This window comes from Cavia porcellus, unplaced genomic scaffold (assembly GCF_034190915.1).
Source record: "Cavia porcellus strain 051 isolate PalLab524CR breed Dunkin Hartley unplaced genomic scaffold, mCavPor4.1 scaffold_27, whole genome shotgun sequence".
Classification (NCBI taxonomy): Eukaryota; Metazoa; Chordata; class Mammalia; order Rodentia; family Caviidae; genus Cavia; species Cavia porcellus.
The window spans coordinates 52,388,013-52,669,587 of NW_026947510.1; the positions used below are offsets into that span (position 1 = coordinate 52,388,013).

A 281,575-nucleotide genomic window follows, 5' to 3' on the forward strand; every position below is an offset into this window, starting at 1 on the left:
AGGCGTCTTCTGTGTGCCCCACGGACCGGTCATGAAAGAAGACGTCCTTGTCGGGCCCCGAGAAGTTTCTGCCATACTCCATGTTGATGACAAAGAGGCCGTGCTTGGCTGTCCTTCCCGTGAGGGTCTCCAGCTGGGCCAGCATCTGCATGGGGAACTCCTCCAGGTACTCGAACACTGTGGCATTCCTGGTGGGGGCAAGGTGGGGCCTCAGTGCCATGCAGAGCGGAGAACAGGCTTCGTAGGTCCCTCCCACCGGCAGCAGTGCAGTGTGGACCTGACTGGCATCTGTCACTGTGACTGCCGCATTCTCTTATACACAGGCTGAATCCCAGAAACTGCAACCTGGAGCGGGCATCTGGGCACGTGCACTCCAGGCCAAGAGGACAAGGCAGAGGCCCCGAGGAAGAAAGGAATGCCCTGCTGTGTGGGGGTAAAGGAAGGCTGGGGGGCTGCTCCCCACTGTAGGGGAGCAGGAGGAACCCGGGAGGTCGCGGGGCCCCAGGCTGTGTGTGCCCGTTGGGAATAGGGGTTCCCTGGGCTGAGAAGGAGCTGCTGGTCCCTGGAGAGTGTGGAGCAGAGGCCACCTCAGTGGCTACTCTTACAGTGACCACCCCAGCCACTGTGCCAAGGACAGACCAGGGCTGCCCGAGGGGGCTGCTGTGTCAGCATGGGTGACAGCCACTGGGATGGACAGCAGGGCTGGCCAAGATGAGCGACTCAAGAAGGCAGAAATACCAGGCTGCCCCCACCGCATGCGTGTCCACGGGAAAGAGCAGGGCTCACAGGTGAAGGGAAGCCCGTGCACCGAGTACAAGGACTTCTTCTCGTGCCCCTGGACTGGGTGTGCTGGGCATCCCTCACTGGGATCGTGCTGTGCCCTCTGGCTGACAGGTCTTGCTATGCTCGCCTGTCCTGCCCTAAGGGCTTTTCTGCTTCCCCTGCCTGCCCTGTCCCCACCGTGTTCTGCGCCATGTCCTTTTCAGGCACTGAGTGCCACCATTTTCCTGACTAATAAAACCAGGACCATGGCGCTGGGGATATAGCTCAGTGGCATAAGCGCCTGCTTGGCAAGTGCGAGGTTGTGAATTTGATTCCCAGTACTCTCCCCTCGGGGGGGAAAAAAAAAAAAAAAGACATCCAGGACTCACTGGCCCCGGCTTGAGGGAACTCTCAACTCCAGATTTTTGTGCCCTGCAGGCCTCATTTTAGGAAGGGAAGCTGGGCTACGCTGGGCGCAGGACAGAGAAAGCAGCATGGTGCGGGGTGTTCAGGGCAGGCAGCCGCAGAGGGCAGGCGGGGGGACAGGCAGGGGGGCCGGGACGCGTCACTCACTCCTTCAGCAGGACGACATCAGCCAGCACCCCGAACATCTGGTAGAGCCCGGAAGCCTCGTTCACACGCCGGATGATGGAGTCAGTCAGCTGGGAGACGGGGTGCGCGGTGTGGGGCCAGGCGAGGCCGTGGTGGCGATGTTCCAGGAGCCGGTGCACGGCGCGCACTGAAAGGGCGGGAGGGAGGAGGAGGGCAGCAGCGGTGACAGAGGTCTCACCTTTGCCCACCTGGTGAAGTGCAGACTTCCGAGTGGGGCCTGGCAAGGTTCCAGGTAGAGCGGTGTTTATGGACGTCCCACTGCCACCACCTTACACGTGGTGCTTCCGGCCCAGACACAGGGCCCTCTGTCCCCTCTCATGGCCCTATTTCCAGCAGAGACTCCCATGTGGAAAACCTCAGATTCTGTCTGTCTGTCTGTCTCTCTCTCTTACTCCTGCACCCCAAATCCAATCTGTCCCTCAGTTCCATTCTGAGCTGCTCTGTGCATCAGGGAGATGGTTTTCTGTACCTCTGGGGCTGCCGTACATCACTGTGGGATTTGTACACCATACAGACAGCTGCTCCTCCCAAAGGGATCAGCACAACACTCAAAGGTGCAACATTAAAGGCCAGGGCATGCAGCGGGGCCACGTGTAAAGGAACCCTGGGGTCCGCGCCCGGGAGATGTTGGCTTCACCGGATACCTGGCTCCTCGGAGGAGCAATGGCTAAATTCTGCAAAAGGTTTGTGATCACACAGCTTGGGAAGTGTGGGAAAGTGTCCTGGACGTAGGGAACAGGGCATGGGAGAGTGCTGGGCACATGATGAAGACAGGACTAGTGTGGGAAAGAGGCAAAGGCAGGAGGACGGGCTGGTGCAGCCTGCAAGGCAACCCAGACCTCGATTAAAAGTCTTGGACCACTCTAAACTATAGTGAGAGTCTCTCTCAGAAGAAAGATTTTGCTGCAGTGGCACACCTGTAATCCTAGCCACTCGGGAGGTGAGACAGGAGGATCACAAGTTCAAGGCCAGCATGGCCAAAACAAAGAAGGCTGGTGATGTAGCTCAGTAGTACAGCATTTGCCCAATACATGCCAGGCCATGAGTTCTGCCCCCGGTATTTGAAAAAGAAGATGGTTTTGCATTTTTGGCATTATGTACTTGATGGGAAGCCAGCATGCCTAGAGGCAGGATCGCCAGTCAGTCAGGAGAGGCAGATGAGGGCAAGGCAGGGGTGGTCTGCAGAGTGACTGAGAGGGAGTGGACAGGGTTCCGGGCATGTCCTACCTCCCACGTGCTGGGGGTCTGTGCCACCGTCTCTATCACTGTCGCTGTACTCACTTCCTGTGCTGTTTGCTTTGAGATGGTTCCTCAGCTGTACCATAAGCAAGGTCCAGGCAGATCTCACAGGGAGGGGCTGATGCCCTCCTGCCCTCCCCCTAGGAGTCCAGTCAAAGGCTCAGTGACCACAGCGGTCAGCTGTCCAGGCCCCAAGACTGCTCCTCTTTTGCCTGAAGCTTAGTGCTCCTGTGTAAGCCTTAGAGTGGAACAGAGTACATTCACCTCTGTCACTCCTGGCTGTGTGACTCCGGCCAGGTCAACTTCTCTGGACACTAGAGAAAGGGGCTGCAATACCAGGCTCTGTCTCACAGGGCTGAGAATGAGGTGTGTGAGCTGCAGAAGAGGAGGCAGGCCAGACAGGGGGTGTCTGCCAGGACAGTGGGTGCAGGCAGGGCCTTGGCACAGGAGCGAGGAGGCCCTGGCAATCATTTCGGTTTGCAGATGGCTACAGCTCTCTTCCAAGTTTCCTTCCTTAACGACACATGTGGGGCATAAGATCTAGCGCCTGGAAATCAACAGCAAAACACGATTATCTTTCCCAGCCAAACTGACAGGACAGTAAAATGTAAAAACAAGCATTAAGACAACGCGAGGCGGTGGATTGCATGTGTGGAGAAGTCGGGTAGCTGGATGCAAGACCCTTACGGTTTTTATGGCACAATTATGTAACAGCTGCCACCCAGCACGACAGCACCCACTCAAGAGTCTAGGAGCCACCACAGGTGGCACCAGGTGCAGGGGTGGTGAGGCCGCTGGTGGGACCTTCTGCTGTCACTGCCTGTTTGCAGAGGAAGAGTGGATCTAGGAGGGTTGAGAGCTCATATTCAGGGCTGTTCAAATGTGTTTAGTTAAGAACCAGAGGAGCACAGGCTGCCACGCTCCACCAGGTGAGCCTCCACACTCTAGATGACTCCTCCCTATAGGGAGGGCTCTGGTCTGTTTCGTTTTGCTTTTGGTCTTTATGAGACAGGGTCTCCCTATGCAGTTCAGGCTGGCCTTGGGCTCACTTTGTAGCCAGGCTGGTTGAGAACTTGGAATGATCCTCCTGCCTCAGCCTCCTGACTGCTGGGATGACCAGCATGCGCCACCACGCCCAGCTTGGTCTGATTTGAGAAACCAGAAAAGAAGACTTGAAAAAAAAGAGCCCAGGGGCTGGGGATTTAGCTCAGTGGCATAAGCGTCTGCTTTGCAAGCAGGCAGTCATGAGTTTGATCCCTGGTACTGATAAAAAGGAAAAAGACCAAAAAAAAAAAAAAAAAGAGCCTGAGTCTGAAGTTCAATTTGTATAAAAGTGACCAAATCATTGAAACACTGACTCTTGGGGTGTTTCTTCAGAAAAAAATAGAGACTCATGTCACATTAACACCACATCATCCATACTGAACATCAAACAACTGCTTAACGTATCCTCATCACACCAAACAAAACACCTGCTCATCTCTGCAATAATCTATCATCTTATTCATCCCAGAAGGTTGAACCCCACTCCCTGGAATTTTACCCAAATAAATTATTATTCAGGAACAAACAAGGAAACATTATTATGCCAATGTTCACAGCTGTTTCAGCACTATTAACTTTTATTTTTACATATGAATACACCCCACATCCCTAACAGTGTTTCCAGCAACCAAACGTTTAAACACAAATGAAAATTTGAAGAAATAAAACGTTTTTCCTACCATTATCTGCTACACGATCAACTTGTTTTTTGTGGTTGCTGGGCGAGTGTGCTACCGCTGAGCTGCATCCCCATCCCCTGCAGCATTTTATTTGACTTTGAGACAGAATCTCGCTCGGTTGCCCAGGCTGGCCTTGACCATGCCGTCCTGCTACCTGAGCTCCCCGAGTGGCTGGGCTTCTAGGTGTGGCACACCCTCGGCAGCTGTCACTTTTCTCTCTCCCCCTGCCACCACTATTGTTGACACTGAAGTCTGAATTTAGGTTCCACAGACCCGGAGCCTTCAGAGCCCTAAGTGAATGCCTCACACTTCAGGATTACAGGCTTATTCTACATCCACTGACTGCAAACCAAACACCTTACACTAAATCCTGACTCGAGCGGTGGAATCCACCCAGGGGAATTCAGTTAACAGCCCAATGCTCTGCTCAGCGGTCTTGGACCTACTCCATCTGGTATGGGGTAAAAAGGTGGCGAAGCTCCTGCAGAATTGAAGCTGCTCCTTCGATGTGGAATTCGGTTATGACTCTTCACCTCGGGACTTGGCCTTTGGATTGTGTCTAATGCTCGTTCAGCCATCTTTCCCTTCCACTTCTGTTCCTAATTGTTCCCTACAGTCACAAGGCTATCAGCGCATAGTAGGCACACTAGTCCTGGAGCCAGAAGATTGGGCACTGCTTTAAGTGTCTTCATTCCAGCCGAGTTCGAGCAACCAGCACTGCTTCTACATCACACTCAAATTACAACACCGTCGTTAATGCCCAGTCTTTCCTAGTAATCTTTTTCACCGTATTACCAATCTTAACTGGGGGAATTCTTATTTCACTAATAACTGGGGCTCCGGATCTAGTGAGGAAAATCATCAAAACTTTGGGCCTCAGATGTTTCTTAAGAAAAAAATGTTTTGTTTTGTTTTTTTAAATCCATTTTATTTCAAGGAAAAATGGATCTGAAAAAAAGTTTCAGCTGGGTGTGATGGTAGAGTGCACCTGTGTTAGCTGTCTCTCTGGAGGCTGAGGCAGGAGGATCACTTAAGCTCACGAGTTTGAGACCAGTCTGGCTGAACAACACAGCAAGACATTTCTTCTTAAAAAGAAAGAAAGAAAGTAAGTTTAAAGGTTTCACAGCTACCTTGGAGGGACCACATGTTCATAGTAATGGGCTTACTGAAAGTACCCAATATGTGGGAATTCATTTTCTCTCATTTTCTACTTCCTTTTTAACTTTTTTTTTTTTGTCTTTTTCATTTTTATCGGTACCAGGGATCGAACTCACAACTGCCTGCTTGCAAGGCAGGCGCTTATGCCACTGAGCTAAATCTCCAGCCCCACCTATTTACCCTTTTAAAAAAATCACAAAGCAGCAATTTCTGGTTGGGGATTATTCTCAGGCAGTGAATCAATTGTTTAAAAAATAATGCTTTTGCATTTTACATGCAAACATTTTCAAGTTAGCAGAAAATTTATACTTTCAGTTCTGAGTTTTGAAGAGCTAATTGATATAATCCAATTGCAGCTTTTTTTTTTTTTTTTTTTGAGACAAGGTCTCACTGTGCAGCCCAGACTGGCTTTGAACTTGTGATTTTCCTGCTTCAGCCTCTCGAGTGTTGAGATTACAAGTGTGCACCGACATATCCAGCTCCAACTGTAGCTTTTACCAAAATCTGTATCACCCAACAGGTCTGCATGTGTGTGATGCTTCAGAGCTGCCTGATGCCCAGCTATGACCTTCTGTGGCCCTTATGGTGGCCTGTGAGGGTGTATGGGCCACCTCCCGGACACCTCCAAAATTGGGGACCCCCAGCAAGGGGTGAACTAGGTGAAAGCTTCACCTTTAAGGCCATGGTCCAGCACTGCGTTCTTTAGCCTGCACTGGCCATAACTGCATCACATGGGTATCTGCTGATGCTACGGAAACTCGGGATCATCTGCCCTGGGCAGGGACATTATGATAAGTGATCCCGTTAAAGCCCCTAAAATGGGGAGCATGTTTGATGCCCTGGGAATAACGATAGTGGTTAGGCCTGGGGACAGGAGATCGCCCAGCCAGGCTCACCTGTGTATCGGAAGCCGTGGATGAAGCCCCCTGCCGATTTCCGGTAGTCCAGCGAGTGGCTGGCCGTACCCAGGATAAAGAGCCCCCGGCTTCCTTTGGACTCATAGCTTGCTCTGATCAACGGGTACTTCTTGCTGAACTCGCCGCCAGAGGAGAGCCGCAGGGACCTGGAAGCAGACAGGGTTGTTAATGACTGTAGCTGCTGTGGATGAATCATGTGTTCCAAGCCCAGCATGGAGGGTGTGCTTTGTGGCCCTCACTGTGACCCCAGGAGCTGGGACGGTCATCTCTGCTGCCAGGAGAGGCAGCTGTGGCTCAGGCCAGGGACAGAGCCAGAACTCAAGCCTGACACAAGGCCGGGCTCTGCTGTCACCTGATGGGGAAAGGGGGCCTACGCAGGCCCTGGTCCTCTTGAACCCTGGCCAGAAGACAAGGGAGAGACCTAGTGGATGGTGCAACTGCCAGCCTCACACAGTACTGGGCACCAACATCTAAAAACCAGGCTTGGTGAAGCAATTCTTCAAAAATGTAACTACAAATGATTTTAGCAGCTTTTACTGAGCATAAGTATATGCTAGGTGCTCCTCTGTTAATCTCACAATGACCATGAGTCAGACTATTACCCCTAGTCTCGAGGTGAAGAACTAGGCTGTGTGAGGGAAAGTAACCTTTCTAGAGCTCCTGACTGGGTTGGCCTAGACCCTCAGGCTGACCAGGAGCACAGCTCTGAGCCCTTGTGCTGCCAGCCTTTGTGCAAGTCCAACACTGCATGTCTGAGCTGGCCTGGCCATGTCACAGGTGGAGTCCTCAGCCAAAGATTCTGAGGAGCTCAGTGCCACCCAGAACTAACTGCAGACAAAGCCCCTGCCCTTGGCTCACTGAGGGCCATTTCATCTCCACTGGGAAGGGTCAGAAGGGGCCTCCCCAAGCCGGACTCACTGGTTGAAAATGGAGAAGTCGAAGTTCCAGCCCAGGCAACGGATGACGCGGTCGTAGGCTACGCGCATGGCAAAGTTGTCGCTGTTATCCTGGGGGAGAGGGATGGAGTCGGCGCTCTGGCTGGCATTGGTCTCCTCCAGGAAGAATTTCAGGGTGATGTGGAACTTGCCCTTGGCATCCTTCACGATGGCCAGGTCTCTCAGGTCCGACTCAAGAAGCCCGTCCAGGGACTTCAGCTGATAGGTGTCCAGCAGGCCATTGTTGATGGCTCTGGGGCCCAAGAGAATACAAGGAGAGGACAAGGGGACTCAGAGCAGGGCTGGCGAGGGTGTGGATGTGTCCCTGTCCCCAAGGGTTCATGTGCAGTGAGGCTGGGAGGTGGGGATCGCCGGGGTCACTGCCCTGGGAAGACATCAAGGTACTTCTTGTGCAACCCCCAGTGGTAGCAGCTGGAGTGTTGTCATGAAAGAAATGAGCTTGGCCCCTGTCCTGGTTCTGGCTTCCTGGCTCACTATGCCACCTGCTAGGAGGTGATGTAGGCCGGGGTGTGGGTGGACTTACAAGAACCAGCACCATGCTGCTTGAACTTTCAGCCTCTAAAACTATGACCTAAATGAAGCTTTTTTCTTTCTAAACAGCCCAGCCTCAGGTATTTCATCACAGTAACGCAAGACGCATTGATGCAGGGTATGAGATATGCAAGTGGGGAATGCAGCATACCTGAGGTCTCCAACGTAGTGGGTAGCCCAGGACAATCGCACCCGGGAGCGGCTCAGCATGTGGATAAAGTTTGTGACGCCCAAGATGTTCTCCGCTGTCTCGAAGGCCGAGTTTCCCCGGCCCAGGATCAGCACATTCTGACCCACAAAGTCCTCAGGGTCCACAGACACGGTCTCATATCCCTCTGCATACTCGGACCCTGGGAAGTCCACCTGGTTGGGGACTGACAGGCCGGAGGCTACGAGGAGGACGCTGCAGGTGGGGACAGAGGAAAGACGGCTCAGTGTCACAGACTAAGATCGCTCAGCGCACAGCACACTCTGGACCTCCTGCCTCCCTTTAACTGCTGACGCTGGAAGAAAACAGGAGAGCATCCATTCATTCATGCATCATACTGACCGCTGCAGGACACCTGAAAGACCACCCCTGTCTCCCCCGAACCTGCAGGCCAGTGGTTGACTTCTCTTCCCGCTGGGCTTGAATTATACCAAACACGGGATTAATGTCACTCACCGGGGAGAAGGTGATGCTATGAGAAATTGAAAACTATTCCCTTTGAGCACAGCAGTGGGACCAAGGATCCCGCCAAGTGATGAGAATGGAGCCCCATGCTGCAGCGCTCAGGGCCCGTGAGCAAGCCCGAGTCTGTTCCATGGCCAGCTTTACAGGTGAGGAGACACAGGCCCTGCAGCCCACAGCCCAGGGGGATTCCAAGGGCAGCAGGGCCAGAATCTGGGCACAGATCGGTCTGACTCCTACGTCCTGCTCATTGATGGGTGACTACAATCTGGTGGTGCGCAGCTAGAGCGTTGGAGCTGGCCAGCCTGCAGAACAGGCTGATCACAAGGTGCTTCCAAAGCAGAACAGACTGGCCTGTGGAAGGGGCACATACAGCCCACTAGGCCTCGTTTTTTCCATGCCTGCTCTGGTCCTCTTTGATTCTCCTGCACTGTTGCACAGCCACCTAAGATTCGAGAAAACAAAACTGGCATGACTCCTGCCTGGAGTGTAGTAGGCGAGGAGCAGTGCTGGGTCCTGGAGTCAACTGGCTGGGCACTGCCTGGAGCGGATTTAAGTAATGGGTGTAGCAGAAAGAACGCAAGCTTTGGAGTCGAAACTGTGAGCTCAGATCACAGCTCCACCGGGTATTAGCTGTGAGCCAGCACCTGGTCACTCAACTACTCTGAGTCTGGGGTCTGTATATATCCACTGGGGACTGGCAAACTCCCCCATTCCTTGTGAAGGTTAGGAAGTTTGCGGGTGGCCCCACAATATGCATGGTATTAGGCTGCTTCCTAAGCCAAAGCAGGCTAAAACAACTTTTTTTTCTTTCTTTCTTTTTTTTTTTTTTTTTTGAGACAGTCTTAGTATGTAGTTCAAGCTGGCCTCAAACTCAAGGCAACCCTCCTGCCTCAGGCTCCCAAGTGCTGGGATTATACAAGTGTGCCACCACACCTGGCTAAAATTGGTGCTTGGAAGCACTGCCTGTTGAGACTCCCACTCTTGTTCAGTGCTGAAATCCCACTGGGCTGGTCTAACACTCAGGGGACACTTGACCCCGCATACCCCAGCATCTGGGAATGCCAGTTCCAGGATGGTTACAAGAAGGTTTCTGTGGCTACGTAAACTGTGCTTCTGCAGAATCCTCAACACGGGAGCACCACAGTGAACACCAAGACCAACAATTCCTCATGGAAGGAAACTGCTTGACCACAAGTCTTTAAGGGCCCACTGGAGACAGTAACTGAGCTGAAGCTCTTGGCACTGAATTCCAGGAGGAGCAGGTGTGAAATGCCCCTTTCCATCCATTCACTGCACATCTCACGGGTCGAGGCGTGGCCTCTTCCTAGGAAAAGCCTCTGGGCTTAGCAGGTGACCCTTACCTTACCTGCATCGGTACAACTGGCCCTTCTGATTAGTCAGGATGAAGTAGTGGCCGTTCCAGGCCTGCCGGTCCTTCTCCAGAGTGACATGGACAATGTTGGTATTGTACTGCACGTGGAGCCCCAGCCGGTCTGCGAAGTCCCGCAGGTAGCGCACCATGTCGCCGGCATCGGGGAAGTAGGCTCTCGAATAGTGCCTGAACAGCAGACGGGGGTCAGGGCTGAGCAGAGAGTTCCAGTCGTGGCGGAGGTTGAACTCCGCGTTGGTCTTGCCCGTGTACCGCTTGTTGATGCTGATAAGCTTGCGGTGCCGTGGGTAGCGCGTGAAGAAGCTGCCAGGCGCAGGCGCGCGCTCGAACACCTCGTAGTCCCGGCCGGCGCGGTGCAGAAAGGCGGCCATCTGCAGCCCTGCGGGCCCCGCGCCCAGTACACAGTAATCCCGGTGCGGGTGCGCGCCCAGGGCCGCGTGCAGGGCGAGGGACGAGAGCAGCCCCAGGGGGCCCCAGAGCGCGGCGGGGAGACCCATCCTGCGCAGACCAGCGGGGAGGCCTCGCACCTCGGGGCCCGACAGGAGGCGCGGGCCCCGCGCTCCCGAGGAAGCACGCCCAGTTAGCTGCAGAGCGCGCCTCGGAGCTCATCGGCCCGGGCTGCGGTTTTCTCGGGGGAGAGCTGGAGAGCTGAGGAGCTCTGGAACTCTGCACCCCATCTCCAGGATCTGCGTTCCCTTCTTACTGTCAGGACAGCCTCCACTCAGGGGAGCAGACGAGGTCCCGCCGCAATTTTCCCCTCTTGCAGGGCGCCACACATCCAGCAGGATCACCCCTCGCCGGCCACACACCCGCCCTCTGGTTAGACCCCCGAGGGAGGCGTGGCCTGGAGAGCCACGCCCTACGTCACGTGACCGGGATGCCCCAGCACACCTGCGGCCGCGGGACACGCACGCGAGGCTCTTCGGCCTGTGGATGGCCGCGCCTGGAGCTGCTGCCCGCGCCCTCGCGGTGCCCAGGCCGCCCTCCCGACCATGCACGCCGACTGCCACGGCCTGGATCGCGATCTGGCTCCTCCGACCGCAGGCCGCTTTCGGGGGAGGCGTGGGCACTCGCTCGCGCCGCGGGTTCGGCTCCGCCCCTCGCCTCCCTCCCGGCCAATGGCGGGGGGTGGGGTCACGTGCTCGGCCTGCGGCACTTGGGGGCGGGGCTGGCTACATGCTAGGGTTGGCGTGGCAGTGGGTCCCTGGTGGGCCAATGTCCGTGGAGCGGGTGTGGAGGGGGTTTTGGGGGCGTGGGAGGAGGGTTGGGAGTTGCCGAACTAGGAGGCAGGGTCGGCGGGTCTGGGATGCGAGGCTGAGTGGGGTAGGGTGGGAGATTATTTGTTTCCAGACAAGGAAGGTCTTGCTATGCAGTGCAGGCTGGCCTTGAGCACACTGTGGTCCAGGCTGGACTTGAATTTACAGTGTGATCGTCTTGCCTCAGCCTCCCGAGTGCTGGAATTACAGGCATGTGCCACTACCCCTGGCATGATTGTTTTTATTGGTAAGGGGAATGGGACTCAGACCTGGCACTTACCAGGCGAGCACTGTGCCACTGAGGTATATACCCGCTCTGCCCCCACCCCCATGATTCTTGTTTTTAAAATCCGCATCTCTCCATATGAAGGTTGGGAACACATAGTTGGAGAAAACTGCAGTTTTTATGTTACCCTAAAAATGTAACCAGAGACTAAACAATTTGGAACTATTTGGTCCACCCGTTTTTTGTGGGACAGGAATCTTAAAGTAGTGAAGCCAGGATGCATAAACCAGTTAACAAGTGTTTGCTAAAGTGATTAAGTGTATGGAAGTGATTAAGTTTATGGAATAACAAGGCTGATCTGGGCTTCCTGTAAGCGGAGAGGGCAGAGACAGCTAAGTTAGAAATATTCTAGGCTGTCATACAAAGCTAGGCCCTCGAGGGAATTGGCGCAGAGGGCGAGAACACAGCACAACTGTGGCTGGATCTATGTCTGTTAAAGGTCAGGCCTCAAGATAGACAGGATGACCAGGCCTACATGCCTCCCAAAGGATAAACAACACGTTAAAGAGGATGCTGCATTTGGTATCACCTGGTCCCATAATGTGTAGATAGACTTCATGGTCCAAGTGGGTGACCAGGACTTCCTGATCCATCCTTTCCAAAAAAAGGTCTTTATTCTTTCCAGGTCCACTTGTTATGTGACCTGCTTCCCCATCAGATCAGTATTACCGAAGCAGCCATGCTTATAATCTTATTAGTTGGTCATAGATTTGTCCCATGTTGTATCCACCTCATGTTTTTGCTCTGTAAAATTTCCCTTGGGAGTGGGCTCCTTGGCAGCCCGCTTTTAAGTCCCCTCCTGTCTCTCAGGAGTTTTCCTACTCTTGACCTCCATTGTTCTCAGAAACCATTCTTCGATTTCGGGGAACATGAACTTGGTGTATCTTGACATCTAGCACGTTGGGAGTTTCAGTATTTCCCTTATCATTTGAGGTCCTATATTAAAGGGAGGTTGTTTCCACCGTGTAAGTAGGTAGATGGCTGGCCAAAATGTAGGTATAGAGGTGATTGCTTAAGGCTATTACCTGAGCCTCAGCTCTCAAGGTCCCAACAGATTAGGCTCTGGGAGTGGGCCATGGTGACAACAGGAAATTAGCATGGCCTTGCTTGGGAAACGAAGAGGGTCAGGAACTGACTTTCAGGGCTTGGCAGAAGCATTGGTGTTTTGCAGAAAAGGGGAACAAAGGCAAGGATTGGGGGTTTGCGTAATTGCAGATTTCAATAGAGCTGGCATCAGTATCTCAGGATGGTTCTGTGAGGTTCTGAGAGCTGTCATAGCTTCAAGGCACAGTTTGGTTTCCATCATGAGACAGAAACTCCTGTATAAGGGGGCAGCTTGGTTCCTGTCATGGGGTGACTGCATCACGGGGTGGTCTGTGAGGCTTTGCTTTTCCTGGACTCCAAGGTGGCTGCAGGTTTAGGACAATGACAGGAGACTTCCAGGCATTACTCCCAGGGGTCTGGGATGTAAAAGCTGGCAATTGGATGTCCTGGTAAGACCTGGAAACTAGTTCCTTTTGTCTTGATGGCCTCAGTCTTCAAGATAGGCTAGGTAAATTTAGGGCTCTCAGGTGCTCCCTTAAGTGGTTTCTGTGCCAATGAGCAAGAATCTGACCCAAAGTTTTAAGATAATAAAGGAGACAGACTGCACCCTGGTTTTAGTTCCCTGTCAGACATCTGCAGGCCCAGCCTTTAGGTGCTGCACCAGGATCACACAGTGAAGATTGAGTTAAAACCCAGCGGACACAGTGTTCGAGGCAGCTGGAACACAGAACAAGATGATCAAGGATGGCTGCCAGGGTGAGGTATGGCCCCACACTGTCCTGGCTGGCTGTGGTAGCAATGGAAATTAAAATGAAAGGGACATGAATTTAGATTTTAAGGAAGTTAAGAAAAATACAGAAAGGGCACACAGTCTGGGGAAGAGATCAGACAGGTCCATTTGCCAAAGAAGGGAGACCAGCTTTTGCAGGGAGGGGGGTGCTGCAATGGTTTGGGTGGGGTTCAGTGGGTCATGAGCTCAGTCCTGGTTTCATAAAGGAATCCACATGACTTCAGGGGCAGTTTTAGTTGTGAGGCTCTGCAGGGACCCAAGGCAACCTTCTGTTTAACTCAGTGGAAATTCTGGACAGAGTCCAGTGTCAAAATTTCTTATCTTGGTGTCCTAACTTAAAGGGTAGAGGGATAGGCTACATTAATTTAGAGCTGGACCTTGTTTTGTGAACCTTTATTTTTGTTTTGGTGCCGGGGATTTAACTCCCAACCTTATGCTTACCGGGCAAGCATTTGAGCCACAGAGCTAAATCCCTTTTTTTTTTTTGAATTTTGTTTTTTTCAATCTGTAGTTCAGGCTGGCCTCAAATCTGCAGCGGTTCTCCTGCCTCAGCCTCCTCGGTGCTGGGATTATAGGTCTGCATCATGCCTGGCTCATTTTTGTCTGTTTTTAGAGGCTTTCCCTAAATGACTAGCATGGCTCTGTGCAGAGCTGAAGGTCTGACCCAGTTTCACAGAATGCACAAGCTTTGTTCTTTTACTTACTGTAATTTGAGGCCCAACTGAGTTAAGAGATTATCAAAAACGCTTTTAAGTCCCCACCTGCCTCCGAAGAAAACAGAAAATGTGCTTTTAAGTAACAGGTAAAAAAACAAACAGGTTAAGGGACCCCTTTAGTCCTTTGTCCCAGCAGTACTGTGTCAGCTCATGTACAGTTTTCCTGGACAGAACAGAGCACCTGTTCCCTGAGAGCCTGGAGCTTTCAAAGGGCACCGCGTACTGGGAGCACAGCTGAGGGCTCTTGCATGAACACTTATTTGGGAACAACTCTGCAGCATGGCACTGGCCGCTGCTTCTCAAAGTGCAGCTCCAGAATCTTCGCTGACCGATCAGGCCTAAGTGCCCACTAAGGAGAGCGGTGGCCCTGTTTCAGCACCAGAGAGAAGCTCCATTAGGGCAGAAACCATCTTTCAGTCCCCAAGGTGACCTTGTTCCTTTCTCCATTAGTTCCAAAGCAAACATGCTGATTAAGACGTGGCACTTTTGCCAGGCATGGTGGCGCACGCCTGTAATTGCAGCACTCTGGAGGCTGAGGCAGGAGGATTGCCACGAGTTCAAGGCCAGCATGCATTACCTAGCATGACCCTATTTCAAAAAAAAAAAAAAAAAAAAAACAGAAACAACTGCAGCCTTGTATAGCGAACATGCTAATTTAAAAAAAGTGAGAATCGGAGCCTGGCAGGCTAGGGAAAATACTCCACCAAAAATAAGGCAGGATGTCTGTGTCATGGTGGTTGTGAGCCATTTGCTTGATCCAGTTTTTCCTACATGTTGGACCACAGGGCTGAAGAGGTGGCTGGATGGCTCTTGGTCTGCAATCCAACTCCATGGCACCTATTCCTACCTTAATGTGTATTTTTTTAACACTCCACATTAAAAACTCCAGCATGTCTTGTTTTCAGTACACTCCACACCAATGTTCACCAAACTCCTGCTTGCTTGCTGAGGCTGTTAGATTACGATTTAACTTTAAAAGGCTGGTGCAGCAGCCCATTCCTATAACCCTAGTTACCTGGGAGACTGAGGCAGGCAGATTCCAGGTTTGAAGCTAGCCCAGCAACTTGAAGACAGCCTCAACAAAAGCATAGGTCTGTAGCTTAGGAGGTATAAGCTATGCCTTTGGGAACTGCACACTAAGCTAAGTCCATTTCCTTACCTGCTTTAGTTCTGCTAGCGGCTCAGGTGAATTTTATAGAAAGCTGAATTCTGGCAGGGTACTGTGCAATGTTCAGCACAGGACAGAATCCACCTAGAAGCCCACATAGCACCATTTTCCAGAGCACTTACTCGGGGCACACCGCTGTGGCTCTGGCCTGCGATCTGCCAGCAGCCCAGGCTGTGTGCACACCACGTAGAAAGCTCTCCCTCACCACCCCGAGGCCCGTCCGTCATGGGCAGCCCCGCTCCAGCCGGTTCTACTACAACCTGGGCTCGGAGCTCCAGGCAGGAAGCAGAAAGCCTCACGTAGCTGCAGGCGGCCTGCCCGGGTTTGTGGGCTTAAGGGCCCTGAACAGGTACCCCGCTCCATGGCTCACCCTCACCCAGGACAGGGTCACCTCAAGGGCTTCCAGAACGAAACCAGGGACTTCACCCTCTAGGCGGAATGTAAGTCTTGGTCAAGTGTGGTGGTGCACGCCTGCCTGTGGTCTCAGCACTCAGGAGGCTGAGGCAGGAAGATTGTTGCAAGTTCGAGACCAGCCTGGGCTACAAAGTGAGTTCAAGGCCAGCCTGAACTGCATAGTGAGACCCTGTCTCAAAGACAAAAAAAGGCAAAGGAACATAACCCTAACAGCACCCAAGAACACAAGGAGGGCACCCAGAGTGTGAACTCCCAACAGAGCCCAGTAGGAGAAGGCAGGGCGTGCATCCTGGGTGGAGCCGCAGGCTGACGGACTGACTAGGGACTTCAGCTTTATTCCGGCTGCCAACTGGCAGAGAGCAGCAGACACACGACCTTCCCAGGCAGCAACCCTCCCGGGAGCGGGAGAAGGAAACTCCAGGCCTACACCTGTCTGGCTTAAGTCTCTTCCTCTGAAAGATACAAAACATTAAGAGAATGAGCTATGTCGGGTGACGTGAGGCCCACTTTCCTGTCTGCACCTCTTGTGAACCTCTCAGGAGCTGGCCTTTCTCGCACTCCAGATGGGGAGGCGGGCAGGGCAGCCTGCAGGTGGGCAGGAGCCAGCCTTCTCCCACACCACTGGTGGGACCGGGGCCCCTCCCCGGCCTTCCCCCAGCTGCTTCCCGCCGGACCTCGGCCCGGCCCTTTATGCCGAGGGTCCTGGTCCTTGCTCCCTTCCAGCCCATAGACCCTCTGGACCCCAGGGGCCCACCACACACCTTCCTCCTCCTCCTCTTCCTCCTCCTCATCCTCATCGTCCTCGTCGGAGCTGAAGGTGCCATCGGGCAGGCTGTAGACACGGATGACCTGCTTGTTGGGGTCCTTGAGGATGAGGTACTTGCCCTCCTCCAGCTTCATGCAGATGTCGATGACGCAGCGCAGGATCCCCCAGGCGTTCTCCACGCTCAGGTTGATCTGGCTGGCGAACTCATTGGGCTTGAACTGCTGGGTGCCCAGGATGACATGGCGCGAGGAGTCCTTCACGTGGTACCGGGACACGTAGCTGCGGGAGGAGACCAGCAATGGGCACAGTGCAGCACAGGGACGGGGACACTTAGGTGGCAGGGAAATGGTGACCCGGGCCTGCTGCTTCCCCGAGGAGAGGGGAAGAGCTGTGCGGTTGCCCCTTACCCTCCCCCTGGGCCAGGCCTCGGCCCCAGACAGCACCCTCACCCCAGTTTCAGGTACTCGGACCCGGCCAGCAGTGCGCAGCAGGTCCACCGTGCCAGCTTGTAGCTGTTGTTCTTGAGCTCAGTGGCGATGACGGCCCCGCGCTGGGAGTCCAGCTTCTGCCGCCAGTCAACGCCGTTGCAGTGCTGCAGGAGGAAAGCGGTCAGCGATGCAAAGGCAGCCCGTGCCCAACGCACCAGGAGCGATGGGTCCTGCCTCGCCTGCTGAGGGGAGCAGGGAAGGGAGGCGACGGCGTGGCTGGGCGCCTCTCGCACAGCCGCACACAGCAAGCACATGATAAGATCTGGTTTTCTAAGAGTGCGTCTAGAAGGGGCGAGACACACACGTGGGGATGGGCTTCAGGGGATGAGGGACAGGGGATCAGTGGAAGATTCGAGAGACAGAGGTCCAAAGAAGGACAGGCTGGGCCAGCCGTGGGCAGGGGCGGGAATGTGCCGAAGGCTCAGGGGTTACAGCCACATGATCCATGTGCACCTACACAGTGACAACCAAGGACCAGGGATCTCTGCCACCTTAAGCCGGATGGGTAAAACGAAAGGCTAAGGGTCACAGGGTAGGGGTTCCCCAACTTTCTTGGTTCTTGTGAAAGAAACCCTGAAGGATTGTGGAAGAGGAAAGCATCTTGGCAGAACACAATGGGGGTTCTGTGTGTGAGTGTGGACAGGGCAATGTCAGAGCAGAGCCTGGCAATCTTTTTAGAGTTCAGTTGACTTGGGGTGGCAGCAGTCCAAGGTGACCCCAATGACCCCTGTGTGCCCTGCACTGGAGATGCGTCCTGCGCAAGGGTGACATTTATGTTACCTCATAGTGTGTCAAAAGGGCTCCTGTGGCTGGGAGGCCCAAATCACTAAGACAGACTGTGGGGGGCCTCCCCCAACCACAGGAGACTCAGGTCAGTGTGTAGAGGTCACAGCGGGCTTGGGAGAGAGAAGAAGGCATGAGGTGCCTTCTAGCTCAGAGGCCCCAGCTGAGTTAGCAAGCAACAGGGGCCTCAGCTGTACAACTGCGAGGGTCTGAACGCTGCCGCCAGCTCGGAGGAGCTCCAGTGGATTTCTCCCAAGAACTTTTGGAGTGGCTCCCTCTACCACCCAAAACTACGAGCTAATGAACAGACATTACTTAGGAAGCCAAGTTTCAAGTTTCTGTTACCGAGTTATGAAGCTCAGGAGCACGCACCCAAGCCTGTGTCAGGCTTGGTACTTAGGGCGAGGAGCCTGTGGTGGGGACTGACCCTAACAGAAGGCGCCCTTGGGAGTCAAGAGGAAGGGGGCTCAGCAAAGACAGCAGATGGAGGGAGCAGAGGCGCAAGCCCGGAAGAGTGAAGTAACCACCCGGGCAAAGAGCCACAGGCGCCACGCCACCAAGTGCTACACGGAGCTCACAGTGCAGTCCAGCCCAAGGCCACGGCCCCAGCCAACCTCCCTGTGGGCTCAGCAGCCGTGGTGTCAGGGAAGTGGGATGAAAGGGCCCGTTCCACTACACCTTGAGAGCCACTCTGTGCATCTGGCCCCAAGCGGCAACTGCCCAGTGTCCTTTACTCTGTATGGTGGCAACAAGGCGCTGCCGCTCATGCCAACCCGTTTGGAATGTGAATGCGTAGCCTGAGAAAGAGCAGTGGCCCACAGTGCCGAGTGGTGGCAGGAGGGGACGCAGAGAGGACGGGGAAGCAGGCTTCTTTCACAGTGCCCAGTGAGGGTCAGTCTGAGCCCATCTCCGCGTCTCCGAGTCCCGTGAGTGAAGGGCGGGATAAAGGAACTGAGAGGCGGAAGGCAGGCAGTGGTGAGGTGCGTGGAGCTGATGACCCAGATAGATGGCAAAGAGAGCTCAAAGCCAGCAGCACACTGACAGCAGAGGCCGGTGGGAGGTCAGAAATGAACAGCGTAGAGGATACTGGAAGGGAAGCACTGGTTCCTGTGTGCCAAATCAGCAGAAAGTTCTAAAAACTTCTGTGTCCGGAAGGAACTAAGTGGAGGAAAAAACCCACAACCCTCCCCCACCCCGTCCCCAACGAAAGGGAAAAGGAACTGCACACAAGTGGCCATGACGGCATGCACTGCAGGGAGATGGCGGCACGAGGAGGGGACGGGCAGCGCCTCACCCGGGAGTCCCACTCGTTGAGTGTCTTGATGTTGATGAAGGACACTTCCCCGTTGGCGCCCGTCATGACGCCGTCATGCTCGCAGCGGACAATGAGGTCAATGTCATCGCCAAGCTTCCACCTGCGGTAACTGCAACGAAGGGGAAACCGGCGAGTCGCTCGAGGTCCTCTGAGCAAGAGAACTGCCCACTGGGACGTCGCCTGCGCTCCCTGCCAGGGGGACGACGTACCGGTACGCCACGGAAGCGATCTCGTTCTTGTCCATGTCGTCCTCCACAAAGGGGTTTGGGTTGGGGAAGTTGTATCTTTCCTTCCCCTGCGAGAAAGACACAGCTGTCAGGGTACAGCGCTAACGACGTCCTGAGCCCAATCAGCCAGAGACAGCGCTGCCCACTCCCTGCATGTTTTAAGCCTGTGTTCCCCTCCTGACTCTCAGCAGTAACTGTGCAGTAACATCAAAACCGCCCGAGGGCAGCAACTTCCTTTTCTTTGCGTTCATTCACAACAGTATGACTTCTCCATGTGGGGCAAGAATCGTCAGACTGTGCCCATCCGTACAGAGGAGACCCTGACCCCATGCTATCGAGTGGCCAGTGGATCAAAGCCAGGCAGTCTGAGGTCAAAGCCCGAGCTTTTAAGCTGTTACAGTGAGAATCCCATGCCAAGGACAGCATAAAGCAGATGTCCAGTTAACAGCAGGTGACTGAATGAAACCCTGAGGCCCACCCGCTCGTGCGTCCTCACCATTCGCAAGCACTGCTGGGAGAAATTGTGGTTGATGTAGGTCGCCTCCATGGCCAGGTTGCGGGGCGAGTTGAAGGAATTACCTTCGTCCTGGGGGGGCTCGTTGGCCGTCTCGCTCACTGTCAGGAGGTCTAGAAAAGCAGGGCCATGGTCACCCATCTACACAATCAGAGTCAGCGACAACATGCAGAGCCCCAAACCACAGTGGTCCTTCCTCCTGCTAGTGGGGTCGCCCCAGGGGGACACATGCTAGGACAGCAGCATGGTCCCAGCTAACCTTAGGTGCTGCCTACGACAAACTCAATCCCATGCCTGCAGTCCCAGATACCTGGGAGGTGAGGCAGGAGGACTGCAGCTTGAGGCCAGCCTGGGCAACTCAGTGAGATCCCATTTCAAAGGGAAAAAGGAGACGGACGGGCTTGGTGGTAGAGAGCTTCCCTAGCACCCAGAGGCCCCTGAGTTCAAGGTCCAGAACTGCAAAAAATTGAGTCACAGTAAGAAGGCTGCCTTACTTTAGATTACTTTTGGATTTGTAAAAACAAGTTTTACACCATCGCCTTTTTAGCAAAAGAAAAGCCTCAGGCCTTGAATGTAATTACAGTGCTTTGTTTTCACGCTGTGACTTTTTTGAACGCAGTGGTATTCACTTATGGTGTATGGATATGCACATATACACAATATAAATGTATGCATGCATGTTTTCTCCCTTATAAATATAAAATAATCCCAGCACTCATGAGGCTGAGACAGGAGGATCACCTCAAGTTCAAGGCCAGCTTGAATTACACAGGAAGACCTTGTCTCAAAAAAACCAAGCTAAAACAACCCAGAAAGTGGCATCACTTCAAAGGAAAACACTAAGCAAATGAGCAACGTTTGGAGGCTCAGTGGTGGGCACGTGAGGAACCAGAAGGCCGAAGCCTTGAGGAGGCGCTGTGGGGATGTCTCCATGTCTCTGAGGAGCAGGGAAGACACGCTGCCCATTCCCCAGGGAAGACAGGTCACCTTCCGACTCGAGGGGCTGGGAACTGTCCAGAGCTGCCCCAGGCAGGCTCCTTACCGAAGTCCGAGTTGTCTCTCTTGTCGAAGAACAGCTTGGACCCAACTCTCTGGACCACGATGTCCCAGGAGTACACCGAGCGGGTGCAGCTCATCAGCGTGGCCAGGATGGCGTCGGTGGCAAACACGTTCCCCTGGGTTTTGGCCAGCTGCGAGGACAGGAGGAAGAGGAGGTACTGAGATCTGGCTGCTGCCCGCAGGTGGAAGAACGCACTCTGGGTCACTGTCCTGGGCCACAGCGGAACCACCAGCCACGAGCCCTCCTCGGTGTCCAGCCAAGTGCTCAGCAAGGCTTTCATCCTGCCCCTGTGGCCACAGCTAGGCATGTTCATCCCCACTTTGCTGGTGAGAAACCCAGGCTTGAGGTCACAAAGCTGGTGAGCACGGCAGAGCCCAGCCTGGAGCCCAGCGCTGCACGGCAGCAGCACTCAGGCCCATCTAAGCCAAGCTGGACTCCGAAGCACCGTGTCGGGGCCTGGATCTACACTCGCAACTGCTCTCTGTATCTGCGAGTTTTGTGCTTAGAGACCCAACCCAATTATTAGGGGTGGGGGGACACCCCCAAAACTAACTGTGCTGAGCATGTGCAGACTGGTTAGTCATTACTCCCTGAACACTGCAATACAGCAGCTACTCACACAGCACTTTGATTTCTTATGAACTCTAACATGATCTGGGTGTGCATGAGGACATGCTTGCATGGGTTACATAGAATTCCACCGCACTGTACATAAGGGATTGAACATGCATGGGTTTTGGTATGAGGTGGATCCAAGCAATCCCCTGTGGATAATGTGGGACGCTGTGCTTTCTGTGGCCTCAGCTGTGGGAGCCGGCAGCATTCGTAACAGAGGGAGTGGTGGGGGACACGCACTTTCCGGATGACGGGGTCGTCTGTGGTGGTGACCGTGTGGAAGATGCGCTTGATGCTCCGCAGAGGCTTCTCACTCCGCGTGGTGATGCGGTCGAAGGCTTTGTCATAGTATTCCAGGGCCCCACAACACTCACTGAGGGGAGAACAGGCGCGACACAGTCAAGACAGGAGGACCTCCTGCTGCCCTGTATGCCTTCCCAGGAAGGCTAACATAAGAGGCAGGGAACGGCCTCTCTTACTAGAACAAGAGAATCTTGGGTGCCTGCTCAGTCTGCTGCTTCTTCCTTAGCTTCTGAAGTGGCTGTGAACCACGGTGAACACAAACCACTCAGCCCGGCCCCCTCACTGTAAAGGTCGCCAAGGTCTCCAGGAGGGCGAACGTCTGGCCTGGTGCTCTGGTTCCCCAAAGCTAGTTCTGTCCACTGCCCTTTGAGGTGATGGCCTCCGAAGCAGTTTCCCAGGAGCTGTCCAGTCCCTTTCTGCCCACCCAGCTTTGTAACTCAGCTGTACTGTGCTGCTGGTCAGGATGCCAGGAAGCTCAAAAACCCTGAAGTTTAACATAAGCAATTTTTTTTTGTTTTCTTTCCTTTCTGTTTCCCTAAAAGAGCCACATGCCTTAATTTTATTTATCCTTCAGGATGCCAGAAAACTGCAAGAAATTTGCAGTTTAGTAGCAGTAAACTTCCCTGTATTTTTCTCATTGGTCTGATTTTTAAAGAACATTAATGTTATGCAATGTCTTCTGTGTAAGGGGCTTCAGATTCCTTTTGGAGTTACGAGGGCTTGGGGAAACCCCCATCACCAGCTGGCCCACACATGAAGGGGTGTGACAGAAGGTGAGAGATGCTACTTACATGTCCTGCGGCTCTGACACTTCCAAGTAGCGCATCTTCATTAACTGAGGAAAATCCATTTCCTCTTTCACCTCCCAGTCGCTACGAACCTCAACTGAAGAGTCTCGGGGTTTCTGCAGTGGGAAACCATTGAGGGGAAAAAAATGTTACAGCCCACCCAAAGTACAAAGCAGAAGATAGAGCCCCTGCCTCCTAAGACCTCGTAATCCAGAAAGACTGAATCAAGTTCAAAACTAGGGGACTTCACTCTGAGGGAAGGGTGTCACTCAGGGCCCCTGCACCACTTCTCAGGTATCAGCTGCTTATTCCTGACACAGCGGGCGCTGCATCGGCCAGGTGTAACTCCACAGCCAGGTGTAACTCCACAGCCCTCACTGTGCTTTGGCTCACATGGGCCTACTATCCGTGTGGCGCCCACACGCGCGCTACACCAGTGTTACTGCTAACAGTGTAAGCTGGAAACAAACGCAATGCCCACCAACTCATTAATGGTTTGACAAAATGTGACAAATCCATGAAAGGCTACTTTATTTGAGAGAAGAATGAAGCATAGTCTGCTCTCTCTATGCAGGTTCCACATCTGCAGCCTGAACCAGCTGTAGATTAGAAACGTTTTGGGGGTGGTGGGTACAGTACCTGCAGCCCCGTCTGTGGGCTACAGGCTGAAGGGGAGATTCGAGTGAGCCCAGGATTTGAAAGCCAACTTGGGCAATACAGTGAAACCTCACCTCAAAACCAGACCAACACACATACAACGAAGGGTGGGGGCGGAAGGAAGCACGCGGGGAAAAGCACCCAATCTGCACACGTTCCTTCCTGTCATCGGGTCTCGCCAACAATACAGTACAAAACCTATTCATGTACATGCTACATTGTACTGGATATTACAGGTTGAGCGTCCCTTACCCAAATCTGAAACGCTCCAAAACCTCAAACTGAATGCTGATGTGAAGCTCTGATTCCCTGTTGTGACAGCATTTCTGATTTTGGGTTAGGCACGCTCAACCTTTAGTTTACTTCAGAATCTAAACACTGCTGCTGGTCCCAAGCATTTTGGGTAACGGATATTGAGGCTAAAGAATCTGGAGATGATCACATGATGATGAGGCTATGCCTAGGTCATGTGCAAATACTACACTGTTTTCTGTAAGAGGTTGAGTGTTTGCAAATTTCGGTATCACTGCAACCAACCCTCCACGGACACCAAGACTGTATCAACACACGCTCTAACATGGATGGACCCTGAAAACATGACACTAAGTAACAGTAGCCTTGTCACAAAAAGACCACCTACTACACGATTCCATTTATGTGAAATGTCCCCAAAAAGAAAATACAAAGATAAAACCAGATTAGTGGTTGCCTACGGTTAGAGTGATGGGGGTGGGTGGTGAAGGGTACAGAATTTCTTTTTAGGGTGATGATGATCAGAAATTGACTGTAATAATGGCTGTATACCTCTGAATACACTAAAACCACTGAACTGCACAGTAACCGAGTCTTATCTCAAAGCTGTTACCGAAACAAAATCAAACTCCCAGACAGAATTCCAGTATGGATCCACTACCTGTGATTTTTGGTCCCATTTCTGCCTCACTCCAAATTGTTTCTGGAATTTTTTCTGCAGCCGGATGCGTTCTCTGAAAGACAAAATACGGAGATCTCAGCACAGATTTTTTTTTTTTGGGTCTTTTTCCTTTTTATCGGTACCAGGGATCGAACTCAAGACTGCCTGCTTGCAAGGCAGACGCTTATGCCGCTGAGCTAAATCCCCAGCCCCACTCAGCACAGATCTTAAAGTCAGTAATTTTTTAAAAGGCAGAGCTGCCCTTCCCCAGTTGAACCTTTTCATCATCCTTGACTCCTCTGAGTTATGAGCATACACTGGAGAAGGAGCCCCCAAATACTGACCAGATGTGCTTACAGGGGTGCTGTGCACGGCACCCCCAAGCTGTGCTCACAGCCCACGAGGCCCCACAGGACATGGTGAAACGGGATTTCCTAGACTTGTGCTCTGCAACCCGAGTGCTGCTTCGGTGTGCGTGTCCACCACCAGCAGGCAGTATGGTGGCACCGAGTGGCCTCAGAACTTTTCTCACTTTTTTCGGTGGCAGGGAAAGGGCCACCCTTCCACTCTGGCCCCGACTTCTAGGGACGGCCAGTCTCGGAAGCACCCTTTGCTTTAGGAGGAGGCAATCTCACCTTTCTTTCTGCTTGGCACTCTTAGGCAGGGTCTGCAGGTTGAACTGTATCATGTTGCGCCGATCTTTGTCTCTACGGAGATTCCGCTGGGGAGAAAATGTCCATGTTAAAATCTTAAAGAGATGTGGCTTACGATAGGTTAGGACTAATGGGAGGTCTTCAGAGGAAGTTCAGGAAGCAAAACTCCAAGTTTCACATCTTAGTCTGGCCTTTTATTCTACAGCACCAACAGTCTGAGAGTTTTACTGGGACACAATTAGCTCACATTCATATTCCCAACACATTTTGCACGGAGGGAGGTTTACTGGTCTTGAAATTCAAGTTGCCAAGTTTGTCTCTTTATGTAGTACGACGCAGCCTGACTGGACCATCTACTTAATAAAGTTTGTATACAGCAATTAAGTGAGGCGGCAGACACCCTGCACTTTGTTTCTGTACCGGCAATCAAACTCAGGACCTCATGCTTGCCAGGCAGGCCTTGCGCCCCTGAGTTGAATCCTCAGCCCTACTCTGCACTTTGTATCCAGTTCAAACATTCACTTACAGGACAGTGTATGATGTCCAAGCTACTGGACCAGAAATCTAACTGAATGCAACCCTGCTCCCAGTATAAGTTTACTTCAGCACAAGATTTTTCCATTGAACAACCACTTGGGTTTCCCTAGACGACTAGGATATATGGTCTTCTCTCCTTAGAACTCACAAGGCTGCACATGTAACAGGCGAAGCCCCATGACGGCTGGGTTGTGCCTACCTGTGCAAACCTCATCCGGTTGCGCTGGTAGGCAGTCTTCTGTGTGCGCGCTGTGTCCACCAGCTGGAAGCTGGTTTCATCCTCCTCGTGGAAATAAGCATACTGACTCCCACCGCCAAACTGAGAGGAGTACTTATCTGGAAGCACAGAGACAGCATGTAATCACCACCACTGTGGGCTGCACTGGCCTGACACCTCACTCTTGGAAGTGTGGTCTTGGGCTCTGCAGTGCTGGCCGGGAGCGTGTTAGGAGCGCACTCACAGCCCCACCTGGCCTACGAATCAGAAGCACAAGGTCTCCAGGTCACTCACATGCACCTCCCAGTTTGTAAAGCTCTGGTCTAAAGAGCTGGGCAAGGCTGGCCGCGCACATCACTGTTCCCGTCACCTGATGCCCAAGGCGAACATGTCCAACAGATCATGATACTTTCTTGCTGATCGAAGCCCCAGACATCTCTGGGGTTGAAATCCAGAGCCTCCGCACTGAGCTACACTTTTTAAACTTTTGAGATAGTCTTGCAAGTTGCTAAATTGCTCAAGTTGGGTTTGAAACTTACAATCCTCCTTCCTCAGCCTGGAGGCTCGGATAATAGGCATGTGCCGTGATGCCCCATTCAGACATCTTAATTCAGTATTCCAGGCAGCCATTTCCAACAATTTATTTTTCTTTTATTTTTTGAGACAGGGTCTCACTATGTAGCCCCAGCTAGTGTTGAACTTGCAGTGATCCTCCTGCTTCTGCTTCCTGAGTGCTGAGACAACAGGTGTATGCCACCAGGCTGGACCTAAAGAATCTTAACTGGCTGGCGCAGACAAAAAGTCTTTTTATGTTTCCAGAATCTTAGAGCCAGTACTTTGATACCTGGAGTTCACTGATTGGCTCTTGAAGTTAAATCCCAAGCAATGGTATGCAAAACACAATGTATTCAAAATGTAGGGGTTGAAAATGTCCAGACCTCTTTACTGAACAGTCTGAGGCTATTCCAAATATGTGGTCATTACAGCCCTGAGTATACTCCTACAAATTACTAGTGATTGTCGGCATCCTTCCTGTCCTAGGAAGCTTTCGGATGGAGGCTATTAGAAAAAGTAACGATTTTCCCAAGGCCCTGATCTGGGCAGCCAGTGACAAATACTTACTTGTGTACCTCTTGTCTTGGTATGTGGCACCTGTCCAGTCTGCAACCTGTTAAGGGCAATGAAGAAGGACAGAATGCATGAGGGAACCAGACTGGTTTTAACTGGCCCAGAAACCCCTGAAAACAATGGGACACCATGTGACAAAGAATCAGAACTACCTCTCAATGACTTTGTGAGTGCCCAGCCCTTCTCTGATGACTTTCAGGTCATACCTCCTCTCAGCTGGTACCTCCATAGGGTACACAGAGGCTAGACTAACCACGTGAAAAACAAAACCACAACACGAACTGGTGGCAAATGGTCTCTACAGCTTAAAAGATCCAGATTCCCACTGGCAGCCAAATACCTTGCCTAGACGATCTCCTTTGCTGAATGGCTGGTAGGGCATGTCCCGAAACTGTTCTGGAATTGCACAGGGACCCCAGCCTGAGGGGTTGTCCTGGATCACAGGTGTCATAAACTTCGCCATCTTCTAAAACCTTAAAAAGCAAACAATGTGAAGAAAAGGTCTGAAGTACAAAATAGCCTCTCTACAGGATGAGCAGATACATAAATGCCAAAACTCAAAATGGAGTATAAAAACCAGGATCCTCAATTACTGAGCTAACAACATAACTACTAACGTTTTGTAAATGACTGTGAATACTTAAAAGCCAGCAAACAACAAAACTGATTTACTACATTTCATTAATTCTAGAACACCCTCTAGGTCATTAACTCTGAATGGATCATGAGCCTTACCCTCGATGGAGTACCACACAGCCGTTGTCTTTCTTAGTGCTGCATAAACCATGTTTCTTGAGTGGCATCTCACAGATTTCACCAGCAATATCTTTTCATAGTGTTTGGTTCTCACTAACCCAGGTGTCTGCACTAAGGCACACATCTTAACTTCCATAAGATAATTAACAATTTATACCACAGGATCATTGTGAAAATCTTGTTAGGTGACAGACATGAAATTCAGACTTCCAAATATGTATTTATATGCACAGAGTACTTAAAGAGAATCTGGACTTTATCCCTTAAATTTAATTTTCCTTTCTTGTTCTTCTAAATTTGTTATCAACGAAAATCCTATGTGCTGAGCAAACAAACACAGAAATAGGTAAAAGACCTGCCAGATGCCCAAGGAGGTCACCGTAAGTCTTAAGCCAGTGATGGCAAACTTTTAGAGCTTTCAACCATACAAACTACCCCACTGTGGCATGCTGCGTTCCACAGTTTTACCACCACTGTCTTAGGTCAAAAGTGGTTTTATGTCAAATATTCTTTTTTCTTTATCAGTACCGGGGATTGAACTCATGACCGCCTGCTTGCACGGCAGGTGCTTATGCCGCTGAGCTAAATCCCCAGCCCCATGTCAAATATTCTTAAGTATTACAAGTATCAGGTTTTGTTCTTCATACCTACTGTGCACTGACTCACTAAATCCTCCCAACAATCTTAAGTAGAAGCCAGTGATATCCCTATTCTCCAGCCAGGAAAACCAAGGCATTGTAAAATTAAGAAGTCACTCAAAGTCACAACACTAGTTGGTGAAAAATTTGAACCCAAGCGAGTTTGAGTTCAAGGCCAGCCTGAACTACATAGAGAGACCTTGTCTCAAAAAGACCACAACACAAACAAACAAACAGAAAAAAACCCCAAAAACAAAACCAATAAAAACCCACTAGTGAACCCTGGCAATGCAGTTCTGGAATCCACGCTCTGTGTAAGGTGTAGCTCATCTCAGTAGAGTAAAAAACAGCAGCTCTACAGATGGTTGGTGGATCCAGGGCAACCTTCTGAAAATGCTCAGCTGAGTTCCCAGAGCAAAATGCATTATACCAATTATTTCCTGATGGCTGGAGAGCAATCGGACTGCAGGTGTACTCAACATAGTAACCTCTCAACACCCCTTGATAGAGACGCGGGCTTTCTACAGATGACACTTGACAGCAATAGATGGCGCAGCCGGGAGCTGCATCCTCTAAGCTAAGCTATGGGCAGAACAGAAGGGAAGGAGAGGTGGTCTCAAAGCTACTCACTTTAGGAAAACATTTACGGAGCTTCTACATGCCTTAGGTACCATGGTGGACACTTTTCACACCAGGAACCTCCCCACCTTCTCATTTACGAGATAATTTGAAGCTGAGCTAAACCAAGCAGTTTAGCTGCCCAGTATTTCACAAATAGATTTGATTTCCAGGGTTGTGTGCACAAGTCTAGTTTTCTTTCACTATAGTTAGGCAGTAGCCTGAAAAACTCTGGGTTTTTAGATTACACCGAAATACAGCAATGATGTCGCGAAGACGTTTTAAAAATCTAGCTGTCAGGAGCAAGATGGAGAACAGACCCAAGGTTTGCTGTTCACCATCTCTTGGAGAAGCAGTGTCAGGGGTTGATGTCCCTTGGCTTTAACAAATACAAAACCGGATGAGCAGAAAAGAACCACTAGAAGGAACTGAACTATTCAGCTAAAACTATGTGACATCTGTACTGGCCACAGCGGGAGGATGGAGAGGCTCCGACAGGGGAGGGAGAGGGGCCCTGTGGCTGGCAGATGAATCGTGCAGATCACTGTCACTGCAAATCCAAGGCCATTACTCCCTTGCCTAGAAGTGGGGTGGACTTCAAACCAGAGATGGACTCTTAACAAGCAGTTACAGAACCGGGAAGGAAACACTTGGATTTGAACTCCTCCGATCAGGAGCGAACACTCAGGTTGGCACTGAGAAACTCGTGGACCCTTCGGCCTCGCTGGAAATACCGTGACCCGTCTGGGTCAAGTGACATGGCCTTCGGGAGGAGACTAAGGCGACGATCCCACACTCAGGACCGTGTCCCGCAAGGCTTCAGGGTCCCGATCTGGGACCACCTAAGGCCGGTTCCAGCCCCGCCCAGCGAGGGACAGCGACGACAGGAGACGTAAAACAAGTCTCTTCCGGGAAGCTCTCGAAGCCCAGGAATCGTCCGAGCCGGCTCCAGAGACCTGCAGGACCCCACGAAACACGCCGCTCACCTGTAACGGCCCCGGGCGGCCTGGATGGCGACAGATGATCCTGGATAGACAAAGCCCTACAAACACCACTCCGGAGAACCAGGAGAAGGAAGAACATGCGCGCGCAGAGGCCGGCGCCGTAAACGCGACCGGCGCTGTCGTAAATTGCCTTTCTGCTTTCCGCGGATTCGGCGGAAAAGCGCAGGAGTCGTAAAGCGAAGGTACACCCGGAAATCCGTCACTGTTTTTTGGTAGGCGTTTCTTACCAGCCTCTGAGGCGCCCAGAGACGCTAGGCGGGTGGTTACGTCAGACAGTATCCACGACGCCCTCCGAGGGCGCCCGGAATTGAAACGTGGCGTCCTTAAGTGCGAGCGAAGCTGGAGCCGAGGAGCGGCTGATGCCCCGCTGCGTCCCACAGTGCTTCGCGGCGAGCTGGGCCCCGCTGTTTCCCAGAACACCCCGCGGCTCCCTCGCCCCGCGCGGTCAGCATCTTGGTTTCAGTCTCACTGCGAAAGGAGGCGGCGTTTCTTCGCCAGAGCTGTTTCCCCCCAGCTCATCCACAGTGCGGGGAACGCAGGCTCAGCCGTGCCAAATGGCCGCGTAGTTTAGGCTGCCAGTTTCAGGGATGGCTGCCAGGGTTCAAACCGTAATTCCACAGTTCTTAAACTTAATTGGGCCGAGGAAGTTTTCTGGATCGCTAATTTAAAAGTGCAGATTCCGGATCTGACTTCCGCAAATTGACAGTCAAGTTGGGTGCATCTGAGCTGGTAATCCACGGGTATGCATTTCAGTTAGCAGTTGTGATTCTGAGATGGTGACATCCCACTCTAGGGTGCCCTTCTGGAGTCTCGTTAAAGAAAGACTCAAAAGAAGGGATTTTACTGAAAGCCCGGATCGTTTCTAATTGAACCCCAAGCCTTTCTCTTTTGGGGAAATGAATATATATATATCTCATGACTTTGAATTTGCCAGGCAGGCACTTGGAAAATATATCTTACTAGATCTGGTGTTCAAGTCCTGCCACGTCCTAGCTCTGGCAATTGCATCTTTAGGCTTTAGTTTCCTTCCCTGTAAATTGGAGATAATAAAGGATAAAATAAATATATGTGAAAGTAATTTCCACTTTCTGTTAATTCTTTACCAGCTGGGTGAACTTGTACAGGTTATTTGATTTCCCTAAACCACTGTATTCATATTTAACATAAGACTGTTGATAGCATAGCAACTGTCACTTATTTCCATTAATGTTGTCTCAGCTGCCTTCCGATTTTCCTAATTTTTGTTTGCTTTCTTAATTTTGTCTGGTACCCGATGAATCATGCTCAGTGCCAAGCCTGTTCACTGGGGCTTTCTGTTTGTTGTTCCGCTGTAAAGTCTTTATTCCACTTTCAAGATGCACTTCGAATGCTGCCATTTCTTACCACCGTCTCCTTTCGGTTTGGATCCACTCTTGCTCCTCTCAGACTCCTTCTCTCCTCGGTGGGCAAAGCGATCTGTTCGCCATCCTGTCTCTAACAGCTTCCCATTGGTGTGCTTGGGGTGAGATAGGAAGGGCTTCCCGCCTCCTTTGGTCCCTACTCTTCGGCTTCACATCTTGCCATCCTGCTCCCCCTGCTCTGGTCACCTCGGTCGGTCTCCTTTTTGCACATTAAAACACCTCATTCTCGCAGTGGGGGCTTTGTCCTTGCTGTTCTTTCCCCCAGGTTTACCCATGGCTGGCTTGGTCCTGTTTCTATGTCTCTGTTCATAAGTTAGCTCCTGGGCTGCTATGTGGCGCAGTGGGAGAACGCTTGTTTGGAATTGTGAGGTGTTGGGTTCAACCCCAGGACTCCCCCAACAAAAATGTTGACACTGTTCCTAAAATAACAATTTTTCCTTCCACCCCTTAGCCCCTCACTCAGCTTTTCAGCTTTGTTTTCTTTAGAGTTCTCATGCTCTCTGAAACATTGTTTCATCATTTAGCCCCCAGCTCTCCCTTTGAAGTGGAAGCTTAGCTGCAGGGCTCTGTCTTTCTTACCTAGAACAGTATCTGGTAATGCATATTTGTTAAATTGTGTGATGGACAGAAAAGTGTCATGAGATATAATGGGAATATGAATTTAGCGTGTTACCCTGGACACATAAGTACATAATCAATGTTAGTATAATTGAGATCCTTGGTAAACTAATGTGCTCTAAAGTATAGAGGCAGGCTTCGATTATAACTCAGTGGCATAAGTGCCTGCCTGGCAAGTGCAAGGTCCTGAGTTTGATTCCAGGCACCAAAAAAAAAAAAAAAAAAAAAAAAAAAAAAAAAAAAAAAAATTTGTATCTATGGGGAGATGTACTTCTGCCGAATGCTTGGATGCTATCTTATTTTTCATCCTTTGTTCTTTTTCTTTTGCAGGGCCGTCGCTGCAGCCTGTCTCTTGTGTCAGAGTTTAATCCTCATTCCTGTATCGTAGCGGCCGTCCTACCCACTCTCAGCCAGCTGGAGCAGGATTTAGAGTGTCCTATCTCCTTCTCAGTAGTGGGTCCCTGGGCTTGGGTGGCAGATCTTGCCTGTTCCCTGTGATACTCCTGTGCCTGTCTGTTGTCCATCTGACTCCATGCTCAGACAGCTGGTTGACCCTGCTTTTGCATCAAATCAGAGCATGACCCCCTCCCCATATCCACTTGAAAATCCCTGAGTAGCTCCCTTTTGTCCCTGCCCAGAAGATAAAGACCTGTGCTCCTCCCTGGCCTGCAAGGCCCTCAGGGACAGCCCTGCCTTTCTGCTTCCTCTTTCTGGGTCACACCTCCCCTCCAGACCTCTGCCTCAAGATGCTCACCTCTCACCCGCTGTCTTCTGGTGCCTGGTGTCCACATCAGCTGGATCTTCATGAGCCTGTGTCCTCACGGGCCAGGCATTTCCCTGCCACTCTGTCTGGCCTCACCAAGGCCTCATTTGCTCTCTCACTGGCTTATACAGAGCCGTGTGGCCAGCGTGGTGCTATTTTAGGAGCCTAAGTCCAATTCTTAGCACAGCCCTGGGAGATGGCCCCATCATGTGCATGTACAGGTGAAGTTACAGAGGCACGGGGAGATACTCCCATATGCTGGAGCTCTGGGCTCAAAGGGCAGCTGGATTCGACTCGTCTCCATGTCCTGTTAGTGTTTTATGTGGTCTGTTTCTTTCCTCAGGAGGTTTGAGACTTTATGTGTCCTCTCTCGTCCTCCCAGCACCTAGTCAGGTACTTTCCACTAGTTGACCCTCAGAAAAGCTTTGTGGGATGCCTGAGTCCCCCTGAGCACAGCCCCTCTTCTGTGTGTCCCTAGTGCCGGGAGAGTCCTCTGGGACTGTGCTTTGCCTCCCGCTGGGCCATGCTGCCAGTGTTCCCACCTCCTGGCCCCAGACCTGCTGGTTTCCTGCCTGCTCAGCACAGTGCCTGGCATGAAGAGCTTGCCCACAGAAGGCTTCTTGCACCCAGTGCCTTCTGGAGCTTGCTTTCAGAGATACGGAATCAAAAGTTAACGTTCTTGCTGGGAAAATGTGAGGTCGGAGGCAGAACCTTTGCTCTAAAGGACCTTTTGCAGCGTCTTTCCAGTTAGGACATTCATGAACCCGTCTTTGGGCAGCTGAATGACGAACGGCAGCCCACCAGTGTGACAAGGCTCTGAATTTCATTTTTGAGGTTCACGATTGTAATTTAATTGCAGTTTTACAGATGGTCAGACAGGCGAGTTAATGAGCCTGAGGCCACACAACTCTTGGACAACATTTACTCAGTCAACATGTAATCCTGGCGCTCCTTCTGGGCATCTGGCATAGAGAGGGCGAGGTGTGGAGAGTGCGGCAGGGAGGAGGATGGGTGTGGGCCTCCATCTCTGGGAGGCGCTGGCCTTTTGGGGGGCTGGGGTAGACGTGGGAAAGGGATTGTGTGACAGTTGGGTGAAGAGGCCACCATGGGCTGTGTGTTAGAAGCGATTCCTAGCACTCGTAGCCTGGGAGCGCAGGGAGGTCTCTGAGGCTGCCCTTAAGCTTCCAGCCGCTCTGCCTGTCCTTCACTCCTGAAAGACGCCTCCTCGTCACCTGGCTGCCTGGCCGCCATCGCCACTGCTTGGAAGGGCTCAGTGTTGGAGAGCTCGCACCCCTGCTATGAACACACCCAGTCCCTTTGTGCCTCGGTGTCCCCAAGGCCCTATGTGGTCCTCGTTTTCCTAGGCCGTCCACATTGTCAGAGTTCTAACAAAATGACGATGCGGGAATCCCTCCGCTCTCTCCTGGGCCTGGGATCGCAGCCCCTGTGTCCCTCCTGGGCGCCCACCCTCCCTGTGAGGCTCCTCATGTCCTGTATGACTCCCCGTCCTGAGCACAGGCTTTCTCTCCTCTGTCTTCTGCCCCAGGGTCACCCTGTCCTTTCCCAGCTGACCTCGGCCAGGTGATGGGCTGCCTCTGACCTGTGGGCTTGGGCATCTGCTTGGGGCTGCCGGGCTGCATTCTCTCAGGGCTTGATTTTGACCTTCCTTCTCCTCCAGGGACTTGGACGAATTGCTGTCTCTGTTGGGAGGGGACCTTTGTGTGCCTGATTTTCCACTGCTGGTCATATGTTACGACCTAGGGGACAGCTTTGCTCCTCCCCTGCCCTGGCCTCCCGGTGCTTCTGCCCGACACTGTGGCAATAGTGATTGGCTGATTCCTGTGCACTTATTTGGTTCTTGTGCGTCTGCTGTAGATTGGATCTGACAGGGCCCACAAGGGCTCATGTGCTGAAGCCTTTGTTGCTATAGGAAGGAGGTGGATCCTGGGGGAAGAAGTCAGGTCGTTGGGGCCTGGCCCTTTGCTATCTCTTTCTTTTTGGTCCCTGGCCTTCTCTGCCGTGGTTCCTGCCCCAAGTAACCATGCACTGAAACCTCTAAAACCATGGCTCCAAATAAACCTTTCTCCCTTTTAAACTGTTTAACCTTAGATGTTTGTTACAGCAAGGGAAAACTAATACAATGTGTCTTATATCACACAGGGTACCCCTAAGATGGGATGGGAACAGCTCGGTGTTCCCAGTTGCTACAACACCTGACACAGAGTAGGTGCACAGTAAATATTTGTTGACTGACTTAATGAATGGAAGGACAAGCATTGGTGTAAAATGTTTCATTTAGCTGGTGTTACCAGGAGCTGCACCTTTGCGACAGGACCCTTTGTGGATAATGGTTGGTAAAGTGAGACTCTTGTCTTCAGAGAGCTCCCTACCTCGCTGAGGGAATGAGGACAGAAGTCTTTTGCACACTGAAAAGGGGGGGGGCCACCAGTATCCTCAAGGCCCTCCATTCGCATCCCCACAGGTCACCTCTGTCGGTGAGAGGCGCCATCCTTGCTGTTTCTGATCAATCTTTTGTGCTGTACCGTTCTGTCCTGAGAAGACCTTTGCCCAGGTAAGAGGAGCGCACTTTCTGATGGGAACTTGCAGCCCTCGCACAGGGAAATAACGCTTATTGAGTGCTGGCTGGATGCCAGGCACAGTGCTGGGTGCTTGACATAAACAGTCACCTCTTTGGTGCTATCTGAGGCTCCCCAGACGGTCAGCCGCCCTCCTATTGATGCAGGGGGTGAAGGGGGCTCTGGCCTGGTGAGTAGTTGGTCCACTGAACAAAGGGCAGAAGCAGCATTTGAGAGCAGTTCTGTGTCCTTGGCTTCCCCGCCTCACAGGCTGGTGGCGGATGTTCCTTTTCTCTCTCTGTCTCTCCCCTGCTCTCCCTTCCCACCCAGAGTGGCAGCGGCAGCCCCAGGCTCCCAGGAAAGGGTCTGCTTTGCTGCACTGGGGCAGGGGGGAGTGCTATATTTGCCTACCAGATGTCCTGTCTTTCCCTGGGGGTGTGCCCAGGCGGGGGGAAGCGTCCTGTAGATTTCCAGGGGCTGAGTCTGCCCCTGTAGCCAGCTCTTGGCAAAACTACTGCTGAGCATTCAGGCAGAACGGAATTAGGAGGCCAGAGAGAGCATTGATTTCTTGAACTCCGTATGCGGCACCTCGTGCATCTGCATCTCTCCTGCTGGACTGAGGGGAAGAGCGGCTGCCAGGATCTACGCCGGGTCCCAAGAACTTGGCCAAATGTAGGGTGACCAGGAAATTTACCATCAACATCTGGGACTTTGGGGAGAAAAGGGGTCACTGTCAGCAGTTACGCCAGGAGAAAGGTGTCAGAACTGTCTCATAAGCTGGGGGTGTGGTCCCCCTTGGGGCAGGAGGTAGACTACCACTCCCCTCTGGCTTTCTGTGCCTGTGCAAGAAGTCATTCAACAGACAAGCAGCTTGGAAGATAAAACTGGTAAATCTCTTGCAGACATAGGTGTGGGTGAGGACCTTTTGAGCAGAACCCTGTCACATGACGAAGAACATCAAGAGTCAACAAAAGGGATCACATCAAATTAAAAAATTTCTGCACAGCAAAACAAAACAAAACAAACAAGCCAGAGTGAAGAGACAACCTATAGATGGGAAATTTTTTTTTTTTTTGCCAGCAGTAGAAGGCAAATACCTAGAATATCCAAAGAACCAAGAAAACAAAATTAGACCTCCCCAAATGAAAGACCCAGTCAAAACTGGGCAATTGAAATGAATAGGTGCTCAGAAGAAGAAATGCAAATGGCCAGCAGGTGTCTAAAAAATGTTCATCATCTTTGGTCATCAGAGAAATACAAATCCAAGCAACGCAGGTGCCATCTTACCCCAGAAAGAATGGCCAGGGTCAAGAAATCAAATACTAACAAATGCCGGGGAAGCTATGGAGAAAGGGGACTCTGCTGCATCATGGGTGGGAATGTAAACTAGTCCTAGAGATGAGTGTGGAGATTCCTCGAAAAACTAAACCTAGAAATTCCTTTTGACCTAGCTCTACTCATTGTAGGTATCTTCCTGAAAGAGTTAAAAGACATCATATTACAGTGATACGTGTATATCCATGTTTATAGCAGCACAATCCAAAACAGCTAAATCTTTGAAGTAGCCTATACACCCATCAACAGATGAGTGAATAAAGAAACTATTGATATGCAATGGAATACTAGTCTGCCATAAAGAAGGATAATTTTGAGTCGTCTCTGTGGAAATGGATGCATCTTGAGACCATACTGTTAAGTGGAATAAATCAGACCCACAAGCCTAAATATCGTAGTTTCTCTTACATGAGAAATGTAAATAAGTTAAAGTGCAAAACAAAAGATAATAGGAAATAGGGAGATGGATTCTTTGTAAATGGGAAGGGAATCGAGAGATGGAGGAGGAGAGGAGGAAAGGAGAAGTTAAACATTAAAATGTGCATTTTGCATGTACCAAGGCCTCCATGCATGTAATAAGTCTGTACAGCAAATGTCCTAATACAAATTCAAAAATAGCACCTAACACACAGCAGTGCCATCTCTGTGCCTGTCCTCTGTGGGTCTGAAATTGCTGGGTGGATTCTGCCCAGGGTTCTTGTGCTGCTGAGGTTAGGCATAGTGGGGCCAGAGCTGCCGGTGGCTGCTAGGCATTTCCTTCTTTCTGTGTCCACCTTGTCTTGGAGTGGACAGAATGTGGTGAGTCCTCACAGGGCGTCTGGGCTTCCTCCCAATATGGCGGTCTAGGGGCCAGCATCAGACTGGCTTCAGAGCTGGGAGCTGCAGCGCCACCTAGGGTCTGGAGTGAGAAGGCACACGGCATCATCCCATCCCTGTAAGTGGTTGACTTCCCGTGAGTTAGTAAGTCTGCCCGTTGTCCCCGAGAAGGGACAGAGTCACAGAGTCTTGCTGGGCCAGGCACCTGACTACAGGAGCGTGGTGGGTGGGAGCAGCGCTGTGGCCATCATAGGGATGGACCATCTGGCCTTTTTGGAGTCACCAGTTTAGTCATCTGCAAACATGTGACTGAAGAACTTGGGACCCATCACATGCTAGGAGTTTCCAAAGGAGCCAGGCCACAGGGGAACCTGGAATGTGATCCTGGCTTATTAAGGGGAACCCAGTCAGTTCCCTGGTACCCTCTTTGGGGAATCAGTGTGGGAGGAGGCCTCCGAGGAGGGAATAGGAAGGGGACAGTCACAGAGCTGTGGCTGGCGTGCCCAGTGGTGGGCTTACCTGGCTCCTGCATTGTCCTTGTTTCTTGGACAAAGCTGCCACCTCGAGAGAGAGGGCCACACACTGCTCTGGTGATAACGGCTTCCTTGACTAAAGCCATCGCTTGGCCTGATTTCCCTTTTCTGCAGCAGCCCTGGAAGACCGTGGAACCTCACGAAGCACGGCCTGTCAGGGGGACAAAAGTCCCCACTTCAGCTGGCAGTTTATTTCTTGTGCTTTCCATTCCTGATGGATGCTCCCTGTGTGCGTCAGACTTGAAAGCCTGGTTAAAGGGAGCCTGCTCCTGCCTGGTGTGCAGGCAGACCCTGTGCATCCCGCAGAGAGCTCTCCAAGGGCGTGGTTGGTCTGGTAGACCTGTTTCCAGTGGAACATCAAGCCTCTCTGCTGGGCTTCTGAGGACCACCTTTTATAGATGAGGCGGACGGCTGAAGGTCAGTCAGCTGGTCACCCTGAGTGGAAAGCCAGGTGTGCTTGCAAACCTCATTTCCAATTCTAAAGTCCCCAAGGCTCTGAACACCAAAATGGAGCGAGCATTTCCTGGTAAACCTGATGTGAATTGGATGCGAGGTAATTTAGAGTTTTTATTTTATCCCATTTAGGATGACTATTTATACATTTTGCTGCAGAAAAATTCAAGAGTTTCTGGGCACGGTAGTACACATCTGTCATTCTAGCTTACTCAGGAGGCAGAGGCAGGAAGATCACGAGTTTGAGGCTGGCCAGAAAACTTGGCAAGATCCTGCCTTAAAAACAAAAAACAAAACAAAGCAAAACAAAATAAAGCAAGTCAAGAGTTTATGGACCTCAGCGCCAGAGACCCTGGACTATGCCTAATATGTGTTAGTTCCACTGTAAAACTTTCTTAAAACCCAAAGAATTTTAAGTTATAACCCATGTTACACTTTTCTCTCTCAGTGAAGGAGAGGTCACTATGCCCATTTTAGAGATGAGGAAGACTGAGGGTTGGGGACACACTGCCCCAGGCAGACTCCTTGTGGGACTGTAACATTTTAATACCCTGTTGCATGTTCCTGGGCAAAGTATGCTTTTGAGTCACTAGCCCACCTCAGCCTCCCGAGGGCTTTGCTGCCCCAGCAAAAACTTAAAAATAGAAAACCTGGAAGGATTAAAGCCCCAGTGAGTGCTCCACCCGCCTAGAAGAAAGGAGGCTCGCTGTGTGTTCTGACGGCTGGCATTCAGAGTTATTTTTTATTTCAGCTGGATGTACACTCACCCGTCACAGGACCAGCTCTCAGAATAGAGAGCTACTTGTTGCGTCCTCCAGCCCACTTCCTGCCTCGTGTGGGCATCTCTCCAAGTGCTGAGCCATCCGCTCCTCGGCTGCACCCGAGATATATCAGGGTTTGCAGCCCTGGCGACAGGAGACAAAATAGATTCCCATTTCCTTCGGAACCGTTTAGCTCATTTATAGAGTGTTTGACAGTTTCAATGTGCTGAGCAGTAGCCAGGCCTTGGCTTGCTCCCGTCTCTCCGCCCCACTGTTCTGTTGGTAGCTGGGGTCTGGTGTGCTGGGCCCCAAGCAAGCAGCGATTTTCCTGCCTGGCTTGGCGGCCCTTGGCCAGTAGGGTCCCCTCTCAACGTGGGGCCGCTGTCTGCAGTGCGGTGTCGTTCTCTTTTCAATCCGTGCCACACGCCCCATCCCACCTCCGGGAGGTCCTGAGAGGCCTTGTTTCAGAGGGTCTCATGCAATGCAAGCAGACATCTGGGGGTCAGAATTCCTGACTTTGAATCTCGGCTTCTGCTGTGGTTTTGGGGGGGCCAGTCGGGTGGCCGTCTGAGCCTCGGTTTCCTCACCTGTGAAATGGATGGAGCCATAATGTGTACCACCCAGGCAGGCAGTGGGAATGCGGTCAGAGGGTGCAGTGCTGTGCTTAAGACAGTACCTGGCAAGCAGTGGACACTTAATCCATGGCTGTGGATGGATGTGGCTGCCGGAAATCTAGAGGGAAGGGGCTCTGCCAGGACAAGTTTGTACCACACATCTTTCCAAGCCAATCTCTGGTTCCCCGGGGTGGGATGCAACCCTGGATTGGTTGCTCAGTGTTCAGACAGGCACCAAGGCACGCTCTCACGTAGCACAGAGGCCAGCGGAGAAACAGAGGTGGCTACTCTGTGGGTATTATAACTGCAAGGTGCTTCAAGATTTTTCTGCAAATGGTAGATTTCACCGAAAACTTCAGATTTTGGGGCTTTGCTTAAGATCTGTGCCCAGAAGCTGCAGCTGAGCAGGAGCTGCCCCGGGGCTGGGGGCTTTCTGCCTGGTCACGGTCTGCTCCACCGCTGTTGGTCCCTGCCCAGTCCTCTTGGGATTCACACACACTCTGTGTCCAGCCCTCTGGGGATTGGCAGATCCAGTGCAGCACGGTGCTGTGGGTGCCCGCAGAGCGCAGAGGATAATAACTCAGCCCCTGCAGTCAGGAAAAGCTTCCCAAGGGAGCCTAAGTCGCAGCTGCTTCTCGACAGCACCCGCAGAGGCTGCGGAACACCCTCGTCTTTATGGCTCAAGGACAGGAGCAGAGGACACAAAGCCAGAGCTGGCAGGGAGCTGTGCCGTGGAGCACGCGAGGCCCAGGGGCTCGCTGGCTCGTCTGAGGTCACACAGCTGCCGATGGCAAAGGAGCCACGCTGCTGACAGGAAGCGGTCCCGCCTCCCCACATCCTGTCTGGGAGGGGAGAGGTCTGTGCTGCTGGGCTTTGGACCTGAGGCCTGGCTAAGCCACCTCTGTGCCTGATGGCTTCAGATAAGTCCCTTTATCTTGGACCTGCTTCCTCTTGTCACACAAGGCTGCAGCTTCTGACCCCGAGGGAGAGTTCCGAGGGCCAAATATTGAATCAGTGATAGCTTAAGAGGACGCTGGACACCCGAGGGTCACCCTGACTGTCGAAAAATAGCCGCCGCCTCCTGCAGATTTCAGCGCCGTCTGCTGGGCCGAGATCTTGGAGGGGACCGTCCTCTCGTCTGAGGCTCCGAAGTTGAAGGCAGTGCTGGAGTGAGGGGGGAAGGAAGCAGAATTTTGTGGACAAAAGAGGGGACAACGCAAAAATTCTTTGGCTTTATCAGGGCTCTCATTTCTATAAGTCAGGGGCTCCCCTTAAATCCTCATTCAGTAGCTAGCAGTATTTGTTTTAAATTAATTAATTGTTTTCTTCTTTTTTGAGGGAATAATTGAGAACATAGCATTATATTTGGTTCCCCCTCGCCCCAGGACCCTGCTGTCTTGGATTCAAATGCTGACTCTCCTCCTGATTTGTTGAGAGTCACTTTGGGCAAAACTGCAAAATTCTGCTGGGCATAAAGGCACCACTTGTGACCCCAGAATTCTGGGAGGCTGAGGCAGAGGATCACAAGTAGGGGAATTTAGTGACTTAGCAAGACTCTGTCTCAAAATAAACTCACTGAGAAAGGGCTGGGGACTCGGGTCAGTGTGAAGGTCTTGGTTCAATCTCCAACACTGCAAAGACAGAGCAAAACCTTCAGATTTCTCTAACCCTCAGTGTCTGCACCTACAGAATGAACTCCAAAGTGCCTGTTTTGTAGGGTTTAGTAGGAATGAAATGAGTTTACAGATCCACTGAACCTATGGCTATTATTAGAGGTAATAATAATCACCATCGGTCACACTTGGGCCACACTAGCTGTGCCTTTTAAATAACTTGATCTTCAGCACAATTCTCTGAGGTGGCCGGGGCAGGAGGACTCATGACCTCATTGTACAGAGACACCTGGAGCCCAGAGAGGGCAGCGGTCTACTCAAGGTCACCCAGCATGTGAGTGGCAGAGCCAGACTTCTTAGATGGAGAAAGAGCAGTGCCTTGCACAGAGCCTGGCCAGACGGCCTGAACACACAGCTGGGGGGCTCTCGGGTGTTCTATTTCTCCCCGAAATGCATACATAAATAGAATGTCGCTTCAGATTTTTATTGCACATGATGGTATCCTAAGCCTGTGTCACTGTAAGGAGAAGAAGTGTCTCCAAATCCTGCAGTGTCCGACTGACTTTTCTTCCATTTGTCCTGACGCCACCTCGGCAGCCCCCTCCCCATGAAGTCCCGTGTACCGGAAAGGCCATGCGTTCCGAATTCTGGCCACTAGGTGGTGCTGCTCTCCCAGTCATGAAAACAGGACCTGTGCGTGGACTGCATTTCAGTGCCTCAAATATCAACTAAGCACCCACTATGTGCAAGTCCCTGTGGCTGCAGAGCGAAGACTCCAGTTATTCATTGGTGCAGGCTACGAGGTGTAAATCATCCCATAGCAACAGCAGTCACATTGGTACAAGGGCTTTGTCGTTTAAAGATCAAATTTTCTAATTATCTGGCTCCATCTGCCCAGCTGTCCTGATGTATCTGACACAGTGGTTCTTCTACCCCCGTTGAAGAGAAACCGAGGCACAGAGAGGCGTCGGGACTTGCACCGTGCAGAGCTCAGATGGCAGGCGTTCAATGAGTCACAGCTGGTGACGGGCTCCTCCACACCTGTTCAACCCTGAGGCCAGGGACTGTGTCTTAGCCCAGCTCCTGGTCAAGAGCCCTGGTGACGTCTGTGGCAGGGAGAGGAGAGGTCAGGCTCGCTGCAGGAGCCTCGGAGCTCCAGCTCCAACTCCAGCTCGGGGGGACTAGGCCGCTCTCGGTGTGCTCTCTGGCCGAGAGGAGCAGCTGCTGGGCTGGAGCTGGTGGGATGTGAAAGAGGGGTCACACTTTCCCCGTGCACCGAACTTGCAGGGCATTTGCTGGGCATCGGTGAGTCACCATAATTGGCTCCCTCAAGGCTGCCTGTGGGTGCTGAAGGGTCAGGGATGATTCATTCATTCACTCGTTCATTCATTCACTCACGCATTCAACAAACATGTCCCCGGGCATCTGCCTTGTGCTGAGCACTGGGGACGCAGAGACGCAAAGCACATCTGGTCCCCAACAGCTAACGATGAAGTCGGGGAGGGAGGAGTCGCTCCAGAGTCTGTGCCAAGGGCCCTGAACAGGGGAAGGCACCAGAGCAGAGCAGAGCAGAGCAGAGGAGGGGCCTTGAAGGGCGAGAGGAGTTGCAGACAGGCCCCCCGGCAAAGCAGAGCACCTGTGGGCAGCAGAACAGCGGCCGTGCCAGGCTGGGGTTGTGCCAGTACATCTACCATGCCAGACATACAGCTGGAAGGCAGCGGGACTGGAAGCTCCCATAGCCTGCGACCTGTGCCCCAAAGTTCAGGCAACCATCGTGCTGGGAGCTGGAGAAGGTTTGGGGTCCAAAGTCCAACACTGTGGTTCTTGCTATCAAGGAGCTTGGCAGAGAAGGCAGGCAAGGAAATGACTGTTGCCTGGGTAACCGTGCCCTGGCTGGTTCCGCTGCCCTGTGCTTCCTGAGTGCTGACATGGGCACCATCCCACTTTACAGATGGGTAAACCAAGGCTTGGGGTGTGCAAGTAGTTGTCCAAGGTCATGAAACTACCATTGGTGGAGCTGGGATTTGATTTGTGTGTGTATGTGTGTGTGCACCTGTGTGTGCATGTGTGTATGTGTGTGATGCTGGGATTGAACCCAAGGCTTTCACACTCAGCTCCATCCTTGGTTCAATTTTTTATTTTGAGACAGGATCTCTTTAATTCATTGAGTTGCCCAGGCTGGACTTGGACTTTCGATCCTCCTGCCTCAGCTTCCTGAGCAGCTGGGATTACAGGCATGGGCCGCCACACCTGGCTTGTCTTTTCTTTGTTTCCCTGGTCCCCTTTGGTGAAGCAGGTTCATTCTCTTTGTACAGATTTTTCACACATGTGGCACAAGATTCAAAGTGTTCTGAGGTGCCCAGCGCAGATGCCCTCTCTGATGTGACCACTCCGAGCCCCAGTGATCACTCTTGCAGTGTCACCTGTTTCCTGCTAGCCATGTTCTTTGCAGGGACAGGCTTGAAAGGGAAGAAGGGACAGTGCACGGGTCACAGCCCGCAGATACTTCCGTCCTGAACTTTTGGTGAGCTTGAAGTGTTACCAGTAAGTTATGATTTGAGGTGGGCGAGTTATGGCACGGGCGGCAGGGTTGGGAGGCTGTGTGGGGCTGTGGGTGCCTGGGGCTCCCTGTGCACACATGCACGATGGTGGAGGATGGACCTCGGGGCTGATGGTGGAGACTGGGTCCGGGCCAGTGGGGACTGGAAGGGTCCGAGCAGGGACAAGGCAGGAAACAGAGCTCTGTGGGCTGCTGTGGGGACGTTTGGGTGAAGGAGCTGGTGGTGACTCGGGGAGCAGTTCGGGCCGGAGGGCCGCACACCATGGGCTGGGACTGGGCTGGCTGGCGGGTGGCACAGTGCGCACCTCAGGGACGGGAGGGGAGATGGAGGCCGGGCTGGGATGAGAACCCCTCCCCCAGGTCCCCAGGGCTGTGTGTGACACATGGCCACAGGAAGTGCCTTCCCAGGCAGGGCGAGGTGCCTATGTGTCCCATATGAGGTCACATGCGATGTAGGACATGTGATAAAATGTGATAGACATTATTTTGCTTGCTTCTCACCTCCTCTATTTGAAACCAGTTTTCAAAATAACGAGTCCGTTCTCTGATGTCCTCCTGTTTTTTCTGGCACACACATGGCCCTGTGCAGTTGGACCCCGAGGCATGAGATCAGCGTTGGAGCCGATAATCGATTTTGGGCTCCTTAGGAGAACAAGAGGCTTTTGTGGCCTCCTTTTGCCTTTTCCCTGCCCAGGGCCCAGACCCAGCGTCTTCAAGGAGCCCTGCGTTCTGCTGTCAGAAGCAGATTTGGAGCCCATGCTCGTGTGGGGCAAGTTGAGCGCCGGATCTGTGTCGCCCCTCAGTTCCAGTGACCTTGGGCAAGTCCCTCTGGTTCCCTTGGGAGTGGGACACTGCGGGCCTGCTGAGTCCTCCCAGGACTCGTGTGAGGCCAAGAGGAAGAAACATTAAAGCCGTGCCCTTGGGCAGGAAGTGGGCAGCGGAAGCCCGAGGGTCTGGGTTCAAGCCCGGCTCTGGCACTGTGTGGATACGTGACTCTCACAGTTTCTTAACCTCCCCACGCCTCAGATCAGCCGTTGGGAGGTGGAGTGCAGCACCCCAAAAGACCAGGTTTGAGAGAGGGAAAGAGCGGTGGCTTGGGAACAGGAACCCACCACGGAACAGAGTGAAGGACAAATAACAGAGGCAGGATTAACTCCGAACAGGGGAGAGGACTGTAATCCCCGGAGCAGGCTGGGCTGCAGGGGGAGGTCGAGGCTCTTGTGTCTCTGCGGCGTGGAAAGAGAGGCTGCCGTGCCTTGGCCAGGAGGGGGACTCTTACCCCGCAAACTTCAGGAGAGGCCTGTCCTTGCCCGGCCCTGCTGTGGGACAGGGGTGACAAGGTGAGGAGACCCCCACCCTGGCAGTGTGCTGATCTCTGGGGCCCCAGCCTCGCCGGGAGTCAGCTGAAGATTTCCAGTGTGTGCCCGTTGGTATTGATCCACCGTGTTGGCGCTGGCTGGGAGCAGCAGGAGGAGGACACCGCAGTGTTATTAGTGCGAGGACACGCTGTAATCTGTCAGTGTCACCCTGGTCGCAGCTGGCCAGGGAGCCATCCTGCTGTTAACTCCTCCCTCCCCAGAGCCACCCACAGAGCACGCATGTACCTTTCCCCGGCCGCAGTGTGTCCCCGCTTTTCCCACTTCTCCCTGGCCTGGGTCACACCGACTTCCTTAGTGTTTCCCAAACATCCTAGACATTTCTCTGTGCCTTCACTTACCGGAATTCTCATTCAGCTGTGGTCACCAAGTCCCCTGCCATCCGTCTGTGCTATCATCCAACATCCATTCATTTGTCCATTTATCTAACCAAGAATCCATTCGTCTTACCTTCCATCCATCCCTCCCTCCATCCATCCCTCCATCCGTTGATTTTTCTGGTACTAGGGATTGAACTCAGGGGCTTTGTGCTGAGCTACATCCCAAGCGCCCTCCCTTCCTTCCTTTCTTTTCAAAAAGGAACTCACTAAGGTGCTAAGTTGCTCACGCTGGGCTCAAGTTTATGATTCTCCTGCCTCGAATTCCTAGCATGTTAGGATTCCAGGAATGTGCCACCAAGCCTGGTTCCATCTATCCTTTTAAAGTCCACAAATCCATGTAGCTGTCCATCTGTTTGTCTATCCATCCATCTATCTATGCATCCTGCAGTTCAGCTCAGCTCAGTTCATTTCATCTCCAGTTCAGTTCAGTTTAGTTGGATTCAGCTTGTGAGGTTACTGGTTTTGCTATGTGCCAAGCAAGGGACAGTGGAGCTGTGGCTGCTGTCAAGGAGCTGGTGGGACGAGACCTCCCTGTCCTGCATGGCCACTTTGAGCCTCACCTCCGTTCACCGCTTGCTGGTCACTTCAGGAGGAGCCACTGGCTCTGCAGGCCGCCCTGTATTTATGACCTCTGCACCACTGAGCTAAGACAAGCAGAGAGAGGAGGGTGGGGAGGAGGGGAGAGGGTGGCGAGTCAAGGGGCGGGGTTTGGGCTTTGGGGGCGGAGCTTCCCTTCAGCTCTAAACTCTCCATAGACTGGAGAATTACAAAGTGAAAGCAGAGACCAGGCGAGGAGACCACTGTGGCGGGCTGAGCTCTGGAACCAGTGAACCGCCAGGCTGTTGCCCCAGACACACCATAGTCCTGCTGTGTAACCTGGTACATAGCTTAACGTCTCTGAGCTCCAGTGTCCTTGTTTTTTGTTTTGTGTTGTTTTTTCTTTTTGAGACAGGTTCACTGTGCAGTTCAGGCTGCTCTTGAATTCACTGTGTAGCCCAGGCTGGCTGAAACTCATGGCCAGTGTCCTGCCTCTCCTTCCTGAGTGCTGGGGTCACAGGTGTGTGCCGTCATCCTTGGCTCTGAGAGCTGTTCAGTCCTGTGGTTCTGACCCCGGGTTGATGTTAATTTCTGTCTCACATGTGATTTCTTCCTTCCTTGGAGAGCGTGAGCTCAAGAAGAATATTTTCTTCGCCAGAGCACCAGAAGTGTTGACATTGATGGGGAAAGCTACAAGCTACAGAGTTGATGATGCTTCCCTTTGGCCTTGCTTGCCAGGAAACTCGGACCTTTTGTCTCACTGCGTGTTTCCTTTCCAACCTTTAACAGCCTTTTCATTTACATGAGCCGCTCCCCCCATGGGCGGAGTGGGATATGGGGAGGTTGAATTGAGTAGAAAAGGGACGATCTCAAATCGCAAGTAAATAATTCAGGTTACACTGTGAATTTAAGGAAAGGGCTGTTCCTGTCCCTGCCCTGGCTTGGGCTCAGGTTAGGGTTCTGGTTTGGGAATTTTTGTACTGGGGATTGAACTTACAACCTTGCACTTGCCAGGCAGGTGCTTACACCACTGAGCTAAATCTCTGGCCCTGGCTTGGGAATTTGCATGGACAGCTCGTGACGATTTCCTCTCCCATGTCTGGGTCAATGGCCCTTTTGCACTTAGAAGGTAAACTGAAGGCCTGCCCACCTTTTCCCTCTCACCTTGTCACTTGTCCTCTTGCTGACCAGGATAACCACTTGGGTCATCTTTTAGATCTGCTCTTGAGCCAGCCTCAGGAAAAGAGGCACATGGTGTTCTTTTTTCCCAGAGTTCCCTTCTCCTGCTCTTGCTTGGATTCTTTTCCTTACCTTTGAATCTCAGCTGAGAGTCCCTAGCTCAAGGCATCTCTCGATCCCTGACTGCTTTATCTTTGGGGCTATGACAAGTGTTTTCAGAGACGTCTCCCAGTGTCCCTACCCCTAATGGACACGGGGCTGATACTGCCATCCATCCAGAGAGCCTCTGGTCCCCTGGCGGTGGTCTGGGTCTTAGGACTTGCTCCACCCAAAGGGATGTGTGGAGACTTCCAGGGTGGCTGCAGATGGCCGGCACTCTCTCGGATCCCATGCAGCACCCTGGGAGAGGCCCCTGTCACACGGAGGGGCCACGTGGGGAGAAAAGGAGGTGCCCAGGTCAGCAGTCCTGGCATTGCTTCCCGCCCATGCCGTGGTCAGCCAGGTTTTTCCAGCCCTGCTGAGCCCTGGATATCACAGCCCCGGCCACCATCACGTGGACAGGAGAGCCACCTGGGAGCCCCAGAATTATGCGAGATCTCACAATGTGGGTTGTTTTTATTCACATCACCTAAGAGACCCATCCTGCTACTTTTGAAATGATCTCCTACAATTACATAGTTACGTGGTCCTTCCCTTGCTAATTTCCTGCTTTTCCTCCAGGACATGAGCTGTAGGGACAGGGACCATGTCTGTCCTGCTTGCTGTCACCACCAACACTGAACACAGTGAATGGCCTGTCACAAGGACTGAATGAATGAATGAATGAATGAGTCACCTCATCGGAACCCTCAGGGTCTCCAAGAGCTACTGGGGCCTCTGTGGCTGGAGTCCAGGCTGGGACAGAGCCAAGGGACAAGGTGGACACGGTCTAAGCCTCAGCCCTCAGGACTTTCGCAGTCAGAACCACGCAGGGAACCCTGGCATCCCCGTCCCCTCCCACGCCTTCCAGGCCTGCCGGGGAGAATACCCCCTGCCCCGTCTTGTTTTAGTGCTGGGATCAAACCAAGGGCCTTGCCCATGCCCAGCGAGCTCTCTGCTGCCCCAGCTGCCTTCCCTTCTCCCTGCTCGCTGTTTCCTCTGGGTGCCTGGGGAGTCTCTGCGTGTGTGCATGTGTCCCAATGACAGGGACAGGACGGAGTCATGGGGAGCAGCTCGATCCCATCCTGAGCACAGTTTGGTCCTGTGACCACGGTGGTCACTCAGCACCTGGTCAGGGAGGAAGTGCTCCTCTCTGGGCGCCTGCGTCCCGGGCAGCGTGGTCCTGGCCCCACGCCAGTGTGTCTGATTCATCTGTTACCGACAGTCACTCTTCTTGTCCTCTCACAGGCCAGCTGGCCGATGCTTGGATTACTTGTCTCAAATCCCACTGCCACTCAGTGGTAGAGGCAGGATCCAAACCCTGGCAAGGCGGCTCCAGAGTCACTGTCTCACCCAGGCTGAGCCTTGGAGCCTCTGCCTGCGTCTGAGGAAAGGGAACAATAATAACGGCTTAACAAAGCTGTAGTAATGTACAGTCTGCAGGGCCCGGCACAGGGTAGGTTCCCAATGAGTCCCTGTTGTTCGGTGGCAAGAGAGATAAACGGGCCTGATGAGGGCAGGTTTTCACAACTATGCCACGGGGCCAAGAGAACGGCCCAAAGAAATTGTGGTTTCATTCAAATCCTGCACTTTCCCTGTGCTGCTCCCTCCTGCCTGAGGTTGGTGGCTCAGCTCTGCAGGACATTTTGAGATCTGAGCTAGTGTGAGGGGTGTGACCTCTGACCTCCCAAAGGAAAGGGACAGGAAGGTACACTGCCCCCCTTATCCAGGAAGGGATGTGGCCTCTGTGTCTCCCTGGTGTCATCTCAGAGCCCTGCTCCTGCGGTGTTCCCTTCTCCGTGTTGAACGCTAGCAACCAAGAGAGGAACCCAGCTTCCTGTCACCTTGGGCTCTTCATCCCACCAGCTGACCCAGCACTCTCTTCCTTTGTGGGGTGTGAAGGAATCAGTGCACACCTGCACCCTCATGCACACCCTGGGCACAAGGCGCATGCGCTGTGAGTGAATGTCTTTGATTTTGATGCAGGGTGTATCTGCTTGATTAAGTGCAGCAGGCGTGGATGAGGGGTGCAGCGTGGGGAGCCCACTTAGGGGTGTGCTTCCTCCTGTCCTTGCCAAGGCACTGTCACAGTCCTTGTCAGCTAGTCTCTGTCACCCGTCCATGCCTCAGTGTCCTGCAGGGCAGCCCAGGTTCTTGCTGTCCTGTGTCCTGGGGAATGAGGGCAAGGCTTGGTGACAGGGATGCGGCTTGTAAATGCTCACTTGAGCAACTGAATAGCTGTGGCTGTATGGGTGGCTCTAATTCCAGATGTGTGTGTGTGTGTGTGTGTGTGTGTATGTGTGTGTGGGTCTGCATGTGTGCACAACAGGGCCATGTGCATGGATGTGCAAGTGTGCACACACACTGTGGGTATGGACAAACACTGTATCCCTGGGGGGCATAGTGAGCCCCTGTGCACACTTTTCCTTGTGAGTTTAGGCACTGCAATGCTGGCAAATGTTCACTGATGGCTCTTCATTAGAGAAACCAGCCCCGATTCGCAGCTGTTGCCCACCTGACCACTACCAGCTGCCTACGTGACACCCCTGAACTCGAAGCTGAGGAAGGACCCGTGAGCCAGGATCAAGTTCCCTGCAGAGGAGTCTACACCGGGGTGGCCAGCAGCCACTGTTCTGCAGAGCTCTGTGCTCGCCAGAGCAGCAGGCACTGGCTGGTCACCGTCCGAGCTGGAGCTGCTTGTTAGGCAGGTCTGGTGGCTCCCGAGATAACCATGGCCACCTGCCCTCGGCCTTCAGCTACCCTGAGAGTGTGCAGGGGAGACAGTGGCAGGACTGGGAGGAGAAGGTGGAGGAGGGCTGGGAGAGGCAAACACAAGGGCTGGGAGATGAAGATCAAGAGGCTGTGGGCCCCCAGCTGGCCTGAAGCCAAACTGCTGTGCAGGTCTGGACAAACCACTAGCCCTCTCTGGCTTCCGATCGTGACTTTCCATGAAGAGCTTGCCGGCTCCTGGGCCTCTCCATCTCTTCCCTGCCCCTCTGTGAGCCAGTGGCCTGAGCTCTGAGTGTTGACTTCTATGTTCAGAAGCTTGAGTGGCTGGGCTGATGCGAGACAGTGACAGGGCCTTTATGATGGCCCTGGGTCTTAGGGGACCCTGTTCTGGCCCTCCTTGGACCATCCCAGGCTCAGGGGACCGCTTCACCTTGGGCCCCACACCCAAATCTGGATCCTTCTTTGCTGTCTGCTGTCTAGGTTTCTGCCCAAGGGTCCTCCCAGCCATCTTCCAAGGTCACTGCCATCGAGGTCCTGAGGGTGACTGGCCTGAGGGTGGGCCAGGGAGTGGCTGAGCTGGGGAGCGTGGAGGTGCCGGTGAGCATGTGTACCACCTTGCTAGAGATGCCCACTCGCATGGCAGGTTGGGGGCTAGAAACTGGGGTTGGGGCACCAAGATGGCCTTGTCCCCTGTGGTCACGACGAGGGGCAGAATTCAGAGGAGGCTGAGGTTTCTAAATTTGAGCCTACCTTTTCAGTTGGAACGAAGACAGCGGTCAGGACAGCGGAGAGAACACGTTGTTAAGTGTGCCAGTTTGGTGCGTCCGAAGCTGTATATTTAGACTTCAGATCTAAGAGCCTCCACAGGTGCTCTGGCCCCGCTCCTGCAGCTGTTGCGGGGAGCCTGGAGAGATGCTCCTGATCACCTGTGGGGGTGCTGTCACCACGGCCTCCAGTGACTGAGGTGGAATGGACAGGGCTCGGTGCTGAACTGGTCTTCTCTGGGTCCCCGTGTGCACACAGGCACACAGTCCTCCGACCTCTGAGTCTGCGTGTGCGCGGTCTCCCACTGGCTTCCTCCTCCCTTGGGGCCCGGGGCTGACCTTTGGCTTAGCTCTCTCCCCGAGTCTCTGGCCCTAGACCTCAGAGGGCAGCCCTGGCCCTGCAGGGGACTGGATGGTGACTCCGCGGCTTCCTGGCAGCCCCCAGCTAGGTGATGCGTGGTACCTCAGATGCTTCTCCTAGGTCGCTCTGTTGGCTCTCCAAATGACAATACTAAAACAACCTGCAAAACCCAGCCTGTGGGGAATGAGGTCTCTTTGCCTTTTTGGTAGGTGACAGTAAAGGTCAGGGGGCCACGTGTAGCTCTTTTCTCAGAACCCCGCGTCCTCGGGGTGCCTTGTAAACAAGCTTTCTCCTCCCCTTTCGTTGGCCTTGGCTTCTGCTGGGAGTCTCTGTCCGGCCTTCTGGGTCAAGGACAATGTGTCCAATGCATCTGGAGAGGTGGCGGGAGGGTGGCACGGGGATGTGCGAGAGGAGGCAAGAGATGCATTTGCTAACAGCGATTTTTTAAATTTGTTCCTTGTCTCAGTTGGAGTTCAAAATACCTGCTTTCCTCCGTCCTTTTTGGTGTGCAGTTTTTTAGTTTAGTTTTTTTTCCTTTTGCGCCAGGGTCTCCCTGTAGTCAGGCTGGCCTGGACCTGACTACGTAGCCCACGTTGACCGTGGATTTGCGGTGATCCTCCTGCTTCAGTTTCCCAAGTACTGGGATGGCAGCCGTGAGCTACCACGTGTTGTGACAGATTTTTAAAGTTAAAGTAAACTAAGTAAAATGCGTTCAGTGTATTTTTAGAAGTGTTTATAGCCCTCCTTCAAATAGCTCACCCTGGCAGTTTGCCTGACCAGGCCTGGACATTGGTGGCTTATTTCTTTTTTCTTTTCAGTTTGAAGCTCAAACCCAAGGCCTTCGCCCTGAGCTATATGTCCAGCCCCTTTGTATAGTTCTTTATTTTGAGGCGAGGCTTTGTTAAACTGCCCAAGCTGGGCTCAAACTTGTGATCCTCCTGCCTCAGCCTCCCATTTCTTTGTCTGGCCCTTAGCTGCCTTCACGGGCCCTTTGTCCAGCATCAAGGGCCGTGTCCTCCGTCTTCGTCTTTCCCATCTGTTCAGGTGGAGAGAGTCCCCCGGGGCCCCTGCGAGATGCTTCCCATTCTTTTGCCATTCCGTGGTCCCCTCTGAGGAGGACCCCTCTACAGGGAGCCCCAGAGCCTTGTCCTTGCAGTCTGCACTCTTTCCTGGGGAGAATGGAACCCGTTTGTGGTTGAGATGTTGCAAGGGGCTGGTTTATTCTAAAAGAGAAACTTTTAGGACATCACATTCTCTGTCTTCCAAGATCTGAGGGGCTGAAAAGAAGAGGGATTTGCTTGGTGTTGCTGGAGCATGAAAGTAAGTGTGGGTTTGAGGAGACTTTGCCAATGGCTGCTGCCTAGCACCCGCCAGTGCTTCCCTGGAAAAGGATGAGCCTCCCATCCCTGGGGGCATGCAAGTACAGGTAAGGGCTATTTAAAAGGGAACCTGTGAGCTGGGGAGCTCCCACCCTACTGAAGAGCATCTAAGCTTCCTGTGTCCCAACTCTCAGAATCTGTGACCTTATTGCTTTAAACAAGATGCAAGGAGCTGGAAAAGTACTTAAAGAAATTCACCAACGTGTGGACCAAGCTATAAAAAAAAATCTTTATTTCATGTACCAGGATTTTTTTTGTTTTGTATTTTTTGTTTTGTTTTCTGCTTTTTAAAATTTTTTCTGTAACAGTCTGAAAAAAAAATAAAGGAACCACCAAGAAAATAAAATGGAGGTTGATTTCTTGAACTGATTGGAGCTGGACACGAGCAGTCGTCTACCCTGAAGGGCAGTGCCCCAGCAGGCACATCCCAGCTTCTTCCTCCTGGCCCCCTTGTCCTTTCCTTGTCACGCTGGTGTCACCCACGCCCCCTGGTCTTCTCTAAGTGGACTCAGGCCCCAGGCCTCCCAGCCAGGTCCAAATGTCAGAGCCCCAGAACAAGACCAGCCTTCCTGTGGGACAAGCAAACAGGCTTCTGCTCCGGCTTTTCCCTTCTTACTAGGCCTCCACCTGGTTTGGTGTCTGGGGGTGGTGATGGGGTGCAGCTGGTGGTTGGGGAGAGCTGGTCATTTCTGCCCAGTCAGAGAGATGACCAGTCTCGGTGACCACCACGGCTTCACCAGCCCCACCTCTGAGCCCTGGGCCCTGTGGCCTCCCCTGCACGTCTGGGCCTGAGCTGTGTGGCTCCTGCTAGCCTGGGGAGACAGCTTCCCTCTCCTGAAGACGACACAGTGCACATGTTCAAGCAGCCTTGCCAGCCACCCTTTGGAGCCCCAGAAAGCTCAGCTTGGGAAAACTCAGGACGGGCCAGGGGTGGATGGTGGCAAACCCAGGGAGATAAGCGGCTGCGGGTGATGTGGCCTCGTCGGCTGGGACTGGATCATATGCAAGCTGGTGGGAAATTTCTAGCTGGGAGTTTTTAGTCTGAACTGGTCCTGGTCACTCTGGAGAAGAAAGGGGAGAATCCAGTGTGCTCCTTGCTGTAGTTTAACTTTGGGGAGCAGGTGCTCCCCTAGGACTATGCACAGCTAAAATTCTGAGCTCCAGAAAGAGAGAGAGAGAGAGAGAGAGAGAGAGAGAGAGAAGCTTTCCTTGAAAACTTTAATTCTGAGCTCCAGAGAGAGAGAGAGAGAGAGAGAGAGAGAGAGACAGAGAGAGAAAGAGAGAGGAGCCTTTCTTGAAAATTTTGAAGGATCTTTTTTTTTGACACCTCCCCACCTCCCCAGCCAAAAGGCTCTGGAGGGTCCTGGGGAGCCTCCTTCATTCTGTGATGGGGCCATGGCATTAGAGAAAGGAGACACACATGAAGAGTGGCTTTGGGGACCTCTGCGTCTTTGCCCTCTGTGTCTGAATGGCAGGAAACATTAGCTCACGTGTGTGTATTTTTGCTTTGACACTGAATGTGGGGTCAGGGGCTGGGGAGCACAGTGAGGAGCCATGTGGGAGATGTGTGTGTGTGCACATGTATGTGTGCGTGTGTATGTGTCTGTGCATGGGGGAGGGGTGGGGAGGCCAACCGGTGATTTGGAATTGTTCTCCATGTCACGGGAGCTCGGTGGCAACTGATTCGGTCATCCCGGGCATTTTTCCCTGTGCAGGTGGCAGATTTTAGAACAAGACCGGTCCTTCAGAGGGCACATCTGGGTCAGCCTGTACATGTACCCGGGGGGACATGGAGGCCCAGGGAGGCCACACAGTGAGGAAATGCAGAATCCAGGCCTGGGCTCCAGCCGGTGCCCTCGCCATGCGGGTGAGCTTGGTCTGCGTGTGTGTGTGTGCACGTGCGTGTGTATAGCGGTGTTGTGGGGAGGGGCACATGGGCCATAAAGGCTGGGGTGGCCTTGTGGTGCTGGTGCCCGTGGCTCTGGATGGCAGGAGTCGGTTTTTCTGAGCTGGGCACCCGGCAGGGCGTGGGGTGGGTAGTACAGCGGGGTCGTCCCTGGAGCTGTCACAGCGCTGGGCTGCGTGGACGGCATGTGGCTGTGGGTGTCGTGTGGTCTCCTCTCCCCACATCAGCAGCACCTTCTGGGTAGAAGGAAGCGATCTTTCTAGAAGGCTCCCTGCAGCTGGCTGGGGCCTATTCCTCTTCCTCTGGCTCGAAGCCCAGCTCGCCTCTCTCCATCTGTCTTGTTTGGTTTTAAATGGATTTGTATATTTGTTTTCTGTTTTGTCTTTACAAGTTCCCTGCTAAATTTTAAAGCCCCCCCACCCCACCCTATTGTTTTGTGTTTTTTTTTCACAGTTTAAAGCTGGAAAAGAATTAAAAGAAAAATACTATCTGATTTTCTTGCAAGTAAATCCACTTATTATATATTTACATTTATTTATAATCTGTGGTTTTTTTATTAAAAAAAAATCACCACTTGTTTTCCTTTTTCTTTTGTAAAAAGAAACCTTTTTGCAACGTCATTGTTGGATCCTGGGCCCAGAGAGGGGCGTCAGTGAATCCAACGACCCCCAAAGGGTCAAAGAGCCCCTGTCCCAGGAGGACTGGGGGGCCTATGAGTCTGGGGGTCCACCATCACCCCAGGGTCATCAGGTGGCCCTGTGGTGAGGGGTGAGGAGGGAGAGCCCCTTTACAGTCCCTCTCCCAGGGAGGGGTGGGTGTCTCCTGACCCCAAGGACAGGAGCTTGGGGATGGTGACCCCCAAAGGCTCACCCTGAGGATTCCGGGGTGTCCGGCATCTCTGTAAGCCCACGGCAGCCATCCCTTCCCCCTCCCTTTCCTCAAGGCCTAGGAAGTCATCACAGTGGGTTAGGACCATTAAGGACTGGGAACCAGGGGCGGGGAGCCCCACGTGTACCCTCCAGGCACCGAACGGACAGGAGGGACCGAGGACCCAGGCCACCCGGAGGCCTACAGGTGCCTCAGTACTGGGGGGAGCCGGCTGGGGGGCCTCCCAGGGGTCCCAGGGGCCTGGCAGTGACACAGGCTCCTGCCTCCACCCCCACCCCCCAGAGAGGCGGGGCTCACTGGGTTAAAGGGAACAGAATGCTTTAATACTGTTAGTTTTTAAACTTTCCCCACAATTAAACAACCAAGTGAACAAACAAAAAGGTAACATAAAACCCTAATTAAAAGCAAAGGGCACCCCTCTCCCTTTCCGTTCCTTTTCGTATTTTTTTTCTTTTTTTTTTCTTTTTGTTTTAATATTATCTTGGTTCCCTTTTATGGTTTTCATTTAAATTGGTTTTTATTAAATGTTAAAATAATGGTACATGGGAAGTCATGCATTTTCTTTTAGATTTATTTTCTATTGTTAATTTTTTAATCCCTTTTGCTTCGTTTTAAAGTTTGTCTCCCTTCGTTTATATTTTTCCACATTGCCTGTTGTTTACATGTTTGTTCCTCTTATATTTTGTTTTTATTTTTATTTTTTTTAATTTACTTGTTACGTTTTTCTCTTTTTTTGTTTTTTGTGTTTTTGTGTGTGTGTCTGTGTGTGTGTTTTTTGCTTTGGGAAGGTCTCCCGTGGGCAGCCCTGTCCCTGCCCGTGGGCCACGCCTCCTGCCATGCCCAGGGTCCCTCCCACTGGCGCCGGGGCCACCAGCCACCAGCCCCCCGGGGCGGTCTTCATACGGGCGTGGTCCGGCGGTTGGCTGTGTTGGAGTGGAGAGAGTCCTTGTTCTCCTTCTGGATACAGTTGTGGACCTGGAGGAAGCTGTTGTCCCTGTCGGAGTTGTAGGTGGCGGTGGGCGTGGTGGCAGCCTTCAGGGGGTCCCTGCTGAGCGTGTACATGGAGATCTCGGTGGACGGCAGGGTGTTGAAGCCCTTGATGCCCACGGGCGAGGCGTCCCTTGAGTGAGAGGGCTCGGTGGAGCGCGAGCTGGAGCGGCTGCGGCGCTGGTAACGATAGCGGTAGCTGGGGATGCGGGTGATGGCCGAGGCCTGGAGGTAGTCCGTGGCGCGGGCCGTGGCCCGCAGCTGTTTGTGCCGGTCTATGAACATATGCACGGCCAGCACCCCGACCATCTCAGCGATGATGAAGGACAGGGCCCCGAAGTAGAAGGACCAGCCGTAGGAGTAACTGTTCTTTTTCGAGTCACTCTTCGAGGGGTCTCCTGCGTTGGCAGATATGTACACGATGATCCCAATGATGTTACTCAGACCTGCGGTGGGAAGAGCAGAGAGGAGGGGTTGGTCCTCCCGGGATGGTCCCACTAGCCAGCGTGCAAGGCTGGGACAGCTGGACGGATTGCCTGGACAGAGGCACTGGGCTAGAAGACCCCTGGGCTCCGCCTTAATATTTTATCATGCCACACAGAGATAGCTGTGGCGGTCAGATGTAGACAGGAGAGCAGAGCGACTCTGTCCCGCTGTACTAGTAATAATGCAACTGCGGATATTGTTTACTGAGCACTTACTATCCGCCTTCCCTGCTAAGTGCTTCATGAGGACACAGAAGCACAGAGAGGTAAAGGAGCTGCTCAGGGGGCACACAGATCTGACGCTGGGGCATCAGGGCTGAAGCCTGGCTGCTGGACCCAGGCTGCTGAGGCTCAAAGCTGCTGACAAGTTAGCCCCGCTGGGGTTCCCCCTCTAAGCTGGGCCGATGGTGGCCTCACGCAATGGATTACATTAGAGGATTCCAATGCCTGCTCTTGGTGCCCGGGTGTGGCAGGTGCCCCTACGCTGCCGGTCAGTTCTACTCAATGGCTCATGCTACAGTTCCTGCTGCTTTTGTGGCATCTGTGGCAAGTGTGCTGTGCCGTGTAAATGGGCTCACACACCCGTCAGAGGGGCCGCCAGCTGGGATGGCGAGGGGCGGGTACCTGTGGTTTCCAGTGTGGAGCTTCCTCACCCACTGAGGGGACCCCAGGGGCTGACCTTTCTCTAGTTGATGGGAGGGAGGTGGAGGGTGTGAGTCACTCGGTAGGGGTTCAGGGGGGGACCCCAGCCTGAGCCTCCTGTCACCTCATCTTACGGGCTCCCTCCCCACACTGTGGCCTGCACCCCAGCTCGTGCAGTGCTCTGGCTTTACCTGCAGACACGAAGAAGATGCCAGCGCTCAGGATGATGTTGTGACGAGTCTTGTAGAACTCGCTGGCCGCGATGCAGAGGCCGCCCATGAACAGCAGAATCACGCTCAGGATGGGGAAGATGCTCGAGGCCCTCACGGCCCCTGCAGAACACGAGGGGCGGGAGGAGAGAGGGGCGTGGCCGTGAGATGGGGGAGCTGAGGGCAGCAGGGAGCCACCTGCGTGGACACAGCTGGGAGCCCAGGTTGCCTAGCAATGCCAGGAGGGAGGGAAGGAGGCCAAGCTGCTGCTGTTTGCAACCCATCAAGGGTCTCCAAGACCTCCAGGACCAGATTCTAGCCCCTTACCAGGCACTCAGGGCTCTGTGCAACTTGGTCTCTGTCTCGTTAGGTCTCACCCCGCCCAGTCCCCAATATTCCTTCTTGTCCAGCTTAGCAAAATTCCCAAGTCATGTCATTTCGTGCTGACTGTTACCATACTAAGCTCTCTTACTGGAAAGTCTTTCCTGATCTCTACTCAGCGAACTTCTCATCCACAAAACCCATCTCAAAATCTCCTCTGTGAAACCTTGCCTGACTTCCTTATGCAATGTTATTAGCGATTTGCTTCATGGTTTGGGGCACTTAGGTGCATGGAGAAGTGGTCAGGTGGGACCACCGGGCTCGGATTTAAATTTGGCCTTAGCATTTATTTGCCATTTAAGTTTGGAAAGGTTTTCTTATATCTCTGTTCCTCACTTTCCTCTTTTGTAAAGCAGCCTCCTAAGATTGCTGTGAGGATAAAATGAGTCAAGGCAGATGAAATGCAGTTATTGAAAAAAGTTCCTCGCACAATAATTGATTGGCGTTATAATACATACATGTCTTTCTGTGTGTTTCTGTCATAAACCCCAGGTCCCACGAGGCAAGCGCGGAGGCTTTTTCTTTTCATATTTTTTTGTTTTTTTTGGGTACTGGGGATCGAACTCATGACTACCCACTTGCAAGGCAAGCACTTATGCTGCTGAGCTAAATGCCCGGCCCCTCCTATTTTTATTTAACCCAAGGACACAGTAAGCCTCAACACAAGCTTATCATTAAGAGAAAAGTGGTCCAGATGGGGTAGGAAGTGGGTACAATGCAAGGAAAAGAGGAAGTGGAAACCAAAATCCAATTCAGGACAAGAGGAAGGGACTGATAATTGGGGTAGGAGAGAAAATAATTTTTTTTTGTTTTTGAGACAAGGTTTTGCTATGTAGCTTACTTAGGCTGGGTTTGAACTCTCTGTGTAACCCAGGCTGGCCTTGAACTTGAAGTAATTCTCATGCCTCAGCCTCCTGAGTGCTGGGATTATACTCCTGCACCACACCTTTAGTTTAATTTTATTTTTTTTATGGGGCAGAGGGTGGAATCTAGGGCCTCGTACATGCAAAGCAAGTGCTCTGTCACCAAGCAGCCTCCCCAGCGGGCAAAAGGCTCTTTTTTGTGTTGCAGTATTGAGGACTGACCCCAGGGCTTTTGCACTGAGCAAACCCTCCACTCCCAGTCACTTCTTTATTTATTTAGATTTCGAGACAGACTTGCTATGTTGCTAAATTACCCAGGCTGGGCTCTAACTTGTGATCTTCCTGCCTCAGCTTTCCAGGGTTTTAAGATTACAGGACCTCAACATGCCTGGCTAGGAGAAGAGTGTTTTAAGGAAAAGGGATGCTGGTTAGGGTGTCCACCTGCATTGCGGGAAGGGGGCAAGGAGAAGGCAGAGGGGAAGACAGCTAGCCGGAGAGCTTGGGGTGCTGGGGAGAGCTGTCTCGGAAGGAGGGCCCGAGTGGGGACCTCCGCAAAGTGTCTGCGCGGTAACATAGTTTCTCTCTGCCAAGTCCACAAAGGCTGTGTGGGAGGAGTGCAGGGACCCTGCTGGCTCTGTTCCTCTGGGGCAGCTGCGGCCAGGCAGGGACAGTTTTGGTAGTTTGTGTCACTTCTAAGGGAGTGGAGTCCTGTTAGTCCTGGGGCTCTGTGGCCAAGCCTAGGGATTCGTTGGGAGGCATTTTAGGGGCACAAGCACTAGACGTAGGGGCTCCTCCTATCTCTTCTGTTCCACCCCCCTTTGGGAGGCAGAACTGTCCAAAAGGATTGGCAAGGAGTCCACTTTCTACTTTCTAAGAAGAATTTAGGCAGCTTTCTGTGACAGAACCCTCTGACACCACCCTCTATGTGTAGCAGCATCTACGCTCCTGCCTCAGCCTCTCACGGGCTGGGATTGCAGGCATGGACCACCGCTCCTGGCTGCTCCTGCTGTTGGATGAATGGATGAGGTTGTGGGAGGAGAGGGCGTAGAGAAGGGTGGGGCTAAAGCTGGCTGCAGATTCTGAAGCTGGAGCAAAGCTGAGGATGTGAGTGGGTGGGTGGGGGTTCACGCTGCTGTCTGAGCCACACGGGGCCAGGGATGCCCCCTACTGAGATTCAAGAGGAACGCTCTCTCCCTGCAAGTTATTTAAACAGTGCCTTTAGCCTGAACCTGAGAGCCAGCCCAGGTACACGGCCCGCGCATGCAGGGTCCCTGCAGGCTGGGCACACAGGTGCACCACTAACAGTCACTAAAGTTACAAGTGTGTGGGGGTGGTGAGATCTCACGGAAGACCCAGGAAAATGGAGAGGATATTTGTCAGGCTCCCACCCCATGTCTGCTGGAGTTCCCTCCTCATGCATTGCGTAATAATTTCATCATCTAACAGCTCTCAAGATGTGGGTTATTTTTGCCCTGATTTAGAGACAAGACAAGCGAGATACAGAGATAAAGAAGCATCTCCTAGCCACCCAGCTAGAGATCCAGGGTTCAAATCCAGACCAACTTCTGTACTCTTCTGTGTGGCCTCCCAGGATCCTAGGAAGGGTGCTGACAGAACTGGAGAGCTGGATTTGGGTCTCCACTGCACCAATCACTTGCTGTGCAGGGAAGCCAGGTGCCTCGTCCTCTCTGGTTTTCCATCATCCTGCCCTCTGCATATAGATATAGTTTCTGACCAGCTGGCATATGCAAGCATTAAGGAAGAAAGAGGGCACGGTGTGACTTCTAAGGGCAGTCAGTAGTGGCTGCTTTGGGAACAGAGCAGAGGGAGGACTTCCGGTTCCGTGTGCCGCCTGGGGCGGACCCAGCTGTGCTCCCACTCAGCCCCTTCAGCTGTGGGAACTGGAGGCCCAGCCCAGCCTTCCTGTGAGCAGCAGGGGTGGGGCTGGGCTGGGTGCTGTGCGTGCAGGCGTGTGTGTGCACACGTGTGCAGGAGATGTGTGCGACGAGATGGAGGGAGGTGAGGAGAGGACGGCTGTGGTGCAGACGGCATAGGACAGTGTGGAGGGCATAGAACTGCTTCAGAAAGCAGGAAACAGCTTCCCGTGTCCTCTACATGGTGGCGGCCATGGGGATATGAACAGAAGCCTCTGTGGCCAGCATAGCTAATTCCAAGCCACCCCCTTTTCCTCCTCCTCCTCCTCCTCCTCCTCCTCCTCCTCCTCCTCCTCCTCCTCCTTCTTACACCTCCTCCTTCTCTTCCCCTTCTCCTCCTCCTCGTCCTCCTCCTCCTTCTTTTTATGGGATTAGGCATTGAACTCAAGGCTTCTGAGACAGGGTCTCCCCAAGTCAGTAAGTTGCCCAGGCAGGGCTCAGATTTGCCATTCTCCTGTCTCTACTGCCGCATGCTAGCATTACAGGTGTGTACCTCCATGCCTGGTCCAGTCTCTCTTGGGAGAGGCCACTCTGCCCAGATGATGGGGCAGCCAGAACACAGCACTGTGCCCAGGAGGATGCACCATGTGAGGCTCATTCCAGGCTGGGAAGGAAGCTCGTTAAAAGTGAGTGGGCATCTCTGGGGTGGAGTGGGTCTCGAGAGAGGGCTTTCTGGCTGCATTGTGTCACAGACTAAAAAGGCACTTGGGAATTGGTCACACCTGAGCTAGAGCCCAGGCTTTGTCACTTACTGTGGACCCTTGGACAGGCTCATTACCTGCCTGAGCCTCAGTTTCCCACTCTGTAGAATGGAGCAGTAATAACAATGCCAGTTCCCAGCAGGGCCTTATCTGTCCTAGTGTGGTCCACGGAACAGCAGCCCAGAGGGCCGGTGAGAAATGCAAGCCTCAGGGCCACCCCACATCTACAGGATTGGAAACTGCATCTCAACAAGGTGCCCATAGCAAGATTTGTGTGCATATGAAAGTGTAAGAGGCACTGCTGTAAAGATCACATGGAGAGATATCTGCGCTACACAGGGGCAGGGTGTAGGGAGACAGCCACTCTGGACGTTTTTGAGGCTCCTCCCACTTCAGTCCAAACACAATTTCCCCCCTACATTGTCCTGAGTTCCCATGGAGGTTGGTGTGGTCTTGGTGCCAAAATTTATCCCCAAGAGCACAAAATATCCGATTTGTATGATGAACAAACACTGATGCGTCTCTTGGAAAGAGCACACGGCACCCCCAACTCCTGCTGAACTTCAGGGAGCCCCTGCCCTGTGCCTGGTTCTCAGGGCTTCATGTGGATTCACCTGCTGGAAGCTTAGCAACCAACTAAAGCTGTCACCTTGGCTTGGAGGAGGCAGCCACAAACTTTTTCTGCAAAGGGACAGTGAGTGGCTGTTGTTGGCTTTACTCCCACGGGGTCTCTGCGGCAATTTTTCTGCTTTGATGCTGCATGAAAACGGCCACAGAAATATGTAAGCCAATGGGTGTGGTGGTGTTCCAATAAAACTGTACTGACAGAATCAGTTGGTGGGCTACATGTGGCCCCCTAGTGTGGCCTCTGGTGATCAAGTGTACCATGCTGGGGAAGGCCTCGTGGTCTGGAGCAGGGCGATTGTACGTGACCAGAGGTGAGCCCAGAACAAACACAGACTGAGTGCTGCTTCCAGGGGCTGAGCTGGGCACAGGAGACCAGCACTGCAAAACCAGATCTGGCCCCTGTCCTCACAGAGCTTACGTTCCCACCGGGGATGTTGCTTTAGGTCTGAACTGTCACTCGCAAGCCTCAGGTGTTTTGAAGTGACTGGATGGGGGGCTGTGATTATCCCCAGATTCACCCCCTCGTGATTCATAGCTGAATGTGCTGTGAGGAGGTGGGGCTTGGTTGGAGGCGGTCACAGGGGTTGTGACCAGAAGAAGGGCATTTTCTTGCCTCTGAACCCTCCTTCTCTTGAGGCTGGCATGAGTTGATCACCTTTCCCCCTGCTGTGCCCCTCTGTCATGCCATTTCTGCCTGGGAACCAGCTGACCAAGGACCAAAACCCTGAGTCAAAATGAACCTCTCCTCCTTTAAGTCGAGGGTGTCAGGGAATTGCGCACAGAGAGGAAAGTGACTAATATAAGGGAGACAGATGTCATGGGAACAGAACCACGAAACAGTGCTGTGACAGAAAGCGACCTACAGGGCACATGAAGGTGAAAGCCGAGGTGCTCCACTGTGTTAAGCACTGTGCGTGGATTCCCCCCTTTTCTCATCACAGCCCTGTGGAGGGAGTATTTTAACTATGGCCTTACGAAGGCCTGAAGCTGAGCCCTGGAAGGTTAAGCCATTTGGCCAAGGTCGGTGAACTCAGGCCCGCATGTCTGAGCGTGGGGCTCCCCCACATTTGGGCTCCCCCTGCCTTCCTGCACCTCCTCTGAGCACATGTGGGATCAGGAGGGCTCCCCTGCGGGGTGATGCTGGGTGAATGGGGATGCGTGGATGGAGGCAGATTGCCCGGAGAGAGCAGCGCAGCTCTGCAGGGCCGGAAGGGGCTGGTTCCCAGGGAGCTCACTGAGGCCTGGGCCCACGAGAGTGGAAGCCACCCAGTCCAGGCCACACAGGTCTTTAGAGGTCTCCAGACTCCAGTGGGATGTGCTAAAGAGCTTTCCTCTAGCCTAAGAGCTCCAGGAAACATTCAAGGAGTCAGAGCAGGCACCCGGCTGTTGTGATGTGATTTGCATTTTAAGAAGCCAAAGTCAAGGTGGCTTTAGGCACCCAGGGCGCAGGGGAAGGCTCCTGCATCTGCTAGGTGAGAGGGGTGAGGACACTTGGCCCGGGAGGAGCTGTGTGAGAGATGGTTAGGGGTGACTTCAGGTTTGATGGGTGCACTTGGGGAGAGAAGAAGGTGGCATTGGGATGAATTCCAGGATACAGTCTCGGATGCTGGCTGGAAAAACTACTTTCGGAGGCTGGGCGAGGACCAAGGGTAAGACCAAGGGGAGACAACAGGGAACTCGAGGTTTGGGACAGAGTTCAAGGGGCTCTGTGGAGGGGGCAGCTGGGCATCAGACGGGAGCTGGCTGAGGTGCCAGGTGTGGGCATCCCAGACGTGGGGTTGAGCACAGAAGAGCTCACCGCAGGACGGATGAGGAGCAGGCTCAGACCCCAGGCACGGGCAGCCTCGGTGTCTGTTACTGGCTCGAGAAAACTGTAGTACACCAGTTATCTCCTGTCCCTGGGTTCCACTTCCTTTTCTGTAAGATGGAATGAACATTCCGCCTTGGTCTGCCTGCCAGGGTTACCATAACCACCCAGGAAGAGTGTGGAAGCTTCCGAGAGGGCAGAGCATGGACCAACAGTGAGGCACCGAGGCTTTTCCGAGCTGGTGATGAAGAGCCTCGTAGGTGCCCAGGAATAAGCTGACCTCTCCCCTCTGGGGCTGTTGACTCGAGCATCTGTTCTTTGCAAATCCTCTCTTTACACAAATTCCCTTGCAAATGGTGCTGAGATCTTGTGCTCCAGGAGGGCCCAGCCTGTCACACCATGAAATCCCATCCCAGAGCTGTGCTGCCCCTCAGTGCAGTGGGGTGGCAGTTGGTGGTGAAGCAGGGGTTCAGGAGGCCTGTGCCTGGGTCGCCAGGGTCCCGAGTGTGTGCATTCACCTCTCCGGCCTCGGATCTGTGCATGATGAGGCTGGAACAGGGCATCCCCACGGCACTGTCCGCCCGTGGGGGTCCTGCGTTCCAGGTCTCTCCTGCAAGGGCAGGCTGCCCCCTCACCCGCTCCCTGAGCTTCCTTCACTGTCACTGTCACTCAGCATGTGGAGGACAGGCTCCCTATGTGCTGGGCACAGCGTTAAGCTCTTTATGTATGCTATCCCGTCGGAGATTTGCTCCATTCTAGCGGGACAGATCACAGATGTGCTGGCTGGGAAGGAGCCTTCTCCATTCATCTTCACCTTCCGTGCTGCGCTGGGTGGTGTAGCTGATGACCTTGGAAATGCAGGGAGCACGAGATGAGAGAGAGTGAGAGAGAGAGACAGAGAGAGAGAGAAAGAGAGGAAAAGAAGAGGAGGAGGAGGAAGAGGAGTGGGAAACAATGCACTGAAAAACAGGAGAAATTTGATGGTGGAAGAAGGTGAAATCAAAGAAGTCAACAGTGGTGGCCTTTAGGGACAGGGATGTCACAGAATGGTTGAGCTCTTGCCCCAAAGGCCCGGGTTCCATCCCTGCAGGGCTTCCCGTCTCGGAAGAAAGCTGAGGCCTGCGGCCTGGCTCCCTGCCCCAGCCTGCCGGGCTCAGGTGTCGGCACTGCTTTCCCCTGCTCTGGCGTGTTCTCCCAAAGCTGCAGCCACCGCCACGGCCACACCGCTGCTCTGAGGCCCCCTGGCCTCCTGCCGTACAGCACAGCACGCAGCCTCGCAGCCTCGTCTTCCTGCTGCCTCCCACCCCACTCTTAACCCCTTGCACCTCCTCCTTCCACACCGCTCACTGCTCAGCAGCAGCAGAGGCTGATGCGGGCAGAGGCTTGAGGTTCTCACGGCCCTTGTGAGGAGCTGCCTGTGCCCAACTCACTCCATCCTCAGGATGACTAAGGAAAGATCTCGGTGGACATTGACTCATTGCGGGGAAACTGAGGCCCATGGAGGTCAGCTGGGAAGGGGCAGAGCTGGGTTTGAATCCCTGCAGCCTCCCACTGGTGGTAAACGAATCCCTGTGATAAGCGCCCCCCATGGACCCCCTGCCTCTTGCTGCTCCTGCCCGCCCTGATGGGTGTCTATTCTGGCTGGTTGCTTCTCCGGGGAAACCCTGTTCTTTGGTTGCCCATTCTTGCTCTTGGGTGGTTCAAGGGTCCCTGGAAAGGTGTCCACTCCAGGTGTAATCAGGCGCCTCTCTTGTGGGGGTAAGGGGTGCCTGGAGCCCTCTCCCCCTCTCCCTTTCTGTTCAGTTCTTATCCTGGGAAAGTGTGGCCTGCATGTGTGTGCGCGCGCGTGTGTGGGCGGCAGTCTCTTCCCCTGCCCCAGCAGAAGTCGTGGTTAGAGTGGCAGGACACTGTGGGTTTGGGGTCTAGCACGTGGCAGGAGTGCAGTACCTGACTTCAGAAGGGAACCCAATTCTTCCAACTTATTTTCCTGCTTCTGACTCTGCTGTGACAGTTAAGGCACAGGAGTTCCCCTCCCTTACACACAGCGGAGACACACAGGACATGCAGGGGACCCCCCCAGCCCTCCTGTGCAAACACTCAGACACAGACACTGAGCTGTGTGGCACATAGGTACCAGGAAACACAGGGCACAGTGCCGACTCAGGCACTGACGCACAACTTCACAGGGGACACGCCTGTCATTGCCGCCACACCTTGCCGTGGTCCTCATTTGCTGTGAGGGTGGGGACAGAAGCCACTACAGCAGGCCTGTCCTGTGGCCCCAGTGCTAGGTGGGGACACACTGTGGTCACCATCCACACCAGCCTGCCTGCCACAGTGACCCAGGGTAGTGACAGCAGATCAGGTATCACCCTCAGTCACTGATCATGGCCACTGCATTGTGAGAAAACTGGGGTTCCGGGAGTGAGGACAAGCTGTGGGCTCCTCAAACACTCAGAGGCTGGGGAACAGGAGCATCTGTTCATTCATTCATTCACCCATTCACTCGTTCATTTATCCTCCAATTGTTAGTGGAGGGCCGTCCTCCTGCTGGCCCTCCAGGTGGTGCAGACACTGCTGGAGCCTGGGCTGCAGGGACGAGCCTGCTGCCTTCAGCCCAGGGGCCACTCCGGATGCCTGTCCCATCCAGCCAGACCCCGGGTCCCTTCTCTTCCATGCCCTGCTCCTCAGTCCTGCCGGTGAGCCACAGGGAGGGGGTGACCCCAAGCGGGGTCACCTTCCCCGCTGCTGTGTCTGGAGAGCACATTGCCAGACAGACAGGCCTCGTCTCTGCCCCCCAAAACACACCCTCGTCTTCCTACTGAAGGCATTTGCTCTTACCTTGTCCCCTACCCTGTCACTGTCTACTCCCCACCCCCTTCCAGAACTCTGAGCCCCCCCCCCCACGGGGATAGAGGGCAGGGGTGGAGAGGGGCGCATTTGCTCATTGCTTGTTTCTGCCGCCGGAGTCAATCTTCACGACAGTCTCCCTATTTACGACTGCCTGCTCCAGGCACCCCTTACCCCCACAAGAGAGGCGCCTGATTACACCTGGAGTGGACACCTTTCCAGGGACCCTTGCACCACCCAAGAGCAAGAACGGGCAACCAAAGAACAGGGTTTCCCTGGAGAAGCAACCAGCCAGAATAGACACCCAGACGACTCCCTATTTACGACTGCACGGTAGGTATAGGGTATTTCTGGGTCGAATGAAGGAAAGGAATGAATGAATGATGCTTTTGGAGCCCAAATCTCCTAACCTTGTGTGCCACAAAACAGTCCAATGGCTCTATCTGCAGATGGTTCGCTCTCAGGGATGGGGGTGGTACGACAGGTGAGATGCACAGGTGGGTGTGATAGACTTGAATGCAGCAGAGGCTAGCCCCGCCCACCCAGAGAAAGCCCCTCCCACCTCCATCAAAGACACGCCCCGGGAGTAGCTCCGCCCACCTTGCCCACCCTGGGCGCTCTTCCGCTTGCACCTGGTGCAGGCGTAACTCTTCTTGGCATCTGATCATGCGTGACTTGCTTAGTCATTTTATCACCCACCCAGTTACTTCCTTGCTCGGTCAACAAAGTGGGACTCTGCTGGGCTCCAGTTCTGGGGTGAGCCCTGGGCTCGGGGACTGGGGTGCAGAAAAGCTCGGGGCAGAGTTCTGCCTTCTAGCACCTCATGGCCACAAGGGGCTGCCGAGCGTGAACCGGAAACAGTGCGACAGCGAAGCTCCCAGGGCTGGGATGAGATGGTTCCGGGTACGGGGGGTGCGTGGGCAGAGGCATCGAGTCAGGAAGTGGGTGGGGAAGGGGGTCCTTCTAGAGAAACCGTGCCCATCCTCCACTTTCTCTTGCTGACCAGCTTTTGCGCAGGTATGGTTTTCTAGCTCACCACTAGCACTTTATGGATCGGGATCAGCCAGCGGTGTCGGTGCTGTACTGCCTGTTCCTGTGGAGAAAGTCTGGCTGGAACACCACCTCGTGTGTTCATTTCTGAGGGCTCTAGGGTTGCTTTTGAGCAGAGCTGAGCAGCTGGCATGGAGACTGTATTTTGAAAGGCCCCAAACACTTGCTATCTTGTCCTTTTCGGGAAAAGTTTGCTGACCCTGGTTATGGATGCTCCAGAAACACTGCTGAGTTTCACCAATTCTGGTCAGACCTAGGGAGCCCTGCATGGTTAACCCAAGTCCAAGGCTGTGTTGTCTTGGGCCGTTATGGAGAACCCAGTGCTGTGAGCTCACTTCTACTTAATATGGAGGAAACTGAGGCATACAGCAGGTAGGAACTGCCACTGGAGATCCCTGTTTTTCCTTTATTGAACAAAATGCATTTATTAAGCACCTGCTGTATTCTGGGTACAGCAATGAATGAGACACATGTCTTCCCCCAGGGAGCTTACCACCTGGCTGGTAAAGCATCACCTCATCACCGTGCTATCACACCTGTGGCCTAGCAATGTGGCACCAGGAGGGGGCTCAGCTTCCACCACTGCCTTCCTCCTCATCTCCCAAGTCCAGCTGTCCCCCGATACCTCTTCTCTACCCCACTGATCAGGTGTGCCCTCCGGGGCCAGGGGCTGTCTCGCTTGACCTCCCCAGCACCGAGCACAAGATTTTGTATACAGCAGGTGCTCAACTTATGTCTACCGCACTGCTGGTCTCCTGTACTGAGATGGGGCTTGGGGAGAGGTCCAATCACAGTAACAGTGACAAGCCCGTGTCCCTGTGGGAATCCCATTTAAGAGCAACGTCTTGGGAAAGGAAATGACAAGCATGGTATGATACTGTTTCCCTTTCAAAAAAAAAAAAAATATAAATGGCTCCTTTCCTCTCTCTCTCCAGTTTCCCGACTGCCTTTATGTTCCATGGGTTTCTCAATGAAACCAGATTCCAGGCTGACCTGAACTCTAGCTTTGATGTGAGGAGTAATTATTGAAAGAGACAGGGGCAATCCATATAATAAAACGCCTCCTACATTTTTCATAAAAGCGATCCGAGGGTGACGCTAACCACTCTGCGTGGGGGAGAGGCGGAGGGGGGCCTCGGGGAGCAGAGGCCCGAGCCAGCCACAGAGGCCGCACCAACCTGAGAGCCTTCAGCTCCGTGGGCTCAGGCCTCAAGGACTCTCAGCCTCTCTCCGGGAAATCTCTTTCTTGGGGAGCAGGGAGCCTTGTTAGTTTTTGCTGACGCTTGAGAAATTCCTCTGGGGCCTCAGAATGCTGTCTCTTGATAATATGTCTCAGGTGGATTTAAGATCACAGCTGTTACATCGGGATTTAACTTTGATTTGACTTGTGGGAAAAGAAAATAGTAATAATAAAAAAACCCTCTTTCTGTTTTTTTTCCCCCCAGTGGAAGTTCCAAGCTCTGGTTACTGGCTGGTGGGATTTCTCCCTTATGTATTTAAAAAATACTTGTGATGGGCTGGGACTAGAATAGACAAGAAGGAGGAAGGGTCCAGTTCGACAGACAGAACCCCACAGAATGGGAAAGAGCTGTGCTCTGGGAACCTGTGCAGGGGGCAGGGGGCAGGGGGCTTCCTGGAGGACGTGATGCTTTAGTTAAGACCTGGAGGTTGCATAGGAGTTTGCTGGACAAAGGAGAGGTGGCAACTGTGTTGCAGGCAGAGGGAACACCACGCGTGAAGCATCACTCTCCAAGGAGGAGGTAAGGAAGGAGCGAGGCCCAGCTTTTCCTTGCTTTGCAGAGACCCGGCCCTCCAGGGGGCCTGATCATAGGCTCTCCGAAGGAGCCAAGCACAGGACCCACCACCTGGAGAGACAGTAAGCGATTGTGTGACTCACGGAGGAAATATTCTGCTGTGTCAGCTTCGTAATCTGCATCCTCTGGGAAGTGATCGATTTGCTTGCACAGGCCTTTGAAGTTCCCTGCAAAACAAAGGAGAGGAGCGCGCGCGCGTGAGCTGTGGTCTTTTGCAGGGCACAGCACCCCTGCCCCCTCCCGACTCCTAGCTCTTCTGAAGCTCCGCTCACCTCGGAGGAGGAAAAGATGGCTTTGTCTGTTTGGACATCTGCCTGGCAGATCAAAACACACACACACCCGCAGCACTGCGGAGAGGATCTAAAGCTAAGACTTCAAAACCCTGCCTTCCATCCCTGAGTCTTGGCTTCTGAGGATTAGCTGAGCTGGGCAGCGGCTGAGGTTTGATTCCAGCGGCTAAGGTTTGATTCTGGGCCTGGGCCACCGCTAAGGAGGCTGTTGAACGCTCCCCAGCTGTCCCTGTGCTCCAGCTTGGTGGGGAGTTGCCCTGCGTCCTGCATGTGAGAGAGCTGCAGGTTGATTCCTCAAGAAGGCAGCCCCACGGTCCTCAGTGGAGTCTGCAGGGGTGACAGTCAGTCCCCCAGCCCTGACAGCTCTGGGGATCCCTGTGGGGCTTGGCTCCTTGCATCACCTTGAACTACAGCTCCTTATGGCTTAGGCCTGTGAGAGTCTGTTATCACCTCATTTTATAGACAGAAAACAGGCTCAGGGAGGCTCGCTGATCTGTGGCTAGGATATAACGCAGGAAAGGTCCACACCAAGGCCTAGATACTTCCATCACCTGGGAAATGGGTGCAAACCAGCAAGCCCAGGGCCCCAGCGGGTCTTCACCAACATTCACTGAGTGAATTCATGAACCGCAAGGCAACCTCCATCCAAACCCACGAAGAGAGTCTAATTTACAGTTGCCAGAGTGTCTGCTTCAAGAGTGGACACTTGTCTGTCGCATGCACTGTCCTGTCCCCGGGACCAGCAGAGGTGCCACTGATGAATGGAAAAGAATTGAGCCCTTGCTGGGAGGCTGGGCCAGGCCCAGATGCAGGTTCTGTGGTCAGGCTGCCTGGTGCAGCCCAGCTTTCTTGAGCTGACTCAGTCTTCCCATCTGAGGAATCTGAGCATCTAGTGCTCAGAATGGCACCAGGTGCACTCGGTCCTTGGGGGCTCTGGGGTAAGAGGGAGATGAACTCAGTCTGTGTTCAGTCACAGACAGTGGGGGGTTTTCTACAACCCTGGCTCCTGTCACCTAACTGAGGCAATCCCCCGCATCTGTTTGCCATTTATTTTCTTGTAGAGTCCTGAGGTTCCACCCCTCCTAAGTAGGAAGTGGTTTTATGATGGACCATCGATATCATAAGTAGGAATTGTAAAGCATCAAAAGCATCATCACACACACACACACACACACACATACACTACGTAGGCTGAATATCTCTAATTCAAACATTCAAAAGCCTAAACATTCCAAAATCCAAAACATTTTGAGCACCAGTGTGACACGACAAATAGAAAATTTCACCTTGACCACCTGTGCAGGAACACTGTGAAAACAGGCACAGTGAAAATGTTGTGTCAAATCACCTTCAGATTATATGTATATGAAATGCAGTGAGTTTCACCATTAGACTTGGGTCCCATCCCATAGAATGTCTCATTATGTATCTGAAATATTTTAAAATCCAAAAGAAAAAATCTGAGATTTCAAACTTCCGGCCCCAAGTATTTGGGGTAAGGAACATCTAACCTGCCCCTTGTACCCAGCTTACAGGGAAGAACCTGTATTCTGGATGAATGCAGTGAGTCCTTTCTGTACTTCCTGTCACGTGGTGCCCATTGGAAAGAGGACCCCTGGTCCCCACTCACACACAAACTGTCCCCGCACCAAATTCACCAACTTTCCCGACTTCTTAAACAGCTTCCCAGCATGTGTTGGAACTTCTGGTTACCGCCCTGAAGTTTACGGAGTCCAGATGCACCTAGTGAGCGGTTGATCACTGAGTGCTTTGGTCTTTCATTCTCCTTGGGCTCCTGCATTTTTTTCCCACCTCCTACACGTGGGGGTGTAAATGGGAGGCCTGGCTCAACCCCTGACACACGATTCCTGTTACCCACTCGTGCATTTCCCTCTCTCTCCTCTATCTGGAAAGTCGCTGCCAAGCAGATAAAAAAAAACTCTCTCTATTGTTAAAATGACAAATCAGAGTGGTTGAAAAGCACTTAGCAAAGCCCTTTCATTTTCCTTCAATTCAATCACCTCGGAACCAGGCGTCTTTATAAGGAATGGGCCCAGGAGGCTCTTAGAGACGCTTTCCTGCCAAAGTGCCCCGAGGTGCCTAACAAATTGGGGACAGAGCTCCCCTGGGAACCCACGGCTGGCAGGTGGCGCTGCTCTGGTCTCTCAGTCAAGGGCGGCAGCTGCGTCTGGAAGGCCACACCTACACCTGCTTCCCTGCCTGGCTGCCAGGGGCTGAGCCTGGGCCTCAGCCATGCTAGGATCCTGGCTTCTGGTACAAAGCGAGCTTCAGGAGTCGCGTGCGTGGAGAGGCCACGTGGAGTCCCGAGCCACAGTGCCACTCCTCTGAGCTCTGTGCTGGGCACCCAGGACTCACAGTCACTGCTCCGAGCCTGGCTTAGCTTTTGTGCTTGGGTGCCCTCTGCGAGCCTGAGCCTGGCCATCCTCTCCCACGTCTCTTCCTCCTCACTGTCATGCTGTCCTTGCTGTGTCCTGCCCGTGGGGGCCTCACAGCACCTCTCCACCTGGCCCTGGCCTTGCTGTGGGAGCACCTCCACCAAACCAGCTCCCCACTGACATTTTGCACCCACTCTTTTGCCTCCATATAGAGTAATCACAAAGATGCTCTGAAAAGGCAAATTTGATTGTGCAGCCACAAGCCAATGCTCTCAGGGCAAAGCTCAGCATTTTCAAGAGGCCTTGACCAATCTCTCTCTCCCTCTCCCTCCCCCTCTCCCTCTCCCTCTCTTTTTTTTTTTTTTTTTTTTTTTTTTTTGTCTTTTTCATTTTTACCGGTACCAGGGATTGAACTCACGACCGCCTGCTTGCAAGGCAGGTGCTTATGCGGCTGAGCTAAATCCCCAGCCCCTCTCCCTCTCTTTTGTCTCACTCCCACCTACTTCTTCCTTCTCCATTCTTCTTGGTCTTCTCTTACATCCTGCCCTTTCCTACCACAGGATCTTTGCACAGGCTGATCTTGCCGCCTGAGCTGCCCACGTCCTTTGCTGCCTCCTTGTGACCTCCCTCCCCACCTTGCTAGGGAGTGTCCACCCCCATTTGGCAGCTTGGGTCAGGGGAGATGACAACCATGGGAATGTTCTGGTGGCAAGGGAAGAAGGGCCAGGCCACAGAGAGGTGAGAGCCAAGTGACAGGGAACAAGGTCCAGGGCACAAGCACAGAGAGGTGTCACCTGTGGGTGGACATGGCAGGACAGCTTGTGACATGTCCCTTCTGGTTGCTGTTATTTCCCCTGTGAAGTGGGAAGCAGCATCCTCAGAGGAGAGGCGGAAGGGTTGGACGATGAGGAAGGACGATGAGGTGAAATGTCCCCAGGAGCCCGGAGAGGGCATGTGACATGCTGTGTGTGTATTGCTGGCTCCGGGTCCCCTTTGGGATTCGGGGTTTTCTCCAGCAGGGTGCAGATGCAGTGTGGTTGACAGTTGGCATTTAGCCAGGAGTGGGGTCCAGGGTGAGTGTGAAGATGCTGGGTCACGGGGAGACAGGGCCTGAGGGGCAGTCAGTGGGGGGGAAAGGCGCATGCGTGCGTGTAGATGTGTGTGTGCGCGCATGCGTGTGTGTGCGCATGTGCGTGGTTATCAGTAAGTCCAACCCGAGGCTGAGACCAGAAATGCGGGTGGCTCAGGTGGAGGGAGGGATGATATTCAATGTGTTCGGCACCCCGAAAGGTCATACAAACTAATGAGGCAGGGCTGGAACATTCCCTTTTATTTTCCGCGCACAGCAAGTATATATTAAGAAACAGTCTAGCCAGTTAAAAGTGGAAGAGCAAATGATACACAAATTATCCTAACAAGCCCAAATCATTGGTTGGTTTTTAGAAATTATTGGTGTGATCTTTTGATGAGGAGGCTGTCACAGGCTAAATGATGGCCCTGTCTGGCCGTGATTTGACACAGGGAGCCGCACCAGACGCTGCCTGTCTTTCCCGCTGCAGGAAGAGCTGCTGTGAGCCTGCAGGTTTCTAACCTGTCCGTCCCTCAGACCTTTCGTGGATCTGTCTGTGAAACTGACCCTCGGCTCGGTGCCCGGCAGCCCCAGGAGGCCAGACCTGGAGTGAGGTGACCCTGCTGGGAGCCGTGGGGAGAGTGGGCGAGGGGAGCCCGCAGGAAACACCTGCTGCTTCTGTCCTCCCCTCTGCGGGACCAGGTGTGATCAGGCGGGGCCTTGGGGCGGCAGAGCTGCAGATCCCCAGAACAGCGCTCAGCCCTATTCCCTGCCCTGGGCGGGACTGATTGGCGCAACAATTATTCAGCATGTAATAACCAGCGCTTATTTGGTAGCAGAAATCAAACTCATGACTTCGCGCTTGCCACGCAGGCGCTGTACCTCTGAGCTGTATCTCAGGCCCTAACAACCAGCATTTAACATCCAGGGGGGTGGCACCCAAAACACCAGGCGACATCCTCGGGAGAAGAGGGAGGTCAGGGCCAGGCATGGGGGCACCGGCTGCCAGTTTTGGAGTCTCCAAGGGTGACAGGGTGGCGTGGGAGAGAGGGGAAGAGGGGGACCCAAGCAACCTGGAGGGTGGGGGAGTTGTGGGGTGGGGGTGTTGGCAGGAGTGGGAGAAGGACCTGGAAACAGCTCTCAGGAGCGCAGGCTGGGGAGGCCTGGGCTGGTGGCCAGAGAGACGGTGATGTGAGCTGAGATGGGGGGGGGTGCCATGGGGGACAATCGCGTTTCCATCCAGCAAGAGGAGAGGAGGGAGGGAAACGGCTCCTGGGCACACTTCGACACAGATTCCAGGGGCCCCAGGGCAAGCATGGCGGCTGGAGGCTGGGTCAGCTGGGCAGATAAAAGAGCCCCGAGGGACTAGCATCCAGTAGTGATGGGTTACCCGCGACGTGGGTCCCAGTGGTCCCCAAGGGCCATGGCGGTGATGCGGCCAAGGATTGTCTGGCCATGTGAGGCCTCTCTGGAAGCTCCAGGAACTCTGCAGGCCCTGGATTTGGTCGGAGTAATGACAGGGTCAGGGCTCACAGACGGGGAGGTGGTCCCAAACCACTTGGTCACTACTGGTGACATTTATTAGGACATCCATGAGGAGGGTGTGATCTTGATTTGCCAGTGCCAGCCTAGAGTTCCACTGTGTCTCTTTCGGGTTGGTGGTAATCAAGCCTGTGTTGCATGGCTTCAGGCACAGGTGGATCTAGGTGCTGAGACATCTGGCATCTCGCTCTGTGCTGACTTTCCTGTTAGTTGACTTTTTCAAGAAGTCGTGGCAGAGACACAGGTCTGAGTAAGTGCCTGGCCCTGGGGAGATGGAGGGAATTCTCTCCTTCACCTTCCCCTTCATGGACTCACACTTTGGAGAGAAAGACAGAAAGCACAGAATGTACAAGAGCGCGATACCTCACGTGCTACATCATAAGGACGTGCCAGGCATGCGAGCACGGTCCTGCCCCTAACATTTATGTGGCACCAACTGTATGCTGTGCTCCGTGCTCCTGCTGGGCACACAGAGGGAAATGGATACATTCTGCTGTCAAAGCGCTGCAGTCTGTGGAAGGAGCCAGAAAACAGGTGCGGTGGTGTGGTGAGGTGTGTGGGGACAGAGGAGAACAGAGTGGCCGGAACCTGCGGGGGGCACAGGGGTATCAGGTGCCGGTGTGTGAGTGCTCCCACAGTCCTGGGAGGAGGCAGAGGGGTGTCCGGGGGTGGGGAAGGGGCTAGGCAGGGGGTGCAGGCATGCATGTGCGCCTGTGTCTGTGTGCTGTGTTTGCTGGGGTGGAAGGGAAATGGGGACTTTTAGGGGGAAATTCCAGATACAAATAGTCCTGGGGCCAGCGAAGATTTTCCAAGGTGAGTGGGAGGGCGGGAGGATTTACAGCCCAGGAATCAGCAGACGCTACAATCCAGTCCTCCCTCACCCACTCCCTGCCCCAGAGTCATCTGTTACTCACAGTACATCACAGCACAGGGCGGTCCTGGGTGAGGGGTCTAGGGGCCCGAAGCCATGACAAATTTGGGGATCTGAGATCGAATGCCTGGCTGGCTGAGGTGGCTGGAGATGGGGTACAGCAGATCCTGCGGAGTTGGGGCTGACCCGAGGAGGGGACATCTCACCACTCAGTTCCCCCAAGACATGGCTTTGGAGCTGGCCAGAGGGAGTACAGAGAAGATGCCATGGCCAAGGAGATCAACAACCAGTTGGATACGCCAAAGCCCGGGGACTTGGAGCCAAGGGCTGTCTGTACCTCGGGCAATGGGAGCTCTGCCTCTGGGAACTTCCCCGAATTCGGGCTGCAGGTATTACGGAGTTTAAAAGAAGGTTTCACCAGCTTTGTTAAAAGCATGTTAATATCTCACCACACCAACTGCTGTCTTGTTTCTTTAGACACAATAAGCTCCTTGTAAACCTGGTCATTAGGGGCCGGCAGCTGCTGGTTTATTTCCACACATTGGTGAGAGCTGAGAGAGCGCCTTGGAGCCAGGAGGCCTGGGGAGGAGGCTGGCGAAGTAATTTTTTAAGTGAGGCAAATGAAGGGTTTGGTGGGAGCTGCTTTTTCTGCGCTCGAAAGCTTTTCTGTCCTGGCATTTTGCTTCCCGGCAGGGTCCTCCCTGGCAGTGGGGACTCAGGAGGCTGGGGAGGGTGGGCCGTGCCCGGCTTGCTCCTGGATGGAACCCACCGTGCCTGCAGTGCTGGCGTGGGAAGGTTTGGAAGGAGAGTCTGAGTAGTGTGCATGAATTTGCTCATTCATTCACTCACCCGTGCTGTGAGTAGTTCTTTTATTGTTTTTTAAAGACAGGTCTCACTGTGCAGTTCAGGCTGGCCTTGAACTCATAGCAATCCTCCTGCCTCAGCCTCCCAAGTGCTGGGATTACAGGAATACACCCCACCCCTGGAGGATCCAGTGGCTAGTTCTGCACACTATTCTGTGCCAGCTATGGGGCAGGCTCTGGCCGGGGTGGGTGGGTAAGGAGTCTGCTCTGCCTGCTGTCTTCTCTGAATTTATCTTTGTGCCATGAGGGTGATTCTGAAGACTCAGTAAGATGCCAGAAGAGATGTCCTGGGTGATTCCCACCCCAGAGCTGGCCCCCCATAAATGTACCTCTTCCTCCTGTTTCTTCTGCAAATGGCACTTTCTGGGAGCCTTCCCCACCTCCTCAGCTGGAAAGACTTTTCTCAGGGTGGGGTGAGGGGCTGGGGGGGGGCAGAATCTGCATTTCTCAGATGCTCTCACACAATGCCTTTGCTTCCTCGTCCCCAGGGGGCCTCACTTTGGGTTACATAACAAGGCTGTCAAGCACTTTGCAGCTGCCTTGATCTTATTCTGTTCTGGGAACAAAACCGCCCCAGTCTGTAAACTCTTAAGGGCACTCACTATTTCTTGTGGAGAGTGCCTTGAACATACCGCATTTTGCTTGGCCCTAAGATGCTTGCATGCACATTGCAATAGTTCTGAAGTTGTGATCTGTCTGATTATTGATGGGTTCATTTCCTTGAGCCCCTGATCTTTTTTTCTTGAAAAAAAATCATCATTACCTCGATGGCAGGCTTTTTGATGGGTGATAATGGCTATCTGACAAGTTTGCTGAATAAACAAAGGAGTCAGTGTGCCTGCTACATACTCCTAAACAGCTGAGACTCCCTGGGGCAACAGGATCTGTCGTGCTTCCATTATTAAAAGTCTGTTTGACAATATCATGATGTATGTATGTGCCACAACTCAGCAATGGCTCTTAGAAATGTGTCTTGGAGAAACCCTTGCATATATGCACGAGAAGTTTCTAACAGTATCCCTTGACAGAGAGCACACCACGAGTAAGCCACATTTTCTTTTGCCAGAATAGTCACAGTACTTTGCAGCATAAAATGTGACAGTGATTCCATAGGGGAGAGATCCAGTGGACTCTTAGCTCCCCACGGCAACTCAGATGAGAGCCGCACATGTAATTCAGGACAGCCACAAACTCAGGCTGCAGAAACATACAGGGAGCATGACTTCATTTTTGCAAAGTTAAAAACATGTGCGACTAGTCTATAGATCATTTCCAAGGACTGAGGGACCCTCGGTGTCAGTGGAGACTGGTTCTAGGACCTCCCGTGGATACCGAGCTCTGAGGCTGCTCAAATCTTTCAGGCAATTGCAGATTCAGTTCCCACAGATGTGACTGCATGTGTGTGCGTGTGCATGTGAGTGTGTGAAAACAGGAAAATCTAGGAGGAAGTGGTATGCACAAAACTCCAGCGTTTGCCCGAGGCAGGGAAGGCAGGCAACTCTTCCATGAGCTGGGGATGCTCCATTTCCTAACCTGGTGGCGAGCACATGCATTTCATTTGATTATTGTGCTTTGTCTCTTGCTGTGACAGAGCTGGCTGGCTGTGTCCTAAGAGCCCGTTCTCTCCATTTTTGCATGTTTTGTCTGGAACTGGGCTTCTCAGCATAGAGACTTTAGTGTCCAGTCTCTGTGGCAGCTAGAGGTGGTTCCGTGACTGTTCTGATCAGGACGAGGACTGGTGTCCTGTGGCCCCTTTCTCTTGGGTACGTGGCTCGTGGAACTCTGGTGCCACCTCGCCTGGAGGCTGGGGCACTGTGGGGGGCGGAAGACAGAGGTGCTCTGGCCTTACTCCCATGGCCTGGTCCTGCCAGCCTGGGGCAGCTTGTGTTTGGAGTTGTGCGGTGAGAGGGAAACAACCCCTTTTTATGAGTTAAGCACCTCACAGCCCGACGTAACCCTTTGGAGCACAATGATAGGAGTTCAGAATCTTCTTGTCTATTTTTAAAAACAAGTTTCATAGTGTATATTTAAGGGGTAGGACAGGCTGCAGGGTGATGCCTCAGATACAGTAACGAAACAGTTACTCTCTGGAGCCAATCACATTGTTAACCAACCTCCCCCCAAGAGCATCTGTGATCTCGGCTGAAATCACACACTAGAGGCCCCCGGTGCCAAGGCCACATTAGACCTTTCAGTTTGTTCAGTCCATGTATTTGCTAGTTTGTATCATGTGACCTATGTCTCTCCCTTCTCTGCCCACTCTTCTGTAGCAATTGTTTCATTCTCTACCTCTATATACTAAAGCTGTAAAAATAGTCTGCATACAAGCAAGATCATATTAGTTTTCTTTCTGTTTGACTTATTTCACTTAGCACAAGGTTCTCCAGATCTGTCCCTGTTGTGAATGGCAGGACCTTGTCCTTTTAAGGGCTGCATAGTATTCCTCTGTATGTGTGGACGCATATAGAGTAGTTCCTTAGCCGGTTGTCTGTTGACTGACACCCAGGAGGTTTCTGTGTCTTGGCTGTTGCTGCCATGAACGTGGGAGTGCAGATGTCTTTATGTGACGGTGTTTTCCTCTCCTTTGGCTGTGCGCCCAGACACGGAAGCCTGGGGTATGCAGCAGACCTCGCTCTAATTTCTGTAGGAACCTCTGTGCTGTTTCCCACAAGGGCTGCACCAGTCACTCCCACCACAGCACCCGAGGGCTCCCTTTCCCCACATCCTCGCCAGCGCTTGGCATTGTGGCCCTTTTGCACATAGCCCTCCTGATGTGTGACATGGCATCTCGGTGGTTACCATTTGTCTTTTCCTGATGTTCGCTGATGCTAAGCCCCTGGGCACGTACCCAAGGGCCACTTTTATGTTGTTTTTGGAGAAATGTTCGTTCAGGTCCTTTGCCCATTTTCAGATCAAATTATATGTCTTTTAGCTACTGAGTTATGCATATTCTGTATATATATAAGCATCTCAAATAACTCTCCCAATTCCAGGATATCTTTTCATTTTGCTGATGGCTCCAACAATCTCTTACATGTATTCAATATTAAGCATGTTTAAAACTGCTTTTAAAATCAAAGACAATCGATTGAAATTTCAGCTCTTGGCATGTAGTAGCTGCTCACTAAATATCGATTAAATAGTTGACAGTTGAGCAGATGACCAGATGTTGCAGTGTCCCCGCAGCCTCTTTGTTTTGGATCAGCTTTACCCCTTCAGCGCCAGCTATCGCATGAGTAAGGGAAAGAGCTGGGGCGGGGGTGATGGAGAATGAGCCTGCAGAGGGTAAGCGGCCTCAGACTCTGGGGGCCAGGACAGGGAATAGGGTGGGTTTGACCCTGGTGGGGACAAGCGAGCCCAGATCTGTGGGTACTCAAACATTAGCAAAAAGGCTCCAAGGGATGAGGGTCAGGGCCACACAAAGCGGGTGGCAGGGTGGCGCTCCAGCTCTGGAGCAGGCCCCCGAGAGGCAGATATGGGTCCACCCCTGGGCAGCTTTCGGAGCACCCGGGGCACCTCGGGCCCTATTCATGCTACTGTCTGATGGGAAGCCTGTTCCTGTCCCAGGGTGGACGGAGCTTCTACAGGGCTATGAGCCCATCCCAGCTGTGGTCAGCTGTGAAGTCGGTCTGTAGGTTTGAGTGTTATTATAAGCCACAAACAGAACTGTGGTCAACTTTCCCCACAGAGAGCTCTTTTCAGTTCACCTCTTCTACTATAGAGCAGTAAAGCGCAGTGGTCAGCCACAAGGCTGCCTGGGTGCATCAGTTGTATCATGGAATCTCTCTGGGCCTCAGTCTTCCCAGCTGTAGAATGGGGAGCCAGCCAGACCTATCTGATAGGACTGCAGATTTCACAAAGCCCCACACAGCCCCTGTGAAGGCTTAACACAGTCCCTGGCATTAAGCAGACACTCCACAATGACAAGTGTCATTGTCCTATGCTGGGCTGCACAGCACAGTGGATCCATCACACACAGTCCCTACCCACAAAGAGTGCCCAGATTCAGCGGCTCCACTCCGAGGTGTCCAGAGGGCAGTGAAGACAAGGAGACCCTATGGACAGGACTCTTCAAATGACTCTGTCTGCCCTGGAGTCCCAGGAGTGGGTGGGTAATGGAGAAATACTGTCATGTGTCAATGCCTCTGAATTCATCTTAGTGGCCCTGGGGCTCTGACTGAGCCACTTAAGGAGAGCTGAGTCTCGGTCCCCGCCCTGTGGCCTCGTAAGCACGCGCTCTAGAACGAGTTGTTCATTTTTCAGCAGTTCAGCGCATCCCTGAGTTCCCATCAGGGCTTCCTAGGTGGTGCTGAGCTGTGACGGGGAGGGGATCGTACATAAGGAGTCCTCTTCCCTAGGAACCAGGGGCCTGGGTGCCCCCAGACAAGTAACAGATGTGCCTGACCCAATGTGGGCACCACAGGCTGAGCAGGGGAAGAAGGCCACTCCGAGCCAGGCACAGGGCTAGGCTGGCACCCTGAATCTTCACCACATCTGTTCAGACAGGGACTGGTGTTTTCTCCACTTTAGGGAGGCGGAGATAGAAGTATGCACTGGGAGCTGGGCATGGGGGCACACACCCCTGGTCCCAGGAATCTGGGAGGCTGAGACAGGAGGATGGCAAGTGTAAGCCCAGCCTGGGCGACTCAGCAACTGAGCTGGGGATGTAGGTCGATGAGGAGACCCAGCTCCAATCCTTAGTAGTGAGGAACAAACGAACAACACTTTTGAGGGGTGGAAGGTCGAAGGTTAATGTGATAGATTTGTGCTTTAAGGTGACACCCTGGTGCTTGGATGGGAAAAGGAAGGGAGGGACGAGACTGGGAGCCAGCAGCCCAGATTCTTTCATGGAGGGAAGAATGCCAGGACCTCACCTGCTTTACACAGTGCACACTAAAGATTTGACCACAGATCCTCCCAGGAAACCCTCAGGTCCTATTCATCTCTTTTACGCAGAGAGGGTGGAGATAGCTCGTGTGACAAGAATCCACAGTGGGGCCATCCTCTCACCGCACTCCTCTTTCCGAGCCAAAGACACGCTCCTGCTCAATCTGCACCCCTCCCGTGGCCTGCGGCACAGAGCCACGCAGCCACATCCGGTCAGGCCCGGCTTCCCATCGCCTCTGCTCCGCCTTGGCTGTGCTGAATGCAGAGTCCCCTCCCCTCTTCTCCATGGGAAGTTGTGTCTATTTCACTCCGGAGGGAAGAGGCTGGAGCCAAGGGTGGAAATTACCAGCAGGGCTGGGAGTAGGTGGGCGCAGAGCGTGTCTCCCCTTTTGCCCTCCATCCTAGCCTGCCCTGTGCACGGCAGGGGGAGATATCGATCAGCACCCAGGGAGGGTTGTGGTTTCCAGAGCTGCCTCCCAGGTAGTGAGCCGCCTGTTACTGAAGGTGTGGATGCACAAGGCAGTTGGCTGCCTCTCAGGGAAGCTGAGGCTTCTGTAGCAGCTGGGGCTCTGAGGTTCCTCCCACCCCGTAAGGGCTGGGAGTCTAAGCGGCCTCCCCTGACCTGCACGGCCCTGCACCACCTGCCACCTCTCTGCTTTTACCCGCAGGACCCTCATCTGCCACTAACCACCAGCTACCTCGCCACAGCGCCTGTAACGCTGTCTGTCTTGTTATTGCGAGTTTCACGTGTCGCTTTCCTAATAGAACCACATAAGGACAGGGACTGGACTTGCTTCTCTCCATGAGCGTGGGGACTCCAGTGTTTGCTAAAATCCTGGGTGTCAGTACTATGTGCATCGCCAGTTCAACCGTCACATCAGTGCCTTCGCTAAGTTCTCCTAATAAGCCTGCTCTGTAAGGAGAATCAGAGGTCACGAGGTACGTGCCAGCCACTATTTGAAGTACAGACTCAGGGCCCCTGCTGCCAGGCTACTGGGGTATAAGCCTTGGAAAGCTATTTACCTTCTTGGGCCCCAGTTTCCTAACTGGAAAGTGGGACAATAACTTTAGATACTTCACAGTTTCATGTGAGAGCCAATGAACTTAATGTACATGCAAAGCTTTTAGGACAGTGCTCTCAGAGGTCTCAGGGTCTGTTGGTTGTTACTATTGTCATTGTTGCTATGACAGTGTTGAGTTTAGAAGAGACAGGGTGTAAGCCTCGGTATTTTCAGAGATTTGACACTGCCAGATTGGTCATTTAGTGGGAAGAAAGACTGCTTATCTGCAGGGCTTCTGATGTCCTCAGTATGTCCCCTCTCCAGGAGAGCAATCTGCCCCAGAAGCCACTTGGATAAATGGAAATGTGGCTCTCATTGGAGGGAGTCAGTCCCTTAGGACTTGGCCATCTTTGGGGCAAATTCAAGAGACTACAAAGTGAAGGCAAGACTTGGTCCCTAATTATTGGTTAATCAATTTACTAAATGCACGTGGAAGCCTTCTACATCCCAGAGACTGGGTGAGGGAAGCAGATCAGATGAGAAAGTCAGAATCTTTGCTCTGAGGGCTTCACAGCCTGAAAGATAGGGGGAGGACAGAGGAGTGGACCCAGTGAGCTTGGCTCTCCCCGCAAAAATGAGCCCATGCACAGACAGGAGCAGATGAGGCTGCCTTTATGTCTCCATCATGGTCTGCAGGGAGGAAGGGCTTCCCCAGGGAGAAGAGAAATTCCCACGAGAAGTTGCAGCTCATCTAGAGAGCTCGGCGAGACAGAGAGCAGGGGAGCTGAGCAGGTTCGCTGGGCACCGCGTAAAGTGTGGAAGAGACATCGGCAAGCTTTTGGGGACAACCCAGGCCTCTGCTGCCTTGCTGGGGAAGACTGGGCCTGGGGAAGAGGTCCCCAGCCACCACCTCCGGCCTGCACTTGGCTGCTCTGCTGGCCTCTGACAAGGCAAATGCTGTTTGCATTTCTGTCATTTAAAACAATGTGGTGTTGTGACACTCTGCAATCGTCAGATAAATGTTTAATAAAAGGATTCAATTTGATACGATGTCAGAACTTAATTAGATCCACAATGCACAGAAGGCTCGGCAAGCCCTTCAATTAGGAGCGACTTAAGGGTCTTGTGTATGGGGATTCGCAGTGCTGCCCAGGGGCTGTGGGGGCTGGGACGGCACTTCCCAGCCTGGAGGCCTGTTCTCTGCAGTTTCCGGCTCAAGGACACTGCATTTGGGCAGTTCTTGGAGTGGGGGTGGGGGTCCTGGTCGGTTCTGTGCTTGGGAGTCTGCATTTGTGAGCACGGGACTGCAGCACCTGACCTACTTGAGAGTCAAGCCTATGACCTGGGTCAGATGAGGACCCTTCAGAGACCAACCATGGGACAGGGAGCTGGCTTTAAGTCCACTTGGCCCTCAGTCCAGGGCCACTGAAGGTCAAGGTTGCTGAAACTGGTAAACAACCACATTTGTAATCACAGCCAAGATGAACATTCTGCAGTTATGTGCCTATTTGGCTATGCTGGCCGTTAAATATGAGCCGATAGGATCCCCGCTGTCCAACAGGACCCAAGTCCCTCCTTCCCACTGCTCTGGCCGATCTGAGCCCTCCTCCGGAATCGCTTGGACCTTCCGGCAACTCAGGGCTGAAGCTGCCTACCAGCGCCTCTGGGGTGCGCTTTCAGCACCACGGCCAGCGCCCGCCCCTGCTGCTCGGGTCGGCTCTCTGTGGTCGTACAAGCAGTTAACTTTGATCCTAGTACCCTGAAGCAGGAAAAGTATAGACCTGGGACCATGAGCTTTGAATTCAGGAGCCTCAGCGCTGCCTGTGGTGAGCTCCTCTGTACATGGGGTTCACCACATCTACATCAAAGGGTCGTGATGATTAAAGAGCGCGGATAAGGTGGGTGGTCCTAGGGTGTCGTGGTTAACGCTTTACGTTCAGACTCCAGCAACCCACATTCAGGTACCAGTAGGATACTTGCAACAGACACAGAATTAGTGTGTAAGTGTGCAATAGCCAGAAGCACTGGACTGATTGCATTCAAATCTCGAAGCTGGCATTTAGTAGCTGTGACCTTGGGAAAGAAATGTACCTCAATCTCCTTATCTGGGGAATGAGATAGTTAGTATTATTACAGATTAGTGTTTGAACTGGGGCTTCCATACAGAGCTACACCCCAGATCCCGTTTTTACCACTTTAATTTTTGAGATAGAGTCTTGTTAAGTTACCAAGGATGGGCTTGAACTTGTGATTCTCCTCTCCCAGTTTCCCAGATTGCTCGGATTATAGGCAGGATCCCTTTTGGCTAGGATTTGGTCCTTATCTATCCCATAAGGCCGTGTGTTGAAGGCCTGTGTTGCCACTGGGAGATGGAGGACCCTTCGTGAGGTGGAGTCTGAGGGAGGAAGTGAGGTCATTAGGGATGCTGGGACTCTGTCCCCTCCTGTCTCTCTCTTTGCTTCTTCATTGCCATGATGTGAGCAGCTTCCTCCACTACACTCTGTCCTCTGTCATACGGGCCCAAAACAAATGGAGCTAAGTGACTGTGGATGAAACCTCTGACACTGTGAGCTGGGCCAAACCTTTCTTCCCTTTAAGTTGTTTATCTCAGATATTTTATCACAGTGATGGAAATATATTTAGTTCAAGTGTCTAGTGGGTTGTTGGAAGATTAACTAAATTCCTGCTTTGCATTTGTAAGTGACTTAGAAGAGTACCTGGTGCATAGCAGAACTCAATAAGCATTAGCAGTGACTATAGTATAATCATCATCACCACCATCATTGAAAGTGTCTGACACATAGTACGTGCTTAAAAATAGTAGCAATAACGACCATATTGAGAACAGTGTTTTATTCTGCTTGGGGTAGTCCCCTCCGGGCCCATGAGTCTCTGAGGCTCTTACCAATGATTATTCAAGGCGTTTATCACTCAGTGTTTTCACATTGTTTATAGAATTCCAAAGCCTCCTCGCCTGGGAGGAAAGAAGTGGCCTCCGGGTGATGTTTCGTCCCACACCCCTGCCGAGGACCACACCTGGCCAGTTATGTCTCACCATACTTCCATACACATGCTAAGTGATTCCCTCTCAGGTCTCCTCAGTCCGCAATTCCCCCAAACATCCCACCTTTGCTGTCTGTCAGGCGAGGCCGCCTCTGGGGAGGCACCTCATATATTTTAAATCACTGAGTGAATGGGGGAACCCAGATGAAGGAAGCCTTTGCTTCAGGTTGAGAGGGTTACATTTTGGCGTTGCTTTACCAGCTACCGTGGCCACGCACCCCAGTTAGACACGTCCTTTCCCATGAACCTGAGATTCCCGAAGTGTGTTTTGCTGATGTCAGCTTTCAGCCGTGCTAGTAGGAGACATAACATAAAGAGATTCCACTGCCAGATGAGTTTGGGAAATGCCAGGCCAAATGAAGTTAAACGGGCTGCCCTACTGCAGGCTTTTCTGAGCCTTTACTATGCTAATCGCATTGTCAAACTCTAATGTGGGAATCTAGTGCACAGCCTTTCTGAAAAAGTCATTTCATCTAGAGTGTGTGCATGTGCGTGTGTGTGCATGTGCACGCGCATGTGTGTGTGTGTGTGTGTGCGTGTGTGTTTCAGCTCATATGATAGATTCTTTGGACTACCTTTAGGTAAACACTGCACTACATGAATTTTTTTTTTTTATCGGTACCGGGGATCGAACTCATGACTGCCTGCTTGCAAGGCAGGTGCTTATGCCGCTGAACTAAATCCCCAGCCCCTTCTAGATGAATTTTTGACTTTACACCTGGGCTTTCACACAGACAAAGCAGAGGGCAATGATAAACTTGGGTACAAAGGTTTCCAACATCTTTGTTTTCCTTGAGCACAGTGTGGAAGGCATCGCAGTCAGTGTCCCCACAATTAGCATGGGGTTGCCTCTGCCCGCCCTGAGGACGTCAGTCGTCCATCCAGCCGCCTGGCTTGTTCACAAGCCTCTCCCTGGGCATCTGGGGCTCCTCGATGCTTAGTTTTCTCTGCTCACTTTCAGGGTCCTGGGGAAGCTGCTCCTCCCCTGATGATCTCGTAAGTTTGCTGTCCTCAGGGGTCTGCCCTGGCCTTTCCTCTTCCCTCTCTGCATGGCCCTTGGAGAATCCCACCTCCTGCCTTCTGTCTTCATTTATGTTTGGTGACCCACAAGTCATTACGCTGAACCCAGACATATCCCTTGCTCCCTGATTCCTTGGCTCACTGGCTGTTTCCTATTAACACTATCCCTCAGATCTCTGAAGCTCGAGTCCGTTCCCTCAGGTCCACTTCCCACAGACCCTCTCAACACACTGCATCTTCATCCGGCCTGTTCCTGACCCGTGACTCTGGGATTTGTCCTTGATTTCTACCTCTGTGTCCTGACTCCCACCGGCTCGCCTCTTCTCTCACACATTCCGAGTCATCCATGCCTTGGTTCAGAGCACTGTCAGTCTCCTTGGATTATTGTAACACCTCCCAGCTCCAGCCAGCTTTCCCGCTTCCCTCTCAGCCAAGCAACCATGGCTTACAAAGGTGAAGTCTGAGCCACCTCTCTCTGGATGCCACACCCTCATTCCTGCAGGATGGGGTGCAAACTCTTGGGCACGGACTGCAGGATCCATCCCCGCTTGACTGGCGCTTTGCCCCCCAGAAGCCATGATCTGCTCTAAGTCCTTGGATCCATCATGTCTTCTCCTGTCTCTAGACTCTTCCACGAGGGCCTGACCTGGCCTTCCATTCCCACCTGCCTCCCAAGTCCTCAGCTCTGAATCTTCTGGTTGGTTCCTTAGCATTCAGCTAGCACTTGATTTCCTCCAGGATGCCTCCTCAAAGGCTGCTCCTCCTAAACCATCACCCCAAAGACCCCCACTCTCCCACTGGTGACACACCACGATGCCCTGAGATGCCTGTTGGCCTGGTTCCTTGCAACCCCTCCCCTTAAGTGCTCAAAGGGCTGCTGTGTTCAAGGTGCAGCCTCTGAGAGAAGCTTCCCTCCTGCTCCTGCCTCCGCCTCTGCCCTTGTCTGCAAGCTGCCCACAGACAGCGGGCAGGGTGCTGGGAGCAGCGGGCGGTGGGGACCGGGATGTCATAGTCCACCAGCTGGGTTTTGTGTAGCCAGGGAAAGGCTCTGGGTGGCACCCGTTGACTTAAACGAGGCCTGGGGATTTTCTGTGGCTCCCAGTGACCCGTTTGCCCACTGCCAGCTGTGACCCAGAATTGGCAGCCCCGACCCTTGGTCTAGCTGATTACACAGAGAGGACAATGCCTCAGAGTCTGGGGCAGAGCCAATGTCACCCCTCCCAGCTCCTCTCCCCCTTGTTTCACCACTTGACTAGTGCCACATGGATCACAAAGGCCTCTGCTGGCAGGCACCGTGACTCAGTTTACTTCCTGCCCTGCTATGGAAGGCTGTCTTTGGAGCGGGGACTCTGTGTGCGTTGTTCACAGTGTATCTCCCTCACCCAGCCAGTGCCTGGGCTGACACCAGCTGCTCAGTGAATGAATATTGAGAATGAATGCGTTCACAGCCATTGGTCCACATGGAATATAAGTCTACAACTGATTGGTCAGGAAGAAAATGTATACACAAAGTTTGCAGTGATTGGCTGGAGTCTCATACAAAGCAGACCCATGAGCTATCAGCTCGAATTGCTGTGCAGAGTGTATGTTTTTGTGTATCTCGCGGGTACCATGTCTGTAGAGCCTGACATAGTGTAGACTGCTGCACTTGATGCCTCTCTTCCACTCCACTCTGCTTCAGCCACACTGGCTTTCTAGTCTTCCTTCAATGCACCATGTAGACTTCTACCCCAGGGTCTTTGCACTTGTGGATACTCTGCCTAGAATACTCTTCCCTTATATCCCCCTGGACATCTGTCTCATTTTATTCAGATAATAAATCACTGGGTCATTCACAGAGTTATATCTGCTATCCTGTGTTTCCTTAACTGAATTAATTTTCTTATTACTTATTTATATATCAACTCCCTCCATCCATGAGAATGGAAGCTGCCCAAGGGCAGGGTCTTAGCTTTAACCATTGCTACTGTATCATGCCCACTGCAGTGCCTGGCACACAGGGAATTAGTAAATATTTGTGGAATGTATTAGTAAATCCCTTGAACACTCTACCCAATTCACCTTTCTGCTTTTCAGAGAAACAAGGTCACAACTGTGTTAAAAAAAAAGGAATGCTGGGTGTGGTGGCCCATGCTTGTAAACTCGGGAGACTGAGACAGGACGTTCCCATGAGTGAGGCCAGCTTGGGTTACATACCGAGTTCAAATCCAGCCTGCACTATACAGTGAGACTCTGTCAAAAAAAAAAAAAAAAACCAGAAAAACAAAAAAAAACAAACAAACAAAAAAAAAAGAAAGAAAGAAAGAAAAAAAGAAAGAAACTCAGCTGGATGTGGTGGTTCACGCCTGTGATCTCAGCAGTTGGAAGGCTGAGGCAGGAGAATTGTTGTGAGCTCAAGGCCAGACTGAGCTACATAGTGAGACCCTGTTTCATAAATAGACTGAACCCTCACCCCCCAAAAAAACAAACCAAACCAAACCAGAGCAAAAAAAAAAAAAAAAAAAAGGAACTCACTGATGTGCTGCATTTCTAGGTAAGAAAGTATCCCCATTTATTCCTCCCAGGATAATGCTTTCATTTTCAAACCTAGGGTTCAGAAATACAAAATGATGTACCTAAAAGATCTTCAACTAAGAAGCTCAGGTCGTCTGACTCCAGATCTGATGTCCTTTGAATGACAAAGTCTTTGAATTTTTTAATCTTTTGCAGCCTCGACTTCCTCATCAGTGCCAGAGAGATATTAGGTGGGGTGGGATGGACTGAGGTAATTTGGTGGACTTCTTAGAGAAGTGCCTGGCACATCTGAAGATGCTAGCGGTTGCTGTATCATTTAAATACATGAGTTATGATCGGAATTCCTCTTCCAGCCTTGCGTTTCTGAGGTCTTTTTCAGGATTTTAGGTGAGACTCATGCTAAAGAGCTATCATTTATCCCTGAGATTTATCCTGGGAAGCCTGCACGATGTGATCTGAAGCTCTGAGGCTCTCTGGACTTTCCTGGCCTCTCCTTGCTGGTGTTGCTGTCTTCAGAAGTGAGGGGAGATCAGAGGGAGGGTTTGTGGTAGAGGTTTGGACAGCCTTGTTGCCTGACCTTTATCATTTAAATCGGCATCTATCAAAATTGATGTTTTCTGTGCGGTGTGAGGTAGGGATTGAGATCTTTCCCCCCACACAGATACCCAGCTGGGCCAGTACCATTTATTCTGATGCTTGGATTGGAGTCTTCTCCCTGCTCCAAATGACCTCTCCCTTCTCATGATGCTACTGAGTCTTCCAGGTCACTCAGGGTACAACTAAAATCCCTCTTTCCTAATTCACTATTCACTTCTTCTCTCATAGCTGTCTATTTTCTTTTCTTTTTTGGTCTTTTCCCTTTTTATCAGTACCAGGGATCGAACTCATGACTGCCTGCTTTCAAAGCAGGCGCTAATGCCACTGAGCTAAACCCCCAGCCCCTATTTTCTACTCTGTATCAGGCACTGTTCTGGGCATAAAGAATGAGAAGAATCTGATAGCACCCCTGCCTTCAAGGCATACATGATGGGCACATACTTGATCAGGTTATGGGGCATGTGCTGGGTATTAGGAAGGAGAAGTCTGTGTAGAAGGAGGCAGCCTAGTCCGGGTACTCAGCAAGGTCTTTCCTGCAGAATCTGTGTTGAAGCTGACTAGGAACTCGATAGACAGAGAATGTTTGGTGGGCAAGTTGGATTTTCTCTATCTCCGTCTTCTTAGAGTCCTGGCCTATTAGTACTTTGTGTTTTAATGGTATGTCTACCTATTGGGGACTAGGAACCTGTGTGTGCATGCATGTGTGCATATGTGTGTGTGTGCATGCGCACATGTGTGTGTGTGTGCTAATGGGAACTGAATTCAGGACTTTTATGCTGAGCTATACCCCCTGCCCTTTTAATTTCTTCCTTTTTGAGACAGGGTTTCATTAAGTTGCTAAGTTGTCCAGGCTAGACTCAAACTTGTGATCCTCCTGCCTCAGCTTCCCAGGAGGCTGGGATTACAGGCTGTGCTTCCACATCTAGCTCAAATGCTAGTTTAAAAAAATCATTCAGAGCTCTGTGGTGGCTGACAGCAGAGTGATGCTCTGTGCGTACCAGCTGTGACAGGCAGAGCTGCTGTACCTGGCTAGCTTCCAGTCATGCTGGAGGTGGTGTGATCTGGATATTTGCTCAGAGAAGGGGCCCAGGGATGGCACCCCAACTTCTGGAAGCAGACAGACCTCGTGTGAACCTTGGCTTTGCCACGGACCAGCTAGTTCTCCCTGAGCCAATTACCCACATTATCTGAGGCTCAGTTCCTGCATCTGCAAAGGACACACGACCATATGGATCTCATAGACTTTCCACGAAGACAAAAGAAAGAAATCACATAAAGCCCAACTCCTGGCACATAGTAGGTACTCAGTAAAACACCAATGTCTCTGTCAAATCTGGAATTCAACAGGCTACATTCTGGTGGGATGGCTGTGGGCTTTGGAGTCACACAGAGCACAGACCGAGCTGACGTCCTCACCTCACCCCTTCACCTCCCTGAGTTCTGTTTGTTCACCTGATGACTGGGGCGGTAGCTCCTGCTTTTGAGGATTTCTGGGAAGAGTGGTTGAGATAATTTATGTGAAGCACCTGCCACGTTCCAGAAGCTGGTGATGGTTCACCATCCATCTAAGCCTGAGAAGCCCCGTGGGTGTCAGCTGCTTGCCAAGAGTGTGAACGTGACGGCTGTGCTGCATCCATCTGGCATAGTAGCTGATCAATAAACCCACGCTGAAGGGTCATTTGGCTTCACACGGGGCAAGCGCCACCCTTGATGCAGGGAGAGGACACGGGGGAGGAGTGGGTAGGGAATTGTGAGCTGTGTGCTGGCGATACCTGGCGGCTTTTGGATGGGTTTCAGGATGCCAGGTCCAGGGCACGCTGACTTCCCTGTGTGACTCTGTCCCCTTGGGTCCTGGTAGGACCGACCTCCGCTTCTTCCTAGCAAGAAGCTTGCTGCCATATGGCCATGTCTTCAGCTGGTCGGGAGCAGGGTGAAGCCCAGAGGAACGCAGCCAAGTGTGCCTGCAGGGCCCCTCGGAGGCAGCTGCTCCTCTGTCACTGCCCGGCTGCAGAGGCTGCCCTGATCTGCTGCCAGGCCCTCTTGCCGCCCTCTCCTGAGCAATGGGCTCTCCTCCTCCCCGGGGAGGCAGGTGACAGCTGAACAGACTGAGGGCTTCCTGCCTCGTCCCTACCTTCCTGCCGGCCACGAGGGCTTACCCACCCCGGCTCTGATCAGCCAGAGAGGAAGTACCCGACTCGATCAGGGGAGAGCTGGTGCTGCTCCTGGCTGTGGCTGCCATCCGGGGCTCCTTCAGGGAGGAAGGAGGGATCAGCAGGGGCTTGTGAGTGGGGCTGCTTTGCGCCTTGCTATTACAAAAGATCTTTTAAAATCCTCCCAGCTTGCTTGTGAGGCCAATGTTATTTTTCCTAGTCAAGTGAGGAAACTGAGGCCCAGAAAGACTAAGCAATTACTTGGAGTCCTACAGCGTGTATGGGGCACAGGCAGAGTTTAAATTTTCCCAGCTGCACAATCACTGCATCGCCCACAGGTGCCTCGAACCCAAACCCGTGCGGCTGGGGCTGCATTAAATGGAGGTAATTCTCATTTCGCTGCACGATGACAGATTTCTTAAATTCTGGTGCTTAACAAGTAAACATGCATCACCAGGTGCACGTTTCTCACACTTACACTTACAGCTCTCCTACAATAGGTAAAATCTAAACAGAGTCACCATGGAGACTCACTTTGGGTGCTCACAGAATTCAGCGAACAACACTGATTTAACACAGTGCTCACTGTGGGAAGAGACGTGTCCGGCCCGCGCATACCAAGTCCTGACGCTGCTTCTGGACTTAGCTCCAGACCCACATGTAAAAGGACCCCACAAATCATCGGCCCTCCGTGATGCTGGCCAGCCCTCCGTATCTGTCCCTGTTCCTTCCTCATGCGTTAGGCACCAGCCATGCCTCTCCTGCCCCGTGACGCTACTTTTGCGATGCAAAATCAAAGTCTCGGTTCACCAAGTAATTCAGGAAGTTAAAGCATCATTTTCCGAGTGTGGCTTTCCAGCCACACGGACTGCAAGAGCCAAGTCTAGTCCTCACGGGGAGGAAGATTCCCATCTGAAGGGCGGCTGTCTTCACTGGGAAGTTGGACACGCCAGAACATGTTTATCAGTCTGTTCAAAGTTAAATGCTGTCACTCGGGGTCATCGCTTTGTGTGAACACAAAGACAGACTCCAGCCCCAGACAGGCGCAGCCGCGCCGTGTTGGATGGCGCCTCTACAGATCCTTATAAGCCAGTTATGCTTAAGTGGATTTTAAAAGATTATCATCAACTCGAAAACACATACAAGCGTGTGCACACACGACCGCCGCGGCGCAGGGGGAGCTAATAGACTCCGGGAAATCCCATCCTGTCTTCTGTGACTCCGCTCGGATTAAAACAGAGCAGGCCAGCGAAGACAAGTAATTGGACACTCACCTTTCAGAGCCAATCTCCCCAGTCTGTTTGCAGAGGGAAACAGGCTCTGAGAAGCGTCTTTTAGTGCCAGAGTGCTCACGGCGGGCAGTCCTCTGGGAGGGGATGGGATGACTCAAAAAGAAGTGGCGACAAAATCCGTGCCTCCCAAGAAAGCTTACGGTACACACGGGAGCGTGTTCACAGGAATGTGTTTGGAGGAAGGGAATCTAATGTGTTTTTCAAAACCCTTTGCCTTCAGATAAGCAATCACCACGTAGAAGATCACTCTGGTCCCTTTGGTCGGTTCACTTGTCCTGTACTGAGGAGCACAGATTTAGAAATCAGATGGCCCAGGTTTGTATCCCAGCAGCATCACATACAGGCTGCGTGACCTTGTGTAGCTGTCTTGACTTCTCTGTGCGTCTAATTGCTCACCTGTAAAACGATGCTGGTGGTCACGACGACCTAGCAGGTTGATTATGGGGCTTGTGTGAGATGCGGATCTGAAATACTCAGCACAGATCCTGCATCGCAGTCAGGAGCCAGGGCGGGCTCAGATGTGAGCTATTTACCAACTTCTCATGCACCTGGTTTGAGGCCTACAGGAGCTCAAAAAGGAGCACAGATCCACTGCTGGGGGATGCATCCTATAGGCTTTGCTTGGGCTGCACCTCCTGGGGAGCCCTTCTCTAAGCTCGGATGCCTCCAAGGGGCATGAGTTTGCTCCTGGAGTCCTGGAGTCCTGCTCCTGGCCACTGGCTTTGCCCCCTGTCCAAGCTGTCTGTTCTGGCCCCTTTTTTTGCCTCTAGGAAACTTGCAGCTTGTGAGATGGGAGAGATTTGAAGACAAAGATAGCTTGTCTTCCACACAGTTTGCTGCCTGGATGGGTGAGTCATAGGTATCTCTAGGTAGCCAGTTCAGTCTCAGAACCGATGAAGTCAGGAGAAGAGGATGAGTACCATCCCTGCTGTTCACTTATGTGATTTTGTAAATATCACAAGATGGGTGTGATGATGCACCCCTACCATCCCCACTACTTGGGAGGCTGGGCAGGAGGATCACAAGTTTGAAGCCAGCCTGGGCAATTTGGTGAGACTCTGTCTCAAAATAAACAAAAATTTTTTAAATGCCTGGGGATGTAACTCAGCTATAGAGCAGGTGAGCTTCAAATGTGTGAGGCTCTGGGTTCGAGTCACAGCGCTACAAAAAAATTAAGTGGCAAGCGTGTGCCTACATGATTGTGTGCATATGTGAGTGTGTGCACTTGTGTATAAACACACTCCTAGAGTCTTTTACTCCACGCACACTCAGGCGAGGTGACACACACACTCGAGGTCATACCTCTGTCCTTCTCCCCTCTCCCTCCCTTAATTTTCTTATTTGTCCTCGAATCCCTGAATCAGAAAGGTGCTGGCTCAGAATATTTCTTGAATAGAGTTCAAATAAAAAGACAACTTGCGTTAGATAATCACATTTGCTACCCAGATACTTTTCCCACACCCTCAAACCCTCATAAAAACCCCAATCTCTTCCCCTCACTGTATGATTCCTGCCTTGGAAACCTGCCCAATGTCTCCCTTGGCAGTGAATCCTGATTTAACTACACTCTTGGTTTTTTCTGTGAAAAAATAAAAAGACAACCAGCTGCTGAATATGGAGGTGCACATCTGTAATCTCAGCCCTCAGAGACCGAGGCAGGAAGATTGTGAGTTTGAAGACAGCCTGGGACACATAGCAAGATTCTGTCTCAAACAACCGAGCAAGCAAACAGAAAGACGATAAGAGTTGAATTGAAAAGCTTCAGGGATTTGGGACAAGTGTGTGGGTTTGCAAGGCGAGCCGCCGTGTTCACATATGGCTCGCCATACCAACCGGGTTAAGCGTGCATATTGGTTTATGTGTTTGCCAGTAACAACAATTAGACAGCAGGTGACATCTGCTGAGTGCTTGCTATCTGCTGTTCACCCCTCCCCCTATTATTTTAGACTTGCCAGCCTGCTTAACCCTCCAAACACACTGCAAAGTAGGCGCTGCCTCAGTTTCCCTGTTTGTAGGGGAAAAAGCAGAACACAGAGAAGCTGAGCGACCTGCATGGGCTGCTCAGGTTGTCAGCTGTGGGCAGGATTCAGAACTGGCCTGTGAGCCCAGCCATCATTTCCTGAGCCCCAGGATGTGCTGGGCCCGGGCTGCGTGTGGCACGACACAGGAAACCAGTGGTTCCTGATTGGAGGTGTCTATGGGGACTCCTGCAGGGCCTGCTGAAACACAGGGTGCTGGCCCCACCCGAGGAAGTCCTGATCCCTTGTTTTGGGGTGAAGATTTTGTCTGACGAGTTCCCCAGGGGTGGTGGTCTGGGCTCAGCACATGGACACCCATTGATTTAACGGATTTGACTTTGTTTCCATCCAAGTAAGAAAGGAGACTTCAGCAATTTATGGTGGAAACAGGAGCCCAGATTCCCCCCACTGAGACCCAGATTTGGTTTGGAACACAGTAGAGTGAATACATTTTAGGCCCCTGGAATACCTGGGGATGCTCTGACTCCAAACCACAAGCTCACCAGAGGATTAACAAGGACACAACTCTGGAGCAAGCTTGGGAGAGTCAGAGGCGGACACGGTGTGTCAGGCCCAGATGAAATTGCAGATCGGCCCCTTCCTGGTGACGTGACCTCCAGTAGGTGACTTCATTGTCCTGGGCTCAGTTTCCCTCTCTGGGAAGTGGACCGGGTGAGTCAGAGTACAGAACTTGGTGGCCTCATGGCTGATAAGGACCATGGAAACAACCAGGTCTGAAAGAGTGGGGTTCAAGCTATCCACAAGGACCTGCTGAGACTCTGGGAAGTGATCAAATACTGATGTCGTTTATATCGATGATCAAAATAATATTTGCTATCATTCATCCAGCCATTCACAGGCCAGTGATGGTGCAAAAGATTCTACTGAAAGAGTCCATTGAATCATCTTGGAAATCCTAATTATGATCTCTACTGTCAGACGAGGTGGCGGAGTTCGTTTTGGTAAACCCCAGTCTTCCCTGTGTGACACTAGACAAGTTGCCAGACTTCTCTGGGCCCACAAGGAGCGGTTGGTCTCAATGTCCTGGAGGACCATTCTGCTGAGGCTCTGCTGAGATCCCTGACTGTGTTGCTCTAACCAGTGACTCCTCGCTCTGCATTGTTCAGGTGCCTAGGCTCCTAGAGCCTTGGGCATCCCCAGAGTGGGGAACTTTGGTCCAGGAACTTCAGGTGTTAAGGGACAGGACTCCCTGGAATTCCTGATTTGGAATTCTAGGCCCCTCACAGGTTATTTCCAAACTATGTGGTACCTGCAAACTTGGGGAGCTCCTGGGAAAGGGCAATAGTCAGCTCCTGGTTTCCCTGACCCTTCTCAGGGCCTGCTCTGCCCAGCACACTGGGCACTGTACACCATGGCCTGAGCTCCCAGAGCCCTCCAGAAGGGCTGGGGGAGGGGATGCCCAGGGTTTCTGGGTAGATGAGGTCATTCTGCTGGCCCATGGCCACACAGCCCATCTCAAGGGTCTCCCACAGGTCTTTCTTTCTCCTCCTGGGTTCCCGGTCTTCCTCTGGCTCGCTCCTCTCTGGGCCTGCCCCTCATGTCCTGGGAAAAGTCTAAGAATAACTTCATAGTGGCCAAGAACCCACCCCAGAGACTGACTTGGTGGCTCTGGCATGATGCAGCCACTGGATTAAGAGCCACAGGCCCAAGTAACCTTGGATTCCCTTCCAGATGTGTCAAATGTCCTAGATGTGTTAAAAAAAGATCTAGGAGCTCCACCAGGTTTTGCACTAGCCCAGGTGTGGGCCAGCAGCACAGTGCTGACTCTTTGCACAGAGGAAAGAGCGCTGGCTATGGAGTCTGAGAGCTTGTCCTGTTTTTCTCTCTGCTCCCTGTGTGACATTTTAATTGAAGATGGGATGAGACGCTCATTTTTGGCTCTCCAACCTAGAGATCCCATTCTGCTCTGGGATCTGGAGGTCAGTCCGTGCCTGCCCAGCTCCTCCCTGGAGTGGAGGCTCCCTGAGGGCATGATGCCAGCGCCCTGGTTTGCCTAGGTGGGTCTCCCAGGGTCTCTCCCAACTCTGAGCTTAGCAGGCACTGCCGGGAGACTGAACAGAGCTTCCAAGTTCGCAGTAGGCTGCTCAGTTCTGCAAACCAAAGCCACCACATCCAGACACCCGGCAGCAATAGGAATAATGCGGACTTTAAAAAGAAAAGCAGCGTGTTTTGTCTGACTTGAGGAAAGAGCTCAGCTCCAGGGAACTGTTTATCTTTAACTGCTGTTTAAAAACAAATTTTCTTTTTGGTCAAAACGTCTGACAGTAATTTGACTATGTGTGTTTTTCTACCTCTAGCCATTTTCTAGGAAAAAGGGATAAAGAGAGAGAGACAGAGAGAGAGAGAGAGACAGAGAGAGAGAGAGAGAGAGAGAGAGAGAAACAAGTGTTAATCTGGCAACAGGCAATGCTGCTTGGGAATTTAAAGGCACAGGCTTGAAAAATACAGCCCGCTTCCTTAAGGCCTGGCTAGACCTTCGCAGCAATCCCTTTGACCTTAGTATCAGTCCCAGCGATGCTGTGAACTCCAGATGGCAGCCCCGTGTCTGCCGCTGATCTGCTTCAGCCTCTGTGAGAGTCACTTCAGCGCCCAACCCAAGCTGGCTTCCCTGCCAAGGCTGACAGCAGTGACCTAATTCATCCGGGACTGGTGTTCCCTTTCCTCTCTCGCTTACTTTTTTGAAGACTCCTCCGACCCATGCTGCTTCTCCCCCATGTATCCTCCTCTCCTTCCTTCTCCTCCTCCACTTCCTCGCCTCCTCGTTCTCTTTAGCTTTTAATTGGATGAAATGTGGGCCCAGAAGAGAGGAAGTGTTGGGGTTTCATTGGCCAGCTTTCTCCTTTATCAATGGAGTTGCTATTTATGGAGGAGCTTTGTGTTTTCTCCTGCAAAGGCAAGCGAAGAGCCTCAGCCAACCAGAGGAGCGCTTTCTTAAGAGCTGTGTAATATTTTGGTTCTTGTCTATTCAGTGGTTTGCTTTTGAAAGCAGACTTCCAGCCCTTTGCAAGGGTTTCTGGCTCTAACATGAAAAGGCATCACTTTATCCAAGCAGCAAGGCCTGGCTGAGTCAGTCCAGAGCGATTGCTAAGAAGAACTTGGCCTTGATCTTGGCCAAAGGAGGGACTAACCCTTTTACAGGAAATAAGGCTGCAGACAGCGAAGGAGCATGTGGTTGGCGAGCGCTGGCTTGTAGCAAGCTGACTCCGCCTCACTGTGGTGGACCCTGCAAGCTGGACAGGCTTATCTTTCTTTCCCAGAAAAGGAAGCCGAGGCTCAGAGAAGTTAAGTGACCTGGCCAGGGTCACACAGACAGGAAGTGACACAGCACTCTGACGTCAGAGTCTGTTCCATTGATGTCTGCTTCCTTTCTACTGGCCAAGGCAGGCTCCTGCCTCAGGCTTGGAGCACAGGGATCCGAGCAGACAAGGAGAGGCGGGGGCAGGTGAAAGCCCCTCCCAGTACCTTCCTGCCCTCTCAGACCTGGAAGGGATGGACATGGGGATTGTGCTCAGGGTATATGTGTGTGTGTGTGTCTGACACATACCCACAGAGAGAGAGAGAGAGAGAGAGAGAAAGCTATTAGGAAAGAACCAGGGTAAATATGTAATTAGGTGTTATTTGTTCCCCAAATGAAAATAGTATCATGATTTATTTCTGATATTTAAAGCCAGGCATGCTCATGGTAACACATTGAGTGTGCAGAAAAAGGAATACTAAAAGACGTGAAAACTGCTGCCCCCCAGGCCCCCCTTGAGGTAAGGGGGACCCACGGCTGGGCTGAGTGCAAGCTCTCTGCCTCAGCCGGGGAGCTGGCAGGTTGCCATGGAGACAGCCAGAGAGCAGGCAGCATCAACTGCTCATTTTTGAATTTTGGACTCACACGTAACTTCAGGGTAGCTGACTTGTTGCCATCTGCTAACTGCTTTGAGCCTGTTGGGCCTAGGGTGGATTTTAAGGTTACCAAAATGCAATCACGTTTGCAAAGATTAAGGACATGGGAGAAATTTGATGTGATACCAAGAAAGAAAAAGAACCAAAAATTACAAAGCAGGATGATCTAAGTCTTCAGATGTAAATCTTCATTCACAGACAAAAGGCAAAGAACTTGGAGTCTTTTTCCTATCTATATTTACTCCTGGGTGAGAACGCCATGGATTATTTTAACCGTTTACTACAGATTTAAGAATGAGCGTGTTTTGCTTATACAATCAGAGAATAATATGTGTTATTTATAAAAAGAGATAGACACGCGAGGACAAGATGTTTTTGAAAGGTACACAGTGACTAGCGTGCGCACAGACAAAATAAAAGCATTAAGCAATTTCCTGTTGACCTCAATCAACACTCCAGCCCGGAGGGATATCAGAGAAGAGGGAGGGGCCCCTGGACGGCAGAACGGACATCTGTGTTTCTGGAACATTTGTTTCTTCCGAGCTCGGTTCTGCTCGCTTCCTCTGAGCGGGAACACCAGTTGGAATGAACAAGGGGCCGTTCCTCTCTGTCGGAGCCCCACGGGTCCTTGCTTGGGTATATTTAGGGTTCTGCTTCCCCTGTGGAAATTGCTGGTTTTATCCTGGACATCTGCCAGAAAGCTACCAGAGGGACAGGCGGGGGAATGTGGCCGTGCTTTCTCCTGGGTGGCTTTGAACCTTAACTGAGTGTCCTCAGCTTGGGGGATGTGTTTTGAAACTGTCAAGAACCCTCTTGAAAGTTCCCGCTGCAGGAAGGTGAATCCTAGGGTTTCTTCTGGGTGGAATTATTAAACCTCTCCAAGACCTGCCTCCCCCACAATCCTGTCCTTTTGAAATGAGTGGTAAAGACAACAATAAAAACCAAGAATCCTTAAATCTTGGGGGAGAGTGGAGAGGAGAAAGCAGATCTGTTTTATGGCGTACCTTCAATAAAAAAGATTTACAGATAAGTCATTTTCTCTTTTTTCTAGGTGTTAGATTGAGAGGATCCTGTAAACTAAACTCTAGGGAGAGCTTGGTACAAATAATAAAAAAAAAAATCTGACAACTGTCAAAACAAATAGCAACCAATCAGAGATACAACGGCTCAGGGAGGCTGTGGTTCCAAAACAATTCAGAGCAGGCTCGCCCACCTGTTAGGGCAGGAGCGACCATGTAAGGGATGTTGGCAGGGTGTGAGCTGACCTCAGATCGCAAACGTGGAGACCGATTGTGAGACCTAGATAGTACAGGTCTAGTTTTTTCTCTCAGGGAATAACTAAAGCTTTAAGTATTGATAACGAATATATTCATTCACTCATTCATTCATTTGGCATTTGCCTAACTCCTTTCCTGGGCAGCACAGAGCTAGTGGTAGAGATGCAAAGGAGGGGGGACACAACCCTGTCCCCAAGGAGCTCAGAGAATGAGGGCGGGGCATTGACAATAATGCAGGATGTAAAGCCCGGTGATAGAAGGAAAGGCCGGTGTCACTGTGGGAAGCAGAGAGGCCACTGCTCGAGTCCCAGTGCGTGGGTGTGTCCCCGAGCAAAGGACCGACAGCTGAGTGTGAAGAGCTCGGAGAGTCGGAGAGTCGGGTGGGTTAGGGGGCAGGTTCTGAGAACACACAAGCCAGATGGCCGGAAGAGTTGTTCATTCATTCATCACGGACAGAGGTTCTACTGTATTCTAAGCATTCCTGCCCAAGTTTGGCAAGGACAGAGGAGCTGTCGGAAGGGTGCAGATACGGTGCACCCAGTGCCACTTTGTGCTCCTCCCTTCCCCACAGAACCCTGTTCAATGGCTGCTCTACTGCCCCCCCTTTTGTGTAACCCACATCCACATCCAGTCCTCCTAAGGTGGGTAACCTGCCCTGGCCAGCCATTAGCATGCATGGTCACATGACCAATGTGGGCCAATAAGAGAGGAGGAGAGGTTTCCCAGAGGCTTCTGGGAAAGCAGCCTTTGCATTTTTATCAGAGAACATCCAGAAGTGGCCCTTTCCCACCCTTTATGCACATGTAGCCTTGAAGCACTGAATCTCGAAGCCACCAGCCTGAGGACCATGAGAGAAACAGGCCAACAGGCTGGAGCTGCCCAGTCGTATGAGCAATGCGCTTCTTTACAATGAGTCCAGTTAGAGCTATGTGCCCTCTACTTCAAGCTCTAGCATCTCCACAGATGCAGAGCCAGAGGGGCATCAAGGTGAACACTTCCAGCAGCTACACAGGCTTCCTGTCCAGAGCCTGGAGCCTGAACTGGGGTCTGTGATGGCAAAAGGACTCTAACCTTCACTCACTCCTGAGAGTTGGTCTGAACAGAATCCTCTTTCTATTTAAATAAGACTTTCTTGTTTTATATGAGAAAGGGAGTAGAGTCCAGGGAGGAAGCACTGCCCTGCCCTGCACTGTGTGGTCATCGTACCGGGTGGGTTGCGGGGCCTCCATACGAGAAATCAAAAGGAGAGACACCCCCCAGCAGAATGATTCAGGCACCGTTCAAAGAGAAGCAGAGTGACCTATTTTCTGAGGGTTTTGAAAAGTGGGAGTTTGCTTTGTGTCGGTTTCCCTGGATGACCTCTAAGAGATACAGACTAGCTGGGAGGGAAGAGAGGGGACCTTCGGGGTCTGGCACCCAGAATGGCAAGCCCAGATCTCACACCTCTGAGCCGTGTCATCTCCATGAGCCTCGTTTGTGATAAGAATGAGCAACTGCCTCACTCCCCCAATTACACTGGGGAGCTCACGGACAGAGCCTATACTACGACAGGACATGTATACACACACATGTACACGTGAGGATCGGGCAGAGACAGATCCCTGCTCTCCCCTCCCATTCTGAGAATTCTCTCCTGAATTCTCTGTATCCTTAGCCTGTGCCGGGGTTGCCAGTGATGTCCCTCATTCATTCAGACCTGATGAGTTCTGCCTCACCTTCCTTGATTAACCCTTGACATCTCATTTGGTGGACAGCTCCCTCTTGACCCCTGTCTTCACTTACCCTCAGCTACCCCTTGCCCCGTTCTCTGTTTCCTCTATGGCTCCTTCTTCCCAGCCTCTTTGGGGCTCCCTTGGCTCTGGCACGGTGGAGCAACCTGGATTCCCCCCTCCAATCTCTTCACTTCTCAAGCTGTACTCACAATAGAGTCCAAGGAAAGACCAGTATCCCTAGCATGGGCTACAGGACCCTACAGGTCTGTCCCCATCCTGGTCCTCTCAGTCACCTCTCCACCCTCTCTCCCCCAGCTCACCCAGTCTATTTTTGGAAAATCTGTTTCTGGAAAGCACCAAACACATTCTCCCTTCAAGCCTCTTCATGAACTACTCCCTCAACTGGAAGTCTCATCGGCTCGCACCCATGGGTCTTTGCTCAGTGGCACAGGGACCTCTCTGGCCATCCCAGTGACCTGACAACTCCCTGTCCCATCACTCTGCATCACCTGGCCTTCATTTCCCTGTCTCATGCACACCCCACCCTTGACACGCTGGGTGCTTACTGGTGCATTTGTTCTCCCCCCTTTAAAAGGACCTTATGATTGCACAGTTGTGACTTCTGCTTTGTAACCGTGCTCAGGGCGCAGTGGACAGGTATTAAGTCCATAATGCATGGAGAAGGCTGTTGTCATAGCCAAGGCTGGTGTAAGATGCTATGGTCTGTGTTCACAAAGCCAGAGGGCGAGCCAACGACCTCCCCAGATTTCTTTGGGTTTTCCAAACCAGAGTCATAACACAGAGAAAGAGTATAAATGGCTTATATGCGAATGAATCCAACCAAGGGACCAACGCTTGGGGCCCCTAGGACCAGCTCACTCCTGGGCATTCTACGCTTCCTAAAGCTGAGCAATACGGTTAGACAGCCGCTTAGCCACATCTGTTTTGGAAGCAGTTTGACCTACGGTGAGAATGTTAAATAAAACAAGCGTTCTGACATTTTAAGAGCTTTAACTTACTCACTGGAAAAGCCCTAGCATCTGAATATGTGAAGTTTATAAGGCATGGACTTTAGAGCAGGAATAGGCCCGACGTAACACAAAGCCACGCCTTGGGTTTGCAGGAGCATGCTGGGAGGAACAGGGGCTGTGTCTGGGTTCAGAGACATCTGTCACTGTCACTGCAATTCAGAGCTGGGTTGTGTGGGAAGGTAAGCAGTTGCCCAGGTCATTCAGAGAGGTGTAGATCAGCGGTCCCAGAAGGACAGAATACCCTCGATTGTTGCGAACCGGTAGGGTACAGTGGGAAAAGCAGAGATGGCGAGTTGGACAGATTTGGGGTGAATCCTACACCTGCCATGTAAATGCTTAGCAACAGCAGGCAGGTTACTTAACACCTGGCTTTGGCTTCTACCTTCAAAACGCAGAGACTCACGCAACCTGTTTCTCTTGTGATCTAGCGCTCTGCCTGGCTGTATCCCTCCATTCTCCCCATAGCTAGGCCTGACGCACAGGTTCTGGAGGGTGATGTGATGAACAAGCTGTGTGTGTGTCCCAGCTCAGCCCGTGAGAACCTCTTCTAGGTGGTGACTTTCTAAGCTCATCCCTTCTGGTTTGGAGCAGGGAATCTTGATGACTTTAGAACCTGCATGATAAATGGCAGAGCCACAAGACTGAAAAGCATACTCCCCTGAACCAGGGCCCCGGGGAGAACTCCCTGCTTTGGATGTAAAGTGAGAAAGGACCACGTATGTATGGAGCCTCTGGATTGGGAGTTCAGTTGCTTTGTCCGATATCATTTCCCTGATGCCTCAGCAAAGCAGGGGTAGAAATGTTTGGAGGGTTGGAATACGCATTGTATTGGAAGCTTCCAAAATCATCTTGGTTCATAGCAGGGGTTGCATGAATATTAGTACTTCCTAGCCCTTCATCTAAAAAATTAGTTATGCAATGCTCTTTGCACACAGATCTCATGCAGGGTTCTTCTAGGCTCTGAGGTGGAGTCAAGAAATGTAAAACAGTCCAGTTCTCAAGTTCCAGGTCTTTATCGTGGACAGATAACCAGCCTTCATGTGTGTATATGTCCTGAAGTATCAGACTTCTGAAGGACAAGTTGGATGAATGTCTCTAGGATTAGCCCCTGGAACTCAGCAGCAGGAGGACCCTTTGGCTAGCAATGGAGGAGTTAATAAATCACCCAGCTATTAAAGACAGCAGCTGGCTAGGTCACCATGAAGAATAGGCACTCAAATAAAACGTTTCCATTTCATTTTGGGAAGAATGAGTATGGTCTATTAATTTGCATAGCAGTTGTTCATTGCTAACCGTGTAGTTACTTAGAAAATTAACTTGGAATATGGAGAAAGCTCTATGTTAAGGCAAAGATGCCTGTTGCCAGGTCATTTTATGATGCCAGAAGGCAGGAAGGACCCACGTGTCCAGTGGTAGGAGGAATGCTCAAGTATGCATGGCCTGTGCCTCCAGGTAAGTGGTCCCTAAGAAACCCCTGGGCATTCACAGGGTCGTGTACACCCTGAGGTCAGCGATTCCCACATCATGATGCTGGTCTGACTTTGCCATCCTCCACTGCCCTGTGCCCATCCCCTGCCCCACACAGCACAGCACACTTAGTTGACTCCAAGCCATCAAAAGCTGAGGTCTCTGAATCCAGGGTTTGTGATTCACACCGTGATGTCCCCATCTGCAGTCTCAAAGCTTCCTCCCACCCCATCTCCAGCTGTGGGACTCAGGGTGCCCCTCCCCGCTTCCTTCATCCCCGTGCCCAAGTTGTTAGCATTGCTACCCGTCAAACCCACCCCCTTCAGCTTGGCTGCTACCTCTTAGGTCTACATGGCTGTCTTTATTTCCTGGAGCCAGAGGCTCAGTGTCCTAGGCGGGCTTCTAGGGTATACTGCATGCTACTCTCTAGTCTGTTCTTTATTCTGCTGCCCCTGACCCCCAAAACCCTCCAATGGCTCCCCACTGCCTTTGGAAAGAAGACCAGAATTTTTCAGATGGCGCACAAGCACCTCACCTGAGCCTTGCCTCTCTCTCCTCTGCTCTGCTCTGCTCTCCTCTCCTCTCCTCCCCTCTCCTCCCCTCCCCTCTCCTCCCCTCCCCTCTCCTCTCCTCTCCCCTCCCCTCTCCTCCTCCCCTCCCCTCCCCTCCCCTTCCCTCTCCTCTCCTCTCCTCTCCTCTCCTCTCCTCTCCTCTCCTCTCCTCTCCTCTCCTCTCCTCTCATTCTGTTCTTCTCTTTTCTTTCTCTGCAGCTCACAGGATGGTGCACAGTGCTTCGTTCTTCTCCACACACATTTTCCAAGCCTCTCCTCTTCCTGCAGCACCACTGCCAGGCTCACATCTGCATGCCTTCCCTTCCCTCCACCCTCTCGAGGACGCCTCCAGGACCTACATGCAGGCCAGGCTCCTTTGAGACCCGCAGCTAGACAGGCAAAGGAGGCTCAGGCGCATTCCAGATGGTGAGGAGCCGGGTGTTAAAAGGACCTTGTCACTGACGATGCAGAGTGACTATTCTGCTTTCAGCCACGGGGCATTGGACCCCAGATCACAGACATGATATTGAGTTTGAATCAGGACTCGGCACTCCTGCCAAAAGCTTTTACTGCCCGCCAGATCCCATGCCATCTCTCTGCTCTTGTGGAGTTTACCACTTATTAACAAGTTCCAAAGTGCTGGGTAGCCAGGAAGCGAATCTGTATTCAAGGAGCTCTTGCAAATGTGTTGTATTTCCTCGAGTAAGACACTTAATTTTCTAGGTCTCAGTTGCAATAACAATCTCTCGTGACTGCCTGGTGGTGACTCGGGTAGCCGTTCACACTGCTCAAACACGAGGAGCTCCCAGGCCTTGAATGTGGTGCAGGGGGAGGCTCTGGGCTTTGAATCTGAGTGGTTAGATGCGTGGCGTTCCCAAGATCCTTCCTGGAGGCCCCCAGAGGACATTGTTAGTAAAGCCGAAAGCAGAGCGGGTCTTGGCTGGCAAAGACCCAGGGATTAACGTGCAGGGTGTTGACATCATAATTGGGCCAGCGTTGAAGGGCGCAACATCTGCTGTGGGAGGCTGTGGTGCCAGAGCCCACATGGCGCCTCCTGGCTGGCAGGGACTCTGTCTTGGTGGCAGCCTGTGTGGCCTGAAGGCTGCTCTTACCACATGCTCAGTAGCTACTGTCAGGTGGAGAAAAGCGCTCATTAGGGCCAAGAAATTGACTTGTGTCAGGGTTTCTCAGGGCTACAGCGGATACTCAGGGGAGAGGTTTTGTGGCTGCAGGTGCCTAGAGACTGTAATTGAGTTACCATTATTGTGACGGGAGGCTGTGGTCAGGGACAAGTCTTAGTGAGGTTGGCAGCTGTGGCAGGGTGTTCCGCGTTTGCTCTCTGGCTCGCGTTCATTTCCTTTAAAACATTTCCAGAGGTGGGAGAGCCCAGTGATCAGGAGCGCAGAGGGAATGTCACCCTGCTGGTGTCCGCAGGTGGCAAAGGGATGCTGGCATGGTGGGGGAAGGTCACCAGGGGCCACATTGTCACACGCCCGTCTGCTGAATAACCACAGTCCCGAGGAGGCCAGTGCTCTCTTGTGTGCAATTTCCAGAGAAGAAACCAAGACCCTGGGGAGGGGATGACCTGCCCGACACCACTTCCGCAGGAGTGGTGGACTGTGACTGAGGTTCTCATCTGTTCCCCAAGCCCAAGCAGTCTTTCTCGCACCCACCTGTGGGTGCCCAGCAATGCCTTCGTCACCTTCTGCGCCTGATACCCTGCTGCAGACTCCGTCACTGCTTGTCACAAACCCTGGTGCTGGCGGCTCCCATCTGGACCAACATGGGGGCCTCCTGCCCTGTCTCTCGCCCCTCGTGCTTCGTCCATGGTTTCTCAAAGCCTGCTGAGTGGAAGACTGAAGCAGGTCCCTTTCCCTGCTTCCTGCCCTTCAGAGGTCCCCCATCCTGTCTGATTGGAACTCCACACACACACACCGAGGTTGGCAGTGCTCCCGGGTTCTGGGCCCTGCCCTCCTGTCTAGTCCCTCTCCTGTACAGTCTACTCTTTGCCCTAACCACACTGGTCTTCCAGTAATTTCTGAAAGGCTCTAGAGAGCTCGCCATTCTTTCTGCCTGGAGCATATCCTCCCAACGTCGGCCTCCACGACCTCAACTCGACCTTAAATGCAGATGTGATTGAAAAATACAGCGAATGCTTAAATTAAAAAAAATGACACTAAAAGACACATTCCCCCCAGTCTTCCCCAGAATGTTCCCTCTCACTTTGTACACACTTAGCCCGTCGTGCTCGCCGTTGTAGAAACAGCTCTGCAAATCCTCTCTCCTGAGTGTCTTTAGTTGTGCTGTTGTGGCCACCTTGTCCTCAGTGGGATTCAGAACATGTAACTTTCCTGGTCATTTTGACTTTGGAGAAGAACCAGAAGGTGCACGGGGCCTGATCAGGTGAGTAAGGTGGGCGAGGACCCCTGTGATGTTTTCACAAGCCTGCCTTTCCACCGCACGGTGCTTCGAGGCAGCATTCGCTATATTTTTGATCACGTCTTGTAAAGACCCTCGTGAAAGAGGACCTCCAGAACTGCTTCAGAAAGCGGCGAGAAAGAAGGGCTAAGTGTGTTCAAAGCCGAGGGAAATAATCTCAGGGGAATTAATGGCCACGAGTCTTTTTCCTTATCTTACTCAAAGACTGCTCCTGCCCTTCATGGTCTAACCACACCCCTCTCCTTAGAACTCAGTGTCCTGCATTTGACCTTCATCGCATTTTTTTTTTTTGGGGTGCTGGGTCTAGAACCAGGGCTCCACCCATGCTAAACACAGGCTTTACCACGGCAGCCCTGGCACGTTTTTCAGGTGCACCTGTCTCCCCCTCTGTATATTATGGTTTTTGTGTCTTTCGTCTTTCTCTTCCTTGATTTTATGAGCTCCTCAAGGTTAGGGACCAGGTGGCTTTGCTCCCCACGAGATCTGAAGCGCCTCACATCCTGCCCAGCACACAATGGATTTCTAATAAGCGCCATGAGAATCTGCTGACTGAATAGCGGTGTAGGGAACTGTGGGCTCCGTCTCTGACAATGAAGTGCGTGTGAGCGTATTTATAGAATCAGTTCAGTGTGACACGGTTCTCATCCAGCTCTTCATCTGTGAGTCACTGCCATCAATATTTACTAAGCACCAACTGGGTGCTGAGGATGTGGCAGTGAATGCACAAACGTGCCAGTCCCCCCAACCCTGCAAAGAGCTCAGTGGGGTATGGGGTGGCAGACGCCTGCGTTCCTCAACTCTGTGACCATGGGCTCGGGACAGCTCATAAAATGGAGCTAATGAGAGCATCTTGCAGGGCCATGTTGATGCTAAATTGGGTGAGCAAATGCATAAGGATAAAAGGTTGAAGATACTGTTTGATCGTTTATTTTTATTTCCTGATTGGGCAGAAAGTGAAGTTAGGCCAGTGCTCCCGGAGTTGGGGAGTGTTGCTCCCAGAACTGAGTAAAGGCCACCGAGGCAGGTGACTTAGGAAGAACAGGCTTTGAGGGCCAAGGAAAGAGTGACAGCCAAGGTGGGAGGGTCATGGGGTCCGAGCCTGTGGGATGTGAGCCCACGCCACTCCCTCTTCTTCCCAGAATGGTTCAGTTTGTCTTTTGGGGGACCATGCTCCCTCTTTCGGCTCCTCCTGCCCCAACCCCATCCCTGTTCCGATCCTCGCCTTCCCCTAGAAGCCTGCATCTCCAGTCCTCTGAACCCCTCACAAATGGGAGGGACAGCGCCTTGGGAACAGCTCTGCCATCCATCAAATGCAGTCGGGAGCTGGCAGCTGTGGTTTTGTTATTGGCCGAGGCTGGTGCCCCAGGATGGACAAGCTGGGGTACACACAGACAGAATGACCGGCTCCTCGGAGATGGATGGGAGACCTGGGGCCATCTCATCTGCTTCCCACCCTGGCGGGAAACCCTGTCAGTGTCCTTTGCAGGAGGCCATTCAGCTGCTGCCCGGATGGATGCCCTCAGTGTCCTCAGGTTCATGTCACGGAACTCACTCTAAATGGGTATCAGCCACATGAGCTTCGGGTGCCAAGCCCCAAGTTCAGCACAATCTCAAGGGCAAACAGCTCCTTGGGGAGGAACAAGGGCCATGTTGGAGAGGAACGAGGGACTCTGGAGCCTGACAGCCAGGGGACTGAAGTCGGCTCTGGGCGCACCTGGGCCAGCCTCAGTTTCCCCACTTAGAGGACAGGGGTGATAACAGCAGTTCCTTGGGGTGCTGCTGTGAGAACAGTTGCAGGATGAGTGGGACTGGTTAGAAAGCTGCGCTGCAGCCCTAGAAAGACCTGGCTATGCGCTGTTTCCTCCTATTCATCCTGATGGAACCCTTCCCAGGGAGCCCTTCCCGTGGAAGCCTGGAGAATCATCACCCTCCAGCTCCAGGATGATCTGCAGCTCCCAGGACTGCCACTGCCTGCTCCCTAGAGAGTGCAACTCCTCCACAGAGAAGCCGATGGCAGCGGAAAGCAAGCCGAGGCTCACCCATGGGCAGCCCGCACAGCTCCACTGGTCTCGGGTAACTGCATCCCCTTTCTGCACCTCGCTCTCCTCACCCGAGGGCTGGTGTCTTGATCCTCACTCTAGAGGCTACACCTGCGCGGTCACTGACACAGCCAGACAGACCTGAAACCCATCAGTGAAGGTCACTGCTTTGCCGATGTCCCTCAGTGTGCTGTACAGAGTCCTTCACCCGGCCCACAAACACTTGGTCAGCCTTGCCCTTCTTTGTCCCTCCTCCTCCACCCCCACTCCCCTCTTCTTGGAATTCACAAAGCACCCCAGGACCTTTGCACCTGCTGCTCCTCCAACCTGGAATGCTTTCCCTCTGGCTGGCTCACTCATTTCTTTGGAGGGCTCTGAGAGGCCACCTATCTTATATGGCACTCTTTGTCACTCTCTGTCCTCTCTCTCTCTGTCTCTGCTTTACTTTTTGCTGCATACTTATCTCCACCAGACAAACATTTATGCAACTGCTTGTTTATTGCTCCCCCCCCCCATTAGTCTACAGGAGGCCCTTGATTTCTGCTGAGTTCCAGGACCTAGAACCGGCTTGGCTCCATGTCAATACACACTTTCTTTCTTTCTTTCTTTTTTTCTATCTTTTTCTTTTTTATCGGTACCAGGGATCGAACTCATGACCACACACTTGCAAGGCAGGTGCTTATGCCGCTGAGCTAAATCCCCAGCCCCAATACACACTTTCTGAATGAACGAGCAAGGGCGTCTCTGTGTCAAGATGCACGTTTGTGAAAACACGCCTGGCCTATGGTAGGCGTTTGGTAGATGTGAATTTTTAATCCCCTCGTTCTTGAAGCAGAGAGTACATTTACAAAGCACACTGGCTTGGGAGGGGCCACCCACTGGTTTAAAGTCCCACTGGGTTCCTGGGAAAAGGATCGCCCAGCTGGGAAGTGAGGGCAGGCGAGCGGCAGGAGCCTTGTAGACAAACCTCACTCGCTAAGCAGTTTCGCCTCTGGCCAGCTCTGTTTATGTCTGTGCGGATGACGATTCTCCAGGCGATTGAATTGCATTACCCTTTTCATTCTAATAATATGAACAGAATTCAGATGCGGTATTTGATGATGTCTTGTCTATTAAATAGCATCAAGACTGCCGGGCTCAGCTCAGCAAATTACTGTCAACTGGAGGGCGGCCGTGCCTGCGCTGAAGTGCCAATGGCACTGCTGAAGAGCCTGGCCATTTATAGTTTATGTCTCAAAAATGAATCTTTATTTCATTGCCTTAATCTTTGGAGGCAACAGACATGTGTGCTTATTCCCGGGGAGACTTCCAGTGCGAGCTTCTTATAACAAGAGCAGGGCTAGGAGATTTTCTGACGGGGGAGAGAGACGAGCGTTTCCTGCCTAGTTGGAATCACTGTTTGTGTGATCCTGCTGTGAGAGATGAGGATGGGATGGATCCTTTCCAAAGATCAGAAGAGAAGCTGATGCCAACTTGGGAGGGTATGAGAGTCTTTAGACAAGGCAGCAGCCTGGGCCGAGGAAGGAAATGAAAGGGACCAGTGGGACTGTCTCTAGATGGGACGTAAAAACCAGAGCCTGGGACTCACATGCATTCAGCAAGTTTCTGGCCCCAGCACACAGTAAGCACTCCACAAATGAAGTGGGCTTGGTGTGGCCTTCGGCTGGGGATGGTGGGGAGGCTCTGTCTGTGGCGCTGATTTCAATGAGGATTCAATCGAGTCTCTCCTCTCTCCACTCCTGAGTGCGTCCTGACTGCCTAGTTATTTGTCCCCAGTTCCCAGCAGCCTTGGAGCCCTTGGCTGTGTCACCAGGAAGGATCCAGCCCTTCCCAGGGGAACCTCCCAGTTGGGGACAGGCACAGCTCCACCCACACACCGGTCTCTGAGTCAGAAGGGCATATGCTTTTCTCGGTGACTAATTTTACTACTGTTGTTTCTACTGCATTGCTAAAGCCCTGTTAGCTTTTCAGGGACGGGGCCTGTACGCGCTGAGATCTCACGGCCGGTTCTCTTGATATCGAGCCGTTTCCCTGACCAGCCTCATACCCTGATTCCTCACCTGCGTCCTTAGACAGCAGGGCGAAGAACACACACTGCGCTGCGAGGAGAGGCACCGCGAGGAACTTCTGCTGCGGTGTCTGCTCAAGCAATGCAGCACCCGAGCAACGCTGCGGGGCTCAGGAGCGCAGTGGATCCAAGCCAAGGGATCCTTCTGCGCCCGTTACAGACAGCTGCAAAAGTGAGAGCTGATGCCCTGCGACCTTTGCAAAGCAAGCTGTGAGCCGACTGTGTGGTGGGGAGATAGAGGGATTAATTAACAGGGGAGGCCTTTCATTCACTCTTTTCCTTCCTTCCTTCCCTTTTCCTCTCTCTTACCTTACTGATCTATCATCTATTAATCTATCCATTTACCTTTCTTCTAGCACCCATCATTTACACCTTACTAAATATCTCCTAAACTCTTGCTATATATCTTGTACTGTATTAGCCTTGTACACTATAGCTGCAAACAAAAGAGACGGCAATTCCTCTCACTGAAGACCTATATTCCAGGGATCTATATCTGTCCCCCCTGGCCTGCTGTGCCCTGAAATGACATAGTGACAAAAGTCACAAAGAGTCAGGATCAGAGAGTACGTCAATCACGAGAGAGGGTCAGGACCCTCGGGGAGGAAAGAGACATCAAGGCCCAGACCACAGTGTCTTACGGAGTTGCTGATGCTGCATGAGGGCCTCGGCCCCAAGGTCCCTGACAGCCGGAGCCAAGGGGACAGTGTAGCAGGTGAGTCTCGCTGTTCAGAAAGGGACTGCCCTCCTTCCTCTGTTTTTCCTATAATAAATATGTCATTTGATCAGGTCACTTGATTTAAAACAGAACAAACTCATAATTCAGTTATCGCTCTTAGTCCCATTTTACAGGTTTTTAAAAGCTGGGTCTTAGATGTTGAGTACCTCAGCCAAGGTCACGCCCGGGAAGGGCAGAGTTAGGGCAATTCTCAGGCAGTCTGAACTCAGACCCCTGTCTCTTCTCCATGTCCTCTATTGCCTCTTGGACAGGACAAACCGAGAGGACATCAGTGGTCCCTAGATGAAAGCTAATTACACTGGAAAATCATCTTCTACCAGAGATATGAGAGAAATAATGAGAGAGGCATATCCATATGCAGGGGGAAAGCTAAATAGTGTATGTGAGATTCACAGCCTTTAAACCCAAGACAGCCTGGAGGCCCATGAATGGGATAAACAGAGGTATCAGAGGTCATGGGCTCTCCGGGCCAAACTGGGCTAAACTGTCCTGGAAACCCTATATCCGTTTCTCAGCCCTAAAGTCATCTTAGTAAGAAGACGGGGTGGAAGCAACCCCGTTGGCTGGGCTCCTGCGTGTCCCCAGGCACTCCCACTGTAAGGGACCACGTGCCTCCAGCAGGCTGGGACCAGCAAGTGGGAAGGTCCTTCTCTAGGGTGCTGGGTTCGGGGGAGGCTCTTTTCAGAGGGTCCCTCACTTCTGGCTCTCTCTGCTCCTGGTAACCCTTCTAGCATTCTAACAGGAGGAGACACCCTGCGTGACCAGCTCGAGCAAATGTGCTAATTTGTGAGCAATCTAGTTTTTAACTGGCAACACCAAGCCTTGAGACGTCGCTGATTGATTTTGGGCAAAATGCTTAAAACTCTGTGCCTCACCTGTAAAATGTAAACCATAATACAATCATAATGACAATCCCAAGAAAGAGTTCCGGTGAGGGTCAAGTGACTTACTAAGCTCTTCATGATGCTTGGAAAATAACAAGTCCTCCATACATATGTTTGTAAAAAACAATTTACATTCCTTAAGGCAAAATTTCTTGGTAATGGGGTCATCTGTAAAATGATGAGCCTGGAAAAACTGTACCACGCTGTGGCATAAATTGAGCCTTAGGGTACAGTGATGGCCGGTGACACAGAAAACAGCTTGTCTGCTCCCTCTGTATCACATTTACATGCCAAGACCGAAGCCCACACTACGTCGGTTTACCTGCTGCGCCTCAGAATTCTGAGTCCTCCAATCATGTTCTAAAATCCGGAATTCTGTGCGCTGTCTGGTTTTAAAACAGCAGCTGTGCATCAATCCCAGAGGTGACAGTGAATCAGTGTCACCCAGTGTCTCCTGGGTTCCTCCTCGGGGTGTGCGTGTGCGTGTGTGTGTGTGCGCGCGTGTGTGGGGTGTAGTGAGCTGCCGTTCACAAAGCAGCAAAGAAATCCTCTTGTGAAAGTTGTTATAGAAACGCAAGTTGATGTATTGTAGTTGTAATTGTTTTTAAAGTTTACTTATTGGGCAGGGAACGATGGAGAATATGTTTTCTTCCTTGATGGCAGTGGATAATGTCGTGTAAATTGGCATTTATGGATGCTAAATCACTTTATGGAGACATTGCCTCTCTAAAGCTACAGGATCTCATCACAGGAAAAGCATACAAAGAGGTTTCCTTTTGCTCCTGCAGCCCGGCTCTTCTTTCCACCCCAATTTCCAGGAATACGTGTGAAAAGAAACATAATAACAACAACAATGTGTATTCCAGCTTAAAAAGACCCATAGCACATTTCTGTGTAAAATTTCCTGCATAGAATCAATACTTTTGGATATAACTGTCTACCATTAATTTATGCTACTGCTTTGCCAACATCAGATTTGAGTAAAGAAGGCAGGGATAGACATAAACTTCAACAAATAAAATTGCCAGGCTCCTCCACCTAAAAGGCTGTCAAAACTCTTGGCTTGACTTGGTTAAAAGAAAAAATCGCCTGCAATGACTAACAGCCTCCTACACCTGGGAAACATCTTTGCATGGTTTTATATCCATCTCATTTCTCCCTCCTATCTGTTTTTCCCCTATTTTAGAGAGAAATTTCTACTTTATAGGTACAATTGACAACAATCGGATGAAACTTACTCCTTTCCTTGAATTTATGTTTTTGAACACAAGCTTGACAGAACGACATCAATCCCAGCATACTGAAATCAGAGTTCGCTGGAATTAAAATTTAGCAGCACGGAGACAGAGGCCAGGCCTTCCGAGCCAGCTGATAGGAGCAGAATCACTACCGCCATCAGCCGCTTCTCAGCCAAGTTTTATCTGGAGCTGCACAAAAATTGATTTGCAATCACTTGTATTTGTTTAGAAGAATCTCACGAGAAGCGTATTTTAGTTGGTAAAGTTTAGCAGACACTTGCCTCTTCTCTAGGAATAAAATATAAAAGCCAAACCTGGAAGAAGGGCCATTTGCATTCTCCCCAGCAGGCCCCTGAGCTCCCGCCATGCTGCCCGGCTCTGAGACTTTTGCTGTCTTAGTCAGCCGGGGACCACCCGAGCTCCCCGCCTCTCTCTCCTCCCCGATACCCTCCCTGCAGGGCGTGTCTGCGCCACCGCCTCTGGGCTCCCAGGCTACCTTGTGTGTTACGGACTTTCTCATCCTCCTAACAGATAAAAGGAGACGAGGATTGGTCGAGCTGAGGCCTGCTTCCCAAGGCCTCTTTTATATTTCCTGGTGGTGGCGATCTGATCACAGGGAGATCAGAGTATGACGCTCACCACTGGTGCCCACCACTAAGCTACATCCCCGCCATTTTTATTATTGATTTCTTTTTTATGGTGGGACAGGGTCTCACTGTGTCATCCAGGCTGGCCTTCCACTCCTGCCTGAGTTTCCCAAGTAGCTGCAACGGTAGGATGCACCTCCACGTGCAGGGAGGCAGTGACACCCTTGATCAAGTCATCAGGCTCTGTCCCTCCTCCTCAGTGGTGGAGGGTACTGACCCCAGGGGATCAGCTGACTGCAAATGATCAATAAGTCCAATGACCTGGCATAGCTGGTTTTTAAATGCTTAGGAATTCCATTCCTTTCTTGGCTGCCTGCAGGCCACTGATTGACCTCCTGGCGTTTTCTTCTTCTCTTTCTCTCCACTCATCATCCTAGTCCTGCCTGAGGACTTCTGCACCCTCCTCACCTCACCTGGGCCACTCTTTCGTGGTTCACATCGCACTTAGTTATCACGCCATCTGTTTCTCTCTGCCCGGGCTGGATAAGTCGCCAGTGACACACCCTCCTGGCTCTCTGTGCATGCCCCTTATAACTCTCAGCACAGCCTGTGTGTGTGTGTGTGTGTGTGTGTGTGTGTTTGTGTGTGTGTGTGTGTGTGTGTGTGCAAGCTCCATGAACACAGGAACCTAGCCTGTCATCACCTCCCTCTCTGTCCCCAGAGCCTGGGCTCCTCGGGCACAAAATGGACTTTATATTATTGGATAAATGAAGAATTCGTGGATAAAAGTGAGACCCGAATCTCACGGAGCAGGAGACAGAGGAGAAACTCAGACGTCTACTCCCAGCCACGGGGAGGCTGTGTGCCAGCCGGTCTGCCGCGTCACCCGGCAGGTCACAGGAGTCCTTGGTACCGGCCTGGTACTGAGTGTATACTCAGCCTTTCAGACAGTGACCCCACCAGCTTGAGGTGAGCACCTGAGAGGCCCCAGATGAAATGCAAATGAAAACTTAAAAAAAGATCCTTTGATTTCCTAATCAAGCAGCAGAAAAAAATAAAGCTGCACATGGCTGATTCCCCATCAAGGAAGCGAATAACCTGGGACTCATCAGCGTGGTGGGGCTCGGATGCCCGCTGCCCTTGGCACCGTGCATAAGTGACCCTGGCTAACTAGGCTCCTGCCGGCCTTTCTGGCTGCCACCTCCCTGCTTGACAGTGTCCCCCAGCTCCACTGGATTCAGAGGCTGCAAACACATCTACACCGGGAACGTGGTTCCTCCTGTCTTGAGCCACCCACCCTTGGCAGTCTCCCTCTGCAGCCCTGTGTCTCAGCACTGTGTACCTCTGTGCATCCCTGCTCAACGGTCTGAGCCAACGTGTCTTCTTCATAAAACAAAGAAAACTTAAGGTTTTCGGTGCAGGAGATGTGTTCGCACATGCTAAGCAAGCTACACTTCCACATCCTTTCCTTGCTTTTTAAAATTCTGAGTCAGGGTCTTGCGAAATGAGCTAGGCTGGCCTCGGGGTTGTGATCCTCCTGCCTCAGCCTCCTGAGGCAGTGCGATTGCAGGCATGCGCCACCATGCCTGGCCACCACAGTGTCTCTTTATCTGATTGAAGTTCTTCCTTTTCCCTTCACCTGCTCAGTATGCGGCCCCCCACATCCTGTTGGCTTAGAGCAGAACCTGGAAAGCACCTTTGGTTCCTTCTCCTGCCCTAGTATCTGCCGCACGGTGCCCACTGTAGGTCTCGCCCTAAATCAGTCCCTTTCCTCTAACTCCTCCCAGTCACCCTCCATCCCTCCTGCCAAGACCTCCCCTCTCGCTGGCACTCTGCTTGTCCTGTTCCCTGGAGGCTCTGTCACCTTCTGACAGCAGCCCAGATCACACGCAGGAGCCAGACCTGCTTTCTCTCTTCTCCACTGTCCTCCCCGCAGGGTCCCCCTGACCTGACACCTTCGCTGTGACAAGCGCTCAACCAAACACCTGCCGTGAGGCTTCCGCCTCCTCGGAAGCAGAGCTCTGGTCTTCCAGCTGCTTGGGGCTGGACTCGGGGGTCCCCCCCCCCCACACACTTTCCTCCTCTACTTTCAGGATGTGCCCCAACCTGGAGCCATCTTCATCCACACCACCACCGATCCTGCCCGGATGGCGACAGTGGCCTGATTTGCCTTGCTGTCTCTGTGCTCCTCCTGTCCCCTCCCCACCAGTGTCCCCCACCCAGTTCTCAAGCCAGCGGATGGAACAGCGATGCTCATGCATGGGTCAGGCCAGGCCGCTCTTCTGCCCAGCACCTTCTGCAGACCCCAAAGCTAGTGTCTTCGCAGGGGCCCACAGGGCCACATAACTTCCCTTCCAGAAAGAGAAGCTCACTCACCTGACTGACTTTTCTCCGTAGCAGTCACCTCTACATAGCACAGAGGCCTAGCTTCAGAGACACAGAAACTACGCCACCCTAACCTTGTGCCTAGAAGGACTCTATGACTTGGTTGAATCCTCTGAGTTTCTGTCTTGAGCACACAAGACATGACTTTGTCCGTGGTTGCCAGTAACACATTCTGTGTTTTTCTTATTTTGTTCCTTGTGTCTTTCCGTACCAGGATGTGAATTTCACAGGGGTGGGGAAGTTGTCTCTTTTGTTCATAGCTGTAATCACGTGCCCGAAACAGAGTCTGGCATGGAGCAGACTCTCAGTAAGTACTTTGAATCTTCCCAGCTAAACAAGCCGGAAATCTGGCGGTCATCCTCAAAGCCCACCTGCCTCTGAGCCCCTGGTTCAAACTGCACCCATTCTGAGTCTTACGTGGATTTGAATCTGTCTGCTTCTCTCTAATTTCTTTCTGACTTTGTGCCACCTCGGCCATGCACGGTCCTCTTCCTCACTTCCTGAATGAATGGCCTTCTCCTCCCCCGCCCCCTCCATGGTTGCCTCCTTCTACTCCAAGCCCAGAATAAAAGTCAGCTGCCTCAGCATGGCCTTGAGAATCCCTGGACTAAATCTCCCCATCTCCACTGAGACAGTGGCCCCGTGGACCTCTGCCCTTGGACCTCTCATGGAAGGGAACTGTGTGGTTACCGACGTGCTGTCCACGTCCCTCTGCCTGCAGGACGCCAAGGACCACAGCTCCAAGATCTTTACACTCTCTCTCCAGGGAGCTTCCAGAGCCACAGCCACACAGCAGGTGCCCGGCAGCGTGGCTCCCTGCAGATTTAGGGGTTTTTCACTTAGTGCACCTATCCCAGGGAGGCGTGTTAGTAACTCTACAGCCTCAAGGCCAAGGCAAGAAGCTGGGGCACCCTGGAGGCTCTGAGCTCTATGCATTGCCAGAGGTGTTTTATCTGGTGAGCACAGAGTTGGCCCGTTTGGTATTAAAATATTTGTTTTGGATGAATTGCTAATACTGAAACATTGGAAGGTTTCACATAAAAACTTTGACTATGTGGCTTCTTTTGAAAAAATCGAAATATCCAGCAACCCAAATCCGTAGTGTGTCAGAATGCTGGGAGCAAACCTGGGGCTGCCTGCTGGGGCCAGGCTGCAAGTTATCCATGTGGACTGCCCCTTCCTGCGGCCACCTGCCTGGCTGCCCAGGCCACTGGAGGCTGAGCACCTTGGCCATGGTGACGGCAGAGCTGGTGTCTGGAATTTGAGGGGCTTCAGGACCCAGGAGAGGTCAAGGAGAGCCAGTTCAAAGAGGCCATCGGTGGCGTCTGCTGACTCAGAAAGCTCTGGGCTCTGGAGGACCCTGGGCCAGTCTATGTGGCCAAAGTATGGCCCAATGTCACAAGCCTGCCGTCCAATGTCAGGACCAGGAGGGCAAGGGCAGGAGAAGACCCAGAGACACAGACTCTTTCCTGGGGGTTTGCGATACTGCAAGACCTCTCAGATTCTTACCTAGCAAGAAGGAGAGAAGAGGCCCTCTACGCACATGACAAATGTTAGATTTCCTTTTCTTGGCTATTCGATTAAGAGGTATGCAGGAGGGGAGGACATGAAAGAGTTAGATTTAATTTATTTCAGAACGGATAGTGCAACTTCCTTGCATTCCAGAACTGTGAGCAAAATTTTCTAGCCTCATATAAATGCTGCTTCCCCTATTTGCAAAAGAATCTTGCTCTGGGCCGGGGATATAGTTCAGCAGCACAGCGCCTGCCTGGCAAATGTGAGGTCTTGAGTTTGATTCCTGATACAACAAACAGATAAACAAATAAGTAAATAAGTAAATAAAAGACTCTCCCTCTCTGAGGGACCCTTTCGTCCTTCTTTTTCTGTTCCCTGACAATTTGGGCCCACTGTGTTTCCTATGTTTCCCTTTCTTCTTGTAGTTTTCAGACCCAGGAAGTGCATTTCAACACTGCTCACTGCTCCATATGTTCCAAGGGCCTGGAAAAAATCACGCTTTTCAAAAATCAAAAGTCAAAAGCCACGTGTACCATTCCGTTAAGAGATGCAGTTTCACTTCAGCTGTACAGTGATGCTCAATGTAATTCAGCCTTTTCTGACATTACAGTGATCTTTCAGGACAAGAATTTCGCCACTCAGTGTGTTACATCTCTCATATGGGTGGGTGCTCTAGTTACTGGGAGCCGGAGCTCAGATCCAGTTAGCACACGTGGTGAGACGCACACCACTGCTCTTCCCTGTCCTAACGCTGTCGTTATTAAGCTTATGCGGGCATCTTTGTGGCGCAGGACCAGGAAAAGGCTCAGGGGAACAGAGAGGCAGAAAAAAGCAGAAGAAACCCAAGATTATCCTGACTAAGAACTGGGTGAGAGCAGAAAGCCAGGGCTGGGCTGGAGACTGAAAACCGTGCTTGTAAGTTCTGAATGGGGTTTCTGTGAGCTCTTCAGAGGTCATGAGCAGGTTGGAATCCCTTTCTCGCAGGGGACCAAAGAATGGTCTTCTTCTATGGGGGGAAGTTGTCTTTCATTGAGAGCACAGATTTGGGCAGGATACAGAGGAAGAAGTGAGGGAGGAAAAGATACCGCCTGGCCAGCCAGATGCATGAGTCAACCTTGGTGATTGATGGGGTGACAGGCCTAGCAGCCTGATCGCCTCACATCTTGCTGGAATTCCTTTCTGAGTACTCTCGGACTGACTTCTTCATAGGTCACTGCAAAACTGAGCCCCTGGGAGCCCTAGCAAGTGCCAGAGTTGCCTGAGTGGACCCTGCTGCAAAGTAGCACCTGAGGTTTTGGGAAAAGAAGTGGGGCGCCCCCCTCTACTCTACTCCTTGGTGTCCCCACGCCTGTTCCTAGTCTGTTCTGCTGCTGAGCCCGCAGTGTGGCGATTTGCTGGTTTCCGGGTTTTTCTCCTTCCTTCATCCACAAGTTTCTACCGAGTAAAGCCAAGTAGGTTTCGTTGCTTTTTATAGATGTGGCCCAGAGTCAAGACCATGGCTGGTGGCACATAGCACGCGTTCACAATGTTGCTGAATGAAGGGACAAAGGAAGCCACCAGCGGGTGCAGTTTGCTTCAGGCATCGGAATCTCCTCAGCTGGGTTCACACCTGGGCAGCACCGGGTGCAGCAGTCTGATGCATGGACTGTTCTATTACTTCTGGGACTGATGCAAGTTAGGAAATGGATGTTTCCAGAAACTGTGCTGGGCCCTCATAATTTTGTGTGTCAGGGTGGGTCACAGGGCTCAGCCTCAGGGACTGTAGCTGGTGCCTGGCCCCTTCCTCTCTGGCTCTTCCTTGCTTCCCATCTCCCGGCTTTCACAGGGTGAGTCGCGGTCCTCTGCCACACATTTCCATCATGACAGTTCCGCCTGGGAGCTGACCGACCATGGACTGAACCTTTTAAACTGTGAGCCAAGTAAATGTCTCTCCCAAGTGCCCATCAGGCATTTTGTGCCAGCAACAAAAAAGCTGACCAATCCACAAACAAACACAAACCTCAAACAGTCTCTTCCAAAGCATAAATATCACCTCACCTTCAAGCCAGAGCGTGAATCTGACCGCTTCTCCCTGCTCCTCCACTACCCAGAATCCAAGCCACAGCCTCTGGCCTCTGGACTGTGTGCTGAGCCCTGACCGGTCCCCTAACTGGGCTCCTGCTTCCACTCCACCCCCTGTGGCCTGTCCTCTGCCCACCAGCCAGATGAAGACGCCCTCTCCCTGCTGTCCTCTGGTGGGTGCGCGCTCAGAGCAAACGCCAGTCTTGCCAGCCTGGTGCCCGCTGTCCCTTCACCCCATGGGCTCTGGGGACAGGGCCTCATTCACTTCTTCCAATGCACACAGCTCCTTCTCTTATCTTGGGGTTCTGCCCCAGATAAGGGTGTGGCTCTTCCCAGGCCTCCCAAGCCCCCGCTTCACGTGACAACCGTTCTGCCCCACCTGTCCTGGCCATTTCCTGTTGAATTCAACAAAGCACTTACCTCCCCCTGACCTTATTTTACAGTTTTGATTGATGGGTTGCCTGCCGGTATCCAGGAGAACAAGGGCCCTTCAGGGGAACCAGGGCTTTTGTTTTGCGTGTCCCCACTGGATCCCGATACTCAGAACACTGCCTGGCACGTGGCCATGCACCGGAGAGAATTAATGCTGAGCGGGCTCCTGGGCAGAGGGGGTGGGCCACGTGCTTGCGCAATTCCCTCCGTTGGTTGTAATGGGACAGAGATCACTATGCGCATGCGTGAAATGCCTGGGGCTTAACCCTGGTGGATTAATGTTGGTATCTTATCTTTTTGTCTTTTGGGAGACCACAGGGTTCTGGACATGGAAGACAGACCAAACCCGGCATGGTGATGTTTTGGGGGCAAAGTTAGGGGTGCATAGTCTTGAGCCTCAAAGGAAAAGAGAAGCCACCCAGCTCTGGGGGGCTTTGTGAGCGCAGAGAAGGGACCAGGGGGCTACTCTGGAAGCTCTGAGCGCTCAGGGGCTGGGATGGCCCACATTTGGCACAGTGTCTCTGGATCCGGGAGCTCATCTTAAGATTTCATTTCCTAAATTAGATGAGCTGGGGACCCTGGATTTATACTCTGTGCTTATAATTTTTCAGTTCTCAGTTTTATGGGGCACAGTAAAGATTAGATCGCAGGTGGACAGAGAGCGGCATGGTGGCGAAGTAGGTACCGGGGTTTGTGCGTTTCCTCCACCCTGATCCAAGATAGGCAGGTTCGGGTTCCAGAATATGGAATTGGCACAGATGCTCCAGGCCGGGAGGAAGCTGCTAAGACCTGGTGTGGTTCTGAAACCTCTGTGGTTTTGTGCAAACGGTTCTCAATTCCTCACCCACTTCCACACCACCGAGGCTCTCCAGAGGCTCACTGGGCCAGCACGTGGCCGTGGATTTTGTGGCCGTGGATTTTGTGTCCGTGGCCATGGGAGGAGCCTGCAGACATGCAGCACACAAGCCTGGGCTGGCAGCTATCCCAGTGCCCACTGGCTCCCATTAGGGCCGTGGAGGGTTTATGGGAATCTGGGTGACACAAACAAGGAAACAAACAAGGATGACCTCACCAAGCCAGAGGAATAAGCGAAGGGTGGCCCACGAAGCTCACTGAGGTCGAGGGTAAAGGGAACACACGCTAATCTTTACTTGGAGGAAAGTGGGCTCTGAGCTGGTGGAACCTTCATAACAAGGCAAGTGCTTGCTTGGGGATGGTTGTGGGGCATGGGAGAGGGGAACGAGCAAAGGAGAGCTTACTATCTGCCAGGCATGTCACAGATGAGCACCCCTTAAACATAACCCTCAAGCATTCTGTTGGTCCCAGTTTCTGGATGGAAAGCCCTAGGATCCTCATATCACAGAGGAGGAGCAGGGAGGCTGTCAGCATCACCCAGCGGCCTTCCCTCCAGCGAGCCCTGCACTTTGGACGCACCTCATCTCACGGCACCAACTCCCTTCTCCACCTTGCAACAGGGGAAACTGAGGCCTGGAGAGGTAAAGTGATCCACCCACCGTCTCTCAGCTCGTGACCTGTGTGGATGCTTCCTGGGGACTGGCATGGTGGCTGGCTTAGGTGTTTCCCTGCTTAAACCCGGCAGGGAACAGGGCCAAAGAATCAGGGCCTGGGGGACGGAGGTGGCAGCAGTGAGACAGTGAGCGGACAGAGAGGCAGGTGGGAGGTTGGTGGGCAGAGATGGCTTCGAGTTGGGGATCTGAGAGCCCCAACTGGGCTCCCATGCCAGCTGGTGCCAGCTGCTGGACTCCAGCGGCAGATGGAGTGACCTGACCACCCCACTCTGTGCTCCTCACCTCACTGCCCAGGGCCCCCACAACTCCTCTTGCCCAGGACCGCCTGAGTAAGCATCCCCAAAGAGCCTGACTCACTGGCCTTGGCTCCTGCCACCAAAGCTGTAGGGAGGACAGTGGCCCAGTGGCCGGGTGCCTTCCAGCTTGCTGTGACCACCAGGCTTTCTCCGGAAGCAGACAGGGACACTCCCATCACGACTCTGCCTTTGGTACCTGCAGGAGCCTCCTAGGTCACTTCTCCCACTCCAGGCAGGCCTGGCTGGCTTTCTGTGTGCGGTTTCGTGTTTATGTGGCACTGTCCCACGCTAGGCTGTGAGCTCCTGCAGGGCAGGGATGTGCCTGAGTCATCTCTTGTCCCCAGTGCTCATGACGGCGCTTGGCACAGCACAGGGGCTGCTTGGCAAATATTTGTTAAATTCCATCCCAAATCAAACAGGAAATCCCCTCCACCCTTGCCTGGGGACCATCCTTGGGGACAGTGCTGTGACCAAGGCCATTATTGGCCACATCTTGACTGCTACAGTGGCCTCTGGGTGCAGAGTACGCAGGTATCTGTCACATTTCAGCATCGTTTGCCTTCCCAAGCTCTCCATCCCTGGTTTTACTCCAACCCATTCTCACTTTCTGTCTTGGAAAATCACAAGGAAACTCCACGGCTCCTGCCAACGTGACTCAAGCGGAATCGAGCACATGGCGCTGGGTTCCCACACAAACAAAGATGTTGCTACTTCCAGCGTGGTGGCCTCCTTCTCCCCGACAGGTTGGAGGCTCCCACCTTTGCCCAGATAAGAGGAGGGCAGAGTAGGTGACCGGCTGGGCCAGCACAAAAGCTACCCACTAGCTGACTCCCCCAGCGCTCACCCACAAAGTGCCATGGTGGATGCTTTGTGAGGGACCATGGCATCGGTCCCCAGCTGTGGAGGCACCTGGTTCAGGACGGCTTGTGGGACAGAACCTCTGGGGTTGAAGGTGGGGTGGCCTGATGCAGCTGGGACATAGATGGGCCGGAGGGGAGCTGTGTGTCCTCCCTCAGCCCCCAGGACACTGCAAGGGGCAGAGGCTGCTTCTGCTAAAAAGCATGGGCTCTGCGCTGGGCTTGCAGATGCCCACTGGGCAGCTATGGTGGGGCAGAGCTTGGCATCTCTGCCTTCAGTTTGTAGCTGCCTCATTCCTTACCTTAAATTTTGGGCCAGACTCCTATCAGCTCTGCACACAGGCAAGTTATTCACTTAAGGATCTCTCAGCAAACCAGCTCACCAGCCCTAAATTTACCTAGCAGATCTCATCTTTCTTCAAGACCAAAATAAGAGAAATTAAAGTATGTTCCAGATTTGCAGGAATTTTCAACTGCTACCCTCCCTGCCTCCGCCAAACACTGGGATTGAGCTCAGCTCTTGCCCTGCTACATTCTCAGCTTTCTCCTTCCTTCCTTCCTTCCTTCCTTCCTTCCTTCCTCCTTTCCTTCCTCTTTCAATGCTCATCAGTACATTAGGTGACGGCCAAATCACACCCATTCCCCCAGGTTCACCAGGCTGATCTGTGCCTCTCTGGCTCTGCATTCCTCTCCCTGGAATAGGTGTCACCTCCACTCTGCCTGACCCACTCATGTGTCAGACAAACAGGATGAAGTACTCAGTAAAGGTTCGGCTCAGGTCCCTCCTCTTCAGGAAGCCTTCTCTCCCGGCACCCCTCTACCCAGCATGTACCACGGAACAGTGATGCAGGATAAATAGGCCGTGCGCTGCTGTTCCCAGGCACTGTGCTAGGTCCTTTGCACGTATGCTTTCCTGGATGTTGCCCACACTTCTCCTAAGGAAGAGCCAGGATTTGAACTCAAATTAGTCTCACTCGAACGCTCTTTTACACTTATCTTAGCCAAAAGGCCGAGAAGCGATAGAGAAAGCTTTTTTAAAGTGTGTTTTGTTCCCCTCTTTATGAGGCTCCTGCAAATACATTTCTTTTTATTTGTCTCTCTTGCTGGACCTTTGGCATACTTATTTCTGTATCCCCAGGGCCCTGAGCCTGGTAGAGATCCGAGCAATAGTTGCTGGATGTTGAAAAAGAAAAGACGGCCCTCGGTGAAGGGTCCCAGGTCCTCGCTCTCCTCTGATGGCTTAAGAGTCACTTCCCTGCGGAGCTCGGCCCTGTGGGAACAGAGCCGGCCCTCGCAGGGACGCCGCTGGCTGCTGTGTCTGCATTGAGGCACGGAGGTGGCTCCTCGCTTCGAGCCTGGAAACTCAGACCATCTTGCTCTCCACGAAGTGAGACTGCTGCAGGGTTCCCGAGCAGTCTCTGATTGATGCCAAGGGGCACCCAGTGGAAAGAGCCATCCCTGCCCCCCAACTCAGGAAAGTGGATTTCTGATGACTCCTGCGTTCATAAGCAAAAATCAACAAGACAAAGCAATATTGACGTTTGAGCTCTCAGAATACCTCGCTTCTCCAAGCATCCTGCACTTTTGCTTTTTTAGAGCAAAACCCTGTAATATTAATAAACGGCAGAGAGAAGGATAGAAAAGCGACTCTTTTCCTTTGACATGGCGAAGATCACAGGGACTAGAGAGACCTTTAATCTTTATTAATGCGTCGCGAGGGGGCCTCTCGCCCGAGCTGTAGGAGGCAGACATCCAAAGAGCCTGCCGTGCTCACAGCCCTCTGTGTCCCTGGGCACTTCAGATGACTGCCTGGTACTGTTCAGAGTCTGGCAGGACCGCGTCATGGAACCCGCTGTGTCCTGGGCAAGAACAAGGCAGCCCTAGCCCGGCTCCCATCTGTAGGGGGCTGGAAGACAGGGAAATTCAGGACACGGGCCTCGGTCACATGGGCCTGCCTCTAACCAAGGGCACCAATGCCCCGAAGAGGCTCTGAAGGAGCCAGGCTGGCAGGGGGTGGCACATGGCGGGGGTGGCAGGGCCAAGCGGAAATCATGCCTCGGAGGGGTCACCCCTGAGTTCTTCGGGAGCACATCCGGCGAGAAGGCCTTCATCTGCGCTCCTTACAGCTCTCCTCTCCCCTGCCTGGCTAAAGGCCTCTTTCTTCCTCTCTTCCCTCCAGCTGGGCACTGCACGAGTGTGGCCCAAAAAAGCTGGAACTTGATGTGACTTGGACCTGATGTCACGCAGACGTCAGTACTTGCAAGGTACATTCCACTGCATCGAGAAGCTTTACAGTACGGATTTATAAGCTGAGGAAGTGGCAGGGTCTCACACATGCTCAGGTCTGCGGGCTAATAAATGGAGACGTTTGCTCGCTCATTCATTCATTCATTCATTCATTCATTCATTCGAAAATGCTTTGTCATTCCTCACTTGGGGCTTCTCCATGTGCCACTCCTGCCACGGAGGCCACATTACAATGCACTATATTAGGATACTCAGGCTACCACCTGCCTCCCACCCTCCAGGAAAGGGGTCTAAGATGCAGGGCGGTCGGCCTATCCAGGGGGCACCTTAGGACACAGACCCAGATCTGAGCTTAGATAGGAGGCCTGCTGTCTTCCTGCTCCCTGCCCAGAGCCCACGAGCCAAACCTCGCTGAGAGGGGACAGTACAGTCAGGAAGGAAGAATCCGGCCGAAGTGTGCTCAGAAGTGTGCATCGTCACCTAATTCGATTATGTTTGCTAGACTTCAGTGTAATGGAACGGAGCTCTCTCTCAGAAGCACCATCTCCTAATGTTTGCAGAACAACAAAGCCAAATTAAGATAGGAATTTCCAGGGAGAAAAGCATGTGTTTTAGGTTATAATGTAAAGAGAAAAGACCAGAAGAAATCGGTTCCTGATTTTACAACTGGGCTGTGATGGGTTTGGGGGGCCCGGGTGCTGGGGCAGGGTGGGATTCTCTGAAAGGCTGACTGGCACCCGGAAGAAGCTGGTATGGACAAAGTTTCTTTCTGAAAGACACCAGAACAGTGGCTGATGGGAAGAGATTGGTACAAGGAAGAAAGGCTGATAGAGGCCGGTGGTAGCGTGGGCTTGAGTGACCCCTGGATTTATTTCCAGTGCCTCTCTCTTCCCTGAGCCTCTGTTTCCTTCTCCCAATGTCTACCCCTCGCTTGCTGCTAGACGGGTTCTCCTAGTGAAGAAGAACCTAGGCTTGAATCCGCCTGTCCCTCTGTTGTGTGACTCCAAGCAGATTACTTAAGATTTTGGGCGCCTGGTTCCTAACTTGTGAGGACTAAAGTCACGAAGACTCCTAGGTACATCAGAAGCTTGGCAGGCTGGAGAGTGCAAAGCCCTTATTCCGGTGCCTGGCATACGGTAGATGCTCGAATACTGAGAGCTGATGTTATTGTTTTAAATCCGCTCATTCTACTCTTTTTAAATTGTGCAAGTAAGAAAGATAATATTTCAAAAAGAAGCCAAAGCGTCAGACAGACACAATGCAAGGAAGGAAGATATACAGATAATCACTGGGGCAGAGGGTTCATGGCACTCATCATCAGGAGATGCAAGGGTGACCCACAGTGAGAATCCACCTCCCACCCACTCGGAGGACCATGGTAAAGAGCCCAGCAAGAGTCAGGCATGGTGGGGCATTCACCCCTCTAATCTCAGACTCTGGGCAGCGGAGAGAGGCAGCCTGGAAGTTCAACCCTAGTCCAGGCAACTTAGTGAGAGACTCTTCTCAAAATGAGAAACACAGAAATGAATTGTGATGCAGCCTGAAGCAAAGACCTGGGCTCCACCTCTAGGGGTGGAAAAACCTGTCCGTGGAGAAGTAAAGAACCAGAGCCCTCACACCCTGCCCTGCTGGTGGGAAGCAGAAACGGTGCCACTGCTGTGGAAAACAGTACATAGCTCCTCAAACACTTAAAAATAGAATCACCATGTGATCCAACAACTTCACATGCATGTTTATCCACATGAACTGAAACGGGTCTCAGATGGACATTTGTATCCTCGTGTTCACCGCAGCACTGTTCACAGCTGCGAAAACCCCGTGGGGACCCAAGTGTCCTTGGAGGGAGAAAAGAGCCAAATGGAGTCTATCCAGGGAGCAGAGAGAGTATCAGCCTTCAAACAGGGAGGCAATTCCATCCCATGGGCACCAGGAGTGAGCCTTGAGGACAGTCCTGGATGCAAGAAGATAAATACCAGAGGCTGCCACTTCTGAGAGAGACCTAGAGTACCCAGACTAATAGGCACAGAAAGTAGTATGTGGGTGCCAGGGGCTGGCGGTGGGAGGGCAGCATGTTGGTGTTTAGGGGTGCAGAGTTGAAGGTGCACAAGATGCTAAGAGTTTCGGACATCGATGTGGCTGCCCAGTGGTGAGGTGGTAAACTTTATGTTATGTATATTTTATATTTTACCACAACAAATTGTGGAAGCATCCTCCCCCCGCTCCACAAAGAAACCCGTACGTGGAAGGTCTTGGTGGCCTCTGAGGGAGTCACACTTACAAGGTTGGCACTCAAGGCCACTGCTGACGGTTTTCTTTCTGCGGCATGCCTGCCTCTCTCTCCCCACGTCTCGAGGCTGCTCCTCCTCTGGACTCTGCCCTCATCTTCTTTGCAAGGCTCATCTGCCTCTCACTACAACACACAAGGCCTTCAAGAGGACTTTTGGAGTTCATTGTTGGCCCTTGGATGCTCGGTTGCACCGTCACAGAGCTGCCTTGCTAGACTTTGCCCCCATCGCCTGTCTCTCTGAGCAGCCTCTGAGACCCATCTGCCCACCTGGGAGAGCCCTTTCCCTTAGCGCTTTTGCTGCCTCTGTCCTGCCTGGCACTGAGCTCTGTGCCTCAGCCAGTGGCTGCTAAGTGAATTTGGCCTTCAAAACAAAGAGAATGCTATCTGGAGACATGCTATGTACCTGTCCCCGCTACTCAGGAGGCTGAGGCAGGAGGATCGCTTGACCTCAGGAGATTAAGGGCAGCCCAGGCAGCATAGCAAAACCCTGCCTCAAAAATAAGTGGGAAAAGAACACGTCAGCTGGACGGGGCACTCACAACCCGTTACTTTTATACAGTAAGCAGATGCCCTGGTGATAACATATTAAGACCATGTGAACCTTGAAAAGCTGCTCATTTCCTGGTGGGAACCGTGGAGACAGAGCTGGGGGAGGGGTGTACCTTCCCGTCGCCTCCTGAGCAGGAGGCACAAAGCAGGGGTTCACGGTTCTCCTTCGAGAAATTAGGTCACTGGGTGTCGTTAAGTGTGCCTCACAGAGAGCTCTGCTAATCAGTTCTCTTCTGGCCTAAATATCTGATAATTATCTTAGTTTTTTGCTTTGCTAGACTTGGCTTCCTGAAACAGTTCATCCATCCATGCTGTTACTTCTGGGCTCTGGTTCCTTTGCTAAGATAAGAACCCCCACTTGGCAGCCAGTGTGTCCCCCCACACCCCGGCCTCTCTTATCCTGGTGGAGTCCTCAGATCTCTCTGAGTCTCTGGGGCGAGTTATACTGTTAGCCCCAGTTTACAGGCCAGGACCCAAGACCCCCTTCTCCTGGGGCTCTCGGCCCGCTGTGTTCCCCACACCCCACTCCCAGTGCTGGCCTCAGGCACGGCCAGTCCCTGGGTTCCCCACATGGTCAGGGCTCCAGCGTGCCCTGCTCCCCGATCTCTTCCTGTGCTGTTGGCCTCTTGCCTTAGGCAGGGTTCCCGGAGAAACAGACCTAGGGGGTCACAGGGAGAAGCAAGAGATTGATCGTGGGAACTGGCCCACGCGATCACGCGGGCTCTGAAGTCTCATGTCTTGAGCTAGGGAACCAGAAGAGCCAACCTCAGTCTGGGTTCAAAGGCGGGAGAGTCAGCAGAGGTGCTGATGGTGTAACTCTGGGCCAGAGTCTGAAGGCACAAGGACCGGCACACCCGTGTCCCAGCTCTCACAGGGAATCTGCGCTCCTCTGCTGTCTATCAGGGCTCGGATGTGGGAGACAGTGCTCACCCATATTGGTGACAGGATCCTGGCTACTCTGCCTGCTGACTGAGACCGGGATGCACATCTGTCCCGGAAACGCCCTCACAGACACACCCGGAAATGGTGCTTTACCAGCTGTGCGGGCATCTCTTAGTTCAGTCCAACAGACGCTAAAATGAACCATCACAACACCCCCAGCAGGGTGCCTTCCTTCTCTGTGGGGGTCTTCACACCCCACATGTCCTGGAAGGCAAGTCTAGTCGTTCACTGAGGTGTCTGGCTGCCCGGCAGTTAGGTGTGCATGAGTGTGCGCTGTGCATGTGTGCCTGTGCACGTGTGTCTGTGCACGTGTGTGTGCCCTTGTAACTGCATCCTTTCCAGATTTAGATGATAAACAATTTGAATGCAAGGATCAAGCCTCTCCTCTGGATTTCCCTTCCTTTTCTCTATCACTCTGTTTCTCTAAAACATCAGTCCAGCAATAGGATTCTCCTCGCAAAGTTCATTCATTCACAACACAGACAGCAGGATTGTAGTAAACATCCACGTGGACCAGATTCAGTGTCTGGCTCTGGGTGCCGGGCTGGACTCTGACGGACTGCTAACAGGAAGGCGGGTGTAAGGAGAGGATTAAGGAGTAGGGCCAGTTCATCTTTCGAAACCAAGAGCTCAGCAGTCCCGTCTTTCAGCCTAACAATGCATGATGTCAATTACAAATAAAGTTAAATATTCAGCATAAATATAGATTGCGGCCGGCTGGTTCACCTGGAAGGGTCTGTTTTAGTCATTACCTTCGTCATGACAATCTTGGATGGTTTGAAAGCACTGATTACCACGGCAGCCGAATAATGGAGCTTTTGCCATAGGCTTTACTTAGATTTTGTTTAATGTCAGAGAACCCTCTCAGGGTCCATCTCCCCGTACCTATTCTTCTGAAGAGGAAACCGATAAACTAAGACTCAGGATGTTCAAGTCCTTTGCCCAAAGGGCAGAGCATCCAGAATTGCAGGCCAGCCCAAATCTATGTTCTCCACTCAACTACTTTCTCTCTATTTCTGAAGTTCTAAAATTATATATGCAGAGAGAAATGTTTTGACCTTGTGGTAATACATTTTCTGTAAGGTCAGAAATAAATAAGTAAAAATTAATCTGACAATCTCCAAGCAGGCTGAAAAATGCCACCCTGCTTTCCCCTTGGATTTGACCCCCATAATGGTTCCCCCCACTGGCAGCTGATTGGTTTCAATAATTCATGGCCTTTTGTGAGGCCTGCTGCTCACAATTGGCATTTGCTTGATGAGGCTGTGACTGACGGGTGATTATGGGCTGAAGTGTTCCACCACACAGCCCAGAGAGCCTCCCGACCGCCACTCCCCCAGTGTCTTGTATGAGGCTGTCAGGATCACTTTCTTCTGAGAACTCTGACTCATCAGCAAGCAACTTTTGGGGCACTCTGAACCTCTGTGCATTTCCAGACTTCCTGTAGACCCAAGGATGAGGCCTGGCTGTGTTTCTCAGGGCTCCTGGAGGCACCTGAGCTCTAGATGGCAGGCCTGGCCTGTACCTGCTGGCTCTGAGCATCCGGGTGGAGCCCCTGCCTCCTCCACATCTGTATGGAGTGTCTGTCGCCCACGGGAGACCTAGGTCTTCTGCTATCAAAGAGGACTCCGGTTTCTTGCAGCCCCTCTGCTAGTGGGCTAAGCAAGCCGCTCTTCTGAGAAGAAGAAGCCCATACCCGGGGCTTGGATGTTGTGGCTGGGGAAGGAGAATGGGGACTTCAAAGGCAATAAAAAGGGGGTGCTAAGAAGCAGTGATGGGAAGAAACAGCACAGTCCCAAACTGGAAAACCTTTCCTGGGCCCAGGGCATGAGAGATCAGGGGACCGCTGAGCTGGGCTGCCTGGTTTGCCTGATGGAGAAACCGGGTAAAAGCTTCCAGTGGGCCACTGTGAACAGGTGGGAGGGATGCAGGCATCGAGGATTCCCCCACCAGGCCAGCTTTGGGGAGGCTGTGTAGACTCTAGGGAGCCGGGTCCTGGGTGTCTGACTTTCCCCTGTGCTCTGGGGTGACCTTCAACCCGAGAAGCAATTTTAGTTCTCTCCAGTGCATGTGCTCAGTGCCCCCTCCTGGCTTCCGTGACGCCACTATCACTACACATTCTGGGGCCCCCTCTGAGTGCATGTCCCCTACCCCACTCGTCACCGCCACTGACTCGGCAGGTTAAAGTTCAGGAAGCGAACTTGACGACCGGAAGCCCTGTGGACTAGGAACCATGTTTAGCATGCCGGGTGCTTTGACTCCTGAGCTCAGGGCTGGCCACGAGGGCGATCTTCAGAGATACGTGCCGGAGAGGACCAGTGAGTCCCCAGGCAGACAGAGACAACAGGGTGGGAAGGGGTCCCGTGAAAGGAAAGTAGGCGACTGATCAACATGAACCGGCAGTGTGAACCAGATGAGGAGATGATGGAAAGGCCTGGAAATGGAACTCTCTGGACTCTAATAACGTCAGAACAATTGGTGAAACCTTTACGTGGACAGTAGCCGGGCTGAAATCAGCAGCTTGCCACACACTCATTGATCTCTTTTATGAATCCTTAAACACTCTGGAAGCAGCACCTCCACGAGGGGCTGTTCCAGGGGCTGATGTCACCGAGGCCACTGAGGACAGAGGGGAGGCGGGTGGGGAGAGGAGCCAGGGATGGGGGACAGCAAACGAGGACCCGCTGCCTCCTGCCACATCAGAGGGGCAGGGAGAGGTGGGGGAAGGTGACCCCAGTCAGGGTGCAGAGCTTTCTATGTGAGATCACAGCCTGGGTGGGAAGCTCTCCCTTGAGACCAGCGCTGTGCAGCTTGTGAAGCAATGTCCTTGTCACTGCCTGAAGGGAAAGCACCCAGCAGGCGGGAGCACGGCAGTGGCTCGGGAGCAGGAAGCTGCCCCCGAGTGAGGCAGGGGCGTCTGGTCACACGCGCACTGTTGTATGTGACCACGGCTGGGCATGGGCATGGCCTCTCTCAAGATCAAATAAGACACAGGCCTGGGGGCATAGCGCTTGGCCTGGCCAGCCCTGGCCATCCTCTGCCTGGGCTCCTGCCTGTCCCGTGGGCTGACGGTGCCGTGTGATAATCTCAGACCTGGGCTGTCATGTTGCTCTCTTGTCTCTGGGCAGGGGAATCGTGGCCACAGGGAGGCCACTTTGCTTCCCTCAGCTTTCACATCCTCAGCATGGACTGGGTCAAACTCATTTCATTCTCATTTAATTCTTCAAGCATGCCGTGGTAGATTTTTTTGAGGCACTGTAGTGCAGCTGGCCTGGAACGCGCTCACATGGCCCAGGCTGACCTCAAAGTCACAGCGAGCCTCCTGCCTCAGCCTCCTCGGGGAATTTTTTAAAAACTCTGTCTTATAGGTGAGGAAACTGAGGCCCACTGGAAGGTTGAAGAGCACAGACTGGACCCCAGGACTAATTCTCAGCCACTGCACTGCACCACACGAGGAGGCAGGCAGGGGTTCTGAATGGGCACCCTAAGTCCCAGCTCTCTGCTAACTGGCTGTAAGGCCTCGATCAAGTGCCTTAAACTCAGCCTCAGTTTTCTCATCTGTGAAGCAAGTTTGGGCACAGCACTTGCCTCAAGGGTTATAGCAATATATAAAATGAGATAGCACAAGTAACTTATTTAAAGTGTCAGGCAGCCAGACATGGTGGCTCACGCCTGTAATCCCGGCACTCAGGAGGCCGAGGCAGGAGGATTGTTGAGAGTTCGAGACCAGCCCGGACTACAAAGTGAGCTCACAGCCAGCGTGAACTGCATACCAAGACCTTGTCTCAAAAGTGCCAGGCATACAGTAAATGCACAGTAAAATCTAGCACCTATTATGTATAGGATGGGGGGAGACAAATAGGTGAGTTTTGAGGTGAGTTATCAATCAAAAAAGTTAGTCCTCTTCCTTCTTCCCTGACCCAACAGGGAGTCTCTCTGATCAGCCTCTAAAGCCAAGTGGGAGAAAATTCCATCGTGTGACACACATCGTTCCCCTTTATATGTTGACTTTTTTCAAAGAACTGGGAGTACTTCCAAGATGGGGTATTTCACTGTATAGATGACGGTCCTGGGAATTATGTGACATCAGACAGCCTGGGGCCTGCTGTGCTGTTGAAGCTCCAAAGTCACCCTGCCAGGCGAGCACAGCCTGTGACAGCAGCGTCCCCTCCGTGCCTCTCTCCTGCCTCGTACCTGTGGCCTCATTATCCGAGCATCATGTGCCTCCCTTTCATTTCCCCCAGGGAGAAGTTTGAGAAAGAGAAAGGAGGAGAGAGAAGAGAAAGGCTGGCTTTCTCTCCGGTGCTAACGCTAGCAGTGGTGCCTGGCACCAGAACCAGGTGCCAGTAGCAGCCTGTTTTGGTCTCTCTCTCTTTTTTTTTGCCTTGGGGATTTAAGTCAGAGTCTTTACACTGAGCTGTTTCTTTGCATCTTTAGGCCTTTTTATCTTTTATTTTAAATTGCTAAGTTGCCCACACTGGGCTTAAACTTGCAGTCCTCCTGCCTCAGCCTCCCAGAGTGCTCAGATAATAGGTGTGCACCCCCCTGCCCAGCTCAGTAGCCTGGTCATGCAGCCTGATGGTGGGAACTGTGCCTGCACTGCTGGAGCGCATCCTTGCACTCACTTTGGATGTTGGCGCAGAGAGGTAAAGATTTGCATCCCCACAGGTAGGGAGTGGTGTGCTTGCCTTCCTCACCAGGCCTGGTTGGGTGCTAGCAAAGCCCACACAACCCTCATGGAGTGGGCTTCCCATGCTCAGTCCTGGCAAAGCTAGCCACAGGATGTTTGCTGTCCTGACATGGGTTTGCACAAATGTGCAACCTTGCCCTTCCTGTAGCTGTGACCACACACCTGGACCTTTCCCCAATTACTACCATTATTACCCTGGAGTAATTCTAGATTTGTGGTCCCAACAAGAAGTAATGGAGGCAGAGGAGCCTTTTCGGCTTGGGACCATGGCTCCCTATAGGACAGTGATATTTGCCACCCATGATGCAGGTAAATAATTGCTACCCCGTCTGGTATTCCTCCTATGCAGCAGGTAATATCTCCATTCAGGACCTCATTTTAAGGGCAACGCCACTTGGCAAATGAAAAGCAGGAGGCACAGAGAAGCTCACATCACCATCTGATTCCTGCTTCAATTCATGCAGTTGCTAGAAGCAGCCTGTGAAACACGGGCCATGTGGCGTCCTGGGAGAGCTAAGCTAACCGCCTTCCACCTGGGACCACTTCGGGCTTGGCCAGCGTGACCTATGGGACGGTTCAGCACGCTGTGGCAGGCTGCTTGAACAGGTATTACCCATCCCTTCTGCATTTACGGAAGAGGAAATGGAGATTCGGAGAGGGTAAGAGCCTTGACCAAGGTCACAGCACTCAGCTTGGAGGTGGAAGATGCCGGAAGCCTGTCGCCCAGATTCTCTGGCTCCACATCCGTGGCTGTTTTCCTCTACCCTACGGCCTGGGGACATCTGCGGGACCAACTCAGTGACTGCTCTGGAAATGTGGCAGGGACCTAATTTCTCTGAACTGCTCAATGGAGCCCTCTCTCTCTCTCTCTCTCTCTCTCTCTCTCTCTGCTGCTGCTGCTGCTGCTGCTAACATGAAGTGTGTGTGTGTGTTTTAAAACTCTTTTGTCAGCACCAAATTCGCCTGAAATCACAGCAAGAATACTGCTTCCGCGTCCTCTTTACTTCCTCGGGTTCTAACAATCTTCCAATATCAAACAGCCTCCGCGTCAGAGGAAAATAATAAAGAATGACTCAAAATAACTCTGCTGAAGAAAACGAAGGCTTGATTTGAATTGCGGAGGGGCTGAGTCCCTTTCAGTCCCCTGCCCGCTTTCTCTGCATCTCCTGGAGAAGGCTTTCAGAATCTGCAAGATTCTTCCACATTCTAAGATTCCGAGCACCAGGAAAAGCCAGAGCCAATTATTTGGCCTCAAAGTGTATTTGTCAGGCAGGTGTCTTTGTAATTCTAAAATACCACCAAGTATCACCTAAAGAATAGGATGCATTTGTGCTACGGTCTCTCTCCTCCCGGGAGCTCAGGCACGGCTGGTCTGTAGGAAACGACACAGGTTCCTATTGTCACACTGCTGGGTGTTCATTGTTTTCTGGGTGGATCAAGCGGTCCACGCACCACAGAAGCCTGTTCTGATTGATCTCATTAGTCACTGTGATTCACAGCAATAACAAGGAATTCTCAAAAGATGCCCATTTAAATACAGATTGAATCAGCGAGGCCTTAGCAGGACAGATTCATTATAACTGTATACCAGAGTCCTCGGAGGAGATAACAGGTCATGAATGCGTGTGTCCAAAGGAACTATGTATAACCCAGCCTGGCAGAAGTGAATCTGAAACCATCAGTGAACGGTGTCATGGCATGCGTGACCTTGGAGTGCAGTCCAGGCATCACAAAGTTCTATGGATTTAGCGAATTTCTCTGTGGAATGGCGCAGCGGACAGAGTTGTGAATTGCACATTCCGGTTTGGCTTTGAGAATAGTTCTATTGAGCCGAGCAGCCAATAGGAGCTCAGCTGGGTAATAAAAGTACATTTCTTTGAAGTCTAATGTTGAGTATTGTTGTGGTTACTGCTCCATGACTGCATGAATGCGAGCAAAGCCATTTAGGAAGCCGCTAAACCGAATGTATTAACTCAGCTTTTATTTACACAATGTATGTTGAGGTTTCAAAGTCACGTGAAGGGGCCACTCGTGGGAGGGAAGCAAGAGTTGGTGCTGACATGGTCGGTGTGCCGAAATCCAGAAGGTGACTGCCCGCGGGGTGGTGTCTTGGGCAAATGAGGCCACACGAAGTTACGGCATCGTTACTTTCCCAAATGTCACTTTGGGTTGGCTGACAGAAAGCTGCAGGATGAATGATACCCTGGCTTGGCTGAGATTTATGTCAGGCAGTGTGGGGTAGGAGTGGGAAGGTCTCCTTTGGATCTAACATGCCCGGAGGAGAGCCAGCAAGCCAACGGAAGTGGGCGGAGAGGACCAGAACCTCGGGGCTCCATCTTGAACCCCCGCGTGGCCCCCAGCTGCTTCCCCCTCGCCCATCCCCTTGGATCCGAGGGAACCAGCCCACGCTCAGTACCTCCTTCCACACACATTCACGTTTGACCCACTTCCCCCTCCTATCCAAAGACTCGACCCAGTTCTCCAGCCTTCTTCCCCACAGTTCTGACCCAATTCTCTCATCATTTCCACAAAGACGTGACCCAGTTTGCCTCTGTCCCCCCCCCATGCCATCACGTTCCCCCACAGCTCTGCACCCGGAGCTGACCCCGTTCTGCCCCGGCTGCCGTTCACACCTGTTCCTCCTCGTTCCCCCACCACACACGGCTCCTCTCTCTCTGCAGCTACGCCGCCACCACCCTACCACCCTTGTCCCCAAACTTTAGGGCACAGGCTCCCTTCTCCGCAGCAGCCTTTCCCGGGATTCGACCTGATTCTCTTCCTCAAGCCCTACTGGGATCATCCAGCTCGACTCACTTGCTCTTCCCAAGGACTCGCAGTGTGGGTCATTGCTAGATGAGAAGCCCTCTGACATGCCAGCCTTCCCCACGAGAGTTCATGGCCCTACCCGGTGTGGTAATTACTGTGGCACCTGGCATGACCAGGGGAAATGGCCATGCCACCGTCAGAGGTGGCACTATTAGGTTATTTTTAAAGAAATCATTTTTTTTGCAGCCTGTCAACGATTTAGATTTTCTTTTTTTAAAAAAAATGATTTGTGATTAGTTTCTGGGATGTGCAGCCGCTGAGAGTGAGGGGCTAATGTCCACAAAGTGAGACGTGGACCCCATAACTGCCCCCCACCACGCAGGGCCTGAGCATTGTCGGTCGGACTCCTTAAGAGGTCGGAGGAGATGGCTCTCTGCAGATGCTTCATTCTCACCCGCTGCCTCATTAAAAAGTAAATATGTTTCGATTATCACAAATGATGTTTATGTATCTGCTAGGAACCAGACTACTATATAAAGACTAATGGACAATTACCAGGTGACTGGGACGTGAGGAATGTCAGTGGAGGATTACTTTGGGCAAAGAACCTTGGTGGTCAGTGAAGTGAAAGACTGGAGGGGACTTGGTGGCAGGGTCCTGCCCATGTCCCCTTCTCTACCTGCTCCTGTCAGAGAGGAAGAGCCCCTCCCTGCTCTCTGACCTCAGATGAGCCGGTGACACACAGGGCAGAACTAGATTAGAAACAGTTGGGTTTTTTTCTGGGAAAATCTAGAGTCTTCTTCTAAGATGAAATTATGCAAGGTAAACCTTTTGGATACATCACAGACGGCTCCAGACGTTAGTTACTAGGCTGAGCGCTCTCGAACCACCACCTTCATCCATCCTATCACCGTTTCCAAAGCTACCCCCGTGCCACCCTCTGTGCCCCCCACATTTGTCCCCACCACCTGCCTGGGCTCACCACTATCACCCTCCTCATGGCTGCCACCGCGGCCATCACCAGATCTGAACAACTCTGGTCCTGAATTGTTTCCATATTTATCTTTTAAAAAGGCTAAGCGTGAAAAATAACACTATCATTCCCTATTTTTTATTTGGTAAGAACTGTATCTGTTTCCTTTATGAGTCACACCAGCCACTACCTTTCACTTTGCTCTTCCCCTGCTCCCTTCCCTGTTGGCAGGGTTGGAGCTTACGGCCCCAGGTAGCTCCCGAAGCCCCTGAGCGTACAAAGAAGGCTCGAGAAGGCCAGGGGCAGACAGCTGACTTGGAAATCATGGAGCAGGGCTACTAAACTGAGAAGCAGAGCTCTCCGCTCAGAGCCAAAGGGCAAGGACAGGAGGTCTGCGTTTGGGGTCAGCACCCCAGCTTTTACACGCTGACCCGCCCCTGGTGGTGCCCAGGGAACACTGGGCTAAACCTGAGTGTCAGCTTTTGCACAGGTAAGGGACTGGGCCCAGGCCCCTGGACAGCCAGCTTTATCTACTCCCTGCTTTTACCTTTCATCAGAATTTATGACACTGAAGCTGGCACACGAGATGTGATAGAAAAATAGGGTGAACATGACAATTTTAAAAGTTCCTTACAGTAAAAGACATCCTGTTATCAATGCTCTCAGAACACTCGCCTCGGTTCAAGCACCCTTACCCCCTCCTCCCTGCATCTTTCTGAAGCAGTTCTGAAGCGCTCTTTCGTGAGTGTCTTTTACTGCTGTGGCTGCTGTGAGGTCTAAATTGATTCAAAACATTTGCCTTTCCCCATCATTTTGATTCTGAGGAAGAATCAAAAGTCTAACGGTGCTAGATCTAGTGGGTAAGCTGGATGAAGACTCACAGTAATGTTTCACAAGCCTCCATGTTTGTTGGCTGGTGTTCAGAGCAGTATTATCCGTTCCTTTGATCATATTCCAAAAAGACACTCACAAGAGGAATTCCAGAGCTGCTGCAGGAAGTGGCAAGCATGACGGGATGAGTATGTTTGAAGTGAGGAGGGGATTTTTTGGAGGGAGATTAATAGGAATGTGTTTTTCTCCGGTAATAATTTTTTAATTTAAACATTCATTGCATAGTTTGATCAGCCCTGGTAAAATGCCATTCATGTTCGAAATCCCACCTCCAATGACTAAGCTGAAAAATTCATTTAACTTCTTCTGGCCTCATTTTTCTCATCTGTGCAATGGGAATTCCTGCCACAGGGCTGAGTAGGAATTGTGTGAAGCAAGATCTCTATAGGAGGTCTCAGCTCGCCCAGGGCGAGACGCAGGGTACAGGGATGATATCTGTAGAGACCCACGCCCCTGCCCTCTGCAGGGTCCTTTCCTGGTTCAGAGAAGGATGCTGAGGCTGCAGGCTCTTGGGAGCCAACTCCCTTCTACCCCTGGGGCATCTTTACAATGTTTGGCCATTGGGAGACGCTGATACAAGATTTCAGGAACTGTAACAGAGGGCAGGAGGCAGAACTCCCATGAATTCAGTGGGCAGCTTCCACCTTGGCTGACAGAAGATACAGGGGCACATGCCGGAATAGAGGAGGTGCAAAGAAGGTACCCTTAGTCCAGCCCAACCCTGTGCCATCGGCTGTGTGACTCTTGGCCAGCTTACTTATCTCTCAGTCTCATCTGTGAAACGAGGATCCTAAAACAGATTTTGCATGGTTGTAGTGAGGATAACATTAAAATGTTTAGCTTATAGAATCCTTAAGACTTTTTCCTCCTCCTCCTCCTTCTCTCTCTCTCTCTCTCTCTCTCTCTCTCTCTCTCTCTCTCCCCTCTGTTTTCAAGGGCTGCCTTTTCTTCTTATTTCCCCCTTCTTCCTGGCTGGTGGATACAGATTTGCAGAAATGCCAGCTGCTCAAGGGCGGGTTGTCTCTAACCTGAAGATCTAGACGTAACAGCATCTGATAAGTGATAAATGTTTGATTGCATAAATAAGAATAAAAAGTGCCCACTTATTCAGGATTGTTATTAAATGGTAAAATCAAATGAAGCCAAAGTAATAACAATGGCCTTCGAAACTCAGTGGACAGCTCTGTGCTCCGATTTGTTTAAAACTCCTGCCCTAGTTTGTTATTGATGTGCAGTCAGGCTGTTATTAAGAAGAAGACACCCAAACTGATAATACTAACAATGGTGATAAATCTCCCCGGCATGGATGGCTCTCACTTTGCTTTATTTGAAAGAAAGCTATGGAACTGTTTTCCCTCATTAAAAAAAAAAATCTTCCCCCTTTTTTTTTTTTCTCAGGCCATCTGTCTGGCTATTAAAATCCCATCAGCCTCACTGGGAGAATGCTTGCTTCCCCCGTGCTTCCATTCAAAGGGGGTCCTGGAGCCGTGAGCTGGGGCAGCCCAGGCCCTCCAAGGGGGACGCACTCGGCTCTCCACTCTCCCTGTCTGCTGTCTCACTGCTGGGTAGACCAGGGACTCTGTGATTTATCTCCAGGCCCCACGTTAATAACCAGAAATTAGTTTATATCCTTAATAATGTGCTGATTTGTTCAACTGTATAAGAAATAACTGCATCTCTTCTCAGCAGGCGAAGGTCTAACAAGACAGTGCTGGATCTACGGAATAAACATTCTGGGGGTGAAGCTCAGCCCTGCAGGTTCCAGGCCGGCTTTCTAGGTGGTGGGGGCGGGAAGCCCACGGTCTATGCTGTGGAGCAGGGTGGCGCTCAGTAGGAGGCAACATGAGTTCTCTCAGAAGAACCCAGCATCCGAGTCTCTGTCACCTCGGACAACCTCTCTTAGGCTTGTGTGACACAGTATTCCAAACTCGTCCTGTTTCCTCCAAATCCTTCTGTCATCAGGTCACACGATACGGTCATCACCGCTTTGCCAAAGCTGCCTGTCCCCTCCCACTCAGGCACAATCCCGAGCAATCGAGAAGCTTCCTCCAAGGAGCACAGCTCAGCCTCCACCTGCATGGGCTCTGCGTCCATGGATTCGACCAACCATGTGTCAAAAACATTTTTTAAAAATTTGTGTCTGTACCAAACCAGTACAGATTCGTTTTATTTTGTTTGGTTTTGTCCTTATTGAGACAGGGTCTTGCTAAGCCGTTCAGGCTGAACTTGGACTCACTTTGTAGCCCAGGCTGGCCTCGAACTCACAGTGACCCTTCTGCCTCAGTGAGGGCGTGTGTACCACCACAAGCCTCGAATGTCTGTAGATTTGGGCGTCTATAGGGACCCTAAAACAAATTCCCCCAGTGATGCCAAGGGATGGCTGTACCTCTTTAAAAGTGGGGTAAATCTTTGTATTTTTGAACAACTCTAAAGCAGGGAGCTTTAGAAATCCCTTTCCTGTGGGCTGCTGGAGAGAACAGAGCCAATTCCTCTGTCCCTGATGGGTTTGGGGGAGGGGCATCTCCTGTAGACCCTGCGGGGAACCAAGAGGAAACCCCCAGCATACACTAGTGTGCCCACAAGATCATCATCTGTCCCTGCCTGTCGTCTGCACCACTGTCCTTTCTGGATGGACCAACAGGTTCAACTGAGGTCATGGCCTAAGTTCCCAGAGAGAGGCCCTGGGATTCCGAGCAATCGCCACAGGCTGGCTTCTAACCTTTGCCTTTCTGGGCCACTGTCCTTTTTATCACTTAAAGCAAAAGGCTGGTAGGAAGGGGTGGGGGCCACCAGCCTCCATTTTTCTTTCAGATCAGACCTGTGCTTTGCACAGCGGTGTTGGAGTTGAGCTGCACAGGAGCGAACATCTACACAGACGTGAGCCAAGTGTTTAGGAACCAGAACTGGTACACTAAAGCCATGATTTCCTGGATAATGTTGCTCAAGATTAGGCCAGAACAGGGGATCCGCTTAAAGATACTAACTTGATTAATAACAGATTGGGTTAATAGCGAAAATAATGCACATGACCCCCCAGGCGGGCAGTCCTGCTTCGGAAACATAGCCACCCTCTGAACCTCCACTTTCTATCCGAGTCCTCAATATTTCAACTTTTCTAATACACCCCATTGATCAGCATTGATCCTGAGGCCACATTGCCTGTCTCCATCTAAACCCAAGCCGGCCTGATGCCCAAACCAGGCACTTTCTGCTGGATCGAGCTACTCAATCAATCTGGGAAGAAACTAGGGCAGGAAGTGGTTGGGTTCTAGGGAAAATCTATTGGTCCCAGGCTGTGGCAGTGCGCGGCTTTGCAGTCTGAGCTCCGGCCTGTAATTTTAGCCAGGGCTGCAGCCGCAGGCTCAGGCCACACCTGTTTCCTGCCTGGCCTGGTCTCTCCTGGGCTGCTCTGTTCCTGGGAGCCCGTCCCCAGCCGCAGGTCTCTCTGCCCGGGGTCAGGCAGGCCTCTCCCCCAGTTACGCTACCACTTCTGCTGGCTCTGACCAACTGTCTCAGACCCTTTGGGGTCTCGCGTCCCATCCCATCTGCTCCCAGAGTGCAGAGCCCGTATCCAGGCAGCGTCCCTTTCCCCGAGCAGGCCTTGCTACCTTTGGGGGCTCTTTCTCTTCCCCTTGTCACTTTGTCACACTGAGTGCCAACCGCTGCCATCCATGGCCTCCCTTCTGGCTCCTGCCTTCTGGAGAAGCCCCTGATGGACACGGGGAGGGGACGGGTCCTTGGCCTTTGGGACTCTCTGCCCCTCACACAGCCACTTGCTCTGTGCTCCCTCCACCTGGTGACCTGGTGCCAGGTACTGTGATTGCTAAAGCCCACTGTGGATGCCCGAGGCACAGCGCTGGCCTTTGCAGCGATGGCCAGGGCCAGGGGGCTCTTCTTTTCTACTGGGACTTCTTTCTCCCTGGCAGAGGGAAGCCTGGGTCAGGTCAATTGGTCTCTGCACCCCTCCTTCCATCTTTTCTCCTTCGTTTCTTTCCCTCATTGCGAATTTTTGCTAAGGGCCAGACACTGCCTTAGTGAGTTTGCCCCAACTCACCAGGTCCACACTCTGTACCCACTACCTGCTGGGCACCAGGTGCCATCCAGGCAGTGGGCACAGGCAATGGGGATTTTGTCACTGACCCTGTGCTGTCCGATTGAAACAACAAGGGCTTGGAAACAGAATTACAGGAGAGTGCGTGGGTCTGTGCATGTCTGGAAGGCAGGGCAGCGGTGCAGGAGGACAGCGCTCTCCTGGCTCTGTGAGACGTGTGCTAGATTGAGCCCAGGGCCACATGCATGCCGGGAAACGCTCTGCCACCGAGCTGCACCCCAGCCCTGCTTCCGGCTCTGATCAGGTCCACCCATCGTGGCACCATATTAAGACGAAATCTGCAGGAATCCAATAGAAACAGTTCTGCCACAACATAGCCCGGAGAGAAACTCTCCTCACTAGGGAGGTGTCCCCTCCACAGAGAAAGTCTGACAAAGGACAAACCTCCATTGCTCAGCACAGCGTGAGGCCTCTCTGGCCAAACCCTGTACCCTCTCAGGCTCTTGGATTCGGTGACCTTGTCCTTGATGACGAGGCGAGGGTCTGGCTAGCTGAGCTTTGTGGAACCTTCCCTATTTCCTTCTCCTATGGCCACAAAGCTCCAGTGTTTCTCTAGGAATGTGGCCACCCAGAACAAAAATTGTGTCTTCTGGCCTATGAGACTAAAGCAAAAATGTTGTGTGATAGCTTCCTGGAAAACCTCTTTAGGAGCCAGGTGACAGGTGCCCTTTGTCCTTGTCTTTTGGTGCCATCCTCCACACTGACATGTGAAATGCACAGGTGGTGGCTGGAGCACTGGCAGCCAGCGAGGACTGTGTGGCTGAAGGCCACACTGCAGGAGTTTTGGAGGCTGCATTACTAAGCAATTTCTGGAGCATCCACACTAGCCTTGTATGAAGTGTGAATAAAATGTATAGTAGGTGTTTCAGTCTTAAAAATTTAACACACACAATAAAAGACACATTGCCAGTAATTCCCCTCTCCGTACACACCTAACCCACCATTTTCTCCACTTGGGTAACGGAAACTCTCTCTGCTATATTTTTACCAGCTCTGAGCAGAAGGCAGTAAATGCCACTGCCGAGGGCCACCCGTGGAAAGACGACTCATAAGAACACTACCGTGCATCCTCGCCCGCCTTATCCACCGGACCTCGCAGCCTGCGGCTTCTGGTCTTTCCCAAAGTCAAAACGACCACGAATGGTAAACGTTTTGTTGTTCAGGACACCGAGGCAGCCGTTATGACACAAGGGCAAACACTCACGAAAGAGGATTTGCAGAGCTGCTTCAGAAAGTAGCAAGAGCAATGGGAAAGTGCATCTGAAGCAAGAGGGAACTTAGGTGTATTTTCTTACGGCTCCTACTCTTTCAGGATAGCTGTCTTTAAGGAGTATTTCAGGGATGATCAACCACAGTGCATGCTTTATAGAAATAAACTTTTAAAACAATTAAATGCTCACTGGATTTCTCGATCATATTGGAACCCTCCTGCCTCCAGATCCGTTTACTTGAAAGAGAAAAAAATCTTTTATTTTATTTACACTACTGTTCAGTTTTTCTGTTAGATCTAATCCTCCCTCATGCAAACTCCGGGATCCCTTCCAGATGTACCGTTCTGAGGCTGTGACATTATGAGACCCGTTAGCAGTCACTGCCTGTCGGAGGGAGGGCGATGGCCTCCCTAACATGTCCCTGTCCCAACTCCCGAGCCTGTGACTGTGTTCCCTTGCACAGCAGCAGGAGATGGGGGCTGCAGATGGAAGCGTCAGCGGGGAGATTATCCTGGATTATCTGGGCGGCCTCGTGGAATCACAAGAGTCCTTAAGAGTGGAAGAGGGAGACTGGACACTCGGGAGAAGGACCCTGCCGAGGCTGCTGCCTTTGGATGCTGCTGGCTGTGACGATGAAGCCGCAGTGCGGGATGGGGTGTGTGTGTGTGTGAGAGGCCTCAGGATGCTGGGAAAGGGGAGTGAACAGGTCCCTGGGAGCCCCAGGAAGAGCACACCCCTCTGGCACCCTACTTAGCCCAGCGAGGCCCTCTCAGGCTTCTGACCTCTACAGCGATCAGATCCTGAGTTTATACTGTTTTCAGCTGCAGGGTGATGATCATTTTTATAGCAGTGTAGGAAACACACACCTTCCCTGTTCACTTCTCTGGCCGTTGCACATCAAGTGCTTTTATCAGTGTCCTGAGCTCTGGCTCCTTCAGAGCTAGGAGTCTGTCGTTAACCAACTCGCATTTACTAAGCACCTACTATGCACAAAGTGCTGCTCTCAGTCATGTGGAGAGCAAGCAGTATGTATCACAGGCAAACAGATTCAGAGAACATTAAATATGACGAAGAAAATGACACAGGCAAGAGAGATTTGGACGAGAGAGGCAGCCCTCCCCGGGGACTGGCTTGTTTCTGTGACCCATGGCCTAGCACACTGCCAATACATTAAACATTCAATGACTTTCACACTGGATCAGCTCTGACCATTCACCTGATCAAACCACAAGCCTTAAAGTTCATAGTCTTTTTGGGTAATTGCAGGTTAATTTTTTTTTTCTTACCCAGAAAACTTCTAAAATGTTTTTCTTCTCTATGAAGCCTTCAGATAAAAACTGGAAATGGAGCATCTTTTGGTCTTCAGCAAGCTCTCTGCCCTCCCTGCATCTCCCTGGCCCCTGGCATTTTGTCAGTGAGGCCAGCAAACCACATGACTGGTCAGTACACCAGGGAGCACCTCCCCACCTGGGATCAAGGTCAGGAAATGTCACCCTCTGAAAGGGCTGCTGCAAGAGAGGCGGAGAACGGGGCTCTCTCCCTCTGAAAGCAGGCTTGCCTGTGAGGGGTGCAGGTTCACGGGCTGGGGAGGCCAGGCTCGCTGAGCCTCAAGGCGGGCGCTGCTCTGGGAAGCCGGTGTGTGTGTGTGCGCATGTGTGTGTGCGTGCGTGTGTGCGTGCATGCATGTGTGTGTGTACAGATGCATGGTTTCGTTCCTGCAGTCCTGGGACTGCTCCATGCCACTGCCTGGTGTGACTTTTGTTCTCTCCTCAGCTGTGAAACACAAGCAGATTCTGACTGTTACTTGCCATCCGCACAAAGGAGTTTGCAAACTCAGATGCCACCAGAGTCAGGGCAAAGGGCACTGAAGGAGCAGAGCAGCCTCGAAGGACATTTGGGAGCTGTGGGGACTTGAGAAGCCAGGAACACTTGCTGCACTACAGGGACAGGTGTTGCCAGTCTGCTGCCCTTGACAAGCAGGGAGGGGCCACGAGGTTACAAGCATCTTCTGATTTTTTTAAAAAAGAAGCCCAAAATGTGGATCTTCTTGGAAAAGTCTTTGGTTTGTGGAATACTTGAGGTCCAGACATGACTCACTTGCAGATTGTCCTTTGTGAGTGCAGGGTGACAACTCAGAAGCTCCCTGCCCAAGTGACAGCACCTGACACTAAGCACTTACTGTAGGCATGCATCTCACCTCTGTAAGCATCTCACATAAAGCATCTTCCTAAAATGACACAACCAACGCACGGGGAGATACAATTGCTTTCTCCACTTTGCATGTGAGAAATCAACTTGGAAAGATTGCATTCCTCGGCCAAGGCTGCGTGGCTGCTAAGTCACAGGGCTGGGCTGGAACCCAGGCCACCGGACACCAGAGCACACATGAGCTCCGGGCCCAGCTGGAAGGTAATGCACGCATGGTTTGTGACAGTGACAGAGAAAGGCAGAGGTTAAACAGGTGCTGTATCAGGAGTGATCAAAGTATGCAGTGAATGTTTCAATTTGAAAAGATTATTACAGTAAAAGACACACCCTTGTGAATCCCCCTCACTTTGAATACATTTATCCTATTGTTTCTGTCACTCTCCGAAGCAGTTCTGGCAGAACTCTTTCATCAGTGTCTTTACAAAGCAAAGCGTGATACAAAGTGTGGTGAATGCCGTTTCTGAGAGCCACACAAAAGAAAGGCAGACTCGTAAAAACACTGTGGTGTGCCATTGTTCACCTGGTTTTCCATAGCTGGCCCTGTGCAACTTGCCTCTTCCCCAAAGTCAAAATAACCAGGAAAGGTAAACGTTGGTAGTCAATTCAGGACCCCAAGGCAGCCATGACAGTGCCACAAAAGACACTCATGAAAGGACACTTCTAGAACTGCTTCAGAAAGTGGCAAGGACAACGGGACAGGCATATTTGAAGCCAGGTGGGGTGTTAGGGGAGGCATTAATGACAGTTGGTCTTACTGTAATAACTTTTTTAAAAAACGTACACATTCAGCATAGGTTTTGATCACACCTTATAATTTCTGAGGGAAAGCTCCAGGCTGTGTCCTTTTCATGGTATTCATTCATTCTGTCCATGTATTCACCTATTGGGCAGTGAGGTCCCTTTGTGATGGGACCTGTGTCCAGTCTCATCTCTCACCCCTAACCCTCCCCTCCCACACCTGAGCTTCCAGCAGCTCTGAGCCTCGGTGTCCCCCAGCCCCCATGCCTTCTCAGACCTCTCTGTGGTGGTACCCAGCACGAGGCAGTAACTTAGTCAATCTCATCGCAGAAACAGATAAAGGGAAACAAGCCACACGGGAGATGGAGATGCTGTGCTGGGGGTAGATTCGGGTGCTGTGGAGGGACAGAAAGAGGCAGGCACAGAGCCCAGGAGGTGGAGGAGATGCTGGGGGGTGGCAACCTTACTGAACCCCGGCGAGGAGGGAGGACGTGGCTGGGAAAGGGCCCTCCAGGCAGGATGCAGGGACAGGGGCGGGGGACAGGGAGGACCCCCCTGCCTCTATAGACTGCAAAGAAAAGGATGTCGTCACATTAGGAGGAAACTTTCTGCTTTCAAGTAGTGAGAAAATCTGGTTCCCTGCCTCCCCACTGTATCCTGGGTAAGGAGCGTATCTTAATTTAACCTTTGAAATACTCAAGATTTCACTGTGTCCAGAGTATGAATAGTGATTTCTCTTCAGCATAGCTGTCAGCTGGTGAAAGAAATTTAAATATAAATTTGGAGTTCAAAGGGAAAAGGTAAACACAATGAACGTAAGAAAGCTGTGCACAGACAGGCTTTGCTGTGTGACCTTGGGTGATTTACTTAACTTTTGAGCCTCTTGAGATGGAGACAATGTTGCAGAACCCTCTCCAGGACTCTGCATGGGAAGGAAGAGAACCTCTGGTCTGCCACTACAATACTTAGCACAAAGATCACGCTCTGTATGTGACAGGCTTTGTTATTCTCAGCAGTATGACTGTCGAAAGGCAGGAGATGAACACAATGAAACAATGGATAGACAAGGACTCTAAACAGATAGAGAGGTGTGCGATGGCACCCAGGTGGGTGAGACAGAGAGAGGAGTCAGGACAGTGAAAGGTGCCTGCGGCCCGTGGCCCGGAGCGCCTCAGCTTCCCAGGACGCCATGGCAAAGCCGGGCCCCGGAGGTGCTCCAGGGGCTTCCAGGGTCACAGGGTGCAATGAAACACCGGTCCATTCACACGGGCTTTTCAGGATGTGGTTCCAGCAGGGCCCAGGTGGCGACTGGCCTAGCGGATGCTGGGAGGTGCTGTGTCAAAGCCTACCCCTCGGATGGAGCCCTGGGGCCTCTGTGCACCCAGTGAGCAGCCGCCCAGGTGCCCTCTCTGTGCCAGGCACAAACTAGGCTTTGGGGTCTGGGGATGGATGGACAGACAGACACGGTCCCTATTCTCATGGAGCTGAGTCACATCTTACAGGGAACTCAGATTAGAAGCAAATGAAGCTTAAAAATTAGAATTAGAAGCTAAAAAAAAGGAAAAGGAAAAGCTAAAGAAAAAAATCCAAAGAAGGTTGCAGGTCTAGAGCTCCTTTAGACAAAGGGTCAGGAAGTCTCCTGGGGAAGGCAGCATTTGTATGATGATTTTCTGCTTGTGTGTGGCTGCAGGACCCGGCACATAGCGGTGGTAATGACAGTTTAGTAAAGCTCCATTTGCTGGGAAGTTAGAAGAATGGGGTGGGGGGAGGCACCCCTGTTGTACACCACTTTTAATCTCCTTCTGTTTCCCCTTTACTCCCCTTGCTATGACTAACTTAGTGCCAGTCACCTGGGGCCCCCAGCAACCTCTCTGTGCAGATCCAGCGGATAGCAGACATGTGCCTGATTCTCCTCCCATCTAGCAAGCCGCACGTCTAGGTATCCAGAGGCCAGGAAAGCCAGGGGGCCCTCTTTTTCTCTCCTGCTGAGGCACAAGCTGCTCTGTGAGCTGCTTCTGTCCCTTTGGGGCTGGTCTCTGCTGCCTCCCCCACCCCCACCCTTCTGCCTTCCAGCCACACCAGCCTGCTGGCATTCCCTCCCGGCACCTGTGAGTCCATGTGCTGGTCCTTCTGTCTGCGGGACTCTCCTGTCCTCAGCTTGCTCACCCCCACTTTGCATCCCTCAGAACTCAGCTGTCCCTGCAGCCCCACCTTTCCCAGCTTCTGTGCTCCCAGAATCCTCTGTGCTTATGTTTTGAGCAGTGAGCAGTCGTCATCGGTTCACTGGGGGATCTTCTCTACCAGCCTGAGGTCTTCCAGGGCAGGGATTGAAACTTTAACTCTATAATAGAGTCTCAGCAGTGCCTGGACAGTGCTCAGAGATCAGCTGTTGAGTGAAGCACACTCTCTGCCCTTACCCTTGTCAAGAGATGGCTGGGAAGACCACATTCTTCTGCTTCCTGAACTAGGGGCTGGGGCCCAGGCCGCAAGCTGGAGAGATCCCTTGGGCTCTCTCAGCACATGGCTTGTGTTTCTCCTCACCAGGAAGAGTGCAATAGCTTCCTTTGATTCCAAGGTGCATTGCTTTAGTTGAAAGTTTTTGAAATTACTGTGCATTTGATACTTGGCGCATACATTAAATTAGCTTTCCCCTCCCCCGAAGGCATGGTTGGGGTGCACGGGTAACTTTTCATTTGGCAAGGTCTCAGGACCCAGGGCGGATGGGGCTGACATAATGGGACCATCTCTGCACCCCCAAGGCAGGGCTGGGGTGCTGGCTGGGCCCTAGAAGCCTACCTGCCATCCCACATGCGTGTTGGCACTGGGGGCACAGCTAACATCTCCCTGTGCTCACCCTTATTTTCAAAAAAAAGGGGCCCGTTCTTCACGACCCCTGCGGGGACTCGGGTATGGAGGTGGGCATGGGCTTGTGCTCCTCTAGCACCCGGGGTGTCACCCACTGTCAGCACCTCTGCTGGTAGTTTTTGAATTGAGTTGCTGAGGTGCTCACTGAATTCTGTGTTTTCTCCTCTCTCTGCGCTGTTATGAGCATCTGCGAGCCCCAAGCCAGTCCCACATCCAGAGCGGGGAGCACAGGGAGGAGCGAGGGGGAGTTAGGGGGTGCTGGCTGCTGTCATTATCACAGTAATCAGAGGATCAGGCCTCTGTCCATAGTGCAAACGAGGCTCGGACGGAAATAAGCAGGCCAAGGTCACACATCTTACAGTGAGAGGTCAGAGACAACTCTTTAACAAGGTTACTAGGGCCTTTCAGGTCCTGAGCGATTCTGTATCCCACAGTCCCACAGGCCACCCATCCATAGCAGTGACCACAGCTGTCATCTGTGTGTCTATGCAAGAGAAGCTTTGAAATAGTATCTGTCTCTCTCTAACCCTAAATAGCACTCTTCCCAGAGTCCAGGGTGCTCCGGCCTAGCCCTTGGGACTTTGTAGGTGCTCATCAAAGATGTAACCAACAAAGTAACGAAAGGAAGGAATGTCTGTTCTGCTCCTGTAAACCAGTTCAGAAACTGACCGTGCACATTGCATTCAAACGTGGAGTTTGGGCCCAAGTAATTATTGGGAGCTAGGAAGAGCCACGGAGCTTTTGATAAATTTAAAAATCTCTCTTATTATCAGTCTGAATGTGCCTGTACTCTGCTCCTCCCATCGCTGACCTGAAAGTGGACGCTAGTGGGAATCTCTGTGGCAGCTGCTTTGGGAGGTGTGGGAGGAGGAGAACACGGCCAGGATCTGTTTAGAGGAGCCAGGCCCCGGCACCTTCTCTTCTGTACTGATTTCTCTCCAGCCCTCCCTTTCCCATGGTCAGTCTTTTGATTGTCCTTTTAGCGTTGAGCTTCTTGGCTGCTATTTGTTCCCGTCTCTCTTTTCCGCATTCCCCTCCGTTGAGTTTATTTTTTACTTTTTGGAATGTCAAAAGAAGTGGTATTTTTGCACTCAAAGAACACCTCTCCAATGGTGGGAAGGGACCACTGTTCCTGAAACCCACCCTACTGCGGGCAGTGGTCATGCACTTATTTGTCTGCAAAGGCGGGTTGACATCCTGTGCTGTCACCATCGTGGTGGCTACAGCAGAGAGTTGAAAAGGACACAAACCCCTCCCCTTGGGAGCTGATGGTCTCATGCCGGAGACAGGCAAGAACTACTTTGAGTGACCGATACAGCGGGCTAGAGGATGCTCAGAACCCTGCCAAACAAACACCCGAACAAATGAACAAATTTTAAAAACCAGTCGGGGATCGGATACAGAAAGGGAAGAGGTGAGGGTTGTTGATTGCAATTTCAAGAACAAGAAAGGGACAGACGGCAACTTCCTTGATCCCTAAACTACCAAGTACCCTGAAAAAGGTCTAGGATATGTCTCTTTTACAGAAAAGGAAACTGAGGCTTGGGAAGGTTTAACTGCCCCAAATCACACGGTTCCTAAAGACTACAGCACATACAATGAACCCAGGTTGTGGGGCTGTGAAATTTTTTTAACTAGATGGCACGCAAAGCTTCATCTGAAAACCTCATGAGTTACAGGGACGCACATTTGCTGGTTCCTGAAAATGCTAGTGAACATCAAGCCAGCGGAATGTTGGTTCACACTAAGGGTGCTTCCAAAACAAAAGGGCACAAAGACGAGCCCGTGGTGGGCTAGGCCAGCAGGTGTTAGAAAGCGGGTGCTGCATCCCTTCAGCCTGGGCTCCTCAGCCCAAAGGACGGGGCGGAGGGCAGGCTCAAGTCACCCTAGAGTGTGCACGGTGGCTGGAGACTGCAGCTGGGCTGCAGAACCCCGCTCGCTGACTGCCAAGGCTGAGTGCTCAGAGCCGATCTCTAGATTCAGACAGAAGAGGACCCGTGCCCTGTGTGTGTCAGTGGCGGAGGGGTCGGGCTGCAGAGCTGTCTGGAGGTTTGTAGGGTGCATGGGGCAGGGAAACCCAGGGGTCACAAGAGGCCTGGATGTGAATTCTGGCTCTGCTGCTTTCTGTCCCTGTGACTAGGTGGGCCACTGATTCCCAAGGGCCTCCTCTTCTCACTTAGAAGTCCAAACCAAGGACAGAGGGTATGAGGTGGGCAGCTGGGGCCCACAGGTAGAAAGGCCAGTGGCCCTGGGCCCGGCTCTGTAGACAACTGCTGGTTAGAACCCAGGACCCAGAGGGAAGGTTTTCAGTTCCTGGGAGTTGGACATGAGATTTGCTGAAGATTAGAAGGTTCTGGAGAAGCTCTGTAAGGCTGGTCCATTACAGTGCCTACTCTGTGCCCAGAGGTGTCTATTTCTATGTACATTAAGATAAAACTGAAATTCAGGACATTTTAAAAGCAGAAAAAGGAAGAAAATCAACTGTTTAGTTCTCCTTCTCTGGAGAGACCAGGCATTTGCTGACCACTGTCCTTTACTTTTCCTTAAATAATTTTCTTTCGCTTCAGCCAACTGGGAGCTGAGCAGACCTACTCCTTTGGAATCCTCTTCGTTCATAATATAGAATCCTGACTCATTATTTTTTATAGGGAAGTTCCAGGAAGAATAAACAAGTCATCTTCCTCTCTCTGTCTCCCTGTCATCTGTGACACATCCTTGTGCCATTTGCATTCACACCAGTCATTTAAAATTGTTTTGAATTAATCCATTGATAAACGTTTCCTATATACCTACTCCCTGCAAAGTTTTTAAAGAAAGTCAGGTTATCTCAGGGCTGGCAGAGCAGTGTGGCACGGAGCGTTGGCCCTGGATCCCCTCCACATCATCCCTCCACATTCAAAGGCCAGACTGCCCAGGAAAGGTGCTGATTTACTAAAACTGACCTCTATCATCTCCTTTGGTGGAACCAGAGAGCCATGGTCAAGCAGACCATGCAACGCCCCCAGGCGAGACGAGCCATTGGAAAAGACAATTCGGGCCCAGCGAGACTCTTCTTGCTTAAAAATAGCAAGGATGCAGTCATGGCTGGCAGAGGGGGCGACGGGAGAAGCCCACGACGCAGGAGGAGCTGGAAAATTCGGCAGAGGGCATTTACGAGCCTGGGTAGGCAGCACGGAATGCAAAGGGGCCAGAGAGAAGAGGGGCGCTGGTGGGTCGGCCTCTGCTTCTGACACTTGGTACCAGTTTCTGTCTCCTCCTCTGCAGGGCTGGAAATCCTTTGGGGGACACTTGGAGCCAGTACAGGGAAGAGAGGAAGAGCGCACTGGAGAGAATTGACAGGATTTCTGGGTGCCCCTGGATATATCGCCTCATTTAGGTGGCCACAGAGGTTAAAAGCTCTGAACAGTAAAGCTCCAGCAGCCCCGAGAAGTCTCCCTGGAGTAAGCCAGTTCCGAGTCCTGTTGATTTTACTGGGCTCTCCCTGAAAGCACCAATCTGTCTCTATCCAGAGATGCCCAGTGCTGCTTTCTTGAAAAGTTCAAGAATTTCTTCTCTCACCCTGCACCCACCTGTGCCCCTGGACCTTCTGTTCCCACCCCTGCTTCTCAAAGCTGGCTGAGGACAGTAGCCTGCCCGGGCGTTCACACACGGGGTCCACTTTCCAGATATCTACTCTGCAGGGAGCAAAAGAAAGGCTGGGCTTTTATTTCTCCATCCCCGTCCTCCTCCCCCCGTGTCTGCCCCTAACAGGTGGCCACATCTCTTCTCATTCTTCGGCACACTAATTAATTCCAAAAGCAGCATCAGAGGCAAAGAATTACTTCCCGATTCTTATTTTCATCAAGAGGTGAACAAAAATAATCATCTCAGGAGACAAAAGGCCCTAATCAAAAGCAGACAGCAGCAGCAATCAGAGGAAGACGCCTTGTTTTCCATCTGAAATCATCAGCAGCTTCTCCAAGAGAAGATTTGAAATCGGTTCACAACTTCTTGGGTATGGGGAGAAAATACAGTTACAGCGGTGATAGAAGAATCTTTTTGGGAAATCTAGTTTCTCATCCAAGAAATACAAGCCAGAGGGCTCAGCACACTCACTGGCAACTTGACGTCCCTAACGGCTGACCCCGAGTGGCCGGAAAGGCCAGCATACCACTACCCTCAGGAACTGGCTGTGCCAACTTCCAGAAATAAGTGAACTTCCAACCTTAGAAATCAGTGCAGCTTGAAAATATCTCCAAACCACTTCCTGAGTGGCCAAGGCCCGGCTTTCTCTGAGCTCTGCCAAGCCACATATGAGAAGCTTTGGAAATTGAAGGCCAGGTTGAACAGGGGCCCTGAGCACTGGCGCTCCTGCCTGGGCCTGGACTACATCTGGAAAGCGAGAATCAACCCAGCAGAGAGCCTCGCTAGCCCTCCTCCCTCCACTTGGAGGCAAGTGCCCCGGGGTGGGCAGCCAGGGAGGCCACTGGGGTCAGTGCCAGCCCTCGGCTCCTGTGTACACCACAAAGCCCTTGGGGAGCATTGCGATGCTAACCCTTTACAGACGAGCAGAGAGAGACAGGGCATGCAGCTCAAAGAGAAAGTTACAGGGGGTGTGCAGCGTATTGGGGGATGCAGACGCCACGCGGATGGGATTTTAATGAAAACACTTAAGCCTTTTAATGCATAAGTGATCCAAAGCCAACTCTAGTCCGCTTGTCTTCAGGGAATTATGAGATGTTTCAAAGATCACAGTGTTAAGGATTTGTAAATAAAGCCCTGCCACCAGAAGAGCATTTTTACCAGCTCCCCAATATCTGATTCTATTTCCCTTAAAATCACGTCTTGCTTCTGCTATCGTCTCTCGGCTGTGCATCTCCATCCCTCTCACTAAAATCCAAGGCAGACAAATCACCACTCAGATCCTCTCCCTAAAGCAACCCTTATCCACTTCGCCTTCCTTCTCTTTTAGAATAAAAGGCTGTCATAAATGTTTAATTAAACGGAGATCATCTTTCCACTGCAAATGACTATCGGTCTGAAAGGCTTTTCATTTTTAAAGGGAGGGGTGTGTGTGCATGTGTTGAAAACGGTCCCTATTAATTTCGTCATACTGACTCCGGCTGGGAGGAGCATGTAGTATTCAGCATAGAGCTGCTCTGCAGAATATGTTTAAGGCAGCGGCTTGGATTGAGAAAGGGCACCAGATGCAGTATGCGTCAAATAGCCCATCGCTCAATGAAGTCACTTAGCTATTCAAAACATGTCCAGCCATCACTCAACCGCTTGCACCAAGAATACTGGGGGTGGGGGGCAGAGAATTTGTGCTTTTTCCCAGAAGTAACCATCTCCCAAAGAGCAGCTCGGCTCAGTTTGGGTTAGACCCCGGGGCCACATTAGTTTCTCCCTCTGGCAGATCTTTCTCTCTTCTCCCCATCTGCTGGCCTCAACTCCCCGCATCCCTCCGGTGTGGAGCCTCACCAACAATCCTGCAGTGCCAGCTTCCTGACACTGCCTCAAACGGCCTCCAGTCTTGGTTCGCAGCATCAGAAGGAAGGCGCACAAGCTTTGCCTTCCACACAGAAACCTATGCACATCTCTGAGCCTGTCTGCCCACGGGTGGCTCATATATCCACAGAGAGAAGAGCAAATCCACCCTAAGGTCTGCTGCTAAACGCAGGCTGTGTGACCTGAGGAGTCTTGTTTTTCTTCCTCTGTGCTTATTGCCGTGTCCCAGAACCACATGCCTTCACCATGCCTCGGCCTCCCAGCCTGCAAATGGTGGCAGCACACGCACGCACACATGCCTCAAAGACCCTGCACGATCAAGGCCGACAGCTGACACCCCCCACACTGCTGCCCCACTCCCCCCTCAACCTCCCCATGCCCTCACCTCCCCCCTCCCTGCCTGCCTGCACAATGCTGACTCGACTGGCTTCTGGGTGACAGACATGTCACTCTGGTGCGGAAGCAAATTGGTTTGCAGCCGAACCCGCAAGTGAATTGCTGTTTATTCGAACTTGGACTTGTTTCCTTCGAGAGACGTATGTATTTTTAGACTTTGTAAACGTTAAAACACACACATACACACATGCAGCCAGCCGCCCCGACCGCTACGGGTGGCTCATAGACATTACGAAATGCTCTTGAACTCGGCTTGAGATCCTGGAATAATTAGGATTTACCAAATAAGGATTCTTAGAAACAACAGATTTTTTTTTTCTTTTTCCTTTTAAGAAAGGAGATTTGCTGCAGATGATGATGTGTCTGGGACTTTTGGGGGGAGTCAGGAGGAGAGGAGAGGAAAAGGAAAAACATTTTAGAATTCTTCACCGGGAAAAGAGGAGCAGCATCAAGGGAAACAATTATTTTCTCTCCCCAGAGATGGCAACACTAAATCCAAAGGCAAATCCTAATGATTCCGAAGCAGGCAGAGCCCACTGGACTTTAAAGACATTCTCTTGCTGTTCGCATCCGAGCACAGATGATTCCAATGAAGAGGTCTGGGGAAGGGAGAGGGAGGTGGAGGCCGGAGAGTGGAGTATGGTTTTTGCTGATTGATTTTCTTTCCTCTGAAACTAACCCAACCAACCTCGATCTGTGGTGGAGGGAGCCAAATAGGAAAATGGTGGAACGCAAAGGGGACTCATCCGAGGCCGGTGGGGAGGGGAGTGGGGAGGGGAGGGGCCGGGTGCAGGGGGTGGGAAATCAAATACCTTCAAGGCAGCACGTTCTCCATAATCCAGAATGGGTCATAACTTCCTCATTCTTTTTGCTGGTTTCGTTTTCACTGACACTTTTCGTCTTGCAGACCCCTCTGGAGTAGAGCCAATAGTCGGTCCCCACAGCTATGGTCATCAGGCTGAAGGCAGCGAAAGCACCAACGGTGGTTAAAAGCATTTGAACACCTCGATCAAACAGCCCCATAATTCTTCATTATATAAACACCCAACCGACTTCTGGTTCTCGGAAGAGTGTGTCTGAGGGTGCGAGTACTAAAGCCAAAAAAAAAAAAAAAAAAAAAAAAAAAAAAAAAAAATTAAAATAGAATTCCACTACTAATATAATGGATATATATGTGTGAACAGAGGATATGGAGAGATATTTTTAAAAAAAAAAACAGAGAGAGGTAAGAAAGCTCACGGAAAAGAGTGTAAATTATAAAGATCACACAGGAAGAGAGGCTTGCCTTTTGGGATCAGAAACTGTTCTGGTTGCAGTGAGTTTTAAAAAAAGGGGGAGGGGGGAAATAAAAAGACACCCCCACCCCCTAAAAGTGAGATGTTTTAATCTCTTTTCCTAAAATTCCGGTCTCCAGTTTCCATATGTGATCGCTAATCTGGAGATGGCTTCCACAGTGAACCGGGGAGCAGCCGAATCCTCAACACCATCTCCCATGGTCGGGACCCAGACAGTTAGGGGTTTGAAGCGCCGAGATGCACCCTTTCGTCTTCCTGCTCGGCTCTGCGGCCTGCGCCATGAAATCCTCGGCTTGGCCGGTCCTCTGCCCTGAGGGGCTCCGGGGCGCTCGCCTTCAGAGCCGACCTCCCGGTATCCTGCGAGCCCCGGCTGCGGGCGGCGCGGCGGCGGCGGGGGTCCCGGCTTCCATGGCTGCGCAGGGCGCGCGCGGCGGCGGCGGCGGCGGCGTATTGTTGTCGGCGAGGCGGGGGAGGGAAGGGGTTTCTCCCGGAGAATCGAGGCGGGCTTCCCTCCCCCCGATCCGCAGGGCTCGGCGAGTCGAGGGAGCCGGCGTCCTGCTGCAGGATGGGCCGCCCGCCCCCCCTCGCGGCGCTGGCCCGGCGCAGCGCGCCCACCTACTGCATCGCCGGCGGTGCTGAACTGGACAGCTCCCCGCGCGCCCCTGCGCGCTCCGCGCCCCCGCGCCGCCGGCCGGCTCCGGGGGGCGCGCGGCCGATCCTCTGGGCTCCCCGGGGGCCGCCGCGCCGGGCCGAGCGGGGGCGCCGGGCCGCCTCCGAGTGCTCTCGCTCCCGGTGCCGAAATGAGCGCTCGCCGCCCGCCGCCCGCTGGGCTCCGGAGCTCAGCGGAAGGCGTAGCTAGAGACCGTCTCCTCTCCCCCTCGCGCCCTCGCTCGCTCCCTCGCCTCGGCCCTCCCCCCTCCTCGCTGTGTTTTCCAGCTCAGCCTCCTTCTCATTCCGTCTCTACGTGCCCAGAGCTTCAAACACAACCCTCCCGTCACAATCAGACGGGCACAAAACTTCAGCCAGCCGTTTCTCTGCCTGGAAGTGGGGTAATTACTAACCGTGCGTGTGCGCCTGTGCGTGTGTGTGTGTGCGTGTGTGTGTGTGTGTCGCATCCTTTTCACTTTGCTTTTCGGGGGGTGATTTGTTTTATTTTAGTGGCTCAGGAGATGCATCTCCGGCTTGGTTGCATCTCTCTCTCTCTCTCTCTCTCTCTCTCTCTCTCTCTCTCTCTGTCTCCGTCTGTCTGTCTGTCTCTCTCTCTCTCTCTCTGGCTCACAGAGTGTGCACTGACTTCACTGTCTGTGTCTCTGTAGCTTTCCGTGAAATTCCAAATCTTGCTTCTACAAGCAGACATTTTGGAAAGATTATTCATGGGAAAGGAGGGGTGAGAAAGGGTGACGGGGCTTGGGCATGATTTTTCATCCCAAGGAGAAACGTGTTTGCAGGAGAGATGGAGGGGGGCGGAACTGTGAATCTTTCCAAGTTTCCTCTGTCATTCATAAATAGGACTGGAAGAGATTTAAAAAAAAAAAAAAAAAAAAAAACCTCCCCTCTGTGAACAGGAAAGCACCTAAGTCCCCTCTGGTCAGGAGCACCCATAGCCCGGGGTGATGACAGCCAGGCTGCTTCTGTGTTCTTTCCTTATTGAGACCTGGGGGGGGGGCACGTTGATTGCTGCTGCTGCTTCTGCTGCTGATTCCTTCTTTCTCTGATCAGTTTCATAGTTAAATGAAGCCAAGTGCGTAAGGCATAATGTGGGCACAAATCTATAATGGGGGGGGGGGGGCTAGAGAGAGGCGTAAGTCTGACCGTCCGTTGGGAGTGGTTAGAGATGTTTCAACCTCCTCACTCAATTACTCCATGCTTGCTTGAGATAATTTGATTGATCATTTCTCAGTGATCTAATGATTATCAAAAAATGTGCAGATGACTGCATTAAAAAGTTTCTTTGGTGCAAAGCCCATCATTGCCTGCTTTCCCTCAGCTGGGGAAGATGGGTCTGCAGCTAGAGCCACTGTATCCTCTACGTCGTGGGAAAACTACCTGTTTCTCTGCCCTGCGTGGAAGTTTACTTTCTCCCAGCCTGCTGCTCTGTCAGAAGGAAGGACTCTTTTAAAGGGGAATTGCTAGGTTTCTGGTTCTGAGAGAAGGTCCAGGTGTCTGGGACCAGGACAGAACCAGGACCTCTGCAATGTCTGCTCAGGTACCTTAGGGCACCGCAAGGGTTATGTTTGTTTGCACGCCAATGGCTGACAATTTCTTGGCTTTGGTTTCTCGAATCTGCAGATGGAATCAGGATGGGGAGTGGCTGGTGTCCTAACCTGCCTGGGCAAGGCAGTTGGCTGTTTAGCAGCAGGGTTGTGGGGGTGGGGTGATTTCCTTGGGTCCCCTCCTTGGGGAAGCTATGAGGGGTTGGCCTCCAGGCCCCTGAAGTCACCTCGGTCTTTTAGGGGGTGAGGAGCTGCTGGGTGTTACCATGCTTGACCTCACTGATGGCGGTCACCTTGGCTGCTTTGCTGTCCAGCAAGACTCTCCAGCCTGGAGACAGAGGCCTTCTTCTTCACTGTTACCCCTTTGGAGCAACCTTAGAATCTTTTGCTCCAAAACAAAACAAAATAAACAAATAGTAGCAGGAGCTCAGAAACCTGTTTGTCCGTCCACGGGACCTGCAAACTCTGAGCCACGGATGGTGGCTGCAGCTTTTGCACAATTTCATTCCTTCTAGTCAGATCACCACTGAGAAGAGGACAAAGGGGAGAGGGAGGAAGGTAACAGCTCCTTGGCCACCAGCATGGAGAAAGGAGACTTCTGGACACACGACAGACCTGGGGGCTCAGCTTCACTTTGCTGCTTGGGAATTGCAGGACTTCAAACCAGCTGACCACTCAGAGCCTCAGTTGCACCAGATGTAAAATGGGCCTTTTAGTACCTGTGCACTCCTTTCTGAGACTTGCCCACGCTTCCCTGCTTTTAACCATCTGGTCCCATATCCAGCCCTCTGTCACCACCGCTAATGAACTTGGGTGTGCGTGTGTTCTCCCCCTCACTGCCTGGGATGAGGGCCCAGGCAATTGCCCTCTGAGGCCCACATCTGGGTCTCGCTCACATTATGACTTTGAAACCTAACACAGGGCTGGCTCCATTGATAAAGGCTGAGCGATTACAGTGAGGATTAAGTAGTATCAGACAGGTGAGGGGCCGGCACACAGGGGGCACTCAACAGGGGTGAGTTCCCTCCCATTTCTTCTCTCCCTTGTATATCCACAATGGTCTCCAGCCTCTTCTTCTATGGAGACTTTGTGCCATTCCCGCCCCTTCCCAGCTAGCTGAGCTCCATAGGTGCTCTCTGCAGACCGGGCAGGGCTCCCTGGGAAGAGCTGGCTTGGCCCAAGCCCTACCGGATTCTTGGGACCCACCAGGTGCACGTACTTTGTGGCTGCAGTATGGTGCTCTTCGGGGAGTAGCTTTGTGTGCCTGCAGCTTGTTACTTGGGAAGGGCTTAGAGGAAATTAGCCGAAATGCCACAGGCCTATTTTGAGCTGCTTCTTTGACGGAGTGGAAATAACATGGGATTTGGGCACAGCAGACCTGGCCTTGAAGCACAAAGCCGCCGTTTCCTCATTGTTTGACCTTGAACCTCTCTAGAAACTTGTCTCTTCCTCCATCAGGGGGGACCATGGATCAGAGCAAATGGCGTGGCTGTCAGGGCTGCCCTTTAATGGCAATGACGTCAGCTAACATTTATTGGGCATCTGCAGTGTGGCACTGACCTAGGCACGGGGCACTGGCCTAAGTAGAATTCCCAGCCTGAGGCCTAGCAGGAGGATACCCTCACTATCACCATACAGGTGACACAGGAAACTGAGGCATAGAAGGGTTTAAGTACCTGGCAAAGTTTGTCCAGTTACTGAGTGTCAGAGCTGGGAGTCTAATCCAGAGCTTATCTTGAAAAACTATGTCTTAGCCCAAGACATAGCTTTCTGGCTAATAGTTTACACCAGGGCCTTTGACTTAGCACTCAGATTTGCAAGCTTTATTAACTCCTAGGAGCCAGACATGTTCACATGGAGACAGCCGCACTTAACTCTCCAATAATCTCGCAAATGCATGCTAAGTAACTTCTGCTGTGGATGAGTTAACAAAGTCTCAGAGAGGTCACACACCAAGTCCCAAGGTCATCCATCAAGTAAGTGAACAGCAGAGACTGAACAGTCGGGCTTGGTACTAGTACCACTAGCAAGAAGCCCACACCTGAGATGTTCATTTATTCATTTAAAGAACCGAGCACCTACGATGTGTCAGGTGTGTGCTGGGTCCTGGCAGTGGTGGGTGAGGTAGACTTGGTTGCTGCCTCCAGGAATCTGCAGACAAGCCGGAGGAAGAGCCACATAGAGCAGGACTGGACAAGATAGGGATGCTGTGGCCCCAGAGCAGGACCAAGCCAAGCTGGGGAGTGAGAGGCATCTTCCCTGAGGACAGGACATTCAGACAGCGGCGTGGGAACCAAGAGGAGGCAGCCAGGCCACAGGCTGTGGGGAGGTGGTGGGAGGGAGCCGGAAGAGGCCGGATGCTGCAGACTGGGTAAAGGTCACAAGCAGAGGAAAGATGATTGGCTGCTTTGAAGGGAAGACAATTATTCAGTGTGGCTGATCCCAGAACAGTGACAGGAGATGTTTTAGGTTAGCGCGTGGCCATGGAGGGCAGAGTTAGAGCATAGAAACAGCCAGGAGGAGGTCCCTGGGATAGAGAAGGAAAGACCCACGCTGGGAGGTAGGGACACGCAGGCAGGCAGCTGTGACTGGTGCCCAGGTCAGTGATGGTGGTGGCCTGGGCCAGTGCAGGGCAGTGGGATGGAATGAAGCAGAGGTGAGCAGGGGCATTTGGGAGAAACTGACACCTACTGGTGTCCACACTGAGATGGAGGAGCAAGGTGGTGGGGGGGAGGAGGGGGAGCTGAACTTCGGCTCTGGTCATCTGCTGATCTGGCCACACCCTCTGCCTGTTTGCTCTCTGCTCCCATCCTCTCTCCTCTCAGGAAGCTGGCTGGTTAATTAAGAATGTATATAATTCATCCAATTATATCCTGGTCTTATTAGAATGCGAGCCTCTTGCAGGCAGGGAATTCAGTCCATTTTGTTCATGCTCTTTTTCCTTTTTCCTTGAACAATGCCTGCCACATAATAGATGCTCAATAAAAATTAATTCTTCTATTGATACAAAGATCCAAATGCATGTTTCCTCTGTGCTGAGGTGCTGGAGAGGCAGGTAAGGTGAAAATGCCCAAATCAAGGAGATTGGCAAGAAGATAGCTAATTGAGGATACCAGTCAGCCTGGTAGAGAGCTGAGTGACACGTCTTGCTGTGTGTCCCCCCCAGAACCCAGGTTGTCCTCTTGGGGCACTGCTCCCCACATTTGGAGTTGCTCTCTGGTGGCAAAATTTGACTGGCACATAGTAGGTCTATGATGTGTGTTTGATGAATGAATGAATGAGCACAGTGAAGACTTGTGTAGTGGAGGCCCAGGACAAGAAACATTTAGCCTTGTCTTCGGGAGTCTCAGAAGACTAGCATGGGTGACAAGCTGACCTTCAGAGGCCAAGGGAAAAGGTCACAAATGGCCAGGAGAAGGGGGCGTCTCAAGCAGAGCTACAGTGCACAGGTTTGCAGAGGCCCGAAGAGGATGAGAACCTGGGGGGCGTTGGTGGAAGTTGGGGTGGCACTAGAAGGGGAGGCCCAGTCCAGGCAGCCTGCAGTGCTGCGGCCCCGGGGCCTCATCGGCCTCTCTGCCTGGGCTCCCTGGCCCCTGCAGGCAGAAGCCCTTCAGTGGGAAGGGGAGGGGTTGGTGGAATCAGGGCTCGGCTGCTTGCTAGCTGTGTGACCTTAGGTACCGATCTGACCTCTCTGGGCTCAGCTTCCTCACCTGTAAATGTGGCGTGACGCTTAGTTGTCCCTTTGTGCAGCTGTTTCTCCTGTCCCAGGGCTCTCTTCTGAGCTTCTAGTTCGGAGCGTGGCTTCAACAGCCCCTCAGGAAGGCGCTGCTGCCCACGGGCTTAACTAGTCACTCTAGGCGTGGATAAAGACGTCTGTCTTCTCCACGGTGCTCGCTGCAGCTGCTGTGCTCTTGTCTATTTAATGTCTGACGTGTCCCATGCCACCCGACACCCCACCCTCATGTCAGACCCTAGCCCTGGGCCTGGAGCTTGCCTCGGACTCCTGGGTGCCCTGTGAGAGCCTGCGGAGTGCACAGATCTGGTGCCGCCTGCTGGGATTACACAAGGGGAGCCGGGCAGGGATCTTTGGAGGTCAGGAGAAGCCAGTGGAGAGGGCACTGGGGTGCGCACCGTGGGGAAGGGTGCTCCTGGAATGCAGTGCACAGGAATGGGGGTGCATGCAGTGGAGCCACCTGTGGCCGAGGCCCCAGGCTGGGCACATTGAGACCTTGGGGGTGGCAGGTTTACTGCCAGTGCCTGGTGCCTCAGGAAGCTGGAGCCCTCTGCCGCCCTGGGGGGCAGTGACATGGGGCACCGGGCCGGTCCAGCTTGCACCCCGCACTGTGTGGATCTGAGGCAGTGCTCAGCTCAGCCCGACCACATGACCGCAAGCGCAGAGGGGCCCTGGGCCAGAATCCCAACGGAGGAGTTTCCTTCTGCCGCATCCGGAATCACCCCGCCACCTGGGGCTGCTGTGCCACCCCTGCCCCCAAACTGGGCTACGCTTAGGGAGATTGTGACAGGAAATGAGAAAGTCACAGCGTGGAAACAAAACAAAATAAAGAGGGCACCGCAAGGTACAGAGGAATAGCAAGCATGCTTTTTCAATATATTTAAATGGTTTTTTATTATTTTTCCTTTGTTTATTTATATGTTTGGGATACGTAGTGCTTAGCCACCCTGGGGCATCAGTGCACGGGCAAATCACATCCTAATCACTGAAAAAAGAGCATCGGAGGGCAGGGAGGGAAGGAAGAAAAGTCCACTTCAGCAACTTGTAGGGGACAAGGAGGCCAAGGCGGTTGGAAGGAGGGACGCACACTGTGTACCTGGCTGGGCTGGTTTGGGAGGTGACAGAGATGGGTCCCACGTGGCCTAGTGGTGAGGCTCAGGGAGCACCCCACACTCCACCCACTAACTTCTCCATACCCCTTACGGGCACCCTCGCCTCGAGTAGGTATTCATTTTATTTCTAGTATAAGGGGCTTGGTGCTACTATGGTAGTCACTTCTTCTTCCATGTGGCCCAGCACATAGTAGGTGCTCAATAAACAGGGGCGACAGACCAGGAAAGCCTCTGGGTCAGCAGGGAAAGAGGTGGAGAGGAGAGAGGTGATGGGCGGCGCCTGGCGGGGCATCCTGGAGGTGTGGCCCAGAGCTCTGACCTGGAAGGAACAGGACTTCAGGAGGTGCCAAGGGTCCTGAGAGGGGCACCAAGGGCTTGGGCAGCTCCTGGGCCACATGGATCCTGCAGAGGGGGCATGTTGGTTTTAGCAGATCAAGGGCCGTGGCGGGTGATCCCTAGGGTGCAGGGCCAGATGACATGCAGCTGGGAAGCAGACCCCCAACCCTGGCATCAGGTCCTAGTCCTGCAAAGCCCTAGCAGCGTGGCCTCAGGCAAGCGCCAATACCTCCACTCTGTCTGGAAAATGGGGCAGCTCTGGCTGCCTCCAGGTGCTGTTCTGATAATTAAATAAAATAACATGGAGCGCCTCCTTCCTGGGCCTACTCTACGGTAAGCCCTACGTAAATATTAGCTACACGTGCAGCTCCTATTGGCCGCTGTGTGCTTTGAATACAACATGGAAGGAGAAAAGATGTGGTCCCTGCTCAGCGGGCCCAGTGGGGGAGCTCAGAATAATGTGGGAAATAGGGTGAAGATACAGGCAGGGGGAGGCAACCTGGGGGCACCCTAAGGGGGCGGATGATGCTTCCTAGGGTTCAGGAAGGGCTGGAGGTGGGGGGCCCTTGTTGCAATCACAGTGGGTGCCTGGTCCCTTGGAGGCGGCTACAGGCAGTGGCAGTGCTGTTTCCCCAGGGTGCTGGGAGGGGAGGCTGGCTGGAAAGGGAAGTGGCCCTCCAATCCAGCCCAGGCCTTCTGAGTGCCAAGCTCGGGATGATGGGAGGAAAGATGAACAAAACCAAGTTTGTTGCTGTAATTCCAGACTTGGGAGGCTGAAGCAGGATCCTTGCAAAGTTTGAGGCCAGGTTGGGCCACACCGTGATTTCAAGGCCAGGCTAAACCACTGACTGAGACCCTGTCTGGAACTAAACAAAATCAAATAAAACAAAACAACACAAACACACTGAGTCTGCGACTGGCAGGAACCCATGACTGAATACAGGATGCTGAGGGGTACTGGGGGAGAGCACATCAGGGAAGGCTTCCTGGAAGAAGCGACTCCTTTCCAAGTGAACAGCAAACCCGGAGTCTGAGTCCTACCTGCGCAAACTCAGGGACACGGAGCAATTGGTGGCTCCGAAGGAGATGCCAACCTCAGGGTGAGACAGAGACCTAAGGCCAGCGTGTGGGAGGACCAGCAGAAAAACCTTATGTGCAGGCGGAGGACAAGGCCTCAGTCCTTTCTCCCAACTCTTAGAGGTTGGGCCTGGTCACTCCACCTCTCTGAGTCTCTGTTTGCCCCTCTGTCTGGTGGGTGCAAGGCTGGCATCTTGGGAAGTTTGCATTCTAAGTGCTTTATTCCTGGATCCCACCCACCAGTGTGCAGGGCTGACCTGGCTCGCTGGGGAAACGGTCAGAGCCGCTCAGGGTTCTGAGCGCTGTGTGAGGAGGCCCAGGCCTGGATCCCGTGCAGGCCAGGTGTGTAAGGAGCCAGTGGGGAGAGTGGGCAAGGCCCCTGTGTCCTGGCACGGGGATGGAGTTCTCTTTCCCTGCAAGAGCTTCCTCTTCTGCAACTCTAGCAGGGCCCCAACCCCCCAGGATCAGGCCAGGGGCCCTTGCGCATGCGTGGCATCTGTGAACGCAGCCCAGAAGCTCCCTATGCACCAGCATGGTAACCCCCGAAGGGCCTGCTCGGAATTCAGAGCTAAGAGCCACCCAGAGGGACGGGGGACTTTCACAGGCCTGCAAGGGCAGGCCCCTGCCCCAGACCAGCCCTGGCCAGACTTAGACCCACGGCAGCCTCCCCGACTGCTACATTCTCCCTGCCACGTACTGTAAGTGCTCTATCTTCCTTGAGGAGTCCTGAGAGCCTGGGCCCCTGTCTCCTGGCTCATCACTGCACCTCCTGGAAAACAGCATGGGGAGGGGAGGGGAAAAGTGGAAAAACCGACCCCAGCTGCATACTCTGCTTGTCGATGTGGGGGAGGGAGAGTGGGGGGATCCCGTCGACAGTCCAGGTTCCTGCCTGGACCATTTCTCTTCGTATGAGTTCACTTCATCTTCTCAGCAAGCCTCAAGGGAAGTTCTGCCACGGTGCTTGTTTTGCGGACTGAAAACTCCAAGCTCAGAGGGGTTAAGCAATTTGCCCAAGGTCACACAGTTAAGTACCCTGTGCGATAGAGGCAGGATTCCAGCCCTGAGGCTCTTGTCATGAACGGCTTCAGACTCCAGAACAGATCACATCCTAAGTGTGGATTTCCTCCTCTCCTGCAGCAAAATCCTTGCGGGAAACTGAAGCTTAGGGGAAGTAACCACACAGAGCCAAATGATCAACACAGGTCAGTACCACAGTCCACGTGCAGCTCTGCCTGGCTGCAAAGTTCTGGCCCTTATGCAGTGCAGTCAGGGTTCTGGAATGGGCAGGGGCAGTGTGGGCCGTACTCCTTTTCTTCCCCTTGACTCAGAGTGACAGGTAGGGACAGCCCGAGCCCTGGCCTTCTTCCCAGCTCCCAGCTGGGGTGCAGGGCTGCCACAAAGACTTGGCCTGCTGTGGAGGGAGTTGTATTTACCGGGAGGCCAAAGTGAGCCGGGCACTGCAAAGACACGGTGTCCCAAGACGGTACTAGGGCCCCCATGACCTTATGGAACCTGATTCCCGTCTCAGGGTCTTCATCTGCTGTGCTGGGGACAGTAACAGAGGAGCCCTTGGGGCCTTGTGCGTTCCTCTCTACCCAGTGCTGTGGAGGGTGCAATAGAGGGCTCCAGGGACCCGGCAACCACTCCTCATCTCCCTGACCCCCTAGCGGGTCATCGGCAGAGGGACACAGGGAGGCTGAGGTCCGCCTGGCAGTCCTTTTTCCAACTGACTTCCCTTCTCTTTCCCCTGAACCTGCACATCGCTTCCCATCCCTTCCTATCCTCGGGAACCACCTGTGTGTTTCTACCTGTTCGGAAAAACAAGAGAGACTCAAAAGGCGCATTCAGAGACAGCCGTGCACGCCACGCACACACTCCCGCCCAGGGCCGGGCCACGTGCTGCACATGGGGCTTGACGAGCCACCCTTTCTGCGTCTTGCTGTACTCGTTCAAAGTGACACTCGCGGGAACCCCTCCAAGTCAGCCGCAATCACCCTAATTCAGTCTTTTCATGCGGCATCATATTTCCCAGCGAAGACGTACTGTAATTTCTTCACCCAGTCTTCTTTGACAGGCATTCACTTTATTTCCTGTTTTTTACCCTCTGCTATAAACAGTGCTGCAATAAACATCCTTATACCGGAGCTTTTATTTCGATGAAATAGATTCCCAGCAGCGGGATTGATCAATTGAAGGGTATATGTATTTTATTTTTTATTTTAGTGGATCTTGCCAGACTGCTTTCCAAAAATTCCATAACGCTTTGAGTTTCTCTAACAATTCATGAGCCGGCGATTTCCCTGCATCCACTCCAGCAATAGGTGTTAGCATTATTTTTAATTGGAGACAAAATGAAATGTCACAGTCACTGTAAGTGCCATTTCCGGTGCGACTGGTGAGTTCGCTTTTCCCATGATGTTGGCCAGTGGGATTTGTGCTGGGTCTTGGCCGTTCTTATATTTACCTTGCTCTCCTCATCCTCCTCTTATTGGCTTGAGACAGTTCTTTGCATGTGCAGGCGTTAACCTTTTGTGTGACATCTGTGTTGCACACAATCTTACACTCAAAAAACTCATCTTTGTACTGATACTGAGAATGACAGCTGTTGTCGTAAAAGTAAGTTTTGTGCAGCGAAACATGTCTGTTTTTAAATACACCATGTTTAAATGCATGAGACTGCTCTCGCCTGCTCACATACTGTCTTTCAATTCATTGCTTTAATTTTTTTGCCTGTTAACTCTTCGGTCAGTCTGGAACTTATTTACATTTTTGGGGTGTAGATGAATTTTCAGGCTTCTTTGAGAAAATAACTGGTCCTGCCGGCATCATTAATGAGACCATTGCTCCTTCCTCAGGGCCACAGGCCAAATCCTCCTGAGTGCTCTCTCCCGCTCTGAGCACTCCGGGATCTGTGTGTTGCTTCCAAATCAGCTCAGATTCGGGGATGGAACCTGCATCACTTCCTATTTTTATGTTTTATCGGTACTGGGGATTGAACTCATGACCACATGCTTGCAAGGCAGGCACTTATGCCGCTGAGCTAAATCTCCAGCGACCTGCATCACTTCTGAGCTCTCACATGCAAAATGTTTCCTGCCGGTTTTTCCCATAAGCCCTGGACGCCCCACATTCTTCCTGCTTCCACCTGGGCTCTGAGCTTCTTTTCAGTAGGGACTTCCTTCCTCTTGGGTCACTGATGAACCCAGAATTCCGTTGTAGCACAAACACTTGTCGTTGCTCTGTGCTCTTCCAGTGCCTCTCGTCCCTCTGTCCCTGGGACCGAAAGACAAGAAATAGTATCCAAACCAGCATAGCTAACGTGGAAATGTTGACGGGGCGGGCAATTCTGAGCAGAGAAAGCTGTAGCGGTGGCAGAGCCTTGGAGGGTTGTCACATTTGAGACCCAAGAAGCAAAGAGCTAGCTCACTCGTTTATGTGGCACCTGTGCAGGGGACACCTACCCGGTGCTAGACTTCAGGATCTCAGGCTACAGGGGTGGCCAAGCCAGAGCGAAGTTCAATTTCAGGGTGTGATAATGTTATTGTGATATTTTCTGGTGTGATGATAATATTGTGGCCTATATCTGAAGTTTAAAAAAAAATGTGTACGGAGCTTAAGTTCTGGGTATTATTTTAATTGGCTTCTATTTATTAATTCACCAGATTCTCAAAATAGCCCCAAAGAATGGGTACCATCGTTCCCATTTTGAGAAAAGTGAGGGCCTCGGAGGGTCCTGAACTTGCCCGGGGACCTAGTGAGTGAGCAGCAGAGCCTCCTGGCCCCTGTCCTGCTCTCAAATACGGAGACCTATTGTCTTTGGCTTCCACTGCTTGTGCCACTTCAGCTGTAAGCAGAGAGCTCTGTACCACAGAGTCAGTTTATTAGTGGGAAGGGCTGTGAAAGAGGGTGTGGGGGAGAGAAGGCTGGAAGATGCCGTGGTCTGAATGTGTTTCCCTGAAGTTCCCGTGTTGCTAGAACCTTAGTTCTTCAACACAGCCCTTTACCTTTCCAGCGCCCATCATGGTGCGAATCAGTCGGGGCTCCTACCAGATTCAACCACGGATTGTGAACTTGCAGCCTCCAGAACCATCCACCACCCCAAAGCTCTTTCCTTTATAAATCACTGATCTCGGGTGTTCCGTTACAGCAATAGGAAACGGACTAAGACACAGGAGCAGGTGAGACCAAGGGTGAGGGTCCTGGGAGACAGCCCTTTTGAGGAGCACAGACCTCCCTGGGGTGAGGAGGTCAGGAAGACAGACAAGGCGGAACGACCAGAACATGCAAATGTCCTGAGACTGCAACGGAAAGAAGATCAGTGGAGCAGAGCATGGCAGAGAAGCATGAGAGGCATATAAGCAGTATGCTCAGAACTGGGAGGTATTTTAGGTTCAAACCAAGTAAACTAAGATATCTTAGGAAGATAATAACGCTTTGGTAGGTTTATAAGCTCAATGACCATTTAAATACATTTTCCTACAGTTTGCGGTGCTAAATTCATCTGTAACAGGGAAGAAATTTAATTCTGATGTCAAATTAACTGCTCTTACCTTTTTGCAGAGCCGCTTGCTTTTCAGCTCTGGCCGCATTTTCTGCAGCTCCTCCTCGCACTTTTCAGGGGAATGGTTATAATGTTAGTATATTATGATTAGCCACTAAGCAGGAATAATCCACTTTCCCGTGGATCTATGCTGTTTATAAAACACCACATCAACTGACAGAGCTGGTTGTCCGATCAGTGAGTTCCGAGTGCTTGTGGGATGCGATGGCTGATGTTGACCTCTGATGGGCTGAGATGACCAGTGGTCATCAGGTCCAGATTTCAGAAGCACACCCACCGGGCAGATTCCCAAGAGCACAGCGTGCGACAGCTGCTAGCATCAGACTCACACTGTAGGTGCCAGCTGGTTTGCAGGGCTCTAAGGAAGGTCCTGATAGTATCATTCATGTTCAATGGATTCTGTAGACAAACCGTGCCTAGGCACAAGCTGGCTTTGAGAAGCAGTTGGCCGTGCATTTGTAGGGAGGCGGGCAAACAAACCACACTGTGTGTGCCGGGGGTGCGGGGGGCTGATGGACCCCTTTGCCATTTTGACTTCTGCCTGGACGGTGTTGATTGTGGGACGAGCCAGGTCTGGGCCATAAACAGTTGCCTGGTTCGCTTTATGGTAGAACAACCCCGAATCTACATGTAGGAAAGAGTACGGTCAGGACGAAAAGGGAAGGCTACAAAAACAGCTGATTCCAGCAGCCCAGCAGGAAGGACACGTTTGTTCACGGCTCCGTGAGCCTCGCCTTTGCTTCCCCTCCGTCCACGAACAGGGCTCTGCTGATCCTTGACTCATGTTTTGGGAAGCTCTGAGATACAGAATCAAGACAAGAGGAGAGAGAAATGGACCAGAGAACCTCCGCTCTGGTCCCGGGAGGAATTTTTCAGGGTGTTGGAGAAGTCCTGAGGGATGTGAGGGAGGATAGGAAAGCGCTCAGTCTACAGATGATCAAAACCTTTACCGTGTCTGAGAGGCGTACGTAAGGGGCTGGAATTATCCTGACTTCTCTGGCTGCTAGATTGTGACTGAGCACCACACTGCTTTGGAGCCTGGACCCCCTAGATCATGGCTTCTCAGGCCACGGGGGTGTGGGGGGGAGGAGAGCAGGGCCAGGGAAGCTGCTCTGGCCAGCTGGGGGATGGCCACAGGCTCGGTGCCGCACCAGGCCAAAACACACATTTTAGGTGCTGGATTTGCCTTTTGGTTTCAGGTGTTAGGGAAAAAAGCCAAAAGCAGTAAGTAGCCATAGACAGTCCGGAGACTGGCTCGCTGGTCCTCATTGCTCTGGATGGCCCTGTCCTTCTCCCAGTAAAGTATTAAAGGAGTGCTTTCTCCTTCTCCCCTTTCCTTCTTTATTTTGGGGGGAGGAGGTGGTACTGACCCTTATTCTCTGTATCAGTCCTGAGCTAGGCGTTGGATATAAAGGACTTATTTACCCTTCTGGGTGATTCTGAGTTCTGTGATAAAGGGTGTTAGGACACCAGTGAACAACAGAATTTTCTAGAGAGGAAACAGCACAGCAGCACCCTCCAACCGCGTGACGCCCATTCCAAGTTCCCCAACAGATCCCTGAAACCATTAATGTGGAGTTCTACACACGCACGTCCCCCCATGCACACGCACCTATGATGCGCACTTTATAAATCAGGCCAGTGAGCTACTGACAAAAATAATACTAACAAGAGAACAACTGTCCCACAACACTGTCACAGAAGCTACGTGAACATCTCTCCCTCTTCTCTCCCTCAGAATTCTTTCTTTTGCTGCGCTGACCGTGGTCAGCGGTGGGCAGCTGGAAGCCCAGAAAGCAAGCTCTTGAATAAGAGTTTGTCTCTTGCATGCACAGAATCACAGAGGTGATTTCAAAATGGCCAAGACTCTTCCAAGAGCGGAGAGCAACTCCATGGGCCTCACACCGAGGGTATGTGTGGTCGGGAAAATTCATGGTTCTGTCCTCAGTTGTTGGCATTTGGGGGGTTTCCTCTTTGCACGATTATAAATAACACTGAGCAGAACATCTTGGTGCCTGCAATGACTTGGGTTTGTCTTAGGAACACTGTTAGGAGGGACATTCATGGAGAGTTTGAGGTGGAGTCACCCGAAGATGCACTGGGGGAGGGACAGTTAGTCAAAAGGTGACCACTAACTCTGCTCTCAGCCACTGCTAGTTACCACTGGTGTTGGTCACTTAAATCCGTGAAATTTGCTCCTCCTGCCCTGGTCTGACTGACCCCTTCTCACATGTGGGCAAATCATCCTGCCAGTCTCTTCAGGGTAGGATGTGCCTTTGACTAATGTGGAAGTCAGCTTGGTGTTCCTGGAATAAAACCCCTGAGCTAATCGACTGGGGAAAGGTGTATTTTTGGCTTACGATTTCAGAGGTTCAGTCCCTGGTTGCCTGACGCCATTGCCTTTGGCCCCATGGAGGCACAATGCATGGTGGCAGAAATGTGTGGCAGAGGAAGCTGGTGCCCTGGCAGCTAGGAAGCAAAGACAGAGACTGGGGAGGCCTGGGTCTCATTAGCCCTCAAAGCCACGCCCCTAATGACCCTGCCGTGGCCCCCCGGGACCCACCTCATAAAGATGCCGTCGCTGCCCAGTAGGATCAGGGAGTGGGGACCAAGCCTCTGTGGGACACTCAAGATCCAAACAGAGCAAGCTGGAGCACAAACCACACTGTGATTGGCTGTGCTGGCTTTGTTTTAATAGAAAGCATTTGGAATTCGTTCTTTGCTATTCCAGTCACCCCCCTGTGATCACAAGCTGGAGCTGGACAGTTTTGCTGTCACCGATGGGCTACACGAGCATGTGTGTGTTTCCCAATCTCTCTGTGCCTCAGTTTTTTCATACGTACAGCAGGATTTACTGCAGTTTCGCTGGATTTTAGTTACTACCATATAACCCCAAACTCAGTGATGACAGCAAGGTCATTGATTTTCCTTTGTGCTTTCAAGGGTGGCCCCTTTCTGTTTGGCCATCAGGAATGCCGAGCATATTCTCACTGACAAAGGGGTGCAGAAGAGGCCAGGGCAGGTGAACAGGACCAGAAATACTCCTCCTGCATTGTGCAGGGAGGGGCGTGGGTCTTTATTGACCAGTAATCCTGCCCCATTACAGCACCATTGATTGTGCAGGTTGACAATTTTAATACCTTTAAACTATTTAGAACATTGCCTGGCATGTAATCAGAGCTCAGTAAATAACAGACATTAGTAGTGATAAAATTAATACAAGTAGTAATATTAATATGGGCATTTTTATTAGGTTATGCATACCTCAGCTACTCTTTCCAAAATACTCATTCATCCAAGAGGATAAAAGTCTTAACGGATAGTATATCAAACACAGACAACAGAGAGTTAAACCCAAGAGACAAATATCTAAGGGTGGAGTTTTGAAAATCAGTAAAATCTGCTGGTTGAGAAGAGGGTCCCAGAGTTAAGTTAAATTTGGATCACAAGTTCATTTCTGCCGCTTTTCTGTTGAGTGACCAGGGCCAGTCTCTTACCCGCTCAGTCCTTGCAGGCCTGCGGGTACAGGTGATAAGCTGATACTCTGTGGGACAGAGTACGGGTGGCCTGAAACCTCACATCCCTTTTTGGAAGGCGGGTGACTCTGGTTTCCTTTTGGAAGGGTCACACTGATGATGGCCAAAACTGTGCATGCTCAGGGGCTCATATGGGTGCTTAATGATACATTTTTAAAATTACGTAGCTTGCACTTGAGTCCCCCAGAGCTGGGCACACTACTCGCTGGGGTGTCGGACCTGGGAGGGCAGGCCAGCTGCCTTCTCATCTTCCAGCTGAGACAGCCAGGGCTCAGGGAGGGCTGTGCACAGTGCACGGCGGTTAGTGGACCTCAGTTAGGGGCCCAGGCCTCAGGCCCTCTCGGCTGGACCTCAGGAAATCTCCCAGGGCTTGGGGAGACTGTGAGTACTGTGAAGAACTACACGGCCTGCCACAGAACGGCAGTGTGGCTTTTTCTGACAAGGCTCTGGTTTCCACATGGTCAAATCATTGAAATGAACCTGGGCTTGAGAATCTGAGTCCTGCTGTAGCCTCCAGCTGAGCCTGAGCCGGGGCGAGGTCTCTCTCCTGCTGCAGAGTCCCACAGTGTCCCACAGTCACCCACGGGCAGAGTCCCAGGGCCGGCTCCTTCAGGCCTCAGTCCTGACCCTCTTGGCCCTGCCCCACTCGGCCCAGGTGCTGGAGGAAGTGGAGAGAGGGAAACAGCACCCCTGGGCTGGACACCACACCCCTGACTCCTCCTATGCACCCCAGACAGAGGTTCCAGCACTCCCTCCAACCTAACTGCTCAACCTGAGGAAGTCACCTTGTTCCCAAGGGCTCAGTCTATGCATTTGCCAAATGGAGGGGATGATGGCATCTCCACCAAGGGAGCCTCAAAGGAATAGGGCAAGATAGCAAAACACACACCGTGGTCCCAGCACTCTGGGAGGCTGAGGCAGGAGGAAATTCAGGTTCTGGCCCAGCCTAGGAAATTTAGAGATTTAGCAAGGTCCTGTGTCAACTTTTAAAAGGGCTGGGGATGTAGCTCAGCATGGAGGGGAATGGCTAGTTAACCTTCTCTCTGGCTCTCATGCTAAGAACTTGTCCCCGTCTTGGATATTCTCCTGGCACAGAGCCATGCCTAGCTTTTGCAAACACACCCATGCCTGGCAGGGACATAGGTGTCTCAGCCTACACAGCCCTCGTTCTACGGGACCAACGCCTCCCTTTGCAGGTTACACATCACGAAGCATCTTTGAGGTTAAGGTAGGGGTCACACTCAGGCCCCAGGCCCAGGCTCCAGCAGCCCACAGCAGTGTGCGATGCTGATTTTGTCCTGGTCCCCCCCAGCCCTGCCTCCTGGCCGTCCCTGTGTCCTGCGGAGCATGGAGTCTTCCTGAATGAGCCTGGGATCACTGCCACTGTTCAATGAGCTAATGGTGAAATTTGAGACGCAAGGGCTGGAGGCAGTGGGGGAAAGAGAATATGTGATTCACGGGTGGGAGGCTCAGTGAATGAGGAGGGCTCACCCTACAGTATTGGGAGGAGATGCCACAGTGGCACATCGTCCCCCAGCAGGGGGCAGTGCGACATCCTCCTGCCCAGTGGCAGGGGAGTGAGGGTGCTCCTGGGCTTCGCTAAGACAGGAGCTGGGAGCGGGCAGGGAGGACTCATGACCTGGGGCCTCCGCTGTGCAGAGAAGCTGCTAGGACTTGCCGCAAAACGGATGCTCAAAAAACACCCAGAAGCTTCTGTTGGGGAGACAGGGGACAACTTGAGGTCCCCTGAGAAGAGGTGCTAACGTCCCATGCTGTCCCACTGGTCCTGAAGGGTGACTGGGCTGGTTTCGGCTTCACAAGTGTCAGCTCTGATTCCTGGTGTGGTGTAGGAGCTGGAGTCCGGGCAATGCCACCTCCAGAGGTCCCAGCCAGTGTGTGTGAGTGTGTGTGAGCTGTGAGTGAGCTGTGTGCAAGGCCTTCTCCACATGGTCTCTCCTGTGTCTTTACTCAGACTCACTGAGCTTGTGTTAAGATCATTGTGCTTGGACAGTAGCTTGTCACGGGTCACACAGCTGCTGTGCAGCAGATCTGGGCGCCCATCCTGAGCCCTGCCCATAGCTCCTGCCCCGCTTCCAACTCTGTCTTCATTTAGAGGAAACGGGTTGGAGGAGATGGGCAGAGGGAGCAAGCATGTCCCGGGAGACCACCACTGGACGCTGAGCAGACACCGGCCTCTAACCTCACTGCAAACACTCTTTGGGGTGCAGAAGCAAGCAGACACTAGCAAGCTCTCCTTGCTTTCGGTTCACATTTCAGATCCCCAAATCAGCAGCAGCCTCCCGCCCTGACCAGAAGTGACAGCAAATGATGGCACAGGACAGCGGAGAAACCCAGGTGGGCAGGTAGACAGGGGCCTGCCGTCCTCTGCTGAGCTTCCTGTTTCTTGCTGGGCAGATGTTTCCTTTAGGACACCTCAGACCAGTTTTGTAACTTTTACCTATTTTGGTCCTAAGACTCAGTCACAGAGAGGTGTGGGGGTGCGCACCTTTGATCCCAGCACTCGGGGAGGCTGACTCAGGAAGACGGTGAGTTTTCCACCAGCCTGGACTACACGGTGAGTTCAAGGCCAGCCTGGGCTGCAGAGCAAGACCCTACCTCAACAAATCAAAAATTAAACAAAAACCCTCCATCGTGTTCCTTTTAAATTTCGTGTGAAACCTAGTGCTGTCCTCTGGATTGTATTGTATGTTTGTCCATTTACAAATGCACAGGTGGAGCTGGTAACTGGTAACTCTGTGTGTGTGTGTGTGTGTGTGTGTGTGTGTGTGTGTGTGTATGCATGTTCTTGAGAGTTTGGAAGACACAACTCTGGCTCTAATTCTCTTCAGTGACTTCTCTTAGCTGTGGGAATGGGCTTCACAGCTTTGGCCCCCAGTGCCCCAGATTCAGGGACAGATGTGGACATTGGAGACAGCTGGACCTTGCCACAGTGGGTAGCGTCCCCTGCCCCCCTGCCTGCCATCTCCACTGATGCTTTTCCCACGTACCCTGGTACTGTTGAACCCCTATGGGTACAGTGATAGTGTACCAGCTTCCGGTCAGGAGGCAGGTGAGGAGGCCAAGGCCCTCCTGGCCTTCTAGAAAGATGGAAGGACACAAGGTCCTGGACCTCTGTCCAGCTTCTCTCACCAGTAAATACTATCCCAGCAGCTTGGATCCCCTGTGTCTTAGTTACTTTTTACTCATCACTGAGACAAAATACCTGATGCCCAAGTTGGGAAAGGAAAGGTTTATTTCTTACAGTTTTTGGAGGTTTCAGTCCATCTCAGTTGGCTCCAAGGCAGGCAGGCATGGCTGGGCCGCAGTTCATGGTGGCTACAAACAGCAGGCCGGAACCAGCAAAGAGCAAGACACACCTTCTTCCTGCCATTACATCACATCCTGGCCCCACCCCTATGTGGGTGGAGCACTGACACCATCAATCCAAGCACTAGACAATGAACCAATCACAAATGCACAATGCAAACTCATGAGGTCTGGGGGACACAAACATAAACCATGACACCCTGTCCTTGGGTTTGGGAAAGTTCTGACCCCAAGAATCAAATCTGCTTTGAGACACTCTGGAGATTCAATAACTTTGTCCCTTCAGAGCGGGGTAGGTGGGAAAAACCTAGGGCCCCCAGCTTCCTGGTCCTGTGGCTGTAATTCCTCAGCCCATCCCTTGGGCCAGACACGTGGCATGGCAGACACATGATCAGGCAGAAGACAGTGAGCCTGTCTGCTTTCTGACCCTTTTAATTCTACCCAGATTACAAGCCTATTGGTTGGTGCCATCGACACCCCAGAGGGGTCGTCTGTCATCAGTAAACTCATTCGGTGAATCCAAGTCCAGTTGGCAGAGTGGTCCATTTTCCACACACCCACATTCCAGTATTCCATAACCCTCATCCTGCTGCCCCCAAAGCCTCCACCGAGAGCACATGAGGCTTTGGGGGACGTTTGCTCTTTGCCCAACAGGAGCCCCTCTGTACCTCTCAGAACAGGCCTGGAATTGGACGACTATCGTCCTTATGACTCTCCCGCTCTTGGGCTCCTGTTCCTTCAGGGTCACCGAGCTGCCGCTGAGTGACCATGTCTGGGTGGCAGGGGGTTGCTTCGCTGGTCAGTGGGTGGGGGCTGGGAGTTGGCTTCACTGTCATCTTTATTATTAGGCTTTGTCCCCTGGTTCTGAAGGCTTTGAAGCAGGTGATGGGGCTCCTCCAGGAAGGGCTGGACTCCCCATCTTTGCAACAATGTCATCCTCAATCTTGCTGTCACCAGTGGCAGTCAGTGTTCTGAGCACCTGCAATGCGTCTGGTCCTTTAACCCATGTCCTGCCTACCTCAAAATGCTCACCAGCTTCGTTTGTCCCAAGGTGACTCATGGATTATAGTCTTAAACTGACCTCCAAAGTTTCCCCTGAAATATCTCACTGTTATTAATATTATTTTTTTTTTTGCATCGCTCTGACACATCAATAGTCTTTGGAGACAAAAGACATCATTCTGTTCTTAGCCTTCTGTATCTAGTAGTAGCATTTCCTTTCACAACAAAATATAAGTCTCCATCACTTTGAAATATATGGCATGAGAAAATTATTAACTACTGTCCACCCCGTGCATGTCCCATAAATTTCTGTTACACTGGGGCTGGAGACCCGTTCTGCTCAGAAACACCTCCCAGGCCAGTTTTGCTATTTTACTTTCACACGGAAAGCCAGTCAAGTGTGCCTCAGCCTCAAAAAGCATGAGCACAGGCAGCGAGCTGCACCTTTTTTTTTTTCCCAACAGGAGCCGGTAGTGAGGACGCTGCCCGGGGACAGCAGTGACATCCGCATGGCCTGCCAGCGCCCAAGGCTGGAGATCTGGGAAATCGCGGCCGGAGCTCCGGCCCACTGGGTCTTGCTCCATAGTGGCCGAGGCTGTTTCTCCTGCAGGGGACATGTTGGAGCCTGCTAAAGCCGATGGGCTGCCCCGCAGGACAGCCACTCGAGTCCTTCCCGCGGCTCCCTGATCTCCCCTTCCGGTAGCTGTTCCCTCTGCGCATGCTCAGCCCAGAGCGCAGCAGACCCCGCTCTGCACCTGGTTTGTTTTACGCCCCACGTCCAAACCATTAGGAAATCCCACATTCAGAGCCGCTCGATTCTCTGAGCCATGTGCAATGGTGCCAGAAGTCCCAGCTACTCAGGAGGCTGAGGCAGGGGGATCGCTTGATCCCAGGAGTTTGAGGCCAACCTGGATAACATAGCAAGTCTCTCTCTCTCTCTCTCTCTCTCTCTCTCTCTCTCTCTCTCTCTCTCTCTCTAACAATCAAACAGAAATTGATGGGTTCTCACCACCTCCTCCCGTTCACTTCCACTCTTTATGCAGGTTCATCGTGTTATCCTCCGATCTGATCTCACTGCTCCAACCCAGCTCTGTTCCCAACTCCCCACCCGCCCCTTCCCAGCTCAGCACTTGACCCCCATCTGCATCAGCCTGGCTCTGACTCCTCATTTCACTCAGGGCTAAAGCCAAGTGTGAGGACCTCCAGCCTCACAGCTCTCTCTGCACACTCTTTGGGTCACCACACAAAGCTCTGTCCTGCCCCAGGGCCTTTGCACTGCCCCCCTAGATGCTTGGCTCATTTCCATACTTCCTTTGAACCTGTTCAGTAGGTTTCCACTTCGGTGCCTCCACATGAGACCAGAGTCCTCTTCCATCCTCCAGTGACGGGGACTCCGTCAGGGTCCAGAATCATCTCTGAAGACCAAAAGGGGTGCACAGCTGTGCAGGCCTCTTAAACCAGCCCTGTGCTTCCAGAAGAGCAGCTGCTCTGTCTCCTTTGACCTCTGTCTGTCTATTCACTGTCCTGGCGCCCTCCAGCCCAGCTTAGAACCCCGCCTTGCACAAACACTTTGATCCACCCAGGGACGCTGCAAAAATAAAATCACCCCTGCCCTCACAGGAAGATTCAAGTGCTAGAAAGAAGATAAAGTCTGGGGAGAGCCATAAGCAGATGGAACAGAGAAGCCACGAGCGTCCTGGGAGGGAAGAGCGGGGTGAAAGGGACAACACAGACAGATGAAGAGGAGACAGAACGGACCATGCCCAGGTCGGCTGGGCCGCTGGCGGACAGCAGTGGTAGAGAACGTGGGGGAGAGTGCACGGGAGGCCTGAGCACTGGGGCGAGGGTGTGGCTGGGGACACAGAAGGCGCAGGGGGCCGGGGGCCTCCCCGGGAGCTGCCTGGTGGGGTCGCCCTGGTCCCGGAGGCCTGGCTCCCGTGTGGCCTCTCCCTGACTTTGCACCCGCTCTGCTGGCCCCTGGGAGCCCTACTGCTCCTGCTCCGCCCTTCAAGGCCAAGGCCAAAGCCGTGACTCAGTCTCCCCCTCCTGCAACCAAGGAGCTTTAGCAGCAGAGGCTGTGTCTGAGGATTTGTAGTCTCCCCTGGTCTGCACTGGATTTTGTCTCCAAATGTTTGATAGAAACTCAGAATCCCCAGGGGGCCTGGCGCTCCTCTCTCCATCACTTAAAATTCAGCAAGGTTCACAGAGCCCAAGGTTCACCGGGACTCCTTGGGTACCTGTGGTTGCCATTCCTTTCTCCTCTGCCACCGACCCTCTCTTTGCCCTTTCTCCCTTACCCGCCCTGCTGGTGCATGGGTGACCTCAGTCCCCACCCCCTCAGAGTTGGTGAGTGCAGAGCAACAGTGATTGATCATGTATGGTTTTTTTTTTTTTTTAAGAGATGGTCTCACTGTGTAGCCTAGAGTAGCCTTGAACAACCGTCTCCTGCCTCAGCCTCCTGAGGGTGGGATTGCAGGTGTGTGCCGTTACTCCCGGCTTATCATGTTGATTGTCACCATGGGGATGGGGCTGACTGGGCTTGAAAGAGTTTTGGCCCAGACAGGACACTGTAGCCAGGAAAGGCTCAACCGGAAGCAGGAAGCCCCAATCTCCCCCGCCCCTAGGAAGTTACCTGTGACACCATCTTCCCGCCCCTGGAAATTTACATATGGCGCCAAACCTAGGACCAATGGGCTACCTGTACATCCCTAATGCCCGCCTTAGGTTCCACCCCAAACCGAGGCTACTTACATACCCCCACACCACGTGTCCGCCAGAGAGATCGTTGGACGCCAGCAGTGGGGGATGCCAGTCATCTCTCTCCGTGTTTTCAGAATAAAGGCTGCTTTTTGTTTTATACTTCTCATCTTTTGGAAATATTTTTCATCTTTTGGATAATCCTATCATTTGGTGCCATGACTCGATTGGCAGGTGATTGACTCCTGGGACACACCCAGTTGAGTCCCCCAGCAGATTCACAAACCAGATTACATCCTGGATTAATTCCGAGCTTTTTCCTCTCCCGAGATGTCCTTATCACCAGCCGCCTACACTCACCATTGGCCAGATTGATTTCAGGTGAGCACTCTCCGGGAACTCTTGGCACTGGGCAGCCCCAGTCAACTGTTCCCCCCGTTCGCGTGGGTCTGTGCATTTTCACGTCCTTAGGACAGCCCAGGGCAGGGTTCTTTCTGGGCAAACCTGTGTCCACACTCTAAAATCTCTCACGTTCTTTGGGTTCGGATAGCCCAAAGCAGAGATTTTTGGATCACCCACACTGAAAGACCCTCACTTCCCTTAAAGCCTCGCACTTTCACGGGCAAAACTGTTACTGACCCCACATGGGCTCCACTCGTAAATCTCTCAGTGATGACTGGAATATACGAGTTTTTGGAACCTTAGCCACTGTGTGGTGCCACAAACGAGTGACGGCTAGTTCTGGACCACAGCTTATTTCTTGCCTGAATCAGTCATGGGAAACGTATTTTCTAACTCCCAAAAGATGCCTTTACAATGCCTAATTTCCAATTTATGTATTCTTAAAAGTACCATTAAAAGTACCATAAAAACTAAACAATTAACTTTTTACTGCCGGGAGGTCTGGCCAACCTACCCACTTAGCGGCAATAGTTGGCCCAAGGAATGAACATTTGACCCCTGCATTCTCAGAAACTTGTATGAGTTCTGTCAGGCCGGCAACAAGTTATTATAACTCCCTTATATTCAGGCCTTTCTTGTTCTGAGAACACGCCAGTCTCTCATTAAGTCTTGTGCTCCCACTGAGATACTTTTAGCTAACTCTACCGCACCAGAAACTTTTCCGTCTTGCCCTCAGGATTCGCTTGATGACATTCCTCCAGTGTTTTCCTGGCCACCACCTCCCTACCCCCAAAATGGTTCCTTGCTGTTATCTCCTGCTGTGCGATCCTCTTCCCCTCCATCTCCTGGGACCCATAACTCTCCCAGCAGCTCTAATCCCTCTGTTAGTGCTTCCTCACAGTCTCTGACTTCTTATTCTCCTGAGAATTCTCTATCCCCTACAACATTCTCACTGCCCGCCCACCATACTAGGTCTCGGTCGCTATGTCCTTCCAGGAGGCAGTCACCATGTTACAACCCTCCGCCACGTGGATGGGGGCCGCCATGTTTGCACGGGCCTCACTGTCAACGGGCGCCCCATTGTGGCTCCTCTTGTGAACTGCAACAGCCACCCTGTTGCAATGCACATGATGCTTCATTGTGCTGCCGACAGCAATCCTCTCACTGCAAGGCACACAGTGAGACACCATCTGCCTGTGTTTCCCAGGGTGATCAGCAGCACCGCTACAGATGATTGCTCACACGTGTCTACTGGACGGATGGCTGCCCAATGGCCCTCTGCTCCAGAATCTTCTCCTCAGGCTCTGCTACCACTTCAGGAGCAAGCTGGCCCTGAGGGGCTTGTTAACATCCATGTGCCTTTTTCCCTTTCTGATCTATCTCAGATTGCCCATAAATTAGGTAGCTTCTCTGTTGACCCACAGAATTATATCAGGCAATTTGAATTCATTACTAATTGTTATGATTTACATTTTAAGGATGTTTACGTGATTCTAAATACCACTCTCAGCTCACAAGAGCGAAATCAGCTGTGGCAGGCAGCTCAAGAAGAAGCTGATCACAGACATAAGGTAAATACCGCTGATAATGACACTAGGCCTATAGCTGTGCCAGAGCAGGACAAGCATACTAACTATAACAAACTTTTAAAACAGTCCAGGAGGCTAATAAAAACCCAGCTGTATTCCTGAATTGGCTTTCTAATCCTTGCGCCCTGTGAGCAGTTTCAGCTTCGTGAATGCGTTGGGCTGCCTCCCAGCCCCTCCCCAATGTGCCATCCCAGCCCCTCCCTCCCCCTGTGCTTCATCGTTGCCACTGCCTTACGCATTTCTGGGGGCAGCCCCAGCCTGCCCCTGCGCACTACATCCTGACGCTTGCCCCACCCCCACCCTGGGCGTGTTCTGCCAGCGTGCCCCGAAACAACAGCTCAGCAGCTCCGCTCAGACATGCTTTTTTTTACAATTTGGCTCCACTCAAAAGATGCTTTTTTATTACAATTCTCAAACCATTTAATCAAGGTTATTTGCTACCTGATAATTTTACCAGCCTTGTTTATCAATCAAGGCCTTCACTAATCTCCTGTTTTAACGACTAAAATTAAAAGGTATTTATCAATTCCTTTTGCTGTAGACCACCACTACTCTTATATGTTGAGCTTATTGCCTGCATTATACTCTGTTGTTGCCAATCTCCTGTTTAGGTTTAAAAACAAATAAATGTGTTCAGAATTTGAAAATATTAGATCAGTTTTGGTAAAAGTATTCATAAGATTGGTAAACCTTTACTGCTAAATGTTTCCATTAAAATGAGATTATACTCCAAAAGAGAGAGGGCAGACTGAAGCCTTTTTGGGCAGATTAAAGCCTTTTTTTGTCAAGTATGTAATTTCAGTAAAGATGGCCTGCCACATGGTACCCTGAAAAAAGTGGTATACCATCCAGATAAAGCCTGCTCTCTGATCTAAAATGCCAGTATTAAACTCCTGCATACTTACTTAATTCTACTATAGTCCAAATCCCAAACAAAAAGGCAAAACTTGACCTTCAAACCTTCGAGAGATCTTAATATGGTTTTTCATATTTTTAACACTTGTGACACTTGGAGTTCTGAGGCAGGTAAAACTACACAAGGTGGAGCTGCCTGGCCCCTCCATGGACCACACTCAAATGCAGCAGAAGACATTGGGCAAGAAAATGCCCCTTCCTGGCATTCTTTGAGAGCTTACTCCAGGGCTGCTGGACTGTCATAGCCACCAGAGAGTGGGTAAGCCATCCTAACTTCTAGCCCTCATAGGAAATGTCAACACTGCCAGATTCATTGTGGGAAAAATTGCTGCTGAAGACTGAGGGGGCTCAGGGCCAGCAGCCCCCTTTGTGGTGTCCGTCTCGGAGTCCAAGTTCCACTAAAACTCTCAGGTAAGACATTCTCTATATTTGTGGACATAGAGGCCATATATACAGAGATCTTCCTGAGTTTTCAGGCTACTATATTAAGTCCTCAATCTCTATGACAGGGTATTGATGGTCAACCTATGCCATTTACAAACAGGGCCTATTTCATACAAGTCCCAGTCCTAAATATGCAGGCTAACTTAGACACACCAAGGCCTCAGCAGCTTACACCTGTTATCACTAGTAAGCCTCTCCTCAGTGATATAAGACCACTCTCTTCCTTTCTTATTTACCAATTTCTCAGGCAACCCTGGTTAAGACTGACAGATACACTTTGTCTTCTCACTTTGTTTATACATTTTCAGGATACATAAAAGCCTTTCTCACGACCAGGGAAACTGCCAATATACTTGCTAAAATTCTGTTGCAGCAAATCATTCCAAGGACTACAACCAGGTTACAGTGACCCATACCTACCTGATATTCTTGGTAACCTCAACAGCAATCAAATTTGCTAGACTGCCATTCTGTTTTCGCATCGCTCAGGCCCTAAATCTGACCATTCTTTTCCTACTCATCTGTGCCTTACTAAGGCCTCACAGCCATGACTCACAGGTTGTCTTTTGTTATCCACTTTGGTTCCTAATTCCTTACATTCTATTAATGATCATTTTTACAGCAGGACTCTTTAACTGTATTGCCTACAGACTCCAACGTCATGCATACCAGAGACAAGCCTTACCAACCTACCTTTTAACTTTTATGCTTTCAGATGGGGGAGTAAGCACTTCTCATAACTTCACTCCTCCTAATCCGACGTTTAATTTTCAGAATTCTGCCTTGCCATGGAAATGTTTCTACCTCAACGTCGTCCTGATATAATGACATGTCTAAATCAAAAGCACCTTCTCTTCTACCTCACCTGGGTCCTTAAATATGACAGTGCCATGCCTCCTTATATCATCTTGTCTCTTGTTTTTCCAGTCTAACATATGTGCAATAACATATGTGCAATTTACCTGGGCATCAACCTTCATCCCGTCGACTCCCTTAAACTCCAGCAGCTCTAGCTGTGCCAGCTAGCTCCATAGACCTCAGGAAGTGTGGCACGGTCCTCTGCCAGCAGGAAGTAGTTAAAGAGAGAAATCTTCACCCCTTTTCGGGATATGAAAGGGTTTTAGCCCAAACAGGACTCTGTAGCCAGGAAAGCCTCAACCAGAAGCAAGAAGCCCCTATCTCCCCCGCCCCTAGGAATTTACCTGTGATGCCAAACCTAGGACCAATGGGCTACCTGTGCATCTCTAATGCCCTCCTTAGGTTCCACCCCAAACTGAGGCTACTTACATACCCCCACGCCATGTGTCTGCCGGAGAGATCGCCGGATGCCAGTGGTGGGGGGTGCCGTCATCTCTCTCTGTGTTCTCAGAATAAACACTGCTTTTTGTTTTATACTTCTCATCTTTTGGAAATGTTTTTCATCTTTTGGAAATAATCCTATCAGGGCTCAGCTCTGTGGTTCTGACTGAGGAGGGGGAATAGATCTCAGGAAGTGTGGCACGGTCCCTGGCAAGGTGTGTACACATGTGTGCGTGTGTGTAATAGTGAGCATCTTTGGGAAACACTGTTGGCCCCTGTGTGCCCTTGGTCTCCAAGATAAGCAGTGGCTCACGCGCTCCCTTGTCAAGGCTGAATTGCCTCTGTCATCATGGGGTGAAGCCTTCACCCCCAGTCCCTGAGGATGCAGCTTTATCTGGAGAGCAAGGCATGGAAACAGGTGAATAAGCTGCATGGAATCATTAGCGTGGGTCCCCATGCAGTCTGACTGGCACCCTTACAGGAAGAGCAGAGGACACAGACATAGGCGGAAGGCGACCATGTGAGGGCAGGGGAGGGAACACCGTCTGCAATCCCAGGAGACAGGCTCAGAAGAAAATAACCCTGCCACACCTAACCATAGACCTCTGGCCTCCTGAATGGCAAGAGAGCCCATTGCTGGTGGTCGAGCTGCTCAGTTTGTGGGCTTTCCTGGTGGCAGCCCTAGTTGTCCAATACATGGCCATGCATATAAAAATTTGCATCTCTTCCCTTTTCCCGAGGTCTTTCTTTAAGGTTTGGCTTGAAGCCTTGGATCTTATCATTTCTCTCAGGTCTGGATGTGCGTCCTTAGCAGGGGTCTCTGGCACGGATCTTTGGGTGCCATTCTACCAAGTGGGGAGATCTGCAAGCCAAAGAACTAAGTCATTTCCCCACCCATGCCAAATGGCACTGGAATGGCACAGGAGAACTGCCACAGACACCCCCTAAATGAAAGGGGGAGACAGGAGGAACCAAGAAGCCCCTGGTCCAGGGCAATTCTGAGCACCACCTGGGCACATTGGTCCCAACTGGTGCTCACGCCAGCTGCCTGAGAATGATGCTCCGTGGCTCATGACCCCAGCCTCTGGGCTGTTGGTTCTGTCATCTGAGTCACCCTGGGGTTTCTGTAGGTGACCAGTGACTGGACAGAATGGCACACATCTGTAATCCCAGCACTATGGGAAGCTGAGGCAGGAGAAGGATGAGGCTTGGGAAACTGAGCAAGTTAACAAGATTCTGTCTCAAAAATTTTTTAAAAAAGGGCTGGGGATGTAGCTCGGTGCAAAGCCTCTGGATTCTATCACCAGTGTCACAAGCATGTGCACACACACACACACACACACACACAGATGCCCAGTGTTTATAGCTGAGTAGTTTTTCTCAGCTTTCTTCCCATGGAGATTTGACAGTGTGAAAGCTTCTCTTTCAGTCTGGTTCTCCCCGTCCTTTTTATTCAAAGCCTTTAAAAGTCATGTGGGTCTCTTATGAATCAGCTTATAAATCTCTTCCATTAGATGAAGGCTATACTCTCAGATCTCCTTTGTATCTTGGGCCACTGGCAAGGAGCTTTAGGATTCTTAAAAGCTCTATGTGTAAAAGAAAAAGGGCACCAGCGTTTGCCCAGAGGGCTTTGTCAGTTTGAGACAGCCCAGGAGGCACAGCTCGGATCTTCCTAAGGTCTTACTAAAGGGCCTTGTAGTCACACCATCAGGTTTAGCTGTTTACCTAATGGTCACCCTGGTTTTGATTTATTTCCGGGAGTGATTTCTTCTTTTAAGAATTGGTTGTCATGAAGAAAGTTTTCAAACCCAGGGAATTTTGGCTTCTCCCTATTTAGTAGTTTGTTCTCTGGCTTTGTATGGATGGAACAGGACTTGAACCCAGGACCACGGGTCCTCCAAGCTTGAAACTTGCTGAGAGGCCCTGTGGCCTTGCTGCACGATGCAGCCAGCTGGGAGCCAGTCCTTGTGACAGGCTGAGAGGAAGGGGGATGGAAGAGGTGGGAGCCTGAGGGCAGCCAGGCAGGCAATGCGACAGGAACAAAGGGATGGAAATGGACGGAGTGAAGGGTACATTAGAGGACAGCAAGGCAACCAGGGGAATGCCTTTCCTCCTTGTTTTCATGTGTCAGTGACCACATTTTATGTCCCTCCTCTGTGAAGTCTTTCTTCGTATTTAGGAGATACTATCATTTATCAGAACAAACTCAAATTTCAATGTCTTAACACAACCAGAGTTTATTTCTCAGCTGGGACACAGATGAATGAAAATCGACAAGGGATAGACCCACGGATTTTGCTACACAGAATTACAGATGGCCCCAGGTTCCTTCTGCTCAGTGGGTCCTCCATCCTCCAGGATGGAGCTTGGCAACCTATAACCCGTTTCTATTTATTTATTGAGCCAGATCTTTTCTACGCAGTTGTAACTGGCCTTGTACTTGTTATGTAGCCCAGGTTGGTCTCAAACTCATGATTATTCTCCTGCCTAGGGCTCCCAAGGGCTGGGATTACAGGCCTAGCTTGAACTTGTGTTTATAAATAAAGCTTTATTGAAACAGCCGTGCCCATTTGCATTTTGTCAGTAGCTGGCTACTCCATCACTACATTGAAAATTGATTAGGCATCACAGACCATATGTTGTGGTTTGTGTCTAGACAACTCCCCCGCCAAAGCTTCATGTGGTCATAGGATTGTTTTTGGATCTGGCTGAATCTGGTGTGTATGACTGATTTGAAGTGCAATGCTGGGATTAAGGGTGGACGATTACTGGATCAGTCCATTGGGCTGGCCCTAATCCCAGTAGACTGGATGGTAAGGGACAGAAAGAGGCTTGTCTCTCTCTCCTCTTATTGCTTTTGCCCTTTTCTACCACCATAAACTGTTGCCTCTCTGCCATGTGACACCCTGCCTTATAGCCAGCCTATAATGGTATGAAACCTCTATAAACTATAAGCTAGATAATCCTTTCTGCCTTTAACTTTGGGTGTCAGGTATTTTGTCTCAGCAATGAGAAAAGTAACTAAAATGGAATTTGGTGCAGAGGAGTGGGGTTGTCGCTGTGACCATGCCACGTGGTTCGGGAACCTTTGGGAATGGTTTGTGAGAAGAGTTTGGGAGGGTTTGGAGATGCTGGCTGATAAAGCAGAGCTGGAACTGTAGGCTGTACTGTGTGGGAGATTCTGGTCAGAGCTCAGGAAACCAGAAGGCTGATAGAAAGCCTCCTGGAGAAGATCTGTCTAGGGAGGTTGCTGCTGGGAAGAAGGACTGCGTTGGTGATTGAATTCCAGAAAATGTGTGTTTTGGCTTGGCAGAAAGTTTGTCTTCATTTAACTCATGTCCAAAGACTTTGCTTGAGACTAAGATTAAGCAGGGGGTGGACTAATTAATCTGGCAGAAGAAATTTCAAGGCAGTAGAATATTGAGATAGTGACATAGCTACTGTCAGAGTCCTTTAGTTAGATTTATGATGAGAACCCAGAGCAAAGAGCTTAGCAGAATGATTTAAAGCATTGTGAGTTTGGCTAGAAAGGAAGCTCCAGTAAATATGTGGACTGAAAAGATAGAGCAGAAGAGATCTTGCTTTCTGAGAAGGAACAGGGGAATAGAAAAGATGGTCCAAGGACATCACAAGAAGCAGCAGGACTCCATCCTTTGCACCCTCAAAATTTCAAAACTGAAAGACTTTGCTTTGACAGGAAAGCTGCATTGTACCATGTTCCAGAATAGCTGTGGCCTAAAGACTGTGTTCCTTGGAATTGCATTCAGAGTTCTCAGGAATCCAGGCACTCAACCCCTAGAGCCAAAAGAGAGAGATACTTGGCTACTGCTCCAGCTGGCAGCAGATGCTGGCACCATCCACATGGCACTGGTTTTAGGTACATGTACAATGGAAGAGTTGTGGGGTCAGGAAGGCTTCCACCCCAATCTCAGAAGGCCTGGAGGTCAGGCAGTGTTCCCCTGAGAGGGAAGTGTGTGAGCTGTGAGTGTGAAGCCAAAAGAGAATCTAGAAGTTTGAAGAAGCCAGGAACATGGATCATCTGATGAAAACTGCATATAGAGAACAGAGCAAGCTTCAGAGAAGCCATGGGAAACCACAACCACCAGCAGTGTCACAGGGGCAGAGCTATCCAAGCCCTTTGGATGCATGTGGAACCACAGGACTTAATGTTTGCTCTGCTGGACTTCAGACTTCCTTTGATCCCATTCCTTTATATCCCCGTCTGTAAATTTTGGATGGGAATGTCTATCTTGTGTCACTGAATGTTGGAAGTGCTTAACTTTCTTTTCATTTGTACAGGACCTCACAGCTAAAAGTTTGCCCTAAATCTCAGACTTGGACTTTTCAGCAGAGCTGAAATTGTTAAGATTTTGGAACCCCTTGGAGATGGACCAAATGCCTTTTGCATAAAGGGACGTGCATGAGTCTTTGGGCAGCCAGGAACACAGTGTTATGGTTCGTGTCTAGATATCCCCCACAAAGCCATATGCAGCCATATGACTTCTTCAGAGGTGGCTGAATCTAGAGCGTGTGATTGATTTACAGTGCAATGCTGGGATTAAGGGGGGATGATTGCTGGATCAGCCTACTGATTGGACTGGTACTGCTCTAATTCCAGTAGGATGAATATAATATGAGGGATAGAAAGAAGTTTATCTCTCTCACTTGTTGCTTTCGCTGTCTTCCGCTGCCATGAACTGTTGCCCCTCTGCCATGCCACCCTGCCTGGAAGCCAGGTGATTATGAACAGTAACTTCTATAAACTGGGAGCCAAATAAACTTTTTCCCCTTTAACTTTGAGTTTTGAGTATTTTGTCTCAGCAATGAGAAAAGTAACTAGGTTGCATGGACTAGACAGCTTAAAATATTTGCCCTCTGGACTTTACAGCAAAAGACTGCTGGCCTTTGTTCTGGGGCTCTGTAGGCCTGTGGAGAAAGAGTGTGGAAGCAGTGGGGGAGGATTCTATGGCCAGGCAGGAAATCCTGTTCATTGCTTTCTGCATCATTCCATTGGGTGCAGCTAGTCACATGACTCCAGCAAACTACAAGGAAGCTGGGAAATGTAGTCTTCCTGGATATTCATAAAGAAAAAGAAGCAGGTATGGGTTGGGGTGGGGGACACATATCTTGTCTCTCTATACCTCTCTTCCTGAACTTTGCTTTTCTGCTTCTAGGTTGTAGTCTCTGCCATACTTCTTCCAACAGTGTCTTCAGGGGATGGCAAGTTCTTCAAGAGCAGAGACTGTGCCTGTCTTGGTGACCAGCTCCTGTCCATACTCTGCACAGAACGGGTATTCCAAAAATACCTGAAGAAAGGAATGAACCAGAGTGTCACGTGCGGCTGGAGCACTTCACAGATCTCAAACCTGGAAGTTACCTCGCTGTATTGTTCTGGGCTTGTGCCTCTTGCCTCACTAATCCTTGGGTTAACTCTCTCTGGCCCACTGTTCCCTCTCAGACACCTCCTACACACCAACGCTGGGCTCCAGCCTGGGCTACTTAGCAATTTATGGTGACCCTGTCTCAACATACAAAACAAAAGGGCTGGGGGTGTAGCTCAGTGTGAACATACTGGGTTCAGTCCTCACTGCTGGGAAAGGAAGGAAGAAAGAAGGAAAGAAAGGAAGAAAGAAAGAGGAAGAGTAGGTGCTGTGAATGTGTCTAAGGGAGAAAGCCTTGAGGGAATCCAGGGGTGGGAGAGCTTCCCTGAGGAGGAGACTTCTGGGCTGTGATCTGAAGAATCAGCAGACATTAACGGGGAAGAGAGGGGGATGGGTAAGTAATGGATTAGCCAGAGCAAAGGCCCTGAGGCAGGAGGGAACATAATAGTGATAATAGCATATTATTATTATTATTATTGCTAATTCGGCCCCCTTGTCTTGAGTATTTCCTAGGTGTCCCGGAGCTGCAGGGAGCACTTAGCTTGAATGACCTGAGTCATTCATTTGAGTGCCCTGAGGGGAGAGATCTAACTATAGCAGCAAGCTGTGCCCTGCCTAGATTTCCACAGCCCACTCTGGAGATCGATAGGATTGTTTCTGCATTACTCTGCAAGATGCAGGCTGCATGTGCGGAGGAGTTCATGCTTCCCCCTCAGATCCGTTCAACACGGGCTAGTGGGAACTGGAGGAGAAATACTTGGTTCCCTCACCGCTGGGTGGGCAACACTGGGCTGGCCCTCAACAAGCACCTCTCCGAGGCCTGCCGATGCCAGCCAGGGCCTGCAGGGGGAGCCACGTCCGCTGGCTTTCCACCTGCCTAGCCTCCCTGCCCGCGGTGCCTGTGGGATTACCTCTCACACGGGCTGCTGAACACCTGCCTCAGGTTCTGCCTACGGACGAACCAAAACTAAGACACCTCTAAGCATCCCTTTAACCAGATGGGGAAACTGAGGCACAAAGAGGTCACCATAGAGTGAAGAAATGAAGAACTGGGAAACTTCCTTGAAACTAAAGCATTAAAAGTGTGTGCCGAGGGGCTGGAGATTTAGCTCAGCGGCATAAGCGCCTGCCTTGCAAGCAGGCAGTCGTGAGTTCGATCCCTGGTACCGATAAAAAGGAAAAAGACAAAAAAAATAAATAAATAAACAAAAAAAAGTGTGTGCCGTGTGTCGGGGTAGGGGTACATGGGACAAGATGAGGCCTGTGAGGCGGACAGGAAGGCCAGAGCCAGGGTTGGGTCACTATGCTAGGGGCACAGGAGGCCTTTGCAAAGCTTCAAGCAGCCAGGTTGACATCTTCCAATGCTGTGGACAGGCTGCCCATGACTGCCCATGACTTAGATGAGCTGGGGTCAGACATCTAAGCAGATGAGAGAGGCTGGTTTGGAGGGTTTGGTGGTCATTCTAGGGGACTCCGCAGGGCAGGGCCACTGACCTTACTGTGTGAATGAGCTTTGGGGGCTCGGCTCTGGGAGCCCCCACAGACCAGGCTTGACCACCTGTCCAATGATACCAATCAATAGGACAAGAAGTGGAGAGGGCAGGAAAGGGACTTCAATCAGCACAGCCATGCTGGGAACCAGGAGAGCTTCGAGATCTGGCTCTGAGGGGCTGCAGAAGCTTTGGGGTTTTATAAAAAAGGAGACAATGGCAGAAGTCTGGGTATGCATAGCTGCGGGGTTTGCACCTGTCAAGTGCTGTGCTGCTGGATCGCTCTCTCCGCACTGGTCCTGTGAGAGCCAGGATCCCCAGGCAGGGCAATCAGGTGCCCACAGTGAGATGACAGATCTCGCTTAGCGGGCAGCCTCAGTTCCCGTCCTGGGGTCATTTGTCCTTCTTGGGGGTGGCCTCATCGTGGGGCAGTCTGCAAGGCTCTGCTTTTCCTGGAATCAGAGGGGACTGCAGATGAGGACAGTGACTGGACACTCCTAGGCATTGCCTCCGGGGGCCTGGAATGGAGATTGGTAAAAGCTGGCCATCACATGGCCCTGTGAATCTGAAATTGACTTTAGGGACTCTTGAAGGGGGAGGACACAGGGTAAACTGAGGGCTGGTGAACTTTACATCCCAGACTGACATGCCTGCGGTGGAGCCTTGCAGGGACCCGACCCCAAGGCTCAGAGTAATAAGGGGACAGACTTAAAACAAAGGCAGGAGGGCCAAGCTGCCCCTGCTTTTCCTTGCCCACTGGACACCTGCAGACCCAGCCTCTAAGTGTCTGCGCCAGCTCTGGGGGCACCAGGTGGCTGGGGTCTCCGCAGGCCTTAGGGGGCATTCACCACGCCCATGCGATTTGCCGCTTTTCTACTCACCCTTTTAGGTCACAGAGACTCCTCCCTCACCCTGGGCTGGCACCCTGCAGCCAGGCTGGGCTGGCAGCAGCTGCAGCGGGCAGCCCAGCTGGGCCTCCTGACCGTGCAGGCCGGAGGCAAGCACGTGGCCAGCCGGGTGCTGCTGTTCCGGCCCCGTGCCCTGCACCGCCTGCCCGCAGGAGCAGATGGTCTTGTAAGTGAGCGCGACGAGAACCAGGTCAGGGGGGTCTCCCACCTCTCCTCCTGCCTCAGTGGACTCTGCTGCACTTGCCTGGACGGGTACAGTGTGGTCAACACAGCACAGCATGGTTGAGATGTGGGTCCCGGGGCTCAGCGCAGCACAGGAGGGACGGCCAGGTGGGAAGGGCAAGAGAGCATTAGGGGTGCACCACCCTCAGCTGCCTGGGGAGCCCCTGACCACACAGTGAACCCCTGTGGGGTGGCTGGTGGGGGTGGAAGTACCTTCGTTGCGGTCCCCATAGAGAAGGGAGATCACATGTGCCTGGGTTAGTGCCTGCCTCTCTCCACCCCTTCATACCCCTACTGCCAAATTCCGGGGAGAGGGCTTTTCCCAATCACCCCCACCCCCACCTTAAGGTTCCCGCTCCGAGGGCTCAGAATTTATCATGTGGATTTTGCTTGCAGTCCTAAGAAATGTCCTCCAGCTCTGGAAAATTCCAGGCCTATCCTGGAATTTTCCCAGCCCTGTGTCCTTCCCAGGTACCTGCCTGTCTGCCTAAGTCACTTCTTAGTGACCAAAGGAACACAGGTTCCATGCGAGCCCCACTCCACTCGAGCATGAGTAATGGGCTGTACTCTGAGTTTCCTCATCTGTAGAATGGGTAGAATCGGTTCCTGTGGCAAGATGGCTGTGAGGACTAAAGATGAGGAGTGTAACGGCTTGGCACGGGGAAATGCTTCAAGGCAAAGTCAGCGCGTCCCTCTGAGCCCTCAGATAGGGGGAAGGATGGGAGGGCAACGTGGGGTGTGAGTGTCAAGGGCTGAGTGCCACGTGGCATCCAGCTCTGACTGGCTGGAATCTTGGAGCTGCTGGTACCCTGTGAGGCTCTCACTCTGAGACCTCTCCTGCAAGGGCCAGCCGGATGCCCCCTCGGGCCTTGGCTGGCTCCCTGGTCTGCAGCCCTGGGGGGTGAAGCTGGTAATATATGAAACCCCAGGGCTGCCCACACAGTGGGGGTGCTATGAGCCTATCCCCAGCTCAACAGCCCCGGATCCCAAGTCTAGTCTTAGAGATGAGGGTCCCGTGCATTTGTTGGGAGAGAAGAGCCAGATGGGAGCCCGGGACAGAGTGAGGGCAGAGGAGGAGTGTCATGGATTAAAACTGGCGGTCAACTTAGCAGCAGAATTAAATCAGCATGGTGCTGAGCGTAGATGTTCCACCTGAGGAAAGTTGCCAGCATAAGTAGAGACATGGAGAACATAAGCGAGGCGTGGGTTTCTCTGTGTTGCTGTTTGAGCCTTTGGTTCTCCTGGAGGAGCTCGTCATGACTAGCTTCCACAGTGTGAGTTTGACCACTGTCATCAGAGAGCTCGGGACCTTGTTGGTGAGAATGGCTGTGGTTCACTTTGGGGGAGCTCTGGTCCTTACATCAAGCATCGCCTCCTGGCTCCAGAGGGGCAGATGTGTGCCATTTAATCTCCAGGATGAACTCGTCACGCTGGCTTCCTGGCATGTACTCGACTGTGCTTGTTGTCGGAGGAGCTCGGGGCCTCCGTGTCGCTGAGGATGGCTGTGGTGCTTTTCAGGACAGCCCTGGGCTTTATTATGAGCATGACTGCTCGGCTCCGGTGTAGAACCCTCAGCCTACCAGCACAGCTCCTTCCCCGCGCTGGCATAGGCTTTCTAGCTTCCACCGCTGACCGTTGGGCCTTCCCAGCTCGGATCCATAAAACAGACTGGTGTGGGCTCTAGACCTCCAGTTGGACACATAGGGGGCACTGTCATGGGCTCTAGGGTCTTCATCTGGACTCATGTAGGACAGTGCTACAGGACCTTGGCTGAATACTCCGTCTTTAGTGTTGTGGACAGATTTCCTGTACTTTCTTGTGTTAACTCAGGGTGACCATCATAAAATAACAGTATAAATTCTGTGTCCTGATTCCAATTGTTCTCCACACAACCCCTGAATACAACAAGGAGCCTGGGGGAAGCTCCTGTCACCTTCCCACAGCCCCAGCAGCAGGACGCCCAGCCCACTCACAGAGGAGGCTGTGCAGACTGACTCACCCCGGTGACGGCCAGTGTGGCAGCTGCTCCCAGGGGCCCAGTGGCTGCCGTGGCCGTAGCATCCCTGGGAGGGGCAGGTACTGTGGATGGCAGTGGTAGGACAGGGTTCCAAGGGACAGGAACTCCCTCCCTGCCCCTGGCCCCTCCCTGCCTGCTGTAGACAATGATGCATGGCCACCCCACGCTGCTGGTCCCAGAACTGCCCACCATGTCCCTGGGCAAAGGTCCAAGCTGGGTCAGGGAGGGACGTGGGCAGAGGGATGAGCCTGGAACCTTGTCTTTCACTGCCGAGGAGGTCCTGGAAAGGCCAGTGCAGGTGTTGGGAAGACAGCAGCCCATCCCCTCCCCAGGCCCATCCTAAACTTCTCTGAGCCTCAGGGCTCTGTGGTTGTCAGATGAGCAAAGGAAGGAATGAAAGAAACCACAGGGGACACTGAGCTCACCCCACTCTGACATCACACCACTCCCCAGCCTCTCCCACTTCTTGTTCTTATGCTTTCTACAGAGCCCAGAATGCCAGCTTTTCCTGTTAGCCTGAATTCTCTGCCTCAGGTCCTTTGAACGTGCTATTTCCTCCAGCTGATACAGTTTCCTGGCTTCACTGCCTACTCCAGTTCCTGCAGGCTGCCACAGTGGGGTACTCACTCAGTCTTCCTCCCCAGAGGCCTCCCCTGATGTCTTGTTCCAAGAGTTTGAGTCTTTTCTCCCCAAAGGCTTCCACAACACAATTACACATATTTGTATCTCCTTCACTAGAAAGGACACTAGGTGAGGCAGGAAGGGTGCCTCTCTGTCCCGTCAACCCTGAGCCCCTGGTGTTGGAGCAACCCTAGCCCAAGGCATGTGGGCTCTGGGTGGGCTGATACCAAGAGCTGCAAGGACTCCCAGGGACTCCAGCCCAGCTCGGGTCTCCCCAGCCAGGCTTCTCTCTAGTCGTTTCTGGGGCCACAGGGGCCACTCTTCCCCAGGGTGGTTTGCAGGCTTGGGTGAAGGCAGGAAGTCTCAGAGTTGGCTCCAGAGGTGACCCAAGAAGGGGCTGGGCAGAGGTCCCGCCACTGTGCAGGCACTGGGACTCCTGCTCTTCAGGATGGGCCAGAAGCTGGAGGAAGGATTCGCCTTCCCTGGGGTCTCCTGAAAGTCACAGCACCTGGAGGGAGCCGAGGGTACTGCTGGGAGCTGCTCTGGGATCTGAGGTGCCCGACCCCGTGTCCTCGGCTGTGACAGGGCAGAGTCACCCGAGAGAACTCTGGCAGGGGCCCCATGGCTGTGTCTCTGGGGTACCAAGGAGGCAAAGGCTGGAGGGGGGTCAAAGAGGGTGCAGGGTCACAGAAAGGGCTGGAGGCACAGGGAGCCCAGGCCGGCCGTGCGCCAGCCACACACCAGCCACGCTGGCTCTCTTCTTTTGTGAAGTTGCTTGCAAAAGTCTAGTTTGGAGAGTTGCCACAGGAGATAAAACTAACATATGAATTCTGATCCACATTCTGGCTGACTTGTCCATGAAACCATTTCTTGATCTTGGCTTGAGATTTTCCTTTTATACTAGCAAGAAGCTATCAAAACCTCAGTGCCATATGCCAGGCAGGTGCTTGGGCCTGCTGAGCTGTATCCCCACTTTGCTTCTGTTCTTTATGGCCACGCTAAGGATTGAACCCCGATCTTGCATATGCTACAGGAGTGGTTTACCATTGAGCCCCGGCCCTGCTACGGCACTGCGGGGCTCTGGTTCAGCTCCAGAAGCCGAGTGGGACCCTCAGCTCAGGACGAGACAGAGGCTGCAGTGCGGAGTGCAGTTCCCACTGGAGTATTTGTTCCTGACACAGGACTATTACGGTGCAGGCTGGAGAGGGCGTGTCCGAGGCCAGAGGGGCATCCTGGAGCCCCATTTCCACCTAGAGAGTGAACCTCGCCCCAAGTGGACTGCCAGGCACAGCACAGCCTGCTCTCCGCTTCTGTGTGTGCAGCCGGGCCTCAAGCACATTTTAAGTTTATTGGTTTTTCTCCAGCTTGAAACAATTAAGCTACGGCAAAGACAGAGAGGAACAGGAGGAGGAGGAAGAGGAGAAGGAGGAGGAGGAGAAGGGGTGAGGTGGGGGCCCCCCGCGTGAGGCCTGTGCATACCTCTTGTCCCTGCCCTTAACAGGGACTAAACCCAGACCGCAGCTGGCCTTGGTGGAGACGTCGCTCATCCCAAGACGGCTTCTGCAGGCCTCGGAAGGGCAGGGGCCTCCCAGGTCCAGCGCGCAGTGGACGAGAGCTCTGCCTTGGGATCTGAGGGCAGCAGATGAGTTCCTGGCCCAGCCGAGCCACTGCAGCTTGCGTTTCTGTGTCTTGCCTTCAGCCCGGCTGCCTGCTTCTGATTCCTCAGGAAAGGCAGCTCCTAATTAGGATGGATGGAAGAGCTTTTGCTTTGGTTTTGTTCGCAGGCTTGATGCAATCATTGCTCCAGGACTTTAATGTGGTGCAGTCAACAGGGTGCTGGGCCCCCAGGGATCGGGCAGTCAGCGTGTGATAGGGGCACCGGGAGGCGCCCAGGGCTCAGCTCTCACCCCAGGCCTGCCTTCCTGTACTGTGTTTCCCCCCACCTGCTTTCTCTCCCTCTCATTAGCAACCCCAGGCTGCCCAGGGCCGCCAGCCCCTACTGGTGGGAGTGTGAATTGGATCGGTACCATTTCTCCAGAGGGTAATTTGTCACATGCTATTAAGCCTTAAAAACGCATGTGGGCTTTGACCTGGAAAGTGGCCTTCTAGGCATCTGTCCTGTAGAAAGAATTGGACAGGGGTCACAACTAAGTGCAAAAGGACATGGTCTTCGGTGTTTTTCCCAAGTGAAACCTGGTGGCTATCAACAAAGGATTATTAAAAGTCCTGTAATAGACCAGCGGGAGGTAATTAGGGAAATTTGAACGTGGACTGAATACCAGAGGTGCCTAAGAACTTATTATTTTATTAGCAGTGATAATAGCCATGAGATTGCTTCAGAAATACATGATGGGACGTTGGAGATCGGTTTAAACTCTGTGACAGAGACAGAAGCCGCAAAGGGACTGACAGGAGGGGGCGACATTCTAAACCTGCCTTTTGGGTTGGTGTAAGTTCATGGTGTGGTTCCGTTTGTTTCTTTCCATTTCTCTCCTGGCTTAAAAGGAAATACAATGTCCATTTTGAATTACATATTTTGGCTTGAACTAATGCCCTCAAGATGCCGCTCAGAGAAAAGACTGAATTCCAAGTAGCATAAGATGACAAGATCATGTTGTTTTGATTTTTAAATATATACACATTTTTTCTATGGAGAAGAGACTAGACCAGCACATCCCATAGTGCTAATGGAGGCCAGCTCTGAGAGGCAAGATTTGAATAATTTTCATTTATTTACTTTATTTGGTTCTTTTTGAGACATGGTCTTGCTATGGAGATTAGACTGACTTTGAATTCACAGTGATCCTCCTGCCTCAGCCTCCCAAATTCTGGGATTACAGGCATGTGCCACTATACCTGGCAAATTTTCATGTAGAATGGATCTATTTCCATTTTCTTTCAGTGGTTTCTTTTTCCATTAAACAGTCATTATTTTCATGTTAATAAATAAAATCATAGTCACTATAGAAAGTTTGGAAATCATCTATGTTGTGTTGGTCAGCTTTCTGTGGCTGTGACAAAATACCTGAGAATAACAAATTGAAAGCGGAAAGGTTGATGGGGCGGAAGGTGTCAGAGGTTTCGGTCTGTGGCTCCACGGCTTTCGCGAGGTAAGGTCCATTCTTTATGGTGGAAGAGTGTGGTGGAGGAAGGATGCTCACCTCATGGCAGCCAGAAACAGAGAGGGGGGAAAGGACCAGAGAGGAAGGGCTGGGGCAAAACACACCCAGAGGCACACTCCAGAGACCTGCTTATTCCAAATAGGCCCTTCCTCCTAATAATCCCACTGAGCTATGAATTTGTGGATTAATTTGTTGATGATACCTGGGTCCTTGTGATCCAACCACTTCCCCAAAGCTTCTCAGCTAACAACAAAGCCTTCAACACCATGAACCTTTCAGGGGACATTTTAGATCCCAACGGTGATATACACATAGAAAATGTACTGTATATTGTGTCTCATGAAAAGGTTTTATGTATCTTAATCCACACATAAAAATCTGGAAAGGTTGGAGCCAGCTTCAGAATAAAAGACTGAAACAGGACCGGGGATGTAGCTCAGTGGGACGGGCTTGGGTTCAACCCCTAGTACCATGAAGTCAATCCGTCAGTCAATCAAGTGGTGATGTTCTCCTTCAGTACAATGAGGAGCCGGAGGTGGGAGGATTAGAACACCCAGCCGTGACTCTAATTCCTCTCCCGCTGTGTCCCCCAACAGGGACCTACAGGAAGGGTCAGCTGTGGTCCCTGCCCTTCAGAAACCCAGCCTTTGCTCTTTGGGCCTCCTGTTCCATCTTCTGCCCCAGCCACTCGCCTCTGAACCCCCGGGTCGATTACATAACGTCCTTTGTAAAGCCATGCGCTCCCCTCCTGTCACCAGAGGAACTTAAAACAGCCGTTCCACATTTTCTCCTAATGAGCCTACTAGTCTTCGTGCCTTTCAGGATGGAAACAAGCTCTCTGCTCCATTCCTCTCCCGGTCTATCAGCTCTGCTTCCTGGCAGAGAGGAGGTGGGAACCGACGTCACGTACACAAATATCATAAAATCCGCAGAGGGCCGGGGAGCCCGAGTCCTTGATCCCGGCTCCATCGCCGGCGATTTACAACCTGAACAAGTCTCTCTCTGTTTCTTCTGTCTCCAGAGTAAATAAAAGATAACGCTTTTTAAAAAATCAATTGGTGTTTGCTAGAGAAAGAACGTGTACACGCATGCGTGTGTAACGCTAAACTGCGTGTGTGCATGTGTGTGTGTAAGAAACGCTAAGCTGGGCTGAAACACCACATTGCCCACGTCTTTGCTGATGCTGGAGTTGGCTCCGACCCTCGTCTCAGCTCCCCATCAGTGCTATGACTGTCTCTCTCCTCACCGGGGGCCCTACCTGCCCCGCTCCAGCCTCCCGGGCTCCCGGCTGACCATTTTTTAAAGCAGAGACTGAGGGGAGCCACTTCAGTTGAAACCCTTTAGTGGCTCCCCACTTCCTTCTGGAAGAAGTCCAGCTCCTCCTGCTTTGTGCTTGTCCCCAGTTTCTGGCCTGCTGGGTGCCCCTTTTTATCCAGGCTCTACAGCAGTTGCCAGGAGGAACCCACATCAGGCCTCTGGGCCTCTGCAGTGCTGTCCTGGGTGTGGGATGCCCTTCGTGGACCAGCCTTGTCTCTACCCTCGTCCCTGATCCTGGGGTTCCTTCAGGGCAAAGTCAGTGATCCCGCATCCCCCAAATGCACCAGGTCCCTGTGCAGAGCAGGGGCGGGCATGTGAAATCCGGGCAGGAAACCCAGAGCTCCTCTCGCTGTGTCCAGAACGGGCAGCAATCTTTCAGCACGGTAGCATATGGTTGTTTTCAGGCCCTGGCCTGTGATTAACATGTGCATACTTTCACTGGCCAGGAAATGCTTAGTTTCCATACCCCGCTGTTAAAATGCATTTCAGCACCAGAACAGAGGTGTATTATTCACGCAGGCTGCAGTAAGGAGCCTCCCGGTCCAGCCTCCCTATAGGAGGAAAGCCAACCAGCACCTTCCGGGACACAGAAAATCCCAGGACAGCTCTCATGGAGGTGCATATGTCACAGGGTCTGGGAGCTCCTTGCAGGCTGTGTGGTAGATTATTAAATAATCTGAACTGAGTCAGTGTGGTGCTGGTTGTGGCGGGCCCACCTGAGGACCGGAGCCAACAGCATACAAGGAGAACCAAAGGGAAGATGGCGCACTATTGATTTTCCTGGAGGAGCCTGTCGTGCCACTTTTCCTGCTATGGACTCAGCTGTTCTCATGGTGGAGGAGCTCAGTTCCTCGATGTCCCTGAGGGTGGCTGCTCAGGTCCTTATCTTAAGCCAGGGTCTCTGGTCCTTACTTTTCTCTCATTGTTGAGACAAAATATTTGACACCCAACATGAAGGAAGGTAAGGCTTATTTGTCTTACAGTTTATGGAGGTTTCAGTCCATACTCAGCTGGCTCCAAGGAAGGCTGACATGGCTCATGGCGGCTGCAAGTCACAAGAGGGAAATGGCAAAAGGGGGAAAGCACAGGTGGGACATTTTAACAAACCACAACACCTTGAGAGTTGCTTCCTGGCTCTAGCGCAGATCCCTCATCCTCCTGGTGCAGACTTGCTAGCTTCCATGACTGGTCTTTGGGCCTTCCCAGTGCAGATGCTTGGTTCAGACTTGTATGAGACATTGTCATGGGCTCTAGGCTTCCAGCTGGACTCGTGGAAGACACTGCCATGGGTTTCAGGGCCTCAGCTAGATTCTTTGGGTCTCTACTGTGTGGACAGATCTCCTGCATTGTTTTGCATTTGACTCTTTGTGTGAATATTTAAAATAATCTTACAAATTATGTGCCCTTTATTAAGCCCATGCCCTGTAAACCCTGACCACAACAGGCTCCATCCCACACCACCCACCTGACAGGCAGGAAAGGGCCTGGGGGAGGGGGGTTTGGAGAACCACTGCTTGATGTTTCTGAGTGTGTGCTCCAAAGCACAACTGGCCCGGCAACATCCCTTTCCTGCAAACCCATGGCCAATTTTGGAGGCCAGAGGCCAGATCTCTTCCCTGGACTGAGTGTCCTGGGAAGAAAGACAGTCTGAGAGACTACACATAGAGCTTTCTGTTATCTCAGAAGGGGCAGAGGTGTTCCCTCTGGCTGTCCAAACTGCTAGGGAGACCCCAAGGTGTATACTTTTTGGACTCCCGTGGAGTTTCCAAATCTATCATCAGCTCAGCCTTCTCTTCCTGCACTGTAGGGGACACCAGGGAGGGGCCAGGGCCCAGACATATCCCTTGTGCATTTGAGGTACAGTGCTCTGGGGGTTTTAGGTGAAAGGCTGGCTCTGGGGGAGGGGGCAGCATGGGTCCCAACAGACCAGGCTTGGACACCCCCATCCCCTAAGACCAGTCACACAGATGTGAAGAGGTGAAGGCAGGGAAGGAGTCTGAGTCAGCACAGTCATGCCAGCAGAGGCAGATTAAGAGCTTCAAGGTCTGTCTTCTGGGGCTGCAGCAGCTTTGGGGTTTTATAGAAAACTGCCACAAGCACAAGGATTGGGGGGCGGCGTAGCCGGCAGTGTAGTTAATCCCGGTCAAGCTGTGGCCTGCTTATCTCGGGACTAGTCCTGGATGTGGCTCTGAAGTCATTATAGCTTGAGGAGCCACCCAGTTGCCATGAGATAAGTGCTGTCACTTGATGGGGGAGGCTCATCATGGGGGAGCCGCAAAGCTCTGCTTTTCCTGGAATCTGAGGGCTGCAGGTTCCAGGCATCGCTCCAGGGGGTCCGGAGCTGGATGTCGTAAGAGCTGGCAGTCAGATGTCCCTGCGCATCCTGAGCCTTAAAGAGGGAGGACATAGGCAGGGTAAATGGAGGACTGGTGAACCTCGGACCCCACATAATCCCTGAGTGTGCCTACCTGCAGCTCAGAGCAGGATCTGACGCAGGGTCTTGAGGTCATAAGGGAGACACCCCACTTTTAGCTACGCACTCGGGCTCTGCAGGTCCAGGCCAGAAGTCCCTGTTATGCCAGTGCTGGGCACTGTGGGAAGCAGGCAGGGAATGTCCCCTCTGCGGGTCCAAGGAAGCAGCCACACTCTCAGGGCATCTGCTGACCTCTTTCAAATCAGCTTCAAGGAGCTGGCTCTCAGGGTGCAGTCTTCCCCGATCTCCCTACTTATAATGCAAACTTCTCTGCCCCCAAATGTCCCCTGCTCTCCTGGCAGGGCCCCCTGCAAACCATCACTAACCTCTCCCTCCATCACCTCTCACCGCTAGGACAGTGCTGGTACACCTTTCCCATGCGTGTTATTGTATTTTTCTATTAAGACAAAAATGTTAATGTATGAATTGTTTTTTCTAAACTAAAACTTCAGGATTTAGGTTTAATCCCAGTGCCGGCACTGTGATAAATAAGGGGGTTTGGGTTGCATTTGGGCGCTCATCTCTGAAAGATTCACCATCATTGCCCTACGACATTACGACCTCAAGGAATGGATTCCTGTGTCACTGAGAAATCCCCAGTACCTACGCCGGGGTCTGGCACTTTGAAAGGGCTCAGCAATGCTTGCTTCATCCTTTCATTCGGCATACATATTCATTCAATAAAGCCTGCTGGGAGCAGTGGCACAGGCCTGTAATTCCAGCTTGTAGGGAGGCTGAGGCAGGAGGATTGTAAGTTTGAGGCCAGCCTGGGAAATTTAGTGAGACTCTGCCTCAAAATAAATAGGACGGGCCACAGTGTAACTCCACACTCCCTGTGTCGAATGCCCAGGTTCAATGCCCACTACAGCACAACAATAAATAAATAAGTAAAATGAAGAAAGTGGATTAAAAACGGAACAAAATCTGCAGAGAGGTCATGCACTTTGCAAAGCTTTGCTCAGTAAGAGTAGGATTTCCAGGCAAATGAAGTGATGAGTAACCACGGGTGAGGCTTCCAGATAGAAAACCCAGCAGCCCTTGCACCACTGGCTTCCTTCGGTCTTGGAATAAAATCCACATTCCCCCACTATGGGCCAGCAAGGCCTCCCTCTGCTTTCTCAGCACACACCAGGCCATGCTGTCGTCAACCTTAAATTCCCTGATACTGGAAGTCGTGCCTCAGGACCTTTGCACTTTCTTTCCCTGCGGACCATGTGCCCCACGCCCACCCCGGTTACATCACACAGTTGTCAGGGCTCCACCCTGTTGTAACTTCAGCTCCAATCTCTTACGGAGCGCGTAACCGGACTTCCCGATGCATCACTACGGACCACAGACCACAGCTTCGTTCTTCTCAAGTTACTTTGTCTTTGGGACAAAATACCTGACATTCACAATTTAAAGGAGGAGAGATTTATTTTGGCTTCCAGTTTTTAGTAGATCCGGTCCACAATCAGCCAAGGCAGGAAGAGCACGGTGGAAGGGGCTGGGCGGAGCAAAACGGCTCTCATCCTGGTGCGCAGGAAGCAGAGAAGGGAGTGATAGCAATGGCCACGCCCCTCCTGGCCACGCCCCTGCCAGCCAGGCCCCACCCCCTAACAGCACACTGACCAATAGATGAACCTGCCAGTAGATGAATCCACCAATAGATGAACTCACCAGTAGATGAACCCATCCCTGAGCCAAAGATCTTCAAGATCCTGTCACTCCAAAAACCTCACTCCGACAATCAGGAGAGTTTTGTTTTTGCTTTATTTTCCGGGATGGGAGGTGGGTGGGGCGCTAGCCCGGCTTCAAACCGTACAGTTCTGTGGTCTGCACTGTCGGACACCATCTTGGCCATCACTGGTTTGTAGAGACGGTTTACCTCAGTGGGCCTCGAAGCCAAGCCGGTCTATACCGTCTTGCTCCGTTGAGCCCCTCCTTTCTGCTGACTTCTCCGGCTGATCTAACTTGTCCCAGGCTGAGGCCTCCTCACGAGGCGACAGCTGTCTCCCTCCGTAGCTCTACCTCCTCCCAGCCCCTGCCCTTCCCATTGGGAAGCAGCTCTCTGCCCAGTGCTGGTCTGGCTCTGGGACTCCTCTCCATGTGGGTCCCTGCAGATCCCTGTGCAAACCACCTGTGTCCTCTTTCCACAAAGCCCAGCTTCCCTGCTGCTGGGGCGGCTCTCTCCTAGGCCCTCTGCCCTCAAGCTCTAGAGGAAGGCACCCGTGACCCACGCTGCAGCTGGCACAGGTTCCTGGAGCTCAGCCAGCATCCAGCTGGGCAGCAAGGTGGCTGCGTCTCTTTCTGGCAGTGTCCTCCATCGTAGGAGGCTCTGGGGGCTCCTTCACTTGGTTCTAGAGAAGAGGTTCAGCTGGGGAGGGCACCCACCAACTGTGGCTTCTCCAATCTTCTGATGGAGATAGGAGGGTGGAGGCGGGGCAGGGTGGGGCTTCCCAGTAGCCACAGAGAAGGCCTCCAGGAAGTGGTTTCCTTAGCACTAAATCTGTGTCCACACTTAAGGGTCCTGGTCACCAATTCTGGGGTGACAGGCAATGCTCTCCCTTGGCTGTTTATGGAGGACCTGTGGCATGTCACAGGGGCCTAGCAGACAGTGTTGCTGGTGTCCAGAGCCCATCAGCCCTTGACAATGGCCTTCTGAAGGAGACTGTTGTGGTCCTAAACACAGGAAGAGGCAGGGCCCATGAGGATAACTTCCTGTGACCACAGGCCCTGCACATCTATTATGTGACTTCTCTGTGACCTTCACATGCTCTGGCCAGCTCAGAGGAGGCAGAAGAGGGGCTGTCATCCTGACCCCACCCAGCTCGTCTATAAAAGTGGGATGTTAACAGACTCAGCTGTCGGGACAAAATCAGCTAATGTATGTCACATGCTTTGCTCCTGGAGACAGGGCAGGTTATCAGCAGGAGCCAGGGATGCCCATGATTGCCACCATCAGTGGGACAGGTGGGGCCACTCCAGAGCTGGTTCCCTTGACACAATGCTCCCCTCCCATAAGGGACAGCCCTGGGCCTGACAGGAGTATGACAGGCACCCTGGCATCCTGGTCTCAGAGGAGGTGGTGGTACAGGCTCCTAGGATCCAGGGACAGTTCCAAGAAGGGCCTGGATGCCAGGTTACAGCTTGCAGCACTGACCAGCACAGCAGCAAGGACCATCTTGTGTCTTTAATCAGGGCAGGGTGGCCAATGAGAATGGTGTTTTAGGACAGGATGGGCAATGGTCAGGCTCAGGCAGAGTGAAGACTGCTACCCGGTTTGTTGAGAGATGGCTGTAGAGGAAGTGGCCTTGCGTCACTGAGGCTGGCAGGGGACACTGTGAGTTGGGGACAGTGGCCACCTGAGGGGAGTGGGTCACCCGGAGAGGCAGGAGCTGGCTGGAAAGGGATGGCCCTGCCCTGAGGGTCACCCTTCTCCATCAAGGTCACAGAGGGCAGGCAGGGCCCTCAGCCCCCACTACCGCCTTCACTAGACAGGGCCACTCTGTGACTGCAGCCAGAATGCGGAATGGAACCAGGGCTGCCTGGGCCAAGAGCGAAAGCAGCAGCTGCTGCTGATGATTTTATTTAAAGCCGTCATGACACACACCGAGTGGCAGAGGCAATTCCATCTTGTCACCTTCTGGGAGGGAGACAGAGCCCCCTACCATGCTCCCGAGCACCACACCATCCGAAGAGCAAGCCAGGCCGTCACACCAGGCTCTGGAACAGCCCCACTTTCTCCCTGTACAGGTGGAGGAACTGTGTGGCCAGGCAGTGGAAAGGGGCCTCGTAGTTGTCCATCTCCTTCTGTGGACAGTCAGACAGAGCTGTGTTAGCTTCCTAACCTAGGGACCTGGCGTGCTCTCCAGGGCCCCCTGCCCCAGGCTGCCCACCCTGCTGTTTCACCTTGGTACCACTGAGTGCTGTTCTCAGGCTGCCAGCTTTATAAGGAAACAGACAGAGATGAAGGGGATTCGCAGACAGCCACCGCCAGTGCAGATGCTGGAGCCGGGGTTTCACAGAGGAAGCCACATCTCCAGCAGGCCACGGCGGCGAGGGCTGTTTCTACACAACCCATCCTTGTAGCCATGTGTTAAAACAAGGCCCCGCAGGTTAATGCCAATTGCCAACAGAGCCTGCCCTGTCCTGTCACGGGGAGCCTCTAAGGAAAATCAGGACTGAAGGGACCAGAGGAGCCCCAGGGAGCTTCCTGGAGAACGTGGGCAGGGCCTTTCCCAATTCCAGCCCCCAGCACCAATGGGAAGTGAGGGCTGGCTTGCTGCTGCCTTCAAGGGGATCTGCATGATGCTCCAGGAGGGTCACAGGTTAAAAGCACCCACAGAGATATCCGTGCGATGCCCCAGCAAGTACACAGGATGGGCCACAAAGGACCCAGCCACCACCGGCTCTGTCCCTGTGGCCTCCCCCTCCCCCATGGCCTGCCAGAGGTGTGAGGTCTGATCAAACCAGTTCTCACCACAGCCTAGGGCTGGGCATCCGAACGACAAGGTGCTTTCTCTTTTTGCAATGGTGGGGACTGAGCCCAGGAGCACTCTACTGCGGAGAAATATCCCTGTTCCTTTTTTTTTGAGACAAGGTCTTGCAAAATTGTCCAGGCTGGCCTCTGACTTGCAATCCTCCTACCTCAGCCTCCAGAGTAGCTGGCACTATGCTTGGCAAACACGAGTATTTTCATGACTACAGGATCCAAAGGGTATTTCTCTGGTGTGACAGGGTTCAGCGCTAGAGCAGTGCTGGTGAACCTGTTAGAGCTTTCAGAGATACACACAGCTCGGTGTCACGCGTGCCTCAGATTCGCTATCACTGCCCTAGAGTATAGCTAAGGGCCGGCAAATGACAGCCCTCCACGGGGGCACACAGCACAGTGGACCTCGACTTCCCTGACACTGTTTCCCCGCTCTGTGTGCCTGTGTGCTTTTAATTTTTAAGAAAGAAGCTGGCAGCAGAAAGAACCCACTCGGCTACAGCTAGCAGCAGAAACTGTGAATGTACAAGAACCTGTTCCAGAAAGTTCTCTGGCAGCTGGAGAAAGCACAACCTTGATAGGAAGCGGTGAAGTATACCTAGCAGAACGTGAAGCTCCATGTGAAGACGGTCACCCAGGTCGTCACATGCGGTGACTGCATTTTCCAGCTGAGTGGACGGGGCCCTGGGTGGAGCAGCCCCACTGTTTGGTGCTCCAGATTGGTGATCTGAGAAGCAGGCTTTTGGGGTTGCAGCCGGTTGTGCATGGAGAGGACCAGGGCCATGGAGAAAAGCTACCTGGGCTTTGCAGTAAGGGACCCCCAGAGAGAGGAAATAGGTGGCAGTGCCAGGAGTGTCCTGAGGAAGAGGGCATCCTGGAGCCAAGATCAGCCCCTGTGCTGGGCTCACAACTGCCACAGTCCTGAGAGCTGCCACCTTTGGAGGGACATGAGGGACAGTGTGACACCTCTGGGTGTGCAAAGCATCTCCTGCCATGCAACATCAATGTCAACCCAGTGTCAATCAGTGTCAACCCATAAAATGGCCCACACGTTCCTGGTACAGTTAAGTCCTGAATGGAAGAGAATCAGGCCTGCTCAGCTATGCATGAGGCCTTCTGAACGAATCTGAAAGCTCTCCAAAGCAGGATTGCGGGAGAAGCTGGCATAGAAAGTGAGGCAGGCAGCCTCAGCACTCCTGAAATAAACAGCAATTGAACCATTTTCCAAACGCACTGAGAGGAATCGCCCCAAACGCCCCAGTGACAGGAATCCTTTTGTTGAATGAGTAATCATAGTCTTGCTTATACAGCTGGACACTGAGAGCCAGGATCCTTGGAACAGACTCAGTCGTTCTCAGTGCAGCTTACACGGTCCCCGAGAGTGCCATGGCGTGCTCGGGGGGGGGGCGGGGGCAGCATGAGAACCCCTTCCAGAAGCATCCCAGCCGGACACACCTGAGTCTTGGTGCTGCTTCTGCTCTTTAGCTGTGCAGCTGGGGAAAGTTATACAACCTTTCTGATCTGTTTCTCAAGTGGATAACGAATAGAAGCAGCTGCCTCATGCACTATGAAGCATAAGCGGATGATGTGCAAAATGCCCAGCACACAGTAAGCCTTCAATTATTCCCTCCTCCTGGCTACTGCAAAGGCTGCCGCCCCGACTGATCATTCGTGAACCTGTTTATTCCCCTGCGGTCTTCCAGTGATGATCAAAGGGTTTTTGTTCTTGTTGCTGCTGTTGCTTATTTGTTATGATTTTAAATTTCTGGTTATAGAAACCCTTTTATTTTTACTTTTCAGCCTAAAATTTTCAAACATCTGGGGGCATCAGGAAGTCAAAGAGCCCTGCAGGTCGGGCTTCTGGGTCAGCTGGAGGACTGCGGCTGCTCTCGGGGAGAGGGGAGACGGACTTGGCATCCCGGCTTGGCTGTAGCTCAAACAGTACTGGGTTATATTTCCTTTTTAATTACAGCTTTCTTACCCGAGCTGCCAGTGCAGCTTCTGTGAGCACCAACTCAGGGGGGACTAGTTAACTTGCGCAGTTAATACCAAGCGCTTCACTGCTGCCTCTTCAAGCATAATTTATACCCACTCCCTGCAACACCTGAACAGAATTTAAACTCGAGGCCCGTGGCCTTTGGTGATTAACGTGTGGGAGCAAGTTTTAAATTTTGAGTTCTGGGAAATAAGCGACAATGTCACCGGTGTGAACAGAGGAAGGGGACAGGGTGGTCCTGCGTGCTGTGGGTGACACAGCTCATGGCCTCACTCAAAGGTTGCTGCACTGGGGACAGGAGACCCCTACCACCCCGCCCAGCCTGGCGCAACACAGGTTCCTTAATTTGAACTTCATTAATTTAGCATTTGTGATTGCTGGGCCAGAGGCAAGGGTGACATTCATCTGTGTACAAGCTATGGATTCGAAGATTAAGCAATTAATAGTAAACCAAGACACTGGGGGAACATTTATACCTTAAAAAGCTAACATCTGCTGAGTGTTTACTATGCACTAGGCTTTTTGCTAAGCGTTTAATTTCACCATCCTACTTAATTCTCACACTTAATACTAGTGAGGGATGTATTTTATCATTCCATGTATAGGTGAGGAGCCGAGGCTCCCATGGTTTTAAATAACAAGCGGGGGTGGCACAGCCAGCCTGCTCCTTGCCAGCGAGGTCTGAGTGCCTATGCCTTCAGCAGGCCATGCTGGGGACTCAGGGCTCACGTTCATACAGCGACGGAAGAGCAGCGGCTTGCCTGCAGCTGGAGTGGCCTGGGTAGACCAGAAAGCCCCAGGTGTGCACCAGGCTGCCCTGACTTCTGCAAAGCTGAAGAATCAGGTCTGGGAGGTCTCACAATGAGGTCTCCATGACAGCCAGGGCTCGGGGGCCTGGCAGGAGCCCCAGGGAACTGTGGTGAGGGTCGCTGTGGGCTCTGAAATGCATGTTTGCCTGCTCTTGCTCACACAGGCTGTGTAGGAAGGGGTTCCACAGGGCAGGACACCCCAAGTCGGGACTTGGGCAAGCTAAAGAGGCTGATGGCAGGTTGCTCTTGATTTGCCTACTGCATGAGGACTCCTCCTGGCTTAGAGGACACTGGGTCACCTGGAGTCACCTAGGTAAGAATACAAGAGGCACTGGGGGGCATGAGAAGTGGAGATCCTGGCCCTGGCTCTTTATTGACCACCTGTCCCCAAACTAGGGATGGGAGGGGGCAACTCTTGGTTCACAGGACTGACTGTGAGGGTCCAGGGAAGTAACCTACCCATGACACAGTCACCTGTGCCATCTCACACAAGTGTCAAGGTCAGGGAAACTGCACCAGGCCTACTGGTGCATTTCGCCAGCACAGGCCCAGCTTCTCCCAGGATGGCCTGGTGGCTCTGCTTTACTGTGGGGACCAGTGACTCTTGCAAGCTGGCTGAAACACCTCGGGCTGTGGACAAGAACACCTCTCAATAGGACTCTGCAGAGCTGGCTTCAGGACTCGGCCACTCCCTGCAGAGGCTCCCCCAGATCTGGTGGCACACAGAGGTACTCACCACGGAAATCTCAAAGCACTCGAGGCCTTGGCTCAGTGCCCATGCCCGGGCTTGCTCTGGGTCCACTGCTCGTCTGCTGGCCAGGTCCGTCTTATTTCCCACTAAAACACCTGCTCGTAAGAAAACAATCAGAATGTCACACGTGGCTGCAGTGGGCTGGGAGGTCAGGGTGGTAGCACGCCGTTTATGAGGGGCTGAGAACCTGGCCTGAGAAGCAGCCTGGTGAGGGGCTGGGGAGGCCGGGGCTCTCGTGCTGGTTCCCAGGGCCACAAGAGAACCGGTGGTCTTTGCCTTGAACACCCAGTCCATGCCTGCCCCACTTGTTTTAGGGTTCGCGTGTATCTGTGCCCCCGCCTTCCTTACAATTATAAGTGCTGTGCAGACGAAGGCCAATTTCGGTGTGCGTTTGTGATAATTCCTAGCACATGGGGCAAACTTTAAAAATGGTCATTAATACTAATTTGAGGCCTGGGCTCAGAGTCAGGGATTCAGAGATAATTCAGCTCTGCTCCCAGCTGCATCGGCTACAGCTAATTTCTGAGCCTGTCTCTGGAGATTGCTTTCCCTGGTCTGTAATGAGGAGAATTTGTTGATCTCGCATAGCGATGAGAAATAAACGGGTTTAAAGGATTCAGAAGTGACAACGGGACTTAATGCAACTCGTGCCCCACATGCAGGAGCAAATGAAGGAACCTTTCCCTGGGGTTAGCTTTCTGACAGTATCCATTCCTGTGACAGCACCTTCCCCCTATTTCCGTGGGTTGCATCACGGCTCTGCCAGATGGGTGACATCAACCCTGCTGTACCTACAGACTCAGAGGCAGAGCCAGAGCACGGCCCTGGACATGGGAGTCAGAGCCTAAGTGTCCCGCTTGGCCCCAGTGACCTCTGCAGGAGGTCCCTCTCCGGAGCTGAAGGACAGAGGCACTGCTGGAAACGCACGGGTTGCCAGCTCCTACCTGGGAGGGACGTGCCTGGAATCTGTGCCCGAGCCTTCTCCAGCCACTTGCCGCAGTTGCTGAAGGACTGCTCGTTGGTCACGTCATAAACAAGACACAGGACGTTGGGACTTTCCCACTGCTCGAGGGACAGGAGGAGCACAAGTCAGTAACTTGAAGGCGATTCCTGGGGTGGGGGATAATCTGACGTTCGATGAAGGGACTTGATGGTGGAGGGAGGGGGGAAAGCTATCAAGGGAATGTGAGTCAGGAAATGGGACCAGACACAGTGGGACCTCGGCTTCTCCACTGGAATGAACGGAGGTGTGTTCCGTGTGGGGGTGGGGCGGCAGGGAAGCAGGGAGGGGGAGGGAGGAGGAGGAGGATGCAGAGCTCACAGGTGGGCCAGACCCTCCCCTCTGGGCACTTCTGTGAAGCTTCCCAACTTTGTGGGATCAGTAGGAATTGTCCTACAGGGAGGCCACCTGGCCTGCCCAGGTCCACATGCTTTAGGGACAGTGGAACCAGGGTGGGCCTGGGGCTTTTCTCTACCCAGAGCTCTACTTGGCTCTGCTAATTCATTCCTCCCTCAGGGTTGCTATCCAGGCCCATCACCCCACAAGCTCTGAGCGCCTCTTCCTTCCCGAGCCAGTGCCTGGGAGTGCGTCTGCATGGATCTTCCTGTCACGGCTGGCTTTGCAGGATGCAGAGGCCGCTGCTGCTCCTGCAGTGCCAACATCAGCCCTAATACACACCGCACCAATTGGAAAGGGCTGTGTCCCAATTAAGAGCCAGGGCTCATTCGCAAAGGCTTCGGGGGCTGCTCAGAGTCCTGCGATGTCCTGCTCTGGGGAGGTGGGTGACCCTGGCTTACGTCTGGGGTGGGCATAGGGAAGAATCCTTTCTCCCCCAGTTGCCCTTGGAGGGCTAGCCCAGGACTGACTGGCTCTGGAGGGCTCTCCCCATCTCCAAGGCTACGCTGGTTTCTGGAGGAACCCGAGGTGCAGGAGCGTAGGTTGAGCCAGCGACCCCCGCAAGGTCCTCCAGGCTGACTCATGCGCGGAGAAACAAATTTGATAAACCTTCCTTTGTTCAGGCCTTCCTGGAGGTGGGCCACAACCCCCGGGATCAAGCCGAGGCCGGGTGGACAAGGCTGAGTCAGGCTGGCTGCAGGGAGTGAGGGGCTTGATGGGAAGCATTTGGCCCTGCCTTGCCCACGCACAACTTTCCTCTGCCAAGCATAGCAGCACCCAGCGCTGGCCATGCACACTGTGGGTGCTTGCTGGGCACCATGAAGCCAGCCCTGGGTGAAACGGCTATCGTGCGCTCAACTTCTTAGACAAGGAGAAGGGGACTGACAGCAGGTTCTGTTATAGCGTGGCTGTTCTTGGAATGGCAGGGGAGGGCTCTGGAGAGCTCAGGCCTTCAGATGAGCTCCCTGACCCAGGCTCCAGAGACTGTCACCGTGCAAGAGACAGCATGCTGGGTTCTGCTCAGACAGTTTGGTGGCCAGGGGTACAAGTACAGGGAGCCCACGGCAATAGAAGGGGCACATCCCAGGGGGTGGGAGGCTGGGGCGGAAGGTGAGCCTCATCTCAGGGCCCCTGGTCACTGTCCTAGGAGGCCGAGGAGGGGTGCTGAGATGCTGAAAGCATACAGGAGGAGGGGGGCTGTGAAGGCTGGATGGCCCACAGAGGGGAGCCATGAGGACACAGCTCCACCGCTTCTGGCACATTTGGGATCTAGTCATCCAGGAGCAGGGGTAGGTGGGGCCGCTGCTTCCCGCCCTGGGCTGTGAGGAATGCCCCGTAACGAATACAGCCATGGCCCAGCAGCTTCTCTTGCTACTTACAGTGCAGCAGCATTTTAAAGGGAGCATTACTATAAGGGGCTAGCGCTGTGGCAGGAGGTGGGGTGCAGGCAGTTAGGAAAAAGAGCTCGTGTACTTGCCAATTTATCCAGCATTTCAGAAAACAGCTCCTTGCCGGCCGAGTCAAAAATGAAGAACTCCTGCAATCAGAGAAGCGCGTTCCAGGGAAGCATACACAAGGGGGGATGCTGGCTGCCAAGTCACCGCTGGCGTGCTCGGCTCATCATGAGCGTGGCTGAGCGGCAACATGCACGCACCTACATGCACACGCGTTTTCTGACACCCTCTGTCTTTCCCCAGGCACAGAAGGAAGGCCAGGGTCCCTGAAGCAGCACCAGGCTCCGCCCCAGCCACCACAGGCAGCACAGCCTCACCTCTCCCAACCCAAGTGCAAAAATACCAGGCACAGGCTGACTCCCCACCTGGTGGAACAGAATGCTAAACAGGCTGCCGGGCGCTCCTGTTTCCAAAAGGTCATCCTGCACTTTGTTAACCAAATTGATTTTCAAATCTTAAAACAATTCTTTTTAAAGGAGGTCACTGAGTAGGCCTGGGAAAGTAGGACAGTCTGTCATCATTCGGGGACAGCCCGGGAGCACTTGGGACATGGGGCACCAGATGCTCCTCCCTGTCTGTCCCAGCCTTCCCGGCCCCGCTGGGGGTCCCTTCCCATGGCTGCTGCCCTTGGAAGCCTCTCTGCAGGTCCCTTCTGCCCCTCCGAGCAGGGCGGCCCCTGGCTGGCTGCTGACCACTGGCACCTGCTCTCCGCACACCAGCACCATGTGTCCTCATGCTGGCCACCTGTGTCCTTGTCGTGGCCTTTCTCGCCCGGTCAGGGTGCTTAAAACATCTTTTCTTCTCCCCTTCCCCTTTCCTCTTTGTTCATGGGCCTCTTTCGGCATCTGGAAGAAGCCACAACCCTCTTACCGACTACCATCTTGAGGTCCCACGAGCTCTGGGCTTCCCACAGAGGAACCTGGATTATGACTCTTGGAACCAGACAAGAATTCCACAGCAAGGCCACAGTCCGGCCCCCACCTCCTTAACCTCTCCCTCGAGTATGTTCTCGGTTTCCTAACTCCCATGAACAGAGAGATCGGGGTCTCAATCCCCTACCACCTGTGCGCCTCCTAGGACCAAGGCCCTGAGCCCACTGGAGTAGCCCTGGGTGCACCTGGGTCAGGGATGCCACTCACCACGCTGTCGCCTGTGTCAGGAACTGGCACCGTCTTCACCACCAAATCCACCCCTGTCGTCTGCCGAGGAACAGAAGAGCACAGGCATCAGGATGAGACCCCGACTCCCTGGGGGGCTACCCTGGCTAGGCATCCATGCTCGGCCTGCAGAAGTCAGAGGCCCCCTCGTCTCCCCACTTCCCCTCCCCTGGGGGAGCTGCTGCTTGTGGCAAATCATAGGGAGTGGCTGAGAAGCCTGTGATCACCCCTCATCGGTGTAAAAAACCAATGTCTACATGACCATACATGCAGCCTCAGGGGGCCCCTTCCGGGGATTCTCTGGGGTCACTCCCTCGGGGTTACCCTCACACTTTGAGCCCTGGCCAGCCCAGGCCCCAGCTCACCAGAATGTAGTTCTTCTGGAAGTGAGCCTCTTCACTGCGGAAGATCTGGGCCAGGGCAGTCTTGCCCACGGCCGGGTCCCCTGCGGTCAGAGCAGAAGAAAGACACCGCCTCAGCCCTCACCAGACCTGCCTGCGCTACAAACCACAAGCGCCCGTGAGTTTTCCAGGCAAACACCACTGGCTGTCACCGGGACCACGGAGGTCACAGGCAGGGCAGCGAGCCCATGCGACCCCCCAAAGCTCACAACGGCAGGATAAATCCTACCTGATGAGGCAGGAAGAAGGTGAGGGAGGTTGAGGAGGGGTCTGGATGGCGCCTTGGCAACGCAGACGCTTCCAGTGAGACACCCCCACGGGAAACCCTGTCACTTTCAGGGTTTACACGGAGCCTTGGCAGGAAAGATGAGTGATGGGGTACCTCAGGCGAAGGGGTCCCCCGGCTGAATGACCTGTGTGCAGAGCTGCCAGCTGGATACCCCCGACACTGGCCCCTCAGAGCTCCCACCCGACGGTCGGGAGCCAGTCGCCCTGGGTTCCTCTCCCGCTTTGTGTGCTCACCTGTAACTCCCCTCTAACCTCTCCCCTTTCCTGCCAATGCCCTGCCCGGTGTCCTCTGACGTCACCTGTCACCATGCGTGGCAGCTTCCCCACCACCCCGTCACCCCGCCCCTCAGCCAGTGATGCTTTCTGTCCTCCTGATGTCACCCTACACCTCGTGCAGGGCTGGCTGGGAAAGGTCTCCGCACCTTCGCACCCCATTTTACAGCTGCTCCCACACTGCTCTCTGCTTCACCCCTCAACAGTCTGCCACTCGGTTCGACTTTCCCCTTGTGAGACACCGTGAGCGGGCGAGCGGCATGTCATACACTGATGTGAACGCCCCCTGCGAGCCCAGTCTCGGTCTCATTCATTCGGCCCCACACCACACCCCCACTTCCTCGGCTGCAGATGAAGGGGCCGGGGAGATGGGGTACAGGGCCTGGGTCCGCCCTCTCTGCACCAGCCAGCCAGGCCTTCTCCAGGGCACAAGGGACCGCATCTGATACACTGCAGGCTTTCATCGCTGTGGCCCTCCAGGACACCTGGCACCATGGCCTCAATCGTGTGTTGCTGGGGACCCCCATGCCTGAGCGCACGGCTTCGCTCCTGGACTCTTCCCGTTGCCCAGACTCCAGCTCTGTTCTTGAATCCAGTTGGAAATTGGCTCTCTAGCTTGTGAAGCTCCCTGCAGATTGGCTCCGGCTAATTTCATAAATCTTCCCCCCGCCTGTCAGTCAGTCACCAACACTTACAGCAAACCTCCTGTGTGGGCTCCAGGGAAGCATCCGAGCACAGGGAGGTGACAGGACTGATAAACAAGATGACAAGTGCAAATTCAACAGCGCAAGCTGAGAACCGCAGAGAGAGCATCCAGGAAGCAAAGAGGCGGCCCAGGCCCGGCCCGGGCGGCCCCCTGCCCGGGGAGGAGGACGGAGCCTGGGGGTGCAGGTGGAGGGCACTGCTGGCGACCCTGTGACCCCGTAACTGCCATGTCCAGTGGTCTCTTCTCACGCCTCGCCCCCAATGCCTCTGAAGGGTGACGCAGACTAACGCAGGCCCCTTCTTTCGAGCCATCCTGGTGGCTTCTACCTCTGAACCGGCGGGATCTTCTGCCCCACCCCTCCCACTCCAGGATGTGGCCACTCCTGGGGGCTGCGGTCAGTGCTCTGCTTCTGGTGCTGTGCCTCAGTTGCTCCCCTTCCCCCGACTCACTGCAGGCAGGGCTCTTCCTGGGCCATCTGATTTTCTGGCTACCCGTAGAGGTTGCCATGGGGTGATGGGCTTTCACTCCATCTGTGTCCACAGCCTGTCCCTGAGTGTCTGTCTGTCCCTGAGGGGTCACGCCCACCTAGCTCACTCTTCTTGCTCACCACCACGTGTCCTCAGTGTCCCCACATTCAGCCTTCACCTCCCCCCACACTCAGCTGGCCTCTCGTGAATGTCCTGAGACCTTTGCTGTCTCCTGACCACCCCTATCCTCCCACTACCCCGAGTTCATGCCTCCACCAACCTGCCTCCCCACTCTGCTCTGCAGCACTGGGACGGGGCTCTGCAAACACCCTGTCCTGACCCCTGGGACAGCCAATCATGACCGTCAGCCTGACTGTCCGGACCAGGAAGACTGCAGATCTGGGAGACTGGTGAAGCACACCTCTGGGTGTGGCTGGCTGGGTCACGGGCATGACCTCGGGGACTCATCTGCTGCCTGCCTTCCTGCTCCCTGGCTCTGCCCCTGCTCTGCCTCCTGGGCGCTAGGAGGGGAGCAGCTTTCCTTGCCACGCTCTTCCCCCACGGTGGTTCCGCACTGGAGCCTGCCAACCATGGACTGAAGTCTCTGGAACCCTGAGCCAAATTAATGCTGTGTGTGTCAGAAATTTCATCACGGTGACAAAAAGCTGCCCTGTGCACGTGCGCACGCACATGCGCGTGTACACACACACACACACACACACACACACACACACACAGGCACCAGCATGGTGGGATCTGCACTCAGCACCCAGGCCTTCTCCGAGCTGAACCTCACAGTCCCGGTGACCACGCCCACTTCCCCTGTGCCTAGTCCGAGGTCCTGCTCCTTTCTGCTGTCGCTCCTGTGCTGCCTTAATCCTGTCTGCTTCTCTTCTTGAGACCCTCAGTACCTAACAATAACTTTTCAATACCTAAGTCCACCGTGTACAGTGAAGCCCTCACCTCACACAGCACCTGCTGATCACCTGGACCCTGATTACGTAGCACCTGGGGCCAAGAGCGATTTCCCAAAGATGGGCCCGCCAAAGCCCCAAGTGACCTTGGCCATGGTGGTCTCACACCCACAGCCCATCCTCTCGGGCAGCAGCCTTCTGAAAGCCCCAGCTCTCTACCACTGTGCCTCCAGGTGCTTCCTCTGGCCTTTCAGCCCTAAGAGGCCAGTGACACCCTTAAAATGGCCCTGGTGCAATGCTGAATATATTTTAAGTTCTTCATCAGACCTGGACTGAAAACAGTCCTGGCATTCCCAGAGTCCCTCTGCCCTTCCTGTCCTCCCCGCGCTACCCCACCCCAGCAGCACACGGGCTAGTGGACGTCCCAGAGCAGAGTTCTCATCCCTACCACCACAGGCAACTTCTCTCCAGCCAGCACTGGCCCGGCCTCCACTTTCTCCGCCTGTCCTTACACAGGATCTGGGCTGCACCCCGGTTCCCCAGCCCCTCAGGACTCACAGCCTTGCAACCACTTCCTCCAACCCATGCCCAGATCCTGCTCCCTCCAAGCAAAGCTCAATTAGTTCTTTCCCCTGCACCCTTGGAGGGGAGTGCTACCTCCTTGGTCTTGCATGGAAGGCAATAATGAATCCCTTGCTGGTGGCAGGAGACCCATGACCCAGAGAGGCACAACTATTACGTCTATGTACACAGAGAGGCAGTGCAAGATAGAAATTAAAGTCATAGAATCAGGAGCCAGAATCCAGCTCCACCACTTCCCAGCTGCATGATGTTAGGTCAGTCACTTCATCTCTGTGCCTCAGTTGCTGTATCTGTAAAATGGGTTACTAACTACCCACCTCACAAAATTGCCATAGGATTTAATGAGTTAACACGTACAGTGCTAGACATACAATAAGGACTATTAAGGTGTTTTTAAGATAAATCAATTACAGATAAATATCAAGTATGGCTTTCTCCTTTCATCTGAACCAGAACCTGCAGTAGCTGGGCCTTGACAATTCTCCAGCGTCAGGCACACAAAGGGGAATCAATTCGTGGTTGTGGCCCTGGTGTTGTAACTGCCCTCGTACAGCTTAGTTCTTCCCGGAGCTGCACTGGTCCCTCCGTGAGTTCCATTGCACCTTGTCGGTGACTCACAGACAGTAGATGCTCAGTAAATATCTTTTTCTGAGTGGTGATACACTTGAACATCAGGGCCGTGATAAGCAGTCATGTGAGAGATGTGTGGGCCTGCCGAGCTGAATGGGAACAACCTGTGAGGGGCGGGTGGGGGTGGGTGAGAGCAGGGAGGTGGCGCCAGGCCAGGTCCCAGCTGAGGTCTTTGATCCCCAGAAACTTCCAGGAGGAGACGCCCTGGGGGCCTGGACAGGAGGCTGCAGGCCGAGCACTGCAGGCAGAGCTGGAGTCCCAGAGCCACTGACTGAAGCCCCTCCTGGACTCACTGACACAGGTGCTGGAGAACGCAGGGGTAAAGCAGGGCGAAAAGGACCCAGGCTGGAGGACGGCACAGCCCGTGCTAAGAACAAAGCCCTGGAAATCAGATCACCCGGGTCAGGTTCTGCATCACACCGTCCTGTGCGCCCCCTGGCAAGTGTCCTCATCTCTCTGGGCTCCATTTGTCTCATCTGTGTATCAGGATGACAGCAAAACCAACCCATCCCACAGCAAAGCTGTCGGGATTCAAGGGAGCAGCGCCGAGGGCCGAGCGTAGGGCTGCAAAACAGACCGTACTCAGGGAGCTGCATTCGGAAGGCACCGAGAGGAAGGACAGTCAGGGGCAGCAGTGCATTGTAAACAGCAATCTAGCTTTAGAAAATGACAATGTTCCCTCCTCATCCAGTGAGGGAGCTGACGCTCAGAGAAACGCTGTGTGCAAGGTAACATCCCCAGGAAGAGGGCACCAGAAAGACTTCCATTACACAACACTGCCTCCCCTGGCGCACTGGAAACTACAGTCCCCTGAGAACCACCAATAGCTTTCGATCCAGTCTGACTGTCACGCCTCGTTCTATGTGATACCTTTTACTATCAAACAGAAAAGTCATTGAACACACTGTCATCAAGCCAGGTGTGGTGGTGCATGCCGGTAAGCCCAGCACTCTGGGAGGCTGAGGCAGGAGGATTCCAAGTTCAAGCCCCGCTTGTGAGATGCTGCTGCAAAGTTTAAAAAGGGATGTAGCTGAGTGTGAAGGCTCTGAGTTCAACTCCCAGGACTGAAAAAACAGACAGAAAAACTATCACTTATTTTCAGTCTGGAAGAGAGGAATAAAAAGGAGGTTTTTCTATGTAATTTCTCCTCGGTTCTTCCCTGAGTTGGTCAGGGAAGCCTGGAAAGGTCACAGGTCTGGACATTAACACCAGGTAAGGGTTTTGGAGTTAGGCCGACTTGGGGCTGTAAATCTTGTGTATGACCTTCGGGTGTGCAATGGTGAGACAGTTAAGTGAAATACTCTGTGTGCAGTAAAGACTCAGTGAAATACCCATTCCTTCTGCAGTCACAGCTCTAATCCCTGCAATCACATTTCTACATGTGCAGCTGACACAAAGAAAACGCCACAATACAATAAGTATTTACTGAGTAGCTACTGTGTTTGAGGCGTTGTAGTAGGAGCTTGGGAGGGCACTCCACAAAACAAAGACCGCTGACATTGAGGAGACTCCATGTGTAAATTCTGAGATGAGGCAGCACAGAACACTCGACCTCACAGACAGCAAACAGGTGCCTCTGCAAACTCTCTTCTGTCTTTTATCAGAACAGGTGGGGCCAGGAAGAGAATCCTTTAAGTAAAGACTCCCAAAGTCACCAATGCCCAATTTTGGGGCACAGCAAATGATTTAGCATTTGGGGGTTCGCGTAGGCTGATTTTTAAACCAGTCTGCTCCTTGTTAATACAGTTCAAACTGGGTTTTCTCTCTCTGAGTATGACAGCGACTGCGCTACAAATGCAGTGTGGAAGATAACTGCTTCCTGCCTACTGGCATTATCTACTTCGGTAGGCAGCAACTCGCCTCTGGGAGAGAGTGGGGGAAGGCGTGTAGACAGTTTACCTGAACAAAAATTCCGCACGAATGATGAAAGTTCTGCACTTCAGAGGCCACTGTATTCAAGCGCAAGTTTTCACACTCACCTGCCAGGATGCATTTGGCTGCCAGCTTTACCATGGTAACCACCGACTGAAGTGGGGGGGATGCAGCTGGACCCGGGCCCGACCTCCTGGCCCGGCCGGGGTCGGATTTCTGGAGCTAGGGTGGCGGGAGGGCTCCAGATGGGGCCCAGCTCAAGGCCTAGAAGCAGCCTAAAAATGTGCAAGCGGGCGACGCAGCTCCCGCTCTCACTCCCAGCCCAGCCCCTCAGCCCAAACCCTGGTCTTGGGCTCGTGGAGAAACAGTCCCACGCCTCTAGAGACCTAAGCACCAAACCAAATAAACTGTCCTGGCAACCATCGGCCCGCCTCCTTCTTGCTGGCTCTTGATTGGCTGATACGAATACCTCCCGCCCCTCCAGACGCTAGAAGACCCAGTAGAAGGACAGGGCGAGACCAACAGCCTTTTCTTTCAAGACAATTCGTAGCTGCACCTGCTCTTTAACATCATTCCGCTTGATAAATGGCTCTAGCTACCGTCAATCAGAGGCACCTCCCGTCCCAGTTCCTCCGGAGCATTTCGGGAAAAGAAGTTCTAGCCTGTGTAGCCAGAGGGCGTGAAAAAGAAAGTGTTCTGATTGGCCAGAGGCTGGCTTGGACCATCTTCGGGAACAACGGAGATTCACCGCACCCCCCCACCAAAGTCCACCAAAGTGGACTCGCCCGAGAGAGGAGCCAAGGCAAAAGTTGTCTGGAGTGGCGCCTGCGCAGTAGACGAAACTGCAGTGGCCCGCTAGAAGCTTAGTCCTGGCGAGTGTTTCCTTGTTGCCCAGCTTCCGTGGAGCGAGGCTGTCAGGGGCATCAACAAATCTGGCCCTCGCCCCGCATTCCCAAGAGAAATCTCATTTTTAAAGGTCATGCATGTTATACTCTTTGAAATCTGAAGTGGTTCGGATCAGTGGGTGCGAGTGTAGAGCTGGCAAGTCCCATGCGCGCTGCACAGGGCGGGGACTGGTTGATGACAATGTAGTGCACGTTTCAAAAGCGAGGAGGAAGGGGTTTGAGTGTTTTCACCCCACGGAGAAGCGACCCGTGTTAGGGGACATAGCCAGTATTTAAAGTGACCTCTGTGAACAGAAGGTGCAAATGAACCGACATGCAGGGCTACTGCACTTGGGGACCCGATGTCCCCGTCTTCTCCCTTGTGAAATGAAGGCATCCGGCATCACGCACCTTGAAAGCGAGGGTCCAGGACCTTACCGGCCAAGCAGGGAGACTCTGCCTGTTTGGGTGTCACTTCTTTGCTAGGTCCTTAAGATGAGAACCACCATCACGAGGGACAAAAGAGAGGCCTCAAGTAAGCATCCGGGATGCAGAAGTGTGCGCCAGGGGGCCGCCGGATGCTGAGTGGGAGGGGACCTACCTGGTCAGATTAGGTTTATCATCATGGGCAGAGGCGGCCACAGGCAGTACCCGTTTTCACGCCTGCTGGGCCCTAAGACTTTGATGGCCACTGCCCAAAGGGGAAAAGCAGCTCCTCTTCCCCGATGCCTCGATCCCTCGGCGAGGAGCGGCTTGTCCTTCGGATACCTGAGACATTTTGCCTTCTCTCACTGCTCTGGGTGTAGGAGGCTGCCAGTCTTGTACAAAGGGCACGTATGGGCACACACGCGCGCACACACACACGTGCACACTCTAGAAATGGCTGTAAAGGTTTCAGCACCAAATGCAGAGTAACACGATAGAGGAACGTTCCTTCTGGGAGCTTCATTCCTGGCATCGGTAACAAGGGAGAGAGCCACCTCCCCTGTGTTGTACCTACCCTGCTTTTTTCTGGTAACACCGTGCTTCTCTCAGCACCCTGGCCACTGCCTGGTCTCCTTTGCCCTCTTGCCGACCCTCCTGCCGGGTGCTGTGAGTGACCCTCTGACTCCTGCAAGCACCATTGAGTGAGCCACGCTGGGCGGGGCAGGGCCCGTGGAGCCCGGATGTAGGGCCTATCTGGGACAGGATTGTCCTTCCGCTGTCTGGGGGTGGAGGTAAAAATAACTCCTCCCTCATAGGGCTGCTTTCCTCCTTCCACATCTGCTCACTTTCTGTACTGCTGCTCAGGCCACTTTGGATCTTTCCAGAGAGATGAAAAATTCCCGTCTAGTGAATCCTGCCCCTCCTCCACTGTCCTCGCCCCGCCCCCCAAGCCTCTACACATTACACTTTTTTTTTTGGTACTGTACTGAGGATTGGAATTCATGGCTCTGCAAGTGCTTTACCACTGAGTTACCTCTTCCCGTACATTTTTTTTTTTTGTAGGGAATCAAACTCATGACCTCCTACTTGCCAGGCAGGCACCGTGCCACTGAGCTATATCCCAGGCCCTCTCCGTGCATTAAGGTGGCTGGTGAGTTTTGGAACCAGACTCCTGAGCACTTCCTGTCCACCTCCCCTGACGGGTCCAGCATGTGTGCACTGCACCCCAACCATCTTCCAAGGGCCATTGAGGGTTAATTTACCCATGCATCATGTGCATATTTGATACTATAACCCTCCTGAGACTTGGGTCATCCCCACTTGGCCCAGATGAGGTTATGTCAAATTCCTGAGGTGGTGGTGGACTCGGGCTTGAACACAGGGAGCCTCTCAACCCCGTCCCCCAGGGACCCAGCATGCCTCTGACCCTCCCCCACTTCCTCTCCTCCTGGAGAGCAAATGTTTACTGAGTCCCTGCAGTATTGACTCACGCTGATTGAGCATTGTATGCTAGGCACGTGCGGAGCTCTTCACAGCCTCTCTGGCTGGATGGCAGGCGGAGAAGGGAGGCTCGCATTCCTTTAATTGAGCAGACAAGGACACTGAGGGCCCGGAGAGGCCCCAAGGTCAAACGAGGCTTCCCAAACAAGAACCAATCCTGGATCTCTTCATTCTCGGACCGATGTATTTTCCTCTCTGGTTTCAACAATATACTTTTATAAAGGCCAGGCACTGTGCTGGTTGCAGAAGTCACCAACACAAGATGACAGGGTCCAGCCCTTGACTCCAGCCTATCTAAGCCCTGTGGGAACCAAGGGTGAGGAGCCACGATGTGTGTTGTGATCTGTTCTTTCTGGGGATGGACCCTAGGACCTTCACACAGAGCTACACCTCTGTCATTTCTTTTATTTTGAAACAGTCTCACTAGGCCACTAAATGGCTTGGGCTACACTCAAACTTGTGATCCTCCTGCCTAAGCCTCCCAGAGCACTGGGATCACAGGCATGGACCACCAGGTGGTCCTTTCCCAGTTTTTTAGTGGAATCAAGAAACTGGGTGGTGATATGAAATCCCTTTGCTCGTAAGTATTGGCAATGAATTTCCTGTTTGGTTTGGTTTTGTGTGAGACAGGGTCCCACTTGTAGTTCAGGCTGGCCTTGAACTCACTATGTATCTGAGGCTGGCTCTGAACTCATGGCAATCTTCCTGCCTCAGCCTCCTGAGTGCTGGGGTGATGTGTGCACCTCCACACCTGGCGATATATTTAAATTTAAAACCCCGTAGCTGAGCTAGAGACCTTTGAGGACTGCTTCCAGCTGGAGCTGCCTGTCTGTGAGCGCTGTCCAGGAAAGCAGCATACACAACTGGGCCAGGCACCTGGACCCGGTAGGTGTAGGATCCCTGCATTTTGAAGCGGGTCTCTAACCTGGGATGAGTGAGGCACAGGGAGCTGGGCAGGAGGCTCTGCATGGAGAGTCTGAGGGATGGGCAGGATCCAGCGAGATGGACACAGGGAGACCAGGAGGACACGCCAAGGTGCTGGGGCAGGCGCATATCACAGACCTGGCTTTGCTTAGGGATGAAAGGGGTCCCAGAAAATCATGAGTTTGGCCAGCCGAGATCTGCCTGCAGCAAAACAGAGCAGAATGGAAAAGCAAGTAGGACAGGGCCTGGCACAGAATCTTTCTTTGAAGAATTCATTCCATTAATATTCCACTGAGTGCTTACTAAGCACTAGGCTATAGAGCATGGAGCTCTGTGAGGAGGCAGGCAATCAAGGCAACCCTCTCTGACCACAGCAGTCAGTGCTGACCCGGACTGGACTTGGTGCAGGAGGAAAGAACACCATGTGCTGCGGGCCCTGGAGTACTGCACCACCATAGCAGGAATTGTTAGAAAGTAGCTTTGATCTGTTTTCATGAGCCCTCCTGGTGATCAGATATCTGCTCATGTTTGAGAGCCGACTTGGAAGGGATGCCAGGCCCACCCTTCACTACACCTGATCATTTTATTGTCTCTCAGTTCCTTGAAAACATCCCTACCTCAGGGCCTTTGCACTCGCTGTACGCAGCATGGCAGAAAACCTCTTGCTTATGACCTCCAGATCTCCATTCAAGCCCCACATCCAAGCCCTTCTAAGCACTAAATGTAAACTGTTACTCAGTCTGCAGTCTCAACTGATTGTTCAGATGGGAGCAGCCTGATCCTGGGTCCTCTCTGCCCTCTACTGCACCCCTGGCTAGACCTGACTTCTCTATGGGCAAGAAAGCCAGGCCCCTTGGGCCACTCTGCAGGGACCCCCAGGAAGGACTTAGGGTGCACTAAGGTAGCCCTGTTATGGTGCCCTAAGGTCCAGGACGATACTCAGGAGAGAGGGCGAGGAGATTTGTCGGACTGTGGGTATTTTTTTCTACATGGACACTATTGACATTTTGGGGTGCAATTCTGCGGTGGCGGCTGTCCTGAGCACTATGAGTGTCTCGTAGCACCCCGGGCTCCTCTCCCCTTGATGCAGGACCACCTCTCATTGAGGCAACAAAAACTGTCTGCAGACATTGCCAAATGCTGGGCCAGGGCAGCCACCCGCGGATGCGAACCCCTGATTTTCTCTCACGGACTCAAAGAGAAAAGACATGAGTTTAAAACCGAAGCCTCAGAGCCCTGCAGACCCCTCTTCGCTCTGTGTCTCAATCTCCTCCTAACTGCCCTTAGGGCTCAGTGGGGTGTAGACGAACCAGTCCATGTGATCGTGGGACACGCAGGACAAGCGTGACACGGTCTGTGACGCCAGCCTAGGGTGTACTAGGCTAGCGATGACCTTTGCTGTAAGTTCCCCACCCCGTGGCTTGAGTCCCCGCAGATGCAAGGGTTGGCCTTGGCCCTGTTAATTAAGTGCAGCAGACGTGGGACTGACTCCCCCAGCTCGGCGGAAATGCAAGAGGAGCCTCGAGTCCGTGCCGTGCTCGGACTCCGCCAGCAGGGGGCAGCAGCCGCCGCCGGGAAAGTGCCCGCGGCGCGACGCGCGGGGCCGCTGCCCTTTGATTGTTTCCGCAGCTGCTTTTATTCAAAATAGAGCAAGTCATCCCTCTAGCGCCACCTGAGGCTTCCTTTAACAGCCCGTGATAGCTCCCCCGAGGAAGCCAAGACCGCCTTTCCAGAAGGTCCCAGGATTAGCGCCTCTGCTGTTTGCGCAGCTCATGGGGCTGCGCATGGGGCGCGGAGGGTCCCTGCGCTGAGATTCTCACCCCAGGCCCTCCCTGTCCCTCGCTGCTCCCTTTCTGCTCTTTGTGCATATGTTTATAAGAGAAAGAGTCCACACAGACCGCCTGCTCCGCCCCCTGACTCCAGGTCTTTGGTTCCCACCCACGCCTACTGCAGGGTTTCCCTGTCTGATGTATCCTGGAGCGACCCCATGTGGGTACCCGGAGTGTCCCCTCTTTCATTGGTGATGGCTGAGATCTGCTTCATCAGAAAGCGTCACTTTAAGAGCTTTCCGGAAGTGGCAGTGCTCTGGGCTCTGTCTCCAGCCCTTCCTCCCCGCTGAGGCTCCCTGGTGAGCACAGCCGGGCCTGGGCCCCTCAATCACCCCAACCTCCCTGCTCTCTGAGTTACTACTAGAGCACAAGCTGACGCCATGGAGTGGTGTTAGGTGTGGATCGCCACCTTTAAGGTACTGGACAAAGGTCTGGGCTGTCCCTGTTACCGTGATCAGAGGTCACTTGCCCCTGTCCCCTCCCCTACCTATTCCCAACGTGGGTTTTCAGCACTCAGGTAGGGCATCCCTGAATTGGGATTGGGCTGCCTTCAAACAGGTTATGAGAGCCCCCCAGCTCCGGGGGTGAAGTCGGGGTCTTTCCCATGTGGAACCTTGCGGGGAGGGTTACCTGGAGGGTGACCGGGCAGGACAGCCCTGCGCCTGAAAGGGCGGTTGGGAGACTGACAGCCAAGAGCCCCTGGCTTCCTCCCCTCGGCTACACAGATCTGGGTGTGGAACTTGAATGAAATAAAATTCATGTTTCTAAGCCACTTCTGGTCTCCCCATCTGGCTTTTGCTGGGAAAGATTTTGTCGAGTTTCCAAAACGCAAACTGTGTCGTTGGAAGGTAGTTTTGGGACACACAGAGCAGATGCCAGACAGTGGGACATAGTACTCCGAAGTCACCAGCACCTTGGCTCTCTGAAAACTTTTCTTCTCTCTGGCTCCTACTGCAGGCATGCCCATTTTCCAGAGGAAGAAACTGAGGCACAGCAAAGTGAGTTAAATGGCATCCTGATGCTGCATAACTAATAACAAGCAAGACTGAGACTAGAGTTTTAATGTTCCCTTTCTAAGCACGACCCCTGGTTACTGGCTGGGTGATCCCAAGAGAGCTAACAAACCTTTAGAGCTCCTCTCTTCCTTATCTGTGACATGGGGCTCTAACAGGACCAACCTCAGGGTGCTATGTGGGTTAAACTCTGCAGGGAGATCACTTGGTGTAGCAAATGTCACCTGTTATTCCAGCTCTAGGCCACACAGCTTCTGAATGAATGAATAACCAACTAGATGAACCGACAACTTAAACATACTCTTCTCCTCTACTGAAGACAGGCAGCTTTCCTTGCAGGAAATTTAAAAAATGAAGGCAATCTCCTTTAGACAGAAGCAAATTGCCAAATAAACCATTTACTGTGCAGAAGAATTGGACACCAATTTCTCTGTAGTATTCACATTCTAGAAGGATCTCTCCCAAATCAGAGCCTGGGCTGGCCCCAGATGCCTGGTGATGATGTCTGGGGCATTTTGGACCAGGTGGTGATTTGTGATGATTATGCAAGAAACTTTCCAAAAACTGACCCTCAGCTCCAGCAAAAAGCATTGAATTTTGCAGAACCGCTGAAGCGTAGCAATTTCTCATCTGGCGCTGGCTCGCTGGGAAACTTTCTCAGCCATCTCAGGATTGTCTGGAGCACTCAGCTGAAATGATTGCCCTCTGCTCATTTCTTGAGAGTTAACAGATGTGAGCATTACAGGAGAGGGTGACAAGTGGCCGAGACCTGGAGGAGGCAGAGCGGTCACCGGGGAGCAGGTTGCTGGCTGGCGCGCGTCCAGGTCCACAGGTGCGAGTGGTGAATGCAGAAGGTGCTAGAATGATCAGTGTTTCCCAGCGCGACCTGGAGAGCCGGAAGGGCTGGGAGGCTGCAGAGTGCTGGCTGCTGTCGCCTTCGAGTCCCTGTGCCCGGGCGGTCCTGCACACCTGATCCCACGGGGCAGAACAGCTCTGCTTGGGCTCTGGTGTCAGAGGGACCAGGGAGGAGCCCCAAGGCCAACACTGTCTTGGTGCGGGGGTCTCCCAGCACCCGACCCTCAGCAAGGACCTAGTCCAAGTTCACTGCGATTACCCCGAAGGGGGGGGGGCAGCAGGGGGCGCCCTCCAAACCCCTCCAGCTCTGCAGAACTCAGTCTGCCCCAGCTGGCTTCTTCAGGTCTTACTCACCTTCCAGCACCCGTTAGAAGCTGCTCAGGACGCTCCTATCTGGCACTTTCTCCGGCCCGGTACCACTGGGCCGTAGCACCTGCCACCAACCTCTGCACCTCACTCTCGGGCCCTGCAGAGAGGCTGAGGGAACGGAATGCGCAGCGAGGTCACGCTCAGCGACTGTGGCGGCCGCTCTTCTCACTGGTACCTGTGTGTCTCGTTCTTTAACCGGAAACTCCTCTGGTTATCCTCAGAGGACACCTTTTCCCACGGGTGTCCGTTTCCCAGGGCTGCTGTAACCCATGAAAAATTACAGAAAGTTATTTTCTAAGTTCTGGGGGCCATAAACATGAACTAAATGCAGGTGACGAAGGAGCCTCACTGCCCCTGAGGGTCCTCGAGCAGAGCCCTGCATTCCTTGGTGTGTGGCCGCATCCTTCCAATCTCTGCGTCCATCTCCCTCCATCTTCCCGTCTCCTCTTCTACCTCTTATGGGGACACCTGTCATCAGATTCAGGACCCACCCTAGTCCAGGAGAGGCTCACCTCAAGATCCTTATCTGAATTACAGCTGCAAGGATCCTGGTTATCCCAGGTTAAGTTCACAACCTGAGGTTCCAGAGAACACATCTTGGTGGGGGCAGTTCAGGAATCAACCCCATTGCTCTATGTTTTATAAATTATCTTTGCTTCCCATTACATCATGCAGAATGTCCGCTTTGTGGACAGAGCACAGCCACTTACTGGACAGGGGCCCATTTTCCCCTGTTATGGGTCTGTTCTCAGAGTGACAAGCTTCCAGGGCAGAGTGAAAGCCACTGCTCCTTCTCATAGCAAGACTGGGTCTGAATCCGTGTCCGTCAGAAAGCAGCTCCATGTCTGGCCCAGGGGCAACCACCTGCTAGGCCGGGTGGAGGAGGAAGACCCACCCAAAGGTCAAGAGAGTTCACTGTTCCAGAAGCTTCTCTGCAGGCCCCACCCACAGGGGGTTTACGTTCTGTCCCACGGGCTGCCATGCTGCCCCTTGGCTGGGAGTGTGCTTGGCATGGTGCATTGCTGCCGCCCCCGCCCTGCTAGACAGGGGAGGAGAGGCTGTAACCAACCATCAACAGCAGCACGGTCACCTCTAAGGACACTGACCTCACAGATGCATAGGTCCCCCTGTTTTCCCAGGAGACTCAGTGCAGGTGTGGGTGCCTCAGAGTTTGACTTAACTTTGTCCCTTCCCAAAGCTTCCTTTCAGGCCACCAGGCCCATCGAGCAAGTGAATCCAGAGGGGCCCATCAGGAGCAGCAGCAGTGGCGAGGCCACCACGGCAGTGAGCCCCAGAGCTGGGAGAAGGGGACCCTGCCAGGCCGAGCCGCCCCAGGAGGGACACGCAAACTCCTCTCTTCTGCCCCACGTCAGCACATCAGAGCCATCCCTCAGTGGTGTTCTGGACCCTAGGTCATGTCAGGAAGGAGAGAATAAAAAGAACCACCTGGAAACTTCTCTGGCTCATTTAACAGGGACCTTCTCTGGGTGCACTTGTAATGAGTAAGTGTCTGCTGAATGACAGATCAAGCCTGCAGGCTGCGGAAGGCAAACGGGGTTTGAATGGCCTCAGACACATTCCCATCAGTAAGACCCAATGCCAGATACACACGGCTTAAATAAGAGAGCTTTCCTTCGGCTCATGTTTTCCGTCCATTGTCCACCGTCCACTTCCTGGCTCTGACGCAGGAAGAGCATGGTGGAAGGGACTGGCGGAAGGCAGCTGCTCACATCATGGTGGTCAGGAAGCAGAAAGCTAAGGGACAAGCCTGAGAGGGAGACGCGCTCTTCCAGCAGGCTCCCAGGACCCGCCTCTTCCAACCAAGCCCTGCCTTCTACCAAGTCAGCCGCGTCACCCCGTGGTTCAGCCACCTTCTAGAAGCTCTGCCTATGAGTTCATGAGGCCTCCGGGACACGTGCATGACCTAAACCACCAGCCCGTGAGCATTTTGAGGTTGGGGGTGCCGTGCTAAGTGGAGCCTTGCTGTTGGCACAAGTGTTTTTCTCACGAGTTTGTACCATGTGTGCACCTCTCGTGACAGGGTGCTCACTGCCTCATGACTAGCCTGTCCTCCTGCCCAGCCCTAGCCCAAGGAAAGATCGAAATTCAGCATCTGAAGTATGCTCTACAGAGCACGTGTACATTCCAGGCCATCCTGTAGTCAAGATACCATGAGTTAAACCATTGTAAATCAGGATCTCTCTCTGTCTCTGTCTCTGTCCCTCTGTCTCTCTCTCTCTCCACGCGCACCTGTTAAGTTCTGTTTCTCTGAAGAGCCCTGACGAATACAGACTGTTTGCCTTTCATAGTTGAGTTGTAGGCCGCCTTGTGTCTTCAGAAGCCGGAGCCCTCACCGGAGATGTGCTGTGCTCATTTTTTTATGCCTTGGAGCAGACAGAAGGGTGGAGAAGCATCAGGCTGGTGGCGGGCTGGGGGCTGTAAGAAGCACAGAATGAGCCGCACCCCATCCCCAAAGGGAAGCTTCAGAAGAGCAGCCTGTCAGGCTTGTTCACCATCAATCCCGCTGTGCTGGACGCTTGGTAGATGCTCAGTAAAAAGTTCTAGTGGGAAACTAAATGTGGGTGCCTGGTGGGACCAAAAGCAGCTCCCCTCATTTAGCCTGAGGCCTGTGCAGCCAAAGTCCGGGCTGGGAAGGGACAGCGTTCCAGGCACAGAGCAGTGAAAGGCCAGAGAATGAGCAGCTGGGGCCAGGGATGGTCTCTGGGGCCCTGGGGAGGTGCGGGAGAAGCTGAGGGAGGGAAGCGGGGGCTCCAGCTCCCGCTCCCAGATCTTCTTTCCCTTCCATTCTGATTCTGTCTCCACTGCACAAAGACTGGATCCAGCAGCTGTGTTCTGGTACCTCTGTTTCCCTGCCTGCACACCAGGGGTCCTCCTGGCCTGGGCGGCACAACAGAAGCAGATGACCTCAAGCCACAGGTCCAGTGTCCAGCCCTCACAGTGTCAGGCACAGACAGGCCTCCTCGATCCTCCTGGGAGTGGCAGCCCTGTGGGTACAGGGATGGGCACAGGTGAGCAGGGGTCCAGGCTGGCCAGGCCTCATCAGAGCCGAGTGGGCAGGGGGCACCAGGTTGCTGTACCATCTTCTGATTTCTAGATAAGCCTGGAGGCCTGCATTTCCCAGCTGACACTTCCTGGGCTTTGTCTTAGGGGAACAGGGCTGGGAGTGGAGAGCTCACCAGGGTGACACAAGCAGCCAGGACTCCAAGGTGGGTTGGGTTCAGGAGGCACTCGAGAACTATTTGTCATGTGAAAGTCTTCAGAATGAAAATGGCATTGCTTGTGCTAACCTTAAACAGCACCAGCAACGGTCAAGATGGAAGGATAAGAGGGAAGGGTTCCTCCCCTCGGTCGCCCGGCAGTACAGTCACAAATGAGGTGGCCGGACTACAGCCCTGCCCGAGGCCATCTCAACCTTCCGCCAGACGCACGTCCTCGAGGACATCTGCTGAGCAGCTGTCTGCTCAGCCTCGGAATGATGCCACCTGGCTATTAGTCACAGTGGCCAAAGGTCACTGTTTCAAAATATCGGACATAATTGCCCTTGCTCCTGCCTTTAAGACCTTCCCTGGCCCCCATCATTTTGAATGCACCCCAGTTTCCGAGGCCACCTGCATCTCCACAATTGCCTGATTTTCATGTTGCAAAGTTCTTCCCAAATAAAACTGATTTTACTTCAATTTTTTTCCTTTGGGCTCTCTTGACTGACAGTTGCAGGAGTGAATATATGATTCTCTTTTTGCTTTTTTGTTTGTTTTTGAGACAGGATATTGCTTTGTAGCCCAGGTTGACCTCAAACTTGCGGGCAATCCTTTTGCCTCAGCCTCCTGAGTACTGGGATTTCAGGTGTGCACCACCACACCCAGTTAGGCTTTTTGTCTTTTTTAGCTATGGTTTTAAGCAAGTCACTGAATCCTAGGTTTTTTTCCCCATGTGTAAAACTTTCTTGGGTGTTTGCAGAGTGGAACAAAAGACCACGTCTTGGTGTGTTCCAGCTGAAATCACAAAAATATTCTAGACTGGGTAATAAACAACAGAGCAGAAATTTACTCACAGCAACAGACATTTAGAAACAACATAAATTTATAATCTGGAGGCTGTGATGTCCGAGATCAAGATGTCCTCAGATCTGGTGTGTGTGAGAGCAGCTTTCTGTTTTGTTGCTGTGACCTTACTTAGTAAAATAGAACCAGCAGCCTGTCTCAGATCGTTTTCTCTCATTGCTGAGATAAAATGCCTGACATCCAAAATCAAAGGAGGAAAGGTTTATTTAGCTCACAGTTTGTGGAGGTTTCAGTCCATAGATAGCTGGCTCCCAGGCAGGGTGGCGTGGCAGAGGGACAGCAAGTCCATGGTGGAGGGAGACAGCAAAAGCAGCGAGAGCTAAGAGTGGGGCTCTTTTTCTCTTTTATTTTGTATTCAGGTTACCTGTAGAACTCATCCCCAATTCCACACTAGGCAATGTAACAATCACAAGCTCTAGATTCAGCCACTTCTGAAAAGCCTGCCCCTGATTGCCTGAGGCTTTGGGGGGACATCTAGACACAAACCATAACACAACCTCCCCGTGCCTCTCTTGCAAGGATGTACACCCCACTGTGAGGGTAATTCACTTATGACCTAATCACCTCCCAAAGCCTTACCCCTTAATCCTCTCTCATTGGTTAGATTTCAATAGATCTAATTACATTCAGATCATAACATTTGGTGTTAGTACCAAATGCCTGGCACACAGTAGGTGCTTAAAAGAGCAAGAGGCAGTTTTGGAAGCCAGCTCCATCCAGCCCTAAGCTGGAGACGAGCTCAATCACATTCCCCAAGCCTGTGGCTAAAGGAAGAGTCTTGTCCTTGACTTTTCCTTGCCTCTTTGGTCTTGGTCAGAGACTGCTGCTTTGCTCTGACGCCCTGACCCTGCCGCCCCACCCCCTGCACCCCCCTGCACCCCCCGGCACCCCCCTGCACCCTCCTGCAGCCCCCCTGGCTCAGGGCCATCAGCGCACGCCGTTGTCATTCACTGTTTGGCCACTGGGGTGGATCTGGCGCTCTTCCTCCCGTCCTAGCGCCCTCCCTCCCAGCTCCCAGCCTGGCTCAGACCGCAGTGTTGGAGCCCAGCAGGGTGGGAGAGGGAGGATCTGGCTGGGAGGCTGGAGGCTGCTGGAGGGCTCTCAGGGCATGGAGGGCCACACCTGTGTGCCTCATTCCTACTTAGTCAGCAGGCTCCAGTGGCATCGATGGCACTGTGGCAAGGGTGGGACAAACCCTGCTGTGCCCTGTGTCCCTGAGCGAGTCATTGGAGACACCAGCCTCCCTGGGAGTCTGCATGCAGGCTTTGTGCCAGGGCCTGGGATCGCCATGAAATCCCGTAGGCACAGCACAATTCTACCCACTGAGGGCAAAGGGCCAAAGTGGGGGTGGGTGGGAGGGAGGCTGGGTGTCCCTGCAGCCAGGAAGTCTGCACCCCAGGAAGAACACAGTGGCCCGATGTATGTTTTGGGAAAGGTTGGGGAAAGAGAGAGAAGGCTGGAGACAGGCTGGGGGCCACCGTGGTGCTTCAGGGACTTCCAGAGTGGCTCCACTAACGTCTCTCAGTGACCAGGAAGAGCCAAGCACAGGCACACGGTGCAGGTCCCAGGATGCAAAGTGTCACACCTGGTTATGGCGGCCAGAGACACGAAGTTCCCATGGAAGGTGCTTTATGAATGTGAGACTTGGACCCCCTGAGTCCCACACAGCTCCCCAGTGATCCAGCCAGATTGGGGGTGGCAGACTGACAGGGTTAATGTTTGTCCCAGCACCTCCCCAACCACGCTGCTGGACTCCCCTGGCTGTCACCCAGCTCAGGGACAGGGCAGGGCGAAGCCTCCAGGTCACAAAGCACACAGTTAACTCGGGCTCTGCTTTGCTGGCCACGGGTCGGGTTCGCTCTTCCCCTCCCTCCCTGCTCCTTCCAACATGTGGTCTCCAGCAGGGGGGGGTGATCCTTGGGGGGAGCTAGGAGTCCCCCAAAATGACTCTGCCCTCACTCTGGCCTCACAATGGAGAAGTGGGGCTCTTAGCTAGGAATGGGGGGAGTCAAGACCGATCCAGCACAAAGCACAAGTTTATTTCAAGTGTGGCAGATGCAGAAGAGGCAGGAGAAAAGCTGTCTTAGCATCAGAGAGAGCTGCAGACCAACAGGGCTTCGCGCTGTGAATGTCCCGGGGAGAGACAGACGCGTCTGTGCCTACAGGGCCAGGCTGCTCGGGTCGATCGGGGTGGAACAGGCCGGTCAGCGTCTAAGCCTCATTTCTGGGAAGGGGACCGGGTGAGCTGCCGTGAATGTGACACTTCCATAAAGGACACGGCACACAGTACCGGAGAAGCTTATGGTACCAGGTACCTAACGGCTGTCAGCCATAGGAAGCTGTGATGATTTTACGATGTTAGTCATCCGAGTTTTGCCCTGGGTTTTGTTTTTAATGTTCCTCTAATCTGCCCCTGCGTTCTTCGGTCTCCCTTGATGATCCTACTTCTGTGGGAGCGAGGACAGGCCAAGGATTGCCCTGGCTGCCTCTTACTTCACAAAGGGCCCGTATCCGGCCCCGGGTCTGACCCTGTTAGTCATCTGCGTTTTGTCTGGGGGTTTATGTGTCCCTCTAATCTGCCCCTGCATTCCAGCTTGCAAAGTCTCTATTTTCATCATTTTTCCCCTTTGATTCTTTTTTTCATCCCTTCTTCCTCCTCCGTCCCTCCATCTCTTGTTTCTCATCCATGTGAAAAAGATCACCCTACTTCCTCTTTGTCTATTTCTATTTTGCGGCCTGCCTGTCTAAAACAGTAACTGTGGATATGTAAGTTTGAGTGTCTGACGTATTTCACTTATAACTTCATTTTATCCATTTACCTATAAATGCCTCAAGTTTATCTTTCTTTTTTAAAAATAGCGAATGAATTTTCTTATTTTAAAGAAATTAAAAGAAAAGCAATAAAAACAAAATAAGAAAAATGCAGGATGTCAAAACAAGATCACAGGAAATTAGCACGTCACTATATTGCATATTGCTATCTGCAAAATAGTCATTCAGATTACAAGATTCAGGTTTACAAGGCAGATCAGTTTATCTTTATGGCAGAGTAGTACTCCACTGTTAGCGAATACCGCATTTTCTTTGCCCGTTCATCTGTCGATGGGCACATAGACCTTTCCAAGATCTAACTACTATGAATTGTGCTGCTATAAACACAGGTATGCATGTATTATAATACGATATCTTTAACTCTTTCAGGAAAATACCTAGAAGGAAAATAGCTGGGGCAAAAGGAATTTCTAATTTTAGGTTTTTGTTTTTTTGTTTTGGTACTGGAGATCAAATTCAGGACCTCACGTTGCCAGGCAGGCGCTAATGCCACTGAGCTAAATCCCTGGCCTAATTTTAGGTTTTTCTGAGGACTCTCCACACTAGTTTCCATAATGGCTGTGCTGGTTTACACTCCCACCAACAATGTGGAAGGCTTCCTGTTTCCTGGTCTCCTCTCCAGCATCTGTTATTGTTTGATTTCTGATGACACCCACCCTGTCCTAAGATGAAATCTTAGTGTTGTCTTAATTTGTGTTTCTCTGACAGCTAGCGATGTTGAAACTCTTTCCGTGTGTTTTTTGACCATTTATACCTTTTCTGAGAAGTGTCTATTCACTTTGGCTGCACATTTTCGATTGGGGGTGGTCTGAGTTTTTAAAGTTCTTTACGTATTTTAGATGTTCGTTATATGTTTGAGATGTCTGTTGCTAAACTCCTAAGAGAAGGCACTGAGATCCAGGTCTCACAGAACTCCCAGCCCATAGTAGATCTTGCTGCTGTCCTGGGCCAGCCTTGCAGGGGAAGCCGTGGCCTCCCTGTGCTGCCCAGAAGCCAAAGTCCTGAGTCCCCCGAGAGCCCTGGCTCTGTGCTGCTTGTGCTGCGACGGGTGAGATGGTCAGTGCACAGGCTGCTGCAGGCCCCCCAAGGCAGCAGGCCCCGGTCCCCGCGCTCCCCTTAGGCCCTGGATCCTCAGTCCAGGAGGGGGAGCCCAGGACCCAGCTTGCTTCCAGAGGAGCTCCTCCCAACAGGCTGCCCTCTACCTCCTTTTCGCCTTGAAGTGGTGTTGCGTGTTCAAAGTAGTCCCCACCCCCAGACTCTTGTGCAAACCTGTCTAAACCGGTCCTGACAGGTATCTGGAGGACCTGTGTTCACAAGCCCGCCCAAATGCCTTTGCACACCTCTATGGTCTATGGCCAGGCCACGCCCCTTCCCACCATGAAGCCACGCCCACTCCTCCCACCTCTTGGGTCTTTCCAGTTTCATTCCCCCCCCCCTCCTGCCAAGGCCAAGTCTAAGAAGACCTATCGGAAGCTGTGGCTTCCCCGAGGTGGGGCGGAGACTGTTTGCTCTGCCTGGCTGCCAAGCCCAAGGTGGTCTTCCAGGTGTCCCGGGGAGCACAGGTGTGGCTGAGGGAGGCCACTGAGTTGCCTGCTCCCACCCGGGGATCTCGGCAGGGACTCTCCCAAGGCCGCCCTGCAGGGGCCCTGGATTTGTTCCCCAGCCTCTGGACCCAGGTCTCATTTCCAGCTCCTCATTTCTGTAGGTGGGCGCGATCGCTGCTCCTGCATCTGTGACTGGTGAGGTGGGGGACCCAGTCTCTGCAGGCAACTTCTCAGTTTCCAGTCCTGGTCCTCTTCCACTTGCGTGCTGTGACACCTCAGGAGGACATTTAAATTCTCTGTGTCTTAGATTCCTGAAGCCACACAAGCCCAGTGACGATGATCTGTACTACATGGGACTCTTGGACTGATGGCACCCTGTAAAGGGCTCAGCTCAGAGCAAGCACTCAATAAACACTGGCTGCTGCTGTTAAGGGGACAAAGTCTGGGCCTCTGGAAGGATGGTAAAGAGGAACCATCTCTTGCTGAGCTTGCTACAGGTATACCTTGTGCGGCTTGAGCACCCTGATCCAGCTATTCTTGAAGCCGACAGTTAGAGCACATACGCCAATCCAACCTTTTTATCCTTTATTGCTCGTGTTACATTGACCTGGGTTTCTGGCATTCATGACAAAAGGGACTCTTAATGAGCATCCACCCACAAGCTGGCTATGGAATGCTGCCGAACTATGTGGCCTTGGACACATTATTTTCCTGCTCTAAGACTTTGTTGCTGTATCTGTAAAACAGGAGTTCCTTCACCTCTCTTGGGAATGGTTCCAAAGATGGGAAAGAGCAACCCATATGGAGCGCTGGGCCCAGTGACAGCTGTGGAGACCCCCTTCGGTCACAGCTGTTCTAAATACAGCCTCCCCCCACCTGCCCGGGGAGTCTGGAAAGCACCCCCTGCCCTGCCCAATCCCTCCCTCCCCACACAAGCAGAGCTTGGTTGGTGCGGTCTTTATTGATTCTCCAGCATTTTCCAGAAGAATCGTGTCACTTGAGGGCCACAGGGGACAGGGGGAGTAAAAAATAACACAAACAAACAGAACAGAAATGCAGGAGGGCGGTGAGAGGGGCAGGGACGGGGCTCCGGGGGCAGAGTGGGGTGGGGGGGCCTGGGTCCATCAGCTCTGCTTAGCTTTCCGCCACCATAACGGAGAATTCTGCAAGACAAGAACAAAGGTGAGTGAGTCACAGGGGCCCGGAGAGGGGCTGTCCGGGCTGCAGGGCGGGCACGGTGCAGGCTTTGCTCCTGCTCCGGGGGAATGGGTGCGCCTGGGGCTAAGGGACCGGTGCAGAGGTGAGCGGGTGGAGTTTACCTTATCTTTCGTATCATGACGCTGTCACACGCAGATTTGTCATTAATGTTGATGACAACAAGGCCAGCACCAATGTGCTCGCAGCGTGGGCCACTATTCTAAACGCTTCACATTTGACTCAGTTTTTCATTGTTACGTCTGTCCTAGAGGGGAAACTGAGGCTCGGGATCAGCAGTTTCTCTGCCCTGCTCTGCTGGTTTTCTCTCCGGGAGATGCGAGAACAAGGAGGCCCCCCTGTCTCTGCGATGCCACGTCCGGGACCTGCCGGGGCGTGTGGCCTCAGGAGAGTCCCCGTCACCTCTGGGAAACCGGGCTAGGAGGTGGGAGGGCACAGGTGGGGATGCAGACCGGGGTCCCGAGGCCTTGCTGGGCCTTCCTTGCTGGAAAAGGCACGTCTCTGAGCTCAGTACCTTCTCCCACCAGTGGAGTGAAGAAGAATTGGACCGGGTGGGTGCAACGGCTCCAGAAAGGCCACTAAAAGTACCCGGACCCGTCGTACGGAACACGTAAGTAAAACACACTCTTCCATGGTTACGTAAAATGTCATCAGGGGAAGGGGGAAGGGACTCCCCGCTATTGCCACAATGCTTGTGAGGCTTAAAATTGTTTCAAATTTAGAAATCAAAAAGCAGAATGGAGCAACAGCAGCTCCATCATGGCTGTGACAGGTGAAGACACCCTCCCAGCGCCCCTGGCCTTTCTGGGGTTTGGCGTGGGACACAGACACCAGCACCCTCATCCCTAGGCTGCTCTGGGACAGGAATGGTGGACAGGCAGGTCTAGGAACTCAAGCTAGGGGTCAGCGAGAGTCCACCATGGGAATGTCCCAATCCAAGGCTCCAGGGCTGCGTGGTGACCACTTGGCTGGGAGGGACCCCAAGGGAGACTCAGAGGATCGCCCGGAAGCCAGGCCCCAGAGGCCTTGTCTTCTCAGCCGTGGGGCTCTGTGAGCTCTCAGGACCGTGAAGGACCTGTGCCTTTTTGGAGATGGCCTTGAGCCGTAGACCACTCATCAATATAGCTCACCTCTCAAGCTAGTGACTAGCACTGACTGGCTGTCTACACGGGCAGCATTTGAATTCTCACAGCCAGCCCAAGGAAGACACATATTCGTCTGCATTTTACAGATGGGGAAACTGAGGCCCGGAGAGTTAAGTCGCTTGGCCATTGTCAGCACAGCAGGTGCAGTTCAAGCTACGTACACTCTTGGGCTTCCTCCCTTACCCCAGAGTCTTCTGACCTACTCTGACCTAGGTCTAGGATGACACATGTCCCAGCTCAAATATCGCCATGGCCATGGTGCTGTCACATTAGCCCTGTTTTATTTACTTCATGGTTCTTAGCACACTCTGAAATGATCTCATTTGGGTACTTACTTATTTTTGCCAGTGTGCTGGCTCTAGAATGCAAGCTCTAGGGGAGACATTGCACGCCCAGGTTCTCCTTTGTCACCCACCCGGTCCAATTCTTCTTCACTCCACGGTGGGAGAAGGTACTGAGCTCAGAGACGTGCCTTTTCCAGCAAGGAAGGCCCAGCAAGGCCTGGGGACCCCGGTCTGCATCCCCACCTTCTCCCCACTCCCCCTCTCCTACCTAGGAATGGGTGGATGGGGGGAAAGGAGATGGCTCCTGAGACCTTGGGGTGCAGTGCATGCAGCCTTCAGACCAAGGAGGTGAGCGGCAAGATTCTCATCTTGTAGATGGGGAAGGAGCAGCCCTCTCCTGAGCCCAGAGAGGCTGCTCCTGGCGGTGGTCCTGGCCCAGCTCCTGTGTAAAGGACACCTCTGTCCACCCTGCCACTTAATCTGGCAAACTGGCCAGTCGCCCTTCCTTGTCCCGGGTTGCCGAGCTGTGCCTTTCTCCCTGGAGCTGGGGCTCTCAGGCTGCTGCTCAGGAAAACCCCTCTGGGCCACACTGGGCAGGACCTGGTGTGAGGGGTCCAATGGGACAATGGTGAGGACCCCTAACGAGAGAAAGCCAGGCAGTGTGGAGCCTACTATGGGAGGCATTTTGGGATCATGGGGTTCTTTAGAGTCCCTGAATCAGTCCCTCTGCGCACCCTAGGATCTTGGCATGGGGCTTTGCAGGGGGCACAGGATTCTAATTTTATGCCCCTCAGAACCTTGCCCAGGGCCTCTGTATAGAAACTGAGGGCAGGGACACCTCTCTATCCCTTTCCCGTCAACCTCAGGGCAAAACTCTTAGGAACCTGCTAATTAGCTACGAGCTGTCATGGCAAAAGGTCTGCTCTGAAATGCTCAGGTCTCAGCTTCAAACAAATGACGAAACAAAGAGTGGCAAAGTCCAGGGTCGGGTCTAGGCCGGCAGACTTGGCCCGGATCTGCCACTGGACATCCCTGGACAAGGTGCCCACCCTCTTTGCTCTTGTTTTTCTGCTCTGTGAGGTGTCTGGCCCCAAGAATGTCCCATGTCACATAGGTTTGGAGCGGCCCAGCGAAGGGTTAACTCCCTTTCTCACTTCTGTGACCTCTGACTGTGCCTCAGTTTCCTCGTCATGAAGCTCAGGCTAAGACCTGCTTCCCGGGCCTGCTCAGAGGACCTGCACCAGATCTCTAGGTCACGCTCTGCAGGCTCTCAGCTCCTGGCAGCAGCTGTCATCCACACACTTCTGTCCCTCAGTCACCTTGAAGCCAAACCCGAAACGCGCCCGGCACCTTCCTGGACACAGAGGACCACTCTCTCTTGCTGCTGTCCCCGGGCTATTGTTTGTCTGCAGCGCTCCCCACCATCTCCTGTCTCCCCCATCCCCTTCCTCCACAGCCAGCACCCCAGGGTGGGTCTCAGTCTTGTTCCATCACTGCTGACTAGGTGGTCATGGCCACTCATGTGCCTCTCTGGGCCTCAGCATTCTCATCTACGAAGTGGGTTCTTATTTTTAAAGTACCAAGGAAGCCTGATGGCGCAACTAGAGACAAGCAGGTGACAAACGCAAACAGATCTCCCGGCGCGCGGCTTATAAATGTGCTTTCTACCTCCTTGGAGCTCAGCACAATTGACTCGAGTTGGAGCTTTGCAATAACAGCCATAACAATTCTGAAACTAAGGACACAGATCTAAACCGAGGACATGGGAAATCCACAGACGAGGTACAAGTCTGTATCACGAGCTATTGTTCTGAGTTGGAATCCATCTCCGCCATGCCCATCCATACTGGAGTTTGTCTTGGTCCCTCAGTTTTCTCATCTGTAAAATGGGACTACTGAGCCCATCTCCTCATACCAGAGCAATGGTATGATGTGGGCATGTGGGAAGATGGGGGAGAAGTCCTAGCACAGAGCCTGGCACATGGGGCGTTTAATCCAGTGTTGCTTCCCAGGCTTGTGGGGGAGTGTTCCTTTGGAGGGATCCAGAATATTCTTCCTCTTGCAAGACTCCCATACTACAGCACTACTTTTGCAATCAGAAGCCTTCCCAAGGCGGCCTGGGGCCCACCTGCTCTGTTTTCCTTGTCCAATCAGGAGGATATGGACAGGGGGAGGAAGGCTGCAGACCACGGCGATGGGCGATTCTGTTCTTTCCCTTAGGAAACCGAAATTAGCCTAATTAGGTCTGCCCAGGCCGGGGTGCTGTGGGGATTGAACAAATTTAGAAGCTATTGACAGGTGAGACCAGCACCCGCTCATAGCCCCAAGTGACACTGAGACTCTTTGAGTCAGCGTCTGGAAGCCACACTGCTTCCCTCCGTCTCAAGGAGCAGAAGGAAGGGATGGGCTCCTGGTTTATCGCCTGCCTCTAAATAGCTCCCGGGCTCAGTTTCTTATAAATTCGTGGTGCAGACAAGGATCACTTTCCAATCATGCAGGGTCATTTGGGGTCAAGCCAAGCAGCCACAAGGAGGCGGGCTCGCTGGGAGCCAGGTGGCCTGGATGCGTTATCCCAACTCCTCCTCCCTGGCTCTCTCGTCCCCATTTCACTTACAGAGAAACTGAGGCGGACTCACTCTGTCAGAGAGATTCTCTCTGCGAGGTGGCTCATGCCCAGCCATGTCTCTCTCTCTGAGGCAGACAGCAATGACCCTGCAAGCCACCTGGAGCTGTAGCTCTAAGATGCGGAGGACAGGGACACAGGAGAGGGAACATCTACCCTCCGACCGCTGCTCCGTTTTGCAGGAGGCCAGTTACATAAGCCACGCAGCCTCCTCTCTCCTGCTCCGTCTTATCTAGTGCAGCAGAAGCCTGGAGCTGGGGAGAGCACACCCGGGAATAGAGAGGAGCAGATTGCGAGCACGGGAACCATTTATAACCCAAAGACTCGCTTGGCTTGCAAGGGTTGGGGGTGCAGTCAGCAGACCCAGGTCCCACTCCGCAGAAACTGAGCCAGTCAGTGGCTCTGGCACCTAGCGTGACTGGGCCTCAGTCTCCACATCTCTCAGCGGCATCACTGCCTCTGTGTCCCAGACCTCCTCCGGCCACTGCCAGGGCACACAGGCAGATGACAGTGCCACTCAGGACCTGGCCACCAGGACTGTGTCCTGGCCCTGTCATGTACCTCCTTCCCTGCTTGCATGTCAAATCCTGGAGGGGCTGGCAGGCGGAACCACGGGCAGGAGGGGCGGGAAGAGGCTCTCTTCCTCCCCCTCACCTCTTTCTTGGACTCGATCTCTCCCTGTAAAGGAGCTCAGGAGGCGTAGGAGCACAAGCGTTCACATACACGCAGAGGAAAGGAACCTTTCCCAGAACATTCGCTTAATTCCAGCAATTCGACAGCGGGATGGGTATTTTTAGCCCCACATTACGGGAGCAGAACGGATGTCCCAAGGGAGGAGAAGGCTTGGCGGAGCCGGCACCCTCAGTGGGCAGTCCTGCCCCCCGTCCACCCCGGGGTGCACCGTGCACGAGGGCTTCCTCCGCACTCTGCCTCCCCTGCCCCACAGGCCACTTCAGGACAAGAGAGAACAGACTTTGCCGGAAGCAAGCGGAAAGAGCAGATGCCTTCAGGCCTGTGAGTGGTGCCACGGTTGGGCAATAATTATGACTATATTTTCTGGTGACGACAGCAAAATACAAAAGACAGACTTAACTTGGAAGACGCTTAAAACTTAGGAAAGTGGGTCCTTCGCTGGGGTTCACTGGCAGGAGAGACAGAAGGGCTACACGATCCTTTTGCACGTGCCTGCTTATACATGCGGCCTGAGGAGCTCACGCAGAGCCCTGTGTTGGGGGTCGGAGTTTGAAGTGAGCCCCAACGATCTCATAGCGAGCAGCTCTGCCTTCCTGGGCTCTGCTTTCCGGTTTGTGTGGGTGGCTTGTGGAGCTCTTGTGAGCTCTGTAGTGCAGTTGTGTGCAGCGTGCTTGAACCTCAGCCCCTGGCGGTCTGTATGTCCCCTGGGGTGGCCCTTGAGATGAGGAGCTCGGCTGGGGACACGTGCAGAGGGTCCCGATAAGATCACCGAGTTTCAGGACTGGCACTGCTATCTAGTAGCCCCGGGCCATTACTAAACCTCTCTGTGCCTCAGTTTCCTCCCTTACAAAATGGAGGTAGCACTGGCTGCTGGTTCCCACCACTGTTGGAAGGCAGTGATTCTCCCTGGGCACCAGGTGGCTTGTTAGGCACCCACGGCCTGGGCCGCTCCCAAGGAATGGGAGATGCCCGGCGGGGCGCAGAGCAGGTCTGCCCGCCTTTCTGCCTGGCCTCTGCAGTGACGGCCAGGCCCTGGGTGCCTTCCATCTCTTCCCCACTTCTCGATCCTTAAACCTTTCTTGAACTGGCTTGAACCAGCCTTTCAGGGAGGCTGCTGAGAATCAATCGATCGCATCTATAAAAGCCTTTGAGCTTCCTGGAAATCTTCACCCCAGAGACAAGAAAGTAAAGACTTATTATTAGAGCTGCATCTTCTCCCCTCTCCCTGCGATCTGGGACCTTAAAGAACCTGGGACGTGATCACTCAGAACCGGGAACAAAGTCAAAAGCAGCCCTGTGTGGCACTGTGTTTCCAAAGCCCCCGGCCGGCCTGCCCAGATCTCCAGCCTCACCTGCAGGGAGCCTCAGTCCATGTGCAGGTTCCTGCTTGCTCATCCCTGCACCCCGAATGAACACATCCATCCATCCACCCCTCCATCCATCCATCCATCCATCCATCCATCCATTCATTCATTCAGTTGTTCGTTAAGCAAACTCTTGTGCTGCTTGTGGCAGGCTCCGTTCTAAAGGCTGCAGACACAACATCAACAAAACAACCACCCCAAGTCTGAGTCCCTATCTGGGGGAGAGAAACAAGCATGCAACACACGATGCCACCAACTTGTGTGAGCATGTGAAGCAAGCAGCACAGCTTTGGGGCCAGACCAACCAGAACTTGGATCTTGACCTTTTTTCCCTCTGTAGCTATGGGGTTTGGGCAAACACTAGCCTCTCTCAGCCTCAGTGCTCCCATCTATAAAATGGGAATGGTCACAGCATCCACCTCAAGGGTAGCTAGAAGGATAGTGGGTAGAGCACTAAACACGGGGCCTGGCACCCACTCAGTGCTCCGTGATGGTAGAGGGTACAGCACGGCTCCAAACCACACGTCCAAGCCCAAGTCATAATTCATGCTCCTTGGTGTAGGGTTCACTCTGCTGCATGGGTGGAAGCCCAGAGCCGGAAGGGACCACGGCTTGGTTAGTGATCTGACCCCAGGTTTGAACATCAGAGTCCCAAAGGCTGGGCAGGAGCTCTGTGGCCTGCAGCTGAGGGTGTCCCCAGGCTGGTGAGCGAGGTTCGGGCCCTCTGCCTGCACAAGGAGTCACCCAGCCAAGCAAAGCACAGGGAACAAAACTGCTGGTGTCCCAAGGTGGCCCGGCCCCTGGGATATCACCATGCCCACCCTTTCTGTGTCCAGGCATGGAAGTGGGGACTGGGCTGTCTGCATCTCCCGTCTAGAAAGCAGGAAGTGTGGGGTGACCCACACTGCTCCCTGCTTCTTCTTCTGACCTGGTCATTGCGTTCCCAGAGCTCAGTGCATCGGCACAGGGTGACCTGGGACTGTGTTCACACAGACCCGGATGAATCCTGGCTCTCATACTTGCTGGCTGTGTGACTTTGGACTTCTGAGCTCCTTGTCTGCCTCCGTACCTATGCCCCCTGTCATCCCAAGGTGAAATAAAGTGACACTGCACAGAGCCCAGCAGCGGCCTGGTGATTCTCCTCTCTCCAAGCAGCCGCTCTTCCTGCCCCCTGGCTACACCTGCCCTCCCATCCCGGCTTCTGCTGATGTCAGCACCTTATCTGGGCCTCTCCGAGCCCCTCCCGGGATGCAGCACGGCAGCCTCCAGTCTCCCAGTCCATCAGTGCCTATTACCTGAGCTCTCTGCTCTGCCTGGCACAGACGGAGCATCCCTGGTCCCCAAATCTGAAATCTGGAACTCTCACAGTGCCAAAATAATACTATGCAAATATTTCAAAGTCTGAAAAGCTCCCAAACCTGACAGGCTCTGGTCCTGAGTGTTTCAGTGAGGGGGCACTCAGCCTGGGGGACCCCTTGGCAGCACTGTTAACCCTGTGTGGATAGAACAGAAGTAGCATCCCAGCTGCTGCTTGCTGAGCACTGACTACATACTAGGCAACGCGCTGAGCCCCTGCATATCATCGGAGCTCTGGGTTATAGAGCCACAGAGCCAGGACCGGAGCTGATCTAAGCTGGTTTAGAGGCTTCATCTTTGCCTTCCCGGTGTTAGGCACTGAGCTGTAGCTCAGGAAATGTCTCCTGGGTCTGTTGGAAGTTTATTTGGCTCCTTAAAACCCAGTTATGGCAGATAGGGAGGCGGGGAAGCAGGCCAGGGGCTGCCTAGGTTTTTTTCGTATCACTTAGGTTGACTGTGAGCAGCCAGCCATGAAGACCCTGCCTAGGACTCCTGAGCTGTGGCCGCAGGATCCTGCTACAAATAAAAATAGTGGCCTCATCCCGAAGCCCAGGCTGGCGCCAGGTGGGACTCAGCGCTTGCCGTGGATCTCTGAGGACGGTGCGGGGCAGCAGCTGCCACTCCCCCAGCTCACCAAGGACAGCCAGGCCACCAGTGCCCACCAGCGCCCCTGCAAACCACCTCTGCCCTTCCCAGGCCGTGTAAGCAGCTGGGTCAGATGGCGGGGCTTGGTAGGGATTCTCCATTCTTGTTTCGGCGAAGCCACCTTTCATAAAATTGCACACACTCTCAGGATCCTCACACTTTTCCCCAAGCAACTTTGTACCTGTGGCCACTGAAATCCCACAAGGAGTCCAAGCAGGTGACAGGATAAACGTGTACATCCTGTGTGCCGGGCAAGGGGACCCGGATGTGGATCACGTTCAAGGTCATGGATGGTGAGGGACAGAGAAAGAAGCAGGGCCCGGGGCTTGGGTTCATACGTAGGCGACAGATGTTGAGTCAGGTGCTGTTTAATGGTGTGGGTAAAGGGACATATGCCATCTAGTCCCGATGTCATTTTGATTTAGTGGACAGACACACAGGGAGCCCTCGCTCTGTGGTGCCCTGTTCTAAGCACACATCCAATTCTGCAGGACAAGAACCATCATTACAGCAAAGGAGAGATGGGGACGCGGGGGCCCAGAGCAATTAGGTGACTTCCCCAAGGTCACGCGGTAGAAAGCTGGGATCTGAACCCAAAGACAGCTGCGAACGGTTTTCTCTTAAGTTGCCAGAAAGGCCGAGGATGGAGTGGATAGTGGCCGAGCAGGCTGTAGAGCCAAGGGCAGACCTGGTCCTGTGTCCCCGGCCCCCAAATGACACCCTGCCTCCCTGAACTGGGCCAAGCACCTTCAGTGTCTGCATCTGTAAAATGCATGATGCTAAGAAAGACAATGACAGTACTCAGATTTGTCCCGCAAATGGCAGGTAAGGCCAGAAGGACAAGGATGCAGGATAGAGGGTTGCTAGCTCTCCCCCTGCTCACCAAGAGCAAAGTTTTCAAAGCGGACTCCCTAAGTCCCAGCGGGCTCCCTGATGGCCGCTTTCCCTGGCTCTCCTACAGGCCTGGGATGGTCTGTTTGAGTGACACCAAAACCTATCTTGAGTCTTGAGGTTACAGGACACCAGGACGAGACGCTGAGGAGAGGGAGATAAGGAATTTCCATCCTGATATCGGAGACTGCGAGGCTTAGGGATCACTGGCCTCGTCTCCTAGGGTTACAGACAGGAGCCTCGGGCTCAGAGGAGGAAAGAGCCAGGCCAAGGTCACACAGCCAGGACAGGCAGACCCCGGACCAGCACCTAGGCAAAGTGCAGAGAAAATCCCAAATTCTCCCTCACTCTCCTCTTAGCAGGGAAAGAAAGAAAACAATCCATCCCTCTTGGATTGTTCAAATTTAGAAAAATATAGCACTTCTGGTATTTTTTTCTCCTTTTGCCTGACTGTATAGACGGCCTTTCTGTTTTAATCTTCCCTTCCTTGTGACCAACATAACTGAAAACTCAGCACCCAAACGTTGCAGCATCCACACCGTGCCCAGCACCCAGGTCGAGGTACCCACCGTCAGCCCCGATTTTGCCGTCCCCATCCTTGTCACCAGCGGCCATCATCCTCTTGGTTTCTGTATCAGACAAGTCTCTGGCGTCTGCAGAGAAGCCCTTTAGTATGAATCTGGGGGAGGAAGCCGGAGAGGTGGTCAGCCAAGGTCACCTTGTGGAAGGTGGGCTGGCATCTGTGCAGAAAGAGGGCAGCTGGGACAGGCAGCAAGCTTCGGGCGTGCGTGCTGCTGGGCTGACCGGGTAGCCTGGTCTGCATGCATGAGGGAAGGATGAGCCATCCCGAGGAGGGCTCACTGCACTTCAGCAGGGACCTGCATATGTTTATTTACTTACAAATGCCCACCGTGTCTTTTCTATGCCCTGGCTATGCTGGGGACTGGGGACATTGTGGAGAGCTCAGAAAGCCACCTGCACAAGAGGGCTGAAGGTCAGGCACCCCAGAGTACCCGCATGGAGTGATAGACACTTTGATAGCAGAAGCTAAAGGTACTCAGAGGAGAGCGGAGGAGGAAGGTGACAGAGGAGTTGCCCTGTGTGTGTGTGTGTGTGTGTGTGTGTGTGTGTGTGTGTGTGTGTGCGCGCGCGCGCGCGCGCGCACGTGCACGCTCGTGGTGTGGGGCAGACAGGAGAAGGTTTCAGACAGAATGTAGCCTTGTGGGAAGGTTTGGGGAGACATTTCCACTTAGAAGGGCTCTCTCCATCCCCTTTCCTGTCTCTTTTTGAAAAAATTCAAGGCAGCCTCGGCCAGAGAGTGGCACAAAACACAGCTGGGCTGGCAGATGTGGGCCAGGTGGCTAAGGAGGGTGACGGGAGGGTTCTGTGCAGAATCTGTGTTGTACTTTGTGGCCCTAGCTGCCTCCTCCTCCCCCTCTCTCCCTCCTCCTCCCTCCCTCCTCCCTCCTCCTCCCCCTCCTCCCCCTCCTCCTCCCCCTCCTCCCCCTCCTCCCCCTCCTCCCCCTCCTCCCCCTCCTCCCCCTCCTCCCCCTCCTCCTCCTTCCCCTCCCCCTCCTCCCCCTCCTCCCCCTCCTCCCCCTCCTCCCCCTCCTCCTCCTCCTCCCCCTCCTCCTCCTCCCCCTCCTCCTCCTCCTCTGTGCTTCACTCTATGGGCTCCTGAGTCTCCAGAGCTTAGACGGCTCTGAAAGCTCTAGTCCAGCAGAGGTGGGGGCTGCGGGATGGTGGAGGTGGAAATCAATGCAATCCCATCCCGAGGGCCTCTGTCTTGCCCTGGGGCAGTGAGGACAACTGCCTCTTCATTTGTACTGAATTATTTAGGAGCATCATTCCATTAGCAATATTAAGTGGCTATAATTTAACCTAGTTAGTTGCACTTAGAGTTCAGGTTTTGGTTCTCCGGAAGCATGAGGGCCGGGAAGCACTTTCCCAGTGCCCTGGGCCTCAGCCCCGTCTGTGGGTTGAGGATGCAGGGAGAGGGGCAGCTTCGATGCACTTGTGAAGGCAAGAGTCTGCCCCACCCCCGCCCCGTTCCCCTCCCAGCCTCAGTTTACTTCAGTTCTTCCTCCTCGATGAAGCCACTCTTGTCCTTATCCAGGATTTGAAACACCATCTTCACCTCCTCCCGGTTCTTTTTCTTCAGGCCAACCATCTGGAAGAAGCTTTTGTGGTCAAAGGATTCGGCAGCTGTGGGAGGAGACTCGGGTTAAGATGGGGAGGAGAAAGGGGATGTAGGGAGGGTGGGAGAGCGGGAGGTGTCGAGGTGGCTCTGAGGATCTGTATCCCCCGCTGGGGATGCACCTTCACTGGAGGCTGACGGGTCCATGCAAGGGGAGGATGTGTCCTCAAGGTCATGTGCTATCGGGGAACAGGTGGCTTCCTGCCTGGGCCCCTTCCTCTCCAGCCTGACCCTGTCTCCTCTGCACATTTTACCAAGCACGGGAGTAGCATTAAGGACCCGAACAGAGGTCTTTGGGCTCACAAGCCAGTTTTGCCACAGCATTTGGACAGTGGCAGGGTGGGAGTGGGCCTGGGACCTGAAGCTGGTGCCCGTGGAGGGTCTGTGCAGGGCAGGGCACGGGGCTTCCTTCCTGGCCTCACACTGGGTTGTCAGAAAATCCATACAGAGAAGACATGACATTTCTATCAAGGTCACACAGTGTGGGGAGGAGGGGGAGGACCTGGAAGTCCTGGTTTTACTGCAGAAATCCACTGTGGCGACAGTGTGCATATGTGTGCCAGCCAACTCCCATCCCAGACCAGGGCCACTCAGCTAAGTTTCTTCTCAGAGGTGACCAGGTGGCTCCAGGCAAAAATGATGAGAAAAGCTCTGTATGGTTCTGCCTGTGTAGATGGCTCACACAGTGCCAAGGAAGAGCGGCTTCCTGGAGCATCCTGTGCCCAGGAGAAGGTGCCAAGCAGACAGGAGATGAGCCCTTTCCTAGCCCCCAAATTTTCTACATCCTATGAGCTCCCTTGTACAGTAGCCAGGAGCAGGTACCATGTTAGACTGAGGACCTGTGTGTGTAAGGGCCCTGGGGCGGGTGGGGGCTGTTGGGGTGTTCCCATTTCTGCCCAGAGCTGAGGGAGGAAAGTTAGTCCGTCCACCTCTGGCATTAGGGTACAGACCAACACTACCTGGACACTACCCCCTTCTAATCCCTCTCCCACCAGGCTGGATGACCTTGACCAAGTAGCACAGCCTCTTCCAGCCTCAGTTTCCCCATCTGGATGAAGGGAGTGGAAAGAGGGGGCAACAAAGCCCAGAGATCCTAGAGCATCCAGGAGAGGTGACACAGTGTCTCCTCTGCCTGGAGCTTGAGACTTAGGGGGCTTTGGGGTGCTGCTTCCAGAAGGTCATCTCTGGCAGTGAGGTGGCTTGAGCCTGGGGAGGGGAGCTGGCACAGTCGGGGGCCCAACAAGGAGCCATCACTGTAAACCTTGTCCAGATTGGGGGTGGAGAAAGGGGGTGAAGGTGTGCGCCCCTGCACCTCCTCCACTACCACAGAGGGGAAGTCCCAGCTAGCACACGATCCCCACCGAGGTCCCTCCTCGGCTTGGTCCTGGACCCGCAGCATTCAAGTTTGTGCTGCTCTGGTGGCCGGGCTCCCTGCCACCCCAGAGTTTGGGGAAATGCTGGGGACCCTCTCCGCCCAAACCCGGCAGCCAGCGCCCTGCTGACTGCGCTGGCATTTGGGGGGCAGAGAAGGACAGGCCAGCTACTGATCCGGGTCCGTCCGCCCGCGGGGGTGCAGGGGCGAAGGCGGCGGATAAGGGGCCCGGGCTGGGGAGGGGAGAGCGCAGCTCACCGGCACAGGCTCCAACCGCCTTCTTGATGTCCTCAGCGTTGAGCAAGTCTGTCATCGACATCCTGCAACTGTTTGAGCGGGCAGAGCAAGTGCGAAAAGATTATAAAGTGCTTTTCTCATCATTTCTGCTCATATGACCAGCGCTGCAGTGCCGCGCGCCAGGCGCACGCCCGCCCCGGCCTGGCACGGCGCCAGGGGACGCCCTGCTCTGCGCGCAGCCGGAGCGCTCAGTCCCGCCGAGCACCGCGCCACGCGGGCCACCTGCGCCCGCAGCGCCCGGCCGGGTGCTCAGGACCTCGGGGGCTGCGCCTATGCGCCCTGGCCGGGGCGCGATCTTTGGGATTTAGGGGGCGCCCTGAGCCACCAGCCAGCCGGGTCTGGAGAGTTCGCCTGCCTTCAAGGGCGCTCGGGAAGCTCCGATCTTGGTCGCAGAAGTGTCCTGCCGCTTGGGAAAGATACCGGACGCGAGGGTCCCTGCTCGCACCCCCTGAGCCTCCAGGCCCGCAGTCAGCCCTTCTCTTCTCCTTCCTCGGCCTCCTGTCTCCTCTGTCTCGGATGCAAATTTACACTGCAAAATCTAAGCGCTGAGGTCCTAGAAACTTGACCCACTCACGACCCAGGGCCCGCGAGAGAGTGTCAGGAACAGGGACAGACAGGAGCTTCTCAGGCTCTATGGGGGAGCCCCACCCCACATCTCACCGGGGTGCGCATTCTGAAGCCTGATTTAATTTAATTTAGTTCATTTATGTTTCAGGCTAGCTTGAGTTTGCAAAGATCCTCTCTTAGACCTCCACTAACTGCTTCCCTTCCGACTGGCCTTCCCATAGCCCTGTTTGGGGCGCTGGGGATGTGGGAAGCTATTCAATTGTATTTGGCGCTACCTCCCCTACCCCCACCTCTAGGAGCTGGTGTATGCTTGGAGGGGGAGTGGCACACTCTCTAGACCCAGGCTTTGTGGTTTGAATGTCACCTGTGTGAAAGGTGACATTTTCTAGCGTGATGAAGCCAGAGAGATCGGTTGCACCTTCCCTGGGGTCTCCCAAGGATTGAGTCTGCAACCAGCTGCCTCTAGACTTCATGAATACTGGGCAGGAAGGCAGGGGGCCCTGGGTTCCAGGTCAGGGGCTGCACTAAGACCCCAGTGACCTTGCAGCGAGATCTTCTTCATCTCGGCACTTTACTCTGCCTCTGTGGTGCTGGAGTCATAGATGGCCCCGAAGTAGAGCCTGGAGACCTGGATTAAGGTACCAGCAGGTGGGCTGGGTCAGAGACTGTGGTGGCCTTCGGAGATAGGGACCAGGGACAGCTGCTCGGCTGCTCAGTAGCTCAAGTTCCCTGACACTTGCTGTCAACACTATGTCCCCTGGCTGGGCCCTGGCTGGCTGCCCTTCGTGGAAACCTTAGGAGTGGCTCGATCCAGTGCCTCCTCTCGGTGAGTCAGCTCCTTCAGGCCAGCTGGCTTCCAAGGCACCCAAGCTGCAGCTCCTGACCTGAGAGCTCTGGGTGCGAGGCCTCCCCTGCCGGCTGCCCCTTGTCCAGGTGGACCAGTGGTTCCAATGCGCTGGGCTGCTGGACTCCCTCACTCTGCTCGCTCCCTGCCTAGTGAAGAATCTGTTTCCCCAGCTAAGGACCCTTAGGCTATACCAGTGGGGAAACTGAGGCTGGAGAGAATCTATCTAAAGATACACCGTGAGTAAACGGCAGAGCAAGGTCCACCCTTGAGTCCATTAACTTGGAGTTAGTGGCCACTCAGTGGGCCTCTCTGTTGCCCTATCCAGTCCCACACATCCGAGCCACACACTGTCCCCTGAACATCCCCAGATGCCATGGCTGTGGCAAAGGCTGGTTCCTCTCTGACTTCCTCTCCCTCCTGCTGGCTTCTCAACTCCCCCTCGCCAGGCACAAGCGCCCTGGCAGAGCATCAGACAGTGCCATCAGGCCCTTTCTCTTTCCTCCCTCCCCTCTGGGTCTCTGCTGGCGGCAGCCTGAGAGTTCACAGGTGTCCCCCCCCCCCCTTTGTGATGCACAGATGGGGATGTGAGGGTCAGCCAGAGGGAAGGATTTGCCCAGGTCCCCCCGGGAGCCGGACCATCAGCCCCTGCTTCTGCTGCTCCCCGGCTGCAGCTCCCCACCCTGTTGGGGTGAAGGGGAGAGTTGGCTGTCCCTTCCTGCTGGCCTTGCCTCTCCATCCTCCTCGGGAGGTGCCACTTACCTGGAGTGGGGTGAGGGCTGGAGCCTGCACTGGAAACTGGGCTCGTGGGAGGTCCGGCAGGAAGTGAGCCTGGAGGTGGGAAGACGCTTAAATAGGCCTCGGCCCTGGCTATTTTGGGAGGTTGTGCTCCCCACTGCCCCCAGCCCCCTCCCCTTCCGGTATCAGGTACTCCCCAACCACGGTGCTGAGTGTCTGTATCACATTCACCTCCCTGCGCCCACTGAGCCAAGCCTATTAATAACCCTTGGCCTCTGCCTCCCAACATCGAGGCCCAGGCAGGGCTCGCCTCCTCCACGGAGCCTTCCACGACCACTTTGGACTGCAGCAGTGTTTCCTTCCTCCAAAACCCGCAAGGAAAGGAAGAGAAAAGGCCAGGGAAAGAATAGGATAGATACCGTCCCACATGCAAGGGCCAGGGCGCGTCCCCATGTAACATGCTATCCTGACAGCAAGCTTGTGGCACGGGTGGGGAGACGGCAGAGATGCAGGGTGCTCAGGGCCCTGCTGCCCTCAGCCTCAGGGTCTGGGAGAGGAGCTGGCACTTGCATACGATGACCCCGGACCCATGCGTGAAGGACAGAGATGGCTCTGGGTGTCCCTTCTTTGGTGTCTCGGGCTCCCACCTGTGAACGTACTCAATTAGGGGTCTGCCATAAAGCTCAGGAGAGGCTTTAGGCTTCTTAAAACTGTGTACAAAATGTCACAGGCACAGGCACTTTTATGGAGCAAGAGCCCTCATTCGGAGGATTTGCAAAGGAATTTCTGATATGTCTTGGATTGGAGATGACTGTCCAAGGAGTGTGTCTTGAAAAGCATGAAGGAAGAAATGAATGAATTTGACAAATATCCATCGTTGAAGACAAACCCCACCATCAGTCCTCTCCTCTCGCCCAACCTTGAAAAGCATCTCCAGGGCGCTAGCACTGTCCAGTCCTTGACAATGCCCGAGCGTGCCCAGCCTTCACACAGAGACTGTGTTCGAGGAAGGCTCCATGGGACCTTCACTGACCCACCACTGGCTTTGTGGATTGGAGGGATGAAGGGTGGACCGGCTGACGAGGCCAGGGCCAGATGCTGAGCAGGATGGCGACCCCAATGACCAAGAGGAATGGACAGACAAACTATGGGGTTCATGCGTGGCTGAATTTTCAAACCTGGTTCTCTGGAGGAAGCTAGTGCTGTGCGTGGGCTGGGGAACCCAGGAGGAGACACAAGATTTGGCAACCCCAGGATCCGGATCAGGCACAGGCTTTGCGTGGATCAGATCCAACCCATCACCACTATAAATCATGTGTGGCCCGTGGCACGCACTTCCTCATATCCTTTCAAGAGGCAGGAAACGCCTTTCCCATTTTTCTGATGAATAGATAAGGTTGGGAAATTTGCCTGAGCTCCTAGGGCAGAGACAGGATTTAAACCCAAGTTTCTTTGACCCCAAAGTACTTGTTACACCCTCTGTGTTACTCACTGTGTGCCCACTTCTGTCTGTGTCCCTAGGCAGACTGAGAGGACTGAAGAAGTAGAATCTCAGATTTTGTGGCCTTTGTGAGGTCACACAGACAGAGGCAGTGAGAGCCAGGATTGGCTCTAAGTTCCTTCTGATTGTGAAGCGTCATGTCCCATAGCAGTGAAGCAGGACAGGGGTGGGTGAAGCCTGTGTGCTCTGTCTTGAAACACTGCTCATTCCTTTGCTGTGCTAATGCAAGCAGGATTACCTGTTTTCGGAAGTAGTTAATTTTTACAGGGGCTTTAATGCCAGATAATAAGTCTGGAGGTTGGGTCTGTTTCGATGGTGATGATAGGGAAGCATGATTCAGGCTGGCGTAAGGCAAGGGGCCACCCAGTGACTCATGCAACTCGTGAAAAGCCCAGGGCAGTCAGGTATGGCTTGATCTAGCGCAGGGCTGCTCTGTCCCTGTTACTCAGCAGTACCCTGGGCACCCTGAGGGCCACAAGGGGACTGTCCCCTGCATAACCCCAGTGGGGAGAGAGGAGGCCACTGCCATGAAAGCCTGGTCCAGAGCTGTTATTAGCCATCTTTACCACATTGGCCACTGTGGTGGCCTGCATGAGGAGGGACAATCCCTGGTCAGAGGGGCTTAGGGTTCTGGCCATCAGAGCCTGTGAGGCAGTCAGCAAGGTGGGTTTTGGAGTACTCAGGGGTACCAGACAATGGAGAGGGTCCCTTAGTCCTCCATGGGCTTGGTGACAGCATGCATCATACTCCTGAGATGATTCTCTTTGAGCACCACTGTGCCTTTTCTGGCTTTGAGATCACCCCCTTCTGGCCCCTGAGTCACCTAAGGGTCAGTTTAAAGGTGGTAACAGTGGCCAGTGGAATTTTCCAATGTGGGGATTTCTTTTCTGACATAGGCGAGGTGCTGGGTGGGTGGGCAGGTGTTACTAATCGCCTTCTTTTGTCCCTTGGGTCCTAATATTGTGCATGGTCACCTGCTAGATATTTCCACACAGTTCCAGCAGTATGTATGGCTGCCCATATGGCAGCATCGTCCTCTTTTTACAGATAAAGAAAACTCAGGTTCAGAGAAGCCAAGCCATGTATGCAAGGTTACATAGCGTGCCAGGACAGAGCCTGGACTCTGCCTCCGCTCATGTCTGAAGCCTGCTCGGGCCTCCCGGCTGGTGGCTGAGTACAGGCCAGTGTGTGTGGGTCAGCAGTCTCTATGACACTGTCTGCCAAGAGACGGTCACTCAGCTGTTAGCTTTGCTGGAGATATTTCATTAGTTCACACCATTTCCACCTGCTGCGGCTGGAATAGGATACAGAGGTCCTCGCGTCCAGGGCCCGGCGGGCTGGACAGGCGCTGCAGGATCTAATGTTATTTATGAGGTCAGTCGTGTGGGGTGACGTGTATTGACTCTAAGGAATCTCGTTCCCGTTCCTGAGAGCCCAGTCCCCAGCCTGCAGCCTCACTTCCCCTCCCTCCTCCTCAAAGACATCCCTACTGGGATGGGGCCCAGAGGGAGCACCCTAAAAGGTGGGGCACTAGCCCTGGGTCCCACCTGGCTCTGCCTTTTGCCCCTAGGTAACCTTAAGCTTGTGGCTTTGCCTCCCTGGGCCTCAGTTTCTCCATCTGTGAGATGAAGCAGAAGAGGAAGCTATGGTGGGTGTGCAGGAAGGTTGTGACTGGGAAAGGGGTCTAGAGCTACGAGGTCCTGTCTTGCTGGTCACCAGAGCGAGTATCACATGGGGACTCTGCCTTGATCCCATGCCCCACTGACAGGACCCTGGTGGGCTTGCAGGGGGTACACAGAGAACACAGTGCTGCCCCCACCACGTTTGCGGGAAAGTATTCAGGACCAGAAGGGGACCTCCCAAGAGCCGCACCTCTGAGGGGCACAGAGGACAGAGTGGGGAGAAGCTGGGCAGGCCCCAGAGCCCACGGGACCGCACAAGGCTGAGGTGAAGGCCAGGCGCTGAGGAGCCAGGTGATGGACTCTCGGCTCCAGAGTCTGTGTCCTTCCCTTGCCTCCCACCTGTCTTAGTGTCCAGGGAAATGGGAGGCCTTGCTCCTCGTGCAGGGGGAGCATGAGAGGGGTCAAGGCAGTGCGTGTCCTGGCCCGGAACAGAGGATGAGGTGGGGGAGCTGACTATGTGCCTGGGGCCCTGCTCAAATCCACGAGGGGCCACAGGCTACAGAGGCCATCCTGCCCCCATCATCCCTGTCCTCCCCTGCCACACCCTGTCCCCTCTGTCCCATCACCGCAGGCACCACATCTGAAAAAGACTGAGAGGAGCATGTGAGTGTGTGTGTGTGTGTGTGTGTAGTACCATGAGATGTGACTATATGGTAAGTGTGTTAGTGGGTGTGTTTGTGCATCGTGTGTGTGTATGGTGTGTGAGCTATGTGTGTGTTGGTGGGTCTAGCTGTGTGTCTGGATGTCTGTGTGATGTATATGTGTTTGTGAAATCCCTGTGTAAGCGTGTGTGTGGTGTGTGGTGAGTGTGTGTGCGTCTAGTAGGGAGATGACCGGTCTCCAGAGTCTCTCTGGGTCCCCGTGGTGCCCACGGCTGGCTCCTGGGATGGTCAGCACTGGCCCTTCTTCTAGAGTGGCCAGGATGCCCCACGGTCCCCGTGCATCCTCACCAGCAGTGGCTTCTGTGCGCCAACCCAGCCAGGTGGGAAAGCCCTGGGCTCAGCTCTACGCATCCCAGAGCCAGGCACTGTGGCCCGGGTCAAGGTCCCAAAACAAGTGCCTAGAGTCCTAAGCCTCAGGACTTCCGAGTCAACTGTATCAAGGGACAGGGTCTCTACAGAGGCGAGTGCATTAAAATGAGGTCGCTCACGTAGGCCCCAGTCCAGTCTGCCCAGGGTCCTAAGGGGAAGAGGACATCAGGACTCTGAAATGAAGCTGACCAAGAGGTTGTGCAAGGCCACAGGCAGGAGGTGGCCACGTCCCAGCCAAGGACAGAGGCCCTGGAGACCCCAAGGCTGTACTGGAGGGTGAACCCCCACTGAAGAACTGAATGTGCCCCTGTCCTGCTGTGGGCACCCGGGAGTGGCCCTGGCTCCCGGCAGCCCTCTGCACTCACCGTTCCCAGGCAAGGGAGGGCACCGTCCCCATGCTAGGACCACGTTCTCATGAAGCACCTACATTTCCGTTCTCTTAAAAGCTTCTTTATAAAAGTGACTTATAGAAGCAGTGAGGAACAGACAGGCTCGGAGAAAGGGGTTCACCCTCAGGCCACGGCGACCAGCTCAGGGGCTGTAACTTTTGCTGTCAGAGGCTTTAGCCTCGCACTTGCAGCTCTGTCCACCTGCGGGGTCTCCATGTTTCCACCATGATGTCACCTCCTCCAGGAAGTCCTTCTTGGTCACCCACTGCCCTCCTGGCCTCCCAATAATCACAGGCATCCTCTGGGTGTCTCCAAGGGCTGTTTAGCGGGGATTTTAAGGCACGCCGTGGGCATGCAGCCTCCTGCAGGAGGGACTCCAAGGGGAATAAATCAAACAGAGGCTGTTATTTTTGGCTACATGGGCACTGTAGGTATTTTCTAAAGCATTCTTGGATTCCTCCTCAGGATGCCATCTAAATACATCTATCTACCTGCAGTTTACGAGCATCTGCTGGTGGGAAATGACTCTTTCAGGGTCTGCGGCCATCCTGGGGCTCCCCCACCCCAACAAGGAAGCCAGGTGCGGAGAATCTGCAGCCGGGGAGCAGTTGTGTCATCGTGGTCTTCACGAAGTCTGCGGGGTGCGGCTTGTTGAAACCTGGCGTGATGAGCTGGTGGCCGAAGCCAGGTGCTTGAAGGACATGACTGGACCATTGTTTCTTGTCAAATATTTATGCCTTCCATCCTGATTCTGGGGCAAATTCTACTGCAAAATTGTGTAATCTCAGAGGCTGGACCAATGTGAAAGCCCAGTGGCTCCCATCTGGCTCCGGGTCTGCCCAGCAACCCACAGACCAGGTTGGCAGCCAGGGCTGAGCCTGGCAGAGCGACTGTGCTGAGGCAGAAACCGCAGGCCACAGGGAGGCTGGACGGGCTGAGGCGCAGAGCAGCTTTCCCTCCCCCCCTCCCCCTCCTACCCCCCAACTTGCTGTCCCCAACTTGTCTCCTTGATTAGTCCTTTCTTTTCAGTGTCTTTATCTGGACTTTCTTCTTCCCCAGACCCAATTATGGCGCCTTAATTTCATAGATCTGTAGGATTGGGATTGCCCCTAATCATCAGTGCAAACATCTCAATGTTTTACTTTTTCTTTGTATTGATTTTTTAAAAAGATACAATCAGAACCCTCTATAACATACAATTTGCCGTCTTGACCATTTATAAATTGAAGTTGAGCAATCTGGGAAGCTGAGGCAGGAGGATCACATGTTTGAGCCCAGCATGAGCAACTTGGTGAGATCCTATCTTAACATAACATAGGAAATAAAACAGAGCTGGGGATATAATTCAGTGTGCAGGCCTGAGCTCAATCCCACATAGATGGATAGGTAGATAGATGTTAGTTTGAAGTATGTTCTCATTGTCAACTGTTCCATTTTACAGAAGGGTAGTCTGAGGCTGAAAAAGCCATCACAGCTCCCCAGAAAATGGCAGAGGAAGGACCCACATCCAAGCCTGTGAATCCCACTTCCCAGACTCTGACAAAGGGCAGAATGAGGCAAATGGAAGATCAGGGCCAACAGGAGAAAGGCCAGGCGCAGGCAGGGATGTTCTGACATTGTTGGGCCACTACCTGAGTTGCAGGCTCTGGTTTCTAACAGAAAAGGCACAAAATGTTCCATAAAACTTCAAGACATTTTCCACAACAGACAGAAGCCAGAGACAGAAGGGCCCCTCGGCATGAGTCCCTGTACGAGAGACACCCCAAATAGGCAGCATCGGATTCCAAAGAAGGTGGGTGTTTGTGGGAGTGGTTCCTCTCGGGTTCGAATCATAGGTGACCTGGTATTCACTAGGGGTGCCCGGCTGGGTCAGGGGACTGCTGATGGAGCTCCAGACTCCCATTTCTACCCTCTATAAATCAGGATGTACTGGTGTCCTTCTTTTCCGTGTTGTGACAGCGAGGGGGACCCAGGAATGGGATGACCTAATTTGGAGCACGAGTCACAGGAAGAATGCTGGGACTGGCAGACGTGCAGGTGAGTCCCAGGCCCCAGGGTAAGGGCAGATTGCAGGGACATAGAGTCCCAGGGCAAAACACGGGTGACTAACATTGTAAGATCATCACTGCTAATCTGTGGGTGACAATTGTAAGGTCGTCACATGCTTCTTGGGTGCCATGTGCTTGAAAAAAAATGTACTCTCCTGTGTCCCTATGAGAATGTTACTCATGCTTGAAACGACCTTGAAATCCCCAAGGGACTTTGTCCTTCTCATCGAAGAAATAAAATCGAAGACCGTGACTGACCCAGCCCCCACCAATCAACAAAATAGCTTAGCCCTGTCGGTACGGGTCCATTTCACACTCACCAGGGCCTGGGCCTCCTTTCAGGGCTGCGACAGTGAGGTGGACATGGGAATGAGATGACCTGTGCAGAGTGGGGCTCACAGGAGTAACACCACCACCTAAAGGCTCGCAGGCGGGCCCCAGGCCCCAGCGGCACCTTCTCTCCCCTTAAGCTTTGCGTCTCTTCCCGCTGCATCTGTCGTGCTTTAAATAAACTTTTGCTTTGCACTGTACCCACCTTGACTTCTCTATTTCTAAGAGCCCCACCTCTCCATTCTTTGCCAGGCTGAGGGCGAGGACCTGAAGAGAGGCAGAGGATCATCAGGGGGACCCCCTACTCACCCCTTGAGAGGACCCCCATGGACACAGCACCAGGTTTCTGCCACACATGGGCCTAATTGCACAAGGGCGCTCAGCATCAGTGTAAAGGTATCCGGCTTTCGGTCAGATTATGGACAAAGACTTCAGAAAATAAGTTTCAGAAACTCCAGACTGCTCCCCGAATTCTTATGAGTTTCAAGAAAGGGATATGTAGGCTGGGGCTGCAGGTGGAGGGGTGAGTGGGTAAGGGCTGGGGATGCAGAGGCAGGGAGCAATTCCTGACCCTGAGTTTCACAGGATGTGTGGACAGGGTAAGGGGAGCAACCAGGGCCCAGCCCTCTCCAGTCCCAGAGGTGGGTGACCTTGAAGCACGGGATAGACAGGCCCTCACGTCCAGGCTGAGGGTTCTGGAACAACAGCTCCTCGAAGACTCCAAATTCCAAAGCGGGAGTGAAGGTAAATTTTTGCATACACAAGTGTTAAAGCTGCCTCAGCAGAGTGGGGCCCAAACATGGGCCTCAATTCCCTTCTCTCATTTCCCTCACTACATGGACAAAGGAAATGGACCGGAATCCTGCACTACCTCGAACACCTCAGCTGTTTCCCCTTCTGTCCATGGGCATCATCCGTCCTCACCAGAGACTCATGTGTGAGGCACCGGAAGTCCCTGGCCTGGGCGTTACATGCATGCTTACTACCCTGGGTGATCCTGACCTCTCCAGGCCTCGGGGCTTTTCCCAGGAGGACCAGCACAGTGCCCCTGGGTGCTGCCTGCGGAAGGAAGGCTTATGGTTGCACAGGCAGTGGTGGGACCCTCAGTCTCCTCTGAGACCCTAGAAGTGCCAAGTGCGGGCCAGAGGGCTAGAGGGCCAGAGAAAGATCTCGCAAAGGACCCAGGGACCCAAGCTCAGCTTCGCCTTCCTCCGTCCCCCATTCTAGGCCACATGGGTCTTCTAGTGCATGAATCTGGCCAGTCCCCAACACTTATTCACTGAGCGAAGCACCCAGGCATATCTAGCCTGGTTCCTCTAAGATGCTGCATGCAGTATTTGGGGTAGATGTAGATATGCACAGTTTGCAGACGTATGTAAATTTGTGCACACCCCAAAGCATGTTTTCGCAGGTCCCTGTGCCCTACATCCAATCCAGCCCACTGCCTCTTCTCCTTGGCCCTCAACAGGAAATGTCCAGCTAAGACAGACATGCACACAGCAGTGGGTACCAATCCCACCAAGGCGCTAAGCCTGGAGAGTAGTTCCAGACACGTGTTTGCAACTCATTCATCCTTCAAAGCTGTCACCCCTTCCCTGCACAGAGGGGGACACTGAAGCATTAGAGAGGCAAAGTCACTCGCCTCAACTCACCCAGCACGCCAGCGGGGAGCCAGGTTTGGACCCAGCATCTGGCTGCAGAGCCTGCGTGCTGTGCCCCGACCTGCGTGCCCTGACATTGCACCCACGGCAGCCTCCACTCTGCTCTCTGCCTGCGGATCCGGTCCCTTCACTCCAAACTGACCACGCATCGGTCCAAAGCTCCAGGAGCCTTTGGGGTGCCAGGGAAGCCCGGGTCTGTCTGCCGCCCTTTCTTGCTTCATTTTTAGGATGAATCCTTTGCAACATGCATTTGCCATCCGTGATTCTAAGTCCTTTTTAGAACAAAGTCTCCTTCAGGATATCGAAAGAATTCCTGCACAAACATTTGCTGATGGACAGAACATCTGAGAAAAAGCCACCAGCAATTCAGCGGCATTTTTATAACGTTAGGTGAATCCCTGTGTGTGGTGGATTCATGATTTGCATTTTCACATTGGAGTTAGAGACAGACTTTGACTTCTCATAATGAGCACTTGGATTTGGAAATCTTTAGCTAGGAAACCATTTGTCTTCCTTCCTTCCTTCCTTCCTTCCTTCTTTCCTTCCTTTCTTTTCTTCATCCTTTCAAAGTTTTTTAAGTTCCTGAGGGATGTTTGAACGCATCGTCCCCTGGTCCGGGGTGACCCTTACTTAGGCCCGTGGCCCAGCCATCTCCGACCTTGATGAATCACCAATCACTCCCGGCAAGTAGCCCTGCCCTGCCACCTCTGAACGGTGGCTGCATCTCCGCAGTTGCTGGGGTCATCGCTTGTCATTGCTTGCATCCCTAATGTACGAGGCCATTAAGGAGAGGAGCGTTGGCCTCTATGCGACCCAGGTTCTGCTTTTAGCTAAAGCACCTTCCAGACCAGTGAATCTGGGCAAGGCTCGCCCTTCACTTTTTCTGAGGATCAGATTCTTCGTCATCTGTAAAATGAGGACGTTAATACCACCTGCCTGCCCAGCCTTCCTGAACCCTTTTCTGGTAACAGAGTCTCTTCCTTTCTCCCTTCCTCCCTCCTCTTCCTGTCCTCCCTCTTTATTTCTGTTCTATTTATTTTTAAGTAAAGAACCCATCCATGTGGCGTGGCAGGGTTACAGTGGGGAGCGGGTACCCTAGACCTGACTGATAGAGACTTCTCCATCCCCCATCACAGTAATCTGTTCAGACAGGCGCAGGTCCTCAAATGAGCTAACCTTGATCTGCCTGAGTTGTCCTATAAGAAGACGGGAAGAGATCGGCTCTGCATATAAGGGCTGCCAAGTGATAGGATACAGGTCTAGCACAAGGCTGGTGAACCTACAGCATCCATGCCGCAGCGGGCTGTCTGTATTGTTCAGAGCTCTAAAAGGTTCACCATCATGGTCTAGGGGTACAAACAGCTAGCTGTCTTACAACACACACGGAGAGAAGCTGTTTGCAAAATAGCAAGTTACATTAAACCTTGGTGACATCAGTAAGGTGCTTGGGCCAGCTATTGCTAAGACAGGACACATCTGGGATTTTAGACAAAACCTACAAATCCTCCTCTCCCAGCCTAGTCTTAAAAAGCACTATCGGTATCAGGAGTCCAGTTTATTTTATTGCAACAGATACAATCTTGACTGTGAAGGTCTGTTACGTTGTGTTTTCTGGTGAGCCATGCAACATTCATGCCTTTGATTATAGGCAGGGCTCGCAATGTGCTTTTAATCATTTGACTTGACTTTTAATCATATGACTTTAATCATGTTAACCTTTTGACTTGCCTGGGTCACAATGAGTGAGGAGAAATTGTCTTGGGCAGTATAAAATATATAGGGTCTGAATATGTGGTAATAAAAATATACAGTGAATGTTTAAATTTTTAAAGTTTATTACAGCAAAGGACATGGCTATTAATCCACCACAAAATGCTTGCTCCCAGCAGTTTTCCCAGTTTTTTGCCATTTTCTGAAAGTTCTGTGAGTCTTCCGTTGAGATTGTCTTTATGAAGTGTGATCAAAAGGATGGTAGACTCTGCCACCGAGTGCCACCCAACAGAAAGGTAAAAATATTACAGTCCTCACCCGCCTTATTCCCGGGTCTGGCTCTGAGTGATTTCTGACTTCTAAGTCAAGATCACCGTGGAAAGCAAATGCTCAAAATCTATTCAGGACATCAAGACCACCACAAGAGCGCAATTAAAGACATGAAAGGGGGCTTCAAGAACTGCTTCAGAAAGTGGCAAAGTACGGGATGTATGTAGAAGCAAGGAGCAGTATTTTGAGAAAATTCCTGGGAATATGTCTCTGACTGCCATAATTTTTTAAATTTAAACATTCCCATAATGTTTGATTACTCTTAGTATAGCATAATTCATGCACGTAAGAACCAAATTTCATTTATTGTCTAGTATTTTTATATTTGATATTTTGTAGCAATGTCATGAGCAGAAAGCTACATTCTATACCTCAGTTGCTAAAAAATAAATAAGTTAAATTAAATTATTTTACAAACTAGCACAATGAGCCCATGTTTAATAAGTAAATGTGCATGTTTGCATAACGATGGTAAACACCAGCCTCGCAGGCACACAGGGAAGCTGAAATACTATCTTAAAGAATTGTTGTGTTTTATCACCGTGTGGTACGGAGGCCGACAAGGCAGGGTTCTATTCAGTTGAATGCATGCAGCAGGGGCACACGTGGGGGAGGTAGCACCACACTGTCTCCCTGCACAGAGTATGTCATTACTTGCACAGTCTGTGCTCAGGCACCGTGCAACTGAGGCATGAAAAATATTGCTGAATTGAATGCCCAAAATTTACAATCTTACGAGGCTGCATTGCTAACTGTCGGGTCTGCATGTGACCCGTGGGCCACAGCTTGGTTACATTTGCTTTATACTTTGGAGTTGGGGTGAGCTGACTGGGTCAGTTAGCACTGGACTGAGGCCCAAAGCCTCTTGATACCTCATGCTTTGGGGAGCTGGAGTCTGTTGTGTAAATTTCAGGTACCTTGCTGGAGAGACCACTTGGAGATGCCACACGGGAGAGGAGATCACCGCTGGGTGATCTCAGCCTCAGCTAACATATGAACAGGAGGTAGCCATATGAATGACCCCAGGCAAGAGCAGAAGGATCTCCCTAGGGAGTGCAGCTCAGTTGCCAGAATTTGGAGATATGATTGCTGTCTGCAGCCTCTGTTTTGAAGTAGTTTGTTACGCAGCAGTCCGTAACTGAAACACTGACAGATACATCACTCCACAGGATAGTTTTTGCTGTACTAAAATGCTAAAAAACTAAAATATTTAGTTAAAAAGATAGTTATTAGCAAAAATAAAGGATAGTTATTAGCGGTACTGTCATTCTGTGCTGAGCCCATTACCCTAGTAACCACACACCAACCACATAGATATAGATTAACTGACCGCGTTGTCATGCTATTCCGTATGCGTGGTCCCCTGAGTAACCTGTTTGCTGTGTTAACTTTTGTTCCCTTTGTAAGAGACAAATGATGCTGTGTCAACCATTGTTCGCTTTGTGAGAAACAAATGTTCCTGGAATTAGCAGATCAAGGGCTGTAACTTAAGGGAAAAAAAGGGCTAACCACCAACTGCAAAACGTCTCAGACCTCAAGCAAAGGGAAACAAAGGTCTTCCTAATTCCTGCTCTGTCATGTTACTCGGTTAATGTGGTATAAAAATCTGCCAAAATTCTGACTCAGTTGCACAGCTTTGCAAATTCCATCTGCACTGTGTCGCTGGTGCCAGCTAAAATAAAGGTGCTTCCTTTAAAAAAGACGTCATCTTGCCCCATTTTTCATCTCGGGGCCTTTTTGGGGTACAACAGTTTTTAGGGTTGAGAATGACATTTCTTCATGTGTAAATTGCTTTGCAGAAGGTCTGGCACATAAAAGCGCTATTAAGTATCAATGATTTTTTTTATTGTTATTACATGCTTGTTGCTCAAGTTATGAGGTCACTGAAGACAGTAGCTGTGTCATATGCATTGTGCTATCCCAACCCAGGACATGGATACAGTAGACGTTCAGCCCATGGTATTTTCAGTGAGTGAGTGGGTGGGTGGATGAGTGGATGGGTGGGTGCATAGATAAGTAAATAGCAGTAAGTGTTTGCCAAGTGCAAAATGTAAGAGCTTTGTGTATAATTTGCCCTTCATCTGGTTTTCTTTATTTGAGCATACTTTAAATGGGATTCAATCCAAAGTTACACGGCCCCTGGCTTGATATCAAGTGCAGAGAGACCATGACTGCAGTGGTGACTCGGGAGAAGGGGGGGTTGTTGGCACTGGGCGGGTGAGGCTTCTTGGAGAAGGTAGGCTTGGGTCTGGGTTTGGGGTTCAGTGAATAAATAGGAGGGTAACTCTCCTCCTCCTCCTCTGACAGAGAGAACACTAAGTAACTCCTGAGAACTCAGAGAGCGATCAACTTTTATTTAAAAATCAATGGCTATGAGACAAAGCCAGTATGTAAAATGATCCCGGTAGATTATCAGCAGTGGATCTACGATGTATGCTGTTAAATTCTTTCAACCTTTCTATTTGAAAAGGTTATGATCAAATGGCAGAAACTTTTAAGTTTTAATTTAATTTTGAAATAGCCACACATTTACACAACTCAGAATTCAAATGATACAATAGAGTTAAACGGTAAGAAAATCTCCCTCTCCCCACCCCCTCATCTAGTTCCCCCATGAGAACCAATGTTCTCAGCCTACTGTCCCTTCCGGAGATGTCTGGAGCTGCCCAGTAGTCCCAGGCACAGCAGCCTGCCTCTCCTCCCGCACCCAGCTGCACACTCCTGCCCGTGTCCAGGAATCTGCTCTGCACCTGCTGAGGGCTTCACACCTGTCCCCGGTCTGGCTGTCCTACACCTGGAAGGGAGGAGTTAGTGTCCCTGCTCTGTGGATCAGACACTAGAAGCTCAGGGATCAAGTGATTGCACCCAGATTCTGTGGAGAATGACAGGCAGTGTCGGGGTCCCACATCACATGCCGTGCTCTGAGCCTCTCTTTTCAGTGCACTTGCATCTGGGTGACAAGGGTGGCGACACTATTTTATGAATGAGGTGGAGGATGAAAGCCTGGGAACCAGCCCTGGCGGAGGTCCAGAGGCTCCAGAGCGTCCTGCCTATTTTCTCTCAGACTCTTCACACCAGTGTTTTTTGGAAGGGAAGCGGATGCGTATCACCTTGACCAAGTGGGTGACCAAAAATCAGTGGTGTGTCCCCCTGTCCTCCATTGTGGTGCTGGTCCTTCCACAAATCCTGGAGTGTACCCCTCCAGCCTTGGGGAATGGAAAGCTGTCTCATCTTGGTGACTCAAACGCCTGTCTGGGTTGGTTTGAGAATCAAAATCTTGATCTTCATTCACAGATGAAGCTCTACCTGTCTCTAGCAGGAGCTTGGCAAAGGCGGGCTGTGATGCGGCCCCCTTTCGTCCTGGTCCCTTGCCTTTTACTGTGTCCCTTTGCCTGTGCTTGCTGGGCGTGGATGGAGGTGGGCAGGGAGTCCTCACTGCCTGGTACCGTGGGGAACCGGGGCAGGGCCCTTCTGGGTTTGGCAGATGTCTATGGCTGAGTTGTTCCAGGGTCACAAGGATAGGTTCTTGGGAGACCCTCATTGCTGAGGGGACCACACCCTTATGCAAAGGATGCTCCATTTCTAACCCCCCGATATCCAGTCCTGCCCCTGGAACCTTGTGGCCAATCAGAAAATGGGAAAAGCTGACCCAAGTGTCCTGGATACTTACATCCCACAGAATCAATGTCTGTTATGCTGCAGGACTCTGGTCAGGAGGTGACGCCGTTTCGATGCCACATAATGATGTTTTGGTTAGTGACAGATCGCACACATGATGGGACTCCCACAAGGGTACAATGGAGCGGCCATCGGAACGTGGCAGCACAGCTCACTGGCCTGGCCGAGGTTACCGCTCCTCCAGGTAGCGTCAAGGACAGGTTCTAAGTCAGTCTAGGCTGGCTTGCTCCTTTGTGTGGCCCCGTGACCACTTGGGCAGCACTAGGCTTGCTTCATGGCCAGGAACGTACAGTCGTGTGTGGTTTAACAATTAGGATGTGTTCTCAGAAATACGTCATCAGGCAATTTAGTTTGTGTGAACATTGTAGCATCACTTAAATGTACCCAGATGGCCCAGGTCAGTCAACGGGGCCCTTTGACGCAATTGGCAGATGCAGTGGACGTGAGATGGATGGGGCTCTGCAGGGTCACACAGCAGACTGCTCACAGTTGACATTTTTGGAAGTAAGTAGGAGTGAACTCTAAAAATCAGGATAAAAATCTTAGCGTAGTAAATACGTAAAGAGCTACGCCATTATTTATCAAGTATTATGCACCATCCGTAACTCTATGTGCTGTGCTTTTATACAAATGGCAGGGAATGGGTCACCGGCATCACCCTAAATGAGTTGTGTTGCCACATTACAGTCTCATGGGAACCCCATTACATGTGTGATCTGTCATAAACTAAAATGTCACTGGGTGACCCCAACTGGAGTTACCTCCTAGCCAGAGTCCTGGACTTTGCTGCTGTGGTCATGTCAGCACGTCAGACATCCATCTCATGGGATGTCAGCATCCAGGAGTCTCAGGTCAGCTTTTTCCAATGTCTGGTTGAAGCTTCAAAAGCTTGCTCTGGTGGATTAATCCACAAAGTTGGCCCCAACAATTCCACCACTGCTCTCCCCTCTGACTCTCTTCCTCCTGCCCTTTGAAGGTTGGAGGTGACTGTGACATACGTTGGTCAATGAAAAGAGAAAAATGAATTGGATATTCTGGAGCCTGGATGTGAGGACACTACACAGTGCTCACTTTGGTTTTTTGGGGTCCCACCACCTTATAGAAAAGTGTGGGCCACACTGCTGAGTGAGGAGGAAGCCACTAGACTAGCCCAGTTCCCCCTCACTCCAACCACTCCAGGAGTGACCAGGAGTGACCCTCGCTGATACCAGATGGGGAGGAACTACTCAGCTGAGCCCGGGGGACCCACAGAATCCCAGGACCTGATACAGTGCTGTTTAAGACACCAAGTGCCACGGTAGAAAATAGAAATTGGCCTCCACAGGTGGGTGCTGCTGGTCCAAAATCTGAGCGACACGGCATTGGCCTTGGGACTTGGTCACGGCAGAGCTGGAGGGGGGTGGAGATGTTTGTGGGGGCTGCAGGAGAGGCAAGGAAGTAGCCGCCAGGGGACGTGGAAAGGGGGCTCCTCGTGCAGTCGGAGGACTTGAAGTGACATTTTCACCTCCAGTGATGCAGATAATAGAAAATGTTTTTCCTTCATCTGTGACCCTTCTAAGCCGATTTTCAGGCAGGATGCGGAGAGTGACAATTGGCTTCTTTTAGTGATCTATAGTAAAGTACTGCAGACGTTACAGAAGGAATGGTTTGATTCTGAAGCAGAATTCTAGGGAACAGAGGGCCCATGGCAGTTCCATCAGTCAGCAGAAAAGTCTCGATGTAGGAAACAGGCTTAGGACAAAGATGAAACCCAGGGGTGCATCCAGGTGGCGGCAGCCCCCACGATAAAGACACAGCAGAGGCAGGGAGGCCTTTTAAAGACGTCTGAAGATGCAGTTTGTACCTTCTAGAGCCTTTTAGGTAGAAAAAGGGGAGCAAAAAAATCTTCAGAGCATTTTCCCACATAAAAAGCATAACCATCATGCTCAAAACGAAGAGCAGAACTAGAAAGGATGAGAGGTGTGTTTGAGGGCTCGGGGTAAGTCCACAAAGTGACTGTGGAGAGGAATCTGTAAGAGAACAGTCAGCCTGGCTGCAAAGAAACAGAGACAGTTTAAACTGAAAAGAGGTCTTTTCCCATCGTTGGGAAGCACACAGAGAACCTGCTGGCTGCAAACGTGTCTTTCTTCCCCCCTGTTGGAGGCCCAGCTCCGAGCAGGATTTAAATTTTACTAATTGGCTTTCTGTGTTTATCTGTGAGTCTGTCCTAGGCCTCGGCCCCTTGTCTGGCGGCGGGAGCTGATTCCTAGCAAGTGAACCTCTATGAATCACTGGTCCTGGCTGAGGCCTGCAGTGGCCTGTGAGGCCAGAGCTTACCTCAAAGGGCAAGATAAGGCCACAGCTGCAGACACCTTGGCTCCAACCCCAATTAACAAGGTACAAACTGCAGCTGCAAAGATTACTCCTGCAGTCTCACGTCTACCATGTCTTCATGATACGACAGTGCTACTGAATCGACTTGATTCATGACTTGGAGACAGCCTTGAAGTGACTCCCAAGGTCCTGCTCACTGCCTGCACTTTCTTCAGTGTCTCTGCCCTGTGTCCTTGGTCCTAACATAGTGGACTGGCCTAGAGAATCCTTTGTATTTACCCTCAAAGCCTCGAGCTTAATTAAAGGGTTTTGACCCTCCTTGAGCCCTACAAATCATACAGCTTGTCTCTTTTTATTTAATTCATTTGGGAGATTGGGAATCTAGGACAGAAACTGATACCCCATCATTATAGTCTTTCTATTTGTACTGATTGAACCTAGGCTCACACACATGCCAAGCAAGCCTTCTACTCCTGAGCTACACTCCCAGTCCTTATTTCACTGAATTAATTAATTTATTCGTTATTAAATCCCAGAGACAGGGTGTTACTAAGTTGCCTGGGCTGAGCGCAAACCTTCAGTCCTCCTACCTCCGCCTCGCAGGGTGCTGGGATTGCAGGCTCGTGCTGCCCTGTCCTACTACCTGTGTCATTGCTTACAGAAAAAGAAAGGGGACTTGGAAGGTGGTGCCGAGAGGTGAGAGGGCAGAAGGGAGAGGCAGGAACAACAGCTTCGAGGACTGATCCATGATGAAAGAGCGTTTCCTGCTCCCAGTGCAGGAAAGTGGTACCACACAGCCAGAGAGTTTCCAGAATTCTGTGGCCCCGCAACTGCCACAGTCCACCCTTTCCTCCTACTTTGGAATCACACTGTTGGTTGTGGTCACCTTGTTCTCAGGTCAGCATTGTATGCTGGGTGGCTGGGGAAGCAAAACTCTTGTGATTTTAGTTCCCACATCTTGGAAAGAGAAAGAAACTCTACAGGATCCTGAGATCTGGGGCCGTTAGCCTGACAGGTGGTTGGGTTGAGACTTCAAGGTCCAGGGAGGAGACAGGACATCTTACAGGTGGGAAAATTTATACCTTTGTGGTCAAAGGGGACATTATGGTGGTGTTTCCTCTCATCAGGAGATTGAGATGATTCGTCTCTTTTTGAATCTTGGCCAGTCTTGTAGCTCACTCTCACCAACACGGTGCAGCAGAAAGACAGCCACCATGAAAAGCAAGCTGATTGTGCTGCTAGAGAGACAAGCCATTAGGACAGAGCGATCCTAGTGACAGGTGAAGGACCAGCACCGACATGCCAGGTATGTCAGTGGCACCATTTTGGATTTCCCAGCCCTGGGGGAAGCACCTCAGCCAGCACCACAGGGAGCAGAGCTGATCTGTTCCCAACACATCCTGTCCAGCTGCAGAATCAGGAGCAAACCAATGGTTCTTGTCTTCAGACATTAAATGGTGGGCTTTTGATGTAGCTTGGTAGCAGTAAGCCAAATCAGGAGGCTTGAAAATTTGAGTCTGGTCTGGAAAATTTAAAAAGGGCTGAGAATGTAGCTAAGTACCAGGCCCTAGGTTCAACCCTCCAATACTACGACTAGTTAAAATATTAGGTTTAACATTTATTCAGCCATAGAAAACGGATACAGAAATTGGTACCAGAAGTGGGATTTGAACTCAGAAATACTGAATCTACCAGTCACATACAGCCAGCTGGATTTCAAATTGCTATATGGGCATCTGGGATTCTCTCTCTCTCTCTCTGGAATTAACATTTTCCTCTCTCTTCCCTTGTACACAGAAGGTAGTGTGTCGATGTCGCTCCCGGCCGGCAGGAAGGACACACGACAAAGTCTGGCAGTGGACAACCTTTTCTTTTATTTTCCTTCTCCGTACAGCCTGCCCTGGGATCGCTCCCAGCCGAAGCCTCCTTTGGTCCGCTCCCCGCGGCTCCTTCTAGGCTTCTACTTCCGGGCTTCTTCCTCCCCCCCAGGGGTGGCACCAGTATATATACGGATACAGTGTCCAATCATGTTAAAGTAAGCAAGGCAAGCTGATTGGCTAACATCATCAGTTGCCAGGCAGACTATATTGTTGAGCGGGTTGCTTACGCGGTAAGCAGGAAACTAACGTGCTCGATGGGAGGGGTAATCTACCTCAGGCTTTACTCTTTACTACAGGCCTCACGTCCGCCAAGTGAGGCGACCGGGCTCGGGGCTGCGGCTCCCAACATCTCCCCCTTTTTTATTTTTTTTATAAATGTGCGCATCGTAGCCCTTCCTGGACTGGGTGCAGAGGCTTATGCCCTATGCGTAGGCCCACCGTAGGTCCTTGGCTTAGACCCTGGTCGGCCGTCCCATGGTCTGCCAAGGCCCTGAGGCCCTCGTCCTTTTTCTAGGGCCAGGCACAAACTGGACGGAACCTGGATGCACACAAGCTTGCACTCATTTCCTCTCTGTAAAGAAATCCCCTCGGAGAGAAATTTAGACCTGGGCAGCATCTAACAGTCCAGCGGCTTACGTGCAGGATGGGGTAGGGCCTGGCTTAGGTTGAGTCGCACCGGGGGAGTACGCTCTTACCCGTCATTGACTCTCCTACCCAGCTATGTCATAATTTTTTAGAGGAGGAGTGTGGGAAGCTCACCACCCCTAGACTCGGTCGTAGGCTAGGCGAGCGAGCCATGCATATGCCTGAGGATCTTCTTGTCCATTTCGGGCTACCGCTATTTCTATTCATCTTGTTGGTTGGTCTGTGATGGATCTCCGGTAGGGCAGGTCTGATCTTCAGTCGAGGGCTTTGTCGCCCGTGTCAGTCTCTCCGGTACCCACAGTGGTTCTCGTCCCGATTCCTGTGGGAAAACACAAACCGCGCCTCGGTTCCAGCTGACCACTGGATCCGGGCCCATCCATTGTCCTGTCAGGACATCTTTCCACTTCACCCACCCTTTATGGTTGGGGGAAGGGTTGCAGTGCTCCACGGCTGGGGAGCAATTATCATTATTTAAATTTAAAAAATTGTGTGTGAATAGTGCCATGGATAATCGTGCCTTTGGGGCCAGGCCTTGGCCTACTCCCCCTTTTTGTTTTTGTAAAATTTCTTTGAGGCTTCTATGAGCCCTCTCAATGATTCCTTGACCTTGGGGATTGTATGGGATACCATGTTTTAATTGAACCTCCATCATTTTGCAGAACTCATTGAAGGCTTTGCCTATATAGGCTGGTCCATTATCAGTTTTTAATATTTTTGGTTTGCCCCATGCGGCCCAAGCCGCCAGGCAATGATTGATCACATTAGACACTTTTTCACCTGTTTCTGCTGTTGCGAATATGACGTGAGAACAGGTGTCTGTGGAAACATGAACATATTTAAGAGTCCCAAACTCCTGTATATGTGTGATGTCCATCTGCCAAACATCACCAGGGATCAAACCTCGAGGGTTTACTCCCATCGGTATGGCAGGTTTGTATGTGGCACAGGAGTCACATAGTCGCACGATATCTCGTGCATCTGCTCTGGAAACATGGAAATGGTTTGCTAGTGTCCTGGCATTGACATGAAACTTATCATGGAAGGCACGGGCTCGCTCGATTGGTGTTAGTAAGGTAAAAATCCATAACGGGCGAGTGGCAGTATCAGCAGCCGCATTCCCCTGTGCCATGGGCCCCGGCAGGGATGTATGTGCTCTTATGTGGGTGGTGAAGACCTTATGGTGTCTGTTCTGAAGCAATGTCTGGATAGACAGGAACAGCCCAGCCACTGTGGAAGTGGATCTAATTAAACCGGCAGTCTCAAGCACTTGCATAGCATTGACCACATACCTAGAATCGGAGACAATATTAATGGCTTCTGAGAACCGTTCAAGAATCATTTTAACGATCTGCAGTTCCACCACCTGAGGCTGATCAGGTTCAAATTGTATGGTAACCGGGGGCTTGCCTAGGATCACATAGGCGCCTATCCCCGTCTTGGAGCCATCTGTGTATATTGTAGTTGCTGGGACTAATGGCTCAGAGGCAGTAACCTTTGGAAAAATTATAGGGTGCTGAGTGACAAATGACAAGATAGGGTCTTTAGGGTATTGATTGTTTATATCCCCATGGAAAACACATCTCAGAATGGCCCATGTATCTATGCAGGCAGCCAGGGTCTTGATCTGGCTGGCGGTATAGGGTACTCGAATGGCTTGTGGTCCTGAGCCAGGATGTTGGACAGCTCTATCATGCGCTTCAAGGGCCAATGAAGCGACTGCCTCCGGGTAATGCTCTATGACTTTTGCAGGTGAGACCTTAGGGTGTATCCACAGTAATGGTCCTTTCTGCCAAATCACCGCTGTGGGCTGTAGACTAGTCTGTAGCAAACAGACATCAAAGGGTCGCCCTGGTTTAATTCTGTGTAAGGTAGCCCCACCTAAGGCTTTTTCCACTCTCTGTAAGGCAGCTCTTGCCTCAGGAGTGAGCCTCCTGTGGGAGGCTATATCTGGGTCTCCCTTTAGAAGGTCGAACAGGGGTTTGAGATCTGAATTTGGTATATGTAAATATGGCCTAATCCAATTAATGTCTCCCAATAGCTTTTGCATGTCATTTAGGGTCCTAACGCCATCCGTCCTAATGGTGACCTTCTGTGGAGAGACTAGCATAGGGGAGATTTTCGCGCCTAAGTAGGTCACCATTTCTCCTCCCTGAATCTTGTCGGGGGCAACATGCAGATTAGCTTGTCTCAGGGCCTCGACCAACTGGCCGAGCATATTATTTAGCATGTCTGGGTCCCTGCCGCTGAGCAAAAGGTCGTCCATGTAATGCACACATCTTATCTTGGGAAAGGATTTCCGTAGGGGGGCCAGTAGGGAATCAAGGTAAATCTGACACATAGTGGGACTGTTGGCCATACCTTGGGGCAGCGTTATCCACTCGTATCTGAGATCAGGGCTTTCTTGGTTAATGGTGGGTAAAGTAAAGGCGAACCTATGAGTGTCCTCTGGATGCAGGGGGATTGAGAAGAAACAGTCTCTAAGATCTATAACATAAACTGGCCAGGACTGAGGGATGGCTGAGAGAGCTGGCAGCCCCCTCTGGACCGCCCCCAGGGACTGCATCTGCACGTTGACCGCCCTTAGATCATGGAGCAGCCTCCATTTGCCAGACTTTTTCTTAATTATAAAAATGGGGGTGTTCCATGGGGAGGTTGACGGCTTAATGTGTCCTAATCTAAGTTGTGTACTGACTATTTCTGACAAGGCTAATAGCTTCTCCTTAGGCAGGGGCCACTGAGGTACCCAAACCGGATCATTTGACCTCCAGGTGATTTTGATCGAAGTGGGTAGGAGAGCTTCTTCAGCGGCCCCTAAGAAAAACCCAGCCCTTGCCTACCTTTTTTGTTCTCTACTGGTATTGGGGATGTCCGACCCTGTAGGGCATTGCCCAAGCCTTTGCCGGGGGTATATCCCTGGTTCCTGAGTATATCCTTAGCCTGGGGGGAGCAGTTTGACGTAAGCGTGACATCCATCTGAGTGAGGATGTCCCTTCCCCATAGAGACACTGGCAACTGCAACACAAATGGTTGGAAATGGCCCTGATGACCCTCCTCATCGCACCAGAACAGGGTTGAAGCACTAACCTGAGGAGCTGACACCATCCCCAGGCCCTGCAGCGTGTTATCTGCAGTGTTGGTGGGCCAGTTGGAGGGCCAATCTTTTCTAGAGATAATGGAACGGTCAGCTCCTGTGTCTAGGAGCCCTGTTATATTCTTGCCATTGACCTTAAGTGAGAGCATGGGCCTTTTATCAAGTATTATATGGAGTCCCTCGAAGACTTCCCCTGAGGAACCGAAACCTTGACTTTCTCTAATTTTCTGCTTTGAGGGGAATCTCTTGTGGAGACTGGGGAGCAGCAAGAGCTGCGCTATCTTGTCTCCTTTATTGATTACCATAGTACCCACAAGAGATTGAACCATAATTTTAATGTGTCCTGTGTAGTCTGAGTCTATGACCCCCGGGACTACTATGAGACCCCGAAGGGCCGTGGAGGATCTCCCGATCACCAGACCCACGGAATTTTCGGGTAACGGTCCCTTAAAGGTGGTTTCAACCACTCGAACACCCATATCAGGCACTAATATAAGTCTGGAGGCGACACTGAGGTCCACACCTGCTGACCCAGGGGTGGCCCTTGTTGAAGGCTGCCATCCTGAGCTGTCCTGTCTCTGGGGCGGGGGCCCGCCTGTGAAGGGGGCCCCCTCTGGCCGTTTTTTGGCCCTCTAGCATCTCGTCCACAAATACGGTTGCCCTGAGCATCAAAGACCGACCTACACTCCTCAGCTTTGTGTGATCCCCTCTTGCATCGCCCACAAACATATGGTTCTTCATTCCTAGGGCGAGGCCTAGCATCTGCATTGTTTGGGCAATGACGTTTAATGTGTCCTGGCTCCCCGCAGGCAAAACACCCTTTAGCCTTACATTCCCCTTCTAACCCGCGAGGTCCCCTCTGCTGTACAGCCGCGGCCAGGAGAGCAGCCACTCCCGAGTTGGAGAGCGGCCCCCCTATCTCTCTACATATCCTAATCCAGGCGTTGAGGTCCTTGTTCTTATGAGGAGCTATCGCTGCCTTGCACTCCTTTGTACATTGCTCAAAAATCAGCTGCCTTACCAGCGGTCGAGCCACTCCCGGATCAGAAAATATCTTATCGGCAGCATCTTGCATTCGGGCCACAAAGTCAACAAATGGCTCTGTGGTACCCTGAATTATTTTTGAAAGACACAAGGAGGCTGTTCTGGCACCACTTACCTGCTTCCAGGCGCGGAGCCCTATGGCGTTGATTTGTTCATAGACAGCGCCGGGGAACTGAGTCTGATCATCAGCGTGCCGACCTTCTCCCATAAGCATTTCCTTGTTCCACCCCCGGTTTCCCCGACTGGCGTTTCTCTCAGCCTGCTCTGCAGAGAACTCTGCGTACCAGGCTCGCCAATCCAGGTAACTACCCGAGGGCAGACACGCCTTTGCCAGCTGAATCCAGTCCGCGGGGGTGAGGGGCCCAGAAGACAGGTTCTCCAGCATGGCAATGGTGTAAGGCGCAGTCGGCCCAAAGGTTGTAACTGCATTTTTAAGTTCTCTAATCTGCTTTATCTCAAAAGGCTCCCATGCATTACGTCCCTGGCCCATAGCTACTTGTACAGGAAATATCCCGTAGGGGCCACTATCTATCCCAGGTGGATGTACCTCATGAGACAAGCGTCCCCCCTGCCAAAGCCGCCTGTAAAAATACCGACCCGCCGGCGGCGGAGCATAAGACGGCGGCCATGATTGGGCGGAAAATGGGGGCCCGTGCATCACTTCCTGTTCTGGCGAAGGGGAAGGGAGCTCCCGGGCGGCCGCCTCGCGGCGAGGGATCGACTCCGGGAACAGCCCCCAAGGTGGGGCGGAAGGCTTCGCCTCCCTCTCGCGCCAGGGAGCGCTCAGGAGCTCTCTACTCCTCCGCAGACCAAGTTGAGCGGAGCGCAATTCACGGCGCAACGCTGGGAAAGAACCCTGCGACTCCTTATCGAGCGGCTTAGGCTCCTGACAGCTGGTCTCTTTGGCCTCCTTGCCATTCAACTTTCCCTCGTCCTCGGAGTCAGACGACTCCGAGGCTAGAGCCCCGTCCTTCTCCTTAGCATCTTTGTTCCCCTTGACGGGCCCCTCTCGGGAGCTCCCCGACTGGGCCTGCTCAAATACCCTGCGTACTTTTGTAAGCTCTTGAGAGCTTTCTCCACAACCACCCTTGCTCTTAGTGTTGCTACCTAGCATGTTTCCCATCTTTTAATATGTTACTCACCGCGTGAGGCCCAAGGAATCCGCCACTTACGCGTGAGCCTGAGGGGAGTCTAAAAGCCCTGTAGGTGCGCGCCACCCAGAGCCCAGGCTTATCCCCAACTCACCTGTCTCGCAGCTCTGTACTGGAGCGTTGTCCGCTGTCACGTCTCGGGGGTGATCAGTCCCCGTGCGGGCCTCCAAATGTCGATGTCACTCCCGGCCGGCAGGAAGGACACACGACAAAGTCTGGCAGTGGACAACCTTTTCTTTTATTTTCCTTCTCCGTACAGCCTGCCCTGGGATCGCTCCCAGCCGAAGCCTCCTTTGGTCCGCTCCCCGCGGCTCCTTCTAGGCTTCTACTTCCGGGCTTCTTCCTCCCCCCCAGGGGTGGCACCAGTATATATACGGATACAGTGTCCAATCATGTTAAAGTAAGCAAGGCAAGCTGATTGGCTAACATCATCAGTTGCCAGGCAGACTATATTGTTGAGCGGGTTGCTTACGCGGTAAGCAGGAAACTAACGTGCTCGATGGGAGGGGTAATCTACCTCAGGCTTTACTCTTTACTACAGGCCTCACGTCCGCCAAGTGAGGCGACCGGGCTCGGGGCTGCGGCTCCCAACAGTAGTGATGAAACTAACTGGTCCTTTTGGTTCTTAGGTCAGCCAGTTAGCAAAAGGTCAGATTACCGCCCTAGTTTTATTTTAATATGCAGGTGTTGGTGAATAGAGCCTTTGTTTCATGCCAAATATATTTGAGATGCAATGAAGAGAATAAAAGGTCAACGAGCTCCTTTAACTGCAATCTCCTCTCCACACAGCAGCAGGATTCGGTTCTGTTCTAAATCTCCTGAACCCTCCCCTGCCTTCTGTGACCCACTGGGGCGCCCCCTGCTGGCAGCAAGCGGGAGCCGCGGAGATTTTTCACCTCTGCCTTAATGTTTTCTGTCTGACTGACACATGATCACTGTGCATATTTAGGGAACGATGCGATGACCCCGTCCATGTGTACATCAGGGTGCACAACCCCTAGCTGACATCCACTCTATCTAACATATCCACCACCTCAAAACTTAGCTATTTCCAGGTGACAGTTTTGAAAAGCCTCTCTCCTGCCTATTTTGCAGTGTGACACGGTACTGTTTACCATAAGTCACCCTGCCATCTGACGGAGCCAGCATCTCCCCGCCCCTCACAACCCTCCCCAGCGCAGGTGACATACTGTGAATTTCCTTGGGATATGGACCAGCAGGGGAATCGCTGGATCTTACGCCAGTTTTTGTTTTTTGAGGAAACTCTACTGTTTTCCACCGTGGTTGCACCACTATGGCTTTACCTTCCCCCCAAAAGTTCATAAGGGGCTCCCTTCATGTTCATCTTTTTGACCTTTTTCCTCCTGGGGTTCTTCAGGCGTCTACCCCTCTGATCAGAAAATCTAATTCATACCACAGTGTGAGAGACTCAAAGTTGGCAACTGGAGGTGAGGAGAGGATTAGGCACTGAGCTCTGCAGGGATGACAGGAAAGGGCACAGCTTAATTCAATGATGCTTATTTTTTCTCTTTGTCACCATCAAAGCTGTGATTTGCCACTCAGCATGTGTCTGTTGACAGTTCTGTGGTTTGCTGGAGTTTCTCCTGCGCAGACTTCTTTCTGATCAGAAGGAGCATCTTATGCCAGAGGAAATGCATCAGCCTGTCCTCACCAGGTATTCCCTTGGCATGACAGGCGCCTCTGTCGGGGGCAGTTTTAACCTCTGGTTTCTCCTCTGATGAGTTCAGAAGCCTCAACAGCTCTGTGCCAGCGTCTTAACTCGGGAGGGCTTTGAGCTCCTGTTCACCTCTGTCCTGGGAAGTGAGACAAGACCGACTTGCCCTGGGAATGTAGAGCACTCTTTTCTCTCTGCAAAGCTAATTCTGGGTTAAAGGAAGATTTGTGCAGGGAGATTCCAGACTATGTTAAAAGAAGGGGGGCTGCATTTGCTTTTGGGGGACCACCAAGCGGCGCCTGCATATGACACTGGCACTTGGTGATTTACCTGCAAAGACAGCTGTTCTGGTGTGCATAATCTCTGCCTCCAAAGGGCATTCGCAGTGGCACATACCACTCTGTATGTTCAGTACAAGTCCAGTGAGAGGCATGGCCATGTCTGTGCAGACACAGTGTAGAATCTGGCGGCCAAGAGGACTTCAATGGTGGGATTTGGGGCTTAACAATGAAGTCATGGAGGTGAGGCTCGGGTCTGGGAGCCGTCATTCTGCAGAAATGAATGCTGGATCTCTTTGTAGAGCAGTCTCTCTCTCTCTCTCTCTCTCTCTCTCTCTGTGTGTGTGTGTGTGTGTGTGTGTGTGTGTGTGTGTGTGTAATGTGAAATCTGCACACTGTGGTCCAGTTTCTTCTGGGAGGTTCCTGATTCTCCTTTCTGCAGTGCCCTGGGGAGGTGGGGGCCCCTATGACAGGGAGCTGGGGATGATGAACCGGTATTTACCGAGCCATGTCCCACCTCAGTCCATAGCATGTGGATGACTCTGTGGCTGTGGAGTAGTGCTCCTCCTGCAGGCCTCCTGACACGCTGGCACAGGGCTGTGTGTCTGGCTCAGCCCTGGGTGCCTCATCCAGTTCAATGCTGGAGGCTTTAGCACTCAGGACCAGAGCTGGTCTGCAGAGTCTGCACCAAATGGCCATCCACTGCCAGTCCTAGCTGGTCCTCAGAGGCCAATCTGAGCAGCTGAGATTGGGCATGGGACCACAAGGTCACAGCTGGACCCAGCAGGAAGTTT

At 52.6% G+C, this 281,575-nt stretch overlaps 5 protein-coding genes and 2 long non-coding RNA genes across 12 annotated transcripts in view; 2 read left to right on the top strand and 5 right to left on the bottom strand.

Annotated features, from left to right (window-relative positions):
- Window positions 1–10,978, bottom strand: part of Foxred2 (FAD dependent oxidoreductase domain containing 2) — a 19,598-nt gene extending 8,620 nt beyond the window's left edge. For both annotated transcript variants that reach the window (XM_013153157.3, XM_003470462.5), the window contains exons 1-6: window positions 9,939–10,978; window positions 8,051–8,302; window positions 7,331–7,600; window positions 6,392–6,558; window positions 1,336–1,501; window positions 1–188 (exon numbers count right to left, since the gene is read on the bottom strand). The exon at window positions 1–188 is cut by the window's left edge and continues 54 nt beyond it. In XM_013153157.3, coding sequence (XP_013008611.1) covers window positions 1–188; window positions 1,336–1,501; window positions 6,392–6,558; window positions 7,331–7,600; window positions 8,051–8,302; window positions 9,939–10,459 — 1,564 coding nt within the window. In that variant the 5' untranslated portion in view covers window positions 10,460–10,978. The remainder of the gene's footprint in view (window positions 189–1,335; window positions 1,502–6,391; window positions 6,559–7,330; window positions 7,601–8,050; window positions 8,303–9,938) is intronic.
- A 4,973-nt stretch (window positions 10,979–15,951) lies between these two features.
- Eif3d (eukaryotic translation initiation factor 3 subunit D) lies at window positions 15,952–29,787 on the bottom strand. The gene is made up of 15 exons (XM_003470353.5): window positions 29,599–29,787; window positions 26,941–27,073; window positions 26,595–26,640; window positions 25,455–25,591; window positions 24,701–24,786; window positions 24,066–24,138; window positions 22,499–22,611; window positions 21,645–21,777; window positions 20,772–20,919; window positions 19,712–19,842; window positions 19,198–19,283; window positions 18,968–19,097; window positions 16,852–16,994; window positions 16,398–16,681; window positions 15,952–16,088 (listed from the first exon to the last, which is right to left on the bottom strand). The coding sequence occupies exons 2-15, from the start codon at window positions 27,061–27,063 to the stop codon at window positions 16,075–16,077; spliced, it is 1,647 nt and encodes a 548-aa protein (XP_003470401.2). The 5' UTR covers window positions 27,064–27,073; window positions 29,599–29,787; the 3' UTR covers window positions 15,952–16,074.
- A 149-nt stretch (window positions 29,788–29,936) lies between these two features.
- On the top strand, window positions 29,937–38,709 carry LOC106027865 (uncharacterized). 2 transcript variants are annotated; one of them, XR_010043899.1, is made up of 3 exons: window positions 29,937–34,620; window positions 34,880–34,969; window positions 35,876–38,709. It is a non-coding gene; the product is annotated as an uncharacterized LOC106027865 (long non-coding RNA). The 2 variants fall into 2 exon arrangements; XR_010043898.1 differs by having other exon boundaries at window positions 29,937–32,790; window positions 34,558–34,620; window positions 34,880–38,707.
- A 14,008-nt stretch (window positions 38,710–52,717) lies between these two features.
- Window positions 52,718–158,506, bottom strand: Cacng2 (calcium voltage-gated channel auxiliary subunit gamma 2). 2 transcript variants are annotated; one of them, XM_023565318.2, is made up of 5 exons: window positions 157,885–158,506; window positions 157,412–157,557; window positions 69,730–69,813; window positions 57,602–57,742; window positions 52,718–56,729 (listed from the first exon to the last, which is right to left on the bottom strand). In XM_023565318.2, exons 2-5 carry the CDS (start codon window positions 157,551–157,553, stop codon window positions 56,194–56,196), a joined length of 903 nt encoding a protein of 300 aa, XP_023421086.1. In that variant the 5' UTR covers window positions 157,554–157,557; window positions 157,885–158,506; the 3' UTR covers window positions 52,718–56,193. The 2 variants fall into 2 exon arrangements, with proteins under 2 accessions (XP_023421086.1, XP_003470511.1); XM_003470463.5 differs by lacking the exon at window positions 157,885–158,506 and having other exon boundaries at window positions 157,412–157,622.
- LOC134473593 (uncharacterized) lies at window positions 156,771–157,745 on the top strand. Its single transcript, XR_010043904.1, has 2 exons — window positions 156,771–157,196; window positions 157,507–157,745. It is a non-coding gene; the product is annotated as an uncharacterized LOC134473593 (long non-coding RNA).
- A 48,715-nt stretch (window positions 158,507–207,221) lies between the features above and the next one.
- Window positions 207,222–222,295, bottom strand: Ift27 (intraflagellar transport 27). Of its 3 annotated transcripts, none has more exons than XM_063238465.1 (7): window positions 221,963–222,292; window positions 216,088–216,167; window positions 215,705–215,764; window positions 214,589–214,648; window positions 212,660–212,777; window positions 211,701–211,810; window positions 207,222–207,480 (listed from the first exon to the last, which is right to left on the bottom strand). In XM_063238465.1, exons 1-7 carry the CDS (start codon window positions 221,994–221,996, stop codon window positions 207,382–207,384), a joined length of 561 nt encoding a protein of 186 aa, XP_063094535.1. In that variant the 5' UTR covers window positions 221,997–222,292; the 3' UTR covers window positions 207,222–207,381. The 3 variants fall into 3 exon arrangements, with proteins under 3 accessions (XP_063094535.1, XP_063094536.1, XP_063094537.1); XM_063238466.1 differs by lacking the exon at window positions 207,222–207,480 and adding an exon at window positions 209,967–211,273 and having other exon boundaries at window positions 221,963–222,295; XM_063238467.1 differs by lacking the exon at window positions 207,222–207,480 and adding an exon at window positions 211,300–211,594 and having other exon boundaries at window positions 221,963–222,295.
- A 16,760-nt stretch (window positions 222,296–239,055) lies between these two features.
- On the bottom strand, window positions 239,056–255,897 carry Pvalb (parvalbumin). Its single transcript, XM_003470464.5, has 6 exons — window positions 255,837–255,897; window positions 254,369–254,437; window positions 252,157–252,224; window positions 250,402–250,534; window positions 248,899–249,008; window positions 239,056–239,276 (listed from the first exon to the last, which is right to left on the bottom strand). Exons 3-6 carry the CDS (start codon window positions 252,215–252,217, stop codon window positions 239,248–239,250), a joined length of 333 nt encoding a protein of 110 aa, XP_003470512.1. The 5' UTR covers window positions 252,218–252,224; window positions 254,369–254,437; window positions 255,837–255,897; the 3' UTR covers window positions 239,056–239,247.
- Window positions 255,898–281,575: the final 25,678 nt, after the last annotated feature.

Coding starts and splice junctions, on each gene's coding strand:
- Eif3d (XM_003470353.5), bottom strand. CDS start 27,063: ATGGCGAAGTTTATGACACCTGTGATCCAGGACAACCCCTCAGGCTGG. Junction 21,778..22,498: donor GTGTCAGAGCCGCAGGACAT/GTAAGTAGCATC, acceptor TTCTCCCCTCAG/TGAGTGTTGTGGGGCCCTGG. Junction 19,284..19,711: donor CCCAGCAGTGCTTGCGAATG/GTGAGGACGCAC, acceptor TCTTTCTCGCAG/GGGAAGGAAAGATACAACTT.
- Ift27 (XM_063238465.1), bottom strand. CDS start 221,996: ATGGTAAAGCTGGCAGCCAAATGCATCCTGGCAG. Junction 215,765..216,087: donor TCCAGAAGAACTACATTCTG/GTGAGCTGGGGC, acceptor GTTCCTCGGCAG/ACGACAGGGGTGGATTTGGT. Junction 212,778..214,588: donor CTGAAATGCTGGATAAATTG/GCAAGTACACGA, acceptor TCCCTCGAGCAG/TGGGAAAGTCCCAACGTCCT.
- Pvalb (XM_003470464.5), bottom strand. CDS start 252,217: ATGTCGATGACAGACTTGCTCAACGCTGAGGACATCAAGAAGGCGGTT. Junction 250,535..252,156: donor GGCGGTTGGAGCCTGTGCCG/GTGAGCTGCGCT, acceptor CTCCTCCCACAG/CTGCCGAATCCTTTGACCAC. Junction 249,009..250,401: donor ATCGAGGAGGAAGAACTGAA/GTAAACTGAGGC, acceptor TTCCTCCCCCAG/ATTCATACTAAAGGGCTTCT.
- Cacng2 (XM_003470463.5), bottom strand. CDS start 157,622: ATGGGGCTGTTTGATCGAGGTGTTCAAATGCTTTTAACCACCGTTGGT. Junction 69,814..157,411: donor GAGAACGTGCTGCCTTGAAG/GTATTTGATTTC, acceptor TTTGTTTTGCAG/GGAACTTCAAAGGCCTGTGC. Junction 57,743..69,729: donor CACAGCAGAATATTTCCTCC/GTGAGTCACACA, acceptor CGTGTTCTGCAG/GGGCCGTGAGGGCCTCGAGC.